The sequence below is a fragment of the Lutjanus erythropterus genome, chromosome 1, assembly GCF_056507025.1.
Source record: "Lutjanus erythropterus isolate fLutEry1 chromosome 1, fLutEry1.hap2, whole genome shotgun sequence".
NCBI lineage: Eukaryota > Metazoa > Chordata > Actinopteri > Lutjaniformes > Lutjanidae > Lutjanus > Lutjanus erythropterus.
The window spans coordinates 20,931,812-21,141,356 of NC_139317.1; the positions used below are offsets into that span (position 1 = coordinate 20,931,812).

At 38.4% G+C, this 209,545-nt stretch overlaps 4 protein-coding genes across 19 annotated transcripts; 2 read left to right on the plus strand and 2 right to left on the minus strand.

Moving 5' to 3' along the window:
• Positions 1 to 207: 207 nt before the first annotated feature.
• alx4a (ALX homeobox 4a) lies at positions 208 to 30,137 on the minus strand. The gene is made up of 4 exons (XM_084724203.1): positions 29,489 to 30,137; positions 12,314 to 12,633; positions 4,184 to 4,312; positions 208 to 2,762 (listed from the first exon to the last, which is right to left on the minus strand). Exons 1-4 carry the CDS (start codon positions 29,850 to 29,852, stop codon positions 2,442 to 2,444), a joined length of 1,134 nt encoding a protein of 377 aa, XP_084580329.1. The 5' UTR covers positions 29,853 to 30,137; the 3' UTR covers positions 208 to 2,441.
• Positions 30,138 to 74,097: 43,960 nt separating this feature from the next.
• caprin1a (cell cycle associated protein 1a) lies at positions 74,098 to 83,184 on the plus strand. 2 transcript variants are annotated; one of them, XM_084716433.1, is made up of 17 exons: positions 74,098 to 74,254; positions 76,568 to 76,702; positions 77,328 to 77,390; positions 77,632 to 77,718; positions 77,918 to 78,159; positions 78,288 to 78,370; positions 78,518 to 78,670; positions 78,765 to 78,817; positions 78,947 to 79,030; positions 79,454 to 79,615; positions 79,974 to 80,082; positions 80,267 to 80,328; positions 80,673 to 80,804; positions 81,118 to 81,277; positions 81,720 to 81,908; positions 82,025 to 82,131; positions 82,577 to 83,184. In XM_084716433.1, exons 2-17 carry the CDS (start codon positions 76,568 to 76,570, stop codon positions 82,661 to 82,663), a joined length of 1,908 nt encoding a protein of 635 aa, XP_084572559.1. In that variant the 5' UTR covers positions 74,098 to 74,254; the 3' UTR covers positions 82,664 to 83,184. The 2 variants fall into 2 exon arrangements, with proteins under 2 accessions (XP_084572559.1, XP_084572566.1); XM_084716440.1 differs by lacking the exon at positions 80,673 to 80,804.
• Positions 83,185 to 84,334: 1,150 nt separating this feature from the next.
• Positions 84,335 to 93,270, minus strand: nucb2a (nucleobindin 2a). The gene is made up of 13 exons (XM_084716451.1): positions 93,131 to 93,270; positions 92,590 to 92,730; positions 90,170 to 90,277; positions 89,721 to 89,853; positions 89,439 to 89,542; positions 88,414 to 88,599; positions 88,100 to 88,190; positions 87,930 to 87,988; positions 87,183 to 87,275; positions 86,981 to 87,070; positions 86,713 to 86,883; positions 85,912 to 85,972; positions 84,335 to 85,823 (listed from the first exon to the last, which is right to left on the minus strand). Exons 1-13 carry the CDS (start codon positions 93,152 to 93,154, stop codon positions 85,594 to 85,596), a joined length of 1,491 nt encoding a protein of 496 aa, XP_084572577.1. The 5' UTR covers positions 93,155 to 93,270; the 3' UTR covers positions 84,335 to 85,593.
• Positions 93,271 to 101,865: 8,595 nt separating this feature from the next.
• On the plus strand, positions 101,866 to 208,701 carry plekha7b (pleckstrin homology domain containing, family A member 7b). 15 transcript variants are annotated; one of them, XM_084716560.1, is made up of 30 exons: positions 101,866 to 101,998; positions 102,118 to 102,194; positions 102,316 to 102,373; positions 155,022 to 155,105; positions 163,358 to 163,469; positions 166,239 to 166,343; positions 167,561 to 167,633; positions 168,109 to 168,209; positions 174,428 to 174,606; positions 176,738 to 177,166; positions 178,056 to 178,596; positions 181,711 to 181,794; positions 183,341 to 183,475; positions 184,384 to 184,437; positions 186,138 to 186,218; positions 189,391 to 189,462; positions 190,585 to 190,665; positions 191,822 to 191,971; positions 193,159 to 193,260; positions 193,483 to 193,594; positions 193,824 to 194,026; positions 195,654 to 195,845; positions 195,920 to 196,034; positions 196,180 to 196,271; positions 197,003 to 197,227; positions 199,972 to 200,199; positions 202,161 to 202,294; positions 203,423 to 203,571; positions 205,724 to 205,861; positions 208,022 to 208,701. In XM_084716560.1, exons 1-29 carry the CDS (start codon positions 101,916 to 101,918, stop codon positions 205,846 to 205,848), a joined length of 4,176 nt encoding a protein of 1,391 aa, XP_084572686.1. In that variant the 5' UTR covers positions 101,866 to 101,915; the 3' UTR covers positions 205,849 to 205,861; positions 208,022 to 208,701. The 15 variants fall into 15 exon arrangements, with proteins under 15 accessions (XP_084572686.1, XP_084572588.1, XP_084572600.1 ...); XM_084716462.1 differs by lacking the exon at positions 186,138 to 186,218 and having other exon boundaries at positions 184,384 to 184,452; XM_084716474.1 differs by lacking the exon at positions 186,138 to 186,218.
• The last annotated feature ends 844 nt before the right edge of the window (positions 208,702 to 209,545 follow it).

Sequence of the window (209,545 nt, forward strand, 5' to 3'; positions counted from 1 at the left end):
CAGTGCCACTTACCAGAAATCATCACCAGTTTACTCAAGATATTCCACAGGCCTTGTTTAGAGAAGTTTCATGTAGCAACTATTTTTTTTCTACCACATTACACCTGCTAACTGTATCATTGCACCCGGTAGCTCAGTGGTGCTAACATTACAGCTCAGTCGAGGAGTGCGCCATTAATGTTTAGATCCGCACAAGCCTTTTCAACTATGAGTAGATGAGAGGCTTCCTTCTGTGCAGTTGGTGGAGGATAGTAAGAAAATTGTCATTTTACAGTCAGAGAAGTCAGATGTGAGTTGTTTTTGCAGCCATGCCAGCAGTCAGGAGCCAAAATCTTCATAATTGATTATCACATATATAAACAAAATCATCTGTGTTTGAAATTACAATCAGGTTAGTTACAGGGATTAAGGCAAAGATTTGGTAAATAAACAGCTTTTAAGGTTTAGTTTGTTCATCCAGAAAGTAGGGGGGCAACCCAAAGCAAGCTAACAAGAACGCACATCAGGCACATAACACATGTGACACAGGACATAAGGCACCGCCCACGGGCGAAATACCAGGTTTTTAGGAAGCTCCCTTTGAGCACCAGAGGCTGAGTGACGTCTTGTTCCATTATACTGGAGAGAAGGCAGATAATCTCTAAGACTGATATCTCCAAAACTTTGCAACCAAAACAATCTAGATTGATAAATAGCACTACAGGTAAGAGAAATATGTACTGTCCTGTTAAAATCCACATTATTTAAGATTCTACACCATGTGAGCATGAAATTGAAATAATTTTAGGGTTCAGAACTAGATTTTGACACAATTATAAAGAAAGAAAACTGACACACAGCACACCTGGGAGTTTGGAGCCCTGGACAAGGCTTTGTTAGTATCATTCCCATAAAAATCCCCTTGACTCCTCCTCTTACCTCACTCCCTAAATGTGAGTACTGTAATCCAAAAATCATTTAGAGATATGTTAGATGTATATGTGATGAACAGAAGCATGTTTTTGTGGTAAAACAGGACCTCAAGGTGTTTCAAGATGGAGGATGTGGCTGATATTTTCTCAAGCCTGTGCCGAGCTGTCCAAGGTGCCATATCCAGCTGAGATGTAGTCAAAACCTTACTGAACACAACAGAGCTTACTCTGCAATAGTCTGGTTGATGTCTTCCGTTTTTGGTTTTGACAGAAATAATAAGAGAAGAAGACAGAAGAAATATATTAACACTTATGCCACTGCTGCCTTATTCAGCGGCCAGCAGCCAAACAGCCGTGTTCCAGTCCAGAAAAAGGCCGCTGAACACTGACATCCTTTCAGTGTTTGAGTGTCAACACACTGTGTGTAATCTCCACCAGCCTCCTCTGTTTCAAAGGTGGCTGCTGCTGCTTTCGCTGTTATTTCTGGCAGAATGACTGACTAGTAGGCACTTCTCCTTCTGAAACTCCTGAGACTGGAAAGGCAAGGGGCACAGTCATGTCCACTTGGAGTGTGTCCTCCTGAAAACAGAGCTGGCTCTGTTTGGAGGCTGGCGCTCCCAGGCTTTTCAGGCCCTGAGAGCAGCAGGCCTGCTGTGCCCCTCTCATACTCCCACACACCATTTCCTCCTCCTCCATCCATCCCTTCCTCTCTCGCTGGCCATCAGCAGGCTGAGTCAGTGCGGCAGGTGGATCTCTCACCCTGACCGCACTAAAACAAACCACATTTCATCTGTTTGACTTTTAAATACTGGAGGGTCAGAACCACTTCTGACTGAAATGTTTGTGTTGAATCTGAGAAGCTTCATAATGTGACAGATATGCTGGATATAAACAGTTTTCTGTCGCACTATCACAGCAGTGCGGCTTAAGTTACACACCTCTGCATGTGCTAATGCTGACAAAGATTGCCTTAGAATACTATGTACATGGCAGATAATAACTAATGTTGAATTTCAATCTTTTAAGGACGCTTGCATAACAAAATGACAAGAGGGGGAAAAAATAACACTCAAAATTTAAATAATAAGGTAGGAATAAAACAGCACCTGAACAGAGAACTACAATGAAAGCACTGTACAAACAGAATTTCCTGTATTTTAGCAAATAAGTGCATGGATTTTTGAAATTATTAAACTTTTAACATTTTTCTTCTCCTGTCATCAAGAACTACACTGCAGCTCATCTCATACAGTACAGCATCACCCCACACCAACTCTCCACAAAGCTCACTCTACTCTTTGTGGTCACTTTCTGCCACCAGAGGGGTTGCAGAACATGGCAGAGCCACGTCACTTATCTTGCCAAATCTTCACTCATCTGCGTATTTGCATAATATTTTATTGCAACATTTTTGAAGGTAGTCACCGTTGCCTTCAGAGTTTTCGATTGTAGTGCCCCCTCACCCCATGCTGGGTGTATGTAGACATTTCAGGGGTCAACAAGCTCCCCCATCCAGCAGGTATCAACACATCATGTGGCCCAAGATATGGCTGCACTGTGCTCTTTGGCCTTCATGCGCAGAGTGGCGATACTGGAGGACTTGCGGTCAGGGTCCATGTTGAGATCGTATGTGTTGATGCCTGTCGGCATGCCGGGAGATCCTCCGAACAGGCTGCCCATGTGAGCCTGTCCCATGTGACCCCCGGGGCTCGGAACGCCCAGAAAATCAGACACCCCGCTGGCAGAGTGGGGGTGAGGTGTCATACAGGGTGTCACAGTGTCGCAGGGCACGACGCAGCCCGGCACAGGAGATGCTGCACTGCTGCCCCCGATCCAAGAAGGGTTCTGAATCTGAAATATTGATAGGAAATCAATATTGTTAAAGAATGGCAGCACTAACATCACTGGCTTCCTGCTTAACAAATCAGACACACTTTTCTGAGCTCAATAATTGTCCAATGCATCCTGACAGAAATTAAAACATTGCACCGGTTGCTTATCCCATTAACTATAACTAATATATAAACGAGATTACTGCTGGTAAGATTTTTAGATTGATTTCCTGCTTCTCAAGAAGAAAACAATGCAAATAAATGTGCAGAATCTTATTTCTGAAAGCCAGCCCATGACAATGAGCATTTACTTGCCTTCATGTTTATGTCAGTTACATTATTGTTGCATGATAATGCAGTTGTGGCCAGCAACTATTTTGAAAATCTCCCTTACTGATGCATTCAAAAACAGTAAGCTGCCAAAAAGTACTGCATTTATTAGCAAAGTTGTTTGAAAATCCAACACAAAAGGAAAATGATATTGTGTGCAGTAATCCTTCCCATTGAAAATATCAGGTGATGTAGTGTAAAGAGTATGAAACTCTGTGTATGGAGGTGATGGGGTGGACAGATGGGTCAAACAAACAGGACTTTCACACAGTAGGCAGGAGTTCATGTCCCATGTGAAACCAAAAGCCAACTTTATTTAAAGTTATGACTTCGCTTACATTACGTGACTAACGTAACATATTTATTTGAACACAAACCGTGATCTTTTCCTTAACCCTAACCAAATGACAACCATTTCACAATGTTAACCATTTGTTTATTTTGTTACCATGACGACAAAGGTTGCCTGACTATGGATCTGCTCTCCACAGACGTTAATGGGAGGCACACAACATGACAGTTGTCAGCCAACCAGTGAAAACTCCAGAAAGTTACAAAAATAACATTTCAGTACCAAACTTCAGAAAATATGCAAATTGTCAATGATATATAAGTATATAAGGTATCAATTAGTGAGCTTAGAGGTGTCCCTCTGTTTTCAGTCTTGCTATGATAAACTAAGTTAATTCCCTGCAGGCTCTAGCTTCATTTTTAAGGTACAAACATGACAGTGGTATCAATCTTCTTACCTGACTGTCAACAAGGAAGTGAATAAGTGTACTTCCCAATTTGTCTATTTTTTAAAAGATAAAATAATATAATATTAGATAATCCTTTACTAGTCTCACAACAGGGAACTTTGCAAATTGGCTGATGAGTACATTACTACACCATAATCACGTAACTTTCTTTGACAAAAAAAAATATTACAATTGTAATGAAACTAATCCATATTCCAGTCTGCAGGTACAATTGAACCCTGGAAGCAGGAATCAAAGTAAAACTAAAACAGTAGAACAATCAACTCTGTCTCCCAGAGAAAACTGCTTGAGATTTGGAGTCAGTGGGTTAAAAAAAATGTCAAGTTTCATTGAAGTTCTCATTTTGTACCTGTGCATAGTTCTCAGGACGTGTCAGAAGAGGCAGCTCGTAAGCTGTTGAGAAATGTGTTCGGACCTGCTGCATTTGACCAAAACGCTCCCGTTTCCTCCATTTTGCCCTTCGGTTCTGGAACCACACCTGCAGACAGAAAACGTCTGAATGTCATAAAAGAGGCACAAGAGAACAAAAGATCTTTACTTTCATCCAGCAAAGTATCCAGTCTTGGTCTTGGGTCAATGTGAGGTTTAAAATTCACAAAGACTTGAACACCTAAACCCTTTAACAGGACGTTTCCCGCAAATCTGAAGGAAATATTTTTCAGTAGATAAAAATCTCAGTTTCCCTTTAAAATGATCCCATGCAGTACTGCCAGGAGACTAAAAGGCTGAATATCAAAAAATCTGCAGCACATCAAAAATGCAAACTTCTTTCTTACAGTGCATGGGTGCAAACACACAGTGTGGATGGTGTATTCAGAGCCTTGACTTAAGTAACTGTGAAAATACTCCACTGCAAGTGAAAGTCCTGCGTTCCAAACCTCACAGTACTTTATAAAAGCATGCAAATATTATGAGCAAAATGTGCTTAAAGTATGGAAGGTACTTGCTGTGCAGTAAAATGTCCCCTGCCAGTGTTTTACTATTACACCTGATGTTTTGGATTAATGTTACTGCTGCAATAATGTGTATGTTGCGTTTTACTGATGTATATGTTTCAGGTTGAGATCATTTTAACTACTTTACATACTGTTCACTCGTTTAATTTACAGCAATGTATCATATTCTATGAGATTATCCATTTTTTTGGAGCATCGCTGTCCTGTTAGAGCCACAAGTCCATTTTTTGAGCTCAGAATAACAACTCTGTGTTTAGCTTTGTGTGAAAAACCTTAATCTGAAAAGTAACTACTGACTAAAGCTGTCAGACAAATATAGTGGAGTGTAAAGTATAGTATTTGCCTCTGAGAAGTATAAAGTTGCATAAAATGGACATACACAAGTAAATTACTTCAGATTTGCACTTAAAAGACCAGTGTGTAATAATTACAGGAATTTATGTACATAAATGAGATATATTATATATAAGTATGTTATTTATTATTATCAATCAACGTAAACTCATAATCTATATGTTCCCGTTACTCTAGAAATAGCCATTTATAGTTACATACTGTCGGGTCGACTTACGGAGATCATCATCCTGCGCCGTCTACGGCAGCGCAGAGCGGACAAACTGCACTAACAGTGAGTCTTGGGAAGCCCATGGCGACGTTACGTAGACGCCGCAGCGTAAACACGGAAGTAGACGGAGAGGATAGACGCGGGTGATTGCTGGCAGATCATTTAGCGTTGTGAACCTTGACTCGCACAGTTTTGACAAATGGAGGATCATACATACACTGTACCAGAACAAAAAGCAGCGGACAGTGAATCCCCGTCATCCAAGAAGCGGAGACGTGAAGAAAATAAACGCAAGCATGACAGGAAACGGCAAAAAAAATGAATCAACATCGGCATAGCGTTTACACGACGGAAATCGCTGATGGAGGACAAACGTTTTCACAGTGACGCCGAGGTTGCCTGTTTTCTGCTGGACAGGTAATTCATCCTACACACATAATTGTAGTTTGTTGTGAGATAGCTTTCGCTCGCCATTTTGTCCGCTGACGGCCACCGTACTCTTGGTGAGAGATGGGCGGTGTCGGGGTAAATCCTCTTAGTTGCAATCTAAGGTTTGAACGTTAGATGCCACTGGAAATCACACACTTCTTTAAGTACAGTAGTTGAATAAATGTACTTGGTTAGATTCCACTGTTGCAAACTCAGTTCAGAGCCAATGGAACTAATGTGGATATAGAAAATGGAAATTGTAAAGAAAAAGTGGAACAACCTTCACTTCACTGAGGTCCTCAAAAGAAAATGTAAACAGATCTCTCCCCCTCTTCATCTTGGCTTATTTGTTGTCTGACGAGCTGGACTTCTCCTCCTGACCAGTGTTGTCTGTAATCATCTCTGACATCTAAATCTGACTCTGTTGTTTATTGAGAGCATTACTGTGTTTGAATTACCATCAGACTGTGTGAAAGTACTCTAAACACATTTGTCTCTGATAGGCTGCAAACTCAGTGTCCAACTTTAATGGTTTGTTATACAAGTCATGACAATCTGATTGTAACTCCCTGATTGGACTGATTATCGCACAAATTTTGCAACATAAACCTGTTTTTTTTCCGATGCGATTTCTCTTGTTTCATGTATCTGCTTTTTGCTCGCACACTTGGTTGTAAATCTAAGGAGGTATTATGGGAAATTGAAAAGTGAGATGGGATTATAACTGGGGTTTGTTTGCATTTTCCTTTTTAATTTCCTGAAGCCTGAAGCTCCTGGCTTTGAGATGCTGTCTCCTCCTAAGTTAGAGAAGCACACGGGCCAGAGGATGTAATCCTTCTTTCCTTGATGTTTTCATACATCTTCCTCTGTGCTGTCTCACACAGGATCTGCAACCCCATACAAGTTAACTCTAAAAATGTTGCTTTATGATCATTACACATTAAAAGACACTTGCATGTATCTCTACTTCTCAATATACAGTGTCACGGCTCTCGTCTGCTCCCTGTCTACTTTGCACTGAATCTGTTGGCTATTACACGGGCAGAACATATTTTTGTGTTGCACACACTGCGTCGTGACAGTAATTGGTAAAGACCATGACAGCTTAAGTAGCTGGTGGACTTTCAATGAGGCTTTATTTATGTTACAGCCCCAGAGAGAAAGAGCAGAGAAATGCCAAACTGGCCCCAGCAGGAGAGCTGTACGGGGCTGAAAACACTTTGAAGTGAGAGACCGGCTCAGAGGATTGATAACCCGCCTCTGCTGTCACTCATGTCAGCCTCCATACCAAAGTAAAAAGAAATCCGAGGCTGAGCCTGGATTCAGTTTTCCAACACCCCCCAAAGCACTAATAATATCATGGAAAGACCTCTGACCGCTGTTGTTGTTCATTAAACGTGAGTTTGTTCTATTTTACCCAAATCCTCCACCACATAATGTCTTATTTCCCATGTCAATTAAAGGTAAGTGGAGTGATTAAAAAGATCTATATGCTGCAGTTTGAATTTGATTGTCTTTGCTCTGTTAATTTGCAAAAGGGGGCAAAAGCACAAGCATTCTTTACTCAAGTAGAAGTACAGATACTTGTGTAAAAATGACGAAGCTGAAGTTTTGATGCAGCTTTTGTGAAAAGTACAAACTCTGAAATGTGCTCAAAAGACAAAAGTAAAAAGTAGCCCTCTGAAGGACATTTCTACCAGCTATTTCTCTGCAAAGCTAACTGAACCTCACCTTTTGTCTGCATTCGAGTCTCCCTCTGTAGTTTCATCTGTTACATCATTTTTCATCATCAGTCTGTTGTGCGTGATGTGCAGTGATGGATAAACCAAGTAATCGTCTATTCTGTGTGTTATTTTCCCATCCACAAATTTAGTTTGAAACATGTCTTAATGTTGGGAAGACGGCACGCATTGATGCAAAATAAGAATAATCACTATTTTAAATAATTCTCTTCAAATGCATTAAAACTAGCAAAAGTAAAAAGTTGTCAGAAAAATTGTGTTAAAAGTACAAATATCTGAAAACTCCTGTCCTCCAGTACATTAATCTGTCTTATTGATATAATTTGGACTTGTTGTCATTTCAGATTTGTTGACAGCTCAAAATATAATGTACTTCATCCCAATTCTTTATGAATAGTTATTGTGTGTACTGTATTTTACCTGTCAGTCTAACAAGGAGAGAAACAGAAATATTTTCATCACTGATTAAATTGATGATTAACATGCTCAAAAATTACAATAAAGGTGATGTCTTTATATAGCTCAGCTAACATTAAAACCTGAAAAATATTGTTTTTAATATCAAAAATAAGAGCAGCAAATCCTTACAATTAAGAAGCTGAGACAAGGGGTTATTTGGCATTTCTGCTTTCAAAATTACTTAAATGATAAATTGATTATCACAGGAATAGCTTAATTATATTCTGTTAATTTAATCCCTGATTTAAAATAGTTGCATATGAAAGCATACTTTCAGTTGTTTTTTAAAAATCTTTGTTATCATGAGTACTGATTCTTCTTGGGTTAAAGGATTAATGTGTAGCATTTAGTGACACCTAGCAGTGAGCTTGCAGATTGCAAACACCTCGTTTCATTCTCCTCTTCTAAACATTTAGGAGAAACTACAGTAGCTGCAAAACTTGCGAATGCAATGACAGACTCTCTCTAGTGTTTGGTTTGTCCAGTCTGGGCTACTGTAGAAACATGACAGATGCCAAAGAAGAGGAACCTTGTATTTGAAGGAACCATTGTCTCTATTCTAATCAGTAAAATCAGGCAATTCTGTTGTTTCATCTTCTGTTAACTGTTTGGATCTATAAACTTATATGGACACCTGTGTTTGCCCGGTGAACTCTGCATGTCAGATGCCATCTCGGCTCTCTGAGCTCTCTGAGCTCATAACAGAACGGCAAATCTGAGAGATGAGATGTTGTTGAAACCCCGACCCTTGACCTCTGACCTTCCCATGTATCTGTAGTGCATATGACTCGGATCTGAACTCACTTTCTCCCTTTGAAAGGCTGAGACTGAAAAAGCAAACAACTGCAAACCCTGACGTTTTTTGTTTTTTTTTACTGAAGGCCCCTGTTTTGTTTTTGAGTGTGAGAACCATCAGACAATGAGGCGTAATATCACCCTCCTCTGAATTATACATCAGAATTCACATACTTTAGACTTTTTTTTAGTTTTCAAGCACAGAAATGCTTGTAAATTTTTAAAGTTAAGGGCTTTTTTTCACTCCAGACGCAGAATTCATGAGCTGTGAGTCCTTTTGCGTGTGAATGACCTGAATAGAGTACAGAGCCCAGTTCACTGACAGACTAGACATCTCGTGTCTTTTATCTTTTTAACTTGAGTGTTTAAGAGGGCCGTTGGGAGAGCCGAGGGCTGTAAAGCTGCATCCATCTGAGGCAGGCAGGTCTGTGATAGTATGAGCTGCAGAGCAGAGCAGACCGCCATACCCTCAGAGCCTCAGGGTTGAGTTATGACCCTGCGGCTGCACAGACTTCCTGTGTTTCACTGCGAAGCCTTTCTGGTCACCGTTCCAGCTCGTCATGTAAAAGATTGGTTTTAATCGAGCTCTTATCTCATACCATGTACCGCACTGGCACTCAACAACAAACTAAAGTAAAATATTATATCTTTGCATAAGTTTAAGCTAAAACTTGATTTCATTGTTGAGTACTTTGTTACTGTACTTAAGTAGAATTTTCAGGTGTTTGTACTTTACTTGAATATTTATTTTTCTGGCAACTTTTTACTTGTACTCTCTACATTTGAAACAAATATTTGTACTTTCTACTTCTGACATTTTCAAAACAGGCTTGTTACTTTAATTATAATTCATTTGAGGGGAATTATTGATTAGCTTTGTATTGTATCACCGCACCTTCCCAGCATCAAGACCGATTTCACTCTAAATGAATGGGACAATAACATACAGAAAAGATGATTCTTTGGTGTTATCCAACAGTGCATATCATGCATGACAGACATAACAAGACAAAAAGAACATAACAAGACAAAAATTACATAAAAATATGTAACAAGATGCAAAAGACGTAACAAGACATAAAAGATGTATCAATACGTAACAAGACCTAAAAGACCGTACAAGACACATAACAAACAAGACTAAAGAGATGTAACAAGATGCAAAAAATAGACATAAAACAAAAGCTACTTTGTACTTTCATACTTTGAATACATTTCAGAACCTATACTTGTGCTTCTACTTTTCCTTGTCTTTTTTGGACAAGTATCTGTACTTCTACTTGAGAAAAAAATGTGTGTACCTTTGACACTTCTGTCTTTGCCTCAAAAATGCTCAAATTTCAGATATGACTTGAAATATCAGTCGTTGGCTTGCTCAAAGCTCATGGGAAGGGTTTCACACCTACCCTGGACACCACAGCAGGGACACATTCTTGTCTGAACAGGAAGTTAATGAAAGAAAAACACAGAAAATCCAGGGGCTTTGGTAGGCCATGGTGCACACAGACACACACGTACACCACACATGTGCACAAGAATGGTGGAGGTCTCTGTTCAACCAGTGTTGGAATGCATTACAGCAGTCATGACCGAATTGTATGTAAATCAGGCCAGAAGGTCACGAGAAGGGTGCTGTACGCCTCAGGCTCGACTAATACCAGCAGAACTGAACTCACAAATTCAGGAAAGCGAGCAGCTCCAGGTACAAAGAGAAAGGCCACTGAGTCGATCCCGTCGATCCTGCACGGCAGAGTCAAACAAGTCTCCTCGCTCATATGTTGATGAAAGTCTGCTCTCCTCAAACTGCACATATGAGGCCCAGGCAGCCCAAACCTCAGCCCCATGGGCCCCCTGGCCCCTGCGAGCTCCCACTCCCCCACTCTCTCCCCTCGACTCCCACATTACCAGATAAATCTCTCATGTTGCTCCGTGAGTGACGTTATCTGTGCAGAGCTGCAGATGTTGAAGGATCCATGAGGTTGTGTTGTTTAAACATCGTCTGTTCTGCTGTGACGGAGAGTTCTGTTATACTTATTGACGGGAAGGGCATGTTGTTGCATGAAGCTGTGGCCACAATTCACATTGATAGGATAATTGTAACTTTTTTAATCAAATGTACAGGAGTGATTCTGGAGAAAGATACCTGATTGCTGAGCTTCATTCCCAGATCGTCAAAGTACAGACGCTTCGGATGGGTGGCACGAAGATGGTTGGTTGTTGAGTGTCATTCCCAGGTTGTTAAACACTGACGTTATGACAATGATGCTCAACAATCAACAATCTTACCGGCTTACATTTTCTAAAGCCTGAAAACAGAGCCAAGAGGAGGACAAGAAGTCTAGTTTTCTCTCAGTCCACTTAAATTACATTATTCTTAAAGTTCCCATGAAGTTGAAATCAATGTTTTTATCACGTGTTGCATTATATGTCACCTATTCATCAGCATCTGGCTCAATAGTGACAAAAAAGTTGCTTTGTAGGAATTCTCAGGTATGCTAAATGGTATTACAGACTTTGCCTTTTCACTGGAGCATAAAAGGAGAATAAAAATTTGGTCAAGCGTGTGAATTGAGGGAAGCGGCCACGAATTTGCGTCCTGTCTTCGTGTCAAATTCAGCTTTGGTGAACTTTGAAGTGGCAGAGTCACAGTCTCAACCAGTAGCAAAGATGTGTGTGTGTCGTTCCCCTCAGCAGTCGTGTATGTGTGACCAGGCCCTGGATCTGTCCACTGGAGCGGACTGCAGTGTTTCTGAGAAACTGGCCTCATAGTACAAAAGCACAACTTAATATCTTTATTCAATGATTTGGGTGAAACAGGGTCATATTTTAAGGAGTAAATATTTCCTGGTTTCCCCTCTGATGTTATCCAGCTACTCTGCTTCAACTCTCAGATATTCAATGATGGAGAGAAAACTTGAGTTTACTTGTTGCCAAGGTAGCCAACTGTAAGTGGTAGCTGTTAGCTGGCATTAGCAGGCCACATAATGGGGCTCAGCAGCCTCCCAGTGATGAACACAGCCTTTGAAATGACAGGGACTACAGTACAGAGGTGGTTTACAAAGATTCCTGATGAAAAGATACTTGTTGCTAAAGTAAGTTAGCTAACCGCTAACTGCCTGTCGCCTATTCCCTTTCATCAAACTGCCTCTGTTGTTCTCTGAGGCTGTTTTGGACCTGGTCCGACTGTGTTTGTTGAGAGCTCTCAGTCTGGAAGGAGTCAGCTAATACGACTTTTAGCTGCCACTTTAGCTGCAGGGCAGGAGGCATAATGCACAGCACTATTACTGTAAAAGCCAATCAATGTCCGTGACAAGTCCCTCCCCAGCTGCCTGTCTTACAGGAAACACATAAGCAATAAGCAATCTTCTAGCCGTTTCATAGGAACTTTAATGGTTATTACCCCAGCTTTATTCTCAGTCTGTTATTAGAAATCTGACATGTTGGTTTATTTTTTTCTTTTATAGACCTATCAGCTGCTTTTTGCCTATTATATAAGAGTCCCCAAAACACTGCTGTCCAGTGTCCTACATTACCTGCACGCGGGCTTCAGTCAGGTCAGTCCTCAGTGCCAGCTGCTCTCGAGCGTAAACGTCAGGATAGTGCGTCTTCTGGAAAACCTTCTCCAGCTCTTCCAGCTGGTAGCTTGTAAAGGTTGTGCGGTTGCGCCTCTTCTTGCCCTTGTTGCTTTCACCGCCATCGCCCTTGTCCAGAGGGCTTGACAAGTCTGTACCTGGTGGCCTATCAGAGGCCGCCTTCACGCCCTGCTCCTTCACAGACAGGTAGCTGGTGTCCATTCCAGGTGGGTCGGAGTCTGGAGCCAAGTCAGAGTCTGTCAGTCCTGAACTGTCTTTACCTGCAGATACGGTGGGGAGATGAAAACTGTTAAAAGAGGATCAGGAGGGAATCAGAACAGATCTTTGCGAGTGTGTTACCTCTGACTTCTCAAACTCAAACTTTTGAGGACTGAGTGCGAAGTTAGGGAACCAGCGCATCCTTGATGGGTGCACAGGACAACTTTATGAACTTGTTGAAGGTTTTGTGATTTGTCTCATAATGGCATCAAGCTAGATCACTTTATCTGTCCCCTCCAAAGTCAGACAAAGTAAGAGTTGATTCATTTTCAGTGGTGCTTTTTCCATCTCACTTTCACATTAAACTAATGGGTTGTCCACCAAAATACAGCACTAGCATTGATGACAGAATGTAATTACCGTAACACTTGTGAGGTGCCACTAGTTTCCATGCAACCAGTAGTTTCCTACAGTTTGTTGCCTGCCAGATGCTTGGAGATTGATGCAGTAGCTGAGTGGTGTATTAAATGCAGCCTATTGAAACTGAAAGTATTGAAATGGACCGCGGTTGAATAATGCATGCATTTCCTGTCACATTCAGGGGCTGCACAAATGTTTCTAAGAGCTGCACTTTGCCCACGGTTCGCTCTTTGAGAAACTCCGCTCTAACAAAAGAAGTATGAAGGTCATTACACGATGTCAAGGAAAAAGTGTGTTATAACTCAGCTATTATGGACACAATCTATCACTTTTAGTGTACGGCGTATAAAAATATACTAAGATAGATGCATATGTAATGCATTACATTCTAGTGCTATTCTTCAAGGTTTAGGCTGCAATGAGTTAACTGATTTAAGTCGTATGTGTGGATTGTTCGGTTAAATAAGACAATAATTAGACAGGAAAAGCTGACTTCAAAGATCCTCAACTCCCGCTGCTCCATTCAAAGTACTGAAACAGACTTTTTGCAGTACTATCTATTTATAATGCAACATTTGTCACTGAAAAGCTTTTTGGAAATGGAGTTTTGGCACTTTTCACGTGTCCATTCAAAAATATTGCTTCTAATTCACCAAATGTTACTTGAAATGCTGAAACAAGATTTGTTTTCTGTTTTTTTCTCCTGTCTAGAATGATTTTTGTCAACAATTAAATATATTTTCATTATCACCATCTAGGACAAACATTGAGCTTTTTCGTTTGTACCTTCAGAAAGCAAACAAATTTTACAAAACACTAAGTATTCTGTCTTCTGCCATGCTGACGGTCAGTTGATAGATTTTGCAAAATGGATTAAAAATATTAAGTTAGAGAAGATTAGATGGACTCTACTGTATGTAACTGGAGCATTGGAAACAAGGCATTAGAAAGATCCCTGAGATGTTTCAGCATTCACATTTTTCTGTTTCCATCTGCATGTTTCTACGTATGTTAGTGCCCTAGATAATAAGGTGCACTGTTGGAGACTCCAACAATTTATTATTATTTTTTTTAAATTTATGCTTATTTATTTTTTAATTATTGTTTATTTGTTTGTTTGCCTCTTAGCTGTGTATAGGATAAGTTGTATACCCTCTGCATGTTCATGGTGGGTGGGAGGGGGTGTTTATCTGTCAAAATGTATATACAGTGAATTGTCAAAGTTATATTAACAAAAGTTCAGAAATAAGCTTTGTTAAAAAGAAAACAAACTGAATTTTCAAATGAGCGTCTGTTCCTCTCAACTCTAATATTCAGCCACTTGCCTCTGGCAGAATATTCATAACATGGTGATTTATTTGTACGATCTGTCTGATAATTCATGGGTGTTGATAGGGTGGAACAAAGGGATTTCTTGCCTTTTGTGAGGAAATTCTGTGACAGTTGTGAAATCTGCTGGCGCGCGGTGCTGAGTATGTGTCGAACTGTTTGTCTGTGTGCCTGACTGTGTAATGGATGGCCTGGATCACTGGCTGCTCACAGGATCCAGTTGTAGTTCGTAGATCATCCTGTGATGTGCGGGGGAACAGACAGACACCCTTGCCATAATTTGAGACTGACAAAAAGTTGCAGCTTTTTTACTGCGTACCCTCCCCGACTACCACACACATACTCACACACACTCTCTCTTTCACTCAGACTCTGTTTACCAGTCGTTGAGGTCTATCATGTGGCTGCAAAGTCACCTGGCAGCAAGGCTGTCACATTTAATTTGCTGGGGAGTAATTTGTAACCACGCAAATAAAGAGAAAGCCCCATCTTTGTTCTTTCTTTTGCTGTCTCTGTCACACACACACTTGTTTTCTTCATGGCTGCAGCTTAACTGTAAAACCTCAGGCAGCTCTCTGATCATAAATTTCCACAGCCGTGTCCCTGCCAGTGTTCTTGTCTAAGCTGGCAGCTCTCTTCGCCCCGCTGCTGCCCTTCACTGAACTATCCAGCTTATACACACATCTCTGGATTAATACACCTCCACATCGCCTTGGTTTCAGGCTGCAGCTCAATGAGGCTATCTCTCTCTGGCTCAGTCTAGTGGTGACTGGCAGTGCTGCACCCTCTTCCTCCTCTGTACCATCTGAGGTGAAGTTATTTTCAGGACCGAGGACGTCTCCCTGCTCATCTGCCCATCCAGCGATTTGTCAGGTTAGAACCAGGAGGTGTGTGTGCGTTCCTGTGCCGTTCTCAGTACTCGGTCAGCACAGAAGATCTCACACACACACCCAGTGACCCTCAACTCACAGCCATGTTGGGTAATGAAATGCAAGGTGAGGCGAACAGATAGCATGTCACAGGCTGTCCATCTCTGTCTCAAAGACACAAGCAGAAAAGTCTATATTTCAAGAGCATCTTTTGCAGGTCATTGCAGGATAAGTGATTACTTTTAGTATCAAGATGTAGTCACAAGTATGTTTGAGGTCAAACGGTTGCAGTTTTCTTCATTAGAATACATTGTTTTGATGGTGGTGTGCACTTAATACATGAATATATCTTACCAAGCAACCATTTATTATTTCTGTACATGCTTTGCTCTTATTTTAAGTATATATGTTTGTTTGTGGCTATATTTTTGGAGCCTTTTATTGTCATTATGTGACCTTTGACCTTCTTTCCTTTGCTGTACTGATGTTATTTTATTCTATTCAGTCATGTGAGCAACAACTTTTGTCTTACATCTTTTTGTGCTTACAATTCTGTGAAAATTGTGTTAGAAATATTACCTTACCATTTTACATTAATTGTTAAGTTTTAACTTTCTTAATCATAAAATGCATTTATTAATTGCTTGTGGTGGATGGAACATATTACATTTCAGACATGCTTATGTCAGAAGCATTTTATTTTATAAATTTGTTAAGGACTTAGTCTTGTAAGACCTAATGGTTAGGGCTGGGTTTGCTTGAATATTTTTGATACCAGTGCCAACACAATACCTGACTTTCTGTACTGAAACCAATATGATACTTCACATTATATACAAGACCTTATTTGAAGGAGTGCAAACTTTTTTTTGTCATTTAACACAAGAAGATGAGTGAAAACTTTACAAGGAATAAATACAAAAAACAAAATTTATAAAGTAATTAATGCCAGCTTTCAGTACTTGACAACTGTGGTATACACAAATATATGGGATCCATACATATCAGTATCACGATACGAGACTAAATATCGTATTCAGTTTGGGATATTGATATATCATGATATGGCTTTTCTCGGTTTTAAAGGCGGCATTACAGTAAAATTATGTAGTTTATTTTACTTACCAGACTGTTCTAGCTATTGTTTGTCATTGCTCACTTAGTCGTTATATCCACATTACTGATGATTATTTATCAAAAATTTCAGCATGTTATTTTTTTGTGAAATCACCAATAGTGGTCCCTACAGTACTGTCACAATATCCATATTAAGGTATTTGGTCAAAAATATTGTGATATTAGATTTTGTCCATATTTCCTAACATTAGGTCATGCCTTTGCTTCACTATCCTAGGAAAAAAACATTATTTGAAAACATAGACTACTTGCAAGGTAATTGTCTAATTTTCATGTGTGGATGGACTAAGGAATAATTAATAATTAACTCAAAAATCATAATTATGTAGTTGCCCCACTGATTACAAAATCTGAACTTCTTCTGTGGCTAATGTTAATTTCATAATGATCCTTAGTCCCTGAATCCAAGCAGCAGAAGTTAAGTGACAATGTGCAAATACTACATGCCATACTACATGGGTAAACTTAATAGGCAAGAGTAATGTTACATGTCACTGTTTATAACACAGGGTGTTTATCCTTTGCTGGACAGGCTGCTTTAAATTAAGAGTATATCCACTCCTCCAGGCACCACTGCAGCACTGCCTGACAGTTCAATACAGACACATTTCAGTCAGTACCAGAATAGTATTGAGGTTTGATGGACAGGTCTCGTAGTGACCCGCAGCCAGTGTTTTTATTCACTCCAATTGAAGCCATGCTGCAGAGGGCTGTGCACGCAGATGCTTATTGTCAAATAAAGTTACTGAACTGACTTTATTTCATTTCACTCGGCTTTGTGAGAAGACAAAATCTGCCTGTCTATACAGTCTGCATTCTGTGGTGTGGGACTGAAGAAACTGTTTCAGATCAGATATATTTCAAGCTCTGCAAGATTCAATGAGCACCGAGATCTTTGACCTGCCGTGCTGGAAATGGACTCGGGCTGAGGGGCCATGTTTTGGTGGCAGACCGCTCACTGGGGGTCTAAGGCGTGCAACATTGCCTCGCTGTCCATGACTAACATATCCTGTTGGGCTTGAAGGGAGCAAATGTGTTTTATCCCAGCATAAATTCTCTCTAGTTATTTCATCATATTTCCCTGGCCTGCACCCACAGTCCCCACAAGGCGAGAGCTGTCAGGCTGTTTGAAATCATGAGGCCGCTCACTGATCAAAGGCCATTGTTTATATCGCATGTCACTGATGTTTTTTTGGCAGGAGTTGGATATTGTGACAATCTCCTGCTTGTTATCCATGCGATCCACTGGAGCAGTGAGGCTCTCTGACACTGCCCAAGGTGAATATCAGTGGGCCCTCCTGCGGGGAACGCCATGTGTACAAAGAACGTAAGGAAGTCTTACTGCAAGCATGTCAGAATATAATCCCAGCTAACACATAACCTGCCCAGAATGTTCTTGACAGGTTTCTATTTGGTAACCCTCCCAAAAATGTTCTAGAATGATGTGCAAATGTCTCTGTGCAATGTAACATTCAAAGAACATTTTAATAACCAGACCGATTTTGGGAGTAATTTTAATCATGTTTTCCTGAGGTTTTCTGCTGGTAGCTTTTTAGGTCCCACAGTGTTCTATGAATGTTGTGCTGTGGTTTTTAGGGAATAATTTTAATAACGTATTATCTTTCAGATGCACGCTGCTTTGGATTAAAGCCTCTGCTAAATGAAATTGTACATTGTAAATTGTAACATTCCCCTGAGGTTTACCGCTGGTTACCTTTTAGGAGAAACAAGGTTCTAAGAATGTTGTGCGAAATGTACAGAATGTTCTAGGAGTTCGGCCTTCACATTAACTTTACAGTAGAAAACCCTGATGTTTTCACGTGTAAGGAATGTTAAGGGAAACATTCAGCAAACCTTCTGAAAATGTAGTAACTGTAAATGTAGTAACTTTTCCTGTGTATGGTGAAAACGTTGCCATAATGTTTGTTTTATGTAAGGCAAAGTTACGTTATAACTTTGAGGGAATACTAAGGGGCAATGCTCAAGTAACTTTCCTGGAACATTCAACTTGTCCTCCCAAAATGTTATGATTTTGAAGGAACATTAAGGAGAAATGTCCAAGCAAACTTTCCTGAACATTCAACTAATGAGCCTAGAACGTTCTGAAAATGTTACCATGACATTAATTCTATATAAGACATACTTACAGTTATAACACTGAGGGAACATTACAGGCAAAAGTTCAAGTAACCTTCCTGGAACATTCAACTAACTTTCCCAGAACATTTGTCACCGTAACAAAAATGTTGGTTCAATCCCTGTTCCCAAAACCAGAAACAAATGTTCCCAGAATATTCTGGGAACCAAATTTTGCTAGCTGGTATGTCTGTAGGAAGCTGTGAAAGACATACGCTGCTTCAAAACTGCTTTCTCAGTGTTCATGGGTGCAGTTTTCTTCCATTACACAAAAGACAATGTCAGCTTTACACCTGCACGTCTGCATGTACCGTCTTTAACATGAGTATGTCCCAACAATAATCACGAATCACAAATTCACGAACCCAAAGTCTTTTTTTTTGCCCCTTTCAGATGAATATGCCATGCAAAATGTTTTGAGTTGCAACCACAGAATGTTCTATTTTCACTGCAGTGGATCCAGCAGTCAGCATCTGTTCCAATTACTGTGAACAGAGGAGAGAGGAGAGTCTGCAGCTCTGTGTGTTAGGCTCTCAGAAAGTTCTGCACAAATTAAATAAAGAACCTCAGAACAAACCGAGCAGCTCAAATCATGTGAATATTTCCACCTGACTACAGCACAACACAGGAGTTTATGTCTAAACCTCCACATGCAACGTACAGAATTTATTTTTAATACGATGGTACGTCACTGTTGGCTTTGACATCAAAATAAAAATGACGAGTGATTCATTTTTAATTTTGTGAGGGACTTCCTGTGTGGACATCAGTGCCAAAAAATGACGTTCTTGCGGGTCAGACATTCAGCGTGGACAGCCATTAATTCACAGTTGAAAACGAGGGGGCAACATCAAAGTGTAATTTAACTGGCTGTAAAGCGACAGGGCACCTTCCCTGCCTCTTTATTGACTGGGATGACTGGGGTCAGCTCACGGTGTTAAGAGGAAACACTATAAATTACGCACCACGCGGCGACTGAGAGAGATTAACAACATGTTGCTCAAACTGAAAAAGAAATATCCGAAACAGAGGGAAACATAAACAGCAGAGAGAAGGAGAAGGGAGCAGAAAGAGAAAGTACACTTTGTCAAATCAAATAATAGAACAGAGGAGAGGAAATGTGTGAGCAAAGCATTTATTTGGACATGTTTTTGGGATTTGTTTTACTAACTTAAAATATGGATTTGGATGTAACATGGAGCTTTGAACAGTGGATAACTCTTAAGTCTCGCTTGGCTGCAAAGACAGACTGAAAAACTGAAGCCTGATGTTGTGTAGGCTGCACAATCAAGACTAGACTGATATGATACATTTATTAATATGATGTTATTTATGGTGCCCTTTGGTTTTGACACTAAGTAGATTTACTCACGAACGGTACATGAGCACAATTTTGAGGTACTTGTACTTTATTTAATTTAAAGCTACTTTATACTTTTACACAATATGACAGCGAGAAATATTGTCGTTTTTATACTGCCACATTTATCAGGCAGTTATATGATATGTTAATTAAGACTGATGGATTGTTAATAGCCCACACTAGCCTATATTAAGCAGGACTCAACCATAAGAATTACCCAGGGCAAATAAAATGCAATGTCAGGCAAGTAAATCTATCAACTCACTTGCCCGACCGGCAAGTGGTAAAAAAGAATCAAACTATTAAACCACTGGTACTAAATTAATTGTTACAGTAACTGTTCATGCAAAATGGTGGAAATGTTGTTTTCAGCCTCTCAAGTGTGGAGATAACCCCACTTTTCTTCATTATCATGTTCAACTGAATATCTTTGAGTTTTAGACACGACAGTTAACTTTAGTCTTTGTTGTGATTCAATAACTGCTAATAAAAAGATTTCTACAGGGGCAAATAAAAAAATTAGTTAAAAGTAGCCTCATCTTCACTGGCTGCTAAAATGCAGTTTACACATTAATGCATCTTGAGAAATAATCCAACAAAATAATCTGTAAAATTATGACTGCCAAGATCCATTCTGTTGCGTAAATAGTTTCACTCTTGATTGTTTTTGGTACATTTGCTGATCATGCTTTTGTGCTGTAATGAACTGTACGTATGTTAAGGTAAACTTCAGAATGCAGGACTTTTACTTCTAATGCTTCGTCTCTAAACGCTTCATTCAGTAATGACAGAGGACAATCTCCCATCTTTCACTGTTAAAACTGTTTGGAAACAATTGCAGTTTAAATTTGTAAAACCAATCCGAAGTCTTCGGGACGGCCTTTCATATTGGGGTGGTGACATGCAGAAGTTGTGAGCTTACTGCTGAAGAGAATGGGAGGAGACTGGGAGGAAAATGGGGGGAGAGTATCGTTTCCCGTAAGGATTGTCCTTGAAAAAATGTAAGGGGCGTAAGTTTGTTAACGGCTGTACTCGCCACTGTTCAAGCAGCTACGTTCTCCGATTATCTGGAATCGTGAGACAGGCAATGACTGATATTTTGACCTCTTGGGAAAAGTGAAAACAAGTTGTGAACACGTTGGTATATCATCACCTTTTAAGTTGATTTGCTGACATATTTGCAAATAGCTGTTTATAGTTACACATCCAACAGTTACTGAGCAACATTATCATTCATTTGGAGTTATATTTCTTTCTACATAATGTCCAATATTCACACACTGTTTTTGGTCTCCACCAGCTCCTGAAGGGAATATCTGTCTCTTTAGCTGCTAAATGCTCCATTATGGTCCCCACTAACTTTGTCTTACTGCTTTTTGGTGCTGAGCAGGTAGAGAAACAACAATGAGAGCAATGAGAGTGAACTAAAACAGTAAATTTGTGGCTGGACAACAAAATAAGCTTAAGCTTTATATAAAGTTCTGGAAATTCAAAGGGGAGGTAAATATTCAGGTGATAATTCTCTGTAGGTTCATTGCTCATTTTGTCATTTTCACACTGTTATTAAAAATAAGCTATTAAAGCCATTTAACTTAAGTATCTGGAGTTAAGTATCTTAATATTTCTTCCACCAATGATGAAGATGCAGTCAAAGTTGTTCTGACCTTCTGTTCTTGAAATCAAACCTTGTCTCTTTTGGAAGTACAAATAACATGACTATGAATAGCCTGACACTGTACTTGCTGGGTGTCAGGTGCATTCATTTTGGGACAATGCACACACTTGCATATTCTACACACATACACACACACACATACACACACACACACACACACACACACACACACACACACAGAGATTGTGCATTTTCACACCAAAGCTGTGGAAACAGTCGATGTGTCTCACAGACAGAACCTCGGCAAACATCAGCACGTCACGTTTTTTGTTTTTCTCTTAAGGAAAACTTTTCTTTTGTGACCATGTGATAGGTAGCCATTCACTTTGAAATTCAACTCTGCTGACTGAGGAAAGCCATGATCCATCTCAGCAGGCTGTGCAAAACTCACAGACCGTGAAAAAAAAAAAAAAGATCCAAAAAGCCTAAGACTGATAAATCACCTCTCACGCACTCTTTGTCTCCCTCGCACTCTCCCCCCTCTGTGTCTCCCTCCCACCAGCTCTCTTCCAAATGTTTCTCTCAGACGTTGGAGCAAAACAGAATTTCCCTCATCTTATGTTTTTGTTGTCTGATCGAAGGAGAACATTCCATCTGAGTGGGAAAAACTTGCTGGAGTACATTTTTGTGTGCACACATAAAATGAATTGCAGAGAAACTCACTGCACAAACTGCATGATCACGTCTTCCTGCTGAGGATTTGGGGACCAAAAAATCAGAATATTCAGACAACACTTCGAGAGCAAAAGTTTTCCACCAGACAACTTCCGAAAAACCCTGAAAGCCGTGCCCTGCGATAATCCTGTAGGTTTTGGAACCACAGCTCTCTGCCTGTCATGTTCATTGGAATGGATAAGAAATTGCAAATGTACAACTGCTCAGTTACCAGCAAAATGAATTTAATGATCATTGGCTTGAGGCCAACAGTCCACCATGGAAATAAAGTAGGTTTGTAAAGTTTAAAGACACTGAGACAGACAAACAACCACTGGAAAAACATAATGTATTTAAGTAATTTTTGTAGGCCTATTGCTGCAGTTAAACTACATATTAAAAATCCTCGGTGCTCTCAATATCACATAATGAAAAGTGAATGAAGAATGAGACAGAATTAAATGGTTACAGTAAGCTGTTTTGCTGCTGTTGACAGCTGAAGACAAACCTTCATTTTCAGGTTTTTAGTTGAAATATTACAGTTGTATGTTAAGATTTTGCCTTTGGTGTAAGGTAGTTATGATTGGCCACAGTGCACACTTGCTACTAGTTATGAAACACACACACACACACACATCCATTAGGGAAAACATATTCTATCAACAATGTGTTGGATTTTACAGTCAAGTGAGTTAATCAGCTAATCAGTCTTGACAGATTTTATGCCTGAACTAGCTGCTGTGTATTGTATCATCTTGTCAACTTCAACATACATACTACCCAGAAATCATCATTAAAGAAGTTAAGAAATTATTCATTTTGAATATAATTAGCATTTATTTATAGTTTTAATAGATTATGTAGAAGAAGAATATAATTAGAGATTACTGCTCTGACGAGTTAACAAAAAAAGGAAAAAGAAAACCATGATGGAGACGGGGTTTCCTTTTTAAAGACATATAGCAAATAGACCCTTTTTTTATTTAAAATGAGCTCTTCTTTGACCACAACCATAGTTCTGAGATTGCAGTCTGTATCACTTGCAATGGCCCGTCCTCCGCTGAACACGTTGTTGGAGGCCCATCCTATGTAACTGCCGCAGTGTAACTGCACTGCCTGCATTGTCTATATTTACACTCCTGCTCCTGCTCCTGACTCCGGTGGTCACGCAAATTAGGGTTCAACTTTTCAATCAGAGTATCAAAAAAAAGCTTGCCTTCAATGTTAAAACCTTTTGTCTCGCAGTATTTTTGACATGCTGGTTTTTCACACACTGATGAAGCCACATGTCTGAACATGAGGCAGTAATACAGTAATAGACAATATACAAAAAAATATTCAGCCTCGTAAGGAAAATGTAATAAAAAGGATAATATAAATTTAAATCACATAAATTAAAGGCAAGCGAATGCAGTGGAGCAAAGTAACTTCGCTATACCCACCCACAACAGGTCAAAAAAGAAACCCTGAATCTCTGATCGGCAGTCCTCCACGGTTGGTTTCTGTCTCAGCGTTCAGTTTACATGACGCGGTGACAAAGAGACCAAAGGAAGTCCTGGACTGCATGAGCCTTTTTGCCCTGCTGCTCTCACTCGGCCGTGCAAACCGAGCCTAATGTAAATTGCCCTGCCAAACTTTAAGCTAAATGGTAAAATGATCCTGAGTCCTTGTCACCTCCACTCATGTCATTGACTCGCTGAAGTGTGCCTCAGTTGTCTCGGCCGCATGGCTGGTTCCCATTACTCCCTGCTCGAACCAATCAGTGCAGACGGCCATTACGAGAAGCTGAAACGGTTGTGCCGGCCGGGTTAAAGATGGTGAAGGAACAAAAAGACAGAGGATAGCAACGACAAAATCTCTCAATCACATCTCTAATTTTGGTCCTTAAGCTTGTTGCTGCAGTGGATGATATCTTTACACTTGCAGGGCTGCAGAACTGGATTGAATTCTCGCTTTGCCCAAAAGATAAATTATGGTTTAAGCTTGAATAAACTACAACCTTTTATGTCTTCAAATTACACCAGCAGTGTGTTCTTGACGCTAAGATGTCATTACCCTGCAAAATCAGTCGCTGTAAAAGACAAAAAAAGTAATAAAAGGCACAATCCCACTATAATTAGGCCTACCATTTAACACCCATGCAACAACAAAGTAACATCCGTTGTCTTACTGGTGTAGTTAAATGTTTATTACTTAAAACTGGATCCCAAATGTTGCAAAGGGCTCGACTTTGACACCAGAGAGTCTCAAATGGAGGGTTTCAAATGGATTTTCTCTGCTGTGTGCATGCAGGGGAGCTCGCCCTGCTCTCCAAACAGACGAAGGCAGGAAAATCGAGCTAAAGGTCAGACACTGAGAAAAGACACGGACACATCAAAAGTGTTGTCTCTGGAGGATCACAAAGACCTGTAGGCGGCTACTTTAAGACTGTGAAGTGACTGAATCATCCTCAGACTCCTGTTTTATCAAGAGGTCCCTCTCCAGTTTGATGAGTTCTATATTGATACAGTTTATGTATCAGTTTATATATTTTTCATTGTTTGGTGGCCAGAACGACTTTTTAAACTCACAAGAAAGTGCCTTTAACTGAGGTATAATTTTGAGGCATTTATTTTAGTCAAGTAAATTTTATTGATATAGCCAAAAATCACAAACCATAATTTGACTCAGGGGGCTTTAGACCTTCGATTCGGTTAAGGAAAAACTCCCCCAAAAAACTTATAACAGGGAAAAATGGAAGAAACCTCAGGATTAGCCACAGAGAGCAGATCCCTCTCCAACTTAACTTGAGTATTTCCATGTTATGCACCTTTAATCTGCATTTAGTGGAAAAATATTTACTAAATACTTTTTATTTCACTGCCTTTATTTGAGAGCTGTAGTTACAAGTGACTTTGCAGATTAAGATTTAATTCCAAAAGATATGATCAGCTCATAGATTAAACCAGGAGTTCCACATTTTTTAAGTCACGGACCCCCAGAATAGATAAATATTAGACCACTTTAGAGTATTTTTAATATTCTAAAAAGGTTTGAAGATTTAAAAAAGACCCATAATTATCAAACTAGGATCACTATGAATCACAATCATCCAAAACATCCACCCTGTTCTTTCCCTGTTGCTCTAACTTGTACAAAGATGTGATAAAAGTTAAAATATTCTATCCCCCCTTTTGCTTGGGACACCACAACCCACTCAAGGACCTCTGTTGGTTTTAAGGCCACTGGATAAAACTACCCAGTATTATATTAACATTCAAATGCTGCTTGCAAATTAATGCCTCAGTTATAATAATCCAGTGGTATATGTAAACTACTAACTACAGTGCTGTCACAATATCGGATTTTCACTGCAGTACATGTCCAAAAAAATTCCCAATAATGACGTTATTGTGATATCTACAAAAAATAATCTTTAAAGAAGAGATGAAGTGAGTCTGTAACCATAACTTTACAAACGTATAGAAATGTGTGGTTATACTTAATGAACGGTGAAAAGGTCACCAGATGAACTGATTTAAGAGCATGCAGTATATTTAAGAGCCACTGGATTATTTCCACCATAATATCATTTATGTACATAATATAAGTATTTTATTTTTTAAATGTCATGGTTATCATCAATACCAGTATATCATTACACCCCAATGCTGCATAATGACTATTTTTACTTTTGATACTTTCTGTATATTTTGCTGATAATATTTCTGTACTTTCACTTAAGTAATAACGTAGTTTTACATGGTTGGATTGCTACTTACATTGTAGGAAATGGGCCGAATACTTCTTACATCACTGTTTTTTTGTTTTTTTTTATTTTGTCATTTTGACATCCATCTGTTATGTTTTTGTTTTAATGCCGCCTATCAACAGTCTTTTTGAGCCACACATTAGTGTCTGCCTCGTCTCATATATTTTCTTCCAGTTTCTTTCTTTCAGTCAGTGTGTTGCTGTCAGAAGTGAGCTGAAAGCTGTTCACGCTTCATGAGCTGCCTTGTTGATTTCATGTAACAACATGATAGTCATGTGTTGAGTAGAAACAATATAAATGTGTGTGCAGCGACTCTAATGTATGTAAATGTTTATTAGACCGACATGCTGTTTTCCATCGGCCAAAAAATGTCTCAGTTACATTTGGCCGGCTGCCCTTCTGAGACCAGTCATCACATCACCTTTGACTGAACAGATTAAGCCACAAATTACAACAACAAAGTCGCTCTCTGACAATCTGAAACTACACGGTGACTGTGTAAAATACAGGTTTGATAAAAGAAATGAGGCAGGAAGTGAAATACACTAGCATTTTCCAATAAACACATCAGGAATCATTTATCATTTTTCTGCTCAGCTAGTAAGTTCAGCATATTTTACTGCTGCTGCCTTCAATTTATGTCCAGTCAAGTCAGTAAAAAAAGATGGGTTAACTGGAACCTTCAATCAAAGAAAACAGACAGCAGTCTCAATGAATTTCGATCTCACTCAATCTTGGCATCCTTTACACATCAAAACATGTTTAATTTATAGAATTAGTTTGCAAAAACAGATTATCTTCACACCATTATTAGAATAAACAAACCAGCACCAGTTGGATTCATAATCCTGGGTGTGCACAAAAACATGATTTAGGAAAATAAAATAAAATATTTTTGCAAATTAACCCTTCGTTTGTATTTGCATTTAAAAAAAAAAGGTGATTTAAAAAAACAGGTGATTAAAAAAAACATGAAATCTGCAAGTATAAAAACATTATTTCTCCTGCTCCAGATCTTTAAAGTTTGTCTTTGAGGGCCAAATCACTGTGAGCAGAGAAATGAAGGCAAGTTGACATCTGAGTCACATTATTGCCAGAGCTCCTCTTGTCTATAGTGCCGAGATGTTTTTTCCTGCCTCTTCACTGTGAATCCGGTCATTATATTTAAAGCTCTTTGTTGTAAAAGGAGAGTGAGAGTGAACCTGACAACCTGCTGTGACATATTTCACTCTGAAAAGCCAACCCTGCTGATAAAAAAAAAAAAAAAAAAAAAAAATCTAAAGAGGTTGAAATTGAGATGAAATTGTATGTGATTTAAATAATTCACCCCTTCATGCACATAAAATCTGCTGCAAACTCACGAGTTTTTTCTATGGGTTATGCATAAAATAAAATAATGTTGTATTTTATTTAATGTGTTAAGTCATTCAGCTGCAATGTTGCTGTTTTTCTTTTGTTTTTTTGTGTTGAAAATGCCATAAATAAATCATAATAGGCGTGAAAAAAGAATTGAACGGATATTTAAACATATTTCGTTTTCTTTCTCTTCATGATTTGGACTCAAATCTCAGTTTACTCACAGCCCAATAACTGCGGTTTATTTACAACACAATATAAACATTTTATTCTCCGTCTAGATTTACCGGATCTATTTCAAGGTTAATAGGTAATAAAAACTTAACAACCATTATAAAAAAGGACCAGTATGACTTTTTTTTTTTTTTTTTTTTAAAGATTGATCGCCGTTCTTGACATTTTGGAGCAGTAAAGGTTCTTTTTCTTCAAGGCCGATTTCCAGAAACTGTCAAAACATCCTGAAACTGCTTCCACTAAATGTCTCAGTGTAACAAAGATGGACAAGCAGCTCATGTAGGCCTACATCAAAGAAAAAGGAGCGATGGTTTCATGCGTAAAAACGATGCGTTAAAGACGTTATTATTATTATTATTATTATTATTATTATTATATTGTTGTTGTTGTTGTTGTTGTTGTGCGGGTTGGCGTATATTCACCATTTATGTACATTTCTATCTCGGTATACCCGATATAATATTTCAACCGTGTTTTCTAAATATTACGTTTGTATATGACTTCACTATTTTTATAATTACGTTGTGGTGACCCTTTTACAACAATAGGCCTGGGCTACTCCTCAGTGAATTGTATTCAGATGTTTGAGGTATCCAGAGCAAATTTTATACACTTTACATGCAAATAGAGACAGTGTGTACAGACAGATAGAGCCCTGAGGCTTTGTGACTTTATTCAAGACTAGACTGCTTCTATTGTGCTCAAATCTGCGAAACTACGACGCATTTAGAGTGTTTGGTTTCAGCTCAGCGTAGAAAAATATAATTCAACGTAAGAGGCATAAATGCGTTTTGCAGAATTTGATAAAACGTATCACTGGTTGATCTTTGAGCTCTGAAACATTCCATATAGATATGATGATAAGACATATTCCTCCTTAACATCAGCTTGAGTCTTCTGGGAAAAAAAACACTTTTTTTCTGTATGTCTCATCATATCTGTCTGCTGTTCCGCTTTATTCTTTTCACGTTGTGGCCCAGAGCTGTGCCTTTGAATTAAATCTGAATTAAAATACGGAGGATTTACTATTATGACATTAAATATGACTCTTGTGCCGTGTTTTCCCCTCTATAAGCAGGCAGAGATTGTCCACACTTTAATTCACCAAACGCATTTTACGCCTCTGTTGGACACAGTATAGTGTCCTGTGTTTCAGGTTTAGGGGACAATAAGTTTTTCTGCTGAGAAAAAAAAATCAATGCTGCCTCAAAGTGTCCAGCCTGCCTGCCATAACGAGGGTCAAAGTTTTATTTACACCCTCATCATTCACCCATTACAACAGTGTCCCCGCGCAATTAAATCTAATTGGAGCCAATCAGGCGGAGCAATGAAATGAAAATATTATCAGTTTGGAGCTCACTAACTATTTGTGCCATCTGAAAACCTGTTAATTCAATTGTCCGACTCAGCTCCAATATTGAGGATTGTAATGCAGATTATCGCATTAAATGCCGGCCTAATTTAATTTTGATGGCCAAAGGGACAATTTGATAGTCGGGAAGATTATGGCTCTTCTTAACCGTGTTACGCGCATAACTGCTGCATGCATGGGCCGAGGAAAGTTTGCTGATGCTTTTTACGCACGGAGGACATGAAGAAGAAGACAAAACAGGATTTTTAAACGCGCCAAACTCGTTGAAATAGTTGCTGAGGATGTGATTTTATCAGTCAGACGATAAAAAGACGATTTAGGATCGAACGCGACGTATCTCAGCTCTGTCAGGAACCACAGTTGCCAGTGTCCGCATCTGTGCCATTAATTTCGATCGAAACTTCCAAACCACTCAGTCTATATCTGCGGATTTTGTGGGAACAAGTCATGAGCGACGTCTGACATGTTAAAACCATACGCGCAGGTAAAGAAGAAATCATCGGACTGCAAAACTGCACTTCTGCTGACATTTTCGTCATAATTCATCGCCTTTATGCTGAAAACAGCTTGGACTGTCCTCACCTGTAATTCAATCACCTTCAAGTTTTTCTCCCTACTCACCATAACACGGGATGAGCGCTCCGTTGTGTCCGCTCTCCTGATGCAGTTTGCCCTCCTCGGGGGGTGTTTTGCAAGAAGACCTCTGCATGAAGAGGTGGTATTTGCTGAAAGTGCCTTGCCCAGCTGCTGCGGCGGCATCCAATGACTGGCACTCCTGCTGCTGGAAGGGGCTCCGGGACTTTTCTCCGTACGCCTGACCTTTGTTGGGCAGGAAGGCTGCAGTGGGGCTGTATTTGGTGTCAGTGGCTCCTGGGAATGTCCTAAAGTGGTCCGTCTGGTGATCCCTACCTTGCGCTGCAGAGGGGCTATAATATGAATCCATGGATGTCATATCGCTGTATGAAACGCAGGTCTCGGCGTTCATGCCTAAAAAAGAGTCAAGGGGAGAAAAAGAGCAAACTTTTTTCTCTCTCTTTGACTTGGAGTGGGAAGCGCAGACACCCCCTCCTCTCCCTCTACCTCATAGAGATACACACATGCACGGAGAGGCTGCAGCGCACACCAGACCGCAGCTGGGTTTGGTTATAAAACGATTCAGATCTTTTCCAGGAACCACTGTCGTTGACCAAACACTCCGAACTCCCCCCTCAGGTTTGAGCAGAGTTGCACAAACCCGTCTTTTCCTCAGAGGATGGTGGGACCCAGTCAGATCTCCTTCAGGCTTCAGGACTTCTCCCAAGCGATTATGCTGATGACATGAACGAGTTAGGTCGCTTATCAGCTGAAAAAAAAGAAAAAAAAAAGTTTGTAAAATGGGGGCGGGGGGCTTTAACACATGACATTAATGCAATTTGGATATGAATATAGCCCGTGAGTGATGGCACTGGGGCGGAGAGGGCACAATTTTACGCTTCATTCGCAATGGTTCATCAAGGACAAATCATCCATACTCAGCCGATTGTGTTGCTGCAGCCAGCTCTGTGGCTTCTGAATGAAACAGAGTTAGTTTATGACAGCTTTTTAATACATTAATTATCATTTGAAACGGATTTTAGAGGCACTTGCGTCTTAATTATTTATTTCAGTCATAAAAATCAGTTTCATCTGTCTGTGACAAACGTTAAAACTTGAGGACAAAAATTACAGTTTTTTGAGCTTCTTGTTATTTTTGAATAAAAAAAAAAAAAAAATCAGAATGTATTTAAAATCACAATGTTAGCACAAGACTGCTTGTACTGACGTCCAGGCTTATTATTTAGACCATCTAATTTATGTTATGTAGAACTTAATCAATTTTGCATCTTTGTTTTTCAAACAGATTTGGTTTTAGAGCCCACTGGAGACGGCAAATATCTCAACATCCACATTTCAAATTTGTGCGTATCGTGGGGCCCACACTTAATTTTGTGAGATGATAGATAATATTTTGCAGCTAAAGTTCACCCGTCTGCTGTCTTCAGAAAGAGAGCTATTTGTAAATCCTCCTGTCACGTGCAGCCTTTTAATAAATATGCGGTAAAACGCTTGGAGTCTAAAATCGTGCAGACGTAAAATTAAGCACGCTGCAACGAAAAATCAACGTAACTCTGCAGACAATATTGCAGGTCAGATTACAGTGGGCTTCTTAATAACTGGATAATAACAATGGGAGTCATTTTTAGAGATCCTGTGTGTTCTGTCGTTTATACTGCAGCTCCAGCACTGACCTGAAATGTGTATAAATATATGATATCATAAGATCAATCAAAAAATATTTGTTGTTTTGATGACCAGACGATATTCAGATTTAAAGATAAAAAAAAAATCATGCGTATGAAAATCCCACTCAAGCAATATTTTCTACTGTGAGAAAATCCTGTATTAAGTTTTTCTACCTGATGAATAAGTACTGCAAGAAGATATTTTACTTACTCCATTACAAGTCAAGATCCTACTTAAGTAAAAATATAAATATATGCATCAAAATATACTTAATGTACCAAAAGTGAAAGCACTCATCATGCAGAATGGCCCATTCCAGAATAATATAAATTGTAATATTGATTAATAATTACTGATGTATTAATGTGGTCATCACTTCAAAGTTGCAGATGGTAATTTAATTTTAAATCTTAATCTATAATAATACATCATATTTTATTTCATAATATATTATCATAATAATCCATAATCTGAATCTGTAACAGTAACCAATTAATGCAGTCAAATAAATGTCATGGATTAAAAAAACACTAATTTTTCCCTCTGTAATGTGGTGGAGCAGAAGTATAAAAAAATAAATACTCAAGTGAAGTAGCTCAAGTACCTCAAAACTGTAAGTACAGTACTAGAGTAAATGTAGCTACATTTCACCAATGTCTTCATTAATCATGTAAGTCCTTATTAACCCCTTAAACTAATAAAGACGTCATTACTATTCAATACAACTTTTGAGTAATTCACCTATTTTTTGCTTGTTTCTAAAAAAAAACAGTTTAATGTCAGTAAAATTAAAGAAGACAAACAGCAGAAGATAAACCCTACATTAAAGGACTAAATGTACGGGAAAACACTCCACCATCTATATGGCCATCTCAGTCTTAACTGAATTATTTCCCAATATTGCCGTTTCCATGAAGTCCATTTATATTTTTGATATAACTATGACATGTATGCTTGTGTTAGCCCAAATATTTAACAATTAGGGTATCAGAAAATGTACACATTTTGCTGATATCACCCCATAATGTGTAACAGGGATCCTATATTCATAACCCCCTGTATACTACATGAATTTGAAAGAAGACATTTCTTTCTCACACAGTAATTTATGTTTTAAGTAGTGCATTGAGATCTAACATAAATATATATGTAATCTAAGGTAATTTTGAAATTGTTTTCAGAAACACGTTGACAATTTTCCTGAACTTTTTGAAAAATTCTGTATCCACAAAAAGAAGATAGAGAAAGTTTGGTCCATCTTCTGCTGCAGGCGTGCAAGTATTTGTTACACTTGTGTCAACCTGGCAGCCTTTTTTTTTGGAAAAGGAGCAGTGAAGGATGAACTGGGCACTCTTACAGAGCTACGAAGCGAGATATAGTGTGCTGCGACACATACGGCAACAAACACACAAACATGTTCATACCGTCATGCACACATGGTGGACACATGCACACACACACAAGCACATGTGTGTGAGAAAAACAAGGCAACGGAGAGCAAGAGGAGTAGAAATCTGTTCCATTTACACGATTGGATTTCAGATGAAGCCCATCAGGCTGAAAGGTGTCCATACTTGTACGTCTGATGCAATGTTAACTGGCTCACGCTCAGCTGTAAACTGAGTGTCTCAAGGGGGGAAGATGAAATGACTTTACATCAGTTTATGTTTCATCTAATACACTCAAACAAATATCTAATTGCTTTGAACTCTCTCTGTATATGTCAGCAGCACGATTTATGGCAGTGAACCAGACTTAATGATTACTTAGCTGAATTTTCAACCTGCTGGAACACTATACTTCTGTCTGTGCTATTCTTAGCAGTAAGCGGATGTTAGCTAATGATCTTGTAATGTCATAAACTTAAAGCTTTTACACAGATTTACCTATTTAGAGAGAGGGTAGAGGGTTTCTCCTGTGGTTTACACAATGCAAATCAGCAATGCTTCATGTTTGCTGCATATTTCTGGTGTGGTTCTACATATTCAAAGGCTTTTATGCAGGTACAAAAACTAAAAGATCATTAATTGACCATTTTATATAAGAATCATTAGACTTGTGACACATGACACTCAATAACACATCATCTGTCTCTGAAGTCTTATTTTTATTTTTATCTATTTTTGTCAGTCTCAGTGTTGTTTACTGCTTAGGATGCAACCAAATCTGTTGTTCTGGAAAACACAAATAATACGATGCAAACTGCTATTTCTTTTATCTGAAGTTGCTCATAATTATTTGGAAAAAGTCAGTTCCATGATTACCTCGGCAGACTTAAAAAAGGTTGCATCTACCTTAGTGAATCACTGATTTGATGCCAGATGATTCCCTTCAACTGAAGGATATTTCTTCTTCTTCTTGTACTAGTTTATCTTTACTGTAGAGTTTCTATTTCCAATGTAAGACAGAATCCTTTGATTTGTAAAACATTTTTTGCAATTGCAATTCCAATTTTTAAATATCCTCCAGTTAAAGAGGGGATAGTTGTTGGCTTCAGTCAGTTTGTAAAACTTAGTTTAGCAAAGAATAAAAAGAGACATAAAGAAAAATACAGTTTGAGGATGTGGAAATATATTACATAATCAATTATATGACAGTATTAAATCATTTTGATGTGTTGTATGCACAACAATTGTTATGCCAAAGAACATTAGGTTAGAAAAAAAAAAAAAAAATTTGCCTGGTTTAACTTGACTTCCAGTGTAAACAACGTCCACTTCTGGTCTTCTATGTGAATACAGATACAAAGACAATGAGACAGAATAAGACAGATGCATATACAAATAATGACACCTCCGTGCACTTCTACTTGTGTAGCTTTGTTTATTTACCATGTGTCCTGTCTCTGACCTCTTACATTGCCATATGATGTAATTTCTTTATTGTTTTTGAGCTGTTTGAAAAGGAAAACAACGAAACCCACTGATTACAATTTTTAAAAATGTTTTTAAGGAGAAAAAGTTGTATGTGTGGTATTGAACAGGAGGCACAATGGGCACCAGCAGGACTCTGAAACACTATATGTGCCTGAATAATGTCTGATCTGTTTTTATCTCCAGTGTACCTCCAGGAAGTCTGCAACCGCTGAAAATAAAGATGGAATATAGCATGTTTTATATTTCCAATGGCATGTTTAGAGTGTGGTTCATGCTTTGGCCACAAGCATGATTTGATCTTCTTTTATTTCACAGGGAAACGTGTCCCCAGTTTTACTATCTGTAATTGCTTTGTTATAAGAACCATGCATGGTCTCTTTTTTCTTTTTTTACAGCTAAAGATGGTCAGAGTGAGAGCGAGAGGGACTGAGTTCCTTACTATTGAAAAATTATTTACGTGTCAGTTTCCTGGCACAGGGAGTGAAAGCTTCCTTTTAACAGTAGGCCCACCTGCAGTGAATAAGGGAGCATTAAACACACACACACACACACACACACACACACACACACACACACACACACACACACACACAACCACACATACCAAGTGCATTCATGTATGCTTGCAGACTTAAAAAAAAACAAAAACTCAAGTTGCTTTTGTCTTTATAAAGTATATTTAGCCAAATTCCTATAGAAAGAAGTCACCATTGATGACAGACGTTCAGTATTTAAATTCACTGACTGTAGTGATTAAGAGTCAAATAAAATCATACATTTGATTTGAGTTGTTATTATTCTCCTGTGGAGAGACAACTGGTCTAAATCTGTTAGTTTATACGGACCACATGAGGACAGTCCCCTAGATAAAACATTTATTGTGTATCTTATTGAATTTCATTATAAAGGCAAATATATTCATGGGCAGATGAACGACAAACTGCTTTGGATTACGACTAACTTATTCTTTTCTTATGCATTTTGAATTATCCATGATTTTCATGATTTTGTATATTTTATTGTTACTTACAATTAAAGCAGGACAATGAGGCTTTTAAAAAATAGCTCAATATTTTTAGGTTATACCACAAATGTATCTCAAAATTGACATTTTCAATTACATACAGTAAATTCTCAAGTAATGCAAACTAGAGGCGCACAAAGACGCCATTATTTGTATTTGTATCTGTTTAAGCAATTACCTATCTCTGTATCTGGATTAGAGTCCAAAAGTGGGTGTGGTTTATACCAGAAGTCACATTAAATTGAACAGACATGTTTATTTTCTAATCTAATATTTGATGGCAATGTCATTGTTGCGCCTTTGCGACTTTTCATCCATCTCTATTTTATTTATTTATTTATTTATTTTTATTTCTAGCTAAACTAGGTTTTATGAACTGTCTGAGGGCCACCCTCACCTCCCCTTTAACTAAGCGATATTGAAAAATCAAAAGCTGGAACTGAAAACACACACACACACACACACACACACACACACACACACACACACACACACACACATATATATATACATATATACACATATCCTTCAGTTGGAGGGAAACAATCTTGGTGCATTAAATTAGTGACTGAATAAGATATAGTGTGAGTTTTTTTTTAACTCTGCCAAGGTAATCATGAAGCTGACATGGAGCTCCAAATAATAATAAGCTATTTCATATTGAAGAATTATCTGTATCCATGTCATTATTTGTGCGTTCACAAATAACGATTTTGGATTCAGCTACATCCCCGATGCAAACATATGACAATCTTATATAATATGATGCACTGCTGTAAATTAAACTGTCCAATAATAGGGCTGTACAAAAGCAAATATCACAGTATTTTTGACCAAATACCTCAATATTGCGAGAATCTTGTAGGGATGACTATTGGTGTTTTCACCAAATATTAACACAATTAATTTTTTAAATAAATAATCATCAGTAATATGGATATAATGACTCAGTAAGTAAGGCAAATAATAGAACAGTCTGATAAGTTCAGAAAATTACATGACTTTACTATAATGCAGCCTTTAAAACAAGTAAAGGACAACACTTATGTCATGTCAAAAATCTAAGATATCTAGTCTCATATTACAATATCAATATGATATTGATATATTGCTCAGTCCTACTTAGAATTCAGCACTCATGTTTACCAGATTAGTGGGGGAAAAAAGGAAATCTATTACTGTAAAAGCCATCTCTGTTGTGAATTACACACACTGCACTACTGGTGCACACAATAGAGAGGGTCAGTAAGTGTAAAATCGATAAGGTCAGTAGGTTTAAGGGAAGTTTTCCGGAAGAGAAAATACCAGCAGACAGTCGGCAGCTTCTCCTTAAATATTCTCATTGCCGGATCCTTCTAAACTAAGAGTCTATTGACTCACAGCCGTGACTAATTTTTTAGGAAGCCCTGTCTAATTATGTTTTATTTTCTGAGTTTTCCTCTCGCAGTGAAATACATAAAGACATTGTCCTAATGGCACAATGAGTAAGACTGTTGTCACAGTCAGTGACCTTGAAATGGCCCTTCAGTGCGTGCCGTTTTCAGATGCCTTGTTCCACTAATCGGGCTTGCGAGATATTTGCAAATGTGGGGGTTAAAAGAAAACACAAGGACACGGAAGAGACATGAGCCCACATCCTCGCTACACTGACAACATTAAACTTTAGCCTCTCCAGTTTGGCTTTAGCCTGTGGCAAAGCAACTTGATTGAGGCCTTTGATGGGCATTAATACACCGTGGAGAGACGGCTTTGTTCGGGGATGGAAATGAACATAAAACGGAAAGCGGAAAAGGAAGGGGAGAGGCCCACAAGCTGATCTTATTTAATTTCACATAAAAGAGACATTCCATCTTCACAGAGCCTGTTTGGGCATCTCAGCATACGCAAACCCAGACTTTATAACATACCGGGGATCATACACGCGGTGTGTATGTATGTGCACAGCGGAGATTTGTTGAGCATTCATGAAACCAAAGCAGCACAGTCTGGGCCATTTTGAACACATCACAAATGGCAGCAAAAACATTTCAGTGGCAACTCACCAAATCAGGAGTGGCATTATGCCAGGACTACCTGGCATAATGACGGGCGTTCCCAAAACTTCTGTAATTAGACTCTTAACCACATTCTCTGTCTTTCACAGTGTAAAGGGGCTAACCTCTGCTCAACTGTTTCATGTTCGTGACATGCAGATATCTGCAGTGTCTCTGACTGAATCAAAGATTGTCCTCTTGTCATATCCTATTACAGTGTTTTCAGTGTGGAACAACAGTGCTGCATCAGTGGCGTGTTTGGAGTCTTTGATAACAACTTGACTTAACCGAGGTCCTGTATTTTCAGTGCAGACGTTTACAATTTATTTATTCTTATATGACACCTCCAACTTTTATTTCTGTCTATGCTATTAGGTGTCATGCATTGTGCAGATGTTAAATCCCCCTGAGGATGTGTCTTTGTATGTATACAATATATATCCCGTACATTGCTTTTACTACTTTTCAGAGACATAAAGTACAGAAAACTTGAGGGCCATCCACACAAAGCACTATAGCAATAACTATAAATACACTGTTTAAAGATTCTGACTGAAGTGGATTGCGCAGTCTGGACTGCAACTTTATAGCTGTGATGTATTTATAGTTGTTATTGTTATAGTTCGTGGTGTGGACGGCCCTTTTGAGAGCAAAGTTTTGAGGGAGTAAATTGAGTCAGTGGCACTGATTTGAGGATTATGAGCGAAGACCTCTGAATCTCAGATTTAATGACACTCTTGAGGAGAAACATAACATGGACCTGGACCAGTATACTTCATAGAGTTCCTCGTTTGGTAAACTTGAACAAAATAAACACTCACAATGCTTATTATGGTCAGTTCATAATAGTGCCAATGCACTGGGGTAATGATGGTAAATGTGGAATCAACTAATCTTTTATCATTAACTTAATGTAAATGGAGAAGCTTTATTCATTCAAGTTTATAGATTCCATGTTCAAAGCAAATCAAAACATCTGTCTTGAAACAATGAGTTGAATGAATGAATGTACTACTGAGTGTTCAAATTAAGTTTTGAGAAAAATTATTAACATATGAACAAACTTCCCAGCCTGCATTGTTTGAACATTAGGCTGAAATTACACTTCCTGGGTCCATGGGTCCACAAATATCATTAGAAGGTATACATATAGGCTCTGCATCTAATTTGCAGTATATTCAGGCCTTTAAAACTTAAATTAAATAAATAAATTATCGACCAATATTGGCCTATCCACTGCCACACACTGAATTAAATGACTTGGTGGTAACTTTTGTTTCATTTCCATATTTTCGTTTCTGTTTTAGCACCACCCTCAAAATGCATGTGTATATAATAAACAGACAAATAACTGGACACATAGATTTTTGCCTTTATTGACAATGACAGCTGAAGAGTTGACAAGAAAGGTGGTAGAAAGAGGAGATGAGACGCAGCAAAGGGCCTCAGGTGGGAGTCAGCTGCTGCTGCTGCTGCAGAGAACTGATAGTCTCAGTACATGGGATGCACGCTCTACCAACTGAGCTACAGGAGCGTCCCGTATTATTGACATTTTTGACAATATGGTTAATTATTTGTGGTGCACACATTTAGTTAACTTTCTGTGTCAATTTTTCAATATTCTCATAAACTTCAGCTATATAATTTTCATGGTATTAATACATTTTTTTCTTTGAGTTACCAGTTCCTTGGCGTTGCTGCTGCACTCATCTGGCTGGTCATCAAAAGTAGCTCCAGCTGCTGCAGACCTGCTTAAGCAGTGCTGATTGCTAATTGGACTGCTCCTCTTGTTCCTCCTGCTCCGTGTGGAGGGGCAGGGTTTTGTAGTAGTTCAGGGGTTTGTAGTTTTTGCTATTATTTCCTAGACAACTGTTTTGATGTTATTGTTTCAGTAGTCCTATTTTCCTTAGTTGATATTATTGATTATTAGTCACTGAAATTAATTAACACAATACTGACATGTTTTGCAGTTAATGCAGTTTGTTTAAATGTTTTCACTTAGTCTATTCCCCCTTGTTTTACAGTGGCCTGGTTTGGTCAGAGCTATGAAATATTAAATTATCCATATTTGCTCACTACTTCTTAGCCTTTCTTATTAGGTTATATGAGATTTTCAAAATAGGAAATGTTAAATTAAATATTATCTGCCATAAGAAATAGGTAATCATCAGTTATCAGAAAAAAATCCATATCGTACATTCCTAGTTGTGTCATTAAGACATTTTAAGCTAAGTCATAGCTGTTTCCTCTGATAATAATGAAAACAATGCTAACCACAATGAAGTTTGAAATGTATTGTAGTCCCTGTTGTATTGTTAACATTTTTTTTGGTGGGGAGCAGCCATACATGTCATCTTTGTACTATAATGGAACTCCTGCCACAGCTGTAAAGCATCTGCAGCAACTGAACAACTGATTCTTCAAACTACAACAAAACATTTGGAAATCTGAGTGTAACGCGTCTGTGTGACAAGGTTGATTGAAGTTGATGTCTCAGTTCAGTGACTTAATAAAGTTGGTTTCATGTTACAGTAACTCATGAGCAGACATTGAATTATTCAAGTTTAGTTCAGTTAACTCACATTATTAAGGAAACAGGGGAGCTTTTATTTTGAAGTTAAACCAGATTACAGTGTTTTACAGTGTACTGGATTTATTATCATTGGCCAGATTCTTCAAACTGAAACTCTGTTTAGCTCCTAAACTGCCTGTTATGGTGTAAAATCATATAAAATTGTGCTATAAAACTAACACATTATAGTCACTCTCCAAATTTTCTGAAATTTGATACTTTATAGTGACACACTGCAGCCAGAATACACGTAACTTACGAGAAACTAAATCTTTATTGGAATGTGAACACATTTCTGACTCATAGTTGCATGGCGATAATATCATTGAGTTTAACTCTGAACTGGGCTTCTGTGTGAATGTTTGCTGTGGATTTTGGCAAAAAGGGCAGCGATAATATACTGTGTGTGTCGATGAATGTCAGAGAAGTAAAACAAAAACTCTGCACGGATGCATCAACACTATTCAGGCTCTCTGATTCGTACATCAATGAACAATAGATCACAATAAAATCTGTCTGTTTCACAAAATTAAACACAGATATATGATTCATATTATTATCCCTGTGATTCACGATTAAACGTTGAAATAATCCAAAGGCAACAATGTAAAATAGAAAAGACAGTTTTAGTTTTCATTCTTTTTTTTTAAATTGAAATGTTTGTGTGTATTTGCAACAGCAATAACATGATGACTTATTGGCTGATGTAGCCAAAATCCAAATTCTCATATAAACCCACAAACTGGTATCACATAACTTCAAATAAACATGCTGCCTACAAACAGAAATGTGTTTACTGCAAATAGCGAAGACATTTTCAGTCACCTTTGTGTATTTATTCTACACTTTTTCTGCTGTGAACAAAACCCATGTTGTTTTCTGGTGGTGGTTGGGAGTAAAGGTCAGTTGTCTTGTGTGTTCTTTATGGTCTCATACTTTGTATAGTTTTCATAAAAATTCAACAAGCCAAAAATCAGCTTAGTAATACATTGGTTCCAATGAATGTGCTACACTCAGGCGTGGGTCGTAACAAGTTACAAGTAACACACATGAATAAAAAAGGTTTTTTTTTTAAGAAACAAAACTTCTTCAAAACTATTTTTTACATAAAAAGGTACTTTTACTCATTACTCAAGTATATTTTTCAGTCAGTAATTTACTTTTTACTTCACTGCATTTGCCATTTATGCCTTAGTTACACCTCGTCTGCTCTGAATGGAGGCATTGAGTGTAGGGGGCTAGTTAGCGTGAGGAGTGCCTCTACAAGTTGCTGCTGTCAGGAAGAAAAATAAGCACCACCTGTCTTTTGACCACGATGCGAAGATGACTGAGCAAAATCTAAAACAAGATGCAGCGACCATCCCTGGACACATCTGGCCACGCTTTTTATACCAAAATCTAAAAAAAAGACAACAGTTGCTGTTATTGTGGGTGAAAACGCAGTTAGCTGCTGATTACATTTAAGGCACTGCATGACCTCGTCTCAGTTACATCCATCCCCTGCTCCAACTGCAAGGGCCTTTGCAGTTTTAGAAGAAGAACGTTATTTATTAGTCTCCTTTTGTGGAAATTCAGTTTTTCAAGAACAATCTGCCCTAATCGATCAGATTTGCTGAAGCAGTTTCTAAAAATGCATATCTATAGGCGAGCCTTTTTTAAAGGTATTTGCTTGTTTTTGTTTGTTTATTTGTTGTACTTCTTATTGTGCTTTGTTCTATATTGTAATTTAATTTTGAATTTCCATATTTTCTGTCTGTGTGAAGCACTTGGTAACTGTGAGTTTTAAAAAGTGTTTTATAAATAAAGCTTTACCAACTTAATGTTCAGCTAAGGTAATGCCAATTTCAACTTTAACATTACTTTCATAATCGCAGTACACCCTAAGAAATATTAAGATGAACTTAAGTTGTACTTTGAGTGATTTATTTACAAGGTATTTTTTACTTTTACCTGAGAGCATTTCTCAAATGCTAATTTTCTTTTTTTTTTTACTCATTTTTTGTGGAAGTAATTGTAGTTATAAATTTTCAGTGCTCTACAAACCACTGGTTAGAGTAAGTTTACAGTAAGTGGTTAATAGTAAGCTTATAGTACCCATGTTTTATTTTTTGAGATTCATATTGCTGTGTGGTCAGCCTAAACCAGTGCTTGTGTGTGTGTGTGTGTATCATGTAAATCTGCCTGGTGGTCTGGTTTGTGTCCCCTTCACAATGGTATACAGACTTTTTGCCACTGTATCATCTTTCTGTGGTCCTTCTTGACTGCCTGACACAACAAACACAGACTTCTCTGTTGCTTTGTTCATGTGCACTTCAGGTTGCGTGATGTGACGGCCTTCAGCTGAGTTTGCTGAATGTGTGAAACAGCTTCTCCTCCCTCTTTGTGACCCTGCAGTGAACAGTGGTAAGAAGAACACACCTGCAGGTCGACACGTCTCTGGGCAGTCTTTCTGAGGGTCTTCTGGGTGAGGAGGGTGAGATGAGCCTGTGCCTGTTTGAAGCGCTGCAGCAGACTTTTATGCTCTACTGAAATTGGTTTCACATGAGTGGGGGACCAAACTGCGTCAGCAGATTTTCTGATCAAATTAAACGAAGAAAGAAAGGAAAGCTAGAAAGGACCCAGCGGCTGCACTTATCTTGAATTTAATAAAAAGGCCCAAGGTGGTAAAGCTAGAAAAATCATCTGTTCTTGCTTTCTTGGTCCTCACTTTCAGTTTGAGTTGGTGTGTAATCTTGGTGCACACAGTCAGAGCGGCGGTCTGCACCTCCTCTGTTCACAGTGCCAGTGAAACATCTGCTTGACTTCCTGTGGAGGAGCTTTAAACATCTGGTACTGTATGTATGGCAGGTTCAAAGTTAAAACAGGTAACCTCCTAGTGGACCTCAGTGTTTCTGGGTCATAAGCACAGAATTTGATTTCTAAATGGGCTTTCATGGGTCAATAAATGTACATGATGTGATATTAAAACACATGCCGATACACTTTATATTTCAAATAAACCAGCTTTAAAATGCTCATTTTAGGACTTTTTATGAAGTCTGTCCTTTGTCTTATATGTTTGGGTATGGCGCATACTGTTTTTAATGTTCGTGCAAGTATTTCTATGGATGTGCAGTGCAGTGTGGATTCAGTTCGTGGTTATTATTTTCCATCTGCCTTCTTCAAAACATCTTGACTTTCAGGCTCTGCAGAACTTGCAGGAGGCCTGGACATGGTGCCCAGCCCATCCAGACCCTCTACATGCACAAAATCCACAGATGAAAGTTTATTAGGATCTGGAAAAATGTTTCCCATATGTGACTACCTCCAGAATCTGGTGTTGATGTTGGGATTCCTCCTTTACTGATATGATCGGTTGAGAGAATTATCCTGCTTCATCAAATTCAGAGCACACCCAGCTGGCACACACAGCATGCAGCACAGGGAGGTATGTGTGTGTGTGTGTGTCTGTGTGTTCTTGTATTTCTGAAGAGAAAACTTAGAGTTAGCAGATTTTAGTGTGTGTGGCTGTCCACTTTACCATCCTGCACTGTTGCTGTGTTCTTTTGCTGGATGTGAGAAAGCAGTAGAAGGAAAAAATTCATTAGACTTTTGTGCATTGAGGCTCCAAAGGTGAGAAAAACATGAATGCCTGTGGTGAAGTGTTTAGCTGCTTATGAGCTGCTAATTGTTTTGGTTTAACCATGACCTTATTCTGCTGATTGATTTAAAAGTGTTTCATGCTGTGAATCAAACTGTAAACGTGTTAATGTGTGTCTTGTCAAGGTTGTATTTGAGAGGGCAGGCATAGTGATTTGATTTAACGTCCATGTGATAGTGATGAGGGACATTTTCTAGTGAAGAGCCGTGAATTCAGATCTGAGTACAATCAAGTGAAATGCTTACCCAGCTTTCAGACCAGGCTATTACATTCAGGAGATGCTTTTTGTCTAAAGCAACATACATTTTTTCCCTGTTCAGTGGGAGAAATTTAACATTCAGTACCTTGCTCAAGTTCACTCACATGTTGGCAGGAGGAGCCAGGATTGAACACTCCACCGAGGGCGCCACCCCCCATGAAGACATGGAAGTGAACAAAGCATGCAAATATCTCTGTTGTTGGCTTGAATAACAGACACAAACGTTTTTATCGTATCCCACCATCCAAGGAAGCGAGGACGCTGTGGATTTACTTTATTTTTGATGAAAATGTGATAATAATGTCCCCACAACAACTGGAAAGCTCTTCATTTACATGTGCGTGCTAACTGTTTTAGTCTGGGTGACTTCCTTAACAAGAGCCAGCACAAAGCAGGATTCACTTTAAAACTGAAGCTCAAGCTAACTTGAAACTTGAAAGTTTTGCCATTTCATATTATTTCACTGTTTGTTTTGCAGGTAAGCCAGTTGAACTAGATGTTAGCATGTCACATGGCTAATGTCCCACATGTTGGAGCAATGTTGGAGTATTTCATATTGAGGGACAGTCTTGAGAAACTGTGTGAACATTAAGCCTCACTTAAAGCTGACTATCAGAGGAATAGATTGGATGCGGTAAACTGTTTTTTTCACATAGCTTTTTGTGGAACGTCATACTGCTATGCAAGCTCAACTGGCTTAGTCGTCTCACAAATTGGTACTTGTTCATGTGAAGTCTCTGGTCTATCTACCGCTACACACACACACACACCCTAATGTAACCCTTCTAAAATGGATCGGGTGCCTTTGCGCTCCACCTGAAGTAAAGCTGCCTTCACAGTATCGGTCACAACAAAACGGGGTAGCCCTCACGCTGAAATACACACAGCTGTTAGTGAGTGCTGTCTCTGAATACTTAACAAAAAGCCATTAAAAAGTATGAAACAGAAAAAGCTGTTGCCATGAATCAAATTCTTGACTATTTAGCAATCACCCACTGGTATTTAAAGGGCTAATGCTTGGCATGTTTGGTAACCTCTCTTGCTTATAGTGTGTGCCCCTACCTATAATTTAGTTCCCGAGAGAAACCAAACTGGCTGTACTGGGCAGAAAGCTTTCAGGGAGGTTTTCACTTGGCTTTACAATCTCTGTAAAACCATGGCCACAAATATGTCCGCAGGACTCCTCAGAGGATAATGACACTTGAAAATGTTGATTGCACTGTGATAGCAGTATTTCAAAATGTGCTACTGTATGTATTTTCAAGGCCAGGCCAACAGTGCGCTGTAGGTCACTGTGAATAACAACACATGATTTTTGACTGCTTTTATTCACCCAAAATGGTGACCAACTTTGAGAAACATGAACAAGCTGTCACTTGAAGACCAATATAGAAGCAAAAATTGTTTGCAGATAAATCTTTTCACTGTTTGTAGACTACATTAAGTGAAAAGATGCCCTTGATAATTTATAATAAGCCAAAGTCCTGCCAAATCAACTGAAGTAATACATATGTTTAAGGCCCACTGTGTGCTATGTAAAAAAAACAAGCAGTAGAGACATGTGATACTAATGTGTACCAGTATGAAGATACTTCAGAAACGCTGCACTGGCACCTCACCCAACTCCAACCACTTCTGAGAGATAATGCTGTGCAAATAGGTTGCAGGCTTCAATCTACCGGGCACTGTATTCTGAATAAATTACACAAATGTCCAGCAATTTGTTGTCTCCCTCCTACCAAAATGTCCAGATGCTGAAGTGTTGGCTGATGCTGTCACTTTTTTTTTTGGTTCCGCTGGCTCCTCTTTCACAATGCAGTTGGTTGTTTTGCATGCATCTTCTATCTTTTTCATGCTTTCAAATGTAAACTTTTAAAACTAATTTTGGTCAGGGCTTTCTAGACAGACGAGAAAGCTGAAAGTGTAAACCCAGAGTCTCTCGAGTTTGGAAAACCACTGAGGAAAAGTTGTTGCCAAAAAAGTTAAACTTCTATTAATTCTTTATAGATGAGATTGACTTTCACTGACAGTTGGTGAGACCGACTGCCTTAACATTTTAAAGGAACTAACTGAAGGCCTTATGCCTCATGTTAACCTCAGCCTTGTTACTAAAATTTCAGTACCCCACCATGAAACTCAAAAATGAAAGTTGATATAAAACCATAAAGAGTCTGGCCTGGTTTCATGAGGTTTTCTGACTGATTTGTTTCAATAGCAAATAGCTATTAGATTTGATCAGAAACCCTTGTTGGTTTGAAATGGTCTAATCATATGAAACACTGTGTATTTGGATTAAGATTAACCACTGATTTCAATATTTATCTGAGATCTGTAATCTTGTTACGCAACAAACCCTCAACATCTCCCATTTAAAGTTGCGCTGAGTGATTTTTTTTACACTGCAGAGCTCAAAGTAGACAAATGTGATATGTTATATCTACTTATGATATGTGTCAGCAAACTCAGCTTTAGTTATTAAACTTATATAGCAGATACGTTTTATCATTATTTTACAGCAGAGCAACGTGGACCTCTATTATCCTCTATTGAAGACAAGCGCAAATTTTCTTTTGAGATTTGCAATATGCAGTAGCATGTGAGGAGTGTGGAATGCAGGGAAGGGAGAAAAGTTGTCTTTCATGTTCCTGCAATCCTCCCATTTTTCTCTTGTATATGACTGCCATATGGAAGCACTCGTAAAGAAAATTAGGCACAAATAAAAAGACCTGACAGCCCTGCTTTTAGTTTTACTCCCTTGGTTGTTTCTCAGGTGTTTCTTAGGGTTGTTTTTCAAGATTGTGGACTTGATGTGAGTTTAATAGAGAGTATGTTTATTTCACACATGGGACAACTGTGTTTTTAGATTTCTGGTGAAAAATGACTCTCTGATGGACTGAAATGTAAAATGCTTTGACAAATGCCATAGATGATACAGAGCAGACAGACCTGCTATTTTCGGTGACAGATGTGGACTCGTCATGTTGATCTGCATATTCAGTTCTTTGACTGATGCTTACTGGTTGTTTATGAGTTAGCAAAGAGAAGAGAAAGACAAACAGGTTGTGGTGAAAAGTTCCTCAAACAGGAGTCCAGCTAAGAAAAACAGCTGAGACTAAAGCCACATTCTCTGGAACAATGTTGCTGGGATAAAAGTTGGCTGTGATCTCCAAGCTTGACCTTTAACCCTGACAGTATTTGGATTAGAGAAGGCAGGGATCCTGTGCATCCTTAGCGTTTAATCTCTGAAACTCAGACAGGGCTGGACAGGGGGTGTTGTGGGAGGGCCGGAGCAAACCCTCCTGTGTTTATTTTGGTGGGCAGATAGGAGTCTCGCAGCAAGGTGCTTGCTGTCATCGCTGTGACCTCCGAACTCGGGCCGCCGGACATCACCAAGACTCTGGAGAGGAGGGCCGCAGCAGCATGTGGGATGCTCAGTGAAGAGGTCAAAGGGCAGGGCTGCTGCTGAACGTGTGCACAGATGTCGAGAAATAGCTTCACTGAATTTTCTATGACTTATGACAGTTTTTTCAAGATTGGAGTGGCCAGATTAACGAAAAAGTAGCCTGCCATGGGGACTACTGAAGGTGAAGAGGTCCTTGACAGCAGTATGAATTTTAACACAAGAAAACATTCAAACTCACAGAAGCATCATTGCATTAAAGCTACCATGAGGAACTCTCATACTTAATTTCACACCTCGATTTTGGAGGCCACTGTAGACAAAAACAGTAGTGTTCCCTCCACAGTAACCACAAAATATAACATCAAAATCAAAATTATTTAAAAGAAAAAAAATCTCCTCCTGCTTCATTTTAATTAGCTAATGTACTACTCATTGTAACTTTGACTGGGAAAATGTCAACATAGGTTTATTTCATCTGATTTAATGGATAATCTGACCCAGTAGCAGACATTAAGAATAACTATAATAGCCAATCTTTCCACAGATTGTCTTGTTTGCTGGAGTATAAAGACATCACTATAGAACTAAGGCTGTTTCATGACCAGTTAAAAAAAAACTCCTTGTAGTACCTTTAAAATTGATTAAGGTGCTATTTGCATTACACAACAGACAGAAAAATGTATTGTTTTAAAGGACAAAAGGGTAAAAGATGTTCTGTATTACCTTATGCCTTTCTAAATCCTCATGTTAGGTACAATATGCATTTGTTATCTTCACCTTCTATCATGCTCTTGAGAAAAAAATGATAAGAGCCATCGTACTGCAGCAGCTTTGAATGCTTTAGATTTTTGTTTTTTGGGGGGGTTTTTTTGGAGCCAGTGATGATTTATCATTCAAGATCAGCAGCTCGGGGCAGTAAGGTATATGTACATCCAGTAAATGTGATAGGCTAGATGATACCTCTTTCCAAAAAGTGGCAACTGCAGGACACTCCCAGTACATATGTAAAAATGCACCCATGAGACCAATGGGAACATAAGTGACAAATTGTAGAGGGTTTGAATTTCATGAAATAATGTTTTCTAGGAGTGAGATATAGTCTATGTATAAAATTAAAATGAATAAGTTTGTGATTAGGACTTTTGGATGTACGGTCCAAGTTGTCCAAGACAGCAAAGCAATCCACATCATCTGAGTTACAAATATAGGAAAAATTAAGAGTAAATCAAGTGATATTTGCAAATCGGTGAATGTTCTGAGGCCCTCCTTATTACGGATGTCAAAGTATAGAGCCTCTATTCCTCCATTAGGGAAATTTAAATGGAACTACTCCAGTAAGAAGAGCAAAATTATGAAAGATAGGACTGTGAATATGCCACATTAGCTGAGAGTGAGTTGCTTTTTCTACCTTTTGCCAGACATTATGAGGCCCGGTTTAGATTTTGAATATTTATGAGATAAGTTAGATTAGAATAGGTCCTGTAACCAATGCGGAGAGGCCAAATTTTCCTCAGTAGCCCTCAATGAAGTTGCTACATTGGGGTCAAATCAGACCGATACTGCGCGCAACACATGTGACCAAAAGTAGCAGTTTCTGTAGGCATACTAAAACATCTTTGACATAATTTTTTTTCCCCAACTGGAGTTCTGTAATGTGGCATTAGTTCCTCATGCTTGTCTCCTGCAACTTGATTGGATGATTTTGGAGTAGTTCAAACAAAGTGTATCTGTTATTATCTATTAAATGTCAACTTGCTGAGAATTAATAATGTTAGTTAGGTGGTTCAGGAAACAGAACATTTAATTGATTTGTAGCACATTTTTTAGAGAACATACTTTTTCATCTTTAGGCTTGGTAGAAGGTATCAAGAGTTTTCAAATGAAAAGGCTGGTCCAAGTGAAGTTACAAGTCACTGGTGTTTAAGTCATCAAATTTGTTACTCAAATCTGAATCAAGTTACATGACTTGAATCCTTATTCCTGGTAACAATAAAAGAAACCTTCTTGATGTTTTAAAAACAGATAAATTATTAAAATGACCACACAAGAGCTGTGGTCAGTATGAGTTTGTAAATTGTTTATGTTCCCAAACATTTCTCCAAAGACGTCACCAAAATGAATAACAATAAATAAACAGAAGAACTTAACATTTTCAGTACTGAAAACAGGGAAAGTAAATGACTAATCGTAAGACTCTAACATTAATTTAATGCTGGTGTTCATGTTCCAGGCTCAGTCGGTCTTGAGCCCCATCAGTATCATCTGAGTGCATCTGCCCGACTATAACAAGACTTTATGACGGAGATGGGTGATGCGTCATTGAGCTTCTCAAACATCGAGCACTGATGACCAGCACTCAAACCCAAGTGACCTTTTTAGTGAAAGGTCAGCAGCAAGAGAAAACAGAGAGCTCACACACTGCTCTAATATCCTGGAATGTCCTGGAAGCTGCGAGGAGAAAAAAAAGTCCTTTCAAACAGGATTTTAATCAGAGTCATGTTCCTTATTTAATTTGAGAGGACATTCTCACAGACGCAGATGCCCCATTCCTCAGATGGTCATTTATTCACTTAAGGAAGTTTAAGGAATCATACAAGAATGAATGGTTGCTATTTATGCCACATTTATACAGTCTCAGTGTTCATAAGTCAGTCCTAAGGCCTTTCCTCCTCTTAAAATGATCCAAATATTCAATTAAGTTATAAGAAAGACGTGAAGGAACTAAGGACTTACAAAACTGATATTTTATCCAAATATCACAATCTGTAGATCTTTATTTGTCGGCCCTTTCTACTGTGACAAATTTCTGTAGCTGTGGTTGTGTTGCTGTTATTATATGATGCGTGAAACTATGAGAAAAAAGAAGTACAAGATAAACAGAAAACAGTGTTCTGTGAGGATATGAAAAGAAAAATTAAATTAAAAAATACGTCTCAATATAATGCAATCCAGTACAACACCCCCACTAACTACAAAGTTAAATCACCACCTCAGTGTCAACATCAATCTTCTCAAAGGGATGATTTATTCCACCGTTGCCAAACTGGATTTCATTAGATTGCACAGATAACTCAGCAGCAATAATAACCAATAACTTATTAATAACTTATTAGTAACACAGAAACACATTTTCTTTTGATCCTTGTGTTTATCAGATGCCACGGATGTGGCTGATACAATTTCATGTTGTGAGTCTGGGAGTCTGTGTGTCATCATGGCAAAATGTGGTCCTGGAGGCAAATACTGTTGCGGAAACTACCACAGAAGCAGTTTTAAGTCCTTTTCCAGTTGTTTATATGTCTGTCTGCTTCATAACTATGCAACATGCAGTCACAAAACTTTTTACAGGTGTGTAGTTGAAATAAAGGAAGGCAAAGTTCCAATATTGGTACGGTCTAACCCGTGTAATAATGTAGTAATGATTATTGAGCACTCGGCTTGTGTGATCTGATCTCCAGATGGTCTCTAGTTTATAAATTAAATCATATATTTACACCGAGGGAGAAATTACAGAAGCATTGTGTGGCTAATCACCTCTCACAGCATCTTTTAAGTGGATTTTACCATGTAATTGTGTTCACCCTGTGTGCATAATCTGCCACACTGGTGCAGTCAAAAACTAGGAGAGTGACTGCAGATCTCCACCAGGCAACCTGAAAAGAATATTTGGATGTAACCCCTTTGTAATCAGCAGCATTTTGATGTTGTTTAATCACTTTTTTTCTCAGTAAATGCAACAGATTACAATTACATTTATTTTGAAATTTATTTTCCTGTAATTAATTAAATGTAATTAGTTATTCCCCAACACTGCTAGGAGGTTGTCCTTTTCTTGGCGTAGTATTTATTGATCACATCTGGCCCCTACTGACTGGTTAAGAGGAGTGACGAGTCACGAGGTACATGGCATAGAAATGACCTATTGCATGATCTCCTCCAGGCTTACACATAGCAGATAAAACAAAAATTAAAGACTTTTGCATTGACTATTTATGCATCATATTTTACATTTAATTCCCTGTAGCCTACTTTATTAATCACACACTTTGTGCAAAACCACTGTTGAAACCTTTAAATTATATTTAAAATAATGTTGCATCTGCTACATGTGTGACATCAGTTCAGAAGGAAAATATTTCAAAGTAAAAGTTCTCTTGGCAATTACCAGCAAGTGTTGTGTGTAGTGTAAATTAAAAACATGACTCTGTGGAGTTAGTCATGGAAAATTGTGCATTGTTTTCTCTTTCTTTTTTCTTTTCTTCTTTTTTCTTTTCTTTTCCAAGTCTTGCATTGTCTTTCCTGGCCTGTCATACTAGCCAGTTAAAAAACATTGCTCAATCGTAATTCTAATTAATTAAATAATTAATTACATTTCCAGTGTGTATCTCGACACAGGAAACTCCTGACTGATCACTCAACAAGAGTCATAAAGTTTTCCTCCCGTTATTCTGAAAATATCTCTCAAGTGATTAATACTGTCAATAGCTCTATCATTATTGTTAGTGCCAGAGGACGCGCTAATTGCAGTGCACTAATGCTTCAGGTTAGGACTGTTGAAAGCATGCAGCGTTCACATGGTTGTTGTGGTGCGGCCACCTCTTTGAGATGTCAGGTTGTGGGAGCTGCCATGCTGGTAACAAAGCCCTGTTCATCCTGCTTCAGGGTGACCAAGTGATTCCAATTAAAGCTGCATGTGTTGTTTACTGAGGCTGGGGTCGTGCAAGTCAAACATGAAGGAGTCTGATCTTACAAGTAGAGAGCAGAACCCCACATCACTCCGACTCAAGTCTGTTCAGACAAACGCTGAGATCCATGGTCTCACTTTTTCAACCAGGTGATTGAAGCAGTCTGTTTCAATTTTACAGTATGTTTTTGTACTTATGTTTTCCAATTCATTTCCATATGCAACACAGTTACTGACTTTAAAATAACAGCACTCAGTGCATGCAACAGTCATGCTTGACAGACACCAGTTTTTCTCTGAAATAGAGAAAAAAAGACTGAACTGAACCCAAACTTTATCAGCAAAATGATCAGATCAAATTGAAGGCAAGTATGAAAAAGCAAGACAAATCAATTTGTTTTAGTTTAATATGACTTCCACAGACAGAAAGAGAGAGGTGACCAGTCAGAGAGGGCAGAGGAAGGAGAAGATTAATGAGGGAGTCTGAAGTATCACAGGAAAAAACATACAGCACTGAGTAATAAATACTACACATGCTCTGACAGAATATTGTAATGCAATGCATGCAATGTTTTATCATCATGCTCTGTTGTTCAAGTTTTACCTGGACTATATAACCTTCATGACTTTGTATCTCTACAGCCTTTACAGTAAGACAATGAAGTTAAAGGGATAGTTTGGATTTTTTGAAGTAGGGCTGTATGAGGTACTTACACATGCAGAAAAGGGCTGCAAGTCAGCCAAATATTATAATATGGTTTCGAGATGGAAGAAGCTGTCAAGGGAAGCCAAGGTCAAGGGATGAAAATATTCTAAATATAGCACACACGTTTTTTAGGCAGGCAGCAGTTCATTGCCTAGCTTCCTACACTGGTACTCCTACTGCTTCTCCAAACTAGGGACATAATACAATGACTATGGATAAGTACTTCATACAACCCCACTTCAAAAAAAATCCAACATATCCCTTTACAACTTTATAACTTTCAAATGGGTTAGATGGTATCACTGTGAGCGATTATAAACAATATAACAAATGAAAGGGTTAAGAAGTTTGTGCTTTTACAACGATGACATGATGAAGAGTATAAAAGCAGCAATATGGTGGTCAAAATTCTGCATTACAGTTGGAACAGGAAACAGTGCTGACTGCCCAGTGGCAGGGATACAAAATAAAGATACAGTAATTTAAGGTTTTGAGGATTTACAGATTCAAAGGTTTATTTGTCACATACTCAAGTAAACGCAATGAAAAACAAACAGTTCAATGCATTTTAGACCCTCCTACTGCCATACCACCTTTTTGCAATTGACATGAACAGAAACACACACACACTTGACCTCAATGCCAAATTTCAGCCTCCTAGAGCGGCGACTGCGGCCGCCAAAGGATGGGTGACTGAGTGAGCTATAGAGCAGCTGCTTGCAGCTAAAAATTATAAATATATGTTTATTTCACAAGTGTGTAGGGCGTTGCAAAGGGTTCAATGAAGACAATGTGCTTTTTCAATTCAGACAGAGCGAATGTCACCAGATGAGTTTGTTCTGCTCTACTGCAGATTCTCCCCAAAATAGGTTATGGTTATCTTGAGACATACATTTTAAGGATTTTCTAGACATATTTCAGTACTGATTGCCATCATGAAAGACTTTCTCAAGGCCATTTTTCTTATGTTGGCAGTCTTACTCCTGACTTTGTAACACTAAAATATGAATGGCATAGTGGCTCAGTGGTTTGCCCGTTTGCCGCACAATAAAAAAGTCCAAAGACGCAGCTCCCACAAGGGCGTGCTGGGGCCTTTCTTTACAGAGGTTGAGAGGTTTTTATAGAAGACATTTTGACATGTCACAGTACAAACTGCACAGATGTAATTGATAAAATTAACCATTCAAGTTACAGCTAATGTTATTAGTAACACCTGTGTTTTTCCTAGTATTACTAGTCAATTGTCTGCTGTCTGTGAAAATTCTTAGTCATCCAGGTCATGGAATTGGTTAAGGGTTATCACAGGCAGTTTCAAGAACCTAAGCAAATCCAGTTGCCTGTTATGAACCTTAACAAAGTCAAATGTCTACTGTAAAAAAGGGCTTTACAATTGCATCTACCTAAATTGGAAATTGTGTTTATTTCTTTATTTTTGGCACTTCAACTAGGCGCCCTGAACATGCAGTAGTTCAGTTTATACTAAGGTTTATATTTACAATGTTTATATTAACTGTCTGCATATATATGTTAATGTGGTTATTATTTACATATTTACATTTTTTAATCATTACAGCAACAACATCAAAAAATAATTGGCTGAATCTACCTCTGTGGTTACATCACATTTACCTTAGTCTAAGTCCTTAGCCTTTGACTGGTTAGTTCATTCACATTAGTCAGAACAATGAAGTGTTGTTGTATGGAACTGCTGTGGAGTGTGGAGGACAGTAAAGCGCTGCAAGTTATGTCTCCATCCTGCTGTTTTTTTCTTACTAAGACTTATCCAACAACCAAATATTAAACCCTCATGTTATACTACATGCAGGACACATTTCCACAAATGTGCAGACGGTATTCCATATCCTGTTGTAGCATAGTGGTCACCTCATGGACAAGCTACAGAGACGTCCTCATGGTCACAACAAATTGGAGGTTCGCTGATGTCCACACATACACCCTCTGATGACAAAATCTATGTCACACACACCCACAATTATACAATACATAGCTTTTCTTCTTAATTTTAGCATGAAGGACATTATTACTTCATTTATGATTATATTTTTACTATTGTTATTGACTGATAAAACTGGATTGATTATTTACATGGAGCCTGGTTGGTCTGATCCAACAGATGAGCTACTGTTGCTCAAATTGCTGAAGAAGTTAATGCTGGTTCTCGCAGAAAGGTATCAGAATACACAGTGCATTGCAGTTTGTATAAAGTCAGGGTGTCCATGCTGACCCCTGTGCACCGCCGAAAGCGCCAACAATGGGCATGTGAGCATCAGAACTGGACCACGGAGCAATGGAAGAAAGTGACCTGGTCTGATGAATCATGTTTTCTTTTATATCACGTGGATGGCCGGGTGCGTGTGTATCACTTACCTGGGAAACACATGGCACCAGGATGCACTATGGGAAGAAGGCAAGCCGGCTGAGGCAGTGTGATGCTTTGGGCAATGTTCTGCTGGGAAACCTTGGGTCCTGCCATCCATGTGGATGTTACTTTGACACCTACCACCTACCTAAGCCTACCTAAGCACTAGAACATGTACACGCTTTCATGGAAACGGTATTCCCTGATGGCTGTGGCGTCTTTCAGCAGGATAATGCGCCGTGCCACAAAGCAAAAATGGTTCAGGAATGGTTTGAGGAGCACAACGAGTTTGAGGTGTTGACTTGGCCTTCAAATTCCCCAGATCACAATCCAATCGAGCATCTTTGGAACATGATGGACAAACAAGTCCGATCCATGGAGGCCCCACCTCACAACTTAGAGGACTTAAAGGATCTGCTGCTAACATCTTGGTGGCAGATACCACAGCACAACTTCAGGGGTCTAGTGGAGTCTATGCCTCGACAGGTCAGGGCTGTTTTGGCAGCAAAATGGGGACCAACACAATATTAGGCAGGTGGTCATAATGTTATGCCTGATCGGTGTATACAGGATTCTGAAATGAGGATATGATGATAACATGCACAAAAAACTCCAAGACTGGACCATGATGGGTCAATACTGTGATGTTATGTTCCTTTTCAACAATAAGAACAACAGGTCCTCCTCAACATGTCAAATTAACACTAAATTTACCTGAAGAAAAATGCCACCATTGATTACTAAAAATAGAGGTTTGACAAATATTCCGCACATCTAATACCTTTGGTTATGAAACAAAATGACATATGTACCGAATGAAAAAAAGATTTGCATGTGAGATTAAGCAACATGAAAGGCAAACAGGATAAGTTGATTATGTAGAATGAACAAAGGAGTGTACAATTTGGCCAGACTTCACTCTGGTTTTGAGCACGAAAAGGGCTGACTGTTGGCCGAGTGTCGACATCAGCTTGTGACTTACTGACTGTCAAAGTTAGTGACTGTGACTGTGTAGGAGGACAGCTCCCTGAACAAATGTCCTTTTCATTTCATGCTTTTGCACCCACACACTCCACTCCTCTGCTGCTGATTCAATTGCAGCTAATCACTCAATTGCAATCACATGTATGAGCAAGTAAATAACCTATTCAAAGGATTGTGCACAAAAATAACCTTTTCTTCCTTTGGATGTCTGAGAAAGAGGTTGTTCTGGTGCATCTTACTGTGTCCCGTGTATAAAAGAGTTTGTAGTTTGTCGTGTCTGGTACCTTCTGTATTTTCTCATTGCTACTTCACATGATTTTTTTAAGTGGACCTTTTTTAAGTGGCTAAAATACATTTTGTTTCTGACCATGTCCATAGCAGTGCATTGCTTAGCCTCTGCACTGGTTCCCCTCTCTGCTTCTCCAAACTGAGGGCCTGCATCGTCTATATATAGTAAACTGACTGATTAATAGGTACCCCACATCAAATTATCTGAACTGTCTCTTTAAGTTTTTTCCAAGACTACAAGACACTGTACTACCACAGTACAGCCACAAATTATGTCAGTGCACCTTTGATACAGTCTTGCTTGTGCGCTTTTGCTTGCACTGGAAGAAGTGAAAGACGGAAATACAGTTTGGCATGTTGACTCAAGACTGAATTTCCCAGGAGCCCTAAATGGACAGCTATTAAAGTTTAATTGCTCTCCTTGCCAATTGGAAGAAATTTTAGAGCTACTGTAGGCAGGAAAACTATTGAAGGAGTTCAGTGCTGGACTCACACTTGTCGCTTAAAGGTTAGGAAAGACAAGTACTCTCATATATCCACATTGGACCCCCTCATCTCAGAAGTTATTATATCAAATGTAAAAGAAAAAAAAAGAAAGCATGATCCAGAAGAAAAGAGCGGACAACAGCAAGGCTTAAAATTTCCAAATGCCAGCTCAATTTCACCATCATCCAAGAAAAAAAAGACAGAAAAAACAGAGAGTATCTGAGTTTTGTTTCTCGATTATTTGCATAATACACTGTGATGGGTGGATACTCATCTCAATCCCTGGCTCTTTTGTATCTGCAGATTACAAAAAGCCTGTTTCCAGCGCCGTGTAGGCTACCAAGAAGAGACTATCAAAGGGAAGGAATGGGCTTTCAAGTTAGGACCCTTCGATTGTGTTACAGATTGGTTCCAGGTGAGGCAGCTTTGGGAACTTCAGCCGGAGGAAAATTGCCCCTCTGTGCAACGCTTGTGAGAGGCAGGGAGGCTTCACGGTTGGCATGGTGCTCCGGAATTCCAATACTACTCACGTTTGGTGGGATTTCTGAGGGATGAACGCTGGGCCTCAAAAATCTTGTTGTGGTTGATTGCAGCTACATTAAAAGCTAAGCCCAGACAAAAAAGGGGGTATACAGAGTGTCTGGCTTGTTGAATAGCTGGATAGCACCACAGTCCGCAGACAATAATTGCCAACATAATGTTCAAAACATGCCTTTGATTCACTCATAAGATAAGTCCTGGATTTATTTTTCAAAACAGACATTTTCCAGTTCCACTCTGGTGTTAACGTGATTTCCAAAATGAGCAGTTCATGTTCTTCTTTTTCACACATGTTATTATGGCAGGAAACTATCTCAAGGACTCCTGGCAGAGATGTGCCTTACACATTTCAGCAGACAGGGCTCCACAAGTATATCATATCGAGGAATAAACCATACTTAACCATTATTCTATTTCCCTCTAATACTGCATTGATTTATTGACTCCCTCAGACCACACGCGCTGGGGAAAACTAGCTTTTGATTATGTGGAAATATATCTATATAGCTTTCCTCAACTCATTTCACTCAGGAAGCAACAAGTTTCAGTGGACCTTTATCTTTAGAGGGTCTTGGAGATGGATGACGACCAATAAAAGACTTTGACAGCTCATTATGTTACTTATTCAATGCAATTTAGATGCAGTATCAAAGGCAAAATATGCAGGATATCCATAAAAAACAATCCATAGACTCATACAGAAATAATCCCTCTGAATCATCAAGACTCACCACAAGTGTGTGGTGGCGCCTGCATCCAGAGAGACCCTCCACCCATACCTTCCAACACATTCTCATCCCAGCTCACCACCGCTTGTGCTGAGGCACAAGGTACCCATTTACCTGCTGTATTTGATGCAGTCAGAAGGACGTTTTGGGGTTACAATAACTATGTCACATTAGGTATGTCACTGAAGCGACTTGCGAAACCTAAGTCACATGTCACCTAAATGAGCTCCACCTAAACCAGCTCACTAAATGAAAGTCACATGACGCATTTAACAACATGCCTTACATATATGCCTTACAACAACTTTACATAATGTTTTGGTTTCACATGAGACACAAACCCAGTCTCCTGGGTGAAAGTCCTGTGTTTGTTTGAGCCATCTATCCAACCCACCTCCTCTAGATGCAGACTTTCTCCCTCTTTATACTACACTGAAAGCCTGTGTCTGTATGACAAGCCAGGACAGTGGTGACAAAATGTTGGTATCTGACAAGTTGGGGCTGACAAACCACCAGCAGTGTTTGTCAGTGCCTGCATCTGCTGAGAACCCATCCTCCACCGATACCTTCTTATTTTCTGTGCTGTGTTTTAGACACTACCAACCCAAAAGACCTTGAAAAGAGCCTCAACGATCACCTATCCTACATATTCTACGTTTGAAGCCTGTCATCACATTTACCAATTGATCCTAATACTTTGACATCTTCACAGACTCCTCAAGTGGCGCCATTTGTCTTGTAACTGATATCCTGCCATGATCATCTTTATCTTCTTTTGATATACTAGTACCCACCACACCCAGCCTCAAAGCCAGGGCCATCTTTACAGTTAAACACATTTTAAATAAGTCCTCTGGGAAACTCTAAACAGACCCTAAATTGTTTCACACGTACACAGAGTGACTCTGTGTGCCTGCTGCACACACTCTTGTCAGATCTGATCTGAACCAGGCTACGTGTGGGAAAGACAATTAGGCAGAGACAGAGCTGAGCCATGCACAGGCGTGCCAAGCTGTGGCATTACGCATCACTCACCTGTCTGGCCAAATAAACCGCGACAGGGAAACATCTGCTCATGTTTTCAAAAAGGGCAAAAATGTCTGTCCCGTTTTGTTCTTTGGGACTTTTGAAGCTGTGCAGCAAAAACTTCTATTTTAGCTTTTGGTTGCAATTGCACTGCCCAGAGGATGACGCCCAGAAACATATCAAATACGGCAAATCAATAAGAAAATAATAAAATTCAGGTAAAGGGCAGGGTCTCTACAGATACAGACCACACCACACACTTCTTGTTGGTCATAAGCAGTACTGGGAATAATGAGTTACTGTAATTCCACTACTTTTGGCAGTAACTAAACTTGTCACTGATCACGTCTTACCTGAAACTGCAGAGGAGAGCAGATATAGCAGAAAAATTCCCTGATCTACGATCTAATGTCACCTGACCTTACGATGGCAGGAGACAGTTCAGGAGATGTGAGAACTGTACTGTACTGAACTGTACTGTAATAAAACTTGGTTAACATATCTGTCTGAACCAGAAGCAAAAAAAGTGTAGGTGCCAGGTGTTGCTGCCATCTGGTGGTCGGGAGGATTAAAAACTCCTTTCAGTCATCATGGCTACAGTGGGATAGATTAAAAAAAAAAGTTACAGCTGATACTAAAATAATAAAACTACACAAAAAAGTATGGCTAAAATAATATAGCTACACTAAACTAATATAGGTATGTCTTCACTGATTATAGAATAAAAGATTTCTCAGAGACTGAAAAGTGACACAAAAGATACTTTCCCAAGTAACTAATTACTTTTATAATGTGGTAATTGGTAAAGTTAAATTAGATGACTTTTTAGAAAAGTAACTAGTGAGTGTAACTAATTACTAAAATTCAGTAACTTGCCTAACACAGGCTTGTGAGCAGTGCACCTGTACGATTATTCAGTGGAGACACAGGAAAAAAAAACAAAACAAAACAAGAGAGCTGTTGGTGAAAATTAAATTTCACAATGAGTGAAAAGCTTGTTTCCACCTTCACTGAGCACTGAGAACAACAAAGAGGATCTTGCAGACCAAGGCCACACAGAGCAAATAAGCTGTTATTCCACTGTTGTTTGGAAGGATTGTGAAGAGATTGGTCTCGTAATGAAAAGAAAATAGAAGTGATGTTCCCATGACGGATATGGTAAACTAAATTGAGAGAGGCTGCTCTGTCGGCTCGGAGTTCACACCTCTGGTCCCCCTCCTCCCTCCTCCCTCACTCCCTCACAATCACCCTTCGTCCTTTAACCTCATTGACTCACCCTTTCCACAGAACCTGATCTGGCCCAGAGGCCCATGCGCTCATGTCCTGCCGAGGATTTGTTGATTTCTCTAATCACTGTTCCAGCTCCGCTTGTCTTTGTTTGTTTTACAGAACAAGCAGCAAACACAAGCGCTTAAGATGGTCCTGTGGAACAAAGAGAAGTGCTTGAGGACACTGAACTCTTGATTGCATCTGTAAGGTCACTGTAATTACTGCGTGCTTTTGTCCTGAAGTGCGCTATAGCAGAATTATGTCAATTGTAATTATGGATGAGATTTCTTTGTTTTTTGTCAAAATGTATGCACGAATGAACATCAAATATGGAAAGTTAATTCTTGCTTGTTTAGTTCTGTCAGCATGTGACTGGACTGTGTTTTGTGTCATTTTAAAAAGGTTGTCTGTAAGTCCTGCCTAATTGGGAGTGTGGGTATATTTCTGTGCATGTTTTAGTCTGTGTAAGATCTGAAAGGAGATGCATAGGAGAATGGAGGGTGAACGCTGCTGAGAATGAAAACCATGAGGAGGAGGAAGTGCTGTATTTATGCTGTTCATGGTCTCCTCTCTTCACTGACAGGGGGAAACAAGCCCTGCTGGCGATCTGCACGGCTTGGCCTTATTTCACTGACAGGAGAGTCTGCATTCTCTGAAGCCCTCTCTGTTCCTCCTGTGGTAGTTACACTGTGTTTAAAACCAGAACCACAGCTCTGTTCCTATCCTGAGGAACCCAGAAGTGTACCCCCTGACCCCCAAAATGTTTATTGATATAAACTGAATGTGAATGATGGAAGTTTTGTTATACAGGCAAAGAAAAGAGCTCTTTTTTGCCAAATTTATACACCAGAATAAAGACAGTGAAAATGACAGCTAAGTAGAGTAAAATCAACTGACTAAACAATGAAGAATTATTTTAAGGACTCTGAGACATCAAAGGCCTAAGCTTGTGCACGAAATCCAAGCATCACTGCAGTCTCCTCTTTAGCATGCAGATACAGAGCAACAGGAGGGATTAGCCACAGCGTGACATAAGTCAAAGCAAGACAAGCCAAACAGATGTCATGTTTGACCAAGATACATACGGTTAGCACACATGGAGGCTACTGCAGCACTACATGCTTATTAGTCTTGTTAGTGACACTGCTGACAGATTAGCAAGGCAGAAAGTAGCAGCTTTCCCATCAGCACGCTACAGTACTATAAGACAGGTGGACTGCACAAATTAAAAGATTATTTTCTGAAAGGTTCCATTATTTACTTTAGTTAAAGCTCTGATTAGATTTTATTATTGTGATACGCATAAATAACGGGCCCAGCCTAAACATGAAGTTGCTGGAAGGTTGCTGGTTCAGTCCCTCGGACGGATAAATCAGGGTGGGGAAGTGAAAGATAGTACTTACCCCTCCTTCATTATCACCACTGAGGTGCCCTTGAGCAAGACCCTTAACCCTAATCTCTCCAGTGAAAACAGAAAAACACATCCTAGCATTTTTTTTCCAAACTTAAAGGGATAGTTCACCCCAGACAATACATATTTTTACCCCAGCCTGTAATGCTGTTTATCTATCTGGATCTTTTTTGTGTGTGTGAGTTTGGAGATTTCAGCTGTAGAGATATCAGCCATCTCTCCAATATTCTGGTAGATTCCACTGCAGAAAGAAAGGAGTCATGATTTTTGGAAAGAGACAGTGGTTTTGAATTTTTCAAATGTGTGGGTTTTTTTTTTGTTTGTTTGTTTGTTTGTTTGTTTTGTTTTGTTTTGAGCACCACAAGCTGAGTCTCATTTAGTCCCATTATATTGGAGAGAAGGCAGACATCTCTACAGCTGAAATCTCCAAATCTTGGCAACTCACACCGAAACAGTCCAAGTGGATAAATAGCTCTACAGGCTGGGGTGAAAATATGTATTTTTGATTTTGGGATGAACTGTCTTTTTAAACTTTAGAACTAAGGAACCATTCCATTCTGTATTAGTGCACCACAATATGTCTGTATTTTGATCTAACATTTCATTCAATGTAGATAATTTTAACTAAACGGGACAATACTATAAACAGGACAATACAGGAGAAAATGTGATTCATTCTTAACTTCAGAGGAAAGATGAATCCAGATGGGGGATTCCTGCTCTCAGCTCTGCAACTCAAGGCCTTTGACTCCTTGCTAAGTTTGCTGTTATTTAAGATTCAGGGCCGTAATAGTGCTTAATTTGAATATATGTTCAGAATTTGGTTTTAACAAATATCTCATAACCATTTTCATTTCCAAACCAAGTAACTTTGTTCTAATTGTGTTCGTGTTGCATGATAAATTGTATATTAGCATATTATATACATATATTGTAAGTCATCTTCCCCAAAAATAGCATGACTCTTTAAAGATTTAGAGATTTAATCCAAAGTAAAACCTTCTTACTGACTGTGTTTTCTTTTTTTATTCTACAGTCTTATCACTTCGTATTTTCACTTTACTGAACCAGGAATCCAACCCATATCTCCATGAACAGACAAAATAGGAGTAAAGGTATTAATGACTAAATACAGCTATTCCATATCCCCAAGGTTTAATTTAATATAAATAGAACAAGCCACCTGCCATTACATCAGCATAAAGACTTTGTTTGTTTGTTCATTTATTTATTCATTTATTTATGCATTCTTCCTTGCATGGACTGCACAGCACTCATCCTCTTGTGCCTATTTTTGCTTTTTTTTTTTTTTCTTGACTAAATGGTTAGCATCTGGGTTTTGTGGGCTCAATTAGCCAAAAAATATCACAGACTAAAAAAATCACGTCATTCACCAGACCGAGTTTTGCTCATTTTTCAGTGAAAAACAAGTTGGGAAATTCAGAAGTTGATTTAACTCCAGAGTTTAACTAAATCCAAATTTGAGACACTTACTGCTCACACATGTTGGTTCATAAGTGCAAGAGTATTTGTGTCAGAGGTTAGGGTCAGGGATGGGGCTGCTCTTTTATCAGTCTTAAAGCTATACTCTCATGGTATTTTTGCCTCAGATTTAATAAACCAGCGTAATTAAATGGTTGATGGTGGGAAAGTGGCCAAGCTCAATTATCTGTGGTCTGTTTTCCTCTACCTGATGTAACAGAAGGCTGCTTCACAATGAATGCACAGTCACACCACCACCAATACCACTCAATCTGCAGCTCTAACTACATAATGAACTGTTGCGCCTCAGATGTCAGTCACACACTGTCTCCCTCTCGTCTTTCTGCGTGTTTCTCTGCCTCTATCTCTCTCCACCTCTCACTGAACTACCATCTGTAAACTTTGTAAAGGAAAAACAATATCTTGAAAATGTCTGTTTCATTTGCCTACCTACTTACATTACAAAGAAGAACCAAAAAGATCTTACACTTACAACAACGTCCGATTTCACAAAGCAGACGCGGCTATATGAAACCAATGGTGGCTGCGAAACTTGTGAAAAACATGAAAGGCCCTCTTTAGAGCCACTGTTTGGTTTGTCCATTGGTTTGTCCATAGAAGAGGACCCACGACCTCTGTAGATATGAACAGCTCGTTCTAAGGAGATGAAAACACATAAATTATGTTTTCAGGTGATTATACACACAACTATAAATCTTATATTTCACTATTAGAAATGTTGTATTCCATTTCTGCCATATTTTGCAAATAGATCTCGTAAATCCTACACACTAGACCTTTAAACATATTTGGAAAGTTGGTGGAATGAGTGAGTACAAATGCCACAGTAATTTTAGATACATGGTTTAACTGTATCAACACTAAAAGAAATTCACATGAAATGCAATTCAGTACTAAAAATAATTCTTAGTTATAAATGACTGTTGCATCACATCACACAATAAATACCAATATATTGGCACAATAAGGTTGTTAACCCTGATGCCTGGGACTCAAACCCATGCTGTGAGCACTTGAACATTAAAATGAAGTTCAGTGATTAAACAATGGGAGATGTGTGGTTTGAAATGTTTCCATGAGATCACTGAAAGTGTGCCTTTTTTTCTTACCATGCATTTTTACCAAGGCAAGCATTATGATGACAACAGGCATATATTTAATTACCGGCTGGTCAATACACACATGCCATAAATATACACAGCAAAACAAAGCACAATGAACAATATATACACTGTTACACCAACATGGCAAAACCATATGACCTCCTGTTCACACACACACATTTATCCACAACATATATATTGATAATTTCCAAACAGAACTGATAAGCAATAAAATTTCATTTGGCCATAACAATTGTGATGAAGCAAAGGTGCAAGTAGGCAAGATAGAAACATGAGACAGGACCAAAACAGGACAAATACTACAAACCAAAATCAGGACCCAAGACTTGACATGACAATAATTATTTATAAAATAAAAATATAAAATATATGGATAATTATGATAATAACATAAAATACTGAAACATACGATAATAGGTTTTGACCAGTCTGCTGCCAGTCACAATTTTAACATTGCTAAAATACCTGATCAAACATTTAGGGGATGTTCAGCTCTCAGACATGGTCAAATAAGGGATCCCATCTAGTACAATTTTGTCAGGGAGCCCTTCATCATGAACCTGATTTATTCCACTTTGACAAAACTAAGGACTTATACTTACTCATAGGGTATGTGAGGGAGGTGTTGTAGATTTCCACTTCAGCTATACCAAGCGTCTGGCCCACATAATGGAGACCTGTTGAGGACCTCTGGGTGACTAAACTCAGTCCTGGTCACTGTGGTGTGCGTCTGCCTCTGGTACTCTTCTTAAATGGATGTCACTCTTTGCATGCCAGTGTGTGTGTGTGTGTGTCTGTGGTGGTGTATAAAGGTCTGTATAAATGCACATAATATGACAGATGCATTATGCATAATGTCAAAAGCCTGCCTTTCTTTAAAAGCTCTTCAGGCTCAATCCAAACTCTGACCCCAGATTATCCGCAGAGCACCTGCCACGTCAGCCCTTCATCAGCCTCAAAACGCCCACTCACCCACCAGCTCCAGACATGACGGACATGGAGCTGGACAGGATTGTACACAACACTCAAACAGCACTACGACAGCGAGAGATGGGTGTGGATGACAAACACGCACAGCTCCATGTTATTCCCGTCATTTGAAATAGCAATCCAAGCTGATCTAATTAAGCGAGTCTGTATAATTGAGGTCTTTAGGGAAATGCTGACAGGGTCCAGATACTCTCTCTTTCTGTGCAAACGTCTCACCAGAAGCACAGGGAATTCTGGGATGCATACGGGGGAGTCATGACAGAGACTTTTGTTGAGGATGTAAACCAGACATCAGCCGCCCGTGTGTCCTGATGTTGCACGAATGGTTATAGGAAACAATCATGCATATATCAGAGCTCTGTGCACACTCATTTAAAACAGTTGTGTAGTTGTCATTGTCCAGGTCTGCACTTGTTTGTTTAAGCTCTGGCTTGGCATATGATGAATGTGTATTACATTTTTCATTTAGGCACTGTGCTTCCAGGCCAGTCATGTGGGCTTTTTCTGTACAGGTCTTCCTGGCCTGCCTGCCCTTTTATTTATACAGACATTAGATTTAACCTCTTGAGCTCTGCGGGGGCGTCCACATCCCAAGCTGACTTTATTCTCTTTCAGAGCCTGTAGTAAGCTCAGTATCTTCACTCAGCTAGATTAGAGTGAAATTTAGTAGAGAATACCAAAAGGATTTGTACCAACCATGTCTTGCTAGCTTGTCAGGAGCTAAATTTGGTGACTGAAAAACTGGCACGACAGTATTCAAAGGGGTCTCTTAACTTTTCACCTCAAGAAAACTTAATGAAAATGGATCCTATGGGTACCCAAGAGTCTCCCCTTTTAGCTGGGTATACACTATGATTTTGGGCTGTCCCAGAGAAAAGATGACCAACATGAAAGAATTTCAGCAGCATGTTTGACCGTGGCTCCAAAACGGTGGTTCTATATCACACTGTGAGAGGTTCAAAGACAGCCATTATCACAGTGTTGTGACCAAAGACAGCCTGGGACAAAATTCTGACAGTGTCAGAAATTTAGGATAACCATCACACAATGTGACTGTTGCTACAGTCCAAACCAGCCAACAGGAATGTATGAGAGTATACAACAAATATTTAACTTAAACTCAAGCTCTCTGACATCCCAAAACTGGCATCCCAAGTTGGCCTCTTTTCCCTCACCACAACCTGGTTCATGTCCTCCTCCTCTTCCGATACTTTGAAATTTTTTTTACACACACATATGGCAAGGGTGTAATTCTCGATTAGCTTACTTGTTTACCATTATAGCGGCGCAAATGGATGAAGCACGCTTTATAGTCCACCTACATCAAAATTCATGTCGTACCCAAGTTTATAAGATCCATGTTGCACAGTGTGACTTGCAATAAACTTGTAAGACTGCTGAAATCTTACAGCTTGTAGGAGCCTTTACAGGCATGCCCAGCTATTGCAACCTCTAGGATAATTACAGTCTCATGAAACTTCATAACCACAAACTAGAGAGGTGGGGCATTTAGAGAATGGATGGCTTTCCAAGGTACACTGACAGTAAGGGGGTCTCTGAGCAGTGCCCAGAACAGAAGTACTCACCATCCAATGACTGAAAAATGTAAAATGTTTCGATGGTGTTCCATTTTTATCAATTTTGGGAGGTCAAAAACAGCTAAATTGTGCACCATATCTGTGTAATAAATGGTATAATCCCAAGACCTGCTGCAACAACTTCTGAGACATGATAGAGTATGGAAATGGCCATCATATACTTAAATTATGTTCTAAGCCCTAATAGACTGTAAATGTTCAAAATGTGAATAGGCACAATGACTATTACAGATTTATGACTAGAAAGAATAACACACAGCGCTGAGCTGCACCTGAAATTAATTCTGTTTCCCAGCTTTCAGATGATGTTTACCACTTTTACGTGTCATATACTGTTGACCTGCTATCTCACCCTAAGATGTTCCTTCCCCCCTAAAAACTGCAAAAATAAGTGTATAGTAGGGAGGGCTGAAGTGAAAGAGTTAGCCGCTGCTGCTGAAGCTCTGTTTATTAGAGTTCTCACTCTACCTGAGTTTAAAGTTATGTTAAAGTTATGGCTTTATTCCTTAAATTAATGATTTCAATCAAGATTTGATGGCTGAATTTCTACTCTTGCGAAACCAACAGTTTAATTTGAGCTAATATTCAAGGAGGTCAGACATTTTTGTGGCCATTCACAGTTGGTGGTTGATACCATCTTCACGGTCAGGCTACATCCATGCATGTTTCTAGTTTGACTTTCTTGGATGAAACATGCTGTATTATTATCTCCACATCGCTTTTGTTTTGGTTTTTCAGCAGGGATAGATTTCACCCGAGGTAACAGTGGAAGTCCAAGAGAGTCTTCCATATAACTTTGAAATACACAGATCGACAGTGGAGGTTATTTGGCACAGAGTTTAGGTTTAGATTTTCGTCCAAATTGATTTGAATCTAAACGCAGAGTAAACATGACACATGCCATCTGCTTTACAGCAAAATGGATTGAGTTTTAACAAAAAAAACCACAGAATGTTTCAAAGTGGTGTACAATTCAGCTCAACTCATCTCCTGTCATCTCTGGTGAGGATCTACTGAAACTGAGCATCTGCCTGTTTCGACTTTGACATTTTCACTGTGTGTAGTCTGTGTTTTCATTACTATACATATGATATATGCATATATGTATACAATAATATGAGATGCTAATATAGGCCTACCCCTTTTCTCTAATCTGATCTGTATAGAAAAATAAGTATAAAGTATTTGTTTTTGCTTTCAAAAGTTGGTGTCCAGACTACCCTTAAAATTTTTAAGTTGACTGAATTTTAAAAGACAAGTTAAGGTGATTTTGTAGTAATTCAAAACAGCTGAAGTTTTCAAGTCAAATTAACTTGATATTAATTCATTTCTATATGAGGAAATGTGTTTAATAAACTTAAGATATTAAGTTGAACCGACAACTCTGCACTCTACACTGACAAATATTTATAACCTTTAACATTTATCACAGTTTATTAACTTTTAATTACTTATTCAATACTAACCTTCATCATGGTTCAAAGCATATTAGAGATACACAGAAAGTTTTCATCATATGTTTTTTGCAAACTATACAAAGAAGTGTCTTAGGAGAGTTTTAACTCTCACACATTGCACACTGGGAAGTCTGCTAATGTCTGCTTATGTTACTTTAATTTAACGAGTTGATTGAACTCTATACACTGCATTCATTCAACTCATCATTTCAAGTTAAGAGACTTCAAAACTTCAAATTAGAAGAACTCTGAAGTGTTCTGAAAATAAATATAAGTTTTAAGTTTAATTAACTTGAATAAATAAAACTTATTTGTATGTATGTTTATTTTTAATTAATCGGAAAAGATGAGTTTATTCTACTACATTCCTGTATGTGTATAAACCTTTTTTTTTTTTAAATATATTAATCAAAATATTTTTCATTTTGCCCTCATCTTGAGTAGCAATATTTTAGTCCATCATCTCTCCTGCATGAATTGATATAACAGTGAAAGATCTGACAGCTGGAATCGGAGAGCTGCCCTAACCATGTCCATGACTGACAGATGTTATTTCAAATATAGCTTCAGAGGTGGTCTAAAGTCTATGAACCTCTGTTGGTGTTTCATCCCTGAGCTGACTTCCCAGGAGTTCCCATGATGCCCTCTGGGCCAGGCTCTGTAGGACAGAGGTGTAAGGTCTGCTCTGGTTTCACGCTGTCAGATAAGATCAGTTTGTGTGTTGGATTCCTGTCATTGAGCAGACAAGGTTAGTGCTGACCCAATACTAAGGTTTAGGCTTCAGGAGCCAACACTAGTCACGCAATGCAGAACAGGAAGTCAAAGGTCAGAGTTTACCTTTGCTCCACCCTCTCACTGACTTCATTCCTCACAGTGATAGCTGACCATCTAACAACAACAAAACAAACATGCATGAACTGTCCATGGGTCATGTTTCAGTATTATTGTACAGTACGGAAAAACAAGGGAAGTTTGTGAGTGAAGCATGTCACTTTTATTCACAGGTAATTCTTTTCTTTTTAGACTTCAAAAGGTCTTTTGAGTAGAGATTTTGCTTTAATGGGATGAATTACTGCTGAATTAACAGATGTCACATTTATATAAGACTTTAAATTTTTTTCTGATTTCTTCTGCTGAGGTGTTATTTTTATTTTTTCACCATTATTTAACCAGCCAAGATATTAAGAGCAAATTCATATTTACAACGGCAGCATAGGAACACAAATGCAGCACCAAAAGAAAACATGCAAGACAAAAAAACTGTAATTGCCAGGGAGTCAAACCAACTTGACAAAGACTTTTTAAGACATTTTAACTGTTGAAAAGGGTGCCTTGGAGTTATTTTCTTTTTCTTTTTTTGTGATTGTTGTGTACATATGTATCCTGTAATAGAAGATATATATATATAATTATTATATATATTATATATACTGGTATATATAATTGGTATAATTAAATGAGGAATGGCATTGAAGCACCTGCTGCAATTCATAGAAAATTTAATTCTGTGAGTCAGCGCTACTGAAACTTGTAATTTACATATGTATTTCACTAAGGTATTGCCTTTGTCCTGACTTTATTTATATCAGGTACATGCTTTGGTTAAATTGACAGCAATAAGATTTAAAATATTCAAACTGTAACAGAGCAGCTGTTCTGAATTGAAGCTTGACATTTTGTTTTACCAGCTGTCACATATATCAAATCCTGATGTCTTTAATGGGCTGACTGAATTCAGTGACTTCTGTGTGGCTTTCTGATACAGATTAAAAACTTGTGATGAAAGAAAACCTAAACATGCAAACAAGTGGAAACTGGGAACAATGCAGCTTGGAAGACAAACCTGAAACCTGAAACGTTTAAGTTATACAAGTTACCAACTTTGTTTTGTTGTTGTGGATACAAGTAACCACCTTTTACATTGAAATATAAATGTAATCTTTGTTAAAATCAGGTCCCACTTCGAAAGTTAAAGGTAAATAGCATGAAATATACTTATTGTTTGTTAGAGATATTTTGAATATGTTTCTCTTTTGCCTGTTAACATTCATCAGAACATGCGACACCATCTGTAGACAATAAACAATGACCTACTCATCTACTGTATACACACATACATTTATTGTGTGTGAGAGTCTTCAGTGAGAGACATTGTACTGAATGTTGCACAACAGTAAAAGTGCATACAGGTTTTGCCATTCAGTAGCCTACTTTGTTTTTGGAACATTGGTTTGCTAATTACAGGCGCATGCAGGACCTAATTATATAAATCATAATTCACATCACCTGTTACATGCACCTGAATGTAACAGTCATATGATGTTTACCCTGAACAGATGTGTACATTATTTTGTTGTATATATATTTAACTGAATCAAAATTGGATGATTGAGAGACATGTGTTCCTCGGAGTTAGCGATGTTATGGAAGATACTTCAATAAAATCATTCTGTAATTCTTATTATGAGAGGCAAACATTTTGTACACATACAGGTCTCCATTTTTTATATACAGGGATGAGCATCTGTTCATTCTTCTAATCCGCATGAGTATTAAAAAGATCATGAGATGCTGTCACTAAATGTGACACTGTTTTATTTAGGTTTTAGGATTGAGATACACATGGAGAGACAAAGATGTTAGGTTCAAACCATTAGGCACGGTACCATAGGATTCTGGCTTCTGGCTAGGAGACTAATATTACATAAAAGGAAACAATGATTTCCTCCAACTATCAGTCTATGAATTAGAGAGCATATGCATCACCTGACCTTAGAAAAAAATTGTTATGCAACCAGTTCTGAATTAGGTGGAAAAGATGAAGGCCTCAGACATTCAAAATAGAGGTCTCCAGCCTTACAGAGCTTGCAGTCGCTGCACCCATACTTTCAAAAACAAAAAACATGATCATGAATGCATTGCATTTTCACAACAACTCTCTGTGGCATAGGACATTATAAGTCATGCAGCGTCTCTGTAAATACCCACATTACCAAAGGCATCACTGGTATGGTCTGGTAAATGCATTGCAGTGAGAAAACGGTGCATTTGGTTTTAAAATGTGAATGACTGGAGATACTAATCATAGTTTGTCCCAAAGGACTGCATAGTAAACAAATCCACCCTTGAACCACACTCCAAAATCAAACCTCAATCGCATGAGTCGCAGATTGCAAGATGGTGAATAAAATTCTCCGGCTGTAATAATGATAATGACGGTAGTTAAGTGGAGATGCTTGTAATCTGTCTGTAACACATGTGGGCCATGAATTATTAATGTTGCCCAACTAACTGAAGCGAGGCTGTGAGTGGAAAAAGTCTGGAAAACACCCAGAATCCTGAGTTCACCTCTGTTATTGGTGACTTATCATACAATAAAAACAGTTTTGTGATGATAGTGTAGTTAAGATAAATGAGAGTGTAAGAAAAGCTCATGGACAAAAACATGTAGACAAAGACGAGTTGAAAAAGAAGACAGGGGAAACCAGAGGGGCTGCAGATGAATTCCTACACTTGCCTGGGCTACACTACAAGTGGTCTGGGGCCGAAGTTTTTGTGGGGCTCTTGTGGTTTTTCAGCCAATAAATCCTCTGCACATATTTAATCCGGTCAGATGTGCTGCAGGAGAGGAGCACTGAAGGATGTATGGCCATTACTCAGCAGCCCACATCAGAGAGAGGAGCTAGATATCCATACACCCCCACCTCACTAGTTCTAGACATGCCCTTCATCAGACAGAGAGCCAGACACAGGGACCATAAAGGAGGTGTGAAAATTGAGTGTGAAAGTTCATTGAAAAGGTCTGAAACTCTGAAGGTTTGATCATACTGATGCTCTCATATACTGTTATTTTTCCCATATGATGCAAAGTGTGAGAGATCTGAACTTTCAAAATATAAATATGTTTCTGAATCTTTTCTTATACAACCATAATGGAGTAAAAGTGGAATAAAATTAAAGTTTTAAAGATAACGGAGTGATTAAAACACGTCAACATATTGAATGTCTAATTGTTAATGTTTGTGAATTGCACAACATTTTGAAATCTGTGCAGCACAGTTTTGATTTGACTCACAGAAACACTGGATTTGATTGTTAAACTAATCCTGCCACTATACGTGTACTAGATAGTATTAGATAGATAGCCGTATTTATGTGGTACAGTCTAGTCATTATAGTTAGTCTGGTATACTACCCCAAAAGTCCTGATCTTTTCTTTGCTCTCCACTTCTATATTTCACTTGCTGCTTTAAGTTGTTTCATTTCAGCAGTTAATACTACTGTACACATCACAACATGGCTGCAGACTCATTGTACCCACTGTACCCACTGAAAAGTACAGAAACGACAGAGAGAAATCAATTAAACATTTCAACAACACCACAGTGAACACACATCAGAGGACCATCTGAGACAGTGTAATATTTCAGCACATTTTGAGCTCCTCCGGTACATGGGACATTTGCACCATCTTCTGTTCATTCTTTGCTATTACTAGGAGTAATTAAAAAAAAAAAAAATCTCAGTCTGACCATCTTCAACAACACCATCAATTTATCAAACCTGAGACAATGTGAGATTTTTCACAAATGTGGATTATTGCCCAGAGTTCTGCTGAAGAAGAGCTCACTGGGACTGAGAGTAGAGGGCCTTTGTCCTTTTAACTCAACTTTACACTCTGTTGATCCCCAAAACAGATAGTTCAGATCTTCAAAATAAACAATAATAAATTCACAATAACCGTGATACTGGAAAAAAAGAATGAAATACTGATCATATGTGAATAATTCATAACTGACTAATGGAAAATAAATAAATAAATCATTCTTCATAAACTGATTAATTGTCTTTGTTGTGGAAGGGAGCTTAATCATGATATCAGTATTTCTAAAATTCTGCTATTTTACATAAAGCAAATTCAAGATAAAAACTCTATATAACATAATGACCCTGCTAAACAATTAAGTAACACATGACAGTGTTTTGCCTATCCTGCTCCTCAGGGCTCACTGCCCTCCACGTTTTAGATGTTTCCCTGCTCAAACACACTGAGCCCTGAGGACCAGAATAGGGGAAACACTGCATGAATTAGGCAAATCAGGTCAAATTAGGTCTAATGGTAGGATGATGACTGTCCTGTCTATTTTTAATACATATTTTACTGTCAGACATATTGATGCAGTGCCTGCACGTTTTTTAAGATTGTTGCAGGCAGTAATGCGTGATGAACAGTCCATGTTTAGGACAGATGTTTTGTTAAATGGTATCAACATAAAGTAATAAGATATTTTTTTAGTCACATTGTCCTGCAACATCTTGTACCAACCATTCTTGGAATAATCACTGCGAGAACCATAATTGGAAATTGATTTGGAACTACTTTAACAAATATTTTGTCAACAATAAAGTTGTATAGTAGGTCCATTTTAAAACTATAATCTACCCAACAAACCATTTTCTAAAAAATATATAGAAATGATCTTTCTGATTTATGTGTATTTTGTAATACTGACACAGAATTAATTATATTTATTTTATGAATGAATTATGAATGATGTTAAATTCTTCTGGATTGATGTTGAAAATATTTATGATGTTGTGAGAGACCATGGTTAACTTACAGAAAATGTCTGTTATTCATTATTGTGGAGAAAATTATACAGAAACATTGAACATTTACAGAAATCAGTTATTTATTTTAAATCTTCCAATATCGTACAGTAGTCTTTATATCCATACATGTAAATGGACTCAAGGGAAACCCAATATTCAACATTTAAGCATAAACTGTACTTGGAAACACTGAAAGGACTGACAAATCAGAATCATCTATGCCTTCTTTTTGTTCCTTTGTTTTTTTATTAAATGTATTCTTCGTGTTTTTGTATCTTTTTCTAATCACTGAATAAAGAAGTTTTGAAAAAAAAATAAATTAAAAAATACTGTCAGGCAATCTTGAAGAGAGCAGAGGGGTCCTTGTAGCCGCTACCGTTAGCTCAGCAGCAGCAGCTAGTCAGCCATTGGCTGGTGAGACCTGAGCATCCTTCTAGAAAAATACCACTGAAAGTAAAACATACGGACTGCTTCAAATAGCTAACGTTAAATCCGACGAAGGAAATCTCTTTGAAGACAAAGAGTATAAAGGTATGGGATTAATGTCATCACGAACCACTGGCTGTTTAACCTGTATTTGTTCAGCAAATCGTCTTTAGTCGAGACGACTTCACTAAACGAGTTGTCGCAGCGTCCCGAGCTGCTCTTTGTTTTTCAGTTAAAAACGTCATGCGGCGACTTATCTTTTATATGAACCTAGAATACCTGTTATCGGTTGATTCGGCTTAAACTGACATCCGGTTAACTGGGGCATTAGCCGCATAACGTTAACTAGCACGCTAGCTTCTCAGCTAACAATGGGACAAGGAGATTAGGAGCAGTGTTCGCCGCTTATTAAATTGATTTGATGTAGCAAGCTAACGTTTTCCTTGGACCAGTGAAAGGTTAGCTTGCTAACGAAGCCAGAAATATGAGTTTAGAACGTTACTGTTAACTGACATTATGTGACTTAAGTTACATTAACGGTAGTTATCGTATTACTAGCATCTGTCAGTAAGGTAGCCGGTTTCTCAAATGGAGCTATGGTTTTTAACTTTGAATAGAAGGCCGACATCTTAACTTGGTTTAACTTCATTTGTCAAATTCCTGATTTAAATCAGTGTCCTTAAATGTAACCCCTACTAATCCTGTAAGTACTTAGAGACACTAGGTTATGCCGCAGGGTAGGTTAACCATAATCGGTTTTATTCGTTCCTTAGCTCAAATCAAAGATGGATTGATTAGCTCGATCACGCCGTCATCACTTCCTATGCCCCAGTGTTGTCTGTCTCAGTCTACCTTTGTGTCCTAATATTAACCTTAGAGCAGGGATAGTCAAATGCTTTGCCCGGGGTCACTTTTGCAAAATGACCAAAATGAATGAGGTCAGTTGCAAGTTATATAATAAATAAACATTAATAATAACGTCATTTATCAGGTAAACTGAATAAACATTTTTCAAATTAACTTACTTATTATCTTAAGTTATTAACTGAATTAAGTTGGTGTGAGAATTGGATTGAATTTAATAACTTAAGATGCGTTTTTGTCATAAGTGCTATGGCAAAATATGAAAGACATTATACAACTTTTAACATCTTCCATCTGTAATTATTGAATTTCTGAAATTATTCATTAATATGAACCATACACTTAATGTTTACAACTGAGAGTGAACAGCATATTTAAGATTTCAGTATGAAATAAACATTTAGACTATAGAATCAGAACTATCCTCATTTCTGTGCAGTTGTCTTCCCCTGCATAGCTCACTGCCTGATCCTACTGCACTTTGCACAGCCTGAAATGCAATCACACCAAGATCAGCATTCTCTCTATTATTACAGTATTATTTATCCCATCACACAAAAGTGGCATCTGTCCCTCTTTCCTTGCAAAAATATTGTGGTTCAGTTTGTTTTCACTGTGCATCAGAAAATGGTTGGAGGACATCATACTGGCCCAAGTTGAGTATCACTACCCTAGAGTCTAACATTAGGGTTCTGAAACATTTTCATGTCGAGGACTCCTACAATAGATGAACACTGAACCACGGACCCCCAATTTGAGAGGGCTTTGTCTTAAGGAATTAAATTATTTATGTCAAAAAGCAATATTAGGCTACAGTCTCAGACTTTAAAATTCCTTGATTTATATTACTCTCCAGCTCATCATCAGGTGGCAGACGACCCGGTTAGTAGAGTGAATACTGGTTAAAGACAGTGTTTACTAGAAATAGAAATAGATGAGGACAATGTTTCTATGAGCAGCTTTTTCAGAAGTAAAGTAGGGCTGTATTAGTCAGTGTTTACTTAGACTCCACACAAATACATGCAGACACACATCCAGACAGACATACATGGCTCCAGTAGAGATGTGTCCATATTAAGGATGATCTCATTTTTACCTTGTATGGATGCAACAGCTTGTAAAGCAATGATAATTTTAACATTCTACGGTAACTCAGATGTGTATGTATATGTGTATGTATACGTATTATGTATTCGTTTTTTCAAAATCCTCCCACCTGCCTCATCAGCTAGAGTACTTGCAGAAAGAAATTCTAAGGTACTAGGTGTAATGTACAACTGTAATTTTTTCCATTTTAGTTTGGTTGTTCAAAAGTATTAGCTGTCAGTACACTGCCCTGAATATCCCCAGTTTGCCAGCCTTGTCATTGATGGTTTAAAATAGAGCAGTCCATGCAATGTAGATCTCTTACAAAAGATGGATTTTCTGATTGCAATAGTCACTGTGTCCGCTCAGGACTGAAGTTACATTAGCCTGTGTTTGTTTCCTCTATTGGAGTACAAAAGATCACAGATATTAATCTTTTAATACATAACAATAATGTTCTCTCCTCAGATGCCTTCAGCGATTGTTGGCAACAGTGCTGTCCAGTCTGCCACTCCAGATCTGGGAAATGGAAGTCATTGTGAGACCATGAAGCAAGTCCTTGGTGTGATTGACAAGAAGGTTCGCAACATGGAAAAGAAAAAGGTATCTCTAGTTCACTAAAAATTGTGTTTCATCACATTATTTTCGTTTGTCTAACATGATATGAAAATTTTGTCATACCACCCAGCCCTATGTCAGTTAATTCTTTTTCCTTCAAGAAAAAAGCAAATTAAACAAAAAAGTATGTGTATCAATGGGTTTATTAAGTGGGTTCTTCTACTAGGCCTATATTTTGAATGCTTGTCAGTAGTAACTGCCACCAGTGACCAGAACTGAGCCATCCTCTGGTTTTTATGCTGGTAAAATATAGCAGCTTGATCAGAAACTTGCTCATTTTACCTAAACATTCTATGTTCCAGTTTTCAAGACTTTGGGAGTTTGCCTCAGTTTCCTTCACTCAGCTGACAGCACAATTCTCTGTCTATCTTGGTTGCCATCCTAGCTCTTGGTCCTCATTTTTCTTTACTGCCATAACTCAGGCATGGAAAATAAAAGATCTTTTCTGACTAATCTTCCTTCACATATAAAACCCCACTGACGCCTCTCTCATCCAACTGTGTTAGAGATCAGTTTCTGTTACGCAAGGATTTTTTAAAAATATCTATCTGTTACTTGTATTTTGTCACAACTTAATTTTCACATTTTTTGTTTCTCAATGTTCTTACAGTCTAAACTGGATGATTATCAGGCCAGGAAGAATAAAGGAGAAAGACTGAATCAGGATCAGCTGGTAAGCTAAGGAAGTTGCAGTTTATATACATTTTTTTTAATTGCAGTCTGCTGGAATATGAATGAAATAAACTTTTATACACCTACATAATAATAAAGATAAATATCAAAATCCTGCTGTGTTATCAAACATTCTGGAAAACAGTCTGTCTTTATCTTCTACTATATCATGTTGTATTAGAAGAAGATAACTTTTAAAATGATACACAAATGTACATTTTCTTTCCATGATGCACCTGTAGGAGGCCTTGTCAAAGTACCAAGAGATCATCAACAATCTTGAGTTTGCTCGAGAATTGCAGAAGAGCTTCTTGGCATTGGGACAAGAGGTGAGTCCTGAATTATGATTCTTCTCATAACTTGCTGCTAGGTTGTTATAATTCATTTTAAAGTGTTTGTCTGCATGATATGTCTCTTTAGTAACACTTGGTGGATCCAGCATCAGGAACCTTAGTATTGTTTACAAATGGTTACCACAAACTGTTGTAACTGATACCGTACAAAACATGTCTGACCATGTCTTTTCAGGTTCAAAAGGCAGTGAAAAAGTCTGCGAGACGGGAACAGCTGCAGCGGGAAGAGATGGAACAACGGCGACTGAAGACAGTTTTGGAGCTTCAGTTTTTACTGGACCAGTTGGGAGATGACAACGTCAGGCAAGAGCTTAAACAGCCTGATGCCTCTGGTTCCCCTTTGCTCACCGACGCTGACCTCACATCCCTTGATGAGTTTTACAAACTAGTGGGACCTGATAGGAACTATGACATCAGGTATGAAAGTTCCTGTGATTTTCAATGAATCTAATGTTTATGTTTGTACCAGCTCAGTAAGGATATTGAAACAGGGAGCCAGCAGCACACTACCAAATAGTATTTTTACCCTGTTGTGTAACTTACAGGTTGACTGATCAATATGAGGAGGCTTCACTACACTTGTGGGAACTGCTTGAGGGCCGAGACAAGGCTGTGGCAGGGACCACATGTAAGTATTTTCATGACTCTTGATCCCACATAAACACAATGAATTAGTTGATTAATTTGTGTGTGTGCGTGTGTGCGCGCGCATAGATATATATCATTAACCATCACCATCCATTTTTTTTGACTTGTCGTGCTGTGTTTGTTCCAGACAAGTCACTGAAGGACACTCTGGACAAAGTGCTGCTGAGTGGTTACTTTGACAGAGCACAAACTCATCAGAACGGGACATGTGAGGAGGAAGAGGAACAAGAGGAGCAGCCTGTGGTGACTGAGTCTAAGGCTGGACAGCCATCAGAACCTGGTAACTAACAATACATTAGCAGATACAGTATGTGTGTCAGAAATTTCTTTGAAACTGTAAGAAAACTGTCTTCATATTTGCCTCTTTTCTCTAGAAGGAACAGCTACTGAAAAATACACAGAGCCAGTTAAAGTGGAAACCACAGAGGTAAGATTTCTCTGTCCTGCATATATGCTGCATAATAACTGACAATCTTAACTGTGCAGTTGAAAAACATTTTCTTTCTTCTTATTAAATTTTCATACTTTTTTCTTTTACATTTTCTTGTGTTTATAGTTTGTAAATAGACAGTTCATTCCAGAAACCACGTACAGCAGTACAGACAAAGACCGAGCAGAGGAGTGGACAGTGGAGGCTCAGGTATGCTGCACTACTGCAACACCACAGTCTGCAAAGGAAAATTTTGGCTTGCGGAGCTGTGCCGGCAGTGCCTACTTGTACCAGGAGGCATTGTGCGTGAGCTTCTGACACCCACACCTAAGTTGGCATGCATTATCATCCTAGCCAAAAACTATTCCTTTGCCGGCCAAAACAAAGCGTTAAGTGGCAAAATACTCATTATTTAGCATGACCTCTGGCTACCCAGAGGCAGAGACTAGAAATCCAAGCTGAAATAGCCCATAGTTTTTCCTTGCATCCAGTGACATCACTTGATGCAGGAAAAACATCAGATTTTGCTGCAGGAGAACTCAGCTCTCTTGTCTATGGCATGCAAAAAGTGCCACATTTTCCCTTCAGTGCCATTTTGGATGCGCCTGTCACATGTATTTGTGTGTTGAATAGATGGTGAATTCCCTCCAGCACCAGCCCCCTGCTCAGCTGGCTACAGAACCAACCGTTACTGTGAACCACGTCGCTCCCACTCCAGCCAATGACCCAGTTGTGAGAAAGCAAGCTGTGCAAGACCTCATGGCCCAGATGCAGGGGACGTACAACTTCATGCAGGTAAAAAAAACGTCCAACAGACACTGCAGTGTAGTCTTTATTTGTGGGGCATCTTTCAAAAACCAATTGAAAGAAATTCATAAAAGAAAACCAGTTAAAACTAATTCAAACTAAATAAAAGAACTGAAAAACAACTCATGTAAAATAACTCAGATGAGAATTAGCTCAGTGAGCTCAGCAGTATTTACTCATCAAGTCATTTCAAAGCCTGGAGTAAGGTAAATGCTTGCTGATATGGGAGGTTAAACCCAGATCTTTCAGTTAAAGGGCAGTGTCCCAGGTCATTTTTTTTTTACAGCACTGCTCATAAATCTAATCCATGACCCAACAAAACATTTACTGTTTTTGGTTGTCTTAGGACTCCATGTTGGAGTTCGATGGCCAGGCTCTGGACCCAGCCATTGTGTCTGCACAGCCGATGAAGCCTGTGCAGACTGTAGACCTGCAGCAGATGGGCTGCCCCTCAAGTGAGTGCCACTTAATTTACTTTGATTCTGAACAGACTCTCTGACGGATTCTGTTGAGTAGAAGGGTCTGGTCATGGTTTTCTGATGTGCATATATATAATCCAAAAATTGTAATACACCAGTTATTAATATTTTTTTTTCCTGAAATGCCTCTCATTTAAAAAAAAAAAAATCTTCAAAACAGCCCTCTCAGAGTCCAGACTTCCTCAAACAAGTGCAGTGTCTGGACCACAGGAATCCTCACAAGTAAGTAGAATGGAAGCGGAAGTGGTTGGTGAGACTTGGTTGTTTCAATTTTTTAAATTTAAAGAGTGATGCACCTTCTGAATAACGAGAAGTACAGGTTTCTTGTATTATGTAGGCTGTATATCTAATTCGCTACTGCATGGATTAAGTGTGATGTTCTCTGGCATGTCATGATATTATAAACTATGCACTACAGAGAGGTATTGGATTCATTTGACTATGATAATTAAGTAGAAAGGGCTTTAAGGTGAAAAAGACTTCCCGTCTCTGCCCTCTCCACAATCCTTGTTTCCTTGCCTTCTCAATTCCCTCCTCCCTCCCTCCCTCCCTCCCTCCCTCCTCAGGGATCGATGTCTCTGCCTTCTGAGCAGTCCCCCGCCCCGTGTTCCCTGTCCTCTGCCTTCCCACCTGTCTCCAAACCCTCCCACACTGGAGGCATCAATGTCAACGCAGCACCCTTCCAGTCAGTGCAAGCGGTACGCTTCCTATCTGGGTCCAGTTAAACTGTGAACATGTCTGGACTTATTTGATGCATTTTGTTGAAAGCTTTCAGGTTATACACTTGTATGGTTATCAAAGTGAATAAAATATTTAAGGCCTGTTTAACACAGCTTATTTAATAGCTGCAAAAAACTGGTTGATCATTAGTGTACTGTCTAGAAAGGCAATAATTGACCCCTCTTTTCCCAAACCCACAGTACAGCTTGCTCCCTCCCTAGACGTTCTAAAGAAATTGTGATACTTGTGTTTTGGTATGGATGGGCAGACAACTTTTCTTTCCCTCTTCAGGTATTTAACATGAATGCACCTGTACCTCCAGCCACTGATGGCCAAGCAGATCCTCTGAAACCGCCCAGCCAGTTCCCTGGTGGCTATGGACAGGGCTTCAGCAGCCAGTCAGAGAGCAATGTAGAGCAGCCTGACATCCCACAGGAGACATTACAGTCAGGTGAGACTACATGTTTGGCTTATTGCATATTATACACTGGAAAAGCTGTTGACATTGTTTGGCAACACCTCTACATTGACCTGATGATACAAGTATAAAGAATTTTACACACATTTTAAGGTTGTGAATATGTTTTATATAGAGCTCCCCCAAAATTCATAGATATGTATTAACAAGATGCAATAATATTGTCTGTGTACAAGGTAAAAATAACGTGTTGGGATTTCAGCAGGCTCCATAGTTCTGCCTTGCTGGCAGACAAAATATCCCTTCTGTGACAATAAAATTGAAATAGGAGTCGTTAAGTCTGCCACGAGGCAAAGCAACTGCAGCTTTTTCAGCTTGCAGAAAGTTACATTGTATTTTAAGGCTAAACTGCATAAATGACCCACCAGTGCATCATAGACTTACAAAGTCCTTTGTCTTGTTTACTTTTGTTCAGTTGTCAGTGGGTTCCAGCCCCCAGACCAGGTCCTGCCCTCAGCAGGAGGCCATGAAGAGACCTCTCCAGGCGCAGGGTTTGGACAGTCAGGACAGTCCTTTTACAACAGCAGGGCTATGCCCAGGGGTGGACCCAGGAATGCCCGTGGCATGATGAATGGATACCGGGGCTCCTCCAATGGATTTAGAGGTACAAGCATCAAACTACATTCTACAGAGATACAATTGTCCTGAGGCCTTGTGATTCAGTAATGACACAAAACAAGTCCACTTTTCTAATTAAATTCTAATGTCTCCTGTCATCAGGGGGATATGAAGGTTATCGCCCTCCTTTCTCAAATGCTCCCAGCAGTGGTTATGGTCAAACCCAGTTTAACACATCCCGGGACTATTCCAATAACGCCTACCAGCGGGTAAGAGCTCCTTTCATTATTACATTAAATGCACTGTACCAAAAAGCTTAAGGATGCTTTGATCAAGATTATTTAGGACCAGTTGGCCATTTTTTTTATTTAACTATTCTTAATAAGATTGCATATTGAGTATAAGTATAAAGTGATTTGAAAATTATCACAGAGCTGTGTAGAGACCTGTTTAAAAAGAGTCAATAGACAATTAGATTTTTTAAATTTAAGTTTTAAATCTACCTATGTAGAAATGAATGAGACCAATCATTTAAGTGTCTAGAACAAATATTAGCCGATAATGATCAGAGCTCCCCTGAAAGAAGCTAATGTAATATCCTAGTATATTATTGAGTGAATTTTCTTCACATCTTTAAGCTTGTAAGAGTTTGAGTCATTCATCAAGTGACTCGTTGAAAGGGTATTTACTGTAAATCCCCGTTGTTTCTTCAAGGAGGGATATCAGCAAAACTACAAGCGGGGAGCTGCCCAAGGACCTCGAGGTTTGTCTCGAGGAAATGCTCAAGCAATGCGATCCTAAAGGATTGTAAAGACCGTCAAGTCGCGCCACGTTTAACATTCAGGATTTTTGAATGTGTTTGCCCCAGCTCACTTTTATAACAATTTTTCTTTCTCATTGGTAATCTTATTTTTTTAACTCCTGGCCTACTTATCAGAGTCAGCCTGCTTTGGTCTGTCTAGATCCTCTTAACGTTTTAACACAAAATGCTGAACTTCACCACATGTAGGATTATCAGCAAGTCTGTGTGATATAAAACAAATAGATATTCCTGTAAACTTGAAAGATTTCATTAATTTATTTTTTGTACAAAATAAATGCAAAAAATACCCTGCCACTGTCGATCTGATTCCATGAGAATGATTTTCTTCTGCCCTGTGCTGTCAGCCACTTTTTCCTCTCGATGTTTTAATTTTCATAAAGCATTTAATGTTTTTTTTTTTTTGTTCGTTTGTTTTTACCCCTCTGTCACCTCTTGCGCCATCACCTTTGTACGCTGATGTTATTGGTTCAGACTGTTTCAATAAAGTTGTGTTCTATTACCCTCTGTTTAAGGGCACTCTTTTCTGCTTTGGTGTGCGTTTGAGGTTAGTTCTGTATGTTTTCATGTCAGATTGGTGGTGGAGAGACAGGTCTTGTCTGTCACTGAGCCCTTCAAACCAAGGACAGATGGGAGCACCAGTCATCTGTCACAGGGTTACATACTGTATATGTAACCATGAAATCAGGTAATTAAAACTATTATGTTCACATTGGGATTTTGACATGGTATACTGGTAGAGGAAGCCTGCACATTAGCAGCATGTATCTTTAAATATGAAAGACTTTTTCTATGGTCAAATTGAAGTTTCCCATTTCAACAAATCAGGTGCTTTGTTTTTTTTATGTTGTATGTATGGATTGTCCGTACATAACTGTCGTTTTACACTGTACTGTAAGCCATTAATCATGTGATAAGTTACACAAACTCAAAGGTCATAACTGTTTTTATTGTCTTGATCTGAGGTGTACAGTTTTGTCAAATGACTGTATCTTGTCTGTCAGCAAGCCAGCGGAAAACACAGACTATACATTTTGTGCAAATAAGGATACAGTATGTCTGAAAGGAACACTTGGCACACAGAAAACAAATGACACTGCAGTATGTATTCCATGTCTAAATGTTTAAAGTAAAACCACAATAAGGCAGATCTGTTATTTCACTGGATGCAAATGAAGCCTTCCTCAGTTAAAAAAAAATGTCAAGTCAACACCTGTTTCACATGGCCACAGTCTGCCAGCTAGAAGAAATCACAACACATGAAAAAAGCAACCTGGATAGCACAGCAATTACACCAAACTGGTAATCTGTGGGGAAAAAATATGCCATGCTATTAAATTTTTCAAATTAGGACCAAGCAATACACATCTGGTGCCAAATACAATGTGAAATGAATGCAAATCCAGAGGTTTTCATGATATCACACTTTGACTTCAACAGACAATATTAAACAATAAGAGGACACTGGCAATATCAGACTCGGCTCTTATCGACTCAAGAAGTTTGCCCCTTTTTCTGATAAAAATCTTTAAGTTAACTGAACAAATTTAACAAATCCAGCAGCTGCTTTGACAAAATACTTTCTAAATTTTGATGAAGACACCAGAATAACTGATAAAATGAGCTTAACATCTTCAAAACTGTTTTATTAAAAAAAAAAAATCATGATCAATTATGATCAATTCATAAATAAATATACACATCTTGTGCATGAACAAAAGACCGAAATCAAAAATGCCCATCGTATTGTTAAGTGTATCAAAGTTAATTTATTATTTCAGAGGCCACACACTGTAATACGTCCATATTAATGAGCATCTGCAGGACCTTGGGCTGTGGTGAATAGGGGGAAATGTTTGTTGAAAGGGGAGATAACTCCACACCTAGTTTTGTTTAAGGAACCTAGCACCTTTGTTTATTTCAACAGCAAAGTTTGAGGAGAGCAGCCTGCAGTGTGGCCCCCAAAACCACCTGTTTCTGTTGACCTGTAGCCGATGTCTTTAAAGCAGAGCACACGTTTTATATATGCATGAAAAGATGATGTTTCAAGGTAGATCAACAGCTGACAGGTTATGACAGCAATCAGATTGAACATTAAGAAAGTAGCAAAAGTATTGGTAAATGATTTCAGCCTGGCTTCATGAGGAATATCTAGGTAAAATGTCATATTTGATGACAGTGGCAGCTGGAGATGATGGAATAAAATGTGTTTTCTACAAAGATCTGACCATGTAGATTATTATTAAATGATATTGCACCTGTCTGCACTGTCCTTACATTTTCATTTTAAAGTAAAACGGTATCCGTTAGGGCATCAAAATGCTGTATACTGGTTAAAATTGCTATAGTGCCTCTCTAGAAAATATTAAAAATGTCTCTTGCACACTGTTTCTAAAATGTTTGACAGTCCAGTGAAACACATTTCACCACACATGTAAACTAATCTCTTTAAAGAAAGTTTAGGAGTATTTTGAGTTGCACTTTACATATACAACAAGCTCAGGTTGTAGAGACATTTTTCGAGGTGTACTCTGAACAGCAAACAGGTTGTGACAGCTCACCAACATTATATTTTCATATAATCATATTACCAAACATTCTTGATAGTTTCTAATGTAATCAAACACAAGTCCTTGAAAATATAAGTTTGCACATTTTAAGATGCACGTCCTTGGTTGGTTTACTGTTGTAATTCTGTTATGTAATCAAAGGATTACAGTTATTATCAAACACTGGTGTCATTCAACAGGGATTCCTTTTGTGCTGCTCTCCTTCATTTCAACTGTCCTCCAAACTCCAAAGTCATGCTGGTTAAAAGAGGCCTAATACTCAGGAGGGACTTCTCCGCTGCACGTTAGAGTGGAGGTGTTGCAAAAGTCTGGTAGTGGAGGTTCAAGTTCTGACAGCATTGTTATGGCAGGTTATGTTGGCCTTGTGCAGCGTCTTGGTGGCCTGGTGGCAGATCCTGGTGTGTCTGAGGGAGACCTTGCTGGGCCAGGACTTCATGTTGTTGGTCATGGTGTTCCTGAGGTGAATCTTGAGCGACTTGGGATGCAGCTTGATGCCCCTGTTGTTGGGTATCTTCTTCATGATGCTGCTGGTTGTCAACTGGATGTATCTCTGGGATGGCATTTCCTTCAACTGTAACAAAGAAGCAGTTTTACATTCTTCAGCAAGTAAAATCAAACAACTTTCAAAAGATTAACAAAACGGTGCACTCGACACTCACCGTGAACCTCTGGAGGAGGTTCTACTTTCTGTGATTTCAGTCTTTCCATATGCTCAACTGCCTGTAACAATGAGGAGATCATATAAGCTTTTCTAATATTTGGATACACGCAGAGTAGACAATCACACTAATTTAATAGCTTAAATAATACATTTATATGAACACAGATTTAGAAATGGCAATACAAAACAACATAAATTCAAGATGATACTGGACATTTTTGTCACGATTTCACAGTTTTGTTTTTTTTTTTTAATGGGTAAGAGAATAGAATAGAAATCCCAATTTTCATATTCACTGAGAAAAACTATTAAAACCATGATGTGACATGTGTTGGGGTCTGTACGAAACAAACAAACAAAAATGTTTTCTTAGATCCTGAGAAGAAGATTTGTAAGCCAGGGCGTCACTGCAGCACTAAAGTGCTTCCTTATAATGCTGATTTATTACACATTTGCACAAAAAAAAATCAGCTTCTTTGATTCAGATGTTGCATTCAGTCATATTGTAATTTCAGTAATATTTCGATAAATTGTGCAGCCCTGTTTATTACTAAATATTACTTCTGATGGTTTTTAAAGGAATCAATTTCAAAGAGTCGTTTGTGAGAATCAATCTGCTTATCTCTACTGAGATTCCATCCTCATACTTGATGTATTCTTTAGCTGAAACCTCCACAGAACGTCTACAGTATCATGTTTGGAACCGAACACTTTTCCATATCTTATGTTATAGTAAACCTTCTGTATCAAACCTTGTCTGCAACTAAAATATTTCAAATAACAGAGCACCACTCTTTACTTGTTGCAGCTCGATCTTCTGTGCATTAAGCTGATCCTGTTGTCTCTCCAGCTCATCTCTCTGTTTCTGGAGGTCAACAGCCTTCAGGTGGAGGTCCTGTTCCTGCTGAGCAAGATGCTCCTCAAACTCTCTCATCTCCTCGTCTGTGTAAGCCTGGTTCTGCTCCAGGGTCTGAGGAACACACAAAGTAGATGTGACTCTATTTATTACAGTCGTACTTCTTTTAACAAAATGATTTTAGGATTAAATTACTCAGGTAAAACCTCACCTCCCAGCTATCTGGCTCCAAGAATTCTTTTTTCTTTGTAGCAACCAGGAACTCGTCTAAAGAGACCAGTCTGTCTTTGTTAGAATCCACCTGCAAGAAGACAGAAATTAGCTTTATGCAATTTAAAAAAAAAAAAAATCATATTTGCTATCATTTTTGTACAAAATTTATGGAATAGGTTCCTGAGTTTAACTTATTGTACCTCATTCATGACATGCTCCCTCATACGTAGCCTCTCTTCCTCCATCTCCACCATATCATCTTCTTCGTTGGTGGGGTCATAAATTTTTTCCAGCTAAAAATCACACAAACCAACAATCAGTGCAAAAACCATTCACTGAAACCAGGGTCCAAAGTTAACAATGACAAGTGCCAAATGCAGCTAAATTCATTTTTTAATTTTGGCAGAAAAATAAACTGGGGTCACCAGCCAGGTAAATAAATACTGAATATTTTATGTGTACCAGCTGAGACTACTGCGACCCTCACTGTCCACTACCACTTATTGTGACATCAGCAAATAAAATCAAAGTAGTTTACTACTATTTGATGCTTTCTACACAATGTCTGTTTTTGCTGTGAGAAACATCTGCATGAGATATTACTATAGTGGTGCAACAGTTCTGGTGGTAAGCCACCAAAAAGAAAACAAACAGGTGAAAAGAAAAAGTCACTTTTAAGGATTATTCAAACAACACTTTAAGTGCAACAGTGTAAATCATTTATTTTGTTTTTTATTGAAAAAATTCACAAGAAAAGTGAAAAATCTGATATTATGTGTTCATAACGGTCTCTTTAAAGTCAAAGTTTTTAGTTCAATAATACATGATGCAGTTTTATGGTCGGTAAAATTATTTTTAGCTGGTACATTTTCAGTTTACCTGCTGTTGGCAGCCAGAAAGTTAACTTTGCCCCCTAATTGAAACATTTTCAGATGCCATGGATTTACCTCTTTGGTGAACAACGCTTCCAGTTCCTGTTCATCAAAAAAGCCATCTCCATTGGTATCTGCATTATAAAAAGAGAAAAAAGGACTGTGTTGAAGAAATACACCATTACCTGTAATATAACATATTAGCACTGAATAAATGGACAGTTGGCGGTTGGTAAAGGTCATACCATGCAAGTTGAAAAAGGTCTTAGGGTCAAAATCTTCAGGGTCCAAACCATCAGCTTCTTCCCACACCTCCTTCAGTTGATTCTGGCTACCCTGCAACATATAAACAAAACCAAATTTAAATTCCAGCAGTGCATTTAAAATTTTTTGATGGATAGGTCACATGTCAGTGCTGGAAATACGGTCCATAGACATTCAAAACCCATCATGTACAGTAAGTACAGGACAGAAAGAGTTTCTCTTCACTGGCTGAAACAAAAACACATCATGTTCGTGAGTCCTGCTGTCACTTTGTGTGCACTTAAATAAGAATTACCGGATGGTTGACTTTAGGATGGTCAGCATGCTTCTTCCTCATCTCCTCATAGTGCTCCTCTTCTTTCTTTCTCTCGTCCTCGTCCAGTGTTTTCAGGTGTTCCCGTCTGTCGTGCTCTTTCATCATCTCATACCTCTTGAACTCATCGTGTCTCTCTTTGTCGTAGTTCTCCAGATCTTTGGTGGCCTTGGTGCAGAGAAAAACAATTTATAAGGGCAGGAAATTCACTTGATTCAAATTAATAGTTAATTTAGTGCACGGTCCTACGTAACAGTTATGATGCAATTCCATTTAATCATGTGTTAGCCCATCTGGAAACTAAAGTTAATTTATTAATTATATGGCATGGATTAAACATATTGTACTGTTTACTGAGATTTCCAAAATCTTTTACTCATCTCAATTCAATTGTATTACTGAGGTCATAGTTAAAAGGTGATGTTGTACTGTCCTACATTATACTGAGAGGTCTTTCTAATTTGTTGTCCTTCCTATTAACATACATGAGAGGGGAAGAATATTAGAAACACTTCTCAACATAATGCAGTCCAGTACAACACCATCCCTATCTATGACCTTAATGCTGCATATAATTTAATTAACATCTCTAAATCAGTGTCAGCAAAATCTCATCATTATATGCATCATAAAAGTAGACTTTGTGGTGGAACATTTATATTGGATTGCATTAGACTGTACCTTATGAAGAGACCACTGATTGTACATTAAAATCTAAACAAGTAGGGTATGCTTTGGAAAACATGCTATAGTAATTATAAGTATAGAGGAAATGTTGTGGATTTTGAAATCATTGTCTTTGTTGTGTGAGGTTCTGTTTTAACATCTATACTGCAGCACTCCACTGTGCCAAGACACAACAGCTCTGTAAACTGTGTACTGTCCACTTGACTTGTGTACGCTGCCAAATGATTTACTAAAAAAGGACAATGGCAGTTTAAATTAGTGGAATATTGTCAACATGTCCTTAATTTAAGATTTTTTTAATGAAATGCAATAAGATTTACCGATTTGATGAGCCGATCCAGGTCATCCACTTCAAATGTGTGTGGGTTCATGTGGTTCAAGTACTCAAACTGTTTCAGCAGAGCCTGGTGGTCCACTGCAATGTCTATTCAGGGAGTGAGTGATGGCATAAATAAAAATTTACATATATAAAATGTACATACATAGATACATAACATAGCATTTACCTTATTATTTATTTAACTCTAATGTACCATTCGAGTTGTAGCATCTGACTTTAAATATAAATCAAAATGAAATATAAATACTGTTGCAGAACATACCATTCCCTCCTTCAAGGTCTTGCTTGGCCTTAATCAGAGTCCGGAGTCGGCTCACCTCCTGCCTCTTCAACTCATCCAGTTTTGTTCTGACGTGATGGCTGACGAAGTCCAGCTCTTTGGCCAGCTTACCTTGCTGTATTATACATGAATGATGGAAAAAAGTTAGTGTTACTTAACACACGGGGTTGTAGCAGTACCTATACTAAATACATGAATAAATCAAACCTTTCACTAAAATCGTGTTAGTTTTCAGTAAACTTAAAATTAATGCTGCAGTGGACCAACACTCAAAAGAGGGAGAAGAAAATCTATTGATGGATTGGTAGTATTTCACAAAATATCGATGATTTCCCCAGAAATAATTCATGAGCAGAGTAATGATTTACTAACAACTCAGTAAGGCTGGTGAAAACTTGCTGATAAGTCAAAACAAAAGAAAAGGGGGATACCTTGATGTCTTCCATGTCTGTATTGTGGAGCTTTTCTCTGAAATGCTGATCTTTCTCTAGAAAATCGATGACTTCCCTGAGGTAGCGGTCATAGTGGAGTCCAGTGTCCTATAAAATGTAACGAATCAAATATCATGTAAAAACTAGGTAATATATTGCAGATAACAGACTAAGCAATCATACAATGATCATCACTTTTTATTGCTTCAAGATAAAACATTGCAGCTCTGTTTGTTTTTTTTATTATGCTACTTTATGTAACACATCATTATCAGCACTTCTTTGAGAGGTATGATGCACTGAAGACTAATTAAGTGAGTAACAGAATATTTTGCTTTCATGAGTCTGCTGACCAACATAACAGATCCTCTATCCAGATGTTTTATGTAGAAATGACAGGTTTTTGCCATGGATGTCTATAAACTATATTACAGCCTTCTGCAAGCTGCCATATGCTGCAGCTGTTCTGTTTAAAACGCCTTATTTATTCTCCAATAAAAATGTTGCATTCATATGCATTCTCACCCCACAACAGAATCTACACGGTGTTTGTTTAAGCTCTGTTAAGCAAATAAGTCAATATTTAACATGGTCCAGCCCTTCCCCTGAAGCACTCCAATATGTGCACTCACAAAGCTACAACATCTGGAGCTGCTGTACTGATGATGAAATGGATTTGTGGGATCATAACTTTTGAGTGGAGTCTCTGATTGGGGTAATTGAATTGTAGTGCAATGAGTCATCAGGCCATCTCTCATGTAAATTAGTCCGGGTGCTGCTACCAAACTCTCTTGTTTACTGCAGATGAAGCAGCTGATAACGGCGACATAACTGCATAGCATAACACATCATTTAAGATGATTAATTTCTAAGAATTGCTTAATCATTTACTCTACAAAATGAAAAAAGGAAATGCCCATCGCAAGTTAATACACAAATTCTCAAATCCGTTTACTCTGACCTCAAGCCCCCCAAAATTAAATACAGTGGAAACGGCCTTCACTGACCATGTCATGCTGTACGAACAAAATTCTTTCCCTTTCTCTTTATTTCTCATGCAGATTACCATCTAATTGACATTTGTACATCTATAACATGACTATAAAGTAATGAAACAGACAGCTTCACTATTTACTGAATTTTATTGACCATTTCAAAATATTATAATTTACAGTATAACTGTTTCAAACACTTTTCAAATGACTATAGCCTATTGTACTGTGCATAATTCAAATACACTAAAATACCATAATGTATATAAAATATAGATTACTGCAGTTTTGCTGTTGCATTTCCTTGGATCATTTTTGGCAGTTTGCCATAAGTTACAAGGAGACTATGTTTTTCATAGAGAGAAAATGCATTTTTTTTCCAATCATGATTGAAATGTAGGTGCAGCACCAGCAAGCTATAAGCAGATGGGTTACCACGAGGCATGGGAGTTAAAAATGAAATGTGCTTAATTAAAAAAAAGTGGCTCAATTAATCTATTGTCAAAGCAAGATCAAAATTTAGGTGTGTACACATAGACAGAATTACTTCCTCTCTAATCTATTTCTAAATCAGCACAATTGCATTTTTTTTTTATCTAATTTTAAGAAAACTGCAGAAATTTTGGTAGAATATTACTATACTGATATAAAAGTGAGTTTACAGTCATTTTAGATGCTGTTTTTTCTTTGAATCCACAGTATTATATGTTGAGATTTATACTAGCAGGTATACTCTGTAGGGATATGATAACTATTTCTTGGTGACAAAATCAACCCACTACAATGGAACAATGGACTAAGAGACTGAGACAGGTGTACATAATTAAAGAACTTACTGCATAAGTGCAAATGAAAAGAGACATTTTTGTGCAGAGATGGACACTTGTAACTCATTATCTGGCTGAATAGAACACCATAAAGATGATATTCACCCCCTTATTATCATTATTATTTTTATTTATCTATTTATTATTTTTTTAATTTAACTTTTATATTTTTGCTTGTGTTGTCTTCTTAAATTTCTGCTTTGTTGTCAAGGAAAATTCAAGATTGTATGTGATCAATGTATTACCTTAATACTAAATAAAACTAGTGTAAAAAGAAAACTATCATAGTATAAAAACACATATGCAGTGTCTGGAACATCCATCATCATAGCACTATTTTTAATCTGAGCAAAGGAAAGATAAATGCTCACACTTCTACCTGTCTCAGTTTATATTTTTACGTTTAAGTGCCACAAATCTTTGCATTTAAACTATTAAATAAATATCTATACAGTGATTTGAGAATCGATACAGTATCACTAAACATAATATTGTGACAGTCAAGTGTATCAGTATTTTACATCACTAGAATTATGCTTTATCATGAATTTTCAATTAATTTACACAAACAGAGATGTGTATCCATCTTGTGTCTTCTTACCACACTAGCTGGAATCTCTTCAGGTGTTTTCTCTGGCTCTTTCACTTTTGTCTTATCTATACTGATGGGAACTGCCTCTAAACACAGCAGCTGGACCAGCACCAGTATCCAGCCGGCGAGAAGGGCCCTGCTCCAACACATCTGGAAATGAGGACAATTAACGTTACAACAATTTTATATTGGCTACAGTATTAATTAGTGTATTATACAGCATGTTAAAATAAACAGTCAACGTGTCTCTGGATACACGAGGGCCGCTGAGTGGCCAGCTTCCTCTTTTGCTCTTAAACAGCTTTTCTAGGCTGTGTTGGGTTGTACATTATTGGCTAGCTAATCATCTCCAGTGGAAGCTGTTGGTGTTAGCATTAGCACTGCCACTGACAGTTCTGCTAATGGGAATCAAGCACCTAAGCTACTCATGTCTGATGTCAGTCTGAGCAGCGCGGCTAACGTTAGCTCCATGTTAATGACACTGAATATAATATTAAAAGTGTCCCAATAGAGCGGCAGCAGATACTTGTATATTCACTTGTATACTCACTTTATTATGAATCCTGGACCTCATTTGCTCTGCTCTCCTCCCGTCGCTTCCTCTCAGCTGGACTTGTGTCTGCAGCTACCTCGCTAGTAAGCAATCTAGACTGTGAGCGCTGTAGCGTTAACCGCAGTGGTCCGTTCAGCTGTCTGTCAAACGGACTAGCAAGTTGCGTTGCACTGAATCGTACGTGGCGAGATGACGACGGTGCAGGTGGGCGGTTACTTTTTTATCTCTGATCGAATCAATTATCAGCTTCAAAGGTCAGGAAAGGAAGCACACAAGATGAAGGGAGGATAAAGCCAGGGGGTGCTGAATGATAAATTATCGCTCTTGAACATATTTTTTCTGGCGTTTCTAATCAGCGTCTCACTGTTTTTTTTAACTAGTAAAATTTTATTAACAAACAGCAACATAAACGTACAAAAGATACATAAAATAATACAGTGGATCAGAACACTGACAGAAATCATTAATTGGCTCAGACTGTACAGATTTTATATAGGATACATACATTCAATGTTTTGATGGCATATCTGTTTTTAGAATATATAATTGAACCAACTATTGTTTTACATAATATTGTATCTATAATATTGGTTTACTTTGCATTTTCATAGGAGAGAAAAAAACTTCGGAAATAAATGTACAAACAGCTTGCTAAAAAAAAAAAAAAATAGTGGGGCAACTCAGCTCTCAACTCAACTCAACTTTATTTTTATAGCACTTCACACACAATGCAGTTGATCCAAAGTGCCTTACAGCATAAGCCCAAAATAAATGATCTACATCTTCAGGAACCAAGGGACAGGTTGCACAGCTGGGATTTTGACTTGTCAGAGCAGGAAACACAGGTGGACTTAACAACAGTAATTAAGGAATTAACGTTCATTTCTATTAAGTGTCCCAGTAACAGTGACAGTGAACCAGCAAGCACAACAGAAGAACCTCCCCTAAGTGGAATGCAGCAGTCATTAATACGCCTGTGAGTTTTCTGGTGTGACATGTCAAAACGTCTGCTGTGCAACTAGTCCATTGACAAAAAGAGTAGTGAACATCAATGCCCTTTTATATATATCTTTTTTTTTTTTTTAAGAAAACCTTGGAGGGATAAAAGTGATGAATTATTATAAAACTGTAGGTCCTTAACCTTATTTATAATCAGATATTTCAAAGGTTGGTAGTGTGTGCATTTTTATCTTTTGTTCCAAATAATTTTCCTCTCAGTTATTTCAAATTGATTCCTTGTCAATATCTAATGAGTAATACTATGCACATCTGTCATGTTTATTATATAATTTGTGAAAAAAGAGAATGCTATTGAACTGATCCACATTAAAATTTGTTCACCACAGTGAACATTTTCAAATAATGTACTAAAGCAATAAATACTACAGTGCAAAAAAAACCCAAATAAACTAAATTATGTAGAAATACATATCAGGAAAAATCTATTAAAAGTATAAGTACCCATTATTCAGGCATCATTTGCCCCTGTTAGTATTATTACAGTTATAATATTTAGTTGTTGCAGCCGGTAACAGTCTAGCTAAATTAATTTAAATAATGTTTCGTTAATAACAATGCATTATATTTCATAAAATTATCATATGATTTGTATGCAAAATATAATATAATATGTGAGCAGAAAATAACTTAACATGAAAAAGGATGAAAAAGTATAAAATTAAGTGCAGTAGTTGAGTAAAGTTGAGTAAAGTTACGTATAAACAAAGTTTCTATTCAACTCATGAAGCAGCAGTGTATGATTAATGGGTTCAAGTTCACCTCTTACCCCAGCCCGGCTCACTGGGTTTCTGGGGAGATCTTACATGGGACCTTGTGGCTGTACTTACAGATGGTTATACTTTTTCTCATGCACTCTGCAACCTGCAAAGGCTGATGAGACCAGCACTTCTGACAGCTGTCTGAAGACACTCAAAGAAACTGTAATGGAAGTAATTTGAAAGAAGTCAACATTTTTCCATGTTTTTCTTATATGCAAACACCCACTCATATGTGTTGTAATCCTGTATGCACATTATCTGGGCGTTTGCATCCTTGAATTTTCGATGTAGCTTGTGTGTGTTAGAAGTCATTAATCAAATAACTAAATCCAATTGCTTTCACTGCAATCAAATGGAACTAAATCAAATATGCTGCTCCCCAGTTAGTCATTAGGGGGCACAAGCGTTTTAACACAAGAGAGAATGAAAGCTGGTTATCTGATTGTAAAAGTAAGTCACAGGAGCTGTGGGCACCCTGCATTGTCATTGATTAATGATCAGGTGGCTGTGGCTCAGGAGGTATAACGGGTCATACAGTGATCAGAGTAGACAGTTTAGTCCCATGTGTTCACTGAACCCTGGATTTCTGCTATTGGTGTATGATTGTGTGAGAATGGGGGAATGAGAGGCACATCATAAAGCACTTTGGATAAAATATCCAATTTATACAGTATATGACATATAGAACTGCAATTCAATATTAGCTTAACTGGTCAAATACAATGTGGAAGACAGATGATAATGAGTGACTGAAGCCAGCTAGGGCTTATTAACCTAGCTGCTCTGTTCATTGAGTTTTATTATAAACAGTAAAAATTACTGATTTAAGAAAGATTTAAACTGTGTTCAAATCAGATTCTCTTTTATTTCAACAGTTACTTGGACCAGCTTGGATAAAGAGCATAAATTTGTCGCCCAGGAGTTGTAAAAACATTGGCTTTCTGTTGGAACTATGGGTTCTATATAAAAATCCAAAAAGACTATTTATAAGCCTTGGCGGGTATAGCAAGACAATGAATCTAATTTTTATATGGATCAGTTGGCTTATGACTAAATATAACATCCCTGCCCTGTAGGTGTCAGTGTAATAGTTCAATGAACTGGAAGGCAATTAATCACTGTCTTAGATCATAACTAACTGAGAAAGTGAAAGTAAGCCGGAGCAGAAGGGTAAGATCAGCACTTCTTTTTAATCAACAACCGTACAATGATTAAATGCACCGCATAATGAACAGGAGATTTCTGTCTAAATGTTACCCTGCAGTGTGTACAGTTAATAATTCAGGCACATTGAGACACCTGTGCACATGCATTTAGACATCTTACCTTGCTCAGATTAAGGGATAATGCAGGGGGAAAAAAAGCCTTTCAGAAAAGATGCTATTGATTTCCTATGTGGGCATCTGCCAGATAGATTAGTACCCAAACTATTCCAAACTGAAGAGCTCAAAGTCAGAAGAGAACAAGAGAATCTTTATTACTTTTTCTGCTCAGCACCTTTGGTAAGCTGTGATTCAGCAGGAGGAGTCTCTCTGAGGAGAAGACAATAACATTGAGTCACCTTGCTGCATTGTGAGCCTCTGGCAGCCTCTGGCAGGAATCAGCAGCAGCACAGACCATACTGCAGAGCTGCACTGGACTGCGCATCAACTATACATGTGCATTTGTGTGTAAATTACTATGTATAAGTCTGTGTGTGTGTGTGTGTAGTGGGGATGATGATAAATCACAGCAAGGTCAAATAACAGCATTTGAGTGGGGATACCAGATGATTACACTGCAGGATGCATGATGCTGCAGCTACCCTGTGTTTCATTTTGCAGACTGGTTGCAAAATACACAGGTCAGTGTACACCAAATTAATGCAAATTTAAGTACAGCATTGTCAATAATACAGCAGTATTATTGATGAATCCAGATATTTTTTATGTGTGTTGCATATTTCTGCCAGTGTCTGCTTGGCCTCACAGTGCAGAGCACTGATTCCCCAAAATGTGGCATGGTTTCATCTTCAAATGCCTTGCAACTGGGTGGTGCTGTTCTTATATTGTGACAGATAATGCATGTTATGATTCATATATTTGGTTTGTTCTCTAGTGGGGTGTGACCAGGGCAGAAATGTAGTAAAATTAAGCTGAATGAATGTGATTCATGCAGGAAAAAAAAACAAAAAACAAAAAAACAATTAGGGGTTTCTGATGTTATTGTGCTGACCTTTATTTCACTTAAATTCAACTTGGCACCTTATTTATTAGTTGCATCTGCTATCATTGTTAATGATTGATTCTAAAAATGAGGAAAGTGAACTTTTTTCAGTTTCTGAAGAGGGGCATGCCGGGAAAAGTTTGAGGGCCACTGCTTTATGGTAAAATACAGATGAGTGTGAAATCAAAGGAATAACCAACATACATAACAAGTGTCTTGAGGTGGTTTCAGGCCACTATGAGCTGCTGAAACTGATTTAATGATCCTTGGCATAGATTGATGACGGTGGAGAGCACTGTTCTAAGACATCTCCCTAAGGTTGTCAATGGAGATTCAATTTGGTGATTGTGAAAGCCAAAGCATATGACTTGCATCATTAGAAAAACTGCTCAGTGCCCCCTTGTGCCCTGTGTAGGAGCATGTGTATTTTATTGTCACTGATTATCTCCACCGGATCATGCAATCGCTTGCATCGTGTGTGTGTGTGTGTGTGTGTGTGTGTGTGTGTGTGTGTGTGTGTGTGTGTGTGTGTGTGTGTGTGTGTGACCAATGGACATCTGGTGCTAATCTTGCAATAGTACTGGACCAATCCACCTATTTTTTTGTGTACATTTATGACTGTATGCTGAAAACAGTTTTTGAAAAACACTGAAAAACTTTTTTATGCCTCCCTGCCTGTGACAGCCATGACCAGAGGCTTTATGTTTTCAGGTCATCTGTTTCTTGTGAATGCAACATCTCAAGAACAACATGAGGGAAACATTTTCAAACTCGACACAAAGGACCAGTTGCACTCAAAGTTGAAAAGATCAGATTCTGGTGATCAAAGGTCACTGTCACCTCAGGTCCATCCCACTGTCCTGAAAACGATAACTCAGAAACACTTGGCAGGACTTTCTTTATATTTGTTGCATATATCCAAATTCATTCAAGGATGAACTGATTAGATTTTGATGGTCAAAGGTCAAAGGTCACTGTGACCTCACAAAACATTTTTGCCCATAACTCAAGAATTCGTATGCTAATCATGACAGAATTTCACAGAAATGTCTGATAGGATAGTAGCAGTGATGTAGAGCAACTAGGTACATGTAATTAAACTACAAAATAAATTTAATTGTAATCCATTACAGTTACTTTTAAGAACATGTAATTAAATTACGGTTACTAAACAAAATGTTGGTGATTACAAAGGAGTTACATCCAAATATTCTTTTCAGGGGCCTATTATTATTTACTAAATAATTAATACTAATAATAAATCTTATTGTGTGTCCTATATGAACAGAAACCGAATGTGTAAAGTTAGAAACACATTTTAACAGGGAAATCCTTTTATTCTTTGACTCTTCTGTCAAGCAGATAAGACTTGGTTCCGGCACAGCAGCTGCACTATAATGATTTTTTAGAGGAAGTGTTCTATCTCTCACTGTCTTTGAAGAACAGTGCCTTAAACCACTGGAGTTTCAACAAAGCATCCCCAAAAGGGAATCAGATCAAATATTTATAATGTTGACAGATGCTCGTTGCTCCCTGCTCACTGATGTGCACCCCATGCTGTGGTATTTGTGTATTTTTTCCTCTCACAAAGGACACATAAAGATGACTGTAATATACACCACACACAAAACACAAGATGGTCAGGTATTTCTGTGTCTTTCTGTGATTGACAAGTTTATTTATATACTTTCTCCACTTAAATCACACTTAAGTTGAACTTTACATAGAGACTATTATATTAATGATTGTGCATTTTACAAGAGAGGACAGCATGATGAAGTAAAACCTTGCTGTTTGTCTCTTGATGCTCAGCAAAACATCTCCTGTGCCAACACCACTGTGACTTTGAACATTGCCTGCCCTCACACAGTCCAAGTGAAATTTATGGGCAGCATTGGTAAATTGGGCAGGTCTGTTTGATGCAGTGTAAGCATTATTGTAATGTGTCATGGTCAGGAAGGCTCCCCGTCCTCAGAGCGTGACTGCAGTCAAGGTGATGTGAGGCTGACAAACTTCATCTAAAGCTTCCAGTAAAATTTATGCATGAACATACATTCATTCACACATGCAGGCTACTCTGCTCTGAGCATACACACACACACACACACACACACACACACACACACACACACACACACACCACAGCCAGCTGTGAGGAAGAGGAGTTAATGGCTGGAGCAGGGCCGTTCTGTGCAGAGTTTGCACGCTCTCCCTGTGTCTGCGAGGGTTCTCTCCAGATACTCTGGCTTCCTCCCACAGTCCAGAGACATGCAGGTTAGGTTAATGGGTGACTCTAAATTGCCAGTAGGTGTAAATGTGAGAATGTTTATCTTTATGAGTCAGTTCTGTGATGAACTGGTGACCAGTGTCAGCTGTGATAGGCTCCAGCACCCCACAATCCTGCAAAATGACAAGTGGTTACAGATAATGGATGGATGGCTTTTGACCCTCTTGTTCATGTTCTGTAGTGTAGTAAAAAGAAAAAGTATTTGACTTTGAACTCAGCTGATGAACGGTTTGCATTCTCTCTGTGGCTCAGTCGATGTGATGTGGAGAGTTTTGAGGGTCAGAATAGCCAGAAAAGCATCATGACTTGCATCCTGCAAAATGTGGCTGGATGCAGTAGGACATCCTGGTATTTTTGACACAATGTATTTAACATACTACCATTGTATGGCAGTATGGTATGGAATGCACCCCTCAGTTAAAGCTGATGTTACCTGGGTTAAAATGCAGACATACCTCCTGACCAGAATCTCCCCCGACTGTCCTGAGCCTGATATGTTTTTGTGTTGTCTGACTTTATCTGTGTTGTAGAGACCAACTTTGTTTCTGCTCCTGTCCTACAATGCCTCCTCTGAAAGATGTTTAGACGGTGCTGCTCTCAAACATTCCCAAAAAAAGAACTGAAGAAGAACTGGCCGAAAACTAAAATAAACTCTACTTAAGTCTCCTCAGACATGGCTGCCACCTGTCTTGTACTGTGAGCCTTACTGATAAAATATTTGTGTGAGGATGTTGGACTCTTTATTTTTATTTCTCTCATGTCTCTCACACACTTAGTTACACCCACATTTGTAGTATCTTAAAAAAAATAAAATAAAATAAAATAAAATAAAATAAAATAAATTAAAATAAAATAAAGCATGTTAAGTTATTTTAGTTTAATCCAAATATTCCTGTAATCTTCCAATATCTCTTAAAGGACTTATACATATATTTCATTGTATGGCTTAATCAAGACTTACTTATTTTGAATCACTGTCTTGTTGACTCCTAAGTGACATGGTTACCATGTGTCAGGGTCAGTGTGTCTAGTACATGATGTTCAGTCATGGCTGATAGGGTGACTGTTGAAACAACTTGTTGCAACCATTTGCAAGCTAAGCAGTCCTGACAAAACAGACACACAACAGAATTTTACAATAGAGTTACATGGATAAATGGATAGTTCACCATAATCTAATTTTTTTTCAACATGCACAAGGCATTCTGAGATAAATTAAGTTTTATTTCAATAGGCATATACTGGAGTGTGACAAAAATCAGGTTTTAAAAAAGTTACATCACCTCCATGGTGCCCCTTTTTATTTTTTACACCCCTGCCCCTTGGACAGTCTGAGTTTGCCACTGATGTCCAGCTATGCCCCCCCACCACTCTTACATGATTTTGCCTCATGTGTGTAGCCCCCTCCACACATATGTGCATATACATCTACTTGAAACTGCAATATCTGGCTGAATTTTAACGTGACTGAGTCTTAAATTGCTTTTCCACACTCAGTCTGTGCCTGTAATTCGCTTTTTTTGTACATCACCTACATCAGAGGTTCTCAAGGTGGTTAGAAAAACCAGGGACGCCCTCATGTATGTACCTTGGAATAAATTTAACATTTTTTTCAACACTTCTACTTCTACTATGTGGAAGAACAACACAAAGTATTAGAAAGACATTAGACATGTATATTGTACTTGATCCAAGTATTTATACATATTTGCACTATGTCAACACAAAATACCCATATTATGTTTGCATATATAAAATAAAATGTGGATTCTGATTATTTTGAATAATTTACTATTTAGAAATGAAATACAATAAAAATATAAATAAAGACATTCTATATCAGGATAATTTAAATGCATGAGTCTGAAAACTTTTCACAAACCCCCTGGCAGAGTACACAACCCCTGTTTAGCACTGCCCTACATTACTTCAAGGGTACATGTACCCCAATTTGGTTGGGAACAGGGTTGTTCAAGTAGTCTCTGAATAACTGAGAGAAATGCAAAAGTGCAAAGTGTTGCAACCGTCCCCAGTCTTCCCTACACTTTTTTCACATCCATGTGCAAAGAACCCTTCTAGAATTACATTTAGGATTGCTTCATTTTTTTTTTTTTTTGTTTTATGTATGCACTAAATATCATTGTCCTTAAAGTCACAAGTTCCTGCTTTAATTCAGTTCACTTCTACACACCCTCGGGGCTACACCTTACCTTCCTCCTCTGCAGTGAGCTTCATTTATTATTCTTTTGTAGAGATCTGAGCTTTGTTTTAATTCATCCACCAGGCTGATAACTACTTGTGGGAACCGGTTAGTCGCTTTTTTTTTTGTGAGCTCACGTTACATAAAAAAAAAAAAAACACAGAGTGCTGGAAGTGGTCTGAGTTTGGTATTCTTCCCCTTTAAAAACTATGCAGCCCTAGCGGTGGTTATTATCCGGGCTCCCTCCCTGGAAAAGTCTGCGGAGAGGGAGAAAGGGAGAGGGGGGGACAAGCCAGCCGACTCGGAGAGATCATGGCGGCACCTCTCGGACGGGACACCCTACCTGACCACTGGTCGTATGGAGTTTGTAGAGATGGACGCGTCTTCTTTATTAAGTGAGCGGAGGTTTTTACTACTCAACGCTTGGTTCATCTTAACGAGGCATTATTAATACCGTGAAGGATGTTTTTTGGGTTGTTTTATTATCGTTCAGTAACAGGTGTCTTTCTTGCAGTGATAAAACTCATACCACTACTTGGCTACATCCACGCACTGGTGAACCTGTTAACTCGGGACACATGATACGGTCAGGTACGCGAAAAACTATCTGATTTGTATCAAACCGAGGGGACTTTTTCCTTTTTTTGGCTGCTGCTGCAATGTGTTTTCTGTCTGTGGCGGGTCGTTCATGTGGTTTTTGTTCGTGTTATAGATCTGCCAAGAGGATGGGAAGAGGGCTTCACGGACGAAGGAGCCAGCTACTTCATCAAGTAAGTGGCTTGCGAGCATTGTTGCATGGTTTGACCGTGTAAAATTTGATCCCATTAAGCTGTATTGTGGCGTTTTAAAGTGCTTGCGTTTCCTTTCTGTCCTGTGCACGTCTGAGTTGCAGTCAAACACCAAACTAGCCTAAAAGGCTGTGCTGAAAACGCAGTGTTTTGCCTATAATCGCGGTATGCACATGACAAATGACACATGAACGCACCAGCATATGGATTTAACACGCAGGGGTCCCATCAGATAGGTGAAACCAATTACCTCTTCCTGCATTGTGAATGGAAAGTGGCAGTGCCTTGCAGGACAGGAAGAAGCCTATTAAAATTCTCCTCACATCCTCCATGCAGGACCTCTACTCTCTCCAGTAGATAGGTGTACAGCCTGTGTGTGTGTGTGTGTGTGTGTGTGTGTGTGTGTGTGTGTGTGTGTGTGTAGCAGAGTGTGCATGATAGAGGGACTGTAAAGGTTGCAGAAGAGGGGTGTGACCATGTGGTGACAGAGATGTATGGCATGATTGCATTATTGAAGCAAAGAGGACAGGATTCACAAAGTCACAGACTGCAGTGTGAAGTTTTTTGAGACACATTTTCACGCGTCCTTCACATGTTAACATTTGTAGAATTCAGGTTGTTGAACATCAGTGAAAGACGCTACAGCATCATAACCACACCGACATATCAACAGCTACGTTTACATGGACCCTAATATTCCACTAATAATCTGAATAATGGCCCAGTCAGAAAATGCCTCATGTAGCCACCTCAGTCAGAAGACACTGGCCCATTCCAGCTGATCAGAAGGATTTTTCAGTCAGTTTGTGAAATATTTGTTTTGATGCAGTCAGAACATTGGAGGTTGATAACAACACTGCTATCAAGTGGTCACAACACAAAATGAGCCACTGCCATGAATCTTTGTATGTACCATAATTAGAAATTCCAGATGATCAGTATTACCATTTCAAATTTGAATCACTATAAAAACCGTGTTTGATTTCCGTTCTTCGAAAAACTCAACTTAAAATACTTATCATCAACAACCAGAGTTAGCAGCAGTCCCCTAGACGCAGGCACAGCAGCAACGTGGGTCTGTTTTGTGTTACTGTAATTGTGATATGAAATTTTCATAACGTTTTTCTAATCACAGTATCGAGATACCGTGTTTTTGAAAGTTGATACAGTGTTCTGAAACAAAATTTTGTGATATTCAATTGTACTGATATTTTCATACATCCCAAGGAAAGATTAGCATCTAATAACCATATTAATGCTCAGTTCAGTCATTTCTCCTTGGTTAGTATAAATGTATTTATTCTACGTGTGTTTGCCCCACCTTGGGGACCATGCCTCAATAGTTGAAAGGCTTGCAGCGACAAGTATTTAAACCATCGACCCCTCCCCCAAAAAAGAAAAACACTTTTACATTGTGATAAAAAGGACCAGTATGTAGGATTTTGTGGCATCTTGCAGTGACATTTTAGATTGTAATCAACTGAATACTGCTTGCTTCACCCTTCCCTTCTAAGCGTGTAGAAGAACCTGGGATGGAAAAATGCGAGAGGGACTCTCTAGAGCCAGAGTTTGGTTTGTCTGTTCTGGGCTACTGTAGTACTGTGCAACCTGGAAGAAGACCCTCCCACTCTGTAAATATAAAGGCTCATTCTACAGAAATTAAAAAACAAAGAGTCTTATTTTCACTAATACACTAATGAAGACGCACTTATGAATATTATATTCAATTTCTGCCATAGTCTACCAGTAAATGTCCCTGAATCTACACTGGGCCTGTAAATGCTTTGGGGCACATGAGCACATCTTTTTGGATCATTTTATTTGGAATCTCTAATCAGAATGATTTCAGCTGCACTGAAGAAATATTGCTCATGTTAGATTTCTGTCTATCTGTTTTACACCATGGATTTTTTTTGTGGATTCTATTCTGCAGCTGTCAATGCTTATCAGATGATTACTGTGAGAGAGAGACCAGGACACAAGAGCAACCAGTAAATCATGCTGGAAGCAAGTCAGGCTAACAATAATAAACAGAAAGCCTACTGTAAAACAAAGTGGGGACAAATTCTTCATTGGCACTGGATCACAGTGAATGACAATGACTCCTCCCACCGTAGCTTGTTTAAGTTTTTGTGGTTGCACTACCCGTAGTCCTGTTGTGGCCCTTTTAGTTTGCCCCATTTGTTCCAGACAGAAAGCCTGTATGGTGAGGTTTTACATCCCCGTAGCTGCGGTCTTTCTGGGGTTGATATTTACTGAAAGAGGTCTTTGCTCAACAATACACAGTGCTCTGCAGATACCAGTTCGCAGCACTGATTTAAATTATTTTCATTTTAGCAATACCTGCTCTCAGAATGTATTACCAGACATCCTGAAAAAAATGGGACAGTCCTGAATTACAAGTAGTTGTCCTGAATCCTGAATCTGATCTTGTTTGTTCCGAACTTCAACCATCATAGTAACAGATTATATGACCAAAATATGAACCTTTGAAAATATTCAAATTCCTCTTGCAGCCACCACTGCAAGAGGAATTTGTGATATCAATATTTTGAACAGAATCGTAGCTGCTGAAAAGGCATTTAAAATGACTCTAATGTACCCGTCACCTGTGTGTTATGGTACATGCGTATTGTACACACAGCCAGGACACTGTGCTTCATATTATCCTCAGAATCTGTGACTCATCTTCAAAAAAATAACAAACTATCAGAGTTAAAGTCTGATGTTGTTCTGAATTATTCTATACATTTGAATCCCTCTGACATGGTGCGCTCGTCCCCTACTCCCCTGTCCCGAATTTCTCCCCTTCTCGTGTGATCACCCTAATAAACAGTGCAATAAGAGATTCTATAAATAACATGGATAACAGATTATAAAAACAGGTTGCACTGAGTCAAACAAATGGATGTCTGTACATTCGATAACCACTTCGAAAAGACATTCTGGCATCCAAAGACATTGGCTTTAAAGAAAGACACATAAAACTAACAAATTTGTTGTCACTAACAGTTATATTGTATGTAGGATAAAGGCAGTCGTTGTGTCTCACTCGTTCACGCACGTTTTCTCTGTAAGAAGCAAGAACAATACAACAGTGAAGTCTTGTGATATATGGTGGCCTAAATGTCAAGGCTGTTAAATCAGTCGACTACTTGTTGCCCAGTTGGCTCGGTGGAAGGATCCTGTTTTGCTCGTGTTCCCTGCTTGTTTCTTTGTGTTTGAGGGCTAATTTTCTTGGAGCCAAACAGTGGACAGGAACACCCCAAGACTGCTGTTTTACCATTCAGCTTATCTCAAGCATGCCTGACATCTTTCCATGTTCTCTTGGTGCATGAAAGAAAGCCAAATCATTGTGTTTTGCCAGAGTGGGGAAAATTGTTGCTTGATTATTTTTATTTATGATACAATTGTATTGTGAAGAATTGCTAATACAATGCAAAGATAATATCTTGATTCACAATCATCAGCTTCAGCCAAAGTTACCATAGTTTTGAGCTTGTACTGTATTATGTGACTTTGACCAGGCAGGGGTTCAGTTTTAAAGGTCACAGTGATAGCGTCAGAAAACTTTTGTTTATTTTTCCTACATAAATCAAATTTATAACATTTTATTTAATATTTTTCCTCTGGTCATCCACATCCCCCTGCAGTGGCTCATTGCCCCCAGGGGTTCCACCCCCAGTTTGAGAAACACTGGACTATACCCTATATAAATATTTGACAGTAAATTTTAACACATGTTGCTGAGATAATGCTGTAATATTAATCACAGTATTAATGTTGTCTATATAAGCCACCGCAGATAGAAATAAAGATAATTATAAAAGATAATTCTAAAACTAAAAACTAGGACCCGACTGATAATGAAATTTTTGGGGCCGAAGTGATACTAATATTAGAGAGTTAAAAAAAATTATATTGATATATTGGTCATTATTCTTTGAACAGAATATATTATACAGAGTAGAGAATATATAGATAAACACTAGGAGTGTCATGATTCCCCAAATCCACAATTCCATATGACTTTTGATTTTAAGGTCACGATTTGATTTGATTTTTTGATTTCAACATATTTTTTGCACTGAAGGCTATTATGTTTTTTTGTGCTGACAAGAGTCATTTACATTTTCAAATTCTTCTCTAAAAAGTCTTCATTGTATCAACTGTGATATAATGGCCGGTAAGCTATGCTGTGTTGTCATTTTCTTTTTCTTTTTTTTTTTGTTCTTCAGACATGCACCAGATCCTACAAACTAGCACCGATGGAGAGAAAAATAAATATCGGGAGAACTGCAGAGTCTGCTTTTTGGCTTGATTCTTGTAATTGAGAGCTCTTTGAGATCAATTTTTGATTTAATACTGAAATTGTGGACCCCCTTTAATAAGTACATTTTATGCTATGTTTCTTGAATTAAGAAAAAATGATCAAATATAAATACAATGCTGCCCATAAAACTAAACAACAATCAAACAATCTGCATCATGTCTTGTAAAACAAAAAACATTTTCGTATTGGCACATGTCAGACAACATGTATGCTGATATACCCAATATAGACCAATATAGCTATAACATCCCAACATCAAGCCAATAATATTGGCCCGCTCTACTAAAAACCCAAAATGTTGTTAAACACAGCATTGATTGAACTGCTGTATGACAAATTGATTTGTCATTGTTTCTTTAAGCAGCGTGACTATGAAGTCCCATATTGAAGTTTAGTGTTCCTGTGGATAATTACTTTGAAAAACAGCTGATGTACACCTCTGTGGGGGAAAGTAATGTTGATGTGACCATTTATTATTCTCTGGTGATGGAGTAGTGTCATTTTCTCATTGTGGGTAAGAGTATCTCTGGTGGTTTATTTGATTTATTGCAGACCTGGATGCCAGGTTTCAGTATTTGTCCCATGTGTACACGGGGTAATTATGGGAAGTGTCGCTTGTGTCAAGCTTACCTGGCTCTTAACTCCAGCACTCAGCTAATTAAGCTATGAGTTTTTTAATTTATTGCAACTTTGTTCTTAAAAACATGATTTGGCTTGACAGATTAAATGTTAAAAAGAGCTTACTCTCCAGGAATATCTTAACAGCTTTGGTGCAAGATATGCTTTGGTTATTAATGTTAGTTGGCACTATTGAAGACAGTGAATGTGGCTCCAGCTCAGTGGGATTAATCCTTAAAATCGCGTTAGAAATATTGGAAAGGGACCGGACAACTTGGATTGTGGCTTTTTTTGAGAACCATTAAAATCATCATAAGTGTTAGTTTTTAGTTTATAACTGGCTACAACTCAACCCCTTAAAATTCCTATCAATACTACAGGGACAAGCCCAATTAACGCTGAGTTAAAGTGAGTTTATTTTTCTGCTCCAGATTGAAAATCTTAATTTTTGTGTGTTTATTGCTGTTTTCCTGTTTGTTGGTGAAATTTCCTCCCATTCTTATATCTTTTTCATTTAAGCAAAAGATGTTACGAGAAGTTCCGTTGAAGTGTGCAGTCAGATTTTTAGCTTTGATGTAAACTGCCTGCCGTTCATCTCTTAGCTGTCCAGGAAGTATACAGCAACAAACTCAGGCAAGACTGAAGTCCACATGGTGCTGCCGTGACAACGGTCAGTAGATCTGGTTGTGTGTTGATGGTGGAATTTAGCCGAGGTGGAGTACAAAGGAGCGATTGTTCAGACGTTGCTGCTGTGGCAAAACTCACATTTATTTACACCTCGCTGTCGGCCAACCTGAACTATCTGTTTCATGTGTGCAGTGCTTTTGTTTGGAGGCTCCAGCAGTGTGAGGACTGAAGCCCTTTTCAACATCTTAGCTCAAAATAAGAATTATTATTATTTAGATATGATAAATAGGGTTTAGATTATGTAGCTTTTACATAAAAAGTTTTACTTTAGTTCTAGTTCACTTAAGAATTGTCATGATAACATAATTTTAAAGCTACTACAAGGAGTTTTAACTGAATATGAAACAGTGTCAATTTATTACTGATGCCTCTACATGACCTACATAAGTTAGCAAGACCACTGGGTTGGATTTTTCTTGAAATCACATGAAAGGAGCCCATGTTTCCATTTTCCCTTACACCAAAACAAGAAGTAGCATCATTTAGAAGTAAACATGGTGCACGTGATACATTTTGGGGGGATTTTTTTTTTGTCTAATTTGATTCAGAACCTATTTTTGACTGAACAGAAAGGGGGACAAAATTTTCAGTCTCTTGCTCCAGTTTCCCTGAAATACAGCATGAACCCTAACTGGCAATTAAATGTCCAGCTTTTTATTTTTAAAATAAGTTAACTGCATTAATGAATGAATGAATTAATCCTGAAAGAATCCTACAGCCCTCTGCCTGTATGACAATAACAAAATGAGGGGGAGGCGGGCTGTTTCGTGCGGTGTTATTAACATTATGTCTCCAGCAGTGGGGTGCAGCCACCCTGCTGCACTGTCAGCTCTGAGGAAAGACCTCTCTGTCCAACATGCAGAGCAGGTACAGAGAATTTGAGGTGAAACAGACTGAGCAGAGAGTTATTTTCTTCATCACAGAGGTGGTCGAAGTTGTTAAATGCTACAGTGTGCGTCGCTCAGCCGCTCTCGTATATTACTGTTGATCGCTGCTCTGCTCTGTGAACGTCTTAATGTCTCTGGGCCATCGTAAATAGTATTCACAACACACTTGACGTTCATCTCATAAATGCATTCATTCAGACACTAAATCAAAAACATGATTCCAATCACTGCCTTTTGAGAAGATGAAGTACATTTCTCTGTTAACGGCTGATAACTCCAGCGTGTGAACGCTGCACTGCCTTCACAGCTGAGCCCTTTTTCGCTCTGTTAACTTCATGTTAATTGACATTTAGAAAATTGACTTTGGACTTCTATGAATTGATTCAGAATCTTTCACATCCGCATCGCGATGCATCTAAGAATCGAATATTTCCCTCAGTCCTATTGAATGAGCACTTAGATATTTTTTGTATAGCTTTGGTACATTCGATGCTAATTAATGGATATCGTATTGTTGTGAACGTGATAATGAAAAAATGTTGAAGTATTGATACTGTAGACGATCATAGTTTGTAATTTCTGCTGGCAGTCATCTCTCAATCAAAGCAGTAACAACAGACAGAGTTTGATAATGTTTGAAGGTAATGTGGGATAATGAGAGTTGTTGTCCTCATTATTAACCAACATCACTGCAGATATAAATCTGACTCGACATGCAGCAAACAGCAATGAATAATCATTCTCCATCATAAATAAATGTAGTAAAGTAAGTGTGTACAATAATGTGGCTACCCAGCTAGTTTGCCAACTTCCTTCCTCACTTTCTAACGCATCATCCGGTGTTTCCCTGGAAGTTCTAGAAACTAGACGGGGTAGAGGAGATACAGTATGAAGCCACTGAGAGGTAACCAAATGAAACACACCGTTATCTTACATAAAAGTATGAATTTCTCTGGGTTTGAACATTGTTGGGAACATTTGGGATAATGTAAGTACACAACTCAACAAAATAGATAACCTAGGTCTAGTCGTTTTACATTTTACATTTTAATGCAGAAATGTTACACATTATTCCTTAACACATACTGACACGCTGACATTAAGCTGCCAATAGACTGTACTGTACAGACCGGAGGAGGAGATTGTCAGAACTAATGGGTGAGGTCTGTTGTCATCTGTGGCAGCAGATTGAAATAGAGTCTCTGGCTGTCATACTTCTGGCAAATCTCCAAGGAAGTGACCCAATTTGAAAATCATCTCCCAAAATCATCCTGTTTCAATCCCTGCAGATGATATGCAACACATGAGACAGGCCTGGGTGTTGAGGTAAACTTGTGTCATGGATGCATATCAATTGAAGTAAGGAATTGGACGGCAAAAGAAGGCTGAAAAATGATGTGTAGAAATGAGATGTGTGTAACATACTGTATAATTAGGTACACTGCAACCAAGTTAAGCTTCCCTTTTCAAGTTATAGTAGAGGAAGGCCTCAGCTTTAGGGCTGGACATCGAGAACTGGTTCCAAATTAAAACTGATTCCAAAATTACAGTTTCAAAGGAATCATTAAGAATCTTTTTTGATTCTGCTCATCGATTCCTAGACAAATTTCACTCACACCAGTAACACAGTGCAGGATATGGGTGTGGTAACCTAGCTTGTCAAAAACATAGTGATTGTATAAATTCATATCATTATTAAGTGTTTGTTTACCTAAATCCAGTGTTTCTCAAACCTTTTACACCACGCACCACCTCAGAAAATATTGAACTCTCCAAGTATCACCGTAATGTACCATTTGGTGCAAACAGGTGCTGTGGACACTTTACTGCTAAAGTAGCAATTAGCTACTGTTCTGCTTGGTTTACTGACATCCACTTCATTTCAATAATAAAGTATTCTAGTCTTTACCTGCAATTCTTTTCATTATAGTTCTTGCTTGGAGCTACAGTCACAGTGTTTTTGAAGCATTCATTTTCAATCTTGGTATTTTACCTACACTTGCTATCTTATTGTAGCTATTTTATTTGGATAGTATTATATGTTTTTTCATTAACTTAAAAAAAAAGTTAAAAAAAAAATAAAATTCTGACATTTCTCTGCATACCACTGGAAGAAGCTCATGTACCACCAGTGGTACTGGTACCACAGTTTGAGAATCTAGGCCTTCATCGACAGAGAGGACCAGTGGTGGAGGATGTCCTTTTTATCCTAGCACTGCAACCAATGATGATTTTCATTTTCGTTGAGGGTCAATCTACTTATTATTTTCTTTGTCAATCGATTGATTCTTTGGTTTGTAAAAATTGTGAAAACAGTGAGAATGCAGTCACAGTTACCCAAAGTGGCACTTTCACAATGCTTGTTTTGTTCAACCAATAGTACAAACCTCAAAGTTATTAAAAATAAATTAGAATTATTTAAATAATTAAAAGGAAAAGCGACAAATCTTTACATTTGTGAATCTGGTATCATGAAATATTTTTGCATGAAGAATGATCAGAGTAGTGAATTAAAGTGAAATCAGTTTGTGACCTGTTTTGACCCAACTCCTCAATGAATCATGGAACCAAAATCAATAAGCAGAGCAGAATCATAAAAATTCAAATTATACTCAGACTTACTCAGCTGTCATGAACCGTAATGCATCTGTCATATGGTTAAATAGATCTGTTTGTAACAGATGGCATGATTAGAAGAAAATATTGTAAATGATTACATAGATTAGCTACAGATCCATGAACATGGTGATAAACAGAAGACAAAGAACCAATGTGATTATTGTACCAATTGTAATATAACTTTTTTTGGTCATATTTATGTATCTTTATGAGATCTTCTGTTTAGTAATTCCCAAGTAAAAGCTGGGGAAACTGTTCAGTTAGGTGTACTCTCCTCCACATCACTAGCACTCACTGAGCATAGGAAATGTGCAATTCTATAGCTCCCTGAGGGAAAAAATGACCCCGCTGAGGTACAATGGTGTCCTGTTGAGGACACAGTTCACATTGTTCAATGGGTACAATGCTGTGGGACAGTCAAGGAAAAAGTGTTTGATATAAACTCACATAGAAAAAGGCTCAGCTTCCCCATCAATATTTTATTGTCATCTTAGATTTTTAGGGTTGTTTATCTTTCCATTCTCCTGCTGCGTTTTATGTTTTTAGGGTGCGCTTGCATTTTATAACTAGCTGACTAATTTTGATCAGGACAGTATGCGCTAATTAGCCATGAGGTGTTTTGGGAGTTTTGAAGCAAGGCATTTTAATAGGGGATAAAAAGAAGTTTAGTATCCCTAAAGGCCGTTATCTTAAGGCTATCTTAATGAAGCTTTCTTTTCTGCAAACACAGCAAATCCATACCTCTTGCTGAGTTCAAAACATCATTGCCAAAAAAGGTAGGGCACAAACTAGCCTCAAGGTCCTTCAAATGACCTTTCACTTTCAGATTTTAGATGCGTTTGACATCAAAGATATTTGCACTTGCCAAATGAGTTAGGCTGGAGATACACTTGGCCTTCCTGAGCTTCCACAAGTCTGGTGAGGAAGAAGTGAGGGGAAACAAGGGCTCCAAATTGCTATTTTGACTGCAGCACACATTTTGTATGTGGTTACATATTTTTGACATTTGTCCTAACTATTAACTGATTAATGTGAAAGTGATCAGCAGATTAATCAGTAATGAAAATAACCATTAGTTGCAGCTCCTTTTACATTTGTGTAAATTTAGGGTTGTTATTGTGCATGTTAGAAGTCTTCTGATACCAAAACAGTGTTCCCAGATAGCTCTATCTGTGTGTTTTGAACTGTCATATTGTACCTTTGACTTTGAAACTTTTACAGTGAAGTAAAACTTCAAATGTGTTTCTTTGTCCCGGGCCATTCTCTATGAGACAACTTAACCATATTGGATTTAGGATATGAGATTTTCTTGACATCACTTTTAAAGTGTTTCCCCCCCGGTCCTCCTTTGGGCTCAGGCAGGCAGACAGTCCAAATAGCTTTTTTTTTTCAAAGAGGCAAAGAAGCAGCAGAATCTAGTCACTAGCGTGACCCATTCAGAAATGATCAATGCTCAGATTAAGTTTCAGAATGGGGCCTCAAACTTCATCCTCAGATAATGTATTGAAGCTTAACAGCATAATTCACCGACATTAGTATTAAATTCCACTGAGTATTTTAAATGAGACAGGGTTCTGTTAGATATGCAAAGCAACGTTCATGTTTGCTCAAATGGCCGTGGATGTAAAGGGACATTGTTTGGAAATCTTTGTCGAGTGCCATGGGAAGTAATGAAGAAAGATTGCAAGCACATCAATGAATACCAATCAGATAGAGCCACAGGCAGCGGACGAGAGAAGGATCGGTTTGAATGCCTTTGTTTCAGCAAAGCTGAGGTGAGGCTGACAGGAAATGAGGATGATGAACAGCAGCTGTTCATCTTCACTGATTAACAGTCCTCTGTGTATATGGACATGTAAATTGATATCTATAAATCTATTGTGCTATCTGAGCGGGTGTCAGTATATAAACTCTGCTCGGATGTTACAGACAAGAATGTATGGATCAAATTGGGTATGTCATTAGGTTCATCCAGTTTGAACAGATGTTTCACTTAATAAGATCCCATAACACCCGCAACGCTTTTCCTTCTGTATGTCTGCTCCAGTGAGCAAGTGTTAAATGTACAGGTCTGCTCTCATACTTGAGCTAAACTCTGCTTGATGACACAGTCTCAAGAACAATCTCAATTCCAACAAAGTTGTGACATTGTGTAAAACTTAAATATAGAAACACAATGCAATGATGTGCAAAAACTATTCAATTGAATATAGTGCTAAGAGAAGTTATATGATGTTCAAACTGATTAAGTTCATTGTTATTTCTACATAAACACTGATTTTGAATTTGATGCCTGCTAAATGTTCCAAAGAAGTTGGAACTAAGACATGAAATTCTTTCCCACCCATTCTTGCTTGATATATGGCTGAAGGTGCTCAACAGTCCGGGGTCTCTCCTCTTGTATTTTGCACTTCATAATGTGCCACACAATTTTGATGGGATACTGGACCGAACCGCAGGAAGACCGGCTTAGTCCTTGAACTCTTTTCCTACAAAGCCATGCTGTTCTGACACATGCAGAATCTGTCTTGGCATTGTCTTGCTGAAATAAGCAGAGGCATCCCTGAAAAAGATGTCATCTCGATGGCAGTATGTACCTTTCAGCACTGATGGGACCCTCACAGATGTGACAGTTAGGCATGATGGCCACCACCACACCCCCATACCATCACAGATGCAACTTATTTGGAATTGGGGTTGTAATGTCACTCTTTCTTACACTTTTCCAGTCCATTTGTTGTGCCTAGTTATTGTGAGAAACTGCTTGTTGGCACACCTTACAGATTATGCTGCCTTTGCTCTGCAATTTTCATGTCCAGAGCCAGCTGTGCTTGTTGAACTGCCTCCACAGAGGTCCACAGAGTACTGCAAAAAACATATTTCTTGAAGCGGTGTCTTCAGACTCAGATAGCATCACCATCAGTGTAGTTTATGCACCTCTGAATTGTAGGGTCACTTAGGATCCACTTAGTCCACAGCACCACAGTGCAGAGATGTTCACACCATGGCATCAAACGAACTAAAGTATCTAAAGTATCACTTGAGTAAATGATCTTAAACCCTAACAGGATTTTTGTTGATACATCGCAGCTTTACTGAATCTGCCTTTTGGCTGTTAAATTTTCATTGTGTCTCTTTGTTAATTCTGAAGAGCTGTTACTGTTGTTGGTTTCATTTTTATTTTGTCTGTCGGGTTTCTGTTTACAGCAGTGATGCCTGACAAGCACAAGATCAGCATATGCATGTCAATATTCAAATTAGCAACCAAGCTGCATTGTGGTTTGAATTTTTTGTGTATTTGTTTTTGAGAGCAGAGATACAACCTTGAGAGGGATACATCACCTACCAACAATTTCTGCACTTCAGCACATTAAACTACACATTAGGAATCTTACTTATTTATGTAGTACATTTATTACATATTTATTATGTAAAACGTTTAATCTTTCCACTTAAAGAAGTCATAGACCAAATGTATAACACCATCTCGGGTGTCAAGGTAGTTCCTCCTGTCTTCATTTTGATTCATTTTGTTATTTGAGAACATTTTTTTTTTCTTGAAAGTTAAAACACATGCTTATGGTACAAATGGTATTATGTGACACACAAATATATTTAGAAGCAATTCACATGTATAACATTCTCAGATGTTGCACTACAGGGGGCATGTATTTTAATTTATAGTAAGTCCTCATCGTTGGATAAATTTTCCTTTTACCCCATGATTTTATATCAATACAATATCTAGATATGATATTCAGCATTTAGCTCACATACACATAATTCCTGCAGACTCTTCGGTGTGAGTGTGTGTGTTAAGACAGTTCAGTCTCTCTGTCTGTCTTCCTCCAAGCTGTTTGTTTAGACAGTGACCTTCAGCTGAAAATAGACACTCTGAAATCATTTTGCCACTCTTGACAGTCAAAATCCTGATGGATCAGATTACTCCTCTCTTATCTTTGCAAAATGGAGAAATTTGATTTTGGGCACATTATTAAATGACAGTGGACTAAAAAAAACTGCTATCAACTCTTATAACATGTAGCAGGAGATGCTTTGTCAGGTTAGACAGAATTTCTCCCTTTATGCTTAAAAATGCCTGTTGGTTATATTCAAAGTGGTGATTATTATTTGCATTCTTCTATGATTGGAGCATGATCATCACACATTTTATTTGTATTTGCTGTTGAAATTAGCAAATTATCAGATCAGTGCTGATCTGAAAACACACATGGTCCTTGGTTGTTCTTATTGCAGCTTCAAAGACCTAGTTTTTTAGTACCAGCACCTTAGCTTGCTCTGCCTCATTTGAATTTTGCTCCCAGATTTGTTGCGCTTCTCTTCCCACCATTGCACCATGTGTGCTGTGCAGGGAATGAAAATAGTGAATGAACGGGCTAAATACATTTCAAGGTCAAGAGAACAGCAACAAGACATACAGCTTTTTTGCCTGTCTTTGTACCATCATAAAAATAGTGTTCAAAATATTTTGTTGATTTTCTTTCTTTTTTTTTTTTTTACAGAAGAGAGTGATGTTTAAAGCTGAGAAACAAACACTTCACAAACACTTCATTTCCCTGATAACAGACATGCATAGACACACAACCTTGCCTTGAAGCATGATTCATTAATCCTGTGAAGATGACAACAGTTCCTGTGTGAACGCCGTCTTGAGCAGCAGATGCACGGATACTGAAATTGATATCAAGATTCATGGCCATGGAATTGCAAATGGGCTGTTCTTGAGCTAGCGAGTTCTCTCACCTCTGTAGGGTGATTTATGTTGACTATTTGTCATCATCAGTAGATCCTTGTATCATGTTTAAATCATGTCCTGCTGTTATGTTTGTGCATCTATCTTCTTCCTTTGCTTGTTAGGCGCTCTGAACTTTTACTTAAGGCCAGAGCGTTTTATAAATAGAGCTGCATTGTCAATATCATGTCCAAATGGACTTATTACGAGGCTTGTGACAGTTAAACAATACATACTGTACAGTACTGCTGGGGCCTACAAATACAGTCGGAGGTTATAGCAGCGGAGTGAATAAAGACGATGAAAACAAAGAACAGATTGAGACTCTGGTACAGTGGACATTTGTGCTGCAGAATAGAAAGGAAGCTTTCCATCAGGCCTTGTCTGGACTTGCAATATTTAACCCCGGGAACCTGCAATGAATGAATACATTAAGAGCTTGCGAGCCTGAGGTGTGCTCTGTGTGATGATATACATTATCTAGAATGAGTCATTCACTGTCCGGACAGCTTGAGCAGGTTTACCAGTGAGAGCTGGAGCAGCAGGAGTCAGAGCAGAAACAGGGCAGGGGAGATGCCCAAACCAGGATGGGGACCTACTGTTGCAGTTGCCTGCCCCTTAGCCAGGGGACTGACTCGGCTGAACATGAAACAGAGGTGGTGGCTGAGCGGGAGCTCTCCAGTTTGGAGAAGGAGGAGAGGCAGATTAAGACAAGGTAACACAGTGAAATTTTGTTTTTGGCTTTGTAAGAAATGAGCATTTTTATCAGTGCTACAACAATCTGCATGTGTAACATGCTGTAGTAATTTACAGCAAATGCAAGTGGAACTGTCATGCAACTAACGGCTGACTAAAATGTAATTATACAGAAAAACAAAACTTTTTTCTTTTTTTTTTTTTCTATTGTCATTTATGTCCATGTTGTTAAAAAAGGAATCACTGCACCTGAGTCGTATCAGCTGCCTCTCAGGAAGAAAGAAAGAGTTCGTATACCCTCCCTCTGATTGAATTCAGATGACAGTTTTTCTGCCGCATTCTGTCAGAGCCGGAGTGTGACTGGAGCCACTGCAGAGAGAAGCAGGTCCCACACTGTTCTCATCTCACCAGGCGGGTGAGAAGAAACATGATTAGTTAGCAGCCACAAAGGTGCAAGATGGATGTTGTATAAAAAGTCTTTCTTGAAAGTATATCTATCAAACTGACTCATTTTTATTTTGTCTAAAGGATTTCATTGTGTGGTGTAAAAGTGATGAGTAACAAGATGGTAATTTAAATGTCAGAAGCTCACATTACTAGTAGAAAATCTAATACATGTAATGACATTGATTTTCTGCAAGCATGTAAAATTTGCATTTAGATATAAAGAGCCTGGTTTATGTGAAGGTAGTAGAAGGATACTGCAAAAGCATTTCACTTAGTTTTACAATGAAACTGCTACTGAGCACATTATCTAATCATACTAATTCATGTAGAGCTGAATCTATGAAACTTTTTCCTGTCCCAGTAACTTTTGTAGTATAAACAACAGTATTAAACTGAACTATTCAATATTCTTATATTAACAGTGGATCAGATGAATGGGTGAAATGTGAAAGGTGTCACTCATAGTAATAAAACCACATAGAACATCACCCAACAGTGCCATCTTTCTAGCTCTAATGAACATGTTTCAGGTCAGTGTGTTGGTTTTACTTTTTTGCTTTCATCAGTGTTATTTCCAGCTTTTGCAGCTTCAAACAAGCTCTGATAAACCCACTGTCAGAGGTTATGCAAGACTTGATTTGACAGCCAATATGGCCTGTAGTATTCCAGAATTCCTGCATTAAAGAACAACAATTTTTAAATAGCCATATAATAGCAGAGGTGTGGTAATTGACTGCAACTATGACACACGCATGTATTCATTGACTTTTAAAATATGGCTTGTTTCAGGTCACTGTTCAACAACCACTGTTCCTATGGTGGCAAGTTTATGTACATTAGTTAACTAAAATGTTAGACTGGCTTTATCAATAGCTACATGATGTTGAGAATAATTATTACATCACAGTCAGTCCACATAAGCTCTCTCTCTCTCTCTCTCTCTCTCTCTCTCTCTCTCTCTCTCTCTCTCTCTCTCTCTCTCTCTCTCTGTCTGCTGCAGCTGCAAGTCTGCATCACACTTTTCTTGGAAAAATTGTCTCTCATTTTAAGAAAAATGGGCTTTGTCTGACCAGCGTCCATACACTGTAGTAATCATTAAGTCTTCAAATGCTTAAAAAAAGATTATGCAAAGACAATATTAGCGAATATTCTATTGCCTCACCTAGAGGAAAAAAAAGTGTCAGAGAGGCATTAAAGAGTGCTTTCGCAGCACTACTCCTCTGAGTTCATTTCTTTGTCCTTTGCACATGCAGACACATGTGATGTGTGGAATGTAATATATAACACAACAAAAAGGTTAAATGTTAATTTAACATGCCAGAATTAATCCCCCAGCACTCCTTTCAGTCCTATAGATAGCACAACTCACCAGATGTGCCATGTCATTCATGCAAGCCACTGTCTAACTCAGCTCTATGCGTAGCGTGCGGCAAACTTCAATACTGAATAGAAAATAATCACAAGTAATTCACATTAAATGTGCTCTTTTTATTTTAGGTATTTTATATGGCCAATTTGTCATATTTCCTACCACACATTTTGGCCAGTGAGACTTTCATCTCCCAGACAACAACATGTAATACAAGCAAAAAAAAGCCATATGCAAAAAAAGCAAAATCTGCTCAATGTACACTTCCTCTCTAGTTGGAGAAAGTTAGCAACTAGCTGGTGAACATGGTGGTGCATTAAGCGGTTAAAGAGAAGTGTATTTCTCTCAGGAGTTGGCTCAAATGTAGTTAAAAAGAGAGTGAATTTTGGACTTAAATTCATCTCCCTGGCAAAAACATGATTCCAAATGACTGCTAATATTCCTCTGTGACTGCTAGGATTTCTAAATAGGCAGCTGCTCGTTTGCTAACAAGTTCAGGACAACAACTTTATAAGGTTATGATACGTCAATGCCTGCTCAATCAGGTTAGGTCAGAGAACAATCAAAGACTTGTTAAATACAAGATGACCTTGAACCTAACTGATTTTTCAGTGTGCCTGATGGTCTTGTGAGAGCAGGAAATGGTGCCATGTCCTGATTGAAAATTAATTATATTTCGTAGAACCAATAGATAGTTTGAAAGTTAAAAAAAAATTTTTTTTCATATAGTACCTTTAAGATCTGTTCAGATCTACATAATGTGACATTTATTGACTGATCATAGGATTTGTAGCAATAAAAGTGCTTTGTGGGGTTTTACTCTATACATATTCCTTATGGTATTATGTATGAAGTCTGAATAACCCAACACTTCAATAAGCTTATGTTCAGCAGCAGATTGAATGTATGTGCTCTGCACAATGTTTCTCATTCTGGATTACTTGATTGAATATTGCCGTTCCCATTAATTGAATATCGAGTGTGAAAAAGATAAATGAAAGGCCCGCCTGGCCAATGCTGCTGAGAGCAGATCTGGTGGTTAGGGCAATTTCACTCTCTGCAGCATTTATTGAACACATTGACCACACAGCTGTGTGAGTTCTCACAAACCAATCCAATTTAATTTGCTTTAGTGCAGAGATGCAGAGCTAATTCCTTATTCATGAGCTGATTGATTCTCCTTTTTTACTATTCAGAATCATTCTGATTTGATCATTTATAAAGGAATACTATGCATGATTTTTTTAAAAATAGATTCATATAAAAATAATCATTTTCAGTCATCCCTTATGACCCAATGGAAGTGTGTGACGGTGTCTGTATCTTGCAGAGACTCTGCCCTCTGTCTGTATTTGCTTATTGTCTCATTATTTTGCTCTGTTCAGGATATTTGACAAACTCAAAGTGTCTGTATTTTGCGGCCTGGTAATGAGACTCAACAATCAGCTATCTTTCTGGTTGTATTTACAAGCAGCAACTGACAAATCATGCACATTCTACCTTTAAGTTTTGATCAGTCTTCACCTCCAATCATCCGTTGTCTGTAATTTGCTCAGTGAGATGAAGCCTTGATTGTGCAACAAAGACGCGCTGATTTTAACATATAACATATGACAGTTTTCAAGTCACAGTAAGAACTGTTTTAGTCAGTGGTGATGTACACCGTTATCTGTCAGTGCATCACTGAGACGTGGTGGAACATGTGCATATTTGGGAAGTGCTGTTCTGTAGGTAGCCACTAGATATTGCTGTTGAGTCTTTGTCTATTATTTTTCTACAGTTTGAATCCATTTCACATTTGTTTCTGTCTTTTTTATCAAGACATTCAGTGCATTAGGTTTTTTGGAACTCAAACCTTCCTTATTGTGCAGGGTTCTGGCATGATAAAAAGATATGATATTCATTAAAGTTTAACTTCAGAACTGAGTTTCACTCAGGCTTCAGTTATAAATGTTTTCCTTGCCATCATCAAGATATTTGTGATCATGTTTAAAGCCTTGCATGGGCAGGGACCTGCCTACATTAAGGAGCTGCTGCAGCCGTATAATATCGGTAGGAATCTGACGTCCTGTGATCAGTTTTTTGATTGGTCCTCATTCCACGCTCAAGACAAATGGAGACTTTGGTTTTGAGGTTGTAGCTGCTAAACTTTTGAAAAAATCTTTGGATACTGTCGACAGCTTTAAAAAGCATCTCAATACTCATTTGTTCTGACTTGCTTTTATTTAATATAAAGTGCCTGGTTTATGTGAAGGTAGTAAAAGGATTTTTGTTTATAGCTGGTTGTCTGCTTTTAATCTTTTAATATCTGTTGCACTGTCTTTGTTTTTGAGAGACACTTTTTGATGTCTACTCTTGAAAGTTGCTATATAAATAAACTTATTAGTAGTAGTATCATATCTTAAGTACTTAATCATTCATATTCATATTCGTAATCATTCATAATCAGTCATATTACTCTCTTCCTTGACAATATATCTGAGTAATTTTAGAATAGAGTGTATGCACATGATGTCACTGTGATTACACCCACAGATTGGTGAAAAACTACTAAGTAGCAGCACTAGCTTTCAGGTTGAATGCCACAAATAGACAAAAAATACATCTAAAATGAGAATGAGCTGTTGTGTGATTGACTGAATAAATCAACAAGAAACTGGAACGATCCCTCTTCAGACTGCCAAAGGCCAGAGGAAAGAGAAGCAACCTGATTGTTATAAGTCACAGAAACAACTGCAATCCAGGAACTGAAATGTGCATTTTTAAAATGGATTTTTTTTTTGTCAGATAGGTTGAATTTTTTGATAAAATCATACCTTAAGTTATATACTGTATTGACAAATGTAACTTCGCATAGTACATCATCAACAAAAATATGAAAATATGAACATGTCTCTCCAAGGATGTCATAAAATAAAAACATCTGTACAGACCTGTCTATATTCAGTCAAAATATCCTTTGGTGTCCTCATCGCTATAATTTTGCCAACAGAGTTCCACCTTGAAATAACTTATAACGACCAAACAACCACTTTTTGTAAGCCTTCTTTGCTATGTGTATTTTCCTGTCGTCGAAATCAGGTACATATAGATGTCAGGAAACCTGATTCCTGGTCACATGTCATGGATCACTGTCAAGTCTAACTGCCTTTAATTTAAGCAGATAATGGTTAGTTTTACTCCCGGTTTCACAGTTTTCCCTACTAAAGGTGGTCATGTTGCAGGATGTTTTGCCACTCAATTCAACTGAGGAGATACATCCTGGTGGGAAAGTGACATTTGAAGGTGGTATATTTGCAAAGCCTTTTTCTGGTTTGATGGATCTCTGATTTGCTAACTCAACAGACTGAGATTGAGACTTGATACAGCGCTATTATAGCTTCATTTATTTAGCCTATACAACAGCCAGGAGGACAGCAGTGGAAGTCGGTGATAGAGTAAGATATGAATGTTGACCTGGCCGTCCATCGTGCGTATCGACCTAAACCACCCTCGTCCAGCCCTCTGCTCTTATCTATATGTCTGTCTGCGGATTATTGAACCGGGACTGCAGCAGCCCGAGCCAGCCACTCAGCAGCTATGGTCTGCCCTCCATCCTCTCTGCCTCTCTCCCTCTCTTGCCGGCTGACTGGGATGTGATCTGATAAAGAGGACTCGGGATGAGACTGAAGGTCTGGTTGCAGTCAGAGACCAAGGTCAGCACTTTATGTTGACTGGACAACACAGTGAGGTAACACTGCTCATCTGTTGTCACCAGAAAGAGCAGCAGCTTCAGAGTTTCACCGTAAGACGGGCCCTTCCCTTTTCCTCCATCTTCATCTTCTGTGTAGGGACTGAACAGAACAATGGAGCGTTATTGTTTTATTTCTCCCCGGAGAGGCTAAGTAGAGCTACATACTGTAAGTGCAGGCAGTGTTACTGAGTGATCGAGAGTAAAGGCTGAAACAGCAGTTATACTCCTATCTGACACCACTCTTTGTGCCCTTCCCAGCACACCCACCTAGCACAGTGCACACGATTAAAACAGGCTCAGTTACCACACGTTAAGAGAACATAAAGGGACACTCCTTATTGTTCGTCTTCAGGAGCAGAACAGATTTGGACATTTGAGACTTTTGAATTGGACTAACTGGTTTCCACATCTGATCACTAACCGGTGAGTAGCAATGTAGCAACATGTATGCTCGAGAGGACTCTGAAGTATGCTGAATAGACTTAGAAAAGGAGGATGGAACTAATGTATATTTATATTGAGACAATGTCAGACATTGTTGCCTTTAGACGTTTTATTTATGATGGGTGTATGTCCTTTTTCTATATGCAAATATTTCATTGCTTTGTGGTCACAGAAGCATGATGAAAAGCTCATTTCTTTATTTCAGTCACTTCTATTCAGAATATTTTTTGCATTTCAGCAGTGGTCATACAGTACACTTTATTCAGGGTAATGGCATGCTATTGGTTGTGGGCAGTGGTGAAAGAAATATTTAGATCTTTTACAAGGTACAAGGTAGATTTATTTATCATTATTAAACACAGGGCTGTATATTGAGAGTAAGACAGGCCTAGTTCCCCTTCTTCTCTGTGCGGGCACCTCACCTCCCTGATAAACTATAACTGATGCTCGGTAGATGGGTACCAGTGATGTTCTGGGCAGTTCTAATGGCCCACTGCAGAGTGCTCCAGTGCTGGCTCATGCACATCCCATGCCAGTTTGTGATGTTTCCAGTCAAGTGCTCCATCTGTAGAAGAAGAAGTAAACAAGAACTTGGCACCAGAATTTTGCCTTAAGAAATACAGCCAGTCTAAGCCTTCGTTCTACCAGGTTGGAGATGTGTGATGTCCATAACACTAAGTCATTAGTAGTAGATTACTAAAGTAAAAGTAGAAATAACTACTTACTTACTATGTACTTGAAGTATTAAAAGTAAAAGTATCACTTATTGTGCATGACCCTCTACCTTTGTGTTAAATTATTATATACATGCTGAATTATTACTGTATGATTATACTGTGTATATTGTTGGATAGGTTAATATATATCAATGCATCATATTTTATAAACTGGTCAAATCTTATATGTAAAACCTACACATCTGTAAGGTAACTCATAGCTTCTGATACATTATAACCATCCAATAAATGCGGTAGAGTGATGTAATTATTTTTTACGTATAAAGAAGAATAGAATTGAAATGCTCGAGTAAAGTGCAAATACTGAACCGTAAAATTGTACTTTACTGTACTTGTGCAGTACTTGAGTAAATGTACTGTTTTCTAATGTACTTTCCACCACTGACAGAAGGTGGCTGTTGGTTTTTAGTAATGTTTTTTTTTTTTTTTTTTTTTGTGGTTGGCTAATTCTTTTAGGATTGTATTTGTTAGTATAACTTACAACACTCCCCAGAACATTCCTATGTTGCACATTTTTACTGCAGATTAGGGATGCACCGATACCACTTTTATTCAGACTGAGTACAAGTACAAGAACTTACATTTGGGTACTTGCTGATACCAAGTACTTAATAATGACATTAAAATTCTTACAGTAACTTTTAAAACATGTTTTATTTTCATTAGATGGTCACTTTCTAAATGTAACAAATAATTGTTGCTGTTTCGTGCTACAAGTGTAACCATAGTTAACTAGACACATTACATTTTTTTTTTTTTTAGTAACTTACTTTACTGATTTTGTGTTCCTTATTAAGCTGTGTAGTTTAATGTGTATATGATGTATTTCAATATAATAATTTCACAACATTATTATGGACTCGTAGAATTAAGTTTACTGTTACAAATGGTGTTATATATGATAATTATTTCATTATCATTTACACCATTTTAACTAGTATTTTAATGATATATTTGCATGTGTAGTATATAAGTTTCTTCATGTCCCTCTTGTCTAAGAGCTAATTAGTTCCTACCTGTCATTGTTTAGGGGGGGACAGGTATGAGTGTGGTGCCATGTGTGCAACAGTTTTGTTTTCCCTGCTGTGAACCTCAAAGAGTGAAGTTTCGTGTCCTGTGCTGTCAGACCGTTTTGTTGAAGAATAAGTACACAAAGAGAAGTTGTAGCATCTTATTACGAAGAAAAGAGGGTTACAGACCTACAGACTGGTGGCGGCGGTGTTTTTTCTTCGTCTTCGGATTAATTTGCCAAGGCGTCAACTAGTTTACATCCGCCGGGACTTATTGGACAGCGGCTGGCTGCGGTCTACAGATGGACTCTCTGCATTTATTTAAGTTTTACATGGAATTTTACGGACAGTTTCCAAAGTCGCTGCTGTCATTAATGGATGATGTTGAGGACAGCGAGTCTCTCGCTCATGATGACGTCGCGTCCAAAAAAGAGGGTAAGCATCAACAAACGTCTTGAACTCTGCATCATGGCGGCTCTTTAGATGTTTACTTGTGTCGAGCGGCTACTTTTCGTGACGTGGTATCAAGTGTTGGGTATTTTTATGGTAGTTTTATGAGTACGAGTACGTGAGGACAATATCGGTCCGATGTTGGTGTTGTTAACAGTGCATCTCTACTGCAGATGCTTTGCAACTGTTATGCTTTCTGCCAGAACAGTTGTTTGCGTCAGTAGGGCTCTTTTACTTTGGTGTGGTGTACATGGTGTACATGTTGCTATGTTATCCATGCAGTGGAATGAATTACTGTAGGAGAAGACAAAAGCACAGTTCAAATGACCATTGGTGCTGGTTAGACCTAGAGATCTGTCAGACCAGTATCATCTTCACAGCATTGAAGAGGTCTTTGCTTGCAGTGCAAGTGGCTTGGACTCCTGGGGTATGCTAACGAGATGTGAAGGAGAGTGTAGATGGATGAGAAAGAGCAGCAGAGGATAAAACTCGGGGGATGAGGGCAACAGCAGCTGGATGCATTACCTGCGTGTTTGTGTATGTATGTGTGTGTGTGTGCAGGTATGCTGTCAGTGTAATCTGTGGGTTGACTTCCTGAGTCCTCAGCTGGTGCAGGAAACATTTTTCACTTGCCCCCCACCCCACGCCCCCACACTGTCTTTATTAGCTGATAGAAGGCATTTGTAGTATAGCAAAGTCATCAGTCTTTTCAGCTGTTAGGTCAGAGCCCACTCTTCACTTCCATTTCTTATATCATGACTGATGGTCTCCCCACTCCACATTTCCCCCTCTTCATCTGATCTGGTTGTTGTTTCAGCATTTCATAGTTAGGCTGTTTACAATCATCCTGCATTGTAAAATTACAGAATTTTTGAGTTAAGATGTTATTGAACACTGTTGTCCCACAATGCAAAGTGTAGTGGAGACGTAGGAGCTGTTTCCTCCAAGATCCACCCTGTCTAAAATAATGACATACCCTTAGAGATCATTCCTACTGATGATATATAATGTTTCCAAATTTTACGTAGATTGGTTTGAAGTAATGCTCTATAACTTGGTGCCTCCGGTAAAAATATTGGTACATAATGATACCATATGAAAATTTATTGCATTCTAAGTGCCAAAACAGTAGAGTATGAAAATCAGCACATACTGTACCAGTGATTCACCAACGGGGGTGAGGCGGGGTGTGGATGATCAGGGGAGAACTATAGAGTGAAACAAAGTAGAATAAACATGATTTATGTAGAGAAAATAAACAAGAGTTTGCTCATGTTATCATGCTGACCTTTATTTCACTACAATTTAGCTTGAATTTTTTTTTTTAGCAGTTGCTTTTCCATTTATTCTGGAGGAGTTTGGGAACCACTGCTTTATACAATCAACTCTCACAGTGTTTCCAGGGTTTCTTAACTAAATGCTTTTAAGGACTGTATGCATGAGACTGGCACACTCTCTGTGTGACTGTGTGAATACTAAACAACTGTTGCAGTAACCACTGTGTTCACAGTAATACAGGTCAAGTTATCAGGGCTAGAATAGCCAGTTAGTTTGCAAGGCTAATTTTTGAAAAGGAGAATAAGTGAAATGGCATTAAAGCGTGACAAAAAATACACTTGACTAGACAGTGCAACCTCAAACTAACAAAGCAGAGAATAAGAGAAGAGACAGAGAAGCAGAAACAAATGCCTAATTTTCACAGTTTTAGACAGACAAGAAATGGGGAAGACAGAAGGGTTAAGTCATGCAGCAAAGGGCCACAGCCTTGAACCAAACCCATGGCTGCTGCCGAAGACTGGTAGCCTCATCATAAGGGGCACACGCTCTACCAACCAAGCTACCAGGGCACCCTGATTTCACTTGTGAGATGTGCTTTTATAACCAAATAAATATATTTCATATACATTTTAAATAAATGGTTGTTGTGCTCTTCATGAGTTTATTCATGATGTATTATTGTAAGTTTAGGTCCCAGAGAGGTACCAGATTTCTCTTTTGGGTCTTGAGATGAAAAAAATTAGGAACATCTGATCTATCATGATACAAAGTGCAATGTAAATGAAGTTTCAATACACTTTCTCTCACTTTCACTCTCACTCACTTCCTCATCTATTCTTTTTTTCCCTCACTACTGTAATTCCTCCGTCTCCCTCCTCATTGTCCCTCTTCTGGCTTGCATACTGTGCGGTGGCTGCATGACTGCAGAGGGAATGGAGCAGAGAGGGCGTCCAGTTCAGGGAAGTGCTCTGACGGCAGAGCTCTGCTGAGGAACGCATACATTAGAGGAGAGCAGAGGAGAGGTGAGCAGAGGAAGAGTACCACTACAGGGAGGGAATGAGAGAGGAGAGAATATGATTACATGGGATATGGCTAATGCTTTGTACCTGTGGTTTTACTTGCTGCTCTGGGGCCTCTTACATGATGTATTGGTGAGGTTGGCTGGCTTTAATAATACCCATCTCAAGCCTAATGCTCTCGGAGACAGGGGACAGCTCAGTGATCGCATGTATTTTTAGCTCCACCTCAGCAGCCCCAGCGCAGCAGAAGCGGGAAAGAGGATGTTTTGAATGAATCGACGCCTCGGTGCACAGCAGAGGACGTCAGCAGCAGCAGCACTACCAGCTGAGAGGAGTACACACACACACACACACGTACACAGAGGCACCACTGAGAAGAGCAGAGCAAATCACAGACCTGCAGCTAACATGTTGGGCCAACCAGGACAGTCAACCCTACACGTCCCTTACAAGAGGCAGCCAGTGTATCGCGCGACTCACAGGTGTGTATCCCAGCCCTTCTCCCGGCACATATGTGGGATTGTATTGCTACGTAGCTGCTCAGGAGGTGTGTCTGCTAAAGCTCTCCAGCTGCTGCAGGAGATAAAGTGTTTCAGATCGCATGCCTTTAAGTGTTTGTATAAGTATGTGTCCAAGCAGGAGAATTTACATGCATGCTGAAGTGTCTGCTCTTCGTTTTTGTTGCAGAGAAAGCCGCTGACTGTTTTGTCTTTATAAATCTTTGAATTGCCTTTGGGGATTGCGTATGTCAATGTGTACTAATGGAGCAGTCTTTACAGGAATAAGAAGGCAGAGAGGGGAGAAACAGAGGAAGATGCTCACTGCAGTGCCTCATGATCACAGGTCACTGACCGCCGTGTTGATGTCAGCAGAACTGTGATCTCTCAGGCTGATTATGATGCTCTTCTATATACATGGTTAATGTGAAGTGCCCCTATAGGTTAGACTGTAGTGGAGCTTTGATGCAGTCCTCTTCTCCTCTCCGTGAGCCAGAAATATACCTCTCAAAGGAATATACTTGTTTACATGGGTTCACCTCTCTATGCTTAGCACAGCTGCTAGTAGGGCCCAGCTCACACACAGACCGACCCTTAGAGATATACTGTATGTATACAGACTCACACATGCAATGTCACATCTGCTGCATATTACACTTTAACATGTGCTGGCGGACTATTTAGCTCTTTCTGCTGAAACTGTATGTTGTTTTCACTAATGCAACACCACCATGGGGTCCCTAGCCAAAGTGTCATGTCAGCATAGATGCAGAAATTAAACCTATTAGCAGCAAAGTGAAATGAACACCAGGGGTGTAAGAAAATATCAAAAATATGGAGTATTGTGATAATATGTTTTGTAAACGTTATTTTTTAACTCAAATGCTATACATATTGTGATGTGTTCTGTATACTATGTTTTCCCAAAATTATATAAAAAAATAGCAATATATAATGTATTGTGATGCATATTGTATTGCCAGATTCTTGTCAATACACAGCCCTACTGAACGTGTATGCTGGTATACATTAGTGTGGTTTGAAATCCAGGGACTAGTGGCAAAAAAACACCTTAAATTACGATTTTCCTTAAAGTTTGAGTTAAAATAAAATCCGCTCCTTCTCCCTAAGGTTTCTTTAACATTTTCACTCAAGTATTTAAGTATTTAATTTTATTTTAAGAAATCTCTTTATGCTTCTTATACAGATGCACAAAGGAGCTTAGCACAAAGTAAGAAAAAAAAACTTGAGATGCCTTTGACTCAACATGGCCAAATTTATGGGGCTAAATCAATAATATATAGAATAAATTCTGTTAAAAATTATCTTATAGCACATTAGGTTACAGTCTAAATGAGAAGGCTAGTTCTGACATTAAGCCCACTTCATGTTAGTTTGCTAAGCTATTATGTTACCCAAACCTACTATAACAGTCTAATTTCTATCTGTAGCTTAAACAGCTTAATGTGTAACAAAATCATCAAAAAATACTATGAAAAAAATTACTATGAACGACATCTGTACAGAGATTTATTTCACTGTCAACCATTAGCGGCAGTTAGTCTAACCTTAATGGCTACTTCTAGTAAGCTGTAACTTCAAGATAACTTGAAGTTCTTCAGTTTTGTTTGATTCCTTCCTATAATTTGTGGTGTTTTAATTGGCCAGAACAGAGCACTTGGATGGAGGTTTTAACAGGTATAACAAGGGCCAGTGCAAGTAAACAAACAATCTCTGTGGAAACTATATAATTTTACCACTGCAAAATCTTTCAGTGCAGTAAATGCCATAATGTATTTCCTTAACTTAAAGAAACCTTTTAAGAGATTCTGTGCAATGCCATTAAGAAAGTCCTTCAGCCAAGGAGAAATTAAGCCTTAGTATTATTAAGTTTTAATATGCAGTATTTCTGCATTAAATACCTAAACTGTCAGACATATGTTATATATTTTGTATTCTTTTCTTACATTATCCCAAATGTTTCCAACAATGTTCAACGCAGAGAAATACAATTTTCTTTTCAAGGAAAAATGCATTTCCTGCTCTTGCTAGTTAGTTACTATGACTTTAGTGGAAACGTGATACTTTGAGATAGACAGATAAATTAAAGAGTCAAGAAGGGAGTGAACCAGTGTGACTAAATGTAACATGTCAGATAGACTTTCAACAGCATGTGGTGGTTGTTAAAAAGTGAAGCTAGCACCCCCCATGAACCAACGTCACCTTAAGACATTATCAAACTATGTCTTTTGTTATTGGTTTACTGTGAGAGAAACCCCTTATGGCAGAACTCATATATTGTATGTTCAGGAGTCCTATTCAAGGAGAATTCAGGTGTTCTGTGCAACCTGATCCAAGGATTTTACAGCTATGGCCATGTATGTGAATTGGCAACCTCCAATTTTAAAACTGTTCTTTGTATTATTTTAATTCTGTCAGTTTTATTTGGATTGTGATAAAGAAACATTCCTCAGATCCAAGCATTCGTAGATCCCTGCGCAAGATATCAAGCTCATTATCATTCTGTCAGGGTCTTGATGTGAGCCGCAGCGATAAGGTTATTTAGCCTATTTATCATTCTTGCATGTGCTCCCTCATTGGTTGGCCGTCTTGCTGTGCTCTGAACCACAGAGGCAGTAGGTTGTAAATACCAGACCGCAAAATTTCACCTATGTCCTAGTATGGATAGCAGATAACAGAAGTTGACAGTTAGGGTCAGCTTTGAATTGATGGTGTATTTTCATTGCAGTATATATAGCTACATTTGCAACCTAGTTCATTTCAAACTAACACCATCTCTTGTTTATCCAGTCTTGTGTGGTGGTCTGTTTTTGATAGATTATGTAATGGTCGGCTTTAGCGTGGTCTGGTTCTACTCAGGGTGTTGAATAACATCTGATTTGATGTTTATTTCACCCAGTCAGTTCCAGTAATGTTGAGTACAGCCCAGTCACACCCACCACAGCTCATCCTTCCCCTTTCATCCCTCGGCCACAGGGTGAAATGTGGCCAAAAGACACAGCGCTTCATTTGTATGCTTAGCTGATAATAGAGGTCATGTCTTTGTTAAGTGTGGCTTTGAATGGCCGGACTGCTACAGTCTGAAAAATGACACACCTAAAATTGGTGCAGGGCACAGAAAACTCATGGATAGAGAGGAGGCAGTGTCAGAGGAGGGAGGAGACCTCTTAACCACAGACATTCTGCACATTTCCCACGAGACCTAATACTTCTAAGAATAGACATAGTGATGATACCTAACAGAGAAGTATTTGAAAAGGGAGTACATTCTGTGCATTAGGACTGTGACCTTTTAAAATTCCCCAGATTGTGATTTAGATCAGCCTCTGCTAGTGGGCTAGAAACGCTAGGGAAGGGACTGTTCTAGTAAAATCTCGAGCCTGCTGGCCAGTTGGAGTTTTAGAGCTGTGCACCAGATGTGGCCTACCTTCCTCCTCTGACGCCTGACTTAATAAGCCTCCTAAGTCTCTACAAGCTCTCCCCACACTCTCAGGATACAGAGATCTAAAAATAGCCCCTAAATTCAGTTACCCTCTGCCAGCCAAGTGGAACCTCACCTAATTCATTTAATCCATCTGTTTAATTTCCTTGAGAAAATGATAATGTGATAGCCTGCCTGCGTTCTTCAGCAACAAAGAGGGACAGATGGAAGTGGGCTTCAACTAGGGCTACAGCAAACAGTTATTTTCATCATATCAATTAATCTGAAGATGAATTGTTCGTGGGTCTTCAGGGGCCTCAGAGTCAAAGTTCCTCTGCTTCTGGCATGGCCCACTGTAACTTTGGAAAAAATATGATTGATAGTCAGTGATGATGGACAAATCATTTTTTTTTGTTACCGTGTTTTTGTTACTGAATTGTGCCATGAGTTACGCATATGACATTTGTCAATTTAAAACAGAATTTTACAAAACAAGAAAGTCACAGTTTGTTGAGTTCAGTTTTTGTGTAAAACCAGTGATCTCTTGTCTTGCACAATATACGTCACCAGCACAAATATCGCTGTCCCTTGTAACGTTATTGTACCTGATGTGTTTTATCCAGAGACCCCTGGTCCTTTTATCAGGTGGGAGGTGAAAGAATGAGTAAGACCCATTGCTTATGCAACTGCATCCTTGAACGACAACACTCAGGCATCGTAGCTTCAGTGTCTAACGTTAGCTTTTGCAGGGAGAAAGTCACAACATCACCTACAGACTTCTGGGTGTGTAGTCTTTCTAATTACATATCTTCAGAGTCTGATACTTAAACAGTTTCATGATAAACTGTAACTTTCTTGACTTCTTCTTCTTCTTCTTCTTGACTAGCTATAAGGTTAATCAACAAATTCTTGCAGCTCTACCTTCAACAAAATGATTCGAGCAGTTTTTATAATTTTTATAACACTGAGTATTATGTTAAAGTATGTACTCTTGTATTGTGGGTCACTTCTGTATTGGAAAGTGGCGCTTTTGGGATGTAAGCCTGGGAATACCAGAGAAAAAAATTATCTATTTAGTGGGAACAGATTGTGAGAGAAACCTGCAGTGCTCTGATTGCTTTGTGCACAGCATGTTTATACTGCATAATATAACAAGACAATGACATTGAAAACATCAGCTTGCATCCAAGTAGATGTCGTATCTTTTTTTTGGGCAGTCCTCTGTGTGTGTGTCTAGTGCCTGCATGTTGTTCATTGCCACTGAGCATTGCAGTCATGGAGTTGCTCTGTTGTCTTAACCCTGTGTATCAATGTAATGTAACTCCCCAGTGGGAGTGTGTTCAGTCACTGCGGTGTGTGTCTGCTCAGATTCTGTAATGAGAACTGCAGGAGAGAGGTCCCTCCAAGCTCGGAGCCAGTCTGGACACAGATAGCTCCCAGCAGAGAACGGATATCACACACACATGCACGCACACACACAAAAAGCTGACTCAGTCCACATGTCCTGCAAAGAGGTGACTGTGTGTTGAGGTGAATGCATTTGCCAAAGTTGATGTTGATGAAGTTTTCCTTCACTGATAACAGAATAAAGATACACTGTTCACACATATAGACAAACTGACTGTACACACTGTTGTAAAGACCAGGCTGCTGCAGTGAAGTGTGCTGCACTATAAGAGCTTGGACACCCTCGGGGCCAAGATTCTCTGCAGCAGAATTCACCAGACTAATCAAATTTTTCTCATGCTGTAGCTTCTGTATGTTTGCTTAAATGTGATGACTTTATCATTTACCACTGTACAAAATCCAGAAGAATAATGCAGTGTAATCACGGGTCTGAACAATAGATGCGTCTCTTGTTTGCGGTGCATTTTTCAGCAGCTGGATAATTTGATACATTCCTCCACATTGTCATCTTGCTGACAACAGCTCCCCAACGTTAAAACAAACTTTTGTTTTTTATGTGTGTGTGTGTGCACCTGCCTGTGTGTGTGTGTGGTGTGCGAGGTTTGGAGGTAGGAGGAGGGTACTTAGTGGCGGGATGACATAATAATGCCTCTGACATGATTGTGTAAGGGATTTAGAGATGTTTCACAGTATGAGGTTTAGCTGAATCCGATTGTTAGGGGATCCAGTGGCTGTTTATCTGTTCCTCTGCTTTTGGACAAAGGCACTGGCAAGTGACATGGCTTTCATGAAATGGTATTGGAAAACAGGGATTACCCTGGTTCAGATAATGTAATCCTTGAGGATACAGCGAAATTCAACTATGCCTGTCCTGTTTTGTTTCTCCCCATTATAAAGAGCATATGGTAAAAGGGAAGACAGTGTGTGTCTTAACACACTTCCAGGCCTTGGGATGGATGCCTCCTATTAGTTATTATATTAAGTTATTATAGAATAATATAATTTTTATTATATTTAAAGAAGAGATAGATAAGAAGTGTTGTAATTAATTTTATTGAGAATAATTACCCGAACATCCAGCTCTTACAGAGGTGTTTCCCCAACAGTATGTTAATGATGTGCAGAAAGTGCAAATATTGATCCACCCAACAACAGGATCAGCTGCTCTACCATGTTCATCTGTGTACAACTTACCTGCAGCTTTTACACCTCCTTGTGCCATTACACTCACAGATATGATGTCATCATAGCCACCAAGCTACCCACGTAGTCACTTAGCTTGTAATCTCTATAAACAGATATTTGCATATGAATATGCAGAATCTGTAGGCAAAGGGGAAGATTTGATAGATCTGGTCATAGAGTTTAGATTCCAACTCCATCTTGCATCTCAAGTTCCTGATTAGACTGTAAACGATGACCGTGCACAGAAAAGAAAGTCTTGGCCCTGATATCTGCTGGCTATACCAGAAGCCCCTAAACACTGGCTGTTGCCCCAGAAGCTAAATCGTTGTCAGATGATAGCTGATCAATGAGAGCATCCATACGTCGCTTCTCATGGCCGCGCCTCCCTTTGGGTGAAAACATGCACTGTTAAAACGACCAGTCAGTATGTGTGTCTGTGGCAAACTCTTCATCACATGCTAGTTAATAATGTGTTGATTGTGTCTATAAATCAGAGTGAATCAGAAAAGAATATAAGTGATGGTGGAACTAAAGTTTTTACTGTGAAAAAATACTTAAAACACTTGCTTTTAGGATAGAGGTTAGTTCAACAACACCAAAACAGCAAAATAAAGTGTCTTAACAATATAAAAAGTTACAGATATGCATGAAATACATGACCTGAAGATTCAGTAAGGTAGTTCAATGTCAGGTTGATCCACTTGGAGGCAGACTGAAAGGACCCCTATTTCTTTAATTAGTTCTTTGTAACAACGCTGATCGTTGATCTGCAAAGACACAACAGAACTACTCGCCTGACAAGCCAGAGGATCTGGGCTCCTAAAAGCTAAACAGCACCTAAACAGTACTGAAAATCTGTGCTCAGAGACTGTTAAATCATTGAAATATTACTCCAATACAAGTAAAACAGCTGGTGTTAAAAAGATACTTATGTAAAATTACAGATTACAGAATATTCTTCTTAAAAACTACTCAGAGTATGAGTTACTTTTAACCACTAATGTGAGGACATTATAAATAACAGATATTACATTGAAAGAAGTTTCTGTTTCTCCAAATCCTCACTCTAAATTGCTCCAAACTCGTGCACTCGTGCTGCTAACCTGTGCCTGCTGCAGCTGTTCTTTTGTCTGTAGTCATGGTTTACATTGGCCTGAGTGTGATTGAATAGCTTTATTAGCTACAAGTATGTAGATAAAAGCCTTATTTGGTACAAAAGTGCAGAAAAAAAAATGTACTCAGAACTTTGTCATGATTTAAAAAGTAACTAAGTAGATTGCACAGTATAATGCATGCTAAAGTATGGGTTAAATTACCAAAAAATACTCATAAAAGTGACTTAATTACAGTAATCTTATTATTATTGTAATTAGTTTCTTCCACCCCTGCTCAGATCTAGTTCTGGATTTTTGTTTAAATAACAGCAGAAGGTGATCTGTGATCATGTCTGACGGTTTCTTGCACAGACATATTTAGAATAGCCATCTCAAAGATTCTCTGCCTATTTTTGCCACGCTTGTCTGTTACAAGTCGAATTTTTTGTGATGTTTGATTTATTTTTGATGTTGCAGGATTATGGGGATCAGAGATCAGACAGATAATCTGACCACGAACATATGCAATTTGTGTGTGTGTGTGTGTGTGTGTGTGTGTATGTGTGTGTGTGTGTGTGTGTGTGTGTGTGTGTGTGTGTGTGTGCTCAGGGGCGAAGTGTGACAGATTGCCTAACTTTGGCTGAATCAGACAGAGTCATGCTGCAGATCATTCATTTGGTACAGTAAAACCTCAGGGAGCAGGCAGCTCTTTGGAGCTTGAAGAGAAAGAAAAATGCTGGGAGTTAGTCTGGCAAATGATGACTGCTGCTGCATGGGACTTGTATTGCGAACCTGCAGGTAGGCCATCTTTGTTTTGATACACTTTCTCTATGTTTCTTATCTGTTACTGATTGATAGGACTGCATTTGGATGGTGCACATGGTTACTTAGGTATTATTGAATTTTATGCTTTATCTTATATTCACAGATACAAGCCATCTTGCTGCTCAGTGCATAGACCTTAAATGAAGTCCTTGTCTTGCCCTGTTTTTCTGTGAAATGGCCATATGACTTGGGACTAGAGTTGTTGTCTTTGATCAAAAAAGAAAAGCTGACTAAACGTATCTTCACTTTTGTTTTGCAACTCTGCAATCTTGGCTTTTTTTTAAAAAAAAAACTTTTTAATGACAGCTGAGAGTGATTTGTTTTGTTCTAAAGGTGTCATCTCCGACTGACATCTGTGCTGCAGAATTGCTTCTGAGCAGAACAAGCTGTCTCACCATAAATTCTTTTAAAGCCCTAAACAACGGTATAAGTAGGCACTTCACTTGGAATGTGCATGTGCTCCTTGAAAGAAGACAGGTAAGAGGCTGTGTGCAGTGATGCACCACCTCTCCATTAGGAATACAGAATCAGTTTTGTCACAAGCAGGATGCTGTGACACTTCTGACAGTGTTCTTTGCATGAATAGCAATGACAGATGCAGTTAAGATTCAGAACCTCTTTCCCAAGAATTCTCTCCCGTCTTCTCTCCTCTAATTTTGCTTTGGCACTCATCAGAAAAACCTATTTAATCTGATAGGATGAGCGGAAAAGTCTGCTCTGCAAATGCATGTAAATGTGTGCACGTGGATGTTCGGTAATCTTGCTCCACTTTAAACATAGATGGTGAAGGCTGTCACATGATTTCCCACAATACAGGGACATCATGGGGGTGGGGAAGGGAAGGCTTGCTGCACTGCTACATCGATAAGAGCAAAGCATGTAGTGCCTATAAAAAGTATTCACCCTTTTGGATGTTTTCCCCTTTAATTGCTTTTATAAATGGGATCATGGTCAATATAATTTGGCTTTTGTGAAAAAATTACAAAAAAAATCTCTTTTGTCAAAATGAAAACAGATTGTCAATTAAATAAAAAATATATAATGTAAAAGTGACAGCTATTCTTGATCAATTAATCTCTACATTTCTCTAATTTACTTTGAGAAAACCACGTGCTGTGCTGAGAGCAGAATCTTAATTAAAAATGAATTAAACTACACAGTACCAATATTAACATGTTCATAACAACCAATATTTTTTTTTTCTTGTAGGGATTACGTATGTCAAGTAAAATGTTGCTCCTACATTTCAGATGCATTAACAGCAATTAATAACAGATCTCATCTTTTTAAAGATTTTGACAAGGTCATTGGAGGTACATTTTTAATTTTTACTCATAATTACACTCCTCAAGGACACTTTACACAATGTAGACTTACTTTCATTCCTTTTCAAATTAGTTTTCATATGCTTAACTATGCTTAACTAAATTTAGAGCTACATGTCATAAAGAGAGATGTATCATGATTTGATGCCATGTCTACTGTACTGTGTCCCACTCTACATTTTATACTGGAGATTATGTTATTATTATATTAAGTTATATGTTATTACGTTAATTATACAGGAGGCATTTGTTTTTTTGCTATGTCAGTAAGGTACAGTTTACATTCAGTGTTGAGTTATATATGTACTGAAGTTCAATTGCATTTGTATCTGTTTGTTTGTTTCTGTGTTCAAAGTTTAAACAAAAAGAAGCAGCAGTATTGCACAACTGAGTCACGTTGTGGGCTGAGTATTTCTTCCTTCATGGGAGAAGAACATTGCTTCCCATTGGTTCCTAAGTTGCCCAGATGGGAACTTGCAGATAAGGACTATGAAGTTGAGTAGAAGGAGTCAGGGACCCAACATCTCTTTATCTTGTGTGATTCTTCCTCATTATCGTTCAGAACCTCAAGCTCTCTACTATTCTTAAATTTTATTCTGCTGACAGTGCGATGATCATTTTGCTAGTTAAGCCTCCTACACGTGGGTGGAGCTCCCTGAAGGGATTCAAGGGTGAGTTGGTCAAATTCAAATGAATTCCTATTTTGTCTATTTCTAGGGGATGTAAAACTTTAATCAGTTACCTCCATCATTGGTAAGTTTGACTAAAAAATTGAACAGACTCTTTTTAGATATTGGTAATATTGTTGCCTGTGAAAGCGATATAATCTGACAATATTTTGCATGCATTAAGATCTTGTTGTGCTCCATTAATACAGAACAGTAATGCTGTTCTGTATGCTGGTTTTGTTTTGTTTAGCTCCAGATGACAGCACTATCAGCAGGGCTTGCTGCAAACCATTCCCACTGGTCTTTCCTGCTTGGAGCTTGCAGTTTCCAACCCCTCCGCCTATCTCCTGCTTGAGATTTTCAGCTTTATCATTACCCCGCACTTCACATCCCCTTCTGTCCTACATTGCACACTGAAGTGATTAGCTGTATTTGGCTTTGCAATGTGGGTTGGACACTTAAGCAGATGCTTTAGTCCAGTAGCCACAGGCAAAAGTAAAAGAAACAAATTTGATCTGCCAGTTTAGATATGATGCTTAATATGTTTTCCTTTATTTTTAGTAGATTTGAAAGGGTCATTGTGGTTGATTGTTGTGATTGTCTGTAGCAGACTTCATTAGACAGGTTAATGAAGATTGTTTCACTTCATCTGAATGGTTGACTGAAGATCACAGCATAATGTCACATATCCTAATTAGATTCTTGAAATCTTCTACATTGAAGCTGCAGTGGAATGAGCCATGATGTCTTCCTGTCTGCCTGCCCATCAAATCATTATGACAGTAGGAGAAGATCTCTGTCAGCATGGGAAAGGCAAGGCAAGACATAATTTTGGGTTGAGAGGGAATATAATTACATGCATTTGATTGCATTCATTCTAATTAGGGACCATTGCTGATCATCCAGCCTGCTGGCAGTTGCTGTACGTGCTTCATTCTCATCCGTCAGTCTGCGTTTCATTTGGAAAGACCAAGTCAGTTGAGATCTTCTACTTCAGGACTGGCTACCTTTTTCCTGACCTAAAATCATTTGCTTGGACCCACCCACCCCATTGGCAAGTTTTCTTGGTTTGTAATCCCACAGCCTCTCCATTTTACCCAGCAACTGGAAAGCAGGACCCGGGAACTTCTTGAACTTTTTCCGCAGTGTTTATCCATGGGTAAAATATAGCCTTCACTGTACATTTAATGCCACTAGTAGGGGTGCAATGGGTTTTTGTTGGTCCGTGGTCTGTACGGATCACCTTGTGGTTTGGCCTGTATGTCATCCGCAAAATAAATGTAACCATGATATTATAAAATGCAGCTTTACTGTTGCTGTTACTTTTTCAAGTAACACTTCCTTGAATCTCAATTTAGAGTTGCAGTGAAAAGATGAGACAGATGTGCGTTATGTTTGTGATGTTTATTGAAACTGGTATATCTGCTGCCTTGACTGACACAGAGCTCTGCTCAGTTCAGCCGTGCAGCTCTGTGATCTGTCTGTTTTTGCATGTCTGTAACACAGCCTTCAGTGTTGATTGCCTGTTCCTCGTGACCTATAACCAATCAGATAGTTCTGGGGGTGGGACATTGAGCCAGACTATAGAGCGTTGTGATGTATTACACTGTACAGTGTGTAATTATCTATTATATGTAGTATAGTATAATACCTACATAGTATTTGTAGTATACTGTATATGAGAAGTATTACAGTGTATTTTTTATTGTATATTAATATTATATTCACTAATACTGTACATTACTAGGGTGATGACTACAGACAGGGAGATCAAAGCCATTTGTATTTTTAAAAAGAATTGAACTCTAATCCCACTTTTTTTTGTGACACAAAAAATTATCTGATGTGTGACTCACAAACTGTGATATGATCCAAACCATTTTTGTGATCCATTGCACCACTAGCCACTAGCCACCGGACAGCTCAGACTACCAACACCTGTCTGCTCTAAGTGCTCAACCACACTCACTATACACACTGCTGAATTTATGCCACAGTCATGTCATTGTGTTGATTGAAAAATAGATCAGGACTACCCACACATATTAAAGAAAAACTGCACACTGCGCAGAAAGTTTGACTGTTCATTTGCTAATAATCCTTTAAATGATGGAAGAGAACATGGAACTGGTACAGACAGACGCTTCAGTGTTGTGTGAATGCTGTTCTCATGTGAGTGCGACTGACATGACTTTTGCAGTCTAGACATGGGGTTAGAGCTTTCTGTTCATTGGTGGAATGCACACAGTGATAGGCTATGCATTTGTTTGGACAAGCTGACACTACATGCGCTACACGGAACGTATCATCAAAACCATCAACAACAGCTGAAAAAATTACAAGCCCAGGCTCTGCAAGAACTAGGGCATTGGTCAAATGACAATTTAACAACTCCTTGACTCTTGAAATGGCTGAAATGACAGAAGGATGGACTCCAAATCCAAAACCACATAAATTTCTAGCATTATGTGTGAATATCATATTTCACCAATCGTACATTTTTATCAGAACCCTAATAAAATGCCTCTTTAAATGCATTTTTTTTATATTGCTAAAGCTACAGTAACCATTTAGCAACAATAACATAATATTTTTTTGCTATAAAAGCCTCAGGTGTGTGCGCTACTTCTCCTGGATTGTCCTCTCTAATTTTTCAGTATCATTTCCTGTCCACCACAGCATAGTCTTTGCTGTCAAGTCCAATTTGCAACCTCATATTTTCAGTCAGTAGAGCCTGTTAGGTATACCTGCTTGTGAAAGTAAATGGGTGTGATGACATTAATACCTCAAATATGCTTAGTTCAGCTTAGCATATTTGTTGAAAATATGCTTCCACAGTAAATACGCTTTTAAACTGATGACACACGCATGCTGTAGGTGTGATTTTGGGTAATTGACGGTCCACCTACAGTGTCACATGATGTGTGGGTGATGGAAAAACAATGAAAATGCTGCAAAATGACAATAGTTGAGAAATTTATGATCCTGAGTGCAGGAAAAGGTTTTTAAATAAAAACTGGTCTAACAAAGTTTTTGAAAACCAGTCAGTGTCAAGGCTTTTTTCAGTGGACTGAAACTGTGGCTGAGTCTTTATTGCACACAACACAGTAATCATGCTCATGCTTTGCTCTGTAAAGCAGTCCTGCAGATCTGGTGTGGACAGTAACAGAGGACATGCAGCTGCTGCTGTTGTCCTGCTGAGTGCTGACACGTTGTTTTCACTCTGCAGCCGTGTACACTGTGATGACCTACATTTGCTTCATCTTTCATGGTCAAATTCCTTGTCAGTCACTTATTTACACCTCTGTCTGACCTGCAGTGGTTGAAAGCGATGCATGACACCCATATCCAGAGAGCCTATGGAGAATGGAGGTCAAAGCCCACCATGCAACTTCCCATTCACCTGTGATTGGCTCATGTTCTTTAGCTGATCTCAGATTGGCTCAGACCTTTAATGAAAACGCTTGAATTAGTGCTGTGGGGGTGTGTCTGTGTGTTATGAGTGTGTGTCACTGAAAGGGAGCAAAGTGCCTTTGAACCTCCCCTGTTAATGGCCTGATCACAGTGTGAGAGAGACTGTGACAGGAGACAAAAGACACATCTGTTCTCATTTCATTTGTTTCAAAGTTGAATAGAAGATGTGATTCCTTTTCTGTCATCTTATCTCTTTGTTGGATTAATTCAACATTTTTAAGACATACTTTATTAGCAAATTATATCAGTACATGAGCTTGACTGATAACATCCATGAGCGAGTAAGGACTTCAGTTGAGATTAGCAGCATCCCCTGATGTGCTTTGCAGAATATCTCTCATCTCTTTTGCACTGTAAGGTATGTGATGCTTTTGCTGATTGTGTGTTTTTGTCTTGGAAAGAGATAATTTGCTTTGCAAAATCTCCCACAGCTTGTCAGCACCCCAGGAAGATATTTGCCAAGCTCGATCAAATATCAGAACTTCCAAACCAACAATGCTGCTGCGATGTTTAGAATTACTCAAGGCAAGATTTTTGTGTATAAACTACTTGTACATGAGTTTTATCAGATTAATTCCAAATGCAGTGCTGCAATAGAGAAAGGTATTGCCCCTTTCACTCACTTTGTGACATGTATGGATGTAGATATGATATGACATAATTGTTGGTTTTAAAGGCTGCATTACATTAAAGAGATGTGATTTTCTGAACTTACAGACTGTTCTATTATTCACCTTTATCCACTTAGTCACCGTATCCACATTGGTGATGATTATTTATCTAAAATCTCATTGTGTTAATATTTTGTGAAAGCACTAATTATCATCCCTCCAAAGCTTTGCCATATCACCCAGCCGTACTGTTTGGTAGTTTAATCTACAGCAGTGTATCATATTCTATAAGATCACCATATGTTTGCACTATGTGAGAATTTACAGTATGCCATTTTAGAGAAAATGTGAATAGCAAGGTATATATCATATATTATGGAATAGCTTAAAAATGTTGAGATATCATTTCTAAGCCACACCACAGAGTTCCCATTGCAATATTAATATAGAGGCATTTGGACAAAAATATTGTTATATTTGATTTTGTCTAGCCCTATGTAGACATCCACTGAGAATTTAAAAAGCCATACAGAACTAGCCTATGCTCTGTTGGGTTTTATGATCTTATTTCTTTTGGACCACGAATAGTAAGTTGTTCAAAAGTGAGCACATCAAACCTTAAAGAAAGCATAGTTTCTTATGAGTAGAAGAAGATCTCTCTGGCTTTCATGTGCGCTTTCTGTTTTCTAAAATGAGATTTAACACAATATTTTAAGGCATTATTTACAGCCGCAACTGAATGTGTTTAATCCCAGAAAAAAGCTGCAATAGACAGTTGGTTTCTCAAAACTGAACCTATTGATAGGTTTCTAGGTTGTGCATTAACAAATTGAAGAAAGATTTAGTCATGCCTGAGTTGAAAACCAGTGAAGTTATCCTTTAGAATGGCCTCATTTTAGTTTTGATGAAGTGTGCAACAGAATCAAACAGCTTATCATGTTTTTCCTTGCTTGCAGTCCCCATAACACACACCCATATGTCTGCACACTTCAGATTCTGACAATTCTTGTTAGCACAAATGAAGAGATGAAATAAAGAGGACTCTGGTGGCTCTGGGTCATCATTATTCAGTGGGTAAGGTGCAGGATAAATCTGTGGTATTAAATATTGACCTAAAGCTGCAGGAACTCTTCTTTGATTTATTCCCCAGAGTGAGGCTCGCTCCAGAAAACTTCCTAACTTTTTCTTTGTCGCAGCATATCCTTGTTGCCATTGATCCCAAAGATAAGTAGTTCTGGAAGTCATTTTATTGTCATGGTTGGAGGCATTATAAAACCACCATTTCTTTGATGAGTTATTTCAAATCACCCTTTATAAATATTTATCAGTCAGCTAAATCTGTGCCAGTGGAGCAAAGGAAGTGCTGATGTACTCACAGTCCTGTAGGTAGTATCCATCTCTCAGGCTATTTTCTCTTTTGCTGCAGGCAGCTATTGGAGGACATTAAGGTTTTAACAAATTTATTACAATGCCAAAAAAGAGCAAACCTTTTTGGATACAAAATGAGAAGGGATGTGAGGAATTATTGATACACTTGAGTATTGCAATATTATGTTTCATGATACTGTATAGATTTTCAAGAACGCTGTAATGTGACATTGTGATACATGCAAAGACTGGTGACTGGTTCTTTTTGTACTGTGTTTAAACTAACGACAACTAAATAGCAGTGTTATCGATCTTCACTGTTCTAATTCCCTAAAAAAGTTTTTAAACTCAGATTTGATGCATATGGTAGCATGTTCTTTATGCGATGACAGTTTCCCTAAAATTGAACTTAAAAAAAGCAATATATCACCTTCTTTACAGTATCTCAATTAGGGCTGTGATGATAAGGTTTTTTTCTTACTGTGGCGACATATTCTAGCGACATAGCAACATATTCTCTTGAGATGGCAGTTAACCATGATTGTCTTAATAATTATGTTTTATTGGACTTTACTGAAGGATACAGTGAGAAGAGCAGAAACTTAAACTAGTAAGCTGTAAATCTAGCAGTAAATGTGTGGTATACTGTATGTTACGGTTTGTTGGTTACTAACACTAATGCCGCATTTTCTCAAGACAAAGTAAAGTCTGGTCCGTTAATTCACAACTGCTGGAGAAGAGACAGGGGTCAAAGCTGAAGTAAGCTGAGCAGGAAAGGCTAATGTTAAGCTAATGCTAACATTAGCATGGCACATGTACAACTTCATATCCCTGCAGTGTATTTCTGGGATACGTGGTAAAATAAATCCATAATGATAAATCCAACACAGAATGTCCTCTGTGAACATTTATCTAGTTTTCCATCTTGAAAGCAGTTGTTGTTGTTAGCATGTTGTTAGCTAGCTAGTTAGCACTGGCAGTTCCAAGATGCGTTGGGTTTAGTCTTTAAATCAATTAGAGGCTGTGTTCCTGACTTGTGTGACAGCACTGATCCTGAATCTCATCACAAGATTGACCATTCAAAATAAAATTTGCAGTGCAGATTGTGATTAGCTCAACCCAGCAGAAGGCATCACATGACCTCAGTATTGTGGTAATGCGGTTATCATAACAACACTGATTGCTGTATATCGCAACATATTGAATCTTAAGCCCTTGTGATATATGTTGTATTGCCAGATTCTTGCCAGTACACAGCCCTAGTGAATATGGGTGTATGGCCCTTAATGAAGCCCATGTTTGTACTCCAGAGCCTCTGTTAGTCTTTTGTGCTCTCCTTTTAGAGTTTGAAAAATACAATTTCCAATTGAGCAGGCATGAAATGAGACGTAACTGATAAACAACACCTATTTTTGGCAAAAGATTCCCCTTCCTGGCCCAGGATCCAGGATATCAACATGTTCACTCAGTTCTGTTTCAGACTTAGTTTCTGTGCATGGACCGTCTGTCTCCTTGCATCCTAATTCTTTATTATTGGCCCAACACACGCCTTTCTTGCATTCACTGCAATGCAATTAGCTGTTGCCTTGCTTATGTTTTGGAACAGCACGGCCTAAAGGACCATTGTGACTGCAATGAAATGTGCTGTGTCAGAACCGTGTGTGTTGAATGTTAATAAGGTGACAGCTCTTTCATTTTCTGCCAAACCTTGTGTCTGACAGGGTTACAGACACTGACAAGTCCTTGCACCTGTTTCTGCTCTCCACCGGGCCTGTTTGAGCCTGTCTTTACCGCTCTTTGCCCAGTGCTGTTTGAGTGGTTTGCTGGATGGCTGCAGGCTGCATAAAAGCACTGCTCAGACCAGGGTTTTCCTGTTTCATTGATGCTATTTTAGACGACCGCACATGAATGCGTAGAGAGGCATAAACGCTCTCCGGTAGGGTGGTAGTAAGTATGTCATACTGTCAATTCAGTTTCTGCAGTTGTAAACGAAGAAGATGATGATGACGATGATAGTAGTAAATGAGTGCAATAACACAGAAAGGCCAGTCAGTCAGTCAGTGTGAAATGTGTTTGGTTAGCCTCCCTCATTTCCACACTGAGTGACAGTGGAATCTCCCAATAACTCGCCGGAGAGACTGCAGAGATAATTCCTCCACAAACGTCAGAGAAATGAAGCTGAGCGAGGCTGCTGCTGCAGTCCTCTGCTATGAAACTGATAAAGGTCAGTCAACATGTGCAAATCCTGCTGCAGAATGCTTATCTCCTTAATGGCTCCCTGTGTCTGGATGCTGCGCACAAACCACTGCTGTTAAGGCTTAATTAATTTTGCCCGCTAGGCCTGAGATTCTACGGTGTTGGAGGTCCCTATCTCTCCCACGATGTAATGTCCTGTCACAGATTCACACTGACTGGGTGGTACGCACAGAAATGACTTATTACCGTGTTCATTATTGGTTCCTGGCACCTCATTTGACCTCATGTGTTCATATCTGCAGCCCTGTGCCTCTGTGTTGTCTTTTTCTTCACATTCTGCAGATAAATATCATCTGTACACTATGAGCTTGCTGATATTTATGATACATTCGTTACAGCTAATTGAATTGGTCTGAAAATGAAGTCAGCAGCCCAGCTAAAATAAACGATTGCCGTTGTGTGTTCTTTGGTGATTAGTTGCACAACATTGATTTGTCTTACTTCAGTCAGAGCTACAATGTAAGGCCAGATGCAGGCTACTATAGTATGTGACATTTATTACACCACAGTGATTCAAGAGATGAGTTTGCGCCGGGCTGCACACTTGATCAGTCAGTGGACATCTTAATCATCAACTCAACACTGATATGAATGTTTGTGTAGGATACAAGAGTTTTCTTGATGATACATTAATAGAAACTTTCACATTCTGCTTATTCTAATATCTGTTTTTGGAAACTAAGTTTGTTGCAGACAGTACAATAATTGATAGCTGTATCTATAGCATTTATTACAATCAGTCAATTAATTTAAACATTTAAAAACAGTATACGTCATAATATATCAGTATATCTGCCAATTATTTGCAGATTGCAACCAACTGAATTCTGTTCGCTTCACCCTCCCTTTCAAAAACGTGTAGGAGAACTTGAAAGGTTCTCTCTAGAGTTCTCTTCTAGTGTTCATTTTGTCTGTTCTGGACCTCTGTAGAAACAGGCCGGTGCAACATTGCAGGCTCTGTGTAAAGCCGAGTATACACTGTGTGATTTTGGGTTGTCCCAGAAGAATTACGACCAAAAGAAAGAATTATGGCTCCAAAACAGTGGTTCTGTGAGAAAGGTTCAAAGACAACTGTTCTCATGGTCTTACAATCAAAGCCTGAGGCAAAAGTCTGACTGTGTCAAAAATTTAGGATAACCGCTCACAATGTGACAGCTGCTATGACCCACTTAGCACACTACAAAAGTATTTAATGTTTCCTCTCTGCAAAATGGGCATCGCAAGTTGACCTCTTTTTCCCTCGCCTCGCCCTTTCCTTCACATTCTCCTATTCTTCCTCTTCATTGGATTTTTCCATACACATAAATATCACTATCTGAGGGGCCTTGAGGGGTTTGATTCTCATTATCAGGTGATTATACACTGATGAAAACATACTTAGGAATAATATATTCCATTTCTGCCATATTCAGCTAATTGAGTTCCCTAAATCTTATGAACTGGTTCTTTAAACATTTTTTTAATTTAATTTCCAGTGTAAATTGAATATTAATTTCATGTACAGTTTCATTTGTCCACAGAGAAGAAATAGGTGTTCTCACTGGTCAGCTCTTGGCCCCACATGATTCATCCTCCTTCTTGAGTTTTCAGACACCACATCGATGCTGTGACGCTTATTACGAAGGCTACATGAAGGGAGACAAGAGGCTGTTCTTGTTCATGTACACAGCACTGAAAATAATCACTTTGCTTGAGAGCTCTTGTTTCTGTGCTTCTATGTGGGTTAGATCTTAATCATATTGTCTGAATATATTTTAACTGAGGCGAGGTGTCATGGAATTAAACTGCTTCTAAATGAAAAATGCATGCAAAACAAGGGTGAAGAAGCAAACTAAAAGCTTAAGATGCTTTTTTAGCTCTCTAGTCCTTGTCTGTCTGATTCAATATTTACCACAGGCCCACTCTATGTTGGTACCACCTGCTCCTCTGTACTGCATTCTTCAGGATTAGTTTCAGTTCCCTCTTAGTGCAAGTCACACAGGTCAATGTTAGTTAAACCGGCGCTTCAAAAAGTAGATACCAATGAACGATCCCAAGGTGACCTTGAAGGGGCCCAAGACGCTCCAGAGATGATCTGTTTGACAAGTTGTAGCGTAGTTGGCTCCTGGTTTAAATACTCAACACACTGTTTGTCTTGTGTTTTAACAGGAATGTGGTATGAATGTTGTGGTTGTTATTTGAGTAGTTTGAAAAATCCCAGCATTAACCACTGCACTGACTGCACTGACAGATATTTAGCAAAAGCTGATGTGAATTCTGTGTGTGTTTAAGAGCAGTGAGGGAAGAACTGTTCAGATCCTTTACTTAAGTAAAAGTACCAGTACAGGAATGTAAATATACACTAAAATACTAGTAAATTATACTAAAAAGGTATTAGCTGCAGAATGTTTCGATATATTAATGTTTATTATATTTAATTAATACTGAAGCATCAGTGTGTAAGCAGCATGTTACAGGTATTAGACGTTTTTTTACAATTTTATATGCCGGGACACCAGATAAATTTGAGGGATTGTGAGATGATTAATGGGAAAGAAGAAAAAACAAAGTTCTGATACACAAATCTGCTTTGCTTTTTGACCTTTTCTTATATCTTCAGTTTTGAAGAGATATTGGTTCATCTGAACATTAAGTATTGACATGAAACCATGTGGGAAATTCAAAGGGGAAAATCAATATCTGATGGAACTGTTAATGACTCATAGACATCTGAAATGTCTGAGCCTGACTACACACTGCTTTTTGTAAAACATCAGGCCAAAAGGTTGGCTGACTTTCATCGACCGCTGAGTGCTCTACCATCATACCATCATGATTTTCTCTATTTGAGGTAGTGTGTCCCCTCAGAGTTGCCATAGAGTTGTTGTGTGAGTTCCATTTTGACATGTGGGAGAAAAAATAAAAATAAGTTTTAACTGTTGTTCATTACACTACACATTCATATCATGTTTATTATTTTCTTTTTAAACACAAGTTATGAATATGTGATGCCGAGACAAGACCCTTTTAAACGCAGCAAAGATATTGTCCATCTCGATGTTTCCCTGTGAGCATCATCATGGGCCAAATCAGTAGATATCACCCAACCCAAATCCATAGTGTAATATCTGCATCTTAACAATTACTAGTAACTAAAGGCATCATATAAGTGTAGTGTAATCGAAAGTACAATATTCCCCTCTGAAATGTAGTTGAGTGGAAGTATAAAGCTGCATAAAATGGGAATACTCAAGTGAAGTACAAGTAACTCAGAATTGTACCTAAGAGCAGTGCTTTAGAAAAAGTTTTCACCACTGTTTAAGAGACTCCAATGCCTACTGCTATTTGACAGGAACTTTAAAAATGTACATGAATAAGCTAATCGGTATTAGTAGCAGAATGTGGATGACTTTTAAATGACCAACATGCCCCCTTGTTTTCATTACTTCAGCTACAATGCTGCCACTCAGAGGATATCGGTGGGATTTTGACCACACAGCGGCAAGCTCTATCACTAAGGAACTGGAAATAATTGAACCGAGTATAAAAGAACATTTTGGCATTTTTCCCACTTCACGCTGACAGCCAAGATGCGTGTAAGTGTACATCAGCTGCAGTTACATAACTTACTATTTCCTTGAGAGAGTTGCTGTTTACCTAATTCAATTCCTGGGAAAGAGGGAGTGAGAGGTGGAGCGGGGGAAGTAGAGAATGGAAAGGGAGGAGGATCTGATAAGCCGCTGAGGTATTCCCTTGATGGGAGGGAGTTACATCTCTACCATCCACTCAGCAACCGTGGGGTGAAACTCTCAGACAGCACAGCCGTACGAGCGGGAGAAAGCGGAGATAAAGAGCTCCCCCTCCTGCTGGCTCCACTTTACTCTGCTCTTTGCGGATGCCAGCTGCCACTGAGAGACCCTCTCTGCATCTTCCCACCTGCCCTGACAATGCCGAGAGGATTTCCATGACCTGCAGCACCGTGGCGAGTCTAGCAGCCGATTCACGATGATTCACTCTGTCACAGCAGGTGAGACTGTCTCCACTGTGTGTGCATGATACAGCAGCAGAGCGTAGTAAGTTGGTACATTGCACAGTACAGTTTGGGGAGTTTTCTTTTTATGTAAATGGAAACAGGAGTTGAGACTGTAAGTGGATGGCGTGTTTGCTGTCCTGATGTGTGTTGTAGAGCAGTTTGGAGCCTCTGTGTGTTTCTGTCAGTGTGTGAAAGAGAAGGAGAGGTGTGCAAACCACAGAGCTGTGCCCCTGGTGCCCCTGCTGCCAAGACTTAGCCCTTGTGTTGTGCAGGATTACTCTGAGCCTCTTGTTTTTGCTGAAAAAATCAGTATGGCATGCCAGGGCTGAACCGTGGTCTCCAGTTGTTGCAGCATTGAGAGAGAGCTGCAGTGCTGCTGTTTCTGTAAAGACAGGAAATCAAAACCAGGTTGCTGTTCTATTCTCAGGTTACTCACTGTTCACAGTTGCCCTTCTTTACATCAAACTCAACTCAGCCTAAAGGAAATCCTTAATATGCTGCTATCTATGCATTACGATAAAGTTTGGTTGCCATACTGCTATTTTTACCTCCAGGATTTTGGAAATACTTGAAAACACTTCAGTTTAAATGTCAAGGTTTGCTAGGTTCTTGAATTATAGATAAAGTGCTTGAAATTTTTATAATAAATTGCTCTCAGACTCATAGAATAGTTCCCACTTCAGATAAAAAAAAAATAAAGTCACAGAGAGCTTAATTGCTTTTTCCTTTCACTTAAAATGAAGATGATTCTGCTCAAGCCTCGCTCGTCGCTCTGCATGTGACCACACTTGTATGATCTGTCAGTCTTTGTTGATGTGTGCCTTCTGATGGAGCAGTGAGTGGGAGGCTAAGAGACAACAGCATGCTGGGAGGCTGCCGTTTCTATAAGTGTTGACTAGAAAATTTTAAAAAAGGATATAACGGTTTTGTTTTATTTAGTCTAATGATTGTTTGAATTATTGTTTTGCATTGGCTCAGCCAGGTTGTATAGGATGCCAGGTGTACTGACAGACAGGTGACATATTTTGAAACATAAAATCTTGTTGTGTTTTCCTTTAATTTGTTGCCAGCTGTTTGTAGTATAAGAGTATCTGTTTTAATGTGATGAAGAAATAAAATGATATAAAGCACATACAAATATGTCATTTATCACAGCCGCAAGGTGCAACTGTACTTCATATATGGTAGTTTTTAACTGACAGCCACCTGTTTTCTCAGCTAGAATTGAGTTCAGTCTTGTTTGGATTGTGATATGACTTCTACTTAACTTCATACACTGTAAACACTGCTACATTGAGAAAAGCCCTCTGAAGGCTCTCTGCATGGAGAGATGCCAGTCATTCTTTCTCGTCTTTATCTGGCCTAATGGAAGCAGAAACTCTACTCAACCTAATGGTTAGTGTTTTCTGGCCCTGTAACATGCTGGTGGTGTAAGGCAGTGTCAGTGTATGCAGGGTCTGATATTAACCATGGCCCAATGGCTTGTTGCCTCAAAAAGTTACTCTTGCCAAATATGCCATGTAGATGGTCCCCTGTGGCCACCAAGTACTATAAAAATCCCATGCAAATAGCAGCATGCTGAATTATGGCTTTACTAAACCTACAGAAACTGCTGAAATGATCCTCAGAGAAGAGCCAGAAAAACAAAAGATGCACTATGAAAAGACAAAATGACAACAATTTAGGAGTGAATGGAAGCAGGAGTTTAAGTGGCGGGAATATGACACATCTAAGGACATAATGATCTGCGGTGTCTGCCACCAGTTTTCTCAACTAGCTGAGAAGTCTAGCTTGTTTTTCATAGGAAACAGTGTCTTCTGGAAACAGCATTTTTCTCTCATTTTAAAATAAGTTTTCATTTAGGCCAAAGTTAGGGGATTGGTGGCGCATGGGGCGTGTGCTTAAAAATATTATGGTCTACCCCTGGTGTGCAACCAATGTGCAGCTGTTATGTTATTTCAGTATAACAGTTGCTTTACTCCAGTTAATTGGAGCAATCATTAACCATCATTAACCATGAAACAAGTCAGGTAAATCAATATTTTAGTGGTTTTAGACAATGCTCTGATGCAGCAACAAGTCTGAGACAAACTCATTTTGTAATATAAAGCTTCAAACTGTTTCATCATACTTGAATAGCAACCTGAATCTTCACTGGGACTCTGGTCAGCAGTCAGCAGTCAGCCCAGTCACCACAGCAAGTACAACAACAACCTTAGCCTATAGCATCTTTGTTGTTTCCACATTACAACTTAAAAGTGGTCGGAAGAACAACTTTCCAACTCAGGAAATGGCACCATCTGAGAAGCATGTGAATGTAGCATTACAGTGTCTATTTTTGGTGAAATGTACACCATAGCCTTAAGATGTTTTTGACAAGTTATTGATTAGAACTGCTGTGATTGTGATTGATTAATTGAAGTCACTCAAATCAATGTGATCTAAGTCATCTTTCAAAAACAATCCAAATATCTATATCGTCATTGTACACATACAGTAAGATTTATATAAGGAATGGATATAAATATAAAATAGAGGTATGAAATATAAAAGAAGCAGAGAAGACTGCAAGGAGGGGTTGTTTATTAGCTCGAATTATGTATTACAATCCATGATTTATGTAGAGGCACTACACAGAATCATATTCCAGCAACTACTTCTCATTGGCACTGACAACAAAGCTGTTTCCCCAGTACAGCAGTGTAGAAGGCAGTGTGCTACAGCAGCTCCTCTGCAGCAGGAGTTCATTCTCCCCTTTGGGACAATATTGTCACAAGCGTTGATGGAAGCTAGTTTTCAGCAAACAAATAGACCCACTGTGCTGCAGTGTTTGTACACTAACGGGATGCTGCAAATTCCGTGACAAATAGTTCAGAAGTAATGCGGCTAAAACAAAAGCCTCAAAGAATGCAGATTCCTAATTAACAGGGGACGCTGGTGCAGTGCTGTGTGTGCCCAGTGCAGCTCAGCAAATTATGAGTAGTTACCAGGAACCTACCGAACCTCTGTGTGTGTGCGTTTGTGTGTGATCAACAGCTCTTTTTACATGAGTTTATGTGTTAGTTTTATCTATTGTTTGTATTTGATGTCATGCTGTTTGTGTGTGCAGAATCACTCGGTGTTATTCCTGTTCGATACACCCTCTGAACTTTCCTGAAATGTCAACTCATAAATCTTTCCACCCGGCTCAGTTTGTCTCCCCTCCCTTTGCTGCATGGTGATGCAGTGAGGCACCACTTTCTGTTTGAATCATTCTGCACCTTTATAGTACTTAAGTTTTCCGACTGTCCTTCTGGGAATTCACCCCTTACTGCTGGATATATAACCATTTATGTACACTTTGTACACTTCAATTTAGGATAGGGTAAACATGTTTATCTTAGCTATCTGTTTATCTATAGCTGTGTGTGTTCATGAAAGAGCAGCATATAGTGTAGATTTAGCTTCTGCACAGCAGTATTTACTCTAAAGTTTTATTGCACACTTGTGCACTGTATTTCACAGGTCCTCTTGAAGAATAGTGTTGTGTTTTTTTCTGCTGTAATAGGCTGGATGATGGTGATGGGAAAAGATAAGAAAGAGTTTTGGGGAATAAAATACAATACTCACAAAAGCCAGACTTGAAAGTGTAATATTGCTGCTCAGAACACAGGATTTCAGCAGTTTTATAGCTGTTGTCATCATACTCATAAGATAAATCTCTTCACTAGCTACACCTGAGTAGAGAGAACGCACAGGCCTTTATATCTTATAGTATATTTGTAATGGCAGAGATGTGGAAGCCCGGAGAAGCAAGTGAGAAAAAAAAATGTTTTCTGTCTCTCACCTAAATTGTTTTCTTTGCTGTATTTATGCCTTAAGAACAGGTAAAAATAAAACATCTGAGAAAACAGTTGGGGGGGGGGGAAAGTATCAGGTAGACATTTTTTCCCATCAGAGTCATTTTTCTAAGTGAAAATAAAATAATGACAGTGTCCAGTGCACTAATAATGAAAATGCAAAGTAGTCTGGAAAGATCTGAGGCACTCTGATGATAAATATAAAAATCCTTCATTAATTCATGGATATGCCAACACATTTTATCGGGGCATGATTTGATGTCCTGATGAAGACTATCAGTAAGTTATCATTTACATTTTCAAATTCTTTTTTAAAAAGTAAAGAAAATATCTATAGCATCAAGTGTGATTTAATGGCTGGTAAGCTATGCTGTGTTGTTTTTGATTTTTTTTTTTCATCAGAGATGCAGTTGGTATGGGTGGAGGGAAAAACAAATACTGTGAGAATCGCCAATTCTTCCTTTCAATTTAATACTTATATATTGTGTGTTGGCATGTGTGTAACATTACTGCCATGCCCATGTACATATTAAACATTTTTTCCACATGTTTCACAGATGAAAATATTTTTGAGGAAATAAATATTATCATGGCAAAATCTTTTGTTCACCTATTTTTAAGTCATAAACACGGGAGAGAAAATAATTTAGATCAAAATACAGGTGAAAAAATCTCAGATGCACTATGGATCAGAAAGCCTGCAGCATCTCAAGGGATGTGTCAGAGCTTGAAGGGATAATAGATGGCAGTACTGAGTACCAGCAGCAACTCTTTGTGGTCGTGGGTTTTTTGTAAATAGTGAGAGAAATTAAATGAAATGGAAAGCTAAACACAATGAATGATGGAAGGTTATCCTGCCTTGATGGTTAGATGATAAGGTTGGGAATCAAATAAATACATCAGTGATATGAAATTGATTAAATCTCTTTTTTTTTTTATAAACCATAAGAAACATCATCCAAGTACTGTATGTGAAAGAGATAGATCAGTCTAACTATGCTCCATTGAGGCAGACCAGGGCTTTTAATCTTTCCTTCAATACTGCAAGAAAGCATTGCTAGATATTTTCTGGAATTTGGTTTATTTTTCTGTAAAACTGTAAAGGAATTACCCCAAATCTTGTCCTTGCTTTGTCACCTATAAATATATGGTATAATAGACAACAACGAATAGAAACAGAGTAAGCACGAATCGCCACTTATCTGTTTATTATTCTATGCTGTGACAGTGACATGCGTTCATGCTCTAGTTAAAGCAATGAATGGCCCCATCTAACTGAAATCAATAAAACCTGGTGAGCTGGCTATAAGGGAGACTGCTGATCCCTACACTTTGTGTAAAAGAATATGAGCTGGGGTTCTCAACCTGGCTGCAGCGCTACCATAGATTCTTTTACAGTTGACTGAGGCGTTCATTGTAAGCTAAAGTTTGTGCTGTAACCCCAACAGGCAGCCAAATAGAAGTATAGAAAGACCTGATCAGGCAGGAATATGATTAATGACTTGATACTAATTTTGTTTTCTCTCCTTACTTCCTCTGTCCTGCAGCCACAACCTTAGGACTACATCATTTCGACACCCTGTGACGGGACAGATTTCCCCTGAAAACACAGAATACACACTACAAGACAGGTGAGTGGTTATTTTTTCCTTTTTTTGCATACACTGCATGCTTAAATGTATGGAGAGGTTATTTCAAGGTCATACACTGGGAGTCCAGAAATAGACTGGGAAATAGCCTGTCACCCTCCCTGATAAAGCATGTCACAACAGGGGGGAAATTGTCTATTCTGCAGTAACAAGCAGAGCAAAAAACAGTTCATCAGGAAAACAAGCTGCAGTCCTCGTCAACACATTAAAGAATCTAATTACATATTACCATTTTTTATTTACCATTTACTTGTCAGTGGCTTTGAATCCTGGAGACTCATGGCCATTATTCCTCAAATCAGTGCCCTAATAGGATTTATGGTAATGCAATAGCTGACACTCACATATGCTTTTGACTGTGTTCACATCACGTCTGGAGTCATGAATCTGTCTCATCTGTCAGCCAAGTAATGCTTATGTTGGCTTTATTTTGGTCCATCCTGTTTTTCTCAATGTAGTTGAAGTCATAATGGAAGCCTGACAGTATGACCTAGGTGTTAATAAAAAATTTAAAACATGCTACGTCTTTGACATGAATATTGTATATTAAATACTAAAATGACACTGAAAAGAATTGGAATTGTACATTGTGTTATTTTCATTTACTACAGTATATATCACCATGACATTGCAGTTGTATTTATTGTTGTTGCTTTATGTCTTTGTGTGAATCTCATCCTGCAGAGACACCAAAGCTGCATGTCAGGTTTAGTGCACAATATAAGGCAGCAGGTGTCTGATCGTATTTAAGCTGGCTGGTGTAAGATGATCGTGCATAGTACATATTCCAACAGAGACAAGCACATGACCTGTACATTCTCACTAATTAAAAGCTGGTCTGGTAACTGATCTGCATCCTCCACTGTCATTCATTTCCTGAAACTCTCCATCATCCCTAGTTTAGATCTGTTGAGCCATGGATTTGCACACCATCAAGGAGCTTACTTGCATATTTTTACCAGTGATAGAATGATGCTTTTACTTTGAAATTACAGTAATAATCTCTTTAAGCTATGGTAAGAATAGCATCAGTTGTTGACAAGGACAAGGATATCATGAAAAGGGCAGGACAAGGTTAAGAAATCCAGTTTCAGCATATACAGTATTCATAACAAAGTTCTGCACATGTATTTTTTTTTTGTTATTAAAAGACCACTAACAAATTTCTCATATAATATCTGTCTTAGTTATCTTGAAGCCACAGCAGTTATCTCTATGTTGGCGACCACTTTAAGGTCAAGGTAATCTTACTTGTCCCCAAGAGACAAATTGTTGCAGAGCTAGCAGTAATCATCACACAAATCAAGACAATAATTTACACAGCAGATATATAATATAATATTTCACACACACAAAAATAACCCATAGAATTACATAATGCAAAGAGAATAAAAGAGTAGTTGTGCTCTCGACACAAATCTTCAAGAAGCTTTACATAATAGAGTTATTTGTGTGGATTGTTCTAGTTTTAGCTCAGTCTTGTGTAAAGTTATCTAGAGGAGGAGAGGTGTCAAAAGGCAGCTTTAGTGCAGATGTAGGTCACTTCACTAACATTGTAGATAATAAAAAGTAGGTGACTTTGAATTAGCTATTTTTACTCAAGCATGTATACTCTAAATCGCTCTGTGTTGCAGTACACATACACTGCTAACTGCTAGTTAAGAATACATTTTCTTCTAAATCAGGTCTATTCAGCTGGCTGCCTGTGGGCCTGATACAGTCCTGTTGGATTTTTCTGTGACTTGCAGGAGGCTGCCTGCAAATCAGGCCGGCATGTGTGTAATATGATAAATTAAACTAAGGTACATGTCTCTGAGCTACTTTGAGACATCTGAATCACAGGAGGTATGATCCAATGATCCCAGTATGGTAAAGCACCTGTGCGTTGTGATCGGCTGCAATAGGGATGCACCTGCTCTGCACTTGCCATTCACTCAGTCAAGCCTCATGTTGTACTCTGGGCTGGTGGGCCACGGACAAACAAACTTCAAAATGACTCTCTCAAAGACAAAGAGACGTAAAGTTGATGGTGAAAATATCCGGAGCAAGTGTTTATCTACTTTGCCAGCTGCAACAAGTAATACAGAGTTTGTGCAGGTCCTTAAAAGGTCTTAAAAAATCTAAAATCCAAAGATTTAAAATAATGACATGGTAAAATGTGACAGACAAGCAAAATGTTTTGGGAAAAATTGTATTATCATACTCTTAACAACTACAAAACAAAACAAACATTGAACGAACAGCCACAAATGTAAACTCATATGTTAAAATTGTTTCTATTAATGTTACTTGCATGCCGCCATTCTAGTACAATTTCACATTTTGGTGTAAGTTCAACAAAATTTTAACAAATTTGAAGGCTGCTGCACCTTGTGCAAGAAAACACTTGAATTAAGAACTTTGTTTTTGAGGCATAAGAGTCACATGTGAAGTAAGAAAAACACAAAAAGCCATCAGCAAACACCTGACCTCATCCATTGTTCTGTGTGGAGCATCATCAAAGTCTGGCCCCACATGACTCACTCCACACTAACAACATTCTGGGGCTCAGATTTTCCTGCAGAAATCTTGTAATAAACTAGTATGTTTACTGTGCAACGAATGCATTGCTGAGATGAAAAAAGACAACATGAAGGAGCCTTACAAGTGAAATTATGGATAGTTTTCTGCCAGTTTTCCTGGGGACTAGGAGGTATAGGCTGTATCTATTAACATTATACATTATACTGTGAGTTTTTTGTCGCCATAAAAGAATTCTGTGTGGCCCATGAACCCCCCGTGATTTATCTATTCGTGCCACTTGCTATTTAAGTTGAATAGCCCTGTTCTAAACCTGTTTACTTTATTGCTGTATTTTTGTGCTCCTCTCTTCCTGCCTACTTTTCATAATGCTGTTGTTGAGTTTACTGTGAGAGCGTGACAGCTGGGGTACAGTCTTGGTATTGAATGTGTGCGACACACTTGTGACCTCGCAGTGGCTGCAAAATGTTGCTTCTGTTCACTGTCATGGTGATGTTATGGGCTTCATTCTGATATCTGAAAAGGAGGCTGGTTTCTGCCATGAATCCCTGACTCCCTTCCAAGAAAGGAGAACCTCAGTGTGTCCCCTGGAGACCCGTATCGGATTGAGGGCAGAGCAGGAAAAAAAAAAAAAACTTCAGGAGGCCCTTCCCTGCGGAGAGGTCGATCAGCCTATCCTTCTCTGGCCTGAAGGCTCTGACTTTGTTATGGATTATCACACCATGATCAATTCGTCAGCTCTCCTCATGTACTCCCACTGCCTGAAAGGATTAAAAAACGTCAAATATGCCCTCATTTCCATCACAGCAAGAGAAGCCGGGAGTGACGGAGCTTAGTGTCTTTACCCCTTCGACACTTGGCAATGTGAAATATCGCTCCTCTCCACCACATGCCACAACAAATCTCCTGGGGAACCATTCCAATGACAGTGGTGGTAAACAGTATGAAAGCTTCACATAAAACAGCAGAGTCCCCTTGATACGACAGAAACATCCTGTAAAAGAGGCTGGCCACGGTCCAGACTGTGAATGCAGATACTGTAAGTTTTGTTCCATTGTGGTCTCCTTCTTTCTCTTTTTTTTGTTTCAGTCTCTGACACACATCTCTAGCTTATCTCCTCTTCCTTAGCTTCGGCCTGGTGCAGCACACAAAGCAGGAAAAAACAACAGGGTTAGTGCTGCTTTTAACCCCTTTGCTGAACAATGCAGGGGAGTAGTGGTAGTATTGTCAGAGACAAATCACACACTGTTTGCTATTGTAAGCTCACTCCTGCAGTCAGGAAGAGGCTCTGCCAAATACTGGACATGTGTATGTCAGTTATACAGGCTGACTGGCAGCAGATGATTTGATAATATGTTGCAGAGGTTTCCCTACCATATACCTCCTTAAGAAGTGATATATGTTATTTTTGGGCCTGTGAGAGGGAATCTGAGCAACTTACTATTTAAATAAACACTGGAAGTGAGTCAAACACGGTTTGACTGTTGGTTCCTCACTTAATGGTTCCAGCGTCACAGAAATACGTGGTCCTCCTGGTATTTTTATTTCCAAAGTTTAATGATTGATAGATTGATTTTCTTTTATTTTTGTGTCATGCACACCACTTACCCATCCTTCATGGGTTCACAAGGCACCAAAAATACAGTTAAGCTACAATGATTAATTGATTAATGAATTATTAATCAAGTTGTGGACAAAACAAGACATTTGAGGAAATCATCTTGGGCTTTGAGAAACACTGGTCAATATTTTTTACCATTTTATGGACCTAACAAGTAATTGATTAAAGGAGAAAAAGATTAACAGATTGATTGATAATCAAAATAATCAGGAACAACTTGAAAAACAGGTTCAAACATGTGGAGCTATTTTTCAACTGACAAGATTTTGATAGGGTTAATTAATCGATTAATCAAGAAAATGATTGACAGATTAATTGACAGTGGAAATAATTGTTGCAGCCCTAGTTCAAACAGTTTGCTTTCAATTCAAAATTACAGTCGGTTTTACAGCTTGGTCTTAAACAGAGTATTCAAAGTACAGCTCAAGTTTCTTATACTCTTCCAGCCAAAACAAATCAACATGTATCAGGGACATTAGTGTCATTAAACCTGCCGCTAAGACATAAATGTGCACATAAGGATCTTTGTCTTTTGTTTAACATATACTTCACATCAGAATATTGTAATTTAACACCTAATATGTCAAGTTAAGGAAAAATTGGCAGACTGGTTTAGGCCAGGGCTTCCCAAACTATTTCAGCTCGATAGCCAAAAGAGAAATCTTGTTTCTCCCCTGGATCCCAACTTAGAAATCATGAATTGCCAAAACGTCTTCATTTGTAAACTACTAAAAACAACACAACAAACCACATGACCGACTTACATTTCTGCTGTCAAAACACTGCCTCTTTATGCAGGAGAAATTCTTTTGACTTGCCTGGTGTTGAGAATGCTTTGTTTGGAGATGTCTGTCCAATATGTCAGTTTTTAAGTTCTCATTACCAAGTACCTCCCCACATAAAACACACTGAGGCTTTTCCCCTGCATTTTGCATGGCTTTGGTGTTTATAAATGCTTCCTTGTTCTGTCTTTTTGTTTCAACATAATGCACGCGATTGAGAGTGAGGGAATCTCAGAAGTCACACTCAGAATTAAGTCCCTAACTTCTGGAAAATCAGGTTTGACATAACAAGAAGTCTACAACTAGTCCAGAGGACTATTAATGAACTAATAACTTGTCAAATATTGAAGTCAGCCTGCAACCTCTAAAGATTGTATCAGGTTAAACTAGTACCAGCTGGGAACAAGATGATGAGGCTTCCATGAACATGTGATCACCAAAACACGATGGCAATTGTAGAAGAATAAGATCTCAGTTTTAGTTGTGCATAGAGATTTTAGGTCCAAAGTATGAGATAAGCAACATGACAGCAGTCAGTGTGTGGAGTTGTGGTAAGGGATAGTGGTGTTGGTAGTGTTATCAATACATTTGTCACAGTTTCTTCATTTTAAAATGTGTCCTCACAGCAGGAATACAAACTATTAAACCAGTGACAGTGACTTCATTTTAATCCAGCGATCTGCACGGTCTCCAGATTTAAACCCAGCAGAGGACCTTTAGAATGAGATGTGACAGGAGGTCTGCAGGATTTGTGGATGAAAAATCTGCTGGAACTACATGTTATCGCTTCATCAGCACTGCCTTAAATTCCTAAGAAATCTTTCTGTGACCTTGTTAAATCGAATTGATCCTCGCTGTCTCCAGTTATCCTGTTATCTATGATGCATCTCTTTTTGAGCATGTATGACAAATCAAACGCTGCAGCAGCCTGGAAAAAAAAGGTCCTCTGGAGTGCACACTTAAAGCTACAACTCTGCTGCAATTGCAGCCAACATAGCCACTTAAAAATAAAAATTTTCAGTCTTTTCTACTAAATTTTAATGCATTAGCTGATGTTTCTTATGTCTGCTGTCATGATGTCAAAAGTACAACCTTGACCACCAAATTTGTTTTTGTTTCTGCTTGAAGCAGCCATAATGTTTGTACAGTGACATCTGATTTTGGGAGCTTTGTCAGTGGTTATAATAATAACCATTAAGCTGCCTCGTTGTCACATTGTTCTGTGTTTCAGATTAAGACTCTCCTCAGATTTACCAAGTTGTCTGTGTGGGATTCTGTGATGCAACACTTTGAAAAGGCGTGATGTAATTTATGCAAAATATCTCACTTTATCTATTAAAGTTGTTCTAGTACACTGACATTTTTTTCTGTGTTGGTGCTGAAGGATATATGCAGTAATCACCTTGCTGCTGAGTGAGATTTTCCCATTTGTAACCTGCCTCTGTGTAATTCTGTGCTGAAGGTTGCATCTGTTTACTACCTCATTCCATTAACCTTTAGGAGTTACTGTATATGACTCACATAAATAGTTACTGGTGTAATGCTGTGCAGCCCCTGTAGTACAGTGTATCATTTTTATTCACTCTCACCACTGCCTTTCATCCATACCTTATGTTAAGAGTATGCAAAAAAACAAAACAAAAACCAGGCAAATCAATCATAGCTAAATGAGCCACAGTTGACCGAGGTACATGTGCTTTTTTCTTAAATTGCGTTGAATTGAGTAGGGTGCTGACACAGCAGGGAGGTAAAGCACTGAAAATCTTGGCACACACGGTAATTAATAATCCTCCTTCTGTCTTATATACAATTGGACTTTGCCATTTTGTTTCAGAGTTAAAAGAAACATCACTCTGAACTTGTCCAAAAAATATAATCTGGAAAGTAAAGGTAATTTTTTTTTCATGTACTTTTACAAATTATGGGATGTATCGCTAAGGGCCAACTCATTCAGGACAAGAATCCAGTGATGGAATATTTGGTATTACTCTGTAAAACACACAGGGCAGCTATGTTCCACAAAACCTTTAATGGGTTGAAAACAGATGTTTGTAAAAATCTGAGGATCATTTGGAAGAAGCACCTAGGGTGTGGACTGAGCACTGAAGAATGGCTAGAAATACTGTCAAATACTTGGAAATACATAAAAGAGGCTAGAGGATATGTTAAAGCATGTTTTATTTGAGTCCTTCTAAGCTACACGAGATGGGCTTGCTGACCAATATTTTATGTTGGAAATGTCAGACAGAAACAGGAACATTTTTTCCATTTTTTCCATCTGGGAATGTAATTTTGTTAAACTATTTAGTGAAAAACTACTAGAGCATGTAGGGAGATGATTAGATTCAACAGTACCTGCACCTGTTAGACAATTTCTAACATGACTTTGCTAGAGATAAATGTAGAGCTGCCTGTGTGATCTTCAGATTATGGAAAAGTACCTCCCCTCTAGATTTTAAAACATGGATGGAATCTCTGTTAGAAATATTATCAAACACATACGTATGCACATGTTAGCTAGAGTTAATGATGAAGGTTACTATAGGTCATAGCATCACTGGAGCACTAATGATCTGGTTGTATTGCTGCAATTGCTAAATGTTTATTTTGGCTCTTGTTATGTGTACTTACCATTTGTCTGTGGATATATTACTGTCTAAAAATTATATTACTGTTTGTTTGTCTGTATTTCAATAAATAAAATCATTACAAAAAAACAAGACACCATCAGAATGAGACTTTTTGACAATTGTATCAACAATAATGAAATCCAAGATCAGAGGGAGAAACACTACTGTGAAAATGTTATTATTATCTATATAAATGTATATATTTATGAAACATGAATTTCCTACTTGAAAGGATTTTTTTTCTGTATATACAACAGTATGATCATGTAAAGAGGAAATGTGAACTGGGATGTGGATTCTTTAGAAACTGTCCAAAGTTAGTGTGTTTGTGTGTGTGTCATCTGTGCGTATGGCTTTAACAGTTCTTTTTTATATTGTTTTTTGTTATCTGGGTGTGTGTAACGTGTGCCCCAGGGTGTGTGTCAGGCCAAGTGTCACTGGAGAGTTTGGAACACAAAGTTTCCACTACTAACACATCTACTGCGAGGCCGGTGGCTGTGACAGGTCATGTGGTGGTGTCAGGAAATAGTCATATCCTTTATATCTGAAAGCTCAGCACAGGGCTGTGTTCTCTTTCCCTGTGTGTCTTTAGTTTGTCAGAGGAGAGAATGACTATGACCATCCAAAGCTTCTCATCCTGTCTGTTAGTACTGATCTTCTTCGCTGCCTTCTCCACTGTAGGTTAGAGTCCCGCATGTCCAAGTCAGCAGCCAATCAGAGATCCCCCAGCATGGTCACAGACTCCTCCAAGGCTGTGACCTCAGCACCAGTGGACGTCACTTCGGGGTCAAAGGTGAGCATCAGTGTTTCTTTTCTCTGAGAGGCCAGGTTAATTTTACTCTGGAACAGGGCTGCATGTTATGGTTAAAAAGTCACATTGTGAATATTTTGATGGTGCAGTATCATTAGTGGCAATGAAAAAAAGCTATTAATATTGTAATGATGTGATATTTGTTGGAGTCTGTGCCAAACAAACATGCTTTCTTTCATCTGGAGAACAAGATTTTTAGGCTAGGGGATCTCTGCAGCACACCAGTACCTCATTATAACGCTGTTTTCTCACACATTTTTCCTTTCTCAAAAAAACTGATTTGGTTCTGGTGCTGTGATTTGCATATTGCACTTAGCTCTATTAGGATTTCCATAATATTGTGATTAATTGTGCAGCCCAGGAACGACATTAAAACAGAAACTTAATCCTAAAACTGAATCTAAATGCCTTTACAGGTTTTCTTACTTGATGTAATTGACCAAACATTTATTTTTGGGGTAGAGAATTGCTTTAGGAGGATGTCTGTTAATGTTCATGTTGATAAATTGTTTTAATCAACTCTAGAAGACACTATCTCCTTCTGATTAATGGCCTCAGAGAGCAATAATTTAGTGATTTTTCAAGCATAATAAAACTCAGATGCACATCCTGTGGGACTGGACAGGGGTGTGGTGTACAGCGTGCATCGTTGTGGTTTCCACAGTGATCCTGGAAATTTTCACTGCGAACATGTTTTGTCAGTCAGTATGGGACACAGCACAGAAACACAGAACAGTAATATATTCACAGAGACATCTGCTAATGCTACCTGTGGGAAACACTGGAAGACAGTTGAACTTTTCGCACACCTCCCTTTACTTTCACAGCTGCCAAACCAGTGAACTATTTTCGAGCACAACAAACCTCAGTATGGAATAAACTTCAGTGCAGTTTAATGTTAGAAACAAATATTGCTCTGATGGACTTGAGTGTTTTACTTTCTGATTAGTTACAAAATATGCAATCAAGAGGTTGGGAATAATGCTGTCAAGTCGCCGATCATGAAAACCAATCTATGATGCAAAAAAAACTTGAGCCAAAAAAAAAACTTGAGCCAAAAAAAACTTGAGCCAATTCTCAGCTGAGTTGGTGTTAGTGTTGCATGTAATCTAACCTAAAGGAGCACTTCACCCCTAAAATGATTTGTATAACAATTACTTACCCCATGTTGCCTTGTTTTGTCAACACATGAGCAGAGAATGAGTCCAAAACATGCAATACAGACATCAAGCAACAACATGATTAAACGAACATCTGTTTAAAAACTCTCACACAATTCAAGCAGTATAATAATAATAATATCTCATTTATTTAGTCGTATGCTCAATACCTCCAAAAAAAACTGCTAATGAAATAATTTCTGGCAAAACAAAAAACGATTGGTACATGACTCATTGAAGATCCAAAATCTGTTGGATCTGGCAAAAACGCGATCGGCCATCCCTAACTAAAACGATTAGTTAGATCAGACATAAAACACATAACAATAATAAGCAATAATTCTGATAGTTGATTGATGGTTTAAATTATTTTAAGCAAAGATGTCAAACACTTGCTGTTTCAAGCCTGCTGCTTTTTTCTGTCTAATATGGTAGAATGCTAAATATATTTTCATTTTTTATATTATTTTTATATATTTATCCTATTTTTTACTTGATCTTTTCTACTTGACCTTTTTGAGCTGCTGAAATGTGAATTTCCCCGTTCTGGGATTAATAAGTTTACCTCATCCTATCTTATCTTATCTTTGGGTTGTGAACTGTTGATCTGACAAAACAAGCAACACTGAGGACGTTACCTCTGGCTTTTGAAGCTTGTGAAGGATATTCTTTTGTAATTTCTGACACTTGCCAGACCAAATGAGTTAAATCATTAGGAAAATAATCAGTAGATGAAAAGATAAAATAAAAAATTCCAGTGTTAGATGATTGTTTTGTGTGACTTGACTCATCTCACCTTTTGTCCCATCTGGTGTTTTGATTTTAAAACACATCAATGTCTCCATGTAAGAAATTGGATATGCATATTTATCCCCTCAACATTTGTGTTTTCTTTTTGCCAGCTGGTCAACCAAATAGCAAATATACAGAAGTATTATTTAATTTTTACAGAGACTGTGTTGTCTGAAATGACCTTCTCTAAAAATATGCCTGAATATAAATGGATCATGCATCCTCAGGAATAGCCAGTTGGTATTTCCTCTTCTCGTTATGGGTGTTAAAAGGAAGGAAGTTCCAAGAAAGAAGGCCATTTTACTAGACTGTGTGTCATGTCTTTCCAAGTATCTAAATTTTGTTGTGTGCTCTGCACTGTGGAGCGCAATGTCATGCTATACGCCAATGTTTCCTCCTTCTGAAGCCTAAAAAAATAATGACCTCTCCCAGTTCTCATGTAAACTGATTTAATGTTTATCATTGTTTAACAATATTGGGTGAAACAAGTCATGTTGAATTCGATTGAAATTGAAAATTTTAATTGGAAAAGGATTTTGGTTTGCAAGGTAGCACTCATTTTGCTTATTGTCCCTACACAAACCAAATTCATTCCACTAGTCACCCATGCACCTCCTGCATTGGATCAATGGCCCCCCGAAGGGCCAGTCCCCCAGTTTGAGAACCACTCGTATACACAGTACTGCTCTCAATTACTCACTCTATGTTAGCTCAGGTAAGTTCAGTTAATTGACTCACCATTCTTCAGTAAACTTGCAGTACCACATCATGACCTCTTTTGGTTTTTCTTTGCTTTCAGGGCTCCAGAGGTGCGGGTAAAGTACACAGTTTTGGCAAGAGAGATCATGCTATTAAAAGAAACCTCAACATCCCAGTGGTGGTGAGAGGCTGGCTCTACAAACAGGTGAGCTGGACTTCCTCTGCTCTCACTGTGACTCTGACTGAAAGACCACATATCTGGGAGCGCATGTTAAAGAGCCAACACATGTTCAAATCTGTCACGTAGAATATCAATCATAGTAGTCCAGGATTAGAAGAAGTACCTAGATCTTTTACAGATCAGGGACAGTTTACCCAAGTTTTAGAGATATTGGCTGTAGAGATGTCTGTATGTATGTCTTGACTGTCTTCCTTCGACTTGAGGTGATCAAAGCACCGACCGTAAATCAGTAGTAATGCAGTAAGTAGTAATGCCACGGTGTAACAGTACAAGTTAAAAGTCCTGCATTAAAAATTTCACTTAAGTAGAAGTACAAAAGTGTGAGCATTATAATATACTTGAAACACCAAAATTAAAAGTACTAATTATGCAGAATGGCTCATTTCAGAATAATATGTATATTAGCAAATTATTGATAGTGATGTATTCATGTGTTCACAACCGCTTTGCAGTATACACTGCAAAGGAGTTTCATCCATAAGACATATCATCATTTATTAGTTGATTTATATTTTGGGTTATTGAGGCAAATTAGTAGAAAATGGCATAAAATGGAAATACTCAAGTAAATGTCTAGTTCCTCAAAATTGTACAAGTACAGTACTTGTGTAAATGTACATAGTTATTATCCACAACTGCAAGATTTTTTACTGTAATACAGCTGTATCTGTGTGTAGCAGAGCAGGAGTTTACATCATTATTGTGAGCATTTTCCTGCTGTTTGTGGTTCATTGTGGTCCCTCTGTGCTGTGGTCTGTGTCATTCCAGTTCTTTTTAACAATAATCTATCATTTTGTGTGGAGTCTGATGTTCTGTGAACTATAACATTGACAAAATGAATGCTCTGACTGCCCCCACAAAACCTTTTTAATCTGGACTTGAGAGTCTTGAGAGTATAAGACAAAAAAAAATCAGCAATCAGCACCGAGTTAAAGACCTGCAGTACTGAGTTAAATGAGGCTGCAGCTTTGTGCCAAATGCTGCAAGAAAAAAAGTGAAATTAAATTATTGTTCTAATGATATGCATGCACACACACACACACACACACACACACTTCCTCAGTGCTAATGAGTGCTTTATTCCCAAACTAGGCTTTTTTAATTAAAAGGTGAATTAAAATATGTTCCTGCGAGGAGGATTTCTAAATACACTGTGTGTTGTGTTTACCCTTCACCTCCAGGACAGCTCTGGAATGCGACTGTGGAAACGGAAGTGGTTTGTTTTGTCAGACTACTGCTTGTTTTACTACAAAGGTGAGTCTGTGAAAAGTGCACTTGGTTAGGGTTTAACAGACAAATATTGAAGTGGCCTCCAGTTAAATCAGATATGCAAAGCTTTGGTGATATATTTCTTGATTAATGACAGCCTGTGATTAGATGTATTTCACACCTTGCTATCTCTTACTCTCGCTGGCTTTCTCTTCCTCCCACTTCTCCTTCCTTATTAGCTTGAGTGTTTTATTATGGGATGTAATCTGTGCTTGTGTTGCCGGGACATCTACCTCCTCTCCTCCATTAATCACACTGAATAATAGATAAGCCGCATGCCACCTCGTGCCACATGCTGCCACATGGCCTCGTCCAGACAAAAGTCAACCATGAATTATGCCTCACTAATTTTCCTGCTGTTCGGCCGCTTGTAAAGATCATAAAAGATCTTGGCAGAATTAGAGTTTGTTGTTTTGGATGCCCGTAACCTTACTGTGTGTTGTGTGTGCTTGTTTCACAGACAGCCGAGAGGAGACGGTGCTTGGTAGCATCCCTCTGCCCAGTTATGTTATTGCACCAGTCGAGCCTGATGACCACATAAACCGCAAATATGCTTTCAAGGTAACACAGAAGTGGCGTTTAATCAGATTTATAGCAGGAATTATATTGTCCATGTGTAGCCAGTGAAACTACTTACAGTTTTTCTAAGAATATTCATTGCTGCTGTACCACAGGAAGGCTGGTTGGGCGCGCCATTTTCATTTTTCCTTCATGTTTTTTTTTTTTAAGGCTGTCAATGATTTACTAGTTGGGCTGGGTATAGAAGTCACACATCAAAAGTTGTAATCAGGTCATAGTTTTGTTTGCAGCTGGTATTTCCTGATTTAAATTATAATCTTTAAATTTTAGATTATTTTGTATGTGCAAACTTTTACGGCTGCTTGTATGTGAGTAAAGCCCCCTGGACTAGTATAACCAGGGGATCTCTTGTGAATTGTAATGATTGCAGACATTAATCCCATGCAAATCTGCCAAGTCTGCATTTTTATGCTTTTGATTTATAGAACAGCTGTAGATATGACAGGAAAGGGGGGAATGACATGCAGTAAAGGGCCGTAGATGTTTATAACAGCAGTTTTTAGTTTTGCTTTTTGAATGTCCCCTGACATTTGCTGCAGTGACATTTATTTACTGCACGCATTGAAATAAAACTGAAGGCAGCTTCTCTAATCTTTAGTTTAAAGAAAACACTTAGACATCAATAGAACACACAAAAAAATAATCACCTGGAAAACTTCAGCTGATCGACCTCATTTAAAAGGTAATATAGCCTACAGGGACCAGTAGAGGTGTAGTTGCGGGTCTCAGATTTGGAGAAAATAATGTGTTTGGGTGGGTGGTGAGTGGATGAGTTATGCAGACCTCAGAGCCCATCTGTGCTATCATTGTTACCTAGCACAAAAAATAAATCATGTAACGCAGTAACACAGCATTGCAGTATTGCAGTAATGCAGCGTTACTTGGATTATTACAGTGATAAAATATTTGCTTTGAAATTGTAATCCCATACACTACTTGTTACTGGGTAAAGTAATAATATTACAGAAATGCGTTACTGTCCAACACCATTCTTGACATCATATTAATCATGTTTGTAAATTCAAATGAAATACAGACATTGCCTATAAAGTGCCAATGCACCGCACAAATAACAGACATCAGGGGTTCATTTCTAAAATACATGAGGTCCCCTGGTAATACTAGTCCTGTGTGAACAGGGCTTAAGACAAAGTGAAAAAAGGTTTTCTGGAAAAACAAATCCTCAAAGCAAGGTAGGGAAAAGTATTGTTTTGTCTTGTTGCTCAAAAAATAAAAATAAAAAATAAATAAAGATTTACATTCACGTTTTCACATAAGAAAGATTTTGACAAGAAAGATTTTGCATGCCACTTTTGGACTGTGTGCAGACTTCTTTCTGGAGTCCAGTTGTGTGGAGTCAGATTCTGACCTTCTGATGTTCTGACCTTCTGATCACTGACCTTTTATTTTAAAGCACAAACCCAGTGGTGTGTGTTACTGTGGATGGCTGCAGTACAACCATTCATGTATTCTGGTACAATTTCTAAACGGTAGATGATCTGCTCATATTAGCATATCATCACTGTCCAACATGTTTGCAGCTCTGTGGCGATACATTCTCAGATTATCCAGTGGCTTTGTAAATGGTTTATTTGGCATAAGAAATAAGAGAGCATTCCCTCCTTCAGTTTTATTGAAATATTAAAAACTTGGGATAATTGATTTTCACTGGACAGTGACGATCAGGTAAAGCAGACTTGGTCTGATTTTTTTTTTCAGGTTATTCTGAGCAGTGGCTGTGTCTCAGTAGCCCTGCCAGTGTGCTGGACAGGCTGCAGCAGTGCAGTCTCCTGTACAGTGTGCACAGTGCAAGGGCTTTGTTCTTTGTTCTTAATCTGAATGGCACATAGCTCGCTTGTTGTACTGCACCTAATAGAGTCAGCTTGCATTTAGTAATGGTGTCATTTTTATCTGGAAGTGTGCGACAGAACTTTTCCTTGCGTGCGGCAAAGTCTCCTTCTGTTTTCCTTGTGTGAATTCTGCCAGAGGACAGCAAAGGGATTTATGTCTTTTGGTTACAGCAGGAGTGTTAACATTATCCAGCTCCTCCTTTGTGGAAATACAGAGCTTGTTGCAAAGAACAATAGTGCCTGAATGTTTGATGCACCACTGCAGCTTCAGGGCATTCTGTTGCAATCCTTTCAGCTCCTTTGTACTCAAGCTTTTGTTCTTGTATTCTGTGTGTACATGTGGGTCTGTGAGAGTGTGACTCTGTGTGCTCGTGTGGTGCATATCTTTTTAAAGATCATATTACATACAATAGAATTTGTATGATAATTGCGCTGCTGGGAATATTAATTATACATTCAGCCTATTCTCCGTCTCCTCCCACCACTTGCTGGGGAGTGTGTGTAAGGTTGGATGAAATGAGCCGGCGCTCTGCTGCACCTCCCTGTATTTAAGAGATCTCTATTCCCCTCAGCTCTCTCTGAGCCATCAACCATTAAAGAGCAGCAGATTTCATTACCTGTATCTAAAGGTGCTTTGGAAAATTTCAGTTACTGCTAAGTAAGCATGACAACAGCTCAGCAACAGCTTCAACAATGGGATGTTTCAGGCTGTTAGAGCTACTGACATGTACAGTGAATTGCTTACTACAGTTTATATTGAAGTAATAGACTGGAGATGGTGACACTAAATAACTGCAAAAAGTTTACAACACACATCCAAACCTGATACCATGGACTGGCCTGAAGAATATATCCAAAAAAGGAAAAATAGATTCCACACGCTAGATAATGCTCCCATGAAGATTTATTAGTAAACCACAGTGTGATGCTTTGGGAGCAGTCCTTCCTTCAGACATGAAACAAATTCAGAGACAAACCTTACAAGTACCTTTCCGAGGGTTTACCTGACAGGTTACGTGATTGCAAAATGGTAAACCGAAAAAAAGAAAAAAAAAAGAAATACATAAAATGGTGAACACTGTAAATAGTACAATAGATATAATGAGTCCTGTGAGTATAATTCATATGTACAGTATATTCTAAACAAGTGTTTCTCAACTTTTTCAAGTCACAACCCCACAGATAGGAGGGTCATGCTGGTTCTCACGATGCTTACAAAAAAAAATCTCCATTTCATGTCCAGTAAGCTCTTGGCCTGTGTCTTGAGGTGGAATACTTTTTCTGAGAAGACATCACTCCAGTCCAGTCGTTCTTTGTGATAGCTAGCAGAACTGGCCACAGCTGTCTGGTGAAGCACGAAACTGCTGCCAAATGTATAATAATCTATTCTTAGGCAAATTATATCACTGGTACAGGTCATGTAACGCAAAAACCATTGCCTTCAAGCTCTGAAGACTTGTTGACTTATTATTTTCTGTTTTTAATTATCATTTTTATATCACAACTTTCATTTTCACAGAAAAAAAATATTAAAACAATGATTATGTGACATTAGTTGGGGTCTGTACCAAACAAATATGGTTTCTTACATCTGGATCTGATACAGTGTTCACCATTTTTTGTATTTCCTTTTTTTTCAGAGCTTTATTTACTGTGTGGAATTATTCATTCTTTGGCACTAGGATTATTCTTAAAAGCAGTTTATCACATTAATGGAGAAGATATAAGAATACAGGTTGTGTGAGTCAGCGCAGTACTTCTCTGAAATTTTTAAGCTTACAGGATTTTTTTCCCCTCCTGAAGCCCTGCAGGCTCTGCTGTGATACCTGCTGTGCTGATGTGTCTGATTGTAAAGAATGGAAACAGTTTTCAAGGTGCCACTATTACTCATTCTTGCCCGTGTGGTGACAGCTGTAAGACCACAGCTGGAGTCATTTCTGTCCTTTCTGAATGAGTCAGCACTGATCTGCTGTTTTCCTGTTGTTTTCTGTTCACTTGTTTTAGCTCATCTCACTGTGTTTCTCTCATTCCCTGTTGGTCAATTGCCTCCCATTGTGACCCGGTGTGTGTGCGCGGGCGGAGTGAGTACTGTCCTCTGCGGGCGGCCGTCCTGAATCACACAGGCTTCCTGTCTTGCATGACTAGGTATTTGATTTCACTCGAGATTCATCAGTGGAACGCCATCCTCAGCTCATTTTGTTTCATATCATGCTAACAGCTGCTGAATGCACATTTCTAAATGTGCATCTAAGTCCTATTATGTACAGGCATGACTGCAGTCATCTATGGACAATGCCAGAGCTCAGAGGGGCACAATTAGTTTCAGTAAACAGCTTTGCTGAGGAGGTTTTTGGGGACAAAATATTGCTTTTGTTTTAAATGTACAGCACAGTCTGTTGCATTTGGACAGAGACACATCTGTTTCTGTTTTGGCACTGCACTCCAACAAATTGGATTTGAAATGAATCAGAAAATTGCACATTGAGTACAGGACTCTTAACTTTTTATAGTCCTGTAAGTCTTGGACGGTGTGAGAGGACAACAGTTACTCATATACTTATATGCTCGGTGGCTCTGGTATTTGTCTTGTCAAGCTGCATATCACCTATCACATTATCGTCATCATTTGAGTGGCGGGACGGCAGGGTTTCCCACGCCCTTCTCTGATTTCACTGCATTTCTTTTGATGTTTGTTGCCATCAGCAATCTTCCTGAGCTGTACACACATTAATTTTACATTATTTTACAATAGAAAACACAAAATAAACTGTTAACTTGTTTCTCTGCATCGGGTTCCTTGTTAGGTTGATGTTGTTGGGTGGTGTTAGGTCCGGCATCTCACATATTGCCTGAAGATTAAAGATTTATTTTATTAACAGGCTAATAAAAGAGCAGAGTTCACTTTACTATGAAGGGCATGAAGTTCAGTTTGTGATCATACTTATGATAAAGAAGGATTGTATTTTCATGATTACTGAAGACCCTGTCTTTCTGTCACTGTAGATATGTTATTTTGCCTCTGTTTTTATTTTGGACTGGTATTGGTTTGCTTCTTTTCAGGAACAATATGATGCAGTTCAGTCTTGGTTAGTCTGATTTAGTTTCAGGTTTGCTGCCACTAACAGTTATTTTCATTATCAATTAATGTTTAATCGATTAATTGTAATATATAAAATGTCCAAATGAAAAATACTGACCCCAATTTCCCAGAGCCCAAAGTGATGTCTTCAGATTGCTTCTTTTGTCCAACCAACAGTCCAAAACACCAAAACATAAATAAATGCCATAAATGACAAAGAAAAGCAGCAAATCCTTACATTTAATCAGCTGGAACCAGCAACTGTTTGGCATTTTTTCTTGAAAATTAACTGAAATGATTGACCGATTATCAAAACACTTGGCAACTAATTTTCTTTCGATCGACTAATTGGTTAATGGACTGATCACTGCAGCTCTAGTCTTGTGGATGCTCTTGGGGTAGCAACGATTCATGAATTTTGTTGTGGTGAAGACACATGTAACGTGAAATAACTTGTTTCATGAACGATGGAGATATAATAGTATAATGGAGATATACAATATGGTTAAACATTACTAACTAATCATTTTCAACTTTTCCTGTATATTGAGTAGATCAGTACAATCTATTTAAAATGAGAAGGTATTTATTTAACAGGAAATAAAATACTCAGCAGGTATAAAGCTGAGCAAAAAGGTGCTGAATGCTCCTTTAATGTTGTATAGCTGGTTGTCTGCATCAGAATGAGTTTCAAGCTATTAGGACAGATTTACACCACCACATAGAAATAATGAAAGATAAGCTAATGTTTATGGTGTGTGTGTGTGTGTGTGTGTGTGTGTGTGTGTGTGTGTGTGTGTGTGTGTGTGTGTGTGTGTGTGTGTGTGTGTGTGTGTGTGTGTGTGTGTGTGTATTCTGACTAAAGTGGTGACAGATGCTCATAATTGCCTTTTTGTTGCTGCTGTCTGGTTGTTTGCTGCTGTTGCCGTCTAATTCCTGTGTGCTAAGGGGTTTTTTATTTTTTGCTGAAGCTTTTTTTGAAAAGTAGTTAAAAAATATAACCTGTATTCTGCTTTTTGTGGCCAGAAACACCGGAGTTCACCCTGTTTCTGCTGTAGCTCTTTGCTCCCACCCTATTCTTTTTTTTTTCCAGTAAAATTTTAAACTTTGTCCTCACTGAGTTGATGGCTGTCAGTCTCAGTAAACAACAAAGCAAAGCTTTCCACTCATCAGCCTCCCTGGCAGCTTTTTTCCTGTCTTCAGTAAGAAGTTCTCATATCCATCCTCTCTCCCTCTCCCTCCCTCCTGATCTCTCTGTCTCTCTTTGATAGGCGAGCCATACAGGAATGCGCTCCTACATTTACAATAAGAACTCTGTGATTGGCTCACAGGCTGAACACTGCGGGATGCGGACATATTTCTTCAGTGCGGACACACAGGAGGACATGAATGGCTGGATCCGGGCCATGAACCAGGCTGCGCTGATGCAGCAGAGTCACACTATAAAGAGGTTGGTCTCGCTCCACAGAGTAGGATTCACTTCTCCCATTGGCTGAGCTTCTAGCATCAAAATCTCTTCTTCTAGAAATCACAGATAGGGTGAACTGGATACGTCCTGAGACAGTATCATAAAGGGAACGTGGGTGCCACAGTATCCAACCAAACAGTACTTTTTAGTCATTATTTTTTCTAGTGCATTATGTATTGGGGTTTTAAGCTGCAGTGTTGGACTGCAGTGTTGAACTGGTTTAGTTTCATTGCTAAACTTTGCTCCTTTTTCTTACCTACATGGGTTTAATTTTAACAGCATGCGTAGTCTTACACAGCAGGTCCAACCCTGTCCGTCTGTTCTGGGGCTCTGAGATGTCTGCAGTTTGTGTGTGTGTGTGTGTGTGTGTGTGTGTGTGTTTATGTGTGTGTACATCTGGGTCTGGAATAGATGAGGCTTACTGCAGCCCACTGCCAGCTGAGCTCAGGCCACTCGAGATGTCCTACTGTAGAATTTATTTCTACTGCAGTAATCACAATGCACAAAACAGATTTGTGTATATAACTTGTTTTTTAAATATTCATACACTTGATGGCTGAGAGAGTCTGCAAGACAATCGGCGACTACTGTATCTATAGTAAGTGCATTACAAACTGAATTTGAACATCTGGGATCAGCTGGAGGTGCTGCATGGTTTGAATTGTCTGTGCAATAATGCCACCTAGAGGCCAGTGTGACTCAGTACTCCTGATTTTTAATTTTGGAAAGCACTTCATGTGGCAGCCTATGTTTGGGCCCTTGAAATTAAACATTGATTAAATGAAATGCTTTGCACTAATGAGATAATGATAAAAATAGCACTAAATTGTGCACGGTTTTCTATGTATCTGTGTACTGTGGGTGAAAGTAGCTAATTACAACTATTTAAATCTCTGTAATTAAAACATTTTGGGGTATACTTGTACTTTTATGAATATTTTGCTTGTACTTAAGTATTCATAACACTAAGTACATAAGTATCTACTTTGTTACTTTTAAAATCATAATCATTAAGTACTGAGTAGGGCTACAATTTAAATTAATATCCATCTGTGTTTTTGTAGCGAATAAAGCTATTTGTTTGCAAATGGGCCAGTGAAAACCATGAAATATGGCCGAGACAAACGCTGCAGCAGGCACAGTTTGGAGAGATTACCATGACCACTGAGCAGAACAGCACAGGAGCTGGGAGTAGTTTGAATGAAGATTTGGATATGACACAGAAATCCATAATGCATTAAATGTCAGTGGTTAAGTAGTTTTTTAGAAGAATACTTGGTACCTTTATGTGAGTTTTTTTTTTTTAACAAAAGTAGTTGTACTTGCAGTTGATAATGTTTCAGTAATGTGACAGCACTTGCACATGATTACAGTTTTTCAGTACTATTTCCAACACTGCTGTGTACATGCACTTCAATCAACTAAAATACATATTGTATTACTGCTCCTACATTCATATTTGACCACTTTTACCACTTAATTATTTCTGCAGAAATGAGAAACCTTTGAGTGTCATTTTGAATGATGTCTTGTTCCTTTGTGTGGCTATACGATGAATGAATTTAAGTTTGAAACCTTATAGATCATAAGAGTTATCAATTGAACACATTAAAAAGAGTGACAAGCTACTTCAAACTGTTTGATGAAGACAAAATGAGTCATTTTTGTTCCCGGAGATTAGCTCATTCTCCAGCAGGGACTCTACTGTCCTTCTTTCCTCTGTATTGAAAAATATGCAACAGAAAATGCAGATGGAAAGTTATTGAATAACTCCCAATGGTCACTGATCTTTCCTGAGAGAAACTCAATAAAAGAAAATTGCCTTTAAAGTCTCTAAAGGTTCATTTGAGTGTCCATAGCATTTTTATCCACTGCTTAATGCTGTTTAATCCCTTGTTTTAAAAATAGTGCAGCACTTCATCATAGTATGAGGTGTAGAGGGGGAATTATATGATGGTTAAATAACTGAACGAGTGCAGCTGTGTGTAATGGTTGTAAAATGAAGCACTTTAACACTTGAGTGCATACTCTACAAAGCAATTTATTTCAGTCGTTTACAGGCAGGATTAACTTTTGCTGATATATTAAATCATCCTGTCTCACTTTTTCACAGAGAATTGGAGAAGCCAAAGAAGGCTGCGCAGCAGGCAGTCCCGCAGACCAACCATGTCCAAATCACCCAGAACTCATCACAGTCAGAAAGCCATCGCAGGACAGACAGAGAGGAACCTCCAGATAACGGTATCCAACTGGCTCACGGAGATGAGGTGAGGTACGGATTAGAGGTCCAAGGGAGGCCCAGCCAGTCTGCCGCAGAGGAGAGAGCGGAGAGACTCTCTCCGGACTCTGTCGACGTTGCTGCCCACAAGAATGGACAGCAAACTGTAATCCAGGTGGCTCTGCCACCCGAACAGAATGGCAACCTCGTCTATCAGAGGGGCTATGTTTCACGGACAGACACCGACAAACATGTGCAGAGGAAGAACACACTGGCTCAGGTGGAGCAGTGGGTCAAAGTTCATAAAGGGGACACACCAAAGAGGTCAGTGTGACTTCACACAAACAGTTTGAATCAAGTAATGATGGAAAAAAATGAGTAAATGCCTCCCTCTAGTGGCTAAAACGATGACTTGCATATTTTAATTGCTCAATGGTTTTACTCACAATCTAGATTCTAAAAAAGTTGGGGCATTGTATAAAACGTCAGTAAAAACAAAATACATCAAATTCAAAAGTAGTGTATATTTACAGCAAAACAATTAAATTTATCAGTTTGAACACATCTTGGTTTTTTATAAATAAGAGGAATCGTAAACATATTTTTATTTTAGTTGCTGCTCTTACTTAAGGTGTAATCAGCAACATTTTCCTTAAAAAAATATATAAATAAACTTATTACTTAATCCTTTTCAGTCTTCACTTATGACCCACTAGAAGAGTGTGGTGGTGGCTGTATGTCCAGAAATCCTGCCCTCTGCCTGTATTTCCTTATTTTTTCTCACTGTTTTGCTGTGCTTGGGACATTTCACCAGCTGAAAACGTTGATATTTGACGTTCTGATTTGTTTACGAACTGCTCACGCAAATCCTATTGACTACTATTAGTAAAAATTCTTGATAGAACATGCGCTGGTGGTTAACTGATGAGAAAAGGTGAAATGAGTGGTTGGCAAACAATATCACCTCTTGTTTCATAGCTGCAGCACTGTACACAGAGCAAGACAACAGCTTGGTAGCCTGTAAACTTTACAAACAAGGTCTCAAACAACAACAACAACAACAACAAAACTAACTGATGGAAGTGAAGAGGACTGATAGAAACGGAACACTTGTTTGCCTGCTTGGTTTGGTTTGTAGTTTTATTCGGTTTTTATATATAATTCTCATTCTGGACAGATCATATGAAATTCTTTATGTGTATTTCTGTCTCAGTGCTCCCACTGCTGAGTACAATCGCCCTCGGCGGACTCCTCCCTTGAAGCCCAAATCCAGCACAGCGGATGCCACCTATCAGTCGTTGCCAAAGTCTCCCCGTCTCCCGTCTGGCAGCAGCTCCCCTCCAGCAACATGCAACCTGCCCAGTGACTACAAGTACGCCCATGACCGGCTCAGCCACTTCCGCATGTCCACCGATGAGCGCATGGCCACCAAGGAGGGGATGGTGTGGCAGCTGTATGAGTGGCAGCAGCGGCAGCAGTTCCGTCACGGCAGCCCCACCGCTCCTATCTACACCGGCCCGAACTTCACAGACTCTTCTTCTTTTAGAGTTACTGTGGAGATGCCACGTTCCATCTCTGTCCCTCCATCCCCGTGTGAAGTCCCACCGTCAGTCCCCTCCTCCTTTAAACCCCTGTCCCCTCGCAGGCCACACACTCCCTCAGACAGACGCACAGTCAGGCCCCTGGACGAAATGCCCCCTGGGGACAGCACAAGGTCCAGCTCCCCCGGCCATATTTGCGGCCAACTCTCTCAGGTAGGACACCTGCTCGGGGGAAGAGGGGGCATCTCGAATATTATTAGTGAGAGGTTCCTCTCTGAAAGCTTCCCTGGACACTTAAGACAACAATTAACTTTACCATTGCAGTATAAGATGTAAAAAATGTACTTTTTCCTAATCAAACTTTGAAATGAAGAGTATTAAATAGTACTCAAATACTATGCAAGATAACTTAAATCTTAAATACACAGAGAAATATTGCATTCAGTGAATGAATAGATTTATATCAGTGCTTTTGATATTTCATTTAAACTTCAGATGTTAATTTTGTTCTAATCATTATGTACTGTAGGCTACGTTAGCAATTAAAAAGCATTATAAAACTAAAAAAATGCAAATATTGGTGTACTGATTAACTTGACCGTTAGCCGTTTTAAAACCAACAAAGAAATTATCCTGATAACAAGTATTGTCCATGGAAAACAGTATGCCTACTTTTTTCAAAGTGCCAGATTTGAAAAAAGTAATGTGCTAAGAAGCTGGACCTTGAGCCTGACCTGTAAAGTTGGGAATACAGTTTGGCTAAATCTGCTAAACACAAAACTTATGTTATGGTCAACCCAAAGGCTAAAATTATTAGTTGATTAATTGATCAGTCAATCAGGAGAAACTTACTGGGCTATTAATGGAAATGAACTATTTTAATAATTGATTATCATCATTTAAAATGTAAAATCTAGGGGGATTTATCGGCAGGATATAGTCAGAAATTTAATAGAATATTCATAAATATGATTAGTTTCAGTCAATTACTGGTTGTCTTTGGGATAATGATTATGTTATCACTCAGACAACAATTTAGTCAATATATAGTTTGACATTACCTTTAGACTACTCCAAAAACATAAAAAATATCTGCCCAAAGGCATTTATTAATTTTTGTCTTTGTCTTTCCAATACTGTTTCTCTGATCTCTCTCTTTAAACAAATCACACATATTTTAGCTATTTTATGTGATCTCCTTTTGATGACTAATATAATCACTAACGTAATATTTTTTTCACACTGAGCCTCTCATGAAACCAGGCAAACCTGCCTCCGACCATGAAAACCTCTGCCCTGCATGCTTGGAAGTGGGAGGGGTGAGGCAAGGGGTATTCAGTTGGTTGCAGTTTACATCCTCACCAGTAGATGACACTAAATCCTACAAAATAGTCATTTTAAGTCAAGCAAACACACCAAACACTATCTGGTTCCAGATTCTCCAGTGTAAGGATTTGCTGCATTTCTCTTTTTTATGACTATAAACTGGATATCTTTGAGCTTTGGGCTGTTGGTTGAGCAAAACAAGCAATGTGAATATGTCACCATTGGCCCTGGGAAATTGTGATGAGTGTTTTTCACTAATTGCTTACATTCAAGAGACAAAATAATTAATTTATAAATTGAAAAAAATACTTTGCAGATCACTGTGTGCTGGATGCACAAGGAGAGGAGTGGTGATTGGCAAAGGGGCCCCAGTAGGTTTGTTCCCAATGTGGTATCACACTGCTATCACACTCATAGTAAAGCTGGTTTATGTGAATTTCTCACCCCAAAGGATGGTGCCCAATGTGTGCTGTGATATAACTGCACATGTATACAGTAGATAATGGATGCATAGATGCCCCACCCTTTTTTGAATTTATGTGCTGATTCTCAGTCATCGCTGCTTTAACGCTATAATACTGGCACAAAGTAAATGTTAGCAGCCTGTCATTGGCATGATGGGCCTGAAGTGAAATGTGGTGATTCACATGTTGTGAGCCACATGACAAAGGTCTCATTCTCACGGTAACTTCGGATAGCGAGGTGTCTATTGACTTGTGGGATGTTGTGAGCTCACAACGACACCATGGGAAGATTATCGCGTGGAGCATGAGAAGGCTCCAACTTCTCAGCGTGCGCACTTTGAAGCTCATGTGAATCATTTGCAGATTCACACAGTCCACACCCAGGCCCCGCTCCACAGGTGGTGTGAGCATGTGCAAGTGAAAGCTCGCTGCTCCGCCGCTCAGACAGCACCACCACCGCCGCAGGAGACGGAGCGAGGGGCCGTCCTGTCATCCACACCCTGCGCTGTCTGTCCACCACACCCTCCACATGTGAAAAGATCTCCCTCCAAACCATCACCGCATTTGCCAACACACACAAGCTCCATAACCGACCCGTTGGCCTTACACAAGTAAACAAAGTGTCGCAGATGCTCTGTTTCCTCCACCATTCATCATTTAGTGTCAAGACACTAATTACAACCATAAAATACAGTGACGCACAATTATGGAGAACCCTTTAGCAGAAGATACATGTTTAACAAAGGGAGCCACAGTGACGATGCAACAAGATCCAAGGGAGCGATGTTTATGGGAACTAAATTTAGTGTGCAGTGAACTTAGTTTTGGTGCACCCAGCATCTTTGAGGCTGATGGTGCTCTCTGGCTGGAGTGCGCTTAAGTAATAGCAATCTGTATACCTCTGGGGAATATCATTAAGAAATATGTTTTATTAGCAGCTAATCCAATTTGCCCAGGGCTCCTCAGCACCCTATAAACATCTCTACTATATCTCAAACATCAGCAGCGGTCTCTTTCTTCTGATCTTACATTTAAATAAAAAACCTATTATACAGCAAAAAAATAGTGGCATGGGAATCTCAAAGGGAATGGCTTACAGTGCTTCTCTTGCTGGTAGCAAACAAATGTTATTTTAAGAAAGCAGGTTTGGTATAATTTATGTGTAGTTAATTAAATCTCTTGTTGTTTGTGTCCTTTTAAGGTTCTGTAGTGGGCCTGGTTTTTGCTAATTCTGTGTGTTAAGCAAAAACGTCAAATTTTCCAAGCCCTGTAGCGCCGAAAACTCGGGGCACACCTTGTTTCGAATAAGAGTGAGTGATGAAAGGGAGAAAAGGATAGATGAAAAAATAAATCTGCTGTGTAGTCAAGTTTGTTTGCAGACTTGGAGGCAATGGTTTAACTTTGATTCAGTGTGATAGAGTGGTCCATCTCTCACTTTCAACACTCTATTGAAGATAACTTAGTGGATTAGACATTCTGTTTGATTTGACTCAATTAGATCTGTAATAACAAGTTGATGAATTTTGTTTCTCTGCAGACTTCCCAAATAGAGAGGAGGTCCATGCCAGCCATGGGCTACATCACACACACTGTCAGCGCACCCAGCTTGCATGGCAAAACGGTACGATCCTCTTTATTACATTCACTACATAATGTGGTTTCATTATTGAAGATATCTGTCATATAGTTTGGGTTTTTTGAAGTCGGGTAGTATGAAGTACTTATCCATAACCAGTGTGTTATTTACAGTAGACGACGGTTGGCACGCCCCCAGTTTGGAGAAGCAGAAGGAGTGGACAGAGTGTTAGTTTTTGTAATTGTGTGACTTTGGTGTTTTAAAGGGTTAGTTCAGATTTACTGAAGTCACACAATAACACAAACAAGCTAACTGATTGAGTCAGTTGTAGATGGGAAATTACTGTTTTTGCCAAAGAAGTTTGGTGGATTTGGAGAGCGCAATATAAAGGCTTATATAACAGCAGTTTTCCATTGGAAAGGGTTGTCTGACATCAAAGTGAAAAGGTGAAAATATTATAGCATACACTTACAACCCTTCTCCAAAAAACCCAAACTATCCCTTTAACATTGTCTTCTAGTAGTCTAGGATAGCCAATTTGGTATGAATAGGATTAACTTTGTCCAAAACATGATTTGTAAGGCTCATCACTGTGACAGTTTCAAGAGATCGAATCTAGGCCCGAATTAACTGACTGATTTTGTAAACTTCTTTAAAGCTGGTTTAATTTTTTTGGCACATATTTGTTATCGTGTTATCAGTTCTGATAACTCTTATCTTCAGACGACCTCTGATAGCACAATAAATAATCTTTCCAGACTCCATAGTGCAGCTTTAGCTTTTACATTTTAAAGTGTCAATCTCAAAGAATTTCTTTTGAGTAAATGTCTGTTATGTAACTATATATCACCAAATGTTATATGACAATAGTGATTTAGCCCATGACCCCCTGATAAAAGTGTTGCTATATTTACATGTTTACAGTATTACAAACCTGGTGTCTGTGGCCACATAAATTCTGCAGCCTCTAAAAATATTTTAATTTGTCATCAGAGAATAGCTGACGGGTTCTGAGATTGCTGCTGATGCAAACCGAACACCGTAGCTTCAAATGAAAAGCTTTTATTATATAGTAGTCAAAGGAAATCCCATGTGTTTGTCAGCGAGCTTGATACCGCTATTGTTCAGTTTGAGATATTGCAGAACGTAATGGAGCAAGAAGGAGCAGCCACAGTGAGCTGTTACACAGAGAGCAGCAGGTGACAGGCTGCACACCTTTAACTTCTCAGTGAGGTAAACAACTCACTTCACTGTGCCCTGCAGTTGACAGACTCAGGATAAAATCAGATCACTGTTGCTCCCAGAATGGAAAGTAAAAAGGCCAATCATTGCCTGACTTCTTTATTAAAGAATAGTTTGTGCTTCTGCTCCCAGAATCCTGTGATCTCTAGTATTAAACCACATTTGCCGCAGGTGTCGCCAAAGTCTTTGAGATTGCCACTTTAACTTGTTAGGACATTGATGAAGCAAAAGTATACTGGCCTCTCAACCACCGCAGCTAATGTACTGCCCAGATGGTTCTCAAGTATTTTCTCTCATTCCTCTGCACTTCCACTGGCCTCCGGCCCCCTAAACCCGGCCTTGGCTGCAGCCAGAGGAGCTGACTCTGCTCCTCATTCAGCTTCGGAGGCACCAGGCCAAGATGGCTGGTGTGCATAGCCCCAGCGATGCGTTCGCTCACCTGCAGCACCACCAGCACAACGGCCTTCTAGGCCCCAGCATGCAGGTCAGGGGTCCCCGTACTTCCCTAACCTCCTCCTGCACACTGCAACCCCTGCCAGCCTGTGCATTGTGGTCCCCCTCTCCCCAGCCAATCCCATACATTACTTCCTTGTCATTCATAAGACCGTGCAGTCTCCTGGCATTGCTTGGTTGTCTTATTTACTCAACCATTGTGGCATGGGCTCTATTGCACTTCAGACTGTCCAGACTGTCTTTAAGCTATATATCAGTGTCTTTATAGTCAGTGTGACTTATCCACCTTTTTCAAAAGCTTCCAGAGGCCTGTGTTAATCTATTTATAAGAAATTCCTATTTGAAGCATGTTGCTTGTCGACTGTGCCTTCATTCTATACTTTTCCTTTGTTTTCTTAGATGTATAACCTTACACAGCCACAAACAGAATATGTGACCCATTTGTATCTACATGACTGTGTGCTTTGATCAACCTTTTGCTCATGGTGTTTTCATTCTGAAGCAGCCATCATGCCGCAGTCTCCCTTATGAGTCTGTTGACAAAGTTGCAGTGCATTACTGTGAGACTAGCAGACCACAGTGAAGCTGCAACGGTGCTCAGTAATGACAACTCCACCCAGTCTCTAACATCCAACCATTCTCTGGCCATCCTCCATGCTTCCACTCAGTTTGACCACATGTCATGCACAAGACCTGCGTTAATCTGTTGTGTATGGGGTCAAACATGAGACATTAAACCAGTTCAAAAATTACCATTACTTAATTACAGTTTGGCTTTACTAACTGTGGATAAAAATACAGAGGTAGAAGTAAACTGTAATTGAGACCAAGTTAATTAAAGTTCTCAACAGCAAATAAAAGCCTCAGGAGTCATCTGGTCACCCATTATCCTTTGCAGCTTCATTTCAAATGATTTATCTCTCCACTGCTCATTTAAAGGCTGATGATACTTACATACAACTGAAGAAGGACCTGGAGTATCTAGATCTGAAGGTGGGCCCCAACAAAGTAAATGCCACTTTATCCTTTTCATCCTCTTCTCCATCTCCCTTCTGTGGACTGCAATCTTGTTCTCCTGCTGCTGCCTCCAACATCTGCCTCCCTGTTTCCCCTTTTCCTGTCTTTCCTCTGTTCTGCGCTCTGCTTCCTCTACTGTCTCCTTATGATGGAATTAACATGTCTTTTAACTGTCCTCTTATTATGTAAATTATCCATTATAGGATGAAAAACAATTTTTGCGTTAATATTCTGGTGAATAAAACAGATCATCTAGTGTGACGGGCATAAAGTGATAACAAGCAATATCTGACTTCTTACTGTAGTCGAAGCCCTGATGTTCAGTTTCTTCATAGGATAATTTGTACTGTTGAACTGTTCAGATCCAATAACATATGTTTAGCTCGTCCTGATGGGAATTGAAGTTTTATAAACACATGACTGAATTTCTTAATTGTCTGAGTCATGTGAACTCCAATTCCTTTGTGAGCAATAGAAATAGTTTCATTGTAAAGGCCTCTCACAGCTGTGTTTAAAGGGATTTTTTGGATTTTTTGAAGTGGAGTTGTATGAGGAACCCATCCATGGTCATTGTATTACCTACAATAGATCGTGTATTTTAGCCACTTAAAAAAGGCCCACCTAAAAAAATCTTTTTCAGTTGAAGTGTGTGCTATATTTAGAATAGTTTAACCATTTTAACTTGCAATCAGACAGCTTTCTCCTATGGGAAACTACAGTTTTATAAGCTAAATATTGCCTTCACCAAAGCCACCAGATTCCATTAGCAAAAACAGTAATTTTACATCACAGAACATGGGAGTTGCATCAGTTGTTTAGTTTGTTTGTCTTGCTGTGTGACTTAGGTGGGTTGGTTCAGATTGATTTAAGTCACACAATAATACAAACAAACTAATAGATTGAGGCAGTTGTAAACCAGCGACTCACGTGTTCTGCAAGATAAAATTACTGATTTCGCCAAAGGAGTCTGGTGGAGAGAGAGCGAGACTGATGCGATGAAAATATTCAGTATTCTGTACAGTTTTATCTGATATAAATTTTTTTCAGGTAGGTCTTTTTCATGCCTCTGAGCCAGTGACAGGTCAAAGATCAATTTCGCTGTGACATCATAATGTTCAGTTCTCTATCAGTCTTCTGTAAAAAAAATAAAATAAATACACTTCATACACTAAACTAGTTATTTATTAAAGTCTTCACTCCAGATATTATGAGTCTGGACAGACATGGATGAAAGCTGCAACTTAACTGGTTGGCGGAGCCATACAAGCACAAAGAGGCAGTGAATCTAATTTAGAAGGCTAACATAAATTTTGTTGCTGACCCTGCCCACAGTGGTACATTGTTTAGCTTCCTGCACCAGAACTCCTGCTTTCTACAAACTGGTTGCATGCTGACCGCCATCTACTATAGGTAACACACTGACTATGGATAAGTACTTCATACAACCACACTTCAAAAAATCTGAACTATCCCTTTAAGCAGTCTGTCTCATTTAGGCAGCTACTGGCATATATTGCATTTACACCTGTGCAAAGCATTTGATCCAAATTGATTTGTATGTTTAACACCACAGAACAATAATTAGAAATCTGGGTTGTGTTTTGGAATGGAGGGAGGTCATCTTAATGATGTACAGTACATCCTGTAACTCCTCTCCATTTCCTGTTTCAAAACAGATCCAAAGTATTGACCCGATGATCGTTTCAGTACACAATGTGTTTGAAAACTCCACTCCGAGTTTTGGGTACTGTTGGAATGTAAGGATGGTGTGCATACAAAGTGAAACAGTCCATTCCACTGCTTTTCGAAAGGAATGTGATGCATCCCTGGAAATAATGCAGGATTTTGCACATGGATACCTTGATCCGATCATTCACTGTGTGACACTCCCAGCGCTGCAATGAGATTTGAGATGATTGAAAGGAAGTCGTTCTGCCAGAGGGCTTCCTTGCATGCTGTGAAGCATTTCTGAATGTATTGAATGTTTGCTATGATACCTTCACTTTGCTTTTGTTTTGCTTGTTAGAACATAAGAGATGACCCAATGGTGCTCTTTAAGAAAAATACTGGCAATGTGATTACAATATGGCAGTGACAACTTTAAGGCCTCTAGTTTCATCGTGGTAACGGGCAGAAATGGATGATAACTTGCAGTGGTGTGTGTTCACCATGATCTCAAAAGTGCATTTACTAGTTCTAGTTCTAGACTATTACATTTACATGAAGTTTGTATACTTGCGAAGGACAGATTTCCACAAAAACATTAATTTTCAGATGAGATGAGAGGAGATAAGATAAACTTTATTGATCCCACACTAGGGAAATTCACTTGTTACGGCAACTCTAGGATCAAAAGGTAGAAGGAGGTAGAAAAGAGTGAGTGATAAATAACAAATAAAATAAAAAGCACAATTTACACTTTATTTTTATTGCCTTTTAAAATGGATGATTACACAGAGATTAGGTTGCACAGTAGGAGATTCACAGGATTAGTTGTTAAGTATGAATAGATATAATTGCTCAGGATGATGGCACACTATAAATACATATTGCACATTATAATTGCACTGTAGAGATATATATGATTGACTGTATGTTTATATAAATATACTGTATATATATATATATATATATATATATATATATATATATATATATATATATATATATATATATATATATATATATATATATATATACATATATATACATATATGTATTGGATATATAGAGATTGATATACATATATAAAAGGATATTATATGAATACAAAACACATTGATATATATATGTATATAAAGGATACATATGAATGGATATAATGTATAATAATATAAAATGTATATAATATTTAATATTTTGACTTGATAATTGACATCTACATCTCACAAATTCAATGCCCAGAGTATATATCACAGGCTTTCTCTTAAAAACTTGTAGTTTCCAAGCTTAAGCTGATCATTTGAGTAATTTTCCCAGACTTGACAAAGCTCCCTCCAGAACCACAGAATACATTATAAAACTGTTCTCACAGGCTGTGTAGTGCTCCACATGACTAGTAATTGACTTTGACATGCAAAATAGGTGGATTGCCCCTTTAACCGAGCCTTCCATTTGCACTGATCCATAAAACTGTGTTGGGTGTGGCGATCCTGGTGTGGTGTGTTATGAATATTCCACCCACACTTTTCAGCTTCATGCATTTCTAACACAGAAGACTGGCAGAGCAATGTTTGCCCTGTGATCTGGAGAAGGTCTGGATGTGACAGACTGACTGTATTATTATACTGATAGCAAGAGAGAAAAATATCATTAAGTCACTTCTAAAAATATATAGTTACTTTTTTTAGTTTACTTGTAAGAGCCAAGTACAGAACAACACCGACAGCTGCATAAGCGGTGTGTGATGTAGTGTACATGTGTTTAGAACTGAAACTAATTTCTAACACCAGGTCGTTGATGGGTATTCATAGTGATTGTTAAAATGACATCTTGAGGTGTAAAAAATATGAAAATAGATTCGTCTCAGAGTTTTTTTTTTTTTATAGTGATGTTATAAATGACCAAAAGTTAAGAATAAAATAAGGAAGTCTGCGAAATAATGTGAATAAACAAACTCTGAAATGATAAAATAAGTTAACAGTGCAATTTTATGATTCAGCACTCGCTGTACTGTTTCCCCACCTGCAAATTGCTTACTGTACATTTTTCCTATGCAGTCCTGCTTAATAATACTCTATTATGCATCTTCTACTGCTTTCATGACACAGAAAAACAACAGACATAATCAATAACAGATTTCAAGAAAAGGCCAGTCATTACTTTATGCAAATAAAAACTGATTAACTAAGAAGAAACTTAAGTATTAATATAAGGTGACTGACAGGAACTTAAATATTTTGCTGATTTTGTCAACATCATAACCATAAAATGTCAAAAAATTAAATGATCTAAAGAAGAATCTCCTCCTGCTCATTTTTAACTGTCTAATGTAACTTTGCTTAAGAAAGTGTAAACATAGGCTGCAGCAGTCTGCATGACATAAGTCAGTTCATCTGATTTCAAGGAGAATCCGAGCCAATGGCTACATAGAATGATGGTCTTGTTTGCTGCACGTGGGTTTGGTACAGACACCAACAAATATCACATTATCACGAGTTTAATAGTTGGGGTTTTTTTCAGTAAAAATGAAAATTGTGATGCAAAACAATATCATTCCTACTAATCATATCTCATATCGCAACCACAATTTTAGTCAAAAAAATCACAATATGACTTTTTTTTTTTTTTTACCATATCATGCAGCCCCAGTCCATGATGGCTGTAATCCCAAGGCTTCTGCAGTGACACAAAGCTTAATATTTGTAATTATTCCCACCTTTTCAGTGTCTTACTACTGTTTTCTCTGCAGGCACATACAGTACATACTGCCTTACCATAATGAAACTAGAGGCCTTGATAACTTAGAGTTGCTTGTAGCTTACACTTGTAGCTTTTTGAAGTAGGAGTACTGTAAAACCACGATGTTTCTGAATCATAAAACCAGCATTTAAAGAATAATTTTTCATCCCTACAGTTCATATAAAGTAATAAGCAGCCAGGAAAGAGCAGCTTTGGGGTTTTAGGTTTTTCCTGAACACAAAGATGCAGAAACTTTTTCTGCGTAAGTGTTTTTGCTCAGCTTCTGCACAAAGTTTTGTTATATCAGCTCATGCTCATGCTTTTTTTTTTTTCTGGTCGTGTGATTTGTTTTTTCTTCACCTTTTTTATCAAAATCCATTCAGCTTGATTTGTCTAATAGTCTGACTTTATGTTGAAAAGTTGTTGTTATTTGTTTACTGGAAGTATTACAGTAGCAGTATTCAAAATATGTCATTTAATTACACATATTAAACATTTTATTTCATTTGTGAATATTGGGAATTTCAGGTTACTGGACGTGAGAGTTTAAAAACAGAAAGACCATCAAGGCCTGTGAAAATAGCAGAAAGTGATGCTGATGTAAGTGAATCATTATGTTCTCAGGATTTAAAGGATAAGCACCCTGTTTATCCGTCTCTTCCTTTTCTTTAAGATCTCCATTTCCACTACAGAGAGGCAACTGACTTTAGTCTGACTTTACTGTGTGTTTTAGTGTGGTTTGTGTGTGTGTGTGTGTGTGTGTGTGTGTGTTCTTAAGTTGTGGTAAACAGAGGCTGCGGAGGGAAGGGAACGTATGTACATTGCAACACTGTGGGGACACCCATCCTCGCAGCACAGTGAGGGCCTGAGAGTATCGACCACAGCTTTTATTTTCCTCCCTGCAATTTAAAGGGAAAAATACATGTAATGGGAGTTTTAGATGTTGAGCTGTTAAATTTTTCAGTTTGATTTGCCTGATCCTGCTTTTCTCACTCTTTGTTTTCTGCTGAATGGAGGTAAATAAGATGGATGTCCTGGCTTTTCATCATTAGCATTGTTCCACTTTAACAATTTATAAGAAATTGCCAGTAAATTTGTCTGAACAATGAATATTTCATGCAATTAAAAACAACAATATATGGCAGCAAAATAAAAACAGCTTAATTATTAATTGAACAGAATGATAAATAGATCTGAGGAAAAAATACACTGTGTGAGAAAGACTGTGAACTAGGCAGTCTTATGTTGTTTTCATAAACACATAACCCATTTCTGGGAAAACAAATCTGTCACTCTCGATAAACACGCTTTTCTCCAAAAGTGAATTTGAAAATATGGATTTTTGATTATGATTACCCATAATGGTTATTACCAGATCTCGCCCCCAAACCAGACAGTATAGAGCCTTTTGATATTTCTCACTGCGCTGATGAGAGGAATTCCTCTGGGCTTTTCACATAGATGAGCCTTATTGACATATTTACAGACGGCGAAGACTACAGTAGACGATCAATTCATCTTTTCTGTCTGCGCTGTTGTGAATATACAGTAGTTGAATGAAGACAAGAATGGAACAGTCGACCCTGCTGTAAACAGATGCTGTATCTCATCAGCCCAGTTACAGTTTTATCTGTTTTTGTGTTGCATTATGTCTACGCTCTGGTATTATTTTATCATTTTGTTTCCCTGCTTTCTTATTATTTAAATATGTCTTCCCTTCAGGTGAAATTAAGTCGACTGTGTGAACAAGACAAGATTCTACAGGAGCTCGAGGCCACAATACGCACTTTGAAGGAGGATAAGGTATTTATTTTGTAATATATAAAATTAGCTTTTCTTTTACTTTAATATGAACAGTAAAGCCTCTTTTTCACATCAGCCATTTTGATATAAAATAGTAGTGTAAACACAGGTGTTACCAGTGATACTAATTAAGGTTGGAAAGGAAAGGCTCCGCTACACTAAATGGAATTGGACCTTAATTATCGTCAGTGGTAACACCTGTGTTTACGCTAATACACTGGAAAGTACTTATAAGAATCACAATTACAGTGATTAACCACATATATACATACATACATATACATATATATACCACCAAATATGGTGCAGCACCTTTATAATAAGTCTAATAAATGAAGAATGACATGTTGTTTGTGTTATTAATTCTGATTACCTTCTTTAAATGTAAATATTTAATTCTAAATGTTTTTTCATAATTTCAGACTAACAAACTTTTAAAACTGAAAATCAAAAAATTTATTTATTTTAATCAGATCTCGTGGCCAACCTACAGTCTTTTCATATATGACAACATATGGAAAAAATGTAGAAACTACAGTCACTCTATTTTTTTCAAACTTTACTCCCATAATACTTTGCCTCACAGTAACCTGTCTGCCTACAGCTGCTACCTGAGGATAGTGCTGCTTTATGCAAATCATGAAGTCAACAAGATTCAACAGCAAACCTACAATAAGTTATATTATATAGACAGTACTGTATAGGAGTGTCACAGTTCTCAAAATCCACAATTCATTTTGATTTTTGATTTAAACTTTTTTTCAGCACTGATGGCTATACCAGTATCAGAATATAGAGTCTTAATTAGTATAGTTTTTGAAATGTAATAACAATTAGCTAACCTTTTCACCAGTCATTTGGGGAAATTGTTGATTCTGCTTTTGATTTTGATTATTGACATGGAGAACTCATTTTGATCGATAGTGAAAAGCTGACCATTTAATTACTTTATATTAATGTAATAAACTTATAATGTATAATGTCAATTAGATGATAATCTACAAGAGAAAAATGAGAGTTTAAGAGCTTTCCACTGCATTTCATATCAATGTGGCTACTGTGAAAAAGGTCTGTTTATATGTGTGTGTCAGCCTGTGTTGGTGTGGTCCATAATTGTGTGGTGTGTTATGACTGTGTCTTTCATGTCCCTATATAGGACAAGCTGGAGTCTGTGCTGGATGTTTCCCACCAGCAGATGGAGCAGTACAAAGATCAGCCGGCCCATGCTGAGAAGATCGCCTATCAGCAGAAGTTATTACAAGAGGATGTGGTGCACATCAGGGCTGAGATATCACAAGTCTCCACAGTAAGACACAGGCTGCACTTACTCAAGTTCATTATGCTTCAAATGAAAAATACATTTGCTGTGTTAAAGTTACAATAGTTGCAACATGCCTCCCACAATGCAGTTTCTCTGAATCAAACTGCGCAGACTGTCCTCTCTGCTACTAAGTGCATGCTACCACTCGCATTATGTTTTTATTGGTTGGAAACAAGATGTTCACTTCTATTTTTAGTTGTTCCCTTTTGAGGGTTTCTGCAACGGGCACAATGTTTCAGGTTGACTGTGTGACTATCAAAATGAGTGCATGGGGACAAACCTGAGTCTACAAACAAGCCCATGAGTGCATTTGTCCACCACTTAGAAATAGTCTTTAGTCAGAATGTCACAGATATTCAAAATATCCGGTGTTAGAATGAGAAAAAAGGAGTTTCAATAGAACATTTACAAATAAACCATCAGATTACGCAACAGTATATAAGAGTATTTTTGGCTCGCAGTGTGTAATACATTTCCTTTCCATTTCAAGCAGAGCTCTGTTGCACAATTAGAAACTAGTCGCTGTTCAGTAAATCCAATTTAAGTGATTTAAATTAAATAGACTTCAATTGATATGGAGATGCTTGCTTACCCAAATTCAAATAAAGAAATAATTTAAAAATAAATGTGAGTGCTGTCAGGGCCTAGTAAGTATTAAAGAGGAGAGAAAGTGTTATCTTTGGACTGTTCTGTATTCATTAACAAAATATAATGTACTTTATTTAGCTAGCCTACTAGGATAGTTAAACTACCAGGCTAACTAGGCTACCTAAGGCTAACAGCTTTAAGCTCTTATTTCTCCTTCTTTGAGATTTTTTTTTTTTTGGTCTAATTTTCAACAGGAGTGAAAGAAACAAGTGAGGCATCATAAAACTTAGTTGGGTTGAGTTTGCTTCTTAACTTTCTTCGAGTAACTTGATTATTTTTCTCAATCACTCTAAAAAAATGTGACTCTTTTAAAAGTTAAAGTGTATGTTTAAAGTTAATACTGAATCACTTTTTAAATCAGAGCTCGAAATTAAATGCAACACAAACTAAAGTTAAACCATGACTTAATCCGGTTTAAAAATGAATCCTTGTTGGTGTACCCCAGCCTAAATCTCCATATACTGGATTCAAACCTCATGAGATATCTTATTATAACATGGAGTTCACTCTGTTTTGTTTTGCAGGAGATGGAGAACGCATGGAATGAGTACAGCCGGCTGGAGAGAGATGTGGACTGGCTGAAGTCGGCCCTGCAGGGACAGATGAACCGCAGCGATCTCTCTCAGGTCTGTGGCTCACTGATCACTGTTAACACACACCAACAAGTCATTCACCCTCATGGGTGAGTGTGTTTGGGAATGAATTACAAACAAAGCAATTGATAATCTGTTCAGAGGATCATGTATCACCTTCAAATTAAAAACTGTATACAAAATACATTTTCAGTTATACATTTCTTTTGTGTATAATACATTTTACACTGTGTTTCTGTGTTTTTCTGTGAGCAGCAAGAGAAAGTCCAGATCAGAAAAGAGCTGTGGAGGATTGAGGATGTCATCGCAGGCCTCAGCACCAGTAAAGCCAACTACAAAGTCACTATCTCCTCTGTTACCAACCCAGGTGAGACAAGCACAGCCCGGAGGTTTTCATGTGTACAAAGCAAATGATATTTGCTGTCTACGCAATGCAGTACAAGCCACGTGGTCATGCTATTGTATCGCATCATTAAAGCTTTTAATCATGTACTCGATACTAATTCCTTGAACATTTCCCGTGGGAAAAGAAAGCACTGTCTTTACTGTGTGCGTGTGTGTTCATGTTACATGTTCATGTACATCGAACTCCCCAGAGAGGAAATTTGTGCCTTCAGTGTCGGCGTCATCAGTGCCTTCTGTGTCTGGGAGCCCGTCTGCTATGGAGATGAGATTGTCCCAGCAGCAGCAGCAGCACAGCCCCCACCTCAGCCCCAGTAGCCACACCCCCACCCTTTCCTCCAGCCCCAGCCAGCAGCCTTTACGCCACTCTGCAACCGTTGCCAGTGGGCTTATTTGGGTGAGTAGCCCCTGCCACAGGAGGAACCTTCAGCTGGTTCTTTCCAAAATAAAAACATGTTTGTATGAAAAACAAAGCTGCATAAAGTCTTTATACTATGCACTTTGTGTAGCTTTGCTGACTAAACTAGTCACATTATGCATATACCATCTCCAATTGTGCGACTAACACTGATTGGTCAAAATATGACATGACAAGCATAGCCCGGAGGTTGTGGGCTTACAGAAAGCTTACAGAAAAGCTTTTTTCCAGCTTTTTTGAGTGGTTGGTAATAATAATCAGAAACACCAATTTCTCAGGGTGATGTCTTCCAAAAACTTGTTTTATACAACCAACAGAAACCCAAAAGTATGTTCAATTAAACACAAACATTACATTCTAGAACCTAGAAGCTATAAATGTTTAGCATTTTTACATTTAGCTTGCCCAATAAACAATGCAAACAATAAAAAAAAATTGCTGATCAATTAAGTTATTATATTTTCACCACTACTACACATCCACATATTTTTTTTTATTAATTTTATTTTTTATTTTTGAATTTTATATTTTTATTTTATTTTAAGATTACCTTGTTTGGCAGTATTGCTAGTATGACAGAAAACAAGGGGAAGGAGAAGGTATGAGATGCGACAAAGATCCTCCCATTGTTTTCTGTTGTTTATTAGTTTGTTGTTGTGCTTCCTTCAGTTGGTTTGTAATGTAGAAAAATGAATGATGCCCTGTGGAGTTTTCATGCAAACAAACAAAAGTTATGTTACTCATCAAAACCTTTTGAGTGAATCCATGAGGTCTAACAAATGTATCAAGTGCATGTACTTCCTCTTTATTAAGTAAAGTAAAAATATTATATATAGGTATTTTAAGCCTAGCATTATAGAGCGCTGCAGCAATGAGTCCTAAAACCTGTGACTGGCATATTCAAGAAGTGGCTAAATGAGACTAGAGGTTGTGGCGACAAATGTTATCATTGCAGAACACTAGTCACTTAGTGTGGGTGATGCTGGTTCTGTGGTGTAGGTTGTTTATAGCCTAATACTAGCTTTTTATTTGTGGTGACTACATTTACATTTTAAAGTCTTTGTTTATGAAGATGAACAAACCATGTCAGTGTCATAGACTGTTGTTCAGCACAGAGCTCATTTTTCTCACTAATCAAAAGCCAATTGAAAAATTTCATTTGCTTTTTGTCAAGGAAACGGGGCGATGCTAACTTTCGGGTTTACCCACAAAAATACTCATTCCTGCAGCACTGTATTCACACCCTTCCTTCCAGCAACTGTTTTCTTCTTCTTCTTGGCACCACCTGTCAGTGAGTGACACCATTAAAAGGACTGTGCATTGTCTCACACGTATACATGTTTGCATCCTCATACATGTTGCAAGACATACACAAAAATAAGGGATCCACTTGTAGGAAGACAGCTCCATACCAATATTAGCAGTCAAAAATGCTACAGTGAAGCTTTAATGTGAGTATCTGCAAATATGTGTGTGGCATCAGATATTTATCAGTGGTTTTGTGATCCTTTAGAAAACACCGATGTCGCAGTGAGAGTAGTGTGAGGTGGATGCTTGTTTGTCATTTTAAGTGTCTGTCAGTAGTTAACAGGTGTTCTGTGTGCAGGGTGAGGATGATGTGCCTCCCAGACCGCCTCTACCTCAGCTCTACAGCCCCGACGAGCATCCCCCTGCTGTGCCCCCGTTGCCCCGAGAGACAACAGTCATCAGACACACTTCAGTTCGTGGCCTCAAACGACAGTCAGATGAACGCAAAAGGGACAGAGAGATTGGCCAGTACACAAATGGAGACACTAAGGTACAGTGCGTGTGTATTTTTGCGCTGCTTAGCTGTTTAAATTTCATTTTCTAATCTCTGTCGGCATATCTCAGGTGGAACTTCGGCCTTTCCTGAGCGATCCAGAGCTGATGGGAGCAGGAGACGGCTCCAGCCACATCAGTGTAGTAACACCTGGACATGATGGTTACCAGACGTTACCAAGCAGAGGTATGCATACGACAGAGCTGACAGAACCAGTAGAACAGATTAATTTAACTGTAGCATATTTATTATGTTAAAAGAAATTTACTCCAGTATTTGGCTATACTGCCAGGTCGAGTACTGCCTTTAATGTTTGTTGGCTTTCCCTCAGGAGGGGCTGGCTCCTCGCTCAGGCTAAATCAGTCTTCAAGCATCTCCTCGTATGTGACCCTCCGGAGAGCAACCTCAGCTGCTGGTGCAAAGGTGAGGCTGACACTTAAACTAAAAATCAAATAGTACGAATAAATTACAATTAGCGGAAAAACAGCACAGATACAGTAGGATGTAATTCCAGTTCTTTATAATATCAGTGAAATTCATGAATGAATTAATTTTGAGTTAAATTCTTTGATATTTGGAGCTTGTATTAATACTTTGGTGTCCATATGATTGAAGTCAGTGAGCTATCCTGCGTTTATTTCTTGAATTAGACTTGAAGAAAGACGTTTCATGCATTCATTTTCATCATATTTTTAGTATTTAAATATCACATGGTAAAAACTCTTTGCACTGAATCAAATTGATTTTTTTTTTTTGTTTTACCAGAAATTTACCAGAAAATTCTATAATTTTCACAGTATATGTTTTGAAGTATCTCAGATCTCAGCTTTTGATAAAATTCTGTCATTATCTTTATCATTTATACATTATAACCTTAACCTATCATATGTTGGTGTAATAAATTCCTCATGAATAAGCATTGTTTTGGAGAAGAATAATAAGTATTTGTGGTGCAGTGTAAACTCTGCAACTGATTCTCTCTGTATGCCGCAATTATAACCACAGAAATGTGTCAGCTGTGAGCACTTAATTGTGTTTCACGTTCCTTTTTCATTCTGTATTAACATGATCTATGCTTTTACCTTCTCATCAGGTTTGTTTTTATTTTCTTCTTTGCTCGTGGTATCATCTCTCTTTCCTCCCACTCCTCTCAGGAGAGACCAAAAAGTGCCTTGGAGCGTCTGTACTCTGGGGACGCGGCGCAGCAGCAGCAGAGGGGCAAGATGAGTGCCGATGAGCAGCTGGAGAGGATGAAGAGGCACCAGAAGGCCCTCGTCCGCCAGCGCAAACGCACCCTGAGTCACGGAGACCGCCACGCCTCGCCGTCGTCACGCAGCTCGTCCTCGTCCTCGCGCCCGCTCTCAGCAGACTTGGGATCAGTATGTTACTAGAACAGTATCACATGTCACACTCTCATGCATGACGACAAGCAAACCGAGAGTGGCGATCTACCGTAGTCATGCATGCCTTTACTCAGTGTAGTCTGTCTTTTCTCTGTTCTTGACATTACAGAGATGATAGTAAGACATTAAGTTAGTGCAGGATGGTAATTTACTGTGTAGCTCTAACTGCTGATTTCGTGCATGTTTTCAGACAATAATGGTCTTTTTTCACAGCAGACATTTTGACTTGTCATAGTAGGAAAAGTTCGCGTCAAATCAAATTATATTTTTATGACCCAATATTAAAAATTACAATTTGCCTCATGAGGCTTTACAATCTTTAAGGTGAACAATACTCTTTGTCCTTAGACCCTCAGTTTAAATAAGGAAAAACTCCTCCCTCAGAAAACCTACAGGGAAGAAATTGAAGAAAACTCAGGACGAGCCACAAAAGAGGGATCGCGCTTCCAGGTCGGACCAGCATGCAATAGATGTCGCGTATAGAGAACCGATCTACAAAACCACATTGAAAAAGCAGTATGTCACACCTTAGTATTAAAAATGAGGACTGAAGTCCAAATCGCAAGTTTGAGCCATAGACAGTATATTAGAATAATATACATACAATGTAGAAGCGAGTTGTTTCCCTGCTGCCCCCTCCTCTGAACACTCAAAGCTCAGGCAGGTTGTCTGCAGGCTGCAGGGATACTGAAACTACAGGAGTGCAAGACCAGCACAACATTATACTTTGACCATGACAAGTGACACAGAGCCTTACGCTGTAAGTTAATCAGCTGTTCATTCATGTCAGGTGGCTGTCAGTGTAAAAGTAAGCCCACTGTCCTGAAAACAAAAGCCAACTGCTCTGAAAACACACACTCTGGAATTAGAGTTCAGTGACTGCCTGCCTTACCGTCTGCCAGACTCAATTAACATATTGCTCAATTTGACCGTTAAACATCTACTTCTATAATATACTAATAATAAACTAATTAATAGTGCTAATTAGTAGCAGCATGTCGAAGCCAGTGTTTCAACTTTCTATGTTTCCTTAATCTTTGATTACATATTATGTCATTTTATTACCAAGTACAGTTAATATAATTACATATTTCTCCTTTAAAAAATTTTGATGACACAATTGTGGTGTTACTAATAACATTAACAAAGGCTCTGTTTTAAGTTCACTTTCCCAGTAAGTGTGACAGTGTAACAGCGTGACATTGAACCAACATGCAGAATACAAGGACCCTGAAACTGAAGCAACAAAACGGAGTTCAGCCATCATTATTTTTTATTGTTCACACCCGTGCTTCTCATACTGTGACATGTCAAACTGTCTCCTGATAAAAAAACCAACACAAATTAATGGATAACAGTTTCTGATTTACACTTAACCCTTAACTGTAGTACAAAAAGTGTGTACAATACTTATATCATTGTTCTATTATTTTCAAAAAGTGTTTATTATCAAGTGGAAATAATTAAATTAGCATTGAATAGGAATGTATTCTTGTTCAAAATCTTTACAAATAATACATCTTGCCTATGGAACACATAACACACTAATTACCTCAGACACAGGCCATTTACACCTCATATCCATCTGGGTATTTCCTCCCATCTGTTATAGACCCTAACATTGCTTTATGCATCATTCTCATCTTTTCTCACTGATCTTTCTGTCATTCTGAGAGTCTATTTTTTTAACCATACTACCATACTTGTTCTGTGTCTGTTCACTGGAGTCCTGTCTCTCCTTATTTAGATATTAATGCTCGCTGTTATTCTATTAAGTGCTATTTCTAAGGTGTCCATTTTATGTGTGTGAGTGTGTGTAAGAGAGAAAGAAAGTGCCTTCTTATTTTCTACTGACCAAAACATCAGCATACGCTCAGCAAAGTCTATTTAAGCCTACTCATCTCAACCTAATCATTTTTTGTTTTGTTTTTTCTTTTCTGTTTTTTACTTAAATGAAGATAAAGGTGATCAGAGTGTTAATGGATAGGGGCCTACTGTTGTCCTATTCATCACTTCCTAGTCTATGTGAGAGGAAGTCTTTTATTTAGACAGCACTAATGTGTATGACGTCTATCTTATATCGAAACCTCAGCTAAGCGATTTCAGTGTTTGCTCAGCGTTTTTATCTGCTAATTAATTGTTAGTTATAAAAGCCCTTCTTTTTTCAAATGTGAATGTTTGCAAATAAATAAACATTATTTTCTAATGAACTCATATTGCCATGCTTATTTATTTATTATATTTGTTTCCTCTGAAAACATACATTAAGGTTGTGTTAAGTGAAACTGTCATGAGTGTGAGTGAAGTGATCTCTCCTGTATGTTTCAGTGTCATTGTGCTGTCTTCTTTATCACTGTTTTAGAGAATTTACAGCATGCTGTGATCTGAAATCTTTCAGTTTCATGAACGCATGCATATATATCTCATACATATCGATGCATGCTCCCTCTTTTTTTTCTTTTTCACACCTGTACACACACACACACACACACACACACACACACTCTGCAGATAGTGACCAGTCATTACTAGACTGTTGCACAGTACTTGCTATGCGAAACTTGTTACATGTGTGAATGTACATATGCGAATATATATACATGTGCAACGGCAAGCGAAACTTTCGCATTTACTTGATGAACAAGACAACTTGATGGCAGCATCCTGTAGTATTTGCATTTGCTTCACAGTCTGATTTGTTTCCTTTGTGCATTGTCCAGTGGAAGAGAGAGCAGGACTTTGACCTGCAGTTGCTCGAGCGGGCTGTTCAGGGGGAGGAGGCGCAGGGAGTTAGGAGCGTTCAGGGGGAGGAAAGGCCTCCCGAGCACAAAGAGAGACCCCGCTCGCACTCTGATGAATGGCTGACCTTCCGCTCCACAACCGCAACACCTCCCACCCATGAAGTCGACCTGGAGCCACTAGATTATGACCTCGACCTTAACAAAGAGGTAAATTATCTTTGTCTTAATACAGGAATACAGCTGATGAAGTAAATGTCCTGTATGTTAGCTTTACAGGGATATATTGAGAGAATATTACAGAAATTATTATTAGTATTATTACTGTTGTTCTGTATGTTTTCATTAGTGTATAATCACCATAGAATGAGGCGTTTCTCTCTACAGAGGGCTGCCATGTTGCAACACCATGTTTCTACAGGTGCCACAATGGACAAATACAGCAATGGGTCTAGATAGGGCCTTTCACATTTGTTTTACATTGTTCACATTTTTCAACTTTTCTTGAAAGGAGAGAGTGAAGAAAAGTGTTTGCAATCTGCATTCTTGGATTGTTCCTTTTATTCAACTTATTGAATTTAGAGCACTAAATAAAAATTATTTAGGTTTGTGAACCCTTTTTAGTTAAATCAAAAGTAAAACCTATCAGAAAGGGTTCTATTACAAACAGAAAGGATGTGCAGAATTGAGCTGAAGTCCTGAATGATTATTTTCTCCACCCTGCATGATTGGATTATTACAGAGGAGTGTTAGAGCTGAGTATAAGGAAATTATAATAACGACGACAAAGTTTTTTTTTTTTTTTATGTTGCATTTTGAGGATGAACTTGAAATGTCAAAAATAAGGATGAAATAGCCATTCAGATTCATTCTTGAAATGGCATTTCAACTTTATTCTTGACATTTGATTTTATTCTTGAAATGAAAAGTTAAGAATAATCTTCCTCTTATGTTTTTTCATAAATGTTCAAATAGATTGATGGCAGACAAATGTGGTCATAAAATGTATGTGATCAGTAGCAGCAAGTGCTACAACATACTTTGCAGCAGGTTTGGCATTGACAGTTTAAAAAGAACATCTTATTGCACATGATGCGTTTAATATACAGCATGTCACAATTACTATTGTGTGAATGTTACTGTAAATGCCTGAACTAAGCTAGCAGCTGTCTGTCTAACCTTGTTCAGAGGGTTTATTCTGAGGCATGTAATGAAGAGTAAAATACTTTTGCTGACTATACAGACAATATATTTGTGACATATTTTCTGTTAGAAATTATGCTTGTTTTGTTCTTGTGAAAGTCATGGTATCACCACGTGAGCACACCATTTTGGTGGGCGGTGAAAGAACAAACGAAATCTTGCATGGCAAAAGTAAAACAGACAGACATGTAATAACTTACAGAATAATGATCTGTTGAATAAAATACTGTTCAGATCTTATATGCAGCTACAATCTGTCTGGCCTGTGGTATTCGATCAACCAAAACCCCTTTCACCCATACAGTCTATCCCTGAAATGTTCAGGAACATTTCCTGCATGGGTCCATGTGTGAATGGAAGCACGAATCAGTATTCAAGGAAATATGTACTGCCAATTTCCCACCAAAATAACATTTCAGGGAAAATTTCTGTAAGGCTGTGTTGTGAATCAAAGCAGTAACATTGCAGGGACAAGCATGTAAATGTTTACATCCATTTGACAAAGGCCATGGTTGAAGGCTCTGTACTGCAGGAAATGTTATTTTCAGGTTATTAATTAAATGAAATATCTCCCTTTACCTGTCACAAATCTTGTACCTCCATCTTTAACTATAATCACCACGATAACCACCATCTGCTGGACTTCCCTTCCCCATCTATTCTAGCTTTTTCATGGCATGTGTGAACAGGTGCAAAGACTGAAATGTTCCTAAATGCTGCATGTGTGAAAAGTGAAAATCACTAGTGGTACCTGAAAGGTTATCCCAATTATTCACTGGGAAGTATGTGTGAAAGAGACACTTTACCTCTTTGTTGTAGATATAGCTCAGTGAACTTTGTGCATCTCCATTATATCCATCTGCATATATTCAGCTGTGCAAGTGGATAGATTAGGAGGGGGGGCTGATAAACAAGGGTGATGATGAAGTATCTTAGCTCTTAACACACACTATATCTGCTTTGTGTAGCTTTCCAAGCCTCAGAAAGTGTTGATTCCGGAGCGCTATGTGGATTCAGAGCCAGAGGAGCCTCTCAGTCCACAGGAGGTGGAGGATCGCCATCGTAAGGTGGAGCGAATCAAGAGCATCTTGGCCAAGTCCAGGTAAATAAAATAAAATTAAGTGTTGCTCATAAGTGGCTGATTCTGGGGTTTCTTGAAGGCATTGCCATTAGCCAAACAACCACTTAAATGTGAGTTCAAGCTCTTTGTTGGCAACCAGTCAACATACAGACATGTCCATGAGCAAGGTGTTAAATTACCACCACCTTCAAAGGCACTGACTGCAGCTCAGGCTTTTCTCTGACATGTGGAAAGAGAATGCCCTCACAGCAGTCAATGCATTTCCGCATTCTTAATCGATCAATATAAGTTTTCAGTTTCAATCATTTCAAATGCAAATTTCAATTTCAAATGACAGGATTGACTATTCTCCCAATATTTTTTTCTCCCCACCACTAACTACTTGTCCACTGCTACAATTATTTAGCAGCTATCTTGGTGTTTCTGCTGGTTAATAGCACTTCACACAACTCGGCCTTGAGGAATGCAGGTCACCGTCGTGATATTGCGTGAACAGAGACTTTTTATGTCTCTGTGACAGTGAACACAGCATGGCCTTTCTGTAACTATTGCACTTATCAAACCACATTTAGATGGACCAGAGTGACTTAACAACCCCTCATAGCATGAAGCACTTCTCTGTGACTGTGGTAACATGCTGGCACTGGGAGAGGCTCACTTCCCACAACAAACCTACCTAGTCTATATCACATATTACAGTTCAGCTTACCCACAAGGCCACCTTCCCTAAAAGAGGGCTGGTGGATTTTGCAATTGAGAACTCAACAGTCGAACAATGGCTTAGATGTCAATGCTGAAAAAAATGGTTAAAGGAGAAATGTGTAATATATTTACTGTAATAAATCATGAAATGACTGTGATATATCATTAGAGATTAAGGAAGCGTGACTAAGTTGAAATATGTGCTTCTCTGAAAACAATGCTACAGCTACAGCCGAAATTTCATTTTCGTTTTTTAATGTCTTTTTAACCTGAATGCACCATACAGGAGGAGCAGTCCAAATTTCAAACATATTCTATCAAATTTAATCATGGAAATAAAATGTCAAATTGAATCATGGATTTAGAGAATTCTGACACCCCTACTTGTTGGTTGTTAATGCATGATGTTTGGTCAATTTTGTGTTTTATTTCTCTGTGCGGGGACAGTGTGCAAAACCTAGCATCTACAGTGCCTGTGGACAAGCCGGAGGTGGGGCTGGTGGCACTGGACTCGGCCCTGCAGGAGCAGGAGAGGATCATCACCATGTCCTATGCTCTCGCCTCGGAGGCTTCGCTCAAGAGCAAACTAGTCGCAGGTTGGTCATTTATATCATCTGAAATGATTTTCTGTCTGTTTGAGCCTGCGGGTTATCGTAGGTTCATACATCTTTGCTTTATAATGGAGTGTAAAAATCATCATTCCACAGAAACACTTACAGAAATAATTACTGTATCTGCCAAAAAGGAGGGGGGAAAAAAGCAAACAGTACCGGTCCTGACATTTTCAGTAAATTTTCTCCCGGCATCAAATTGACATCTTTCGGTTGAAGAAGGGATAATAGGCAGAATTCTGGATTGATGGAGAGGAGATGAGAAGGGCGTAAGGTGCAGAGTCAAGCAATAAGGCTGTTCATTTCCTAATAACTGAACATTACTCCTTCTTAGGAGCACAGATAGCCTCTAATTGCAATCCGTGTAGAATCTTTCAGACAGGGGAGGAATCGCTTGATGAGGCCATTTTGTGTGCTGATCAATGACCCAGTCAAATTCTGCTCTTCTTCTGCATACCATTGCTGCTGCTGCTTTGAACATAGCTCTGAACCTGCATAAAAGACACTGCGCTCACTTTTCATCTTTTTCATACTCTACAGCAGACAGCCAAGTTCATTTTCACTGTAGCTGCAGCAGGTTGTCAGTCTGCCTCACACACACACACACACACACACACACACACACACACACACACACACACACACACACACGTATATCTGTCACACACAGTAACACTCAAGCTGTCAGCGTGTGTGGAAGCTTAATATGCACAGTGAGGCAAAGTCAACAATTATAACATTATTTCCAGCATAGAGAAATGTCAGAGAATATAACTGGTGGCATCTTGTCAGAGGAGACTGAATCAATGACTTTCTCTCCCTTTGGTGTTAAAGGAAGGTATGCTGGTGCACTTTCAAATCCCTGAATTAAAAGAAGAGTCTTATGAGAGACTTTAATAATGCTGCTGGCATAAAAGCAGGAATACGCAGCACTTAAATTAGGCATAGTATATATTAAAAATATGTTTTTGATTGTTGAATTTGTTATTCTAAATTTGGTATTTTGTAATTATTAGTTGGGAAGATTGAAAAGAAACACTAATTTATTTACAAAATATTAATGAGCAACAAAAAAAAACTTACTTGTGAAGTGCCTCTTCAGCTGTTAATTGCTTTTTTTTCTTTTAAGCTGATGAAGTGTTGAAAAGATGGAGAAATAAAGCACACATCACATGAGAGCATACAGATCACATATTTACTGATATTAACTACAGATATTTGCAACACCCCAGCAACTTTCTTCTTTTCAAATGAACTTCAAATCATTCATTCTTTGGGATTCTGAATGAAAAAAACATGTCAATGTCATAAAATCTTCCTAGACCGACACCTTCATGAAAAGATAAATTTATCAGCACCTTCTTTGGTAATCAATAAATTTGTTTGGTTATTTTTCAAGCAAAAATTCTAAACTCTGGCTGGTTTAACCGTTTCAAATGAAAGGACTTAATGCTTTTCTTTGTCATGTATGGTGGTAAACTTAATATTCAGTAATATTAGACATAGACAAACATTTATTGAAGAAGATTATCAGCTGATTAATAGTAATGAAAAATAATTGTAGATTGCAGCCTTAAACTCTATAAATCTTGTTTTGATGGCGTATTATATTTATGCTATTTAATTACATGTCTTGTCATCTGCTTTTTCATATTTTTGTAATTATGTATATTTTTGGAAGCATCTTTTATGACTGAATATGATTTATAGTTTGGTTGACATTATAAACTATGAGACTTTGTCAGCCGTCAGAGGTTTGTCTTTATACTTCGACTGCATTCATGATTATTTTGATCATCAAGTAATCTGTCAATTATTATTTTTACAATATAATTCTCATTTTGTTATTTAACTAAAGGCTTCTGAACTGTATTTTCTTGAAATAGCAATAAGACAAAAAAAAAACACATACAGTGATATTAGATTTTGTCCATGTCACCCACGCACAGCATCATTAGTATGCAGAGCACAGGAAGCGTGTGTGTGGTTGACAGATCTTGAACACTTTAATAGTTGTGTGTTCTTTCAGTTTGTGTGGTTCTCGGTTTTATCTTGGCCTTTCAACTTTCCCATTTGACTTAACAACCACTATTGTTTTTTTTCCCTCTCTGTTTCCCTTCTTTCTTCTTCTCTGTAGTTCCAACACAGGCTAACACCCCCATCCCTCCTCCCCCACCCCCTCCTCCACCTCCTCCTCTTCCTCCTGTATCTCTGGCGCCTCCCTCTCCTCTAAGCAACGGGATTCACTACACGTTTGTCTAATCCGAGAAATAAAGTAAGGCCTAACTGCATGTTTTAAGGTGCTAATGTTCTCAAGGCCTCGCTAATTTTCTCTAACAGGGACTCCTGTGTGCTTTGCATCTCGCTGCATGCTCACCGCTCTGTTGTGATTGTAGGAAACACATCTTGTGTGGGTTGGGGAAGCCCTGCCTCTGCTCCCATTACAATCCAAACAAACATCTGCAGGCAGTCTGCTCATCCCACTGTGATAATTGTGTGTAAATTGTTTTTTCTTTTTTTCTTTTTGTACCACTGCCAAAATATTTATGGATGGTTGAGAAAAGAAAGGGCTCAAACGAACATGATTGTTTGTAGCATTGTGTATAATTAACAAAAGAGACACCTTTTGATTTAGCACCTTGACAGTTCAGCAGTCAGCACAGCTGCATTCCACAGCACCAATTAGCTCCCCATCTGTAGCCTGGCAGCGATACGTCAGAAAAAAACACAGCAGATACCACTGTTGTTATTGTAAAAAAAAAAAAAAAAAAAAAAGAGGGTTTCTGTCATTTTACTGCCTCATTAAAAACCTCCATGCATCAGCCAGCACTGACAAATATTTGATTTGCTAAATTTTCTCTCTAATTTTAGTCCTCCGTGGACAAATAGGGATGGTTGGAGATAAAGAAATGTGCCACACATGGGCACAGATATACAAAATATATATATATATATATATATATATATATATATATATATATATATATATATATACATATATATATATACATATATATATATACATATTATATAAACATTGCCTGGTTTATGTTGAGAGGTGATGTATCTTTGAGTGAGTGAAAAACTACATTCATGTACCACGATGGAGGTTGGGGCAACAAAAGCACTTGGGTTGAGCTTAGGTAAAGATCGTGATTTTAGTTAAATGTTAATAAAAGATATCTCTGACATTTGCTACACACATAACCATAAAAAAGTTGAATAGTGCCGTGGTCACTGTGAGTGCATAGTGTGTTGCAAGACTGTCATCGAACATCAGGCTTGGGGAGTAATGGATTACATGTCACAGACTCTCGTCTCATGTCAGACCAACTAATCTGACAATTGCCACTTTACACTTTAACATTGTGATACTTGGATTAGGTTATTGAGTACAATTAGTAATTGTATCAGAACACATTTTTAAAGTAACCCTCCCAACCCTGTTAAACATTTTACTGGCAGTAACAGCGTTTTGCCAGGTACATCAGTTAACAACTTTTTCTCATTTTTTAAATTGAAAATGTAATTTGGTAAGTATTATACTTCCCTAAAAACTTATTTGCTGTTGCAAATAATCTGAGGTGTCAAATTGTCATTTCCAGGAGTCAGGGCTGCAACTTCAACCTGGAACTTGGAGCTTGAGTGTTATATTATCTACTGTAATAAGGAATCTGTATTGCTTGAGAACTTGTGTGACTGCATGCTTTACTGTTAATAGTTGTGCTGTGAGTGATTCTCATTTTTCCCAAACTTGTGTTTTTTTTTTTTATCTGTAGCGCTCTCATGCCATGTTCAGGTCAGCTGTTAGAGGTGGGCTGTGAGGGGGAATTGGTTTGTAAAAATTGCTCTGCCACCCATTTTGTGCCCATCACTGAAGATCAGAATGACATAAAACATGTATTCATTGGATTTATATTAAGTTACAGAAGTTACAGTATTGTTTAAAGAGAACTGCATCTGTGTTCTTTTTTGGGGGGTTTCTCCCTCAACATTCATGTAGTACATTAATATGTAGTAATGTCATAATGCAGAAACTTGCGTCGGGTCACAAGTAAAAACATTTTCAGAGGGGTTTGGGAAAATAGTATTTTAATGCTGAAACGTGCACTTTGAGCTAAATTTGATTGTTGTTAGTAATGCATGTCATCTTGTAGTTGCACTAGCTTTAGGTGTCATATTTAAGGGTTAAGGGTTAATATTTGGTTCATGTGCACATGGTCATGTATGACAGGAAGACGCTCTTAAAAGAGAGAAAAGTGAGAGCCTGGACTGCCGAGTATTTCTTTATTTATTTTTTTGGGACTCATTCATCGATGACTCCAAAACTCCACCATTATTTCATTTTGATAAGTTCATGTTGTCTTGGTTATCATGTTTTCTGATATTTAATATTCATGTACTTACTTTGTCTTTCTCTCTCATCACTTTTTAGCTCAAGCAATTTCTGGACACTGAGGTGCTACTTTATGATGAGAACTGACAGCTGGATTCTGCAAGAAAAGAGGATTTTCTTTGATTTTGGACATTTACACCTTTCCATACAGCAGTACAAGAAGTGTACTAAACATTTAACCTGCTCTCATTGACTCATTAAAGTGTCTCTAGTTGCTGAAAGCGACAGGAAAATGGAAGACTACAGTGGGAGCTGCTGTGCTTATTAACTATGGACCTGTCTAACAAATGTTAATCTCATGATAATAAAAGAAATATTTTCTAAATGTCATTGCACTTTGAATTGTTCACTGTATCATGTTTTCAAGGTATGACTGAATTGCTTTTACTTGCAGTGTGATCTAAACTGGGAACTTGTTTGTTTGTTTGTTTGTTTGTTTTTGTTTTATCAGGTACAGAATGTTAAGACCAAGAGGTACTAAATGTGTCATGATGGTAGTATTTTTGTCAAAACTCAGATAATATTCTTACACCAAACCACTTGAAGTATCATATGTATGTACCTGTAGCACTGCCAGTCTCCTTTTAGCTTGCCAAAATGAATCTTATTTTTGCTTACATCAGGATGAAAATAACCTTTAACATATTTTCTGTGTGACTGGGGAAGGTTGCACAATGGAAATTTATAAAAATGTGAATATTAAAGATATTAACACAATATCTGGTTCATCATATATGTATTTATTGTGTTATTTTTATTATTTTATTTCTAAAAAAATCAGATCAATATCACATTATCACAAGAAAAGTTAATTCTTGTAACAAGATGTTTTTCACATCATAACAAGATATTTTTATGTCATTATGATGTAAAAGCTTCTCAAGTTATATCAAGAAACTTTTCTTGTTATAACAATATACCATTTATCTTATTATAACAATAATTGTATCAGTACAGGTTATCACGTTTTAATGTGCAAATTATCACATAATAACAAGATAAATACTATATAGCTATAACAAGACAAGTTTCTTGCTAGAAAATGATAAGTTTGTATGCCATAATAACACAAAAAACATTTTTATAAAGTGATAATATCATGCTATAACATGAAAAACATGCTATAACAATAAGGTGATACTGATCCATTTTCTTCATCTTCCATGGCAGCAATACGCTCCTGTACATTTCATATTGAATTAAATATAAATTAAACTATTTGATGACAATATAAAATCAGCCAAAAGTATAAAGGTCTGTGATATTTAAAGGTTAATAATTCATCAATGACCTTCTGTTCTCCCACTTCAGTGATATAAAAATGTTCTTGTGACACAGCTTGCACTGCTTTATGATTGATTGGTCACATTTTCACAGTCAGAAATCACTGGTGTTAAACCAACAAGTCAACCCCTGGCTGCTGTATTGTGGTTGTTTGCCACTGAAGGATAAAAGAAGTCTTAATTATCGCCCCTGTAAAGAGAACCTACCACAACAGGATCAGAACATCAAGAGCAGTGGTTCTCAAACTTTTGTGCCCAAGGCACACCAAAGGGCAAGCCA

What these genes read in the sequence shown, in the direction of transcription:
- alx4a (XM_084724203.1), bottom strand. Translation starts at nt 29,852, where the DNA reads ATGAACGCCGAGACCTGCGTTTCATACAGCGATATGACATCCATGGAT. An exon ending in AGCGCTCATCCCGTGTTATG is followed by an intron (nt 12,634 to 29,488) that starts GTGAGTAGGGAG and finishes CCGTATCTGCAG; the next exon opens with GTAAAGACAGTTCAGGACTG. An exon ending in TGACTGAAGCCCGCGTGCAG is followed by an intron (nt 4,313 to 12,313) that starts GTAATGTAGGAC and finishes TTCTGTCTGCAG; the next exon opens with GTGTGGTTCCAGAACCGAAG.
- caprin1a (XM_084716433.1), top strand. Translation starts at nt 76,568, where the DNA reads ATGCCTTCAGCGATTGTTGGCAACAGTGCTGTCCAGTCTGCCACTCCA. An exon ending in TCTTGGCATTGGGACAAGAG is followed by an intron (nt 77,719 to 77,917) that starts GTGAGTCCTGAA and finishes ATGTCTTTTCAG; the next exon opens with GTTCAAAAGGCAGTGAAAAA. An exon ending in GCAGATGGGCTGCCCCTCAA is followed by an intron (nt 80,083 to 80,266) that starts GTGAGTGCCACT and finishes TCTTCAAAACAG; the next exon opens with CCCTCTCAGAGTCCAGACTT.
- nucb2a (XM_084716451.1), bottom strand. Translation starts at nt 93,154, where the DNA reads ATGAGGTCCAGGATTCATAATAAA. An exon ending in AGAAGATCGAGCTGCAACAA is followed by an intron (nt 85,973 to 86,712) that starts GTAAAGAGTGGT and finishes TCATTGTTACAG; the next exon opens with GCAGTTGAGCATATGGAAAG. An exon ending in ACCTCCTCCAGAGGTTCACG is followed by an intron (nt 85,824 to 85,911) that starts GTGAGTGTCGAG and finishes TCTTTGTTACAG; the next exon opens with TTGAAGGAAATGCCATCCCA.
- plekha7b (XM_084716560.1), top strand. Translation starts at nt 101,916, where the DNA reads ATGGCGGCACCTCTCGGACGGGACACCCTACCTGACCACTGGTCGTAT. An exon ending in CAGAGTCACACTATAAAGAG is followed by an intron (nt 174,607 to 176,737) that starts GTTGGTCTCGCT and finishes ACTTTTTCACAG; the next exon opens with AGAATTGGAGAAGCCAAAGA. An exon ending in GCACTTTGAAGGAGGATAAG is followed by an intron (nt 190,666 to 191,821) that starts GTATTTATTTTG and finishes GTCCCTATATAG; the next exon opens with GACAAGCTGGAGTCTGTGCT.